This window comes from Anolis sagrei, chromosome 5, assembly GCF_037176765.1.
Source record: "Anolis sagrei isolate rAnoSag1 chromosome 5, rAnoSag1.mat, whole genome shotgun sequence".
Lineage (NCBI taxonomy): Eukaryota > Metazoa > Chordata > Lepidosauria > Squamata > Dactyloidae > Anolis > Anolis sagrei.
Window position 1 is genome coordinate 65,602,287 of NC_090025.1, and position 268,056 is coordinate 65,870,342.

General features: G+C 40.1%; 2 protein-coding genes across 2 annotated transcripts; one reads left to right on the forward strand and one right to left on the reverse strand.

Moving 5' to 3' along the window:
* The first annotated feature begins 9,972 nt into the window (after positions 1-9,972).
* Positions 9,973-209,259, forward strand: WWC2 (WW and C2 domain containing 2). Its single transcript, XM_060778679.2, has 23 exons — positions 9,973-10,441; positions 88,327-88,436; positions 110,053-110,256; positions 111,714-111,790; positions 115,728-115,807; positions 122,940-123,069; positions 124,434-124,583; positions 127,191-127,264; positions 128,773-129,012; positions 154,555-154,644; positions 157,233-157,846; positions 169,582-169,702; positions 172,993-173,073; positions 173,164-173,250; positions 180,404-180,596; positions 184,204-184,362; positions 186,426-186,580; positions 188,102-188,291; positions 193,000-193,161; positions 197,882-197,974; positions 199,835-200,077; positions 202,953-203,080; positions 205,099-209,259. The coding sequence occupies exons 1-23, from the start codon at positions 10,311-10,313 to the stop codon at positions 205,163-205,165; spliced, it is 3,579 nt and encodes a 1,192-aa protein (XP_060634662.2). The 5' UTR covers positions 9,973-10,310; the 3' UTR covers positions 205,166-209,259.
* A 3,744-nt stretch (positions 209,260-213,003) lies between these two features.
* On the reverse strand, positions 213,004-213,681 carry LOC132775454 (putative claudin-24). The gene has a single exon (XM_060776188.2). It carries the CDS (start codon positions 213,679-213,681, stop codon positions 213,013-213,015), a length of 669 nt encoding a protein of 222 aa, XP_060632171.2. The 3' UTR covers positions 213,004-213,012.
* Positions 213,682-268,056: the final 54,375 nt, after the last annotated feature.

A 268,056-nucleotide genomic window follows, 5' to 3' on the forward strand; every position in this document is an offset into this window, starting at 1 on the left:
GCAGTTCCCAAGTTACAAACATCTGACTTACAAATGACTCATAGTTAAGAATGGATGTGAGATAACAGAAAGTGAGAGAAATCTACCTCTAGGAAGGGACATTTACTCCTGAAAGATTAAATGTCCACTGAAGCCTTATCTCCACTGAAGCGTAATCTCTAATCCTTGTTTCCACAACAAGCCACATATAAGTCAAAACTGTATACATAAATATCAGTTGATATGATACTTGCACAACCTGGGGATGATTGGCACAACCTGGAGATCACAACTAGACACAGTGAAGATATCTACCCTGCACTTTGCTACTCTGCTGCTGATTACACATGCCCTGTGTGGAATAAATATCACCACGTTAAAACAGTGGATGTGGCTCTTAATGAGACATGCTGCATTATCACCGGATGTCTACGTTGGAGAAGTTATACTGCTTAGTCGGTATTATACCACATGATATCCATCAGGAAGTAGCAGCCAGTAATGAAAGGACCAAAGTATTGACATCTCCGGTCCATCCTCTCTTCGGATATCAGCCAGCAAGCCAATGCCTTAAATCAAGAAATAGCTTCCTAAGATCTACACAGAGTTACTTGTAGGAACATCTCAGCAAGCGAGAGTCCAAAAGTGGCAGATTGAAACCCAGAACCTCAATCAGTGGCTGATACCAGATGAGAAACTCCCTCCTGGGCACACAGAAGACTGGGCGAATTGGAAGGTGCTGAACGGACTGCGCTCTGGAACCACGAGATGCAGAGCCAGTCTTAAGAAATGGGGCTATAAAGTGAAGTCCACAACATGTGAGTTCGGAGAAGAGCAAACCACAGACCACTTACTACACTGCAGTCTGAACCCTGCCACATGCACAATGGAGGACCTTCTTACAGTGTCACCAGAGACACTTGAAGTGGCCAGCTTCTGGTCAAACGAAATTTAGAATAATACCAAGTTTTTAACTTTGTTTGTGATTTTTCTATACATTTTAACTGTATTCTCAATTTGCTTCTGACACGATAAATAAATAAATCACAGGGACAGAAAGTGAGGTGAAATCTTCTGAACAAGGGCACAGACAACTCTACAGGGGTGTTAACACTTCCCTATGCTATCCAATCCATAGATAGATAGATAGATAGATAGATAGATAGATAGATGATAGATAGGCTGGAGTTACACTTCAAAATGTACTTCTTCCAACTTACATACACACTCAACTTAAGAACAAGCCTATAGAACCTATCTTGTTTATATCTTGGGGACAGCCTGTATATTAGTCACAGTTGTTGGAACATTTAGTTTGTACATTCTGTAATACCCCCAACTCTACCACCAATTTGTACCTTATAATGTTACTGTCTGTGAATCTTTCCATTGCTCTACTTGGGCAGTTTTTCTACTTTTCCGCAGCTAGAGTTCCCCTTATGCTTCCTAATGAATCCTTTCATTGCTGATTTTGCCCAAATGTAACTATGGACCAGAAAGAAACCATTTCCACCTCTGGTCGAACATGTATTGAGTCCTAAGCTGAATTCCAGTCATGCAGGAATGTAGTTTAACCTGCAAGTCCACATAAGCTGTCTGTAACCAGTGAGTGGGTTGACAGCTTGGAGTCCAAAACAAATAATCAAGAAATACACTCAAATATTGGGAAGCAGCCAGCAAAAACCTCTAGAGCAGACGGCACCATTCCTGAATGTTATTGAAAAATGTACCAATATTCCTCAGTTGTTTTTAATGTCTAAATTATTTCAATTGATTTCTTGCCCTTTCTTGCAGCATGATAGAAGATATGGACTACCTCTTTTACCTAGTCAAACTGTCTTAGTTTATCTCTTCTATTGACAACTTTGAAAGGTTTTGAAAAATGTGTACATGAAAAAGCCTAAGTAGTTCGACATGACAGGAGAAACAAGGAATATTCCTCTTAGGTTCTTTCTTCTTCTGCTACTATGTTTTTTTTTCCAGAGAAAGTCTTATTTATTTAACAACTTTGATAATGAATAAACATTATCTACATTAAGGACATTTTAACATTATCTACATTAAGGACCCTTGCCCTTCCCGGTTAATTAAATCAGCCAGCATATAGGGTGACAGCCTGTGCTCGATGGGGTTACACTCCTCCTGAGGACACAGGTCCACAGTCTGGGGGTCCTTCTGGACTCCGCTTTGACACTTGATGATCAGGTGTCGGTGGTGGCTGGGAGGGCCTTTGCGCAATTAAAGCTCGTGTGTCAGCTGCGCCCATATCTCGTGAAGTCTGACTTGTCCATGGTGGTCCACGCCCTAATTACCTCCAGGTTGGATTACTGTAACGCACTCTACGTGGGGCTGTCTGTTAAGACGGCACAGAAACTGCAGTGGGTCCAAAGATCTGCGGCCAGGTTGTTAACGGGAGCTAGCTACAGGGAGCAATCAACCTCCCTGTTTAAGCAGCTCCACTGGCTGCCAATAAGTTTCCGGTTCCAATTCAAGGCGCAGGCCTAAACGGTTTGGGAACTTTGCGATCGCATCTTCCCCTACGAACCAGTATGGACCCTAAGATCATCAGGAGAGGCCCTTCTCTCACTTCCACCACCATCTCAAGCGTGATTGGTGGGAACGAGGGAGAGGGCCTTCTCGGTAGTGGCCCCTGGTCTCTGGAACTCCCTCCCTAAGGAGATCAGACAAGCACCCACTTTGTCCTCCTTCCGTAAGGACCTTAAAACCTGGCTGTTCCGTTGTGTCTTTATTCAGCAGTTAACCAGAGAATGACTTGACGTTATCTATGCTCCTGCACTTTAGCTCAGACCACCCCACCAATCTCAACACTTTATCACCAAGGTATTCTTTCTAGATTGGCATGCTTGAATTTTGCACTTTTCCTTGGCCCCACTTAAGAACTCATTGCACTATTTGAGCCTAGACCCAGTCCAATTTTGTTTTTCAGCCTTGATTTTGTTTTAATGTTGTTGCTGATGTGATTGTGTTGTGTTTTTATTTGATTTTAATGCTGTTGTTTTACCTGTGATTTTGGGCTTGTCTCCATGTAAGCCTCCCGAGTCCCTTTGGGGAGATGGTGGCAGGGTGTAAAAATAAAATTATTATTATTATTATTATTATTATTATTATTATTATTATTATTTGAAACACAACGAGATGAGTCCACAGCAGACAAGATCACTCTGCTGGCTGTTGTATTGGATCACGCATCAGACACTTCCCAAGTGTTTAGGACTCTGTGATGTATTGGCAAATAATGCGTGCAGATCCCAGTAAGGTGGCCTTCTGCAGCTGGCATATGGTAATTTTGACAGCGCCGATTGTGTTTAAGTGCAGGCCAAGGTCTTTAGGCACTGCACCCAGTGTGCCGATCACCACTGGGACCACCTTTACTGGCTTGTATTATTATTATTATTTGAAACACAACAAGATGAGTCCACAGCAAACACTCTGTTGGCTGTTGTATTGGATCACATGTTGGACACTTTCCAAGTGTCTAGGACTGTGTGATGTTTCGGTGAATAATGTGTGCAGATCCCAGGCCTTCTGCAGTTGGCAGATGGTAATTTTCTCAGCACCTATTGTGTTTAAGTGCAGGCCAAGATCTTTAGGCACTGCACCCAGTGTGCTGATCACCACTGGGACCACCTTGACTGGTTTGTGCCAGAGTCTTTGCAGTTTGATCTTTAAATCCTCATATCGTGTCAGCTTTTCTAGTTGTTTCTCTTCAATCCTGCTGTCATCTGGGATTACAACATCAATGATCCATACTTTGTTTTTTAACACGATCATGAAGTCAGGAGTATTGTGCTCCAAAACTCTGTCAGTCTGAATTCGGAAGTCCCAGAGTAGCTTGACGTGTTCATTCTCTGTAACTTTTTCCAGCTTGTGATGCCACCAGTTCTTTGTCGCAGGCAGATGGTATTTGTGGCACAAGTTCCAATGAATCATCTGAGCAATGGTGTTATGCCTCTGCTTGTAGTCTGTCTGCACAATCTTCTTGCAGCAGCTGATGATGTGATCTATTGTTTCATCTGCTTCCTTGCAGAGTCTACATTTGGGATCTGTCATTGACATTTCAATTCTGGCTTTGATGGTATTGGTTCTAATGGCTTATTCTTGGGCTGCCAGAATCAGGCCCTCCGCCTCCTTTTTAAATTATTATTAAAATTATTATTATTATTATTATTATTATTATTATTATTACTCAGAGGTCTTGAGTTTTCCCCTTGCAATTGTATAAAACTGATGTAAAGCCACTGTGCGCTAATAACAGATGCTGACTAAAGTTCCGAGTTCAAATTTCTATGTTCAGTATTAACATGACCTATTTGGCCCTTCGGATATCTATAATTCAGCCAAGTTATAGTGGACTAAAATTTTAAAAGAAACCACTTTCCATGCCTGGCTTAAATTCTGTGCTAACAGAAAATTTGCTGGAATTTCCGTTGTGTCACACATATCCTGTGGGACTTTCCCCGTGAAATCTATTTTTCATTAAGAATGTATCACAAGGCAGAAAATATAATCCTAGCTTGTTAGGCTACTTTTTTAGTCTGTTACCTTACACATGGATTTCATTAGTATAGTAAATAATGTAAAGGTCTCCTTGCACAAAGACCTCCGGCGGATACAAACATCCATGACTGCTCAAATCTTGTTATATACAACGGCATAGCAAAACGGTGTCCTGGATATAAAATAGCAAAATCAAAGTTTGCTTTTCACTTAAAAAAAAAACATGTTCAAGCTATGGATGAATGAATTCCTCAGATACAGAATCTGTGGCTATGGAGGTCCAATTGTATAACTGTTCAGGTTCAGATGTATCTTTGGAAGTGAATGAGATAGAAAGTCATATCTAACAGAACTAAAATAATGGTTTCAGATTGGATGGGCCTCTGTGTGTGTGCCTTCAAGTCACCTGTTGGACTTATAGTACCCCATGAGATTAATGGGGGCTTTCTTAACACTCAGAAGTGTTTCTTGCCTAAAACAATGCAACCATATTAAACTTAAGTAAATATTTTACCATATTTTGTAGCTTGTATATTTTCCTATTTTAATTGTATACTGAGAATAGGAATGAACTGAATGATTGTGCCTACACACTTTCCAGTCCCTGGGTCTTACTGAAAGACATATAGCCACTAATACTGGGGGTAATGTAGAGCCATGTAAGGCATTACCAACACCTTAAATAGCTTTCTAAGATCTACAGAGATACTCACATGAACACCTCAGCGAGCAAGAGACCAAAAGTGGCAGGTTAAAACCCGGAGCCTCAAACCATGGCTGATACTGGATGAGAACCTCCCTTCTGGGAGTCTCTCTTTTCTTCTTTCTTGTGGGGTTTTCTTCTACTTTTTCTAAAGTCTTTTATTGTGGGAGACCCTTTTTGTGGCACCGGGGCCCCTTCAACATCTATATAAATAAAAATGTAATGTTGGTTTGTGGGATTAACATAACTCAAAAACCACTGGACAAATTGACACCAAATTTGGGCACAATACACCTATCAGGCCAGCAAGTGACCATCACTCATAAAAACACTGAAAAACACAGCAGAAGAGAATTAAAAAGCCAGAGGAGGCTGAAGGTCTTGCAAATCTATTATTATTATTATTATTATTATTATTATTATTATTATTTTATACCCTGCCTTTTCCTTCCAAAAAGAGACGCAAATTTATTGTTGTTATGTTTATTTATACCACATTTTTTCTCTCCACAACAGACTCAATTTATTATTATTATTATTGTTTATTTATACCTCGCTTTTTCTCTCCACAAAGAGACTCAAATAAGTATTTCAATACAGTTTTTCAATACAGTATTTCAATACAGTTAAAATCTACAAATATACAGACATTAAAGCAGAATTAAATATCACTGGTATTTAAAAAAAATCAGTTAAAATCCACAAGGACCTCTTCAAAGAGAATGGAACAACTTAAATCCAGTTTCTGCCTCCTGCAGAATTCTGAGGTTGTACATTAGGGAGGGGCCTTTAAGCAACTCAGCCAGACAGGTCTTGGGCCTCCCTAAACTACAAATCCCAGAATTCTGCAGGAAGCAGAAACCGGATTAAAGTGGATCCATACTCTAGTGCAGGGGTCCTCAAACAGAGGGCCAGGTCACAGCCCCTCAAACTGTTGGAGGGCCGGATTATAATTTGAAAAAAACATGAATTAATTCCTATGCACACTGCACATATCTTTTTTGTAGTGCAAAAAACACTTAAAAACAATACAATAATTAAAATGAAGAACAATTTCAACAAATATAAAATTATTAGTATTTCAATGAGAAGTGTGGGCCTACTTTTGGCTGATGAGATAGGATTTTTGTTGTTGTTCTGTGCTTTCAAGTAGTTTCAGACTTAGGTTGACCTTGAGCGAGGGCCGGGTAAATGACCTTGGAGGGCCGCATCCGGGCCCCGGGCCTTAGTTTGAGGACCCCTGCTCTAGTGTGATGAGGCTGTTAACTAATCTACAACTCCTATGAGTCCATAGCATGGGGTGCAACTAGAATCTCTGCATTTTGACACCCCTTTAACTTCCATGGATCAATGCTATGGGATTGTGGGGGTTGTAGTTTAGTGAGGCCAAAGCACTCTTGGGAAGAGACGTCTGAAGACCTTGTAAATCTTCAACTCCTATGAGTTTATAACATGGGGCGCACTTAGAATCCCTGCAGTTTAACCACCATGGCTCAATGCTTTGGCATGATAGGAGTTGTAGTTTAGTGAGGCCCCAGCCCTCTTGAGCAGAGAACTTTGAAGACCTTGCAAATCGACAACACCTATGAGTTTATAGCATGGGGTGCATCTAGAATCCCTGCAGTTTAACTGGCATGGGTCGATGTTATGGGATTGTGGGAGTTGTAGTTTGGTGAGGCCCCAGTACTCTTGGACAGAGAAGTCCTTGCAAATCTACAACTCTTATGAGAGTGCACTTAAATCTCTGAAGTTTAACTGGCATGGCTCAATGTAATGGAATTGTGGGAGCTGTAATTTGGTGTGGCCCCAGCACTCTTGGACAGAGAAGTCCTTGCAAATCTACAACTCCTATGAGGGGGCATCTAGAATCACTGCAGCTTAACTGGCATGGTTCAATGCTTTGGAATGATGGGAGTTGTACTTTGGTGAGGCCCCAGCACTCCTGAGCAGAGAACTCCTTGCAAATCTACAACTCCTATGATGGTGCACTTAGAATCTTTGCCGTTTAACTGGCATGGCTCAATGCTATGGGATTGTAGGAGATGCAGTTTGGTGAGGCCCCAGCACTCTTGAGCTGAGAACTCTGAAGACCTTGCAAATCTACAACTCCTATGAAGGTGCACTTAGAATCCCTGCAGTTTAATTGGCATGGCTCAATGCTATTATTCTTTATTATTTACGACATTTTTATCCCATCCTTCTCAAGCCCAAAGGCAACTCAAAGCGGTTTAGAGATTGGCAGCCATTCGATGCCATAACAGTCCACAATACACAGTTAAAACATTTGAAATATTATAAAACAATATAAAAACCAACTTACCTGTCTGGACGCATCTCCCCTTATGAACCCTCCAGGATTTTAAGATCGTCTGGGGAGGCCCTGCTCTCGATCCCGCCTTCGTCACAAGTATGCCTGGCGGGGATGAGAGACAGAGCCTTCTCAGTGGTGGCTCCTTGGCTATGGAACGCCCTCCCTAGGGGTATTAGATAGCCCCCCTCCCTCTTAACACTCTGAAAGAAGGTCAAGATTTGGCTTTTTGAGCAAGCGTTTGCAGATACAATATAACAGACGTGGAGAAAAAAATGGAACGACTCAATGACGGTATTGGATAATGCTTTTAACTAGGAGACTCAAATCGATATATGTTTTTATTGATATTGTTTTATTTGTTTTTATATTTAAATTGTATTTTACGCTTTTGATGCTGATGGTAAACCGCCCTAAGTCGCCTGTGGGCTGAGAAGGGCGGTATATAAATGTAGTAAATAAATAAATACATACATAAATAAAACCATCTCTCTCTACTCGTGCATAGCACAAACATGAACAAAAATGTAATAGTATCCAAAAGTCCCAGGCTCAACCATCCAAAGGATTTGGACCCTTTAAGAGCTTCCTGGTCTCTGTGGCAGAAACAGTCCAGAAGGTAAGAGCGTCTTACTTGGGATTGTGGGAGTTGTAGTTTGGTGAGGCCCCAGCACTCTTGAGCAGAGAAGTCGTTGCAAATCTACAACTCCAATGGGAGTGCACTTAAATCCCTGCAGCTTAACTGGCATAGCTCAATGCTATGGGATTGTGGGAGTCGTAGTTTGGTGAGGCCCCAGGGGTTTTGAGCTGAGAACTCTGAAGACCTTGCAAATCTACAACTCCTATGATAGTGCACTTAGAAAGAATCTCTACAGTTTAACTGGCATGGCTCAATACTATGGGATTGTGGGAGCTGTAGTTTGGTGAGGCCCTAGCACTCTTGGGCAGTCTGAAGACCTTGCAAATCTATAACTCCTATGAGTTTATAGCAAGGGGTGCATCTAGAATCCCTGCAGTTTAACTGGTATGGTTCAATGCTTTGGAATGGTGGGAGTTGTAGTTTGGTAAGGTCCCAGCACTCTTGAGCAGAAAAGTCCTTGCAAATCTACAGCTCTTATGAGAGTGCACTTAAAACCCTACAGTTTAACTGCCATGGCTCAATGCTATTATTATTATTATTTATTATTTACGGTATTTTTATCCCGCCCTTCTCAAACCCAAAGGCAACTCAAGCTGGTTAACAGATTGGCAGCCAGTCCACAATATACAGTTCAAACATTTAAAACATTATAAAACAATGTAAAAACCATTAAAACTATCTCTCTCCGCACGTGCATAGCTCAAGTCTGAACAAAAATGTAATAGTATCCAAAAGTCCCAGGCTCAGCCATTCAATGGATTTGAACCCTTTAAGAGCTTCATGGTCTCAGTGGCAGAAACAGTCCAGAAGTTAAGAGCTTTTTACTTGGGATTGTGGGAGTTGTAGTTTGGTGAGGCCCCAGGACTCTTAAACTGAGAACTCTGAAGACCTTGCCAATCTACAACTCCTAGGATAATGCACTTTGAAAGAATCACTCCAGTTTAACCGGCATGGCTCATTGCTATGGGATTGTGGGAGTTGTAGTTTGGTGAGGCGGCCCAGCACTCTTGGGTAGAGAAGTCTGAAGACTTCATGAGTCCATAGCATGGGTGAATGTAGAATCCCTGCAGTTTAACTGGCATGGCTCAGTGCTTTGGAATGGTGGGAGTTGTAGTTTGGTGAGGCCCCAGGACTCTTAAACTGAAAACTCTGAAGACCTTGCAAATCTACAACTCCTAGGATAATGCACTTTGAAAGAATCCCTCCAGTTTAACTGGCATGACTCAGTGCTCTGGGATTGTAGGAGTTGTAGTTTGGGGAGGTGGCCCAGCACTCTTGGAAAGAGAAGTCTGAAGACTTCATGAGTCCATAGCATGGGTGAATGTAGAACCCCCGCAGTTTAACTGGCATGGCTCAGTGCTTTGGAATGGTGGGAGTTGTAGTTTGGTGAGGCCCCAGGACTCTTAAACTGAGAACTCTGAAGACCTCGCAAATCTACGACTCCTAGGATAACGCACTTTGAACGAATCCCTCCAGTTTAACTGGCATGGCTCAATGCTATGGGATTGTGGGAGTTGTAGTTTGGTGAGGCAGCCAGAGTAGTCTGAAGAGCGTGTAAAACTACGACTCCCATGATCCCATGGCATTGCTCCATGGCAGTGCAAGTGGGGGGTCAAAACTGCCAAGTAGAGAGTTGCAAATATTGCATTCCAGGCTCAACTTTTCCCAAAGTTTTCTCTCTCTCTGGGCCTTTCCCTCCCCTGCCGCTTCTCATCCCGCAGCGGCGCAGAAAGGGTTAACGCTCAGGAATGCGCCTGCGGGCCAAGGAGGAATGCGTATGCAGATGAGATGGATGCTAATCTCATGCAAATGAGCCCCCGCTGCTGCCGCCGCCGCGCGCCGCTGCCGCCGCGCGCCGCTCGGGGCTGAGCCGGGTTCCTCCAGCGCCTTGGCCCGTTCCCTCCTCCCCTGCCTTCCGCCTGGGCCTGGCACCGGGAGCTCGCCTTTGCCGGGACCCCCAAAGGGAAAAGGAGGCGGACCAAGGCGGAGAAGGGGAGGGGGGTCCCGATCTCAGCCATGGCGGGCTGAAAGGCGCAAAGGGGAGAGTTTCCTGCCCGGCCGCAGGCGAGGAAAAGAGTCCTTGCAGTAGCAAAGCAACAGCAGCAGCGCCTTCTTTCTTCTTGGCTTTCCCGCCCCGATGGAGCCAGGGCTGCCCCCCGGCCATGCCTAGGGACGCCGGGGACGGGCAGCTGCCCTTGCCCGACGGCTGGGAGGAGGCCCGCGACTACGACGGAAAGGTCTTCTTCATCGACCACAACACCAAGCAGACCAGCTGGATCGACCCCCGGGACAGGTGGGTGCGCGAGAGTGGCAGGAGGAAAAGTGGCCAAGGAAAGCACCTCTCCCTCCCTCCAAGCAGAAGTGGTTTGGCCATCTGTCGGGAGTGTTTTGGTTGTGTCTTGAGTGCAACTCTTATATATGAGTCAATCACGCTATTCCATTTTGAGTTGCAGGAGGAAAAGTTGCAAAGAAAAGCCCCCCCCCCCTCAAAAGTGGAGTCTCTCCAAGCAGAAGTGGGTTGGCCATCTGTCGGGAGTGTTTTGGTTGTGTTTTGAGTGCAATTCTTAGGAAAAATTGCAAAGGAAAGCCCCCCTCTCCCTCAGAATTTGAGTCTCTCCAAGCAGAAGTGGGTTGGCCATCTGTCGGGAGTGTTTTGGTTGTGTTTTGAGTGCAACTCTTATATATGAGTCAACCATGCTATTCCATTTTGAGTTGCAGGAGGAAAAGTTGCAAAGGAAAGCCCCCTCTCCCACAAAATTGGACTCTCTCCAAGCAGAAGTGGTTTGGCCATCTGTCGGGAGTGTTTTGGTTGTGTCTTGAGTGCAACTGTTATATATGAGTCAACAATGCTATTCCAATTTGAGTTGCAGGAGGAAAAGTTGCAAAGGAAAGCCCCCCCTCAAAAGTGGAGTCTCTCCAAGCAGAAGTGGTTTGGCCATCTGAAGGGAGTGTTTTGGTTGTGTTTTGAGTGCAACTCTTATATATGAGTAAAACCATGCTATTCCATTTTGAGTTGCAGGAGGAAAAGTTGCAAAGGAAAGGCCCCTCTTCCCCAGAATTGGAGTCTCTTCAAGCAGAAGTGGTTTGGCCATCTGTCAGAAGTGCTTTGGTTGTGTTTGGAGTGCAACTCTTATATATGAGTCAATCATGGTATTCCATTTTGAGTTGCAGGAGGAAAAGTTGCAAAGGAAAGCCCCCCCCCCCTCAAAAGCGGAGTCTTTCCAAGCAGAAGTGGTTTGGCCATCTGTTGGGAGTGTTTTGGTTGTGTTTGGAGTGCAACTCTTATATATGAGTCAATCATGGTATCCCATTTTGAGTTGCAGGAGGAAAAGTTGCAAAGGAAAGCCCCCCCCCCCCCCGAGAATTTAAATCTCTCCAAGCAGAAGTGGTTTGGCCATCTGTTGGGAGTGTTTTGGTTGCGTTTTGAGTGCATGTCAGCGCTGGCTGGGCCCTTGCCGCCCCTTCCAACTCTCAACCATGCTATGATTCCATTTTGCACTTCTGCAAAACTTATTATTATTATTATCATCATTATTATCATTATTATTATTTAGATAATGGCTCTCCTTGCACCCCATGACAAGCTTTCTAACGCCACACCTGTATTAAAATCCACATTGAACTGGATTATATGGCAGTGTGAACTCAGGGCCCTTCCACACAGCCCTCTGTCCCAGAATATCAAAGTAGAAAATCCCACAATATCTGCTTTGAACTGGTTTATCTGAGTCCACACTCCTATAATGTGCGATTTTCTGCCTTGATATTCTGGGATATAGGACAGGCCCTAGGTAAAGGTAAAAGTTTTACCCTGACATTAAGTCTAGTCGGTAACCAGCACCAAAAGACATGATACACGAGCCTGTATCTAAATAATATTAATAATAATAATAATCTGCTTTTTCTCTCCACAAGGGAGACTCAAAGCGGATTCCATTAAAAGTATTTCAATACAAAACAATACAATTTTCCCAGGCATTCTTCTCTTAAAATAACTACAGGCAATCCCCAAGTTACGAACAAAATAGGTTCTGTAGGTTTGTTCTTAAGTTAAATTTGTTTGTAAGTTGGAACAGGTACATTTTTAAGTGTAACTCCAGCCACATATATAATTATATTAGCTTTGGATAGTATAAAAGGTAAAGGTTTTCTCCTGACATTAAGTCTAGTCGTGTCCAACTCTGGGGGTTGGTGCTCATCTCCATTTCTAAGCCGAAGAGCCGGCGTTGTCCGTAGACACCTCCAAGGGCATGTGACCGGCATGACTGCATGGAGCGCCGTTACCTTCCCTCCAAAGTGGTACCTATTGATCTACTCACATTTGCATATTTTCAAACTGCTAGGTTGGCAGAAGCTTGGGCTGACAGCGGAAGCTCACACCGCTCCCCGGAATCGAACCTGCAACCTTTCGGTCAACAAGCTCAGCAGCTCAGCGGTTTAACCCACCGGGTGGGTTAGGTTGACCCTCAGCAAGGGCCGGGTAAATTATCTTGGAGGGCCGTATCCGGCCCCCAGGCCTTAGTTTGAGGACCCCTGATGATCTGGCTGCGTGGACTCATATAATCCAGTTTCAAAGCAGAAAACCTGGGATCAGATCCTGAGATGTGAATAAAATCTGAATAAAATCCCACATTATCTGCTTTAAACTGGAATATATGGCAGTGTGGACTCAGATAACTCAGTTCAAAGCAGATAGTGGGATTTGCTGCCTTGATATTCTGGGTTATATGGCTGTGTGGAAGGACCTTGTGTTAAAGGATCCTCAAGTTCCTTCCACACAGCTGAAAAAAACGATAGATTATCTGCAATATATAGGAATGATACAACAAAAGATATTATTCTGGCATGCCTCTCACAGAACATGATGAAAACCAAAAGATGTCTTTTCCTAGTAGTGTGATTTTCCTAGTAGTGTAACATAAACAATAACAAAGTTTAACCAACAACGAATACCAAAAAGGAGAAGAAGATAAGTTTGCTTCCACTTTTACAAAAATGTCTCGATACAATCTTACATTGACTGACAGTAACCACTACAGTTGTACTAAAGCTCCTTCCACACAGCTGTATAAAATCCACATTGAACTGGATTATATGGCAGTGTAGACTTGGATAACCCAGTTCAAAGCAGATATTGTGGGGTTATTATTATTATTTTCTGCTTTAATATTCTAGTGCCCTTCCACACAGCTGTATAATGTCCTCATTGAACTGGATTGTATGGCAATGTGGACTCGGATAACCCAGTTCAAAGCAGATATGGTGGATTACCTGCCTAGATATTCTGGATTATATGGCTGTGTGGAAGGGCCCTTAGAAACTGGATTATCTGGCAGTGTAGATCCAGCCTTTGAAGGTCTGCTTTCCTAGAGCCCAGGCATGCTAGTGTTTCTGTTATCACCAGGGCTGGATCTACACTCTATGAACTGCATTATATGTCAGTGTAGAGTTCCCATGCAATGCAGTTCACACTGCGGGTCCTTCCACACAGCCCTATATCCCAGAATATCAAGGCAGGAAATCCCACATTAACTGAGTGTGGACTCAGATATCCCAGGGCCCTTCGGCACAGCCCTATATCCCAGAATATCAAGGCAGGAAATCCCACATTAACTGAGTGTGGACTCAGATATCCCAGGGCCCTTCCACACAGCCCTATATCCCAGAATATCAAGGCAGGAAATCCCACATTAACTGAGTGTGGACTCAGATATCCCAGGGCCCTTCCGCACAGCCCTATATCCCAGAATATCAAGGCAGAAAATCCCACAACTTTTTAAATATGCAAAAAATGTGAAAAAATCGAGCTTTAAAACTCGAAGGAGCCTCCAAAGACTTTGCATCAGGCTTGTGTTTCTCTCTTTCAAAACAGCTGGAGATCCATAAGCACTAGGGATTCTGCTTTTAAAAAAGCGATAATTTCTGCTCAAATCGTATTTTCATTTCCTAGTCCAGAACTTTTTTTTTTGGAACCGTCTTTCTCAGGAAGAAGCTGGACTCGGCAAAGATAAATACACAAGCAGTTTGCTGAAGTCTGTTTTTGGAACTGCAGGTCTGGCATGCAGTCGGCATGAATTTTTTCTTTCTCCTGAAACTTTGGATTATGGAAACAAACAGACTACTGTACATTGCCTTGTTCGAGGCCCCTGATCTTTTCGCTTTTTCTCCATCCCACATCTATCTATCTATCTATCTATCTATCTATCTATCTATCTATCTATCTATCCAAGGTGGAGTTGTTTAGGTTTGTTAGGAAGGTGAAGGAAGTGGTCTCAGGCCTCATGTTTGAGCTTTTGGAAGTAGGCCTCAACTGAGTTCTTTCATCTCTTCCTCTAGATCAGGGGTCCTCAAACTAAGGCCCAGGGGCCGGATACGGTCCTCCAAGATTTACCCGGCCCTGGCTCAGGGTCAACCTAAGTCTGAAAAGACTTGAAAGCACACAGCAACAACAACAACAATCCTACCTCATCAGCCCAAAGCAGGCCCACACTTCCCATTGAAATACTAATAAGTTTGTATTAACAATTTGTTAAAATTGTTCTTCATTTTAATTATTGTATTGTTTTGAAGTGTTTTTGCACTACAAATACAATGAATGCAGTGTGCATAAGAATTCATTCATGGTTTTTTCAAATTATAATCCAGCCCTCCAACAGTTTGAGTGACTGTGACCTGGCCCTCTGTTTAAAAAGTTTGAGGACCCCTGCTCTAGATTGTAGATGCTCCCCTATTTTTCCTAATCCTCTGAGACAAATTAAAAATAAATAGCTGGAAAACGGTAGAACGGTTTGTTGTGGAAGGCTTTCATGGCGGAACCACTGGGTTTCTGTTAGTTTGCTAGGCTGTATGGCCATGTTTCAGAAGCATTCTCTCCTGACATTTCACCCACATTTATGGCAGGTATCCACAGAGGTTGTGAGGTGTTTTAGAAACTGGGCAAGTGGGGTTTATATATCTGTGGAATGTCCACGGTGGAAGAAAGAACTATTGTCTGCTTAAGGCAAGTGTGAATGTTGCAATTGGTCACCTTGATTACCATTTAATGGCATTGCAGCTTCCAAGCATGGCTGTTTACTGCCTGGGGGAATCCTGTTTTGGGAGGTGTTAGCTGGCTCTGATTGATTCTTGTCTGGAATTCCCCAGACAAGTTTTTTGTTTTTGTTGCTCTTTATTTACTGTTCTGATTTTAGAGTTTTTAAAAATACTGATAGCCATATTTTGTTCATTTTCATGGTCTCCTCCTTTCTATTGAAATTGTCCACATGCTTGTGGATTGCAATGGCTTCTCTGTGTAGTCTTGACATGGTGGTTGTTAAAGTGGTCCAGTTCTCTGTGTTCTCAAACAATATGCTATGTCCAGGTTGGTTTATCAGGTGCTCTGCTATGGCTGACTTCTCTGGTTCACTGCAGTGCCTTTCATGTTCCTTGATTTGTGTTTGGGCAATGCTGCGTTTGGTGGTCCCTATGTAGACTCTTCCACAGCTGCATGGTATCCAGTAGACTACTGCAGAGGAGAGAGGATCCCTCTTGTCCTTTGCTAAACGTAGCATTTGTTGGATTTTCTTAGTGAGTCTGCAGATAGATTGTAAGTTGTGAACACAAAAATGCTGGACCACTTTGACAGTCACCATGTCAGACTTGTTTTGTGATAGGACTTTCATAACTTATTCCTACTTTTGGATATACTTGATTTTCAATTTGGTCCAGGTTTTCCAAAATCTGCAAGGATCCAAAATACTTCTACTCCTTCAGCATAAGGGGTATTTAACTTGTATATATGAAATTATTATTATTATTATTATTATTATTATTATTATATCTCAAATAATGTTGAGATCCCATCTCAACAGTTAAAGAAAAAAAGTTTCCTAGCACATTCTTTACCATAAACGCACACCGTTTTATTTTGTTCACCTTTTAGGATTTGGTGGCGTTGGGCTTTATTAAGCTGAATGAAAGTCAGTTATCTCCAACCAATAAGAGGCATTATAAATTTATGCCACAAACTGTGCTGAATTATTCATAAAGTCCTTGGCTTAAATTTCCTCACTGAAATAAGAAAAGGTAGCTGCAATGTCTCCTGTTAGTTGCAGAGCAATGCTCCTTGCACACTGAAAGTTTGACATGCCTCGTGCCAAGTGTCAGAACATCATAAACATGTTATTGGGACTGTAATTGCATTTAAACTGTTGGTGTAACTTTGTTGTTCAGTTTTGTCAAGTGTTTTTTATATATATAAAGTACTCCCTAAACAGATTGCAAACTTTGATTGTATCAAGGTTTCAAAGGGTTGGATCATTGTGCTACATACTTTTGCCAGTGTTGCGTCTGTTTTCAGTTGATTGCACATTTTAAATTATGTTTGTAAATAGACCACATTTGCAAAAACTTTTAATTTTTCCTTGCATAACATGTAGTGTACATTGGCATACATGTCCTATCATGTTACATATTGCATTCCATGTTTCAGTAATATTGATTGATGCCGTGTGATCATGAAAACGTAACTAATATTCCTATATCAACCCCACCTTTTTGTATATTAAGAAAAATCAATGGATGTTTATGTGTTCTTTCTTGGTTTTGGAATCGCTCCTGTTTTTCAATTGTGATTAATTTCCTAATTTCTAAAGTGAGAGAAGACCTGAGAAAACTCTCAGTCCTCAGCATGACTGTAATTTCTTTCACAAGCACTAATGAAGTGAAGTCCTTGTTAAACAATGCAGGAGACAGTGTTTGGAGTAACTCCATTAATGCTTGTCAATCTCTTTACTCACTGTTACAAAACAAACATAAAGAGGTACGTTGCACTTGGTACTTGAGATAATCCATAACTAATGTATGGGTCTCAGCTGTAAGGCAGACTTCTGAGCACAAAAGGGGAAAGCCAGGTAATGCATGACCTGTTATTTGAGCCTTGGTTTCATGTAATTCATGGTCCACTTTTATAAAAGATTAGCGGTCCCCTGCCACACGTTGCTGTGGCCCAGTCTGTTTATATGTGTTTTGTGTGTATGTATTTGTGTATATGTATATTTGCGTGTGTGTGTGTATGCATATATGTGTGTGTGTGTATAATATATATATATGTGTGTGTGTGTGTGTGTGTGTGTGTGGTTTGGCGCATGCTGTGTTTTTTAGTTTTTTATAAGTGATGGTCACTCGGTGGCCTGATAGGTGTATTGTGTCCAAATTTGGTGTAAATTCGTCCAGTGGATTTTGAGTTATGTTAATCCCACAAATGAACATTACATTTTTCTTTATATAGATGGGCATCATGACATGATCTTCTGCAGATTTGATTGAAATTAGGTTTCAGTGAATTAAACTTATATTTTGAATCTTCCAAAATCGTACATGGGCAGCATCAATGCATGGTCACATGTACCCATCGAGCTGCAGTGATCTTGTGCATTTTTACTCGGAAGGAAGAGCTGAAGGAGTCAATCTTGATTGTAGTCTCAAGTTCGTTTGTTTCAATGGCATTTCTGTCCAAATAAATGTGCTTCATAGGTATACTGTCAGAATCCAGCATGATAGTGCAAGAAGGAAAGTGCGGGCCCTTCCACGCAGCCCTATATCCCAGAATATTAAGGCAGAATAACCCACAATGTCTTCTTTGAACTGGGTTTTCTGAGTCCACACTGCCATATATTCCAGTTCAAAGCAGATAATGTGGGATTTTCTGCCTTGATATTCTGGGATATAGGGCTGAGTGGAAGGGCCCTGAGTACTCAGGTGGTAGAACCCTTGCTTTGCATGCAGAGAGTTTACTCCTCACATGCCAATTTAGACCCATCTATACTGCCATAAGTGAATGGCTTGACCCTGAAGGAGCTGGGGGTGGTGACGGCCAACAGGGAGCTCTGGCGTGGGCTGGTCCATGAGGTCACGAAGAGTCGGAAACGACTGAACGAATAAACAACAACATACTGCCATATAAAATCCGGATTTATTTATCATGTCAGAAGCGAATTGAGAATACAGTTATAATGCCTACAAAAACCATTTAAAAAGTTAAGAGCTTGGCATTGTACTAAATTTTCTTTGACCAGAAGCTGGCCACTTGGAGTGCCTCTGGTGTTGCTGTAAGAAGGTCCTCTAGTGTGCATATGTCAGAACTCAGACTACATTGTAGTAGGGGGTCTGTGGTTTGTTCTTCTCCGCACTAACATGTTGTGGAGTCCACTTTGTAGCCCCATTTCTTAAGGTTGGCATTTCGTGGTTATTATTTATTTCATATCAAAAGCATTGCATCAATTAGTATAAAACTGATAAAAATAGAAGGAGCACAGGCGGCTTAATATCTTTTGATCAAAAACAGGCAACAGCAATGGCATTGTCTGTAGCCTCCAACAATTCTTCCTCCGTACATGAGACAGGGCATAGTGGACAAGCATATAGATGCGGAGTTGTTTGTTCTGCTCTACGTTATATGGCAGTGTAGACTCATACAATCCAGTTCAAAGCAGATAACCTGGATTATCCAGGAAATAATGCCTGGCTGATCACTGGAGGAAAGGATATTAGAGGCAAAGATGAAGTACTTTGTCCACATAATGAGGAAAGCTTGAGAAGATAATGATGCTGGGTAAAAAGGAAGGAAAAAGAAAGAGGGGACGACCAAGGCCAAGATGGATGTATAGAATCCTTGAAGTGACTGGCTTGACCTTGAAAGAGCTGAGTGTGGTGATGGCCGACAGGGAGCTCTGGAGGGCGCTGGTCCATGAGGTCACGAAGAGTTGGGAGTGACTGAACGAATAAACAACAACAAATCCTTGATAATCTAGATTATATGGCAATGTACAAGTGTCCTTAAAAGAGTTTATGTAGGTGGGCTCTTTCTTTTGTGGAGAAAGACTTTGTCTCAAGTCAACATTGCAGAAGAGCTGTTGTGTAGTGGAAGAGCAGAAGTTCTCAGGTTCTGTGCTTGGTATTTTCATATTGAAGCAAGAAATATACCTATGTGAAGTCCTGGACTGTTGTTGATAGTTTGTGTAGCTAATATTGAGCTAGGCGTAGTGTTTTGAGTGGTTGGATTAGGAATGCAAGAGACCAGGGTTCAAATATCTACTTGGGTAAGAAAACACGTTGGGTGATCTTGGCCAACCATACAAAGACAATGGCAAACCCCCTCTAAATAAATTTTTCCAAGGAAACACCATGATAGGGTACCTAAATGCCCTCCACACAGCCATATAACCTATAATATCAAGGCAGATAATCCACTATATCTGCTTTAATATAATCCAGTTCAAAGCAGGTTTTTTTTCCGTGTCAGAAGCGACTTGTTGCTTCTGGTGTGAGAGAATTGGCCGTCTGCAAGGACATTGCCCAGGGGACGCCGGACTGTTTTGATGTTTTATCATCCTTGTGAGAGGCTTCTCTCATGTCCCCGCATGGGGAGCTAGAGCTGATAGAGGGAGCTCATCCACGCTCTCCCTGAATTCGAACCTACAACCTGTCAGTCTTCAGTCCTGCTAGCACAAGGGTTTAACCCATTGTGCCACCGGGGACTCAAAGAAGATAATGTGGGATTTTTTACAACGTTGTGGAAGGGGCCTTAGAATCACCTTGAGTTGGAGTTGACTTGAATACATATAACAACAACAGAGGCAAAGCAGCACTGTGATGTGTAACATGGAAAGACAGTTTCCCATGTTATACATCTAGTAGAATTAAATGGGTGCTGTGGGGTGGTGCATGAAAAGAAGGGCATGTTTGTTCCTCTGCAAAATATCAAACAAATCTTTTTAATCTGTTGCCTGACATGGTGCAACAACTTGAATTTCCTCCAGTCAAGAAGCATAATTCTAATACTGAAAGACCATCAAGTTATTCTGATATCAGGAGTAGTGATTCCCACAATCCATTTTTACTATCCACACAGTAAAATAACAGTACAATAAATTACAATTTGCTTCTTTTCATGACACCTAGATCAGCTCTGGGAGCTGGCCTGGCAGCAACTATCTTGGTCTGCTTCTTGAAGTTACTTTTGAAAGTTGTTGCACCCATGGCTATTTTCTAATCAATATTATTTCTGAGTATAGAGCTTGCATTTGCAGCATATATGTGATATACCATGAACTGTGCTTGAGTTATTGAAATCACTAGGTTTAGGAGTCCTTTATTCCACGCTAAGACTACACTCCTTCAGAAATTCGTGTCCTCTCATTAGCCTCAGGTGGGTCTTACTGGTTTCTAATGAACATTCAAGCTTGATTTACTGTTCTTTTGGATTCGCATATTGGTCTTTTGCCATCCATAATATCTGCTTTTCTCCGGCACCACATTTCAAAAGAGGTTATTTTCTTCTTATCCATATTCTTCACTATGCAGCCATACATAAAAATCAAAAATACTATGGCCAGGATGATTCTGACTTTGCTTTTTAATGATGTATCTCTACTTTTGAAGGTAATATCTAGTTCTGGGTTGATTTACTTCTGATATTCCTTGGTGCATTCCATTCGCTGCTATATATTTGCAATATAAATAGAGCCTCTTCCTTTTGTGGAGCTGTCTTGGGCATCTGGCATTTCTTGCTCCAGCTATATAAATAAAAATGTAATGTTGGTGTGTGGGATCAACATAACTCAAAAACCACCGGATGAATTGACACCAAATTTGGACACAATAGACCTATCAGGCCAACAAGTGACCCTCACTCATAAAAACATTGAAAAACATAGCAGAAGAGACTTAAAAAGCCAAAAAAATATTACAACAAATGCACAAAATCACAGATATACACAAATACACACATTGTGTATATATACACAAATATATATACACACAAAACACATATACACAGACTGGGCCACAGCAACACATGGCAGGGGACGGCTAGTATCTAATAAAAGTAATTAATGCAAACTCCTGAGCATCCCTTGCATGATTACAACTATCTTTGATGGACCCTTTCTTGGGAGTTGGAACATTTATTGAACATTCCCAGTCAGCAGACTATTGTTTTGTTTCCTTTATTTGTTCTAAGACTTTTGTTAGAATTTGGATGGATTCTGTCAGCATAGTTCAAAACAACTCTATCGGTATGCCAGTGGTTGCTGGTGATTTATTTCTTCCAAGCGATTTGAGAGTTTCTTCACTTGCCACAATAGTGATTTCTTCATCAAAAGCTTCTTCCTTGAAGGAATCTGTCCTCCTTTCATTTCTTTTATATCGTTCCTCAGAGTATCCTTCTGGCATCTTTTTATTTTATCCTGATCATATGCTGTAATGTATTCCCCTGTTGTTCATATAAGATCCCTACTCTTGGCTTGACTTTCTCTGCAGTTTCATGGATTTTGGCAAGAAGGTTAACAGCAAGTGCCTCTGGGATCCTCTGCATGAGCATATGTGAACAGAAAAAGAGGTGGGAAAGGAAAGGTTGGATTGTGTAGGAGGAAATTGGTTCAATTCCTGGTAGGAGAGAAGAATTTTCAGTTAAATTAAAAAAATACAATGGTATTCAGAGTTGATGTCTTCTGGCAGAAGAATGTGCTTCTTTCACCTAGAGTTTTTGGTTCCACTGGATGGACTGAAGCCATATGATGCTATTTATTATAAAGTTCTGACCTAAAATGTGCTTCATCTGCTAAAGGTATTATCATACTGCCATTTTTGGATCTTCCTACCGCTTCTGAAGTTTAACTTGTTTAACTTTTCCTATTCTACACTTGTGTTTATATACTAACTAAACCCGACCATGCTTCACTGTGGCTCAGTCTGATATGAAATGAATGAGAGAGCAAATAAAGAAGAAGAAGAACTTTGTTTTTCTACCCCGCCTCCATCTCCCCGAAGGGACTCGGGCGGCTTACATGGGGCCAAGCCCAGGGAACATACAGTTAAAAGCAAAGCAATAACAAAATACAATTTAAAAAGCATAAAACAACATAACAATAGTAGACAAGCATCAAGCAACAAAAGAACTCATTTGAAAAAAGGGGGGTGGAGGCCATAAAAGTATTGTTGCAAACATAGATTCACCGAGAAAACACATCATTCAATACAATACCTTGCCTTGCATTGCCGTGTCTATGTGGCATGAAAGGAAAGGAAAGGAAAGGAAAGAAAAGGAGTTTTTTTCAACAGAAATCATTTTTATTGTAAAGCTACTGGATTGACTATATTTTTGGTTTGTCCATTTTCTGCATAATCGTAAAGATCTGACGGTTTACCGACTCCTGAGCATGAGGAGTATAAGTGCCCATGAGAGAAGCAATCATTTTCTAAATTCAAACCACACACTTGCAAAAATTACCCCTGCAGTTTTTTTATAGTAATAGCGAACACAAGGTGCATTGGAAATGGAAGTTGTTAGTACTCTAACACCACGTCGGTTGGAATGGGTGGTATGCCAATAGCAATCAATCACAGCTCAGCTTTAATTTCTTACACTGCCGAGGTATAATGTCAGCTTCTCTGTGATTGGTTGTTATACTGCTGAGGAAAAAGGAAAGCTGCACTGTGATTGGTTGTTATTTCTTCTACTGCTGAGGTAAAATGAAAGCTGCTCTGTGATAGATAGTTATTTCTTTTACTGCTGAGGTAAAAGGAAAGCTGCGTAACAATTGGTTGCTCGTGCTCAGTTTTCATTTCTTGTACTGCTGAGGTAAAAATAAAAGCTAGGCTGTGAGTGGTTGCTTTGGGCATCACAGATTCCACATTCTCTATTCCCAGACTGCTAGTTTTCCTCTAAATACACGCGTGTAGTCAAATGCAACATGGCATTTAAATTTCATTTTACTATAAAAACATGTACATACTGAAATATGACATTATGTCAAAATGTCAGGTCAATCGACGGACTACTTTTAGAGTTTTGCGAGCACAAACATACACAGGCTGAGATCTTATATATAAAGATTTGTATCTTAGAAAAATCAAAGGTAACTGCTATCCCGAAGTAATCATTCCCTCCCATTCTTCATGCTCTTTTGAATGTATACTTCCTGCAAAATACGGATTTTGAAATGGTCTTGTTCAGACCCTCACTGGCAGGTTTAGATAGTGAGATAGTGAGATAGTGACATCTCATTTGTCATACTTCACTGTGTGAGAGAAATGCTTTGGTGTAAGTGGAATGTTATGCAAATAATACAATAGTTTAACAAATAGATAGCTCAGGTGTTCTTGCTGAAATGTATAGCCTTCTTTACCACATAACTGCCAATTAATATAGTTGGAGTAGATGGTTGGTTTTAGTTGTAAGGAGGAATATGGTCCTGGTATCTGACAAATTGGAAGCTGAATGGCAATTTTTAGAAAAGGTTTATTTAGCAAATATGACTGGTTCACATCAAAAGGTCACGTTACCTGTCAAGGGGGCTGAAGAAATGAGAGTAGATAAGTGGGTTTCAAATGCTCCATGTTAAGCAGATCTATGCATAGCCATACAATTTAAATGGTTTGTGACAGGGTGACTTTCCATCATCATCATCATCATCATCATCATCATGATGAGGGGAAGGTTAGGAGTATCTTGTGAAGCCGGACTATTTTATTCTCTGGCAATATCATACTGTACGGTTGTAAATGCCTAAAATTAGAGTGTAAGGTATCTGTTAGCACATGCATTTCTGTAGAATTATTAGCATCACTTGTGGTACAATAAAAAATCCTAGGGCCCTTCCAGATCCCTCCCAGGATCTCATCCCAGGTTTTCTGTTTATCCCAGATTATCTGGCAGTGGGGACTCATATAATCCAGTTGAAAGCAGAAAACCTGGGATCTGATCCTGGGTTATATGGCCTATCTGGAAGGGCTCTGAGTACTTTCTCTTGAATGTGTGAATCCCATCCTGTAGCTCAGTGTTTCTCAACTTGGGAGTCGGGACCCTTGGTGGGTTGCGAGGGGGTGCCAGAGGGGTCTCCAAAGACCATCAGAAGGCACATTATTTTCTGTTGGTCATGGGGATTCTGTGTGGGAAGTTTGGCCCAATTCTATCATTGGTGAGGTTCAGACTGCTCTTTGATTGTAGGTGAACTATAAATCGTAGCAACTAAAACTCCCAAATGTCAAGGACTATTTTCCCCAACCTCCACCAGTGTTCACATTTGAGCATATTAAGTATTTGTCCCAAGTTTGGTCCAGATCCATCATTGTATGAGTCCACAGTGCTCTCTGGACATAGGTGAACTACAACTACAAAGCTCAAGGTCAATGCCCACCAAACCCTTTCAGTATTTTCTGTTGGTCATGGTTCTGTGTGCCAAGTTTGGTTCAATTCCATCTTTGGTGGAATTTAGAATGCTCTTTGATTGTAGGTGAACTATAAATCCCAGCAACTACAACTCCCAAATGACAAAATTAACACACACACACCCCCCCCCCCACCCACTAGTATTCAAATTTGGTCGTATTGGGTATTTGTGTCAAATTTAATCCAGTGGATGAAAATACATTCTGCATATCAGATATTTACATTATGATTGCTAACAGTCGTAAAATTACAGTTATGACATAGCATTGAAAATAATTTTATGGTTGGGGGTCACCACAACATGAGGAACTGTATTCAGGGGTCACAGCATTGTGAAGGTTGAGAAACACTGCTGTAGCTTTTGACTCTACTTGTATGCTTCCATCTTAGGAGTACCCTTTTATTCTCTTCTTTTCCATAATGCAGTATGAAATCACTTGCAAAATACGATATTGAATACAACTTCTTGTTCTCCTCTACAGTATTTTTAATGGACTGTAGTGAACAGTTAAAATTCCAGGGTTAAGTGCTAATGTGATGATATTGGTTAACATTACTATTAAAATAATAATTGCTGCACTGCAACAAGGCTTCTCTTGGGTGAAGTAAAAGGTTGCTCAGTTTTATTGTTAAAATATAGAGTGAGATCCAATGTTAAGCACTTTAAATGCCTTCTACTTCTGTAAGAAAATTAAGTATATGCCTAAATATATCCCCTTGAAGGAAGTGGAGCTTTGAAGCATTTCACACAGGTTGAGTTCCTGAAATATTTCAGAGTTGTTATTATATAAGTGCATATGAGAGGTTATAATAATACAAGCAAAGTTTTAAGGATGCCTCACTTCAAATGCCACATGTGCCGGGAACATAATGTATTTACATTATATTTTGCATTCTACTCTTCACTTTGAAAACGATGGATGATCAAACATGAAATTGTGTTCAGAACATTTACATCAACATTCTGCTACTTGGGTATTTGGCAGAGCTATTGCATAACAAACAAACAAATGGAATGCTAAGCAGATTGAACTGTAGGTCTCGTTTTTATCTGCCATACGTTTATTTTGGTGTTTACAATTTATGTACTCCATTAATAATTACGAGTGGCAGCACTCTTGCCAGTTTATAGATCAGTGACAAACCCATACCGTTTTTTTCATTACAGAACCCTTCCACACAGCCATATAACCCAGAATATCAAGGCAGATATCCCACAATATCTGCTTTGAACTGGGTTATCTGAGTCTACACTGCCATATAATCCAGTTCAGTGTGGATTTTTATAGCTGTGTGGAAGAAGGCTTAGTACACCTGTAGTGGTTACTGTCAGTCACTGTAACATTGTATTGAGACATTTTTGTAAATGTGGGAGCAAACCTATCTTATTTTTGGTATTCATTGTTGGTTAAACTTGTTATCATTTATGTTACACTACTAGGAAAATTACACTACTAAGAAAATGCTTCTTTTGGTTATCATCATGTTCTGTGAGAGGCATGCTAAAAAGAATATCTTTTGTTGTATCATTCCCTTATTGAAATTAGTAATATGTACTATATATATTTGTGTGTAGATCAGACATTTTTTGATAGAAAATTGACCACCAAAACCTTGGTCGACTTAGGCCCCTTCCACACAGCTGGAAAAAAATCCCACATTATCTGCTTTGAACTGGAATATATGGCAGTGTGGACTCAGATATCCCAGTTCAAGGCAGATATTGTGGGATTTTCTGCCTTGATATTCTGGGTTATATGGCTGTGTGGAAGGGCCCTTAGTATGAGTACCTCGCTCCACTATGTCACTGCTTGTGGCCTTTTGGAATATTTGGGCAGAAAAATGGTGGCAGCGCCAGCTCTTTGGCTTTTCCTCGCTGCAGCAGAGAAATCAGAGGATGTCAGTGCAAGATCATTCCCTTCCTTTGCCCAGTCCATTTCCTGTCTTAGAATCATAGAGTTGGAAGAGACCTCATGGGCCATCCAGTCCAACCCCCTGCCAAGAAGCAGGAATATTGCATTCAAAGCACCCCTGACAGATGGTCATCCAGCCTCTCTTTAAAAGCCTCCAAAGAAGGAGCCTCCACCACACTCTGGGGCAGAGAGTTCCTCTGCTGATTGCTTGTGCCATGTCCAGAAGGAAACAGAAGGGGAGTTTGAGTGTGGGGCTAGCCAAAAAAGAGGATGGTGGTCTATGGACCTTATCCCATGTGTACATGTGTGTGTGTGCGGGGGGGGGGGGGGGTTAGTGTCATGTAATTGTGGTATTTAGCTCTCTAGCATTGCAAATCATTATATTCCATTATTCATTGCTTATCACATGTTGTCTTAATTTGTTGGTTTCTCTGTTACTAATAATTTTAAACCTTATCCCATGAACAAGTAAATTGTCCCGCACCCTTTTAAAATTACTTCAACATTGAGAGGGATCACACTCGTGCTATCCAGGTTTATCCTAAAAGGTTCCGGTCCAGCTTAGCTGTGTGAATTTATTTCCCTCTATCATCCACCTCGGAAGTTAAGCTCTTCTGAGAAGGCCCTGCTCTTGGTCCAGCCTTCTTCACAGGTGTGATTGGCAATTGGCCCCTCGGCTGTGGAATCAGAGCAGCCCTCTCCCTCCTGACTGTCAGGAAGAATGTAAAAACCTGGTTATGGGACCAAGATTTTGGCTAGCAAGTTAGTGCAGTATGAGTATATGGAATTTTAAAGTGACTTCTGGAATGGTCTTCAATTTGACTCTGGATAACATGATTTTAATAATTGTTTTGATATTATTGTTTTTTGTTTTGTTTTAATGCATATGTTTTTTATTGTATTTATGTATGTGTGCGGCATCAAATTGCTGCCTTTCTGTGAGGCCGTTTTGAGTCCTCATGTTGGAGTGAGAAGGGTGGGATATAAATGTAGCAAATAAACAAAAATAAATAAAGTTGCATTATTAAAGAAAAATAGTGATCTACTAAAGTAGCAGTATTTCTCTATTGTAAGTGTCAAAAAATACCAAAAAGGACTGAGCAACTCCATTATGTCAAAATTCTGGGACTCACTGATAGTTAGGAAACTGCCCACAGAACAGCCCATTTGTGAATATGACAAATTTGATTCAATTCAGGTGATACTGACAGCTCTTATCCCATGTGTTTTTGTACTTTTAAAATGGAATATCCCAATTCCTGAGTCCAGGAGGTTGACTTATACATGGGTATATACAGTAGGTTTTATTTGATAGTGAACAATGAAAGCTACAATTCATGTGGCACAACTGAAACCATAACCTAATTCCTATGTTTATATGGAACTGGTCTAAAAGAAAAATAGATGTTTTGATTTAATGTCTTGACTCCTCAAGTGCACAATATTTTTGGCACTCGAGCGCCTCATGTGATGCTGATTTAGAAAGCTAAAAAATTTATAAAATTCAACAAGAGTTGGTAATATCTTGAAAGCTGGAATGCTGACTCATTTTAAGGACTGTCTGAGGCCATAAACACGGATATAATAAAGCCGTTATGAACAAAAGATAGTAGACCACTGGGCCATCTGCAATGGATTGCCAAGTATTCCTGATAAAAGCAACATAATTCTGCCCTGACTCTAATTAGGTTTTTAAATATCTGCTCAGTAGTAACCTATTGTAGGTCTACAGGTCATTATTACGCTTAGTTCATGGGCTACTTTAAGTAATTGACTTCATCATATGAGACATCATTTTCTATCGGGTTCCTCCTGCTTCACTTCACCTCACTTAGCACTATTTTGCACCTAACTGTGGTTTTTGATGGACCTCAGACTGAACATGTTACAATAAAAAGTTGATCTGGATGCTTTTGCTGGCTATTTGTTTGTCATCTCTAATGTGATGTAATTAGAAGAATGTCATTGCTACGGTAAAATCCAAAATATTTCTTAGAAATCATGGCTCTCAGTCACGGTATATACATACTAAGTAGGGCTGGGCAGTTTCGTTCGTTAATTTCGTAATTCGTTATTAATTCGTTATTTTTTTTGATAACGAAGCGATATTGAATCATTCAGGAGCAACTAAAAAACGAAACGAATTTTTCCAATTCGTTTCGTAATTGTTTCTAAATTGTTTCGAAATTGTTTCGTTATTATTTCGTTATTATTTCCGTATGTCTGGTGCAAGTTTTATAGTCGTTGTTTGTTTTATCAGTGATAAAAAATAAATTATCACACCAACAGTCAACAACAGAGGGAGAGGGAAGCTTCAGAAGTCCCCCCTGTCCCATTTGGAGGGTTTTTTAGCGTATTGTGCAGTCGCGTCCGCCATTAATGAATCGATTCGTTATTGTTTCGAAATTGTTTCGTAATTTCCGAAATTTCGTAAATATTGAACTTTTTAAAAGAAAAATTTCGGAATTCTTTTAAATAACGAAACGCAAAAAACCCCTAAAAACGAATCGAATTTAGAAACAAATTTTTCCGTGGTTGGACAGCCCTAATACCAAGGTGTCTTGTTGCTAGTTTTTGTTGTCAGTCAGGTGTTAACCCTTAAGTGGGCTGGTTGAATCAATAATTAATGGAAAAAGGCTCTTTACCACAACATTTGTTGGGTAATAGATTGTGTTAAATCAGTGGTTCCCAACCTTTTTTTGACCAGGGATCCCTCAAACATTAGTACCAATCATTTTTGGTCAACTTTAGATTCGGTTTGATTATTTGGGACGCTGATTCAGAAAATTGCATTGGATAGACCACATCAGCTCTAGTTTCTGATACAGAACATACGCCATCCAGTAGTCACCATCTGCTTGCCCACAGAAAACCATATTTAATAATCTAAAACTGATTTGGTAGTAATAATCTTTTGTGAGTAGTCAGCCTCTCCCCTCCTGACATTGCCATTGTCTTGCCACTGAAAGAGGGTTTAGCGAGACCACGTTGTTTTGAGGCAATAGTGTAGTATTGGTGAGGCCGTGAACCATATTTTTGTTCTTGGGGGACCACTGGTGGTCCATGGATAATAAGCTGGGAACCACTGTGTGAAATTAATTGAGCATTAAATGTGGGTAAACATGCCTTTAGAATCACTATAAGTTTGAAACATGACTACAAACCTGCATAATATTGAACTAGTAACTTGGATGATCTGCATTGGTTGGATTTTTTTTAAAGCTGTGAGCAACTGTGAGACCTATGTTAGTTATTCTCAAGCACCTGTCCAAGACTAGGAGATAAACGGACTATTCTTTCTATATTGCTCACTTGTTGGCATAGGGAGCTATCAATTTGACTTCTGTTCTATATAGAAGTTTAAAGGGTCTCCCGCCACTTTTCTGTCCTACTATCTTAGTAGGGAAACAGCTAGGCTGCAGTGAATGGTGGGAAAGAGGAACTATATATGCCATATAACTCAATGGTATTTTTTTTTTAAAAAGAGTAAAGTAGTTTTATAACTCTTGGTATCCATAGAACATAGTCCTGTAGAGGGAGTGTCCTGTTTTTGATTTGAAATATTTATGGTATGAAACTTCCTTGTTGAAAGCAAACATGCCATTTAATACTGATTTACAGTCATACATAATTGTTAAAGGGAAAAATCCATAATTCCCAGTACATATTATATTATTCTTTTGTATTGGGTTGGCTCACATTGGAGATTTTACTATACAAATGACATGATGTAAAACAAGTAACAAAATCCTTCTAGTACCGCTGGGATGTAACTCAAATAGCTTTAGTTTTGTAAAAAGGTTATGCGTGTTTCTTGATATTTTCTGCAATAATATACCCAAATGACACATTTTACTAAATTAGTTAGAATTAATCAAGCCGAAGTGAACTTGCTTTGAGAAGCAGCATCTCTAGATAATTCTAGGCCTTTCTGCATCTTGATTTAACCTTTGGACTATCTTATGATACACTTTCATATGAAATTGGGAGAATTGAATAAGTTAGAAGTAATATATTGTTACACCAGAAAATTTGATATAATGAGCAAAGTTCATGACTAACATTCTTAAATAACTAGTTCCTGTTGCCTTTATATGAGTACTGGGAAGGACTGGACAGCCTTTGCAGGCATAACTATAAGGGTGCATCTACAATGTATAACTAATGTGGTTTGACACCACTTTAACTGCCATGGCTCTGTGATATAGAATCCTGGGAGTTGTAGTTTGGTGAGATGCCATCACTCTTGGGCAGAGAAAGTTAAAGATCTTGTAAAACTACAGCTTCCATGACTCCATAGCATTAAGCCATGGCAGTTAAAGTGGCGTCAAACTGCTTTACTTCTACGGTAAGAGTGCACCCTAAAAGTCTTCTTTGTATAGTAGATTGTGTGCATGTTTATATGCCTTCAAGTTACCTGCCATCTTATGACAACCCTATGAACGTTATAGATTTTTCTTAGGCAAGGAATACTCAGAGGTGGTTTTGCCAGTTACTTCCTCTGAAATATAGTCTACAGCACCTGCTATTTATTGGTGGTCTCCCGTCCAAATATTGACCAGAGCTGACCCTGCTTATCCTGCAAGATCAAACAAGATCTGGTGCCTTTAGGCCATTTTTTTACCCTTCTGCATTAAAATGACCGCTGTGTACAAAATAAACTGTTAATACAGTCGTGGTAGTTAGAGTGAACAGAGGAATGTTGTGGAGATTAATAATCATCTGACATGTTTTGTAAAACATTCCTAAAATAGTATTCAGATGATTAGAGACGTTATGGGGCACAACAAAGAGAAGGAAAGCACTAACCCTTTCAGGTTAGGTTTCTGTGGTTTACTGTTATGGCAATCGAAACAATATCTGCAGCTCACAGAGAAAACAGAGAACTTTATCTTTTCAACCATGAACACTTTGCTTGGGATGAATGCTATCTAATTCATCATTTGAGACATTTTTAACTTGTCAACTCTTTTTTTTGTTAAATTTCCCAAAGGTTTCTATGACTGTCAGTGAAAATATTTCATTTTCACATTTTATTCCGCTACTCCTCGAAGGAATTCAGGGTGTCTTGTCCGCTCCCCATGTTATCTTCACAGCAGTCCTAGAATAGATTAGATGGACAATGATTGGCCCAAATTTGCCCAGTGAGCTTTCTGACTAAGTGGGTATTGAATCAGAGTTTCACCTGACCTCATATGACTTCCTATACATTTGGTCTATAAATACTTATGTGTGTAAACAAACTTATTTTTGAGCAATAGAAACAGTTTGCGAACTATGAAAGTGACTTAGTAAGTGAGCAATTTACTAATGGAGCAACTTAGTATCTTAAAAACTTGGTACATTATGCTTACACTAAGTGTGATGATATTAATTAATAATTATTTTGTTGTTGAAGGCTTTCATGATCGTGATCACTGGATTGCTGTGGTGTGGCCATGTTCCAGTACGTGGCCATACAGCTTGAAAAACTCACAGCAAGCCAATTATCATTTTGTGAAAGCTGCATTACTTTTCAAGCAGCAAGTTTTTTGACAGTAGATTCAAAACATGCTTGTTACTTTTTCTGGTACAGTGTATTTTATTCATATTATTGGATTCTGGAACATAAAGCATGATCCTGGATGTGAGAGCAATCTGGCTGCACCATCTGTCACCCCATTGATCGCCAGGGTTGATTAGGCTGATCTGGCTGTCTATCCAGGTGTCCCCTTCCTCCCTCACTGCTCTATGTTCATCCTTCCTGAAGCTGCATGCTTGGTGGAAGAGGACAACATCCCAAGAATAGAAGGAATGTCCTGAGGTCTCCAGTTTTCGATCCCAGGTAAACAATAGCTGCCCTCTCCTGCTAGAACCTTCAAACAAGCTCAAGCACGATCCTTCATAAACCCTTCGGTGCTTACAGTTAGCATCTATCTATATAATTAAAAACGTAATGTTCATTTGTGGGATTAAGATAATCCCAAAACCACTGGATGAATTGACACCAAATTTGGACACGATACATGTATCAAGCCAACAAGTGACCATCACTCATAAAAATATTGAAAGACTCAGCAGAAGAGACTTAAAAAGCCAAAAAATAAAATGCATTACAATGCATGCGCAAAACCACACATATATATGCAAAGACACGTACACACACACACACACATATACACACAAAGCACATAAAACACACTGGGCCACAGCAACGCGTGGCAGGGTACGGCTAGTGTTTTATAAAACTCTGGTTTGACTAACTGACTTTCTTTAATGTGGGCAGATAAATAATGGAATTCAAAGTGGCTAACAGTATCATAGTCACTGATGTCACATGTCTGGAGAAGTCTTGTACCTGAACAGAGTGCCTCTAGAAAGTGAGTGAAATGCAAGAAGTGTACTTAATATGGGACAGAAACCATCAGAATCGGTATTGACACTGGATTTAACTCCACCTACTTGAATCGTCATAGTGATACTGAATCACAATGTTGATGGTGCAAGATAGAACTCTAGAAGATTTGTTTGGGCCTGAAATTCAGCCAGTACAACAAATGCCTGAAAGCAATCACTCTGTTGACTCAGCTTAGGTACTAGTTTGTATTGAAGACAACCCATGACACGATGGGCATTCACCTACACACTCCACAAGGGAACTTTCCTATCATCAAATGTGTTATTTTCTCCAGTTCATAGGAAATCCTCTGTTGGTAAATACTTTGACCATTTCAATTCTAGTTGCTTCACACAGGTATAAATACATACCTTGACTTGGTTGAACAGGCCAATATAGAGGTGGCCTACCTTTATTGAAGTGGTCTTCACATGGTGAGTGAGATGGACTTGTAATATACAAGTCCTTATCAGTCTAAAGCAGGGGTCCTCAAACTAAGGCCCGGGGGCTGGATGTGGCCCTCTGTAATGACGATCAACGATATCTGGGGCAGGGGGGAACAAAGAATCCCACCGCTGCGACCAGTGTGAAATAATTAGCAGCTGACCATGGATTAAATATATCAGTGACCGATGTTTTTGGTAGATATGACTGCCACCACCTCAGTTTTATTGGTGTGAGGAACCAAAGGTGTGAATGTGTTGTAGGTAAGGTGTGTTTGCCCTTGGTTCTTCTATTGCTTCTTCACTGGCTGACTGGACTTTAAAGAGGTTTCTATTATTGACTTGACTTGGTTCTGAGGAGATTGACAGACTGAGGCATTCCCCAGTTAAAAGTGAACTAGAAAAGGTTTATTAAACTTTAAGCAAATATCTACTCATAGGATGAGCGGTACAGAAGCGTGATTCAGTTGTAGAGACTTAGTTGGGTTAAACAAATAGTTCTACTGACAATAAAGCTTTTGAAACTGTGAGTTTCCTTAAACACCCTGTTCTATTCTTAGAAACAGTATCTACTGGAGAACAGACTCCTATCTGTCTCACACACAGGGCAATAAGCTCTCTTATACTTTCCCTTAGTATAAGAAGACAAGTCTTTCTTTTACTGGCCCTCTCAACACAGTAAAACCCTAGCCCTTGTCTCAACCTTATTCCCTATCCTTAAGACTCACTTTAAAGCTTTCTTTCCCTGTCAGAACTCTATCTAGCTTCCTCTCCTAAAAATCCCTTCCTTCTGTGTCTGATGTCAAGACACTTCTCCCCCTGTCAAAAGCTGACAGCCTCTTTCCCTCTCTCAACCGACTCCTCCCCTAATTGCTCTGACCAATCAGGAGTCGGCTTGACTCCTCCTCCTGCTTCTGCCTGTCTTTCAAGATGACAGCTGCTGATACTCAGGCTTCGGCCTGGTCGCCTTAAAGGTAGATTTCACTACACCCTCCAAGGTCATTTACCTGGCACTCGCTCAGGGTTAACCTAAGTCTGTAATGACTCAAAAGCACACAACAACAACAACGACAACAACAACAATCCTATCTCATCTGCCAAAAGCAGGCCCACACTTCCCATTGAAATACTAATAAATTTATATTTGTTAAAATTGTTCTTCATTTTAATTATTGTATTGTTTTTAAGTGGCTTTTGCACTACAAATAAGATATGTGCAGTGTGCATAGGAATTCATTCATGTTTTTTCAAATTATAATCTGGCCCTCCGACAGTTTGAGGGACTGTGACCTGGCTCTCTGTTTAAAAAGTTTGAGGACCCCTAGTCTATAGGTTACTTAGAACAAACATGAAGAAGACCTTCAAGAGCTCATCTTCTTTCCTCAACATTGTTACACCTATTCAGACAGACACTACTACGGACCTCCATTTGGAATGTATATTACAAGTCCATCTCACTCACCATGTTGATATTGGGAGCATCATTCATGGTCCTCAAATTAAACACTGTCAGTCTACCATAGTATCATAGCCTCTTCCTGAACAGCAGGTGATTCTGGCATTGTAGGGGGTCTCGATACATATTGAGGTTCTACATTCAACTCCATTGCAAGGTACATTTTCCACTGGCAGTTCAAAATATTCCTGCTCTGAGTATTCCAGTACTACAAACTAATATCCTCCTATCTCAACCCAATGGAAAGCCTACTTTAATAATCAAAAGCTGGTTATAATTCAACTGCATTGGTTCTTAGTCCTCTCTCACTGCTGGCTTTGATACAGATCCCTGAGTTAGTAGATAATGCTCCCATTGAACTATTGAAGATTTGAAACTTTAGAATAACAAAATCATTGGGCCTAGAAATTAAGGCTCTGTCAGCACTCATTCTAGACCTGGTCTTTCAATTCCAAAATACAATGCCAATTAAAATACTACCACTATTGCCAATTCTTCTGGAACTAATCAAGCAATCATCGGCTAACCCATCCATGACTCCACGTACCTCTAAGAAATTAGAAAGTCTATGTAAAGTGCAGCAAAAGTATGCATCACCCCTACTCATCCCATCCCAAATTATATTGTGGTGAAAGGGAGGCAAAGGGGGATAAAAAACCTCATTCAACTCCAACAGATAGAAAAGTCAAGAGAATAGATTAGCTGAGAAGGGGTGTGTATTCTTTTGCTGTCATTTGGTCTGCATGGCAAGTTATCCGCTTTTTTCATGGAAGAGGATGATATTATTTATCCTTCATCTACCCGAAGAACAGAAAAATGTTGTTCCAAGAAGAAGCACTTGAACTGGTGGCAAATTAACAGGATGACAACAGAGATTACATGTTTTATTGGCTTTTATATGTTTTTATATTGTTATGTTGTTTGTTTTTAATTGTTCTAATTGTTCTTCTGTGAATGTATGGCATTGAAATGTGCCATCCTGTAATCCGCCTTGAGTCGCTAGCTTAAGACTAGCTCTCCAATGCTATAGAAAGACATTAGGCTGGTTGTGGTAATTTTAACAATAGTGACATTTCCACACCTACTACTAGTCATTTCTACACAAGGTGACTTTCAGTTTACTCCAGAGAGAGTTATTCATGGACTGAAATCTGGGAAATCTTTGATCTTTAAGGTATCAGAAAGTGTGGTGCACACTATTCATTCTACTTCACAGTACAGTATAGTTGTAATGCTATCTATCTATCTATCTATCTATCTAAGTCTCGTTGTGTCAGACTCTGTGGGGTGGTGCTCATCTCCACTTCTAAGCTGAAGAGCCTACTTTGTACATAGACACCTCCAAGGTCATGTGGCCAGCATGACTGCCATGGAGCACCGTTACCTTCCTGCAGAAGTGGTACCTATTGGTCTACTCACATTTGCATGTTTTCAAACTGCTAGGTTGGCAGCAGGAGCTCACCGCACTCCCTGGATTTGAACCATCAACCTTTTGGTCAGCAAGTTCAGCAGCTCTGCGGTTTAACCTGCTGCGCCACCAGGGGGCCCGCATGTTAGGCTCTAAGGAAGAGTCAATGAACAAGAGTGTTTTGTTGTCTAGCTATAGCCACTATAGTAGTGAGTGTGTGAACAGGCACACTTTTCACAATCATCATCACCACCTGTAATGCTTCCTTAAAATTGATTTCAACTTATCGATGTCTGGATCTATATCTGTCTGCCCAAATTAGACGTCAAATGCAAAGTTTTCTTTATTTCAGTAAATAATATGATTGCACAGGAAAACAATGGCCTTGTCAAGCTGTGACAAAAGAAAGGATGTATAGATGAAGAGTTTGCTAACCTCCTCCTCCACACCTGTGGTTTACCTTCTGGTAAGACCTTCTGTCTTAATCCAGGTAATTAGAATACTTCCATTCTTAATAGATGAAACAGATACTTTGCTGCTTAGTTTTATCTTATTATGAAATTCAGGGCTTCTAGATTATTGTGAAAACAATTTTTGAATGCATTCTCCGGTGAAATAGATAGGTGAGGTTAGGTTAAAGCATAATATTTATTTATTTATTTACAGTATTTATATTCCGCCCTTCTCACCCCGCAGAGGACTCAGGGCGGATCACAATGCACATGTACATGGCAAACATTCAGTGCCATAGACACACAATATATATAGACAGACACTCAGAGGCTATTTCACTTTCCAGCTTGATGAGGGTATGGTTTTTTAATTCCGGCCACCGGAGGAGCTGTTGCTTCATCGATGTAGTACTTCCTCATTTTTGCACGCTGCTGGAGAGTTTTTATGGCATCGTAAATTAGCCTCCCCACATAAGTGGTACCTACATTTCCTACTTGACAGATGCAACTGTCTTTCGGGCTGCAAAGGTTAACAGCAAGGTAGACGAATGTCCAGAAGCTCATTCCAACCTGGGCTGGCTTCGAACTCATTACCTCTTGGTCAGTAGTGATTTTAATGCAGCTGGCTCCCAACTAGCTGTGCCACAACACAATCCTCTCAGTTAATTGGCAGCCATGTGGATTGGTACGTAGATGCTCGAAAAAATGTAGCTTCTGGTGGCTTGAAATAGGCCTAACTAACACAATACCCATCCTATACCATACCATCAACTTTGTATTGACTTGATATTAATATTGAAATACAGTAATTAAAAGGAAATTAAAACAATAAAGACAAACTTAGCTTAATGCAACATTTCTGCTAAAATTGATTTAATTTTAATTTTAATTTGAAGTATTATTTTGATTGGAAAAAAATCAACCCACATGGCTTTGCTAATCTTCCCAAAAGAATATTCCAAAAATATGCATATATTGTATTTTAAAGAGTTCAGGATAAATGCAGAGTGAACTTTCTACCAAAATCAGCACTTTTTAATGTTGTTGTAGATGACAGCTGCCATGCATATATTGCCTATCTATCAATACATGGATGTTTCCAAATACAATATAATGGGTTGCTGTGAGTTTTTTGGGCTGCTCAAAAAACTGACAGCAACCCAGTGATTCTGGCCACGAAAGCCTTCAACAACACAATATAATGCTTTTGCAAAATTAGTCATGGATTGTCAGAATAAAGAAAGTATTCGTTAAATATGAATATGTTATTGAATATATGAATCTGGCTGGATTTATGTAGAATTTCTAACTATCAGGTTAGTATGGTTTAGAAGTAGCTTTATAGGCACATTGTACTTTTTTTCCATCTTGAAGTGACTTTTTGTGTTATAGATATTTCTCCCCTAGGTATACCTTATGAAGGTATGTACGCTATGCTCTCCCACCTCGTGTGTTATCTGCTAGTCAGTGACCCATTGATGACAGGAGGAGCCATGTTCTTTTTCTTCTGCTGTTTGATATGTTCCTCATCCCCTGGCTTTTCACATTTAGAATTGCTCCGACTTTCCCTCTGTAGATCAGCTGGCTATGCTTTGCTGCCTTGTATTACTGTTTTCACACAAAACAAGCCAGGAATCTGTCAGAACTCTGCCTTGTCATGTACTGTATGTGCCGTGTGCTAATACATACTGTGTAGTTGCTCCTACTTGCAGCGAGCATGGTTCAGTTTGTCACATATGGGTTAAACCCTTGTCCCGGCAGGACTAAAGATCTACAGGTCACAGGTATGAATCTGAGGAGAGTGCGGATGAGCTTCCTCTGTCAGCTCCGACTCCCCATGTGGGGACATGAGAGAAGCCTCCCACAAGGATGGTAAAAACATCACAACATCTGGGCGTCCCTTGGGCAACATCCTTGCAGATGGCCAATTCTCTCACATCAGAAGCAACTTGCAGTTTCTCAAGTCGCTCCTGACATGGAAAACAAAAGTGATTTGATTCAGTTGCTTTGTGCCCCAGATTGGAAGAAAGGATGAAAAATGTGTGCCCTCCTGATTTCTCCCCACCAAACCAAGGACAAGCTCTGGATATTTCCTCTGGTAGGGGAAAAAATAAATCAAAAGGAAAGCCTTTGATTGCATTTGCATGTTGTAGTAAACAAGCCGTAAAGCAAAGCTCCGTGATTTGATTAGCTGTGAGAGCTTGAGCAATGCACACCATTCCATTACTTGACAAGGCTATCCCAATGGTAAGACTTTCCTGGTGGTAGCATCCCATTTGTGGAACAATGTTAAGTTACCAATCTTATGAACCATCTAGGAATTTAAGATTGTTTGGGAAGGCCCTGCTCTCGATCCTACCTTCTTCGCAAGCTCGTCTGGCGGTGACGAGAGACAGGGCCTTCTCAGTGGTGGCCCCTTGGCTGTGGAACTCCCTCCTGGGCACATCAGATTGGCCCCCTCCCTCCTGACTTTCCCAAAAAGCAGTAAAAACCTGGCTCTTTGAGCAAGCCTTTGGAAATGCAGCGTAATAGGTACATATGGAACTATGAAAAAGTGAAACATGGAACGGCTTAGACGATGCTACTGAAAATGAGATTAACAGGAAGACATTGGTGATTATATGTTTTTAATGGTTTTAAAATGGACTTTTTAATGTTGTTTTAAATGTTTTAAATTGTATTTTATGACTACTATGGCATCAAATTGCTGCCAATTTGTAAGCCGCCTTGAGTTGCCTTCGGGCTGAGAAAGGCAGGATAGAAATATCATAAATAATAAATAAACTCACATATTTCCACTGTTAAGCTGTCAGAGATGTATTGTCGAAGGCTTTCATGGCCGGAATCACTAGGTTCTTGTGGGTTTTTTCGGGCTATAGGGCCATGTTCTAGAGGCATTTCTCCTGACGTTTCGCCTGCATCTATGGCAAGCATCCTCAGAGGTAGTGAGGTCTCACTACCTCTGAGGATGCTTGCCGTAGATGCAGGCGAAACGTCAGGAGAAATGCCTCTAGAACATGGCCCTATAGCCTGAAAAAACCCACAAGAACCTGTCAGAGATGTATTTGTACTTTCAGGGAGTCAGCAAGTGTATTTGTCTTCCGTTGCTCTTTGTTTGGAATATTTTTATTGTATTTTATGCACTTAGCGATTCCTTGAGGAAGGAAGAGGCACAAAGTAAATAAATCAAAAATTTAAAAGTTGAAGGTGATTTACACGGAAGTGTGGCTTGGATGTGTGTTCAGCTGCCTGAATAGAGGCATAGCCAAGTGTGTGTTGAGATCTAAAGGCTGTTACTTTAAATGAGTACAGAAAGGCATCAATCCATCCTTTGAGACCTTGGAAAATAGGTAGTATATTGACTTTGAATCTCACCAGGTGGTAGTCTCTTGCTCTCAGATCTAGAGCGGTTAAAGGGAAAGACTTGAAGGGTTTTCTCTGTAGAAAAGATTTGGATGGCTTATAATTTATAAATTACTTTTCATGTTGTATGCAAGCATCTGGAGCTGTTCCAATGTTTTATCTTTTTCCCAGTGAACTGTACGTTATCTTGACTTTTTCAGTTATCAGTTGTAGCATCTTTTTGAATATGAACATATGACTGAGGATACAGCTACGTGTTATTTCACTAAGTCCTATTCTTAAATTCACGTTTGGGTCAGCAATCCCTCCCCCCCCCACCCCCCATACTATATAGTTGTGTACAGAGGCCTGTCCAGCAGTTGCTTCATCCCTGTTTAAGAGATGCCCTTATTATGTGGGAATACAAAGCTTGGAAGCAATGCATTATGAGTAAAAATATTAGATGTAAGACATTGTTTTGCGAGGCAGTGAGGGCATTCAGAATTGCCTGTGTGTATCACAATAAATATTTCCTTGTTAACAAATTTAAGAAATAACTAGCCATCCCCTGCTATGTGTTACTGTGGCCCAGTGTGGTGATTTGGAAAATAAAATAATGAGAAAGTGTTGGTTTCTAATATATGTAATTTATTTATGCTTGTGGGTAAATAGTATTTTTCTGGTGGTCATGGGGGTTCTGTGTGGAAAGTTTGGTTCAATTCTATCATTGGTGGGGTTCAGAATGCTCTTTGATTGTAGATGAACTATAAATCCCAGCAACTACAACTCCCAAGTGTCAAGGTCTATTACCCCCCCCCCCCCCCAAACTCCATCTGTGCTCATATTTGGGCATATGGAGTATTCATGTCAAGTTTCGTCCAGATCCATCATTGTTTGAGTCTACAGTGCTCTCTGGGTGTAGGTAAACTATAACTCCAAAACTCAAGGTCAATGCCCACCAAACCCTTCTACTTTTTTCTGTGGTTCTTGGAAGTCCTGTGTGCCAAGTTTGGTTCAGTTCCATTGTTAGCGGAGTTCAGAATGCTCTTTGATTGTAGGTGAACTATAAATCCCAGCAACTACAACTCCCAATTGACAAAATCAATTTTTTTGAGTGATGATCACTCATTGGCCTGATAGGCATATTCTGTCCAAATTTGGTGTCAATTCGTCCAGTGGTTTTTGAGTTATGTTAATCCCACAAACAAACATTACATTTTTGTTTATATAAATAAGTAACCATTACTTACCATTTTCGAGGGGAAAATTGGGGATATTTCAGGACACGTTTGTTTTCAAAGTACATTTTGCTCAGAAAAAAGTACCCTACGTACTCATGTACAAGTCTAGAAATTTTTGTCAACCAACCTAGAAAACTTTGGTTGACTTAGCCACAGGTCAGTGTAAGTACCGTACCTTAAGACAGGATCTTGTGAATTTAGACAATCTTGGTGGCAATTTTGGGTGTTGGTATATGCTGCTGTAGATGTCTAGATCAGTGGTTCGCAACCTGTGGGTCCCAAGATGTTTTGGCCAGTTACCACCTGTTAGGATTTCTGGGAATTGAAGGCCAAAACATCTGGGGACCCACAGGTTGAAACCACTGTTCTAGTTCAATGAGTCGATGGAGAACCTTGTGCCATGGAGGGCATTTGTGATGAGAATGGTGTAGATTGAGCAGCCCAAGCTTTGCAACATTCCCTGTAGATGCATTTGGACTTTGCCTTCCATGAGGCCTACGTTTTTACAGGGATTTGTGTAAGTTCAGCAGCAGAACCTAGAATCCCATTCCCCATTTGCTTTCACCTATTAATTTTCTGACCTTGGTCGAGTGACAGCTCCTTAAGAAATATTCAGTAAGAACTGGATGTATAATAACTCCTATCCATCCCACATTCACTATCTGTATGCAGGAATACAAAACTGGCTTTAGCCTATAAAGCCCTAAATGGTTCTGGCCCAGTTTACCTGTCCAAATATATATCGCCCTATGAACCATCTAGGAATTTAAGATCCTCTGGGGAGGCCCTGCTCTCGATCCCACCTTCTTCGCAAGCGCGTTTAGCGGGGATGAGGGACAGGGCCTTCTCAGTAGTGGTCCCTTGGCTGTGGAACTCTCTCCCTAGGGATATTAGATCGGACAACTCCCTCCTGACCTTCCGAAAAAAATTAAAAATCTGGCTCTTTGAACAAGCCTTTGGAAGTGTAGTGCAATAAAACACGGAATTATGTAAGTTTGAAACATGTAACGGTTAGACGATGCTATTGGAAAGTGAGATTAACAGGAAGACATTGGTTATTATATGTTTTTAATGGTTTTTGTATTGTATTGATTTTATATTGATTTTATAATGCTGTTTTAAATGTTTTAATTGTATATTGTGGATTGTTATGGCATCAAATTGCTGCCTTGAGTCGCCTTTGGGCTTGAGAAAGGCGGGATAGAAATACTATAAATAAATAAATGCAAACACAAATGCAAAATAGTGCAACCATATTATTATTAGAAATCTGAAAAACTTCCAATCCTAAGTGTTCCGGACAAGGGATACTCAACTTCTGTTCTTATTTTGAGGAAGTTGTTCTTATGAGAGTTAGTTCAAGCTCCACTAATTTAAGCCTTAATGGGGGAAAGGGCCATCTAACTTAGTTAAATACTGGGCTGCAAATCCAGTTGATTGCCAAGATTTTGTTTTATTTCCAATCTTTAGACTTCTAACTAACTTTGTCTATCTTGACTAGTGTGTTTCTTCTGTCCTTTTGAGCATTGCAAGTTTCTTATCTTTGATAGTCTGTCTTGGTGGTGTTTTTTTTTTTAAAGAATAGAAATGTCTCTTTAATGTGATTATTCAAAAGTTCAGTGATCTGAAAGGGATTTTCATTCTGTGACAGAGGCTTTTAATATATTTTCTCATGAGTCTTGTAACACTTTCCATAGGAAAAAGATTGATTCAAGGGTTTTTTTTTTGTGGAACTCAGTACTTAAAAAAAAGATGTATGAAAGACTCCAGCAGTTATGATTTGAAGAAATAGTTCTGTGACATTCATTTGTATCTCTCGAGTTTGTATGATAAATTACAAATTCAGCATAAATTGACTTCCACAGACAGAATATTGCATGCTTCATTTTACGTGGAATCTGTCTTGAAACTGGAATGCCTTTCAGTTTTCAAGTGAGTTCTTAAAATATGCACATGCATTCACATTCACACACACAAAATTAAGAATGATGAGATTTTAAATGTTAAGGGTACAATGATTAACCTATTGGACTGTGTTGCAATTTCAGGATCCAGTGTTGCTGCTGTTTTATTATATTTTATTTATTTCGTATCAAAAGCATTGCATAAATTAGTATAAAACTGATAGAAATAGAAGGTGTGAAGGCTGCTAAATATCTTTTGACCAAAAACGGGCAATGGCATTGTCTGTAGCCTCCAACAATTCCTCCTCTGTACATGTGGTAGTGCACAGTGGACAAGCATACAGATGCAGAGTTGTCTGTTCTGCTCCACAGTCACACAAGGTTTGGGATTCTTTTAGGTAGAATACCAGGTGTTATTATATTATTCTATGTAATAGAATTTCACCTTGTACTTCTCCATCTGTATTGGTGTGTTTACAGTATATTAAGATATGATTTGTTCTCTGGCAGCAGCTTAATTGATATTGAAGGGACAATAGCGTCCCCTGAAACATTTGTCCTATGACTGTTTCCGAGAGTGTGAGAGAATGCTAAATTACTAAATGCATTAAGGGGATCAGATGCTAAAAATGACATTTATTGGAAATTTTTACCATTCTGTGCTTCAGAATAACTGTAGATGGAGGCCTTTCTAAATGAAAAGAACCAAATTGTACACCGCAATCTCATTAATTGCTCTTGCTTATGAAGATACAACTTCCTAGCCATCCACTTCTCCTGCTATAATTCTTAGTAGAAATGAAGACACTCACCAACCATATGAGAAAGAGAAGCCACTGTCAGAAATTTTTAAAATAAGCTGAGTATTTTTGATAACAAAAGTGTGAGTCAAGTACTAAAATAGTTAGGAGGCCGAAGCCTGTTAGAGTTAGTGGGCCAAAGCGAGTGTCGTCCTGAGAAGTGTGAGGTAAACCTCTGTGTGAGAGAAGCCTCGTGTGAAAAAGCTCCAGTTCAGGCTGCTGTGTGTAAAGCAATTATGTATTTGTTTATTTGTGTTATGGAAACCTTGTTAAATAGTTCAACCATATTATTTTACTGCAAAGAAAAACCTCCTATGGGAGAGATAACATAGGTCTGTGTCTTTTTGTTCTTTTTTTCACTTTGGGCTACTGGTACTGGGTCATGTTGCTGCTAATAAGTTACTCTGCTATACATTTATGAGGAGGGCATTTTGCTAATAAGTCCACTCACCCAACAGCCACCATGGCCACCTTCCTAGCAAGGAAGGAATATAAGCCAATGGTGGCATCTACCGTCACCTCCACCACTGGAGAGAGAGAAGAGGAGGAGAAGATGACTGGCTTTGATACCTGTTGTGGAGTTGTCCTTCATGCTGCACTTCCTGCCCTAGGAAGAAGGTGTCTCCCCACCTTCATGAAAGGACAGTTCTACGTACAAGGGTTGAATGAAAAGAAATGCCTCCACCTTCGTTATTTGGGTTTGGATGGGAATATTAAAATAAATCAAATTCAGAAAGAATCCATAGAATGTGCTCTTTAACTACCACTGTACACTTTTCCACATAATCACTAGACAATTGGATACATTTCTGCCAACGATGAGTATGTTTTCTGAAGCCGTCATGGAAGAAGTCGACACTCTGTTTACACCACCAGTGTCTCACAGTTCTCTCAATGTCTTCATCAGAAGCATAATGATGTCCCTGCAAATCTTCTGTCATAATCAGGAACAGGTGGAAGTCAGACGATGCTAAATCTTAACTGTATGGAGGGTGCCGTACGGTGGTGAGATCCAGTCTCTGAAGTTTCAAGCTTGTACGCATTTAATTTCAGGCGTCAGCATCCTGGGTACCCATCATGCACAGATCTTCCAATAGCCAAGCAAAGCAATAAGATGACCTACACGTTCTTGTGAAATGCCGATTATGCTTGAAATTTCTCTCTGAGTGATACGATGATCATCCTGAATCAATCTGTTTACTTGTGAAACTCGGTGGTTGCTGTCGCAGGACGTCCAATTCTTTGTTTGTCATGCAAGTCAGATGTTCCCACCTCAACATCTTTAAACTTACTCGCCCAACGACGCACAGTACTCACATCAACACAATCACCACAAATAGCTTGCATTCTCTGATGAATCTCTTTTGGGGTGATACCTTCTGCTGTCAAGAATTCAATGACGGCACGTTGCTTAAGTCGCACTGACTGACTGTCTGCGCAGGGTTCCATACTTCGCACTTTAACAACATAACCGTTCAATGCTAATGCTTCCTGTGAAAATTGAACTGTAGAGGAGAGTATACTGAACAAGCCAGTAACTGTCACATACCAGTACTGCCATCTGTTGAAGAGTTACGAAGGTGAAGGTATTACTTTTCATTCAACCCTCGTACATTCTATTTCACTGAAGGGATGCTATGGACCATCCATTCTAACCCTCTGCCCACACAGCAATCCACAGCTAAATCATCTTTGAGAGATGGTCCTCTCTCTCCTTAAAACTTTTTAAAATCTCCAAGGCAAGATTTTTTTTCCTCTCTTTAAAATTATCCAGTGAAACAGGATCCATCGGTCTTTCCCATTTTTGAAAAGTTATCTGGCCTTGGCAGACAGTGTGAAGCATGGCAATATGATGTCTGACTTAATGAATGAGAAACTGTTATGAATGATGGCATACATTTGTGTGGTGCAGTTTTCCATTTGAAGTTCAACACACAAACACACACTCCCTATTTTAAAAGTGAAATGGGGCTAGGAAAAGAAATGTGAAATAAATTACAGTGCAGTATATGCTTTGAGTATTGAAAAGGTTGGTTTGCCTTTCGAGGAGTACTTATGCATTTTCATGCTCAAGCTGAACTTTCCCATATTTTTTTCAAGACAGCTAGGTATAGGCAATAAGCGTGGCCTCTTTAATACACTTTTAGTAAACGAATGGATGTAAGGACTAAACTGGTTGGAATTTTGCAAGATTTCTTGTTTCGGTAGAGTTGTGGCTCTTCACAGACATTTCTCCATAGGTGTGTAAAAACTGAAACTGTAAGACTCAAGTGCATGGTAGAATTGAGTGGCCAGATGCATAGAATGATACATTCCTAAAATGGTTTGTTGGAAGAGAGACAAATGCATCTGTCTGGGGAATGAGAACTTCCTTTCAGTGATGCTTGGGAGAAGAATCGCTAGTTCCTGGCAGCAAAAGAAGGGTCTACCCCCTGTCATGCTTGGCAAGACCATACTTAATCCACAGTGGCATGCAAACTTTACCAAGATCACTCTCCCGCAGAGCCTTTCTGAGAAAAATGCCAGCATTTTGAATTTTTATTGGACTCAATTAATTTGCCTGTCACAGTGCCAGTGTTGGGCAACGACTGCTTTATGGGGAGAGGTTATTTCCCCTTCTGTTCTGCTTTTCTATCTCAAACATATTCATCACATGTTAAGTGTTTAGGAAATGTTAAAGAAAAATGGGCTCTTGAGAGGACTGGAGTATTGTGCTCATGTAAAAACACACTACCTCTTTGCAGGACAAGGGAGATGAGTTCCTGGATTTACTAAGCAGTATTTTCTTTAATAATGATAATAGTAATATTTTTATTTTTTCTTCGTGGTCTCTGTGAATGCACATGTCATTTGCCTGCCCCTCTCTAGGGTAGTCGTCGGCTCCAGGAACAGTTTTTGCTGAGCCCCTGGGGCTGTGGATCTGGTTGTGGTGGAGGTTGGGTCAGGGCCCACATGACTGTTTGAGTCGATCAGGATGGAGAATCTTGGATCTCACCTTCAGACATTGGTTCTACTACCAAATCGAGTGATGAGTGATCCGGATGGCTGGTTGGAGGGAAGGCAATGATCAACGACGAGGCTGCTGAGGAAGAGGCTTGGTCTCTTTTAGATGAAGAGGAGGAAGTTTTTTCCTGTCTCCTCCTCTTGTGTATGGGTTGACTCAGTGAAGTCAGGTTGATCTCGAGCGATTTTCCCGGGATCAGGGGGATCGGGAACGAGAGAGGCTGCATTGACTTTTCTACATGGACTCGTTTGGACTACTCATGTGCACGTTTGAATGTGATGTCCATAGAGGAGGTAGAGGGCAGAGTTGCTGTGATCAACCATGTTGATAATGCCGAGGCCATCGAACTTGAGGTTGACAGAGGCCTGAATGGTGGCAGGCGAGTTGACTGCTGAACCAGTTGGGGTGGTGAGCGAGAAGACATGGAGGCTCTAGAACAGTGTTTCACAACCTGGGGGTCAGGCCCTTGGGAGTCGCGAGAGGGTTTCAGAGGGGTCGCCAAAGACCATCTGATGGTCTTAGGAACGCTTTTGGCAGAAAAGGCTGAAAATCTCTCCGCCTGTCCTTCTCTTCCGTTTTGGAAACAGACAGCGAATCCTTCCACCAAAAGCCCTCCTCTGTTGTGATTGGCTGGCTTCTGAGCCAGCCTCTCAGACAAGGGGAAGGTTGTTTCTGAGACTCCAAGTGGGGAGGGGAAAGCAGATATGCTGGATGAATTGCAGCATAGAGTGCAATTCATCCAGCATAACTGCTTTCCCCTCCCCACTTGGAGTGGTGTGCATGTGTGGGTAAGGCTCAGCTAGTTCCTTCAAGGCTAGTTCCTTCAAGGGGTTCTTTGTGGGAAGTTTGGCTCAATTTTATCATTGGTGGGGCTCAGAATGCTCTTTGATTGTAGGTGAACAATAAATCCCAGCAACTTCAACTCCCAAATGTCAAGGGCTATTTCCCCCAAACTCCACTACTGTTCACATTTAAGCATATTGAGTAATCGTGCCAACTTTGGTCCAGATCTATCATTGTTTCAGTCCACAGTGCTCTCTGGATATACGTGAACTGTAACTCCAAAACTCAAGGCCAATGCCCACCAGACCTTTCTGTTGGTCACAGGAGTTCTGTGTGCCAAGTTTGGTTCAGTTCATTGTTGGTGGAGTTCAGAATGCTCTTTGATTGTAGGTTAGCTATAAATTCCAGCAACTACTACTCTCAAATGACAAAATAAATCCCCCCAGCCCCACCAGTATTCAAATTTGGGTGTATCAGGTATTTGGTCCAGTGAATGAAAATACATCCTGCATATCAGATATTTACAATTACAATTATAATTCATAACAGTAGCAAAATTACAGTTATGAAGTAGCAATGAAAATAATTTTATGATTGGGGGTCACCACAACACGAGGAACTGTATTAAGGGGTCACGGCATTAGGAAGGTTGAGAAACACTGCTCTAGAAGATTTTGAGCCCTTCAAAGCTGCCAAATTATTCGAAGCAGTCACTGATGGCGCTGAGGTAGAAGGAGCTGTGGAAGTTGATGGAGCTAAGGACTATTGGTATAACTGTGCCTTTAGCCTAGCTGCCCTTTCTTGTTTGAGCTGTGAAGGCTTGGCAGTGGCAGCATAAGCCAACCACATGGCCCTCGCCGTGTGGCACTTGGCGTGGCCACCGGAATCTGGCATCTTTGACACATAGTCAGTTCAATGCTTGAAGAGCATCATTGACATCTCTACAAGTTCCGAAGAAAGCTGCATGGCGGAAAGGATCAGTCGATTATAAATATTGATTAAAAGGGGAGTTTAGTTTCTTATTTGAAGTCCTTAGTTCTAGTCAGCCTTGCTAGGATGGTTTCTGGTGACTGGCTGTTAGTGTGACAATGATTTTGTTTGGATGTAGTTTAGCATTACTCGCACAAGTCTCTTCTGGCTTTTCTTATAAAATGTTACTACAGTCCAGGTTCAGATGAAACTGGATTTACTTTAAAGTGGAAGCAGAGGTGCATAGTATCTTCCTTGTGACTCGTCTGGAAGAAGAAATATAAGGTAGTGGAAAGAAACAAGAGTCATATCCACACCCAAACTGTTTTACATTGCACTGAAACAGTAAAATTCTATAGACTGGGGTTAATACTTCAGCACTGGCATTGTTCAACTAACTTTGTAGACTGTCTGCATAAAAAAAAAGATTAGCAGTATATCTTTTCACTTTCATCTTCATCTTTACATATGGAAGTTCCTTCGCAGGTAGAGGTTGCACTTTGTTTCTGGCTTCTTTTGGTACTTTGTACTGTATGTCGTAATACTAAGGTTTACTTTATGTTATCTGTGCCTTTGATGAGCTTGTCACTGAATAGCTTCCAACATAAATTTTGTACATACCAGAGCATTGGAGGATCAAGGTGTTTTACCTAACCAAATCCCTAGACGAGTAATACCCTACCGTAGTCTGACAAAGAGGTTCTTTAGTTGTATGACTGGTGGATAATTTGAAACTGAATATATAATGTTTTAAACAGTTCTAATAATAACTTCTTATTTTTTTGTTTTAGTTTAGATGAGTTAATCATAACTTGTGTCTTTTTGGAAAATAGCAATAAAGAGACAAGGCCTTCTCAGTAATTGCCCCCCGGCTATGGAACTCCCTTCCTGGCAATATTAGATCACCCCCCCCCCCCCTCCTGTCCTTCAGAAGGATGGTGAAGACCTGACTTTGGGGCAGTGCAATGAGCAATAATAGAATGGTGTCCTGAGATGGTTTTTAAGCTACTGATTTTAAAGCGGATATAAGTGATTTTAATATTTGTATATATTTATGGTTTTATGTCCTGGCATTGATTGTTTGCCATATATATGCTGTGCTCCGCCCTGAGAAGGGCAGAAGATAAAGGTTTTAAATAAATAAATAAATAAATAAATAATGTATTGTCGAAATAAATAATGTTTGTCCATTGTATGCATGTGTTTCACCAAGCATAAGAAAAAATCTACTAAATCAGACAAATGTAGTTTCTCTGTTTCTCACAGCGGTTGACCTCTCAACCAGATGTCCCCCAGCAGCACTTATGAGAAAAATAGTTCAGCCTTGCTGTCATTCTCCAGCATGTAACCAACGTGACTAGCAGCTATTGACCTCTGGGTAGGAAGTATAGTGGACCGACACTTCTTGTTAGTGCTCTACAAAGAGGAGAGCCTTTCCAACAAAAGCCCTGAGCAGAGGGATTCTGACCAGTGAAACTGTATGAAGTGTAAAGAGTGTAAAGGAGTCACCCATCATGATTGAATGCAGAACACATGAAAAGGACCAAGGGAGCTACATCCACACCACATCTGCCACTAGCTTTCTTAATTTTTTTTTAATAAAACCTTAGAATTGTAAACATGAAGAATTCTTCTTGAAGTGGTGGAACAGAAATCCTTATTGAACTGCCATGTTTTGCAAACAAAAATTGAGTAAATGAAATTTAATCTATGACATTAGGACTTAAAGACTGATGGTTGGTATCTTTACAGGAATTTAATATGGGATAGAAATTCGTGTATTTTCATGGATGGATTTGTTTTATTTAATTATATGATGGAATTAAACTCACTAAGGAGAAATTATATCATGGGAAACACAATAAATTACCTTTCCGGAGCTGATAATATTGCTTATAACTAGAGGCTGGTGAGGAAAATTGTTGTGATGCACTCTAATGTGCTATGTTTTAACTCTGTTATTGGGCTTGGCCTTATGTAAGCTGCCCTGAGTCCCTTCGGGGAGATGGAGGCAGGGTATAAAAATAAAGTTGTTGTTGTTGTTGTTGCTGTTGTTGTTGTTGTTGTTGTTGTTGATGATGATGATAATAATAATAATTATTATTATTATTATAATAAACAGTGGGGACTTCAGTTTATGACTTTTTTACTGTGTGATTTCTGGATGGAAGAAACCTATCCAAAATTTTCTGCAGGAGCTGCTGGTGGAGATTAATTTGCTCAGAAATCAAGCATTCCCAAATAAATGAACAGCTATAGGACCTTATCACATTAGGAAATTCTCATTTCTGAGACGTTTGAGAATTATTTCGAATGGGTCCTATCACATGACGTTTACTCCATCCCATCAGTATTGATTTATTTATTTACTGTATTTGTATGCCGCCTTTCTCAGCCTATCAGTGACTCAAGGGTTTCTGTCGGAAGCCATCTGCAAAGTGTCAAAGAAACGGATTATTTGCAGACAGAATTGCAATTGTGTTTTTTTAAATACTACGGATTTTTCTGCTGCTGGAGCACCGTTTTTGTGTGTGATAGGAAAATCTGTATGCATCCCATCAGCAACGGTACTTTTTAAAAGGTCATAGAGTGATGTAGGGGGTGTTTTGAATGGATTGCTTGGAGACAGTCTTCGGTGGTGTAATGAATTAAAGTGCAGTATTTTTAAATCATAAGAATACTAATAATCAGATGTGATGGGAAGAGTATGTATCCCGTCTCAATACAGTATGCATCCAGTCCTAAAAAAATGTGGGATGCATACTGATATAAATGGATTATATCCCAATTTGTAAGGTCCTTAGAGATGATGTGAAAGAAGATATGATTCAGAAGACCATTGGAAGTATATAAAAAGTTACAGATAGAATTGTTGGGGGACAAAATACACAATGGGGAAGTAAGATGGGGCTAATCTTGAATTGATGGGCATGTAAAATTGTATTGAAGGCCAAACTCAAGCTGATTTAATGGAGATATTGGCTTGCTAAATTGAGGAGAAGGGGATTGAAGAAGTTTTGGATTGTAAAATAGGAAGGGAAGGGGGAAGGTTTACCTAATCCACAAAGTTACACTTTCTGATTGCTCAAGCTGCAGTTTGCTCTATTCAGTAAATTTATATAGGAAGAATATAATATTTATCATTTCTCCAGGCTATGGTTCATATCACACATGAAATCAAGCAGCAGTCTGTCAAGGCATTTTAATATTAATGATCAGTCATATTAAAGAAGTGTTTGGGTCTGGCTGATCATTTTTATGCAAATGCCATTTGGGGAGAATTGGCAAGAGAAATTAAGAAATGGTGTAGGACAAACACTGTTTCTCTTTATTTTCCAAACAAGACTCTTTCTTCTCCCAAAGATTTCCCCAATTCACTTTGATTGGAGAATTAAAAAAATGCAGAATCCTTGGCTGCTGGAATCCTAGTAATGCAGACTTCTTCAATGGTCAAACATTTTATGTTGTCATGTTTTGCTAGTTTTTGGAATGTTTTATTGCCTTGCTGCCACCCTGCACTGGCATGCAAAATTTTCATGCTAGTGATGGAACATTAAATACCTCTTTTTTTTCAGTTGTAAAGAGAATTGCATATTCTTCAGATAATTATGTATATTTGATTCAGACATGCTAAAATTGAGATATCTAGTTTCTCAAAAAGTGCACGAGTTCAGTTCCTAAACTGTATGTAACCCAACCTTAGCAGTCACTCTGTTGATGTTTAAAATGTCACAGAAGAAATCATAGAACCATAGAGTTGGAAGAGACCTCATGGACCATCCAGTCCAACCTCGTGCCAAGAAGCAGGAAAATCAGATTCAAGGCACCCCCAACAGATATAGTAGTCATTACAACTAAACTTGTCCTTAACTGATCATGAACAAGAGAGAGAGAGAGACTATGTTATAAAGTTAAAAGAAATACACATTTACTCTTTATTTATATATTTCTAACTAGACATCGCATTTACTACCTTGGATCCACTATAAGGAGAGAGGCAGGATAAAAATTAATTCAATCCATCAGTCAGTCATTAGGCATATTTATGTGTTCAGTACACCTAACATATCCATGAGAGACACGTTCCAAGAACCCCCCATGGATACCTGAAACCATAATAACAAACCTTATATTTTGTCTATGCATGGACTGGAAATACATCTTGGATTAATATTGGAAGACTTAGGGAGGCCCACACACACTTTATTCTGTGGTCTCTAGGTCCTCCAGTGTTATTCTATGGTATGCTTCTGTTGGAAGACTACCATATAATCATGCTAGAGAGACCCATAAACACCTTTGAGGAGATTTTATTTGGATATGTGAAACAGTGGATATTGAGTTGGTGGATCGGGTTGTACTGTACTCTTTTTACAATCAGTTCAGACTATGATCAGTTGAGACCACTGAAGCTTGGTTCATTTTAAATGGGTTAAACTTGCTTAAGGCAATTAACAGTAGTGAAAATGTATAGGCACACCAGGTTTCTCTTGTACGCCAGCATAGCTGCTGTGTCCTGCTGTGATGGTATCAATTTATCCTGCCCAGTCTAATGGAGTTCCCAAATGCTATCCCAAAATGAAATGCAATCTTGCTCCTTTTCAGCCAGGTATTTCCTTAAAATAGTTAATTATATTTATATTTGCTGCTTTCTTGGGATTCTGGCCACCACTTTTTCAAGCGGGTAGTCAAGTGTACACCTTCATAGCATCAGTTGTGCTGCCGCCTCAGTTGCTACTAGAATATTCACTGTTCTCCTTCCTTCCCTTCTCCATAGCTAATGTAATTCACATTATACAAAAATAGGTCAGGTGTAACAAGATATAGAAGTCACTTGCAAATTAGATTCTCAGACTAGGTGTATGGTTGGAAAATAATCCAGGTACTGTTATTACATTTATTTTACATAGTTGTTTTTATATTTTGATTACTGCTATATATTTCATTTTCTGACTTTGTTGTCAGCCACTGTGAGCATCATTTAGCATAAAAGTGGAAAACCATTACAATAAAGGTGAGCCTTGTCTCAAATGGAATAACCTATGTGTAAGGTTTGTAAAAAAAATGTCTGAACATGATTACACATGCAATAGCTGAGTTTTACAGTGGTGTTCCTAGTTGTAAGAATATAATGTTGTATGAGGTTTTTTTTTAATGGTAATACTCTTATTACCATGATATATTTAACTAGGATATTATTTAGTGTCCTAACACATATTAAGGGTAAAGTATTGCCAGGATAAGTGAAAAATGTATAAGCCATTAAGATAAGATCTGTAAAATAGAGATACATATCCAACTTACTGAAGATGTGTTTCCAACTTATTTTGACTGAGCAAAACAATTTTAAAAGCATCATGTTTGCTATACCAAGTAGTAATTTGCATGTTGGTACATAAAGCCATAGGATATAGGTTGGATTTCTCTTATCTTCCAAAAATTGAAGCTTTTTGCTAATTTAGGCTTTTAGGAAAGGGGGCTAGTTGCACAGGGTTTTTCCTCTTTGAGCCCTATTGGGGGAAAGAAAGGAGAAGGAAGAATGAGAGAACACCACTTATAAAAGGCCCATTTACAAAGCAAATTCCCAGATGCTTCCATATTCCCCATTCATCCAGACAGAGGCATCACAGAGATGCTCTGGAAATGGCCATATGTGTGATACAGAGCAATCTCACTGGCAGCTGTCTATATCCAGTCCATAGAGCAGGCATGGGCAAACTTTGGCCTTCCAGGTGTTTTGAATTTCAACTCCCACAATTCCTAACAGCCAGTAAGCTCACTGGGATTTCTGGGAGTTGAAGCCCAAAACACCTGGAGGGCTGAAGTTTGCCCATGCCTGCTATAGAAAATGGAAAAGACTCATGGAAGCAGGGAGAAAAGCTTTTCCTCTCCCTTTCTGGCTGCTCTGCTAAAAGGGCAGGAAGTGTGCTGATAGCCGTGAAAGCATCTGGGATGTTTGCTTCTTATAGGAGCTTTGTGTAAATCTAGTTCTCCCCGCTTCCCCTCTTTCCCCCTACACAGTAGGTGCTGGATGTGTGACTATCCCCCTTTCTCCCTTTCCCTCATTTGCTATGTAGACGCAAATACAGGGTTTCAAAAATCTGAAATACACCTGGTCACAAACATTTAGGATAAGAGAGACTCAGTCTGAATGATGCAACAAATAAGAATAAAGGTTGTTTTTGTACCCATAATCTATAGCCACTGTGATAGTGTTGCTTAACTAATGAGTAGGGCTAGAAACATAGACAGATCTAGGCTAGGGCCACCTACTACTTTAGCCTGCAACTCAGGAGTACAACCTGAATGACTGGCAATTATGCTGTTACACGGTGTCAATAAAATATAATGTTGAGACTATTTATTAATACTCAAATATATAAATATAAGATTTAATTCTTTAAGAGCAGAAATAGACAGGATTTTGTAGAACAGACTACAATCCTGAGAACATATAAATGTATCCATAAAGTCTGTTAGACTTATGGTTATTATATAATTCTGTGTATGAATAAGGTTGAGTTTTATAAATATTTTCCTTGTGTGGTTTTTTTCCTGGCCTTTTTGCCATATCGAGTACTGTAGTGTAAAACTGCACATTAAATAACTCTCAGTGCAATCGTTTTTACAATGCTGCTGTTTCAGAGTTTCCTTTGGAAAGCTCAAAGGTCATATCATTTAGTTTATAACTGTGCAATGAGCCCTAGACAGAGTATGGTTATCAGAGATTCCTAGCATTCCATTTGTCTAATATTTAGGCCATATAAGTTTGTGGAGGGCTGAGGGCTGTCAAAAGAAAAAGAAAAAAGAAGAAGAAAGAAAACAGGCAATAAAACTCTCATAGCAAGAGCTAAAAAGAACATAATGCTCAGCAAAATGTTTTCTCCAGTTTCAAGTGCTATTGTTTAACATTAACCATTTTTGTGGTTTTGTAGCCTCAGAATGTGAATTTGGCTTTTTATGTGCATATGTCTAATTAACTTCCAGTTATGCCAGCTGGCAGAAACATGTAGCACTTTAGTAAAACTGAACATGTTTTCTCTAGTGACAGTGACTGTTGACAGAACAGATCAAGATTCAAAAACGTTGTCCCATGCCTAATTTTATTTTAGTAACCAATATTTTAATTTGTTTAGCATCTGCATAAAATTGAGAGACACTGAGCTAAAGATTTTTTTTCCAAATACCCCGTTATGTTTTAAATACTAAAATAAAAAAAACAACAACAAAATATCGGATGATGAAAGAGTTTTATAAAATTTTATAACCCCCCCCCCCCCCCCCAACCAGACTTTTACATTCATAGACAATATGACGTTTCTTTCGCCACCCCCAGGAGTTAGTGTTTCACTGTGATCTTTCTCCCTCCATGGCACTTCAGAGAAGACATGTTCAGTGACCATGGGAGTGGGGTGATGGTGGTGGTTGGGCCAGAGAATCAGAGAAGCTGAATAGAATGAAAACGTCCCATAGGGAAGCTTCATGAGTTTGGAAAAGGCTGATGACATCATCTTCTGAGGTCTTATGGGATTCTCTGGAGCTTTCAGTGGATAATGTAATAATTAATAATACAATAATAACATTATTTTTGTATCCCACCTCCATGTCCTCGACTTGGGGCAGCTTACATGGGGACAAGCTCGATCAACATAGTTAAAATATAACATAATATATATAAATAAATATGTAATATTCGTTTGTGGGATTAATATAACTCAAAAACCACTGGACGAATTGACACCAAATTTGGACACAATACACCTATCAAGCCAGCGAGTGACCATCACTCATAAAAACACTGAAAAACACAACAGAAGAGACTTAAAAAGCCAAAAAACAAAAAAAAATACATTACAACACATGCACTAACATATATATACACATATACACAAATATATACACACACATATGTGCATATAGACACACACAAAACACATATACATAGACTGGGCCATAGCAAGGCAGGGGATGGCTAGTAAAATTCATAAAACAACATCATAAAACAATATCAAACAGACAATAGTATGAAAAGCAATCATAGAGCAAACAACCAATAGCGTGATATAGTAAACAGTTTCTGAGCTTGGGCAGTCTGGCTAGTGCAAATCGCTTGTGAAAACAGAGCTGATGGATAAAGTGCAAAAATCCTTGTCTCTGCTAGCCACTGAATGTCCATGGGGGGTGGTCATCTCAAGGAGACAATAGGAACATCTACACTAACCAGTTATCTTGAAAAGGGGATGAACCAGTACTGGGGTGGCTAAATAAGGCATGAAGCTGTTTAATGTGGCCTTGAACCCCATTAATAGAAGATTCTGGAACAAAGCGTAGTTTGGGGCCCATAGGAGTTCTGAGATGGAACCAGCAACAACTGTTTACATGGCCATCAAGTATTCCCTGGTCTTGGGCAGCCTGGGAACACAGGATGACACTCGCAATCCCCCTTCTGTTCTGGTCATCATGGCAGCCAGTGGACATGACATGGCTAGTGACAATTGCTTGAATAATGACAGCCAGGGTGAGGAGACAGTCAAATAAAGAGAGAGAAAGGGTGGTAATTCCTTCTTTGTCCTGCATCACTCTGGTGCCCTGGCTAATGCCACTCCAGACAGAGAATGATGGACACCAGTCATGTCGAGATCACTGTCCGCTGCAATGGGAAGAGAATGGGCTGGCAGTCAACATCCCTAGGCCAAGCCAACATTTGCCACTTTGGATCAGTCCTGGGATAAAGGGTCATAGTATTGCTGCCCAATGAGTCCTGGGGAAGGTTTGGTTGTTGCAGAGGGAGGAAGAGAATGCCAACCTCTACAACACCCCATCACCACCAGAAGGCATACATAAGCACAATTTGCACTTATTCTTGCATATACCATTGACATAGTGCCATCCATATTATATTATATAGCTTACTAGCCATCCCCTGCCACGCATTGCTGTGGCCCAGTCTGTATATGTGCTGTGTGTACATGTGTGGTTTTGCGCATGTGTTGTAATGTTGTTGTTGTTGTTTTTTTTTTTGCTTTTTAAGTCTCTTCTGCTGTGTTGGTCACTTGTTGGGCTAATATGTGTATTGTGTCCAAATTTGGTGTCAATTCATCCAGTGGTTTTTGAGTTATGTTAATCTCATAAAACGAACATTACATTTTTATTTATATAGATTTATAAATAATTGCATAGCCACAACACACCACATTAGAAAATTATTGTGCTTTGGGGGGAGGGATGTAAGAATTCAAGTGAAGATGTTTAAACATGGGTTGTTGTAGATTTTTTTGGGCTATATGGCCATGTTCTAGAGACATTCTCTCCTGACATTTCGCCTGCATCTATGGCAAGCATCCTCAGAGGTAGTGAGGTCTGTTGGAACTAGGAAAATGGGTTGGAACTAGGAAAGACCAGAGTGAGACAAAGAACTCTTGTCTGCTGGAGCTAGGTGTGAATGTTTCAACTGACCACCTTGATTAGCATTTTATGGCCTGGCAGTGCCTGGGGCAATCTTTTGTTGAGAGGTGATTAGATGTCCCTGATTGTTTTCCCTCTGTTGTTCTGCTGTTGTAATTTTAGAGTTTTTTTAATACTGGTAGCCAGATTTTGTTCATTTTCATGGTTTCCTCCTTTCTGTTGAAATTGTCCACATGCTTGTGGATTTCATGCTTTCCCTTCTCTTCATTCTTGTCCAAACTAGTGTTCATTGCTGCTTTCTGCACTGGATTTTGAAGAAGCATAGAGTAGCCAATAGGAAAAGGATCCACTTTTCATATAATAGATTCTTTCATGGAAGGTTCAGTGAAAAATATCAGCGTATGCATTTATAATAAAATATTGTTTGCATCACATCTCAGAACTACAAGTTGAATCTTCATAACCTGTCTGGTATACAGTTTACAGTAAACCAATTACATATGTCTGTATATGCGTCCATGCCCATTCTCACATTTTCTCTCTTACGTGTATGCAGTCTTTGGCTTGTTTCAACTTCAGTTGCCGCAGGTATATAGCGAAAAGGACAAAGAAATAAACATAGCTGTTGTGCATCATGTATAAAGGTTATGTGTGTATGCAATATCTTTTTTGAGGAACCTTCCAAAGCTCAGGAATCCGATGGGAACTCCCCTGCCTAATCAGACTCCATATGCTCCAAGGACAAATTCCTAGGACTGTTCTTTCTCAGTTCTTTTTCAACTGATGCCCCGCTGATATCACTTGAAAATTCTTCTGTTGTTCTTTGAGGAGAAAATCTTTGTTGAGTTTCAAGATTTCCCCCCACTTCCCCTTGTTTTCCTTCTTATTTTAAGCCATGTGACTTATTTTGATGGTATTTCATTTTGTCTTGGACTTTACGACCCTAAAGGCTCCTTTCTACAATTCTGGCATGTCTTTATTCTTTTGCAAGGGCATTTCTTTTCTCTGTTGCATATAGAAGTGGGTCACAAAGTTGAATCCCATCCTTTTATAGGAGATAGTGCTTGAGGCAGCAGACTCAGCAGGAAAAACCCAGTCAGATTATCTTTGCTTAGCTGGCGTCATATCTCTCTTGACCTCAGACAGTGTTGGACAGTCTAGGATGCTCAATCCATGCATCGTCTGCAGTATTTCAGCCTCTGTTTCAAAGTCTAAATTTTATTTAGGCATTTGTATTAATAAGTCTAGCTTTGAAACTTATATTTCTTTCAACTGTATGGGAGAAATATGGTAGACATCAATACAGGGTTGATGTTTAACATGAGATGCAAAATTTCTGGAAATTAGGGTAAGGGGTTTCTCCTGTAAAAAAAGGGCATGCTGTGTTTGTGGGTGTGTGTGTGAAAGAAATGCAACCTTAGCTCCCCTTGAAGATTGCAGATTACTTTGGACACATCTACACTGCTTTCAAAATCCAGCGTGAAGCAGCAACACGGACGTAATCCATCCTTTTTTCCTACACCGATTAGCACAGGGAAAAGGTGATGGCACAAGTGTCCCATCTGGACCATTTATTTATTTATTTATTTATTTATTAACAGTATTTATATTCCACCCTTCTCACCCCGCAGGGGACTCTGGGCAGATTACAATGTACATATACCTGGCAAACATTCAATGCCATGGACACACAACATATATAGACAGACACTCAGAGGCTATTTAACATTCCAGCTTCTGGCCACCAGGGGAGCTGTCACTTCACCGTCCGTTTGTGTCACTGGTGAAGTACTTCCTCATTCTTTGCATACTTCCTGGAGATTTTTATGGCATCATAAATCAGTTAAATTAGCCTTCCCACATAAGTGGTATCTAAATTTCCTACTTGACAGATGCAAACTGTCTTTTGGGCTGCAAAGGTCGACAACAAGCTACACAATTTTGGTCGGAAGCTCACTCCGACCCGGGCTGGCTTCGAACTCATTATGTTTTGGTCAATAGTAATCTTAATGCAGCTGACTCCCAGCCAGCTGCGCCACAGTCCCGGTGCCATGGACTGCTCCAAATTGGACCTGATCTGTCCAGACTGCCCCAAAGCCACAAGATCTTCTAACTTTGCGTGAAGGGAGGCAAAGCCAGTTTGCCCTTATTAAACTTGCAACACTCACTCAAAGTTCTTGAGCATCATGAGAATAGGCAGCAGTTAATTTCGGTTGAGTTCAGGTTTTCTTTATTTTGTGTGTCAGGAACGACTTGAGAAACTGCAAGTCGCTTCTGGTGTGAGAGAAGGTTGTCCTAACAAGTTAAACATTAAACTAAACATCTCAGAGCTCCAAGTTCTTTGGCCATATGAATCTTCTCTGGTTGAGATAGCTGCTATTGTGTGCTGTCGGGGAAGGCTGCTTCCATAAAAAGGATTTCACCTGGGAGCGAAAGGCCAATAACGAGGGGGCCAAATGCACCTCTATGGGGAGGAAGTTCTAGAGCTGTGGGGCCACCACCGAAAAGGCCCTCTCTCTTGTCCCACCAACCGTACTTGTGACGGTGGTGGGACCGAGAAGAGGGCCTCTCCTGATGATCTCAGGGCTCATGTGTGCTAATAGGAGGAGATACCATCCCTCAAGTAGGCTGGACCCGAACTGTTTTGGACTTTATAGGCTAAAGCCAGCACCTTGAATAAGAAATATGGTTATGTTGTCAGAATGAGTGTTGTGGTACCCCTGTAAACATTGTGTGTGTGCATGTGCCTTCAGGTTGCTGTCAACATATGACAACCTATGATGGCTCCATGAATTTCATAAAGTTTTCAAAGGCATTAGTTATAACAACATTTGCAGCATATTAGTGTGATTTATTTATTTGATTTCTATACCTTTTATTTTCCAGTCACATTTACCGTCTTGTATAGTGCATTTAAAAGAATTATTCTCCTTTGCTTATATTTACTAGGGATTGCATAATGACTATTGGCAGAATTTACAAGTCTAGTAACTAATCATGTGTAGGAAGTAGCCGTGCAAACTCTCAATTATTGTTACTTGAAATGAATAACATCCTTTCCCCATGTGAAATATAACCTCTGAAATATCTTTCTATGTAATGAATTTTGATATTTACTTAGGAGCAAACTCTACATGATATTGGGAACAGGCAGAAATGATAACCCCATGTTGACATGCATAGTTAACCTTAAAAAAAATCAGATTATAGGATATCTTTTCCCCACTAGGCAAAGGATGATTTCTGAAGTTAAACAAAACTGGTAGCAAAGAATATTTTCATTAATGAGGTTAAAATACTTTTTTGTCTTGGCTAAGTGTCCCGCTTGTAAATTGGCCCATTGGGGCCAATTTGCTACAAAATGGCTTGATGAATTGGGTCACATTTTTCTTATTAGGTCTAAAATATTATTCTGATGTTAATCAAAACTGCCCTCCTTGGTTTATAAACTGCATAGAGAAGTGAGGCCTTGTCTCTCTTACGCCTTGTTACCTGACCCTTGCAATTCCAGGCAGGCACCTGCTAATTGCTCACCTTCTTGCTCTTAAGTAAGTTTTACAAGTCAGAGTTAGCCTCGTGCGTGGCTTAAGAAGTCTTTCATAGATAGGTGAAAAATAGCACCATAAATTAGGAATGCTTTTTTTTTTTACCACCTCTTCATCATCCCTATATGAAATTGTGAAGGCTTCAACTAAGAGCCCTTCCAGACAGGCCCTATATCCCAGGATCTGATCCCAGGTTTCCTGCTCTAAACTGGATTATATGAGTCAGCATTGCCAGATAATCAGGAATATACAGAAAACCTGGGATCAGATCCTGGGACATAAGGCCTGTCTGGAAGGGCCCTCAGCTGCACTAAGAAAAGGTGGAAATGGAGTATATGTTTATGAATGTACACCAGGGTTTGGTTCAAGGATCCCCTTGGAATACCAAACTCTGTGAATGTTCAAGTTCCACTATATGCAACAATGTATTAACATTGTGTCCCTGATATAAAATGGTAAAACCAACATTTGCTTTTTTGGGGTTTGTGTGTGTGTGTGTGTGAATATTTTCAAGGTGTGGCTAGTTGAATCTGGGGATGCAGAATCTGTTTATATGGAGAGATGACTGTCTATGTAGCATTCATTGATTTCCAGTTGGACTCAATCATTTATTTTCAGTCGCTCTTACAATGTCCCAAACTAGAGAATATGTAAGTTCTACAGCCAATAGTAACTGTAGTGTGCAGGTTACAAGCACTCTTCCTGAGATCTTTTGATGCATCCAGACTTTTAGGTTACTCAGGTTACTGTTTTGGTGAAAAGATTAAGCTTGAGATAATATGGTATGCACTGCTTGTTTATGCTTTTCATGTGATCTTATATATAAATTTTGATTAGTTACTAATGAGAGAATAGTATTACTGTTCTGCTGCTAGTAAGGATTACTGTATCTTTGAAATGCAAAGATATAGAATGGAGAACACCTGACTCGACAGCAGTATGTGTGGAAAAGATTTTGGAGTCCTCGTGGACATGAAGTTAAACATGAGTCAACAGTGTGATGCGGCAACTTAAAAAAACCAATGGGATTTTGACCTGCATCAATAGGAGTCTAGTGTCTGGATCCAGGGGTCATGCTACCCCTCTATTCTGCCTTGGTCAGACCACACCTGGAATACTGTGTCCAGTTCTGGGCACCACAATTTAAGGGAGATGTTGACAAATTGGAATGTGTCCAAAATGATGAAAGGCTTGGAGAACAAGCCCTATGAGGAGTGGCTTAAAGAGTTGGTCACATAGATTGATTAATCAGCTAGTGGGCATGTTTAGCTTGTAGAAGAGAAGGTTGAGAGGAAACATAATGGCCATGTATAAATTTGTGAGGGAAAGTCATAGGAAGGAGGGAGCAAGCTTGTTCTCTGCTGCCCTGGGGACTAGGATGTGGAACAATTGTTTCAAATTACAGGAAAGGAGAATCTACCTGAACATTAGGAAGAACTTCCTCACTGTGAGAGCAGTAGAACACTCTGCACCAGAATGTGGTGGAGGCTCCTTCTTTGGAGGCTTTTAAATAGAGGCTGGATGGTCATCTGCTGGAGGGTGCTTTGAATGCAATTTTCCTGCTTCTTGGCAGGGGGTTGGACTGGATGGCCCACGAGATCTCTTCCAATTCAATGATTCTATGATTACACTACTATAGCAGTTACTACCTCTGTTTAACAATAATTGATTAGCACATCGTCCTGAGCTAGGATAGCCATTGATGATGGTGGCTGGTAATGACTGGAGTTGTACATATAATATGACACATCATATTATGGGCTGCTGCATATTCCCCTGTGTTAAACAAATTGAGGTTTATTCTACGTCACGGTAACCAAGGATATAATTTACAAAAGATAGAACATGAATTTGAACCAGGAAAGTATACGAGGACTGTTTATGTTAATGTTTAATTGATGCCTAGATTAGACATTGATTTGTTGTTATTTCTTTGATCCGCATGGCGCTGCCTGAGGAATTGGCAGAAGAACTGGCAAAGGACTAGGATAGGTTTTAAATTAGCCAGCTCCAACAATCAGATACTGAATGTGGAAACATTCTTCTATAAGCATGATGCGGGCAGAAAGTAGAAAGCTGTCAATTAATGGACCACCTAGTATGTGTTCATTGCCAAGCTTTGGGAAAAGGTATTGGACTAGTTTGATTCAAGTTGATAGTTCAACATGAAATGAAACCACATGGATGGAAAGGATCACTTTTCACAGATTAGTTATCTTTTAATTATCCCATATTTCTACAGAGACAGAGAGGGAAGTTACATTCTCTTCTGCTTATCCTGAGCTCATATGTTAGTTGTGGACAGACAGGGTGGAAAAAAAGAAGCAAGGCCATCTCTTGTCACTTGTATCTGTAGTTTAAGTTATGTCTCTAAATCACTCAAATATTTGTGACTGAGCAATGATATTTATTATTTTCTTTATTTACCCTATTTATACCCCGCCTTTCTCCACCCCATAGGGAACTCAAAACGGGGTACAGGGAGCATGCAACGCCCTTGTTACGCCATCTCCACTGGCCGCCTATTAGCTTCTGAGCATAATTCAAAGTGCTGGCTTTGGCCTATAAAGCCCTGAACGGTTCTGGCCCAGTTTACTTGTCCGAACAAATCTCCCACTACGATCCACCTAAGATCATCAAAGGAGGCCCTGCTCGTTGTCTCCCCCCCCCCCCCCATCATCACAATCACGTTTAGTGGGGACAAGGGACAGGGCCTTTTCTGTGGTGGCCCCTCAGCTGTGGAACTCCCTCCCAAGTGAAATTAGATCCACTCCATCCCTCCTGACCTTTCGAAAACATGTGAAATCCTGGCTATGGGATCAGGCCTTGGCTGACCTGCTGGCAAAGTGACAGCTTTAATGGTCTTGATGGACTGCTTTTAGGATGATGACTTAAATCGGGGACTGACTGAATGTTTTTATATTGTTTTATATTGTTTTCATTGGAATTGTATATTTATGCTTTTGGTTGTGGGCACCATGGTGTGCCAGTTGTTAGCCGCACTGAGTCCCTCTGCAGAGGTCGAGATAGGACTTGATACAAATGTCCTAAATAAATAAATAAATAAATAAATAATGACTTATATAGGCAATGATTCATTTTTTTGTTGTGTCAGGAGCGACTTGAGAAACTGCAAGTCGCTTCTGGTGTGAGAGAGTTGGCCGTCTGCAAGGACGTTGCCCAGAGGACGTCAGGATGTTTTGATGTTTTTATCATCCTTGTGGGAGGCTTCTCTCATGTCCCCGCATGAGGAGCGGGAGCTGATAGAGGGAGCTCATCTGCCTCTCCCCAGATTCGAACCTGTGACCTGTTGGTCTTCAGTCCTGAAGGCACAGGGGTTTAACCCACTGCGCCACCTGGGGCTCCCGGTTATTCAATGCCATGTAAACATACAAACATAATGATATTCCCTGATCTTCCCAGATTAAATCTGATCATTGCATCCTACTTTAAATTTAGAGAGCAGAATTAGCAATCTTTTTAAAGTAAGGCACAAGCCTTTAAAAGACTGTTAGTATGCATTCTTGCTTTGCAAGTATAAAATGGATCAGTAGTCAGCAAGTATGCCGGTTTTGCCATATGCCTCTCTTTGTACAGTTGAAGTAGTTTGGTCTCAATTGCTTCATGCTTCACTTCTGTAAAAACATCAGTAAGAGTGTCTGCCCGGCTATACCTGACTAGCTCTGTGAAGTGGAATAACCACATTAATCCCCAGACTGTAAAAGTGCCAGAGAGAGATTGAGTTCTCTAGTACATAGGAAGTCCTGATGTTCTGGTTGAAGTTGTTCAAGCAGTTTGGAAATTGGTTGTTGTACAAATCAAAGGTCGGTCCCTGGCCCATTATTTAAGTATAAGAGGGTGCTTTCCGAAGTACTGCACCAGAGGCTGCTGCTTTTTCTGTCCTTATGACTTGCAACTTGGTGTGACTTCCCTGTTCACACAAATTATGAGTAGTATTTGTAGAGCATCTGCCACAGACCAGATATTCTTGAACATTAGATGGAATCCAGACCTTGTGTAGCAAATGAGCAAAAAGAGTTGAGAATTCTTCCAGGAGTATTTACAGTAGTGTAGTCTGCCTTGTAGGTTAGGCAGTTATCCCACAAAAATTATGGACTCGATGTCTGTTGTTATTTGCCACCAGGTTAACTTCAAAAAATGGTGACCCTACAAATGAGAGATCCCCCAAGATCCCTAGTTATCAGCCTTCTTGCTCAGGTCTTGCAAATGTAGGGCCAGAGCCATCACTTCCTTGATTGAATCAATCTATTTGTAGTGTGCTTTTTTTGTGCTGCCTTCTATGTTACCAAGTGCAATAGTGTTTTTCCAGTGAGTTTCATGTCATGTCCAAAGTATGACGGCCTCAGTTTAGTCAGCTTTACTTTAGTGAGAATGTCTCATGTAGTCAGATTTAATAGTGCCCTTGCACTGTACTTAAAGACGGTACGGTGTACAGATTATTACTTCTGCTTAGTTAGTTTTGAATGTGTTTGAATGTGTTTTAAGATTTTTAACTGAATTTTATAATACCAATGATATTTAATTCTTTTTTAATGTTTGTATATTTGTAGATTTTCAATGTTCAGTTGTATGGAAATGCTTTTAACGTATGCCACTTCGAGTCTCCTGGTGGAGAAAAAAAAACAGGGTATAAATAAACATAATAATAATAAGGAAAATTATTATTTTTTTGGTATAACTATATCACGATATCAGCCTCCTTGTAATTCTTCTGGTAACTTGCAATATGAGAATGCTACTTATAATATGTGAAGATTTGTGGGTGATGCCACAATCCTGAGACATAGTGGATTATCCTTCCGACTGTTGGCATACAGTATCAAATGGTAAGAATGAAATGATAGTGTTTAAAAGTGTGGCGGAACCTAATATATTTCCGTGTACTTAATGTCCTTAAAATAGAATGAATAAGTAGATTATATGTCTAATTGTGTTGGATTGCGTGCTCTTTGCACTAAAATCTCAACATTCTGCACAAAAGTAGGAAAACATTTTTACATCTATAAACCAATATACATTATAAGTAAATTAAAATATAGGGGTGTATCAAGACAAATACATCCAGGGATATATGCCTTGTCTTTCTCGCTTCCTGCCTTCAGCATCTAAATGTGGTGATCTATGGCTCCAAAAATGGTTCTCCTCACTATAAAGCTATGATCAAAGTTAGAGTAATGTGCCATGTTCTGACAGAACCTCAGAGGCATGAGAAATTTCACTTCTCCTTCGTGGTCTCTGTGAAATGCACACATATGGTAGTAATTGATGTGCATGCACAGCAGCTCGGAATCGTCTGACAAGTTCAAGCTTTAAGATTATGGCCCTCCCCATCTTCCCCAGATATCATATAGGGCATAGGCAGGGCTGTGGCAGAGAAACTGAAGCATGATGGATAGCGGGGAAGGTGGGCAGGGATGTGTGGATTTCACAGTTGATCACTCGGAGAACCACGGTTACAGGTAAGCAACCATACTTTGCTGTCAATGGTGCCAGCCCAAAGATTATGTCTTGAATCCCAGTTTTGGGAAAAGTCAGTATCAATAAGGAGGAGAAAAAGGGCAATGAGAACAAGACTTTTCCTTTCAATATCTTCCACACGTCTTGTGATTTTTGTTGTGGTAGGCAAATCTATAGCACAAACCTTTTTGAGAAGTTGGGACAGAGTCTGCTGATTTTTCTTACTACTTTGCTCAATATGTTCTTCTGGAAACTATATCCTTTTTTTGCCATAAGGGCTGCAGTTGGCTTTGGCACCCCTTTTACAGTAGAATGGTGTTTTTTTCCAGTTTGTGTGGGTGTTTTTGTGATAAACAAAAGTAATGAAGAACCAGGAGCCTTGTTTACTGCAAAGCCCCAACGTCGCTTGTTGTAAAAGTTCTTCTTTTAGGGAGATTGGGGCCGTCGTTGATGTTACCACTGGGGCCAAGTGTTTCTTTGGGCAATTTCAACATGAGCACGCTTTGTGCTTCTTTAGCCTGCTTTTCCTTCAGCAGTGTTTGCAATCTTTGCTTTCAATCATTCTTCCTGATATATATCTGCTAAGGAGCTTCCAGCAAGAGGAGGAAAATAGTGCTCGGAGCACAAAATATGACTGGTCAGGCACAGGAGGTTTCAAGACTGGCAGGCTGGATCCCTTGGGCTGGCAACATTGGGAGGCTTATCTCTTCTGTTGAGGAGTGTTACACCTGTGTGAGTGGGAAGAGCATGATCCTAGCCACGTGTGCCCAGAAGACTCTGTAAAAAAAAGCTTCAGTAGCAAGAGGATTCATTAATTGAGCTGTGCATGTATCAGATGTATCAGGCATTTTTCTTCCTGGCCTTGTTTAATGCAAACGAATCATTCCTGAGCTGTAAGGTCTAACTGTGCTGTAGCTGTGTTACTAATTGCTATGAGCTGCCTGAAGTGTGTCTGTTCGAAAAGTGAGACAGAAAATAGATAAAATGGAATATAACCTAAATTTATGCCATCAAAAAACACGAGATAAGGTAATTATTTTTAATGATAGCTACAGCTGTGGGCACTGATAGAGATAGACTATTTTGGACATGTGTTTTTCTAATTGGAATTGTAGAGTGGCACCTTCACTGTGTTATTGCAGAAACATTCATTTAGGAAACTTGGTTGCAAGGTAAGTGTGTGTGTGTGTTTGTGTAAAGCATCTCTTGCTAGCCCTTTGTGAATAGCTGTTTTTCTTTTGCCTGCCATCATAGCTTTGATATCACTGGCATAAATGATATACACACAGAGAGAAATGACATTGCATCTTATGTACATTTTCTTGTACCACAATCCTAAATTTGTATATTAAGATAAGTTTCACTGAATCAGTAATGCTCATATGCAGTCTGTGATCATTTCTTCCAAATATGAAGCCATACACATTTAGCAGAAATGATCACAGACTACATTTTCTTGCAATAGAAAAGACTGCAACTTTATTTCAGTGGAATAGCCTTGTCTCAAATCATGGGTCCTGGTCCGATAGCAACCTATTCCTCAGTCATCATGCCTGCCAACCTAGGGAAACCTATCACTCAGCCTGTCTGCTACGTGGCACTGGAGTGACAGATGTCAGAATCCACTTGTGTGAAAGCCACTGTATAGTTCCTTTTCCATGTGCAGGTAAGGCAGAGCTATGTGCCCCCTGAGATGATAAAGACTTGGTTGTCTATTGGACAGTTCCATATTGACATTTTTTCTGGGACTGATCTGGAGTGTCAAATTCTGGATCGACCCAAGGATGGCTTCGACTGAGAGCCTCTGGGCTGCTGTGGACGTGGGAGGGAATTCATATCACTAGTCCCCGGGCTACAGTGGAGTCAGTAGATAGAGCATCCCTCTTCTGTTCTTGTTATAATTGTAGCCATTGGCTGGTGCCTTTCACTCATTACCTGGAATGACATCTGTTACAGTAAATCATAACAGGATCGTGTGTGTGTGTGTGTGTGTGTTACACAAAACCTTATACTGCTGGTCATTGTGTGCAGCTGCTACTGTAAGTCAGCAAGTAAGTTTGGACCACACCCAGTGGGGTATAACTGTACGTGTTTTAGAATACAGTTTAGCTTTGCTTTGAGGAGCCAATGCTCATGCTTTATGTTTTTATGCTCTGTGCTGCAATAGATTGAACTCTGAGGAGCACAGGCATTTTGCTCAGCTATTTGTACTGCTTTCTCATTTGAAGATGAAGAAGCCTTATTCTGTATTACTTACAAGGTCTATGTAAGTTTGTTGCACTGTTTGATTTTGTATGCAACACTGCAAATTTATGTTTAACTCCGCTGACAAGAGTAAAGTTTTCTGTTCTTTTCCCTCTTGCCTATGTGCAATGTTATTGTGTCTTTTGCATTGGGCCTGACTGAAATCCGCTTATTGTAACATCAACTGGAGAGCCCAAGCAAAGTGGGAGGAGAGAGAGAAGGATTTGCTCCCTCTTTTTCCTCCTTGTCCATTTGCCCTTATTTCCCAGCACATGTCACGTCAGGTGACGAATGGTAGACATTATCTATGTTGTGCCCAATGATCATTACTACTATGAGAACAAGAGAGGGACAGTGACTGCCATCTATTGTCCTTGGGCCGCCTGAGCCTGAGGAATGCACGATGGCTGTGTAAACATCTTGAAACTGGCTCAACTGCTTACTCTGGCCCAAAGTTGTGGTTTCTTTGGATTCTCGGGGGGGGGGGGGAATTCAGAACAACCTGTAACTTTTGTTAATGTGGTTCAAGGGTATGTTAAGTGACCTGTGTTAACCCAAATCAGCTATGTACATCACAAAGTTGATTCACCCCTCCTTTAGGATAAAGACTCAACATAGATCCCAAGGCCCTCAAGATGATGCTTAAAATTGAAAATGATAGGTACATGGGCTCAGTCTGCTATTGCAGTTTGTGCCCCCATGCCCAAAGTTCGTTACGATGTGGGAATCAGTATCAGCAGCATGATACAGCTAATGAAGCAATCTTCTAGAGAGGGCCACAGGAACACAGGTTGGGTGGGTAGAAAACAACCAAAGTCAAGTAGTTTTAATGTGGTGAAGAATAAATGAGCTGACCTGCCAGCCAACCAACCAAGCTGCTTACAGTTTGATGGCCTTTCCGCTGTATACCGGAACATAGGACATCCTCATGGATTTCTGAGAATACAAAACATAATTGATGCTGTCCTCACATTTCCTGGTTGTCAAGTCCTGCTTATCCTTGTGACCACACCCCCCTTCCCCATGAACAGGCACGAGCTCAAAGGTCTGCTGGGGAGGCCCTCCTCTCAGTCCTGCCACCGTCACAAGCGTGGTATGTGTGGTTGAGGGAGAGGGCCTTCTCGGTGGTGGCTCCTCAACTTTGGAGTGCCCTCCCCAGGGAGATTGGGCAGGCCCCCACACTGTCTTCCTTTCGTAGGGACCTGAAGATCTGGCTGTTCAAATAAGCTTTTGAGAAATCCTAGTTCCTAGTTGTTCTATGCAATAGTTACGCAGCCTTGCACTTCATCCCATACCCTCGTTCCATGATTACAGCTTCACTTATCCCATTCCCTTGTCCTATTGTTTATAGCCTGGCCATGTTTATAGTAGCTTGACATTGGTTGATGAGTGCTGTTTTAATTGAGTCTTAAGTTGTTGTTTTATATGCTTATATGTTTTATTCAATTGTATTTTATACTGCTTTTAAGTTCTGTTTTTAGGCATCTTGTGCCATGTGTAAGCTGCCCGAGTCCCTTTGGGGAGATGGTGGTGGGATATAGAATAAAATAATAATAATAATAATAATAATAATAATAATATGTTGCCATGATCTATATATTGGCATTCTTGATGAATTAGAGAAATCGCTTTCAGTTCCAGGAACATGCTTATAGGAATGCAGCCTTAATGTTCACCACAAGTGATTTGATGAGGTGGTTCAAATGTAAAAAGCTTAAAAAGTGCCTCGCTCATGGTCTATTGATTTCTATTTATTTTTAATAGTGGCCAGTCATATATGATCAGAAATGCAGAACAGGAAATCAGTGAAGCCTGCGCTGTTACCTGATCCTAGCGCTTGACATTCACGGATATGCTACCATTGTATATGGGGTTTTTATTTACAGTTTAAGTCTTCCTTATCCAAAATGTGTGGGACCACAGGTTTTATAGATTTCAGATATTTTCTGGATTTTGGAATACCTGTTTTTATATATACATAGTGAGGAAGGAATGTGGGCAAAGAGAGTTAAAGCAGATTTCCAAGATGCTTCCCAGGTTGCAAGCACACTTTCTGCCCTTTAGCAAAGTAGTCAGGAAAGGAGGGAGAAAACTGTCCATTTCCCCCCCCCCCCCCCCCAAATCCCCTGGTGAGTATTTCTCATTTGCTCTGGACTGGAAGACTGGGTGTCTGGAGACAAAAAGTTTTGGATTTTGGAGCATTACAGATTTCGGATTTCTGGATAAGGGAGAATTATCTTGTATCTGTTATGGTTAATAGTGGTTGACAGAGAATAGATTTAATTCTCTTTATAAGCAATTTGAATCAGTAACCTTGTATTGACCAATTCAAGACAATTAAGGTATCTACCTTTTTCATCCTCTTTAGAGGCTACTATTAATCTGGTCTATTGGATGAGCTCTCAAGGAGAAATTTTATATGAAAGGAAGGGGACAAGATGTGTTTGCTTTCCTTCTCCTACTTCCATTAAAATGCATTGGAAAAGCATCTCATAGTAATAACATATCATGAGTTCTAACTGAAAATGGCGAGTCTGTCTTGCCAGATGTTTTATAGATATTAATTAACTAAAAACTTTCAATTTGTAGTATTTGGATCCTTCTATTTGGTAGTATCCTATTGTATCTTGCTCTGAAGGTGATGACATAGTAGAAGAATTTTGGACTTTTTAAAGGGCATACTCAGACTTTATATTTAGACAATATGCCTTGCCTTCTTATTGTCAGCATATGTCCCCCTGTTTCTTTACATGTTTACCTATTTAAGCTCATATGGATTTTGTGATTCAGGAGCAACTGGGCACTGGTGACTCTTAATGTATTTCAATTCGTTTGTTTTTCCCAATTGCTGGGGCCAAACTTTGACCAAATAGACTTCTTCTGGTTGGGCCATTAGCCATGCTGTTCTCTGACCTGGTTGGACCATCAGGCGTGCTGTTCTTTGACCTCCTAACTACAGCAATAATTGGAAATAAAGGAAGGATTTAACGTTTTAGGGCTTCTTTGTGCAAAACAAGGTGAGGAAATGGCTGAAGCTGATCGCACATTTCTTCTCAGAGTGTTCATCCTAATTAAAGTTGCTTCACACTGTTATAAGGAACCCTAGGAGGTAAAGCAAAACTATTTTACAACTGCTTGCTTTCATTTGGAAGTCTTTTGAATGTCGGAGAAGACTTTCTGCATTCTTATTACATAATTTTTCTAAGCCTCCTCATAAAGGAGAATATTCTCAGACGAATCAAATCCCAGTTAGGTGGTCTTATGCCCATATTTTGTTGTTAGATATATTCTGATAATGAGCTCGTTATTTACTTTCTTAATTTATTTCCTCCCAATGCCCACTCACCTCCTATTGTTTCCATCTTACAATTTGTTTATTTTCATCAATTAACATGGTCCTTTGCACAATATTGTAAGGGGGAGGAAGCAAATCCCCATCTGAATTTCAGTTATGGTTATCCAAATACTTCTAAACCAACAAATTCTGCAAATTCAGCCATGTTTCTTCACTATGCATTTCAGGAATAGGCAAACGTCTTCATGTTCAGGAATGAACACAAGCAAGAGCAGTTGCACATATTGGAGTAGATGGGAATATAGACTGGGTTCAGATCATTTTATTGACTGTCAATTGTCTGAGGCTCCTTCTACACTTCCCTATATCCCAAGATCTAATCCCAGATTGTCTTCTTATCCTGGATTATCAGGCAGTGTAAACTCATATAATCCAGTTCAAAACAAATAATCTGGAATCAACTCCTCGGATGTAGGGCAGTGTATAATCAGCCCGAGGCACTAGTCCATGAGATGATGAAGAATTTGAACCCAGACTTTTTAGAATGTGCATGCAAAATGGAACCATCCTCTTGAAATAACAGGTAAGTTGTGTACTTGCACATGTTGTGTGCTTGCACCACTTTGGTTTTTGATGGGATATGCATCGCCTAGTAAAGAAGTTGGAGTTGGCCATGAAGAAAAGTGAGAGATAAGTAGTGTTTCTGATCCAGTTCTGTGAGATAATTGTCCAAATGTTTTACTTGTGATACATTTCAGAGTTAAGTGAGCTCCAGTATTTCATGCCACTTCGCTCATTTGATGCTATCAATTGAGTCCATTGTGTGAAAGAGCAGAACAGTGTGTTTTGCATTACGGACGGTACATTCTTACTTCTCAGTGAGGCCTGAGAAACTGTCAAGGAAGGTGTGATTTCCCACTCAGCCTTCCAAGCCCAATGTTTGTCAATGTTATTGGTTATTTTATTTCATGTATTGCTTGTAATTAATATTACACAAGCATTATGCAATGAAGATTATTTGGGCCTTCCAGCTGGTTTCTAATTTTTGAAGTTGGACGCTTAAACCATTTTTCTAATTTTTGAGAATGCAGTCACCAACTATTTCAAATAGTATTCAGTTAGGATTGTTTGTTTGGTATGTAAGTAAACAATTACTAAGGCAAGTTCAGTGAGAACGTGGTATCCCAATTTGTGAAGCATTTCAAGAGGCCTTAAAAGAAGTATGGGCTTCAGGTTTGAGTGCTGGCAGACTGATTGGCGAGTACTGAAGAGTAATAATGTGTATTGGCAAGACAAACCCTGCTGTCAAGTTAAAAACAAACAATCAACCTTACAAAAATGGTGATTGAACAATTAAAGTTGTAAGATGACACTAGAAAATTTGAATTTTAAATGAGGCATGAAGCTTTACGCACAGATGGAAAGCAGAGCAACTAGGCTGTCGTTTCTGGAGGGTTAATAGTGATAGCAAGATTGATAAGAAGGAGTTGAGAAAATACATTGCTACCTTAAATTAATTTTAACAGCCTGGTGACTTGCATTTTAGAGTACCATACCAGCTACATTATTATCCACAGTTTCATTTATGCACACCCAACATATGTCCTCTCTAGGCATTTTATAGGTCATCCAGTGTGACTCTGTGTATACTTAGTCTGGAAGTTCTCCATTTCAGTAGGGTTCTCTTTTAACCTTAATAATAAATAATAATAAAATTTTATTTCTATACCGCCCTATCTCCCAAAAGGGACTCAGGGCTGTGAACAACAAAAGATTGGCAAACATTCAATGTCTAAAAACATAATAAAGTACTTCAAATAATGAACAGTCAAATAAACAACATCAGGATATACTTATAAAGCAACTCAAAATAACAAGTGAGAAATTTAAATATGCAGATAAAATAATTGGAAACATTTTCTAATGGCTCTAATAATGGTCAGAAGTAATTAACCCATTTAAAACATTTCAAACTGTTAACAATAGGCCATCCGGACGAAGGTAAGTCTCCATGAGCTGAGTCAAATTTAGACAAGAGTGCTAATCCTCCTCCTCTGCTTATGCTTGAGTACACAAGTAAGTTTTTAACAGCTTCTTAAAGGAGAAGTGGGAAGGGGCAGTTCATTTGGGAGGGAGTTCCAGAGGCAGGGAACGATCATGAAGAAGGGCCCCGAACCATGACTTCATGTTGCCATACAAAGCCTGTAGATCCTCTGCAGATATCAGGGGCCGTGTTGTACAGGTTGTTGTTGTTCATTCGTCTAGTCGTTTCCGACTCTTCGTGACCTCATGGACCAATTGTACAGGTAGACTTCAATTAATAAAGCTGGTGTGTTTCTCTGTTTTGCCTCCTTAATGGAAACTTTGGTATCATAGGTAGAAGTAACATGGATAAAATAGGGATATGTTCAAACTACAAAACAGAAGAGCAGTTCAACATGCTTCAGCAAACTTTTTGCACATGTGAAATAAAACCATTAGGTTGGTAATCCTTGAATAAGAAAACAAAAACGTTTTGACTCTCCTAGAAACAAACTGAAAGTTTCTTCCAAAGTGCATCCTGACGTGATTTCTTTTCTTTCAATAGTCTTCACTTTTATTATGATTTCAATTTTCTTAGTAAAATCTATGGATTATTCAACATGCCAGGATTGCTGTGAGGCAGGATAATCTATTTTCCCCTTTTCTTTCTTCTTTTGTTCTCTTATTCTCAGAAAGTGATTCTGAAGGCAGCTGTTTACCTTACCTGTTGTACGTAGGCACATACTTTCAAATCACTCAGAGCATACATGTGTCCTTTATTCTACTTTTTTATTGCAGGCACATGGCTGCAACACAGACATGTGTTTCTTCATCTCTCTTTTACCATTTCCCCAGTGCCTGTGGTGTAACAAACCAACAAAATAACACTTCCAGCTAGACAAGGCATAGGCATACCAGAATTAATAAAATCCCCAACAAAAGAGCCTTCGTCAGAGGTTTTATTAAATGTGATATGTCTATACTCTAAATTTTTCTGCTATCTCTGAGAAATTCTGGGGAATATGCAAAGCCAAATATATTTTTTAAATTTTTAATTCATTTCCCCCCCCAAGAAAACATGGGTTATTGTTGAATGAAAATTAAAATCATAACAGAGTAAAGTGGCATTTGAAGGACTGGAGGCAAGGCCAAAGATGAGCACATGTTATCTCACTTTTTAAGAGGAAGAACATAGGATTATTTTTTTATTTATTTAAAACATTTTTATCCCGCCCTGCTCAACCCGGGGGGGGGGGGCGCTCAGGGTGGCTTACATCCGGCACAATTCGATGCCATTACATATAAATAATACATACAGTAATTACATATAAGAACACAGTAAATTGATTTTAAAATTAGTTTTAAAATAAAAAGTACAATAATACTGGCTGTTCTGCCGCCGCCGGGCCTGTATTTAGTTGGCTTTAAAATAGGATGTGTAACCTTTGCCCAGTGGGAAGCCAGGGGGCCCAAGGAGAAGTTCTCAGGGGCTTCCTTTACAAAAGAATCTTCAGATGGCTTGAGAAACACAACAAAGTCTTTTATTAATGAAATCAAACAGGAACTTCAAGGCTTTCTTGATAGTCTATTGGTTCTCTCAATCTTGTCCAGAGGGGACAGGCACTATCTTCAATAACTTTTCTTTAAAGGAAAATTCCCCTTTTTAACTTCTCCCAGGCTGACTAAAATCCAACCCTCGCTGATGCGTGCTCCGCTACCGGGCCGAACTGCTTCTCGGACACCGAGTGGACCTACCAGTAAGGCAGTGGATGTTCTCCAGCTGGAGTTCTGTAGTCTTTAAGGCTTTTTTCGTGGAGTTCTTAAAGCTGTTCTTCCCTGGATTGCTTAAAGCTGTGGGAATGCTTCCCTGTCGTTGTTTCCCTGGAGATTCTTAAATGTTGAAGCCTTTGTACAGGGGAAGTTACACACATCCTATACATTGGTTAACCTAGCTTAGACTAACTAACAAAATGGCTCACTTCCCTCCAAAGCCCAAAAAGGGGGCGGGACTAGGGAACCTAATAATAATTGACAAGTAATTGACCCAATAACTGCAAAGTAAGGAAAGCCATCTAACTGCAAAGGCATAGAACTTTAAAATACATGCAGCAATCAACAAAGAGCAAGATAAGCTGGAGCTCCTGGTGCGGCTGTCCTAGAACACTGGCTGTCTATCGACTGGGAACTATCGACTGCTTTAGTTTGTTTCTGTTTATTAGTTTATAATATCTAATAATGTAGTGATTAATAGAAGTCTTCAAAAATAAATCCAGAAAATTGACCTCTTACTTAGATTTATTAGCTTGGTGGATTGAAGGAATGCTGCGACTGTGATTTGTTTCAACCAAACATTTGACAACACAGTACTTTGTCAAATGCTAATAATGTTGCAGGTTAGTTGACAGCACCATCAACTAGACTGGGTAGAAAATGAAATTCAGAGACAAAGCAACAACTTGTTTCTTTCTGGAGTATACAGGGTTTGTTTTATTCAGTTATGTAATGTAATTGGTATGGAATCCACAACCCTTTAAAAACACCAAACAACTAAAAATAATGCTCAGTACAAAAGTTAAAGCACAGTTAAACCAAACTTCTAATTTAGAAAATGCAAATTAAAAATACAAGTTTAAAGCAGTTTTAAAAACTATGTTAAAATACAATAAAATAGAAACACAACACTCCCTTGCCCATTAAAACTCTACCTCTGTAAATTCAAGGATCTTTATCTGCCAGTCGAAACAGCAGGGAGTTGCTCAGCTTGGGAGTATCTACCAAGAAGACTCTCTTCTGTGTTCTTACCAGGAATGACTGCGATGGCGGTGAAACCAAGAGAAAGCCCGCACATGTAGATCTTCTTAAAGCTCGGCAAGGGTCATATAAGGAAATATTGTTTTTGAAATAGTTTGAACCGAAGTTGTGTAGTACTGTAAAGGTCATGACCACCACTTTCTGTTTGTATTCTACTTTTGGTTGAGAACTTAATTCTGGGAGGTACATGTCTATTAAACTTCTTCCCACTGTGATCCCAAAAAAGCAAGTGGGATCTTAACATTGTATTATAGAAAAATGGTTTCCACATCTTAAGAAGTCACGATTTCATTTCATTTCACACTAGCTAATCTCAGCTGGAGTTTTGAGTCACTTCTGGAAACTATACGTCATGAAAGAAGAGCCAGTGTGGTATAATAGTAAGTGTTGGATTGAGACTTTGGAGATCCAGGTTCTGGTCCCCACTGGGTAACTTTGAGCCAATTTCCCTCTGTCAGCCTGACCTAACTCAGGAGGATCTTGTAAGAAGAGAGAAGAAGTTGAGAACTACGTATGAACACATGGAAATTTGGGAGGTACATGTATTAATAATGATGAATAACAATGTAGACAACTTGGAACCAATTCAGAGAAAATCACAAATATAATCAAGAAAAATACATCCTACAAGGAACAGCTGAAAAAACAAGGTGTGTACAGTTAGAATAAAAGTGCACTTACTAGATGACATACTGTTGGTGAAAAGGAGGTTGTGTATTCCTTTTGGCCTTGTCCACTTTTTGATTTTTAAAGAATTTTGCTACTTGAAACTACATGGTCACCAGGTTCACTAGTATTTGTGGTTTCAGGTATATAATACAATGGATGTTTTAACAAATATGTGCAGGGTTGCCACATAAAAGTGTAAAAAGGAGAATAAATTTCATTTGAACATAAGGAGAGACAGTGGGTTGTAGGTTTTTTCGGGCTATATGGCCATGGTCTAGAGGCATTCTCTCCTGACATTTCGCCTGCATCTATGGCAAGCATCCTCAGAGGTAGTGAGGTCTAGGTAGGAGAGACATCTTCAAAATAAAAGTTGCTTGACAGTGGTATCAAAAGGGTGGTGGGCTCTTCTTTCCCAACAACAACAACAACACCACCAACAACACAACAACAATATTTATTACCTGCTTCTCCTTATGGCTTGAGTTGGGTCACAACACAATAAAGATACATCGTCATACAATCAATAAAAATGCATCAAGTCAAAGTCTTTTAAATATTACCATCTGTCTAGGTTGCTCTGGTGTTGAATTTTCAGCATCCTACATGAAGGCACGTTACAGATATTCCACCAGGGAACTTTCTTTTCATTTAATTGAAAATAGTTTACTGGGTAGACCTATTTCAGTTGAGCAAGTGCTTCCACTCCTGGGTATTTGTACTATTTTTATTGTAAGCATCTAAGTCCCATTTGTGGGAGAAAGGTGAGATATGGATGGACGAATGAATGAATAAAGAGCTTTGAAAGCTGAATTTGCATGGGGGGGGGGGGTGATGAGGGGGAATGTATGAACATATGGTGTGTATAAACTTGCACCAATGTCCTAGATCAAAAAATATTCCACAGGAAAAGCTATTTACGCAGAGGTTTTCAGGGCAAAGCATGAAGAATTGGGTTGCTTTTCCCATTAGTCTTTGTTCATTTATTTTCTGTGAAAAAATTCCTTGCAGAAATGGTGGTGCGCTTTCTTTCCATTTCCTTTTTCATTCCACACAGGAAAATAACTAGGCAAACCTGACTACAATGCATTCTGATGTACAGGAGATCTTCCTGACAGTGCATGGCATTCCTCTCTTGAAAAGAGAGACAATTTGTGAGGTCTCATCCAGATCCAGAGTGTGATTCAGTTGTATTTTCCCTTTGTGATAAAATTACAAGAGAGAGAGAGAGAGATAAGACCTTTAAACCATACTGACATTTCTCAAAGGAAAGAGGTCAACAGAATAATTTCTCTAATTGTTTCCTTCAATTCAGACAACCATTGAAATAACAAAATGTGTTTTACGGCAAATTCCTGAATATTTACACTTTGCAGCCTTGCTTCTATCTGCCTGACAAATTTGAGCAAACCAACACGACATTTTGTCAACATCAGTGGTTACCAACCTTTTTTGACCAGGGACCACTTTGATCAGGGACCACTCTCCAACATTACGAATCAGGTTTTGGTCAACTTTAGATTTGGTTTTGTTATTTGGGGCGCTGATTCAGAAAATTGCATTGGGTAGACCACATCAGCTCTAGTTTCTGATACAGAACATATGCCATCCAGTAGTTGCCATCTGCTCGCCCACAGAAAACTATATTTAATAAGCCTCGGCACTCTAAGAGTGTTTTATGAGACCAGTTGCTTTAGTTGCAATGGTGTAGTAATGGTGAGGCCGCAGACCATATTTTAGTTCTTGCGAACCACTAGTCAACATTTTTAAAAAAAAAAAATAAACTAAGCATATGCAGTTTTGTGTTTTAAAAATAGCTTAAATCACAACTTCAGGAACAAATTTGAATTTCCTTCTCTTCCTCTTGTTTTGTTTTAAACACATTGTCAAAAAAGGATCATTTAATTTTAAAATTTAAAAAAGAAGTCCATTTCCATCAGAAATCCTAATATTTAAGTCTACAAACAAATTCCTGCTTATTAGAAACCCATCACAACAATTAACACTGCCCTTTTGCGAATGAGAAATTCTGAGTCTGGTGGTACCAAACAATATTATTAGCTGTGTTGTCGAAGGCTTTCATGTCTGGAATCACTATATTATTATTAGGAAAGTGGACCTGTAAGTTCTTTTAACTGACAGCTGACATCAGTAGACAGGATGGGTGAGACAGACAAGGAAATATCAATATATTCAGATGCGGAGGAGAGAGCCAGCACAGGGATGGGCAATGTGTGACCAATGGACTAAATGTATTATGAGTCTCTCTTCCTGTTTGTATGTCTCCCACCCTCTCTCACAATAAAATGATCATAAAATCCTTACAGGATTTGGCTCCAACTTCTTCATAAATCTGAAGTAGAAAACCCATTTGTATCCTGAATGTCAAGCATTAATCCAAGACAGCCATGTTAGTTATTAACTAAGACAGCTAAAATTAGTTCCTTTCTAGAAGATCTGATAAGAAGTACTACACAGGTATATAAATATAGAGACTGAATGTTGAATGAATATCTCATAAAGTTAGTTAAAAACATGAATGGCATTACAGTTCCCCTATCAAAAATTACTGTATATACTCAAGTATAAGCCGGGATTTTCAGCCCTTTTTAAGGCTGAGAAAGCCCTCTTCATCTTATACTCAAGTCAAGGTTATTTATTATTTTACTCTGTTGTTGTTGTTGTTGTTGTTGTTGTTAGTATTATCACATTTATTATTTTACTCTATTTATTATTGCTTTTATTACATTTATTATTTTACTCTATTATTACTTTTATTATGACATTTCTATTATTTTACTCTATTATTATTTTTACATCTATTATTTTACCCTCTTTATTAATATTGGTAGGCTACGTAAGCACATTTACATTGAAGGAGGTTAGAATAATGGTTTAGTCAGAGTTTGACAGTCTTATCCTAAATGAAAATCTATATCTATAAATCTGTAAGGGGCGTCCAACGGGACAGCAAAACTCTAAACCCCCCCCCCAACGAAAATTAACCAAAATTCCCATGCACATACCTCAACCCACAAGGTACAAACATATCGAATCAAAATAAAAAACAACACAACAACACACTCACAAAACGACAAAACAACTGAGCATGCGCAATGGCACCCAGCCGCCCCACACGATCCCGCCACAACACGCCGCCTCCAAGGAAGCCCCGCCCACTCCAAGCCCCGCCGCCCCCCTTCCCGCCTTGTCAGAACCATCCCTCCTCCCCCTCCTTCATCTTACCCCGCCCACGCCGCCTCCAAGCCCCGCCCCACCCACTCAAAGCCCCGCCGCGCCACTTCCCGCCCTGTCAAAACCATCCCTCCTCCCCCTCCTTCATCTTACCCCGCCCACGCCGCCTCCAAGCCCTCCCTGTCAAAACCATCCCTCCTCCCCCTCCTTCATCTTACCCCTCCCACGTGACACGCCCCCTTCCTTCACCCCCCACCCCTTCCCTCCCTGACTCCATCCTTCCCTCCTCCCACCCCCGTCTGGTAAGACACGCCCCCTTCCTTTGCCCCACCCCTTCCCTTCCTCACTCAATCCTTCCCTCCTCCCACCCCCCTCTGGTAAGACACGCCCCCTTCCTTCGCCCCCCACCCCTTCCCTCCCTCACTCAATCTTTCCCTCCTCCCACCCCCCTCCGGTAAGACACGCCCCCTTCCTTTGCCCCCCAACCCTTCCCTCCCTCACTCAATCCTTCCCTCCTCCCACCCCCCTCTGGTAAGACACGCCCCCTTCCTTCCCCGCGGCGGGCCCAATCAAGGAAGAGGAAAAACATTGAAGGAAGGAAGGAAACAGAGAAGGAAACATGGAAGCAAAGAGTGAAGGAAAGAAGGAAAGAGGTAGAGAAGGAAGAAAAGAGAGAAAGAGGAAATGAAGAGGGATGGAAAGAAATGGGTAGAGAAAGAAGGAAGGAGATAAGGAAAGAAAAGGAAGGAAAGATGAGCGAAGGAAGAAGAGAAAGAAAGAAAGAGGGGGGAAGGAAGGACAGAAAAAAGGAAGAATGGAAACAAAAACCGAAGGAAGGAAGAAAGGAAAGAGGCAGAGAAGGAAGAAAGAGAAAGGGAAGGGAAAAAAGGAAGAAGGAAAGAGGAAGAGAAGGAAGGAAGGAGAGAAGGAAAGAAGAAAAGGGAATGAGGGAAAGAAGGAGAGAAAGAGGGAGGTAAGGTGGGCCACAGGAACGCGTGGCAGGGTACAGCTAGTTTTCTATAAATATTCAAATATTCAAAAACAAACTTACTGATGCCTCAATTAATGGGATTTTATTGGTATCTATTTTTATTTTACTGGTAGCTGTTGCATTTCCCACCCTCGGCTTATAGTTGAGTCAATATGTTTTCCCATTTTTTGTGGTAAAATTAGATGCCTCCACTTATATTCGGGTCGGGTTACATTCGATTATATACGGTAGTTCCATTTTGTCCAGGCTTTCTTTTTTTAGGTGATGGTTCAGTCAATTGATAATTGTGTCCTATACAGGTTGAGTATCCTTTACTCACAATGCATGGGACAAGAAGTGTTTTAGATTTTGCATTTTCTTTCAAGTTTTGGAATAGCTGTATTTGTATACAAGTACATAATGAGATACATTGAAGATGGGACATAAGTCTAAACACAAAATCTCCTTATGCTTTGTGTATACTTTATGCACATAACCTGAAGTTAATTTCATACAATATTTTTAATAATTTTGAACATGAAAACGTTTCTTTCCATTGATGAATCAGAAAGTGAAGATGTTAGTATCTCAGCCATCCAATGGACAGTTGTGGATTTTGAAGTATTTCAGATTGTGGCATTCTGTGTAAGGGGTGCTCAACCTGTATTTGAAATGCTTCATGTTTTAGATGACAACTGCCTTCTTATTTTCCTTGTTGCTTTTTTCAATTTGAAAACAACTTCAGGTGTAATATTTCAGCATGGGAGATTTTTGTTTTAAGAAATAAATACACCATTTCATTGTTTACAGTAATATATCTGTTTAAATAAGTGTGCTTATTTGGGTACTATTCCATAATCCGGGTGAACTCCAAAACAGGGCCTAAACAAACAAGGGTAGTCCATTTTATGGGGGTAGGAGTTGAAGGAGGAAAACCATTTCCCACATTTTTCATTGGTTATTCCCCACAGTTACTGGTAGTAAAGAGAAGGGGTCATTTGAGATGTAGATGACACCTTGGACTACAGGTTGTATACTCTCTGCACTGCATGCAATTGTATTTCTGTAATCCATGTGTTTTTCTATTTATAAAACATATAGAATGGGAAATGAGTTCTATGTGTATGAAGGTCAGCCTTTACACAAACTTCCACATGCTTTGCATAATAAGCAAATAATTTACATAATATGCAGACATTGCCATCTAAATCCCCTACTTTCTCATCCCCACCCCTTTCTTTCTTAGAATGTGGAATCCTAAAAGAGAGGAAATGAGAAACTTGTGGTCCTAGATGAAAATGGGATGGACAGTTAGCAGAGGGAAAGGGAAATTAGACAAATGAGAAGGCGAGATTGGGAGAGAAGAAGAGAAATGTCATTGGGGTGTTAGCCATGCAGGTTAAGTTAGTATAGACTGAATGAGTAGTGAGATAAAAAGCGAGGAAGACCAGCACAGAAGAGGGAAGAAAGACACTGAGCATATTAGGATGATTTTTACCCATGTTAGGTAAAAGGTAAAGGTTTTCCCTGACATTAAGTCTAGTTGTGTCCGACTCTGGGGGGGGGGGGGGTGGTGGTGGTGGTGGTGCTCATCTACATTTCTATACCAAAGAGCCAGCGTTATCCTAGAGAACTCCGAGTTCATGTGGCCAGCATGACTGCATGGAGTGCTGTTACCTCTCCCTCCCCCCAAGGCGACACCTATTCATATTTGCATATTTTTGAACTGCCAGGTTGGTAGAAGCTGGGGCTAACTGCGGGAGCTTACCCCGCTCCTCAAATTCGAACAGCCAACCTTTCGGTCAGTAAATTCAGCAGCTCAGCAGTTTAACCTGCTGTGCCACCATAGGGATTATTTTACCATGTTACTATTCTTGAATGAAAAATAATATAAAGTGATGTGGCCTAACATATGACTTGTGAAGTATGAATGATGGCCAATATGTTACCTGTTTTTCAACCCGGCACAATAACACAATATTCCAGACTCTGATCCAACACTCAAATCACTGCTCTCTTTGCCTCTAACTTTAGCATTTCATTCTTAGAGAAACATTTTATTATTTCATTTCAATTTTGGACCTTTCACAGCTTTGTGATATTTTCCCTGAGATGGGGAGAGCAGAAATCACATTCTTAGTATGCATGATATTATCACACATCTATATCAAGGCATTATGACACTTTCTATTTTTATTTTTCAATTTATTTCCCAATAATTCCTAATACTTATTTCCACCTCCTTTTCACTGCTTCAGTGTACTGAGCAGGTGTTTTCAGTTGTCTTTTTTATTTTTATTTTTTGCTATTACACTCCCACCCAAGAACTCTTTCTTGTATAGTTGCAATCAATTTAGGTGTCATAAGAACATAAAGCTCTTACTTTCAACTATGGATTTTGTATACATTTGTTTAAATAAGGATGTTACACTCATTTCCAGAAGAAATGAGAAAATACAATTGGAGGGTATGTAAAGATCTTGGTAGCAGACAGTTGCTTCTGCTGTTTTTAAACTGATGGGGAAATTGATATGGTTAGATTGGAGTTTGCAAAGTTTTTGTTTGAAGGGGTTACAAGTCCCCAAATCCTCCAACTGGAGGGTCACTATGCTGCAGTCCCTCAAAGTAACTTGTGTATACTTGGGTATACCGTTCTGATCTGGAATGGACTGGCTATTTTATCACTTTCCTAACTGAGGTGGGATTTGGAGTTCCTGTCCCCTCGAAAAGCATGCAGTAGAAGCAAAATAGCATGGAAGAACGATCCCACAAATAGTGAAAATGTTTTATTTTGCAGAATATAATCTGCACACTTTTAGATAATTTTACAAGATTGTGAAACACTGTGCAGCTTTACCGTAAATACCATATTTTTAATTCTAAGACACTATCAGTCATAAGGGGCATACTAACACCACCAAGAGAAAATGCTTTAATAGAACCAGGCTTTAGCACAGCAGGGCCAGACTTTAGCACAGCAGGTTAACTGCCTGCTGCAGTAAATCTTGCCAACCGAAAGGTTGACAGTTCGAAGTGTGGGTCAGAGAGAGCTCCTTGCCTTTAGCCCAGCTTCTGCCTAAGTTGTTTGTAGTTTATTTGTTCAGTCGCTTCTGACTCTTCGGGACCTCATGCACCAGCCCACGCCAGAGCTCCCTGCTGCCCGTCACCACCCCAAGCTCCTTCAGAGTCAAGCCAGTCACTTCAAGGATACCATCCATCCATCTTGCCCTTGGTTGGCCCCTCTTCCTTTTTCCTTCAATTTTTCCCAGCATCATTGTCTTCTCCAAGCTTTCCTGTCTTCTCGTGTGCCCAAAGTACTTCATCTTTGCCTCTAATATCCTTCCCTCCAATGAGTTTTGAAAACAGCAATGTGAGTAGATAAATAGGTATCACTTAAGCGGGGAGGTATTTACGGCACCCATAAGGAAATGTCAGAAAAATGCTGGCAATTCAATCAAGGAAGAAGTTTACAAACAAAGCTCTTTGGCAGGGAAAGTGGAGCGACAGCACCCTCCCCCCACTGGCTGGAACCAAGCATAGCTTCCAAGATGCCGAAGATGAGAAAGCCTGTATATACCTCTATCTATGTACACTTGTCTGTCTTCTCTGTCTATAATGGCATTGAATGTTTGCCGTATATGTGTTCTGTGATTCGCTCTGAGTCCCCTTCTGGGTGAGAAGGGCGGAATATGAATTCTGTATGTGTGTGTGTTTATACACACACACACATCTGCAATCTAAAATGTATCCTGTTTTTAGAGACATATATATGGGGGGAAAGTGCAGGAAATATAGTACTTATATTTTCAATCTTCTTACTATGCAGAGAAATTGGCACATCTTTCTGAGAAAAAAGCTTCATCCACTTTTTTGCTATATACATCAGAAAACTACTTATAATAGAAAATTAAGGTAAATTGCATGCTATAGTCCTACACACACAATTCAGTGATGGTTTGACATCTCGACTTCAGCCTTTGCTGGTTTGGAATGTCACTCAAATGTGATGATGCAGACAAAGAAAGTAAGGGAATTGAATCTACACCTGCACATATTCCGCAACATTGCTGCTTTTATTCAGAAAACAGCAATGTGGCATAGCAGAAATGTTGCATACAAAAGATTTTGTGCAAAAGCCTGCAAAGTGGCATGAAAATAGGTACATGATTTTGTTGTGCAACGTTGCTGTTTTCTATGTGAAAACCATTAACCTTGCACAAAAAGACACGTGTTATTACCTTGAATCAGTTTTTTTGTATAAACAAAGGAGAAGTTTTGTAGCTTTTGAAAAAAATCCAGTGTTCTGCATAAACTGTGCAGTTTTTGTGGAAAAGCGGTTCTCTTTACTGTCAATTGAGGTGTCTACCGTATCCTGTCAATGGAGGTGCAACTGTATCCAAATTGTTTCATTGTTTTCAAACCTATCAGGACCTAGAAAAAGCAAGATTTACCATCCCCTTTCTGATTTATTATCGTTGATGTCGTTATTGCTGACTTCGCTAGATATTTTCAAATTTCCTCCTTTTGGCAAGAGCTTGATAATAGTACGAGCGCTGGATTCCTTTTGACATACCCCATTTGCTGATTTCTTGCTGAATGTTCAGATCATGGCAAACATGGAATTTGGTGCTAAACATTCTTCCAGCCAGGGTGACATCTAAAGAAGTTATTTCTTTGACATTTGGGTTAGGAAGGCCTTTTAAATGGATTCTCCTGGTAGGATTGTTAATACAGGCAAAGCTTTGAGTTTGATATGTCAGGTTTAAAAGCCCAAGCTAGTTGAAATGGTGGCAAGCGAATGTATTTAAACCTGTTTCTTCCCGAATCGCAGATAAAGGGGGGAGGGGGGGAGGTTCAGTTTTTTGAGCAAAAGTGAGGAGCATGTGATCATCCAGATGATGTTGGACTGAAACGTGGATTGGCTCTCTTGAGCCATTGGTCCACAGTGGCAATGGATGTTGGAGTTCAGTCTACCATCTGGGAGTTAGTTCTATCACATGTTGTTGGCCCCTGTTTTTCAGCACTTACTTATTTAGGCGATCCCTCATTGTCCGAGTAAGGTTGTCCTACAAGTTCAGTGTCCTGGCAGTGGGTACATAGGTGACTGTGGAGCCCAATTCTTGACCTGCAGGTCCACAGTGAGGGCATCAGTTTCCAGGTGGAAGGAGGTCCCGGTCAGGGTTGGTTTGATGCCCCTTCCTCTTGGCACGTTTCTCTCTTTCACCCTCCATTCGTGCCTCTTCAAATTCTACAGCACTGCTGGTCACAGCTGACCTCCAGTTGGAGCATTCAAGGGCCAGGGCTTCCCAGTTCTCAATGTCTATGCCAGTTGTTTTTAAGGTTGGCTTTGAGCCCATCTTTAAATCTCTTTTCCTGTCCTCCAACATTCCATTTTCCGTTCTTGAGTTTGGAGTAGAGCAACTGCTTTGGGAGACAGTGATCGGACATTCGAACAATGTGGTCAGTCCAGCGGAGTTGATGGCGGAGGACCATCACTTCAATGTTGGTGGTCTTTGCTTCTTCCAGCATGCTGACATTTGTCTGCCTGTCTTCCCAAGTGATTTGCAGGATTTTCCGGAGGCAACACTGATGGAATCGTTCCAGGAATTGCATGTGACATCTACAGATAGTCCACGTTTTGCAAGCATACAGCAGAGTTGGGAGGACAATAGCTTTATAAACAAGCACCTTGGTATTCCTACAAATGTCTTGGTCCTTAAACACTCACAGAGCTCAGGTGGTGTTGTATTTCAGTGTCAATGTTGACTTTTGTGGAAAGGTGTTTTTCAGCAAAGGTAGAAGAGACCCAATATCCACATGCCACTTTCCTTTCCATAGTTACTTTCCCAAGTATTTTGTATCAAAGCTGAATTTATTGAATCTCAGGTGATAGCCAGTGTGGAGGGTATATTGTGGAGAGATGAAAGGAAAAATGTCCTCCATATCCTACGTTTTCTGTGTAATGGATAGTCTGGGAGAAACCAAATTATTCATCATTATCTTTGGTTTGGGTCTGAGAATAGACATGTACTGAATATTTATCTAATTCTGTTCAGAAATATGATGCTTTTTATAAAAAACATCTCACCCTTCATCAGTATTTCGTAACCAACCCTTTCTCACTTATTAGTTGAACTAGATAATGCCTGAAGTGATACTTCTGAATTAATTAGCTTAATTTTCTGCACGTGTATGCCGAGGAAAATTCCATAATCTTATTCAATTACTTTCTGATTTTGTTTTTAGGTTAACAAAGCCATTATCCTTTGCAGACTGTGTTGGAGATGAGCTACCATGGGGATGGGAAGATGCATATGATCCTCAGATTGGTGTCTACTATATCGACCACATAAACCGTAAGTGTTTTCTCTAAGTGCTGTATTGATTATATAAGAAGGCTTAGCTAGATTAGACTCTGTTGTTAGACACTTAACAAGAACTTGAAGAGGAAAGATTTCTTATGAGACAGTCGAAATTCCCCACAGCAATTCCCTTAGATTATTTTCTTAGAAAAGCTACTGATGTCTACGTCTCCTTCTTCCCACCACCACTTCATTTTTTTTAGTGCTCTTATATCCCTCTATCTGTCAAGGACACTTAAAAGGAGGTTTTCAAAACAGAGTTCTGAATTACACAGGAGTGTCTGATAACCTTAAAGCTGTGTTACGAATTTGTGTGGGTATATAAATACAAGGGACGCTTCCCCCACTTTTGTCAAAAGTTAATCGTCTGAATTGGTCCCAGGAATCTGCTGTTTTTGTTGGGCAACTGAAGTCCAGGAGATGCTGGATAATAATCTTGTGCTGAAATTAAATATCAATCCCTCTGATCTAGCCAAATTCATATCACTTATAAATCTTGGAGAAGTGCAAATTTATTTATGTATTTACTATTGAAATGCTGTATTTATACTGTATCCTGGTGTCCATCTAAAGATCTCACAACAACATACATTAAAATAATTTTTATTAGATTAAAGCAATTTAAAACAGAAAGAATAAACAGCCTGAAAGCATCTTACCCATTTTAACAAGTTAAAATAGAATTGTGCATTTTACATTAGCTGCAGCCTTCAAGCTCTCTTCAAGGGCAGCCCCATATAGAGTAGATTACAGTACTTTAATTGGAAAATTTCCAACAAATTAGTAGCTTCATTACCTCAGTCCAGGAAAGACTAAATGGCAGATCAGTTGACCATGGCACCAAGCACTCTGACCCACAGCATCCACCTAGACTCTATTAACAGAGATGAACCTAAAAGTATTTATTTATCTATTGATTTCTTTATTTATTTACTGCATTTGTATCCTGCCCTTCTGGGACTCAGGGTGGCTCACAACAAGGCACAATTCAATGCCATACATACATATATAGATTAAAACAACATATACTTTAAAACCACATAATTAAAACAATTAATTAAAACCACATAATCCAAAGGCATATTCCTCGAGCCATTCCAGTTGTCAATTGCTTTATTTAATATTGCACTGAGAAATAATTATTGCACTGGGAATCACTGTCCAAAGGTTTGGTCCCACAACCATGTCTTCATTTTCTTCCTGAAGGTCAGGAAGGAGGGGGCTGATCTAGTTTCCCTGGGGAGGGAGTTCCATAATCGAGGGGCCACCATTGAGAAGGCCCTGTCTCTTGTCCTTGCCAGTCACGTCTGCAAGGGGTGGTGGGTGGAATCAAGAGCACGGCCTCCTCAGACAACCTTAACCTCCGAGATTATATGCTATGTAACTTCTCTGTCAGTGGGACTGCAACTCCAACCAGGCAGGTAGCTTACTCAGTTTCCAGACCCAAGAACCACCAGTGACATTTGATGGAACAGGAGAAAGAACAGAATAACTTGATTTGGCTGAAACTTGAGCAGCAGAACTTGACACACTTTTTTTTCATTTCTTCATTATTCTTATTAGTATGTTTATTTATACCCCGCTTTTTCTCTCCACGATGAGACCCAAAGTGACTCTTTGTGTTAATGTTGTGGTTTTCAAATAAGGGTCTCCTCCAAAAGAAAATGAGTAAGGAGAGACAGGTTTTCCTGAAAGCCAATGTGTTCACAGTCATCCGACTTCCTCTGCACGGCACTGTGACCTAAGAATATTAAGATACTGGTGGGACTTTAGATCAATGGGTTCCAGATCCATGATTTCAAACAACTGCAGATCACCGTGCCCCAAATTATTAAATGGCAGTGGTATGAATGTGAACATACTGTCATGTGAACATAGATTCACATCACCATCATTTAATAATACGTGGTATGATCATTCTGGTTTCTTTTTTTTGTATTCATGTGGAGTCCCGGAACCAAATCCCCCAAAATACAGCAGGCCCACTGTACTCACTCAAGTTATCCAAGAATCATAGAATCATAAAAACCTAGAGTTGAAAGAGGCCATGTGGGCCGTCCAGTCCAACCCCCTGCCAAGAAGCAAGAAAATCGCATTCAAAGCACCCTGACAGATGTCCATCCAGCCTCTGTTTAAAAGTTTCCAAAGAAGAAGCCTCCACCACACTCAGAGACAGAGAGTTCCACTGCTGAACGACTCTCACAGTTAGGAAGTTCTTCCTAATGTTCAGGTGGAATCTCCTTTCCTGTAGTTTGAAGCCATTGTTCCATGTCCTAGTTTCCAGGTCAGCAGAAAACAAGCTTGCTCCCTTTTTCCTATGATTCCCCCTCACATATTTATACATGGCCATCATGTCTTCTCTCAGACTTCTCTTCTGCAGGCTAAACATGCCCAGCTCTTCAAACCACTCCTCATAGGACTTGTTCTCCAGACCTTTGATCATTTTAGTTTCCGTCCTCTGGGCACATTCCAGCTTGTCAACATCTCCCTTAAATTGTGGTGCCTAGAATTGGACACAGTATTCCAGATGTGGTTTAACCAAGGCAGAAAAGAAGCGTAGATTGACTTCCCTGGATCCAGAATGACTTCTCTGAATCTAGGTTGTACCAAAGATCAGTAGGTGAAGCCAGCACCTCCTATGACCTGTCTGGATAGTTTAGAATACAGTTTCCCAAGCATTTCATGATGGGAACACACTTGTTAGACATTCAGTTTGACCATTGAACCGGAGGCTAAACCAACCCCTTATAAGAGATATGGACACATATATAAATTGTAATAATGAAATGGATGGGGACACAACATATGTCATGAAAACCTGTCATTTATATTTTTGAAATGTTTGTAAGATATAACGTGCATTTCCAGGATATTCGTCATTTATGAGTATGCCACACCTACACATTGAGCCCAATGCATTAATGTATCATGACACACAGTTTGGAAAGCTCTGCTCTAGAACATAATTCAAGGGTCATGCACAATATGTATAGGTTTCTCGGTTAAGTTGGTGCTTCACGCTCAGAAGTAATGTAATCAGTCAAAACACTTCTGACTATGGAAAAGGTTCCCTGAATATAAAAGCTTTAAAAGCCACTGCTTTAATGACAAGATGTCTAATTGCAAGTAGAAATCTCACCTAATCCCTTCCAAAGAAGGAAATGTAATGATAAACAGCCATCTGGTCCTGGGATAAAAGCGTTTCTCCATGTGAAGTTAAAAGCAGCATGTAATATAATTTAAAGTTAGTCAGAACTAAAAATGCAGTGATTCAGAGGCAAAGACTACAAAAAGTGCTTAGATTTGATCAAGTGCATACTTTCGACTTGACACACACATATTTGAGTGCTAATATTGAGGTAATGGCTTACTGTTTCCCCATCTCTTTAAGTATCTCTGTTTCCTGTGTTGCTAAGATACTGCCTTTTTAAAAAGTAATGATAATTTCAGTCTTCTTGAAACTGTCTGAAATGTGTACTTCGAGGCTTTAAAAAAGTCAGTTTAATAATAGCAATTTTGGGGAAAGTAGCCATATTAATGTGAAGCTTTAAAAAGTAAAAAAAGAAAAAGGCCCAACCAAGGACACATCTGTTTTATTGGAGAATATTCAGTTTGGTTGCAGTGGAAATGAAAGTACCCTATATACTCGAGTATAAGCTGACCCGAATATAAGCCGAGGCACCTAATTTTACCAAAAAATCTGGAAAAAAAACATATTGAATATAAGCCGAGGGTGGGAAATGCAGAAGCTAATGGTAAATTTCAAAATAAAAATAGATACAAATAAAATTACATTAATTGAGGCATCAGTAGATTAAATGTTTTGGAATATTTACCGTATTTCTAAGAAAAACAGTAAACTAGCTCTGTAAGTGGAAAAGTAGGGTCAACAAAAACAACATGGCATCAAAAATAACATAATAATAATAATAATAATAATAATAATAATAATAGATTTGTATCCCGCCCTGTCTCCCCATGGAGACTCAGTCCAGCTTCTAACATATTAACAGCAAACATTCAATGTTTGCAAATCCTCTCTATATATGTGCATTTCCCTTCTGCAGTATTTACAAGCCCTATATATCCGTGTTTATATCTATCTAGACACCTCTGTGTGTGTGTGCATTTCCTCTGCAATATTTGCAAGCCTTATATATCTATATTTATCTAGACATGTCTATATTTGTGTGTGTATTTTCTCCCTGTAATATTTATAAGCCCTATATATCCTTTCCCTTTTCAAAACATTCACTTTTTTCCCTCTCTCTCTTTTCTAAAAAAATATGAGTTTCCAAACTCCAGCCTTGGAGGAGAAGCAGATTGAGGGAGGTTTGGAAAAGAAAACACACTGTTAAGGGAGGGGAAGAGGAGAGAGAAATATATCATGTATTGTGAGCAATGGCTGGAAACAACTGTTGGGGTCTTGATCCCGTTATAAGCTGATGGAGCCTTTTTCAACCCAAAAAGGGCTGGAAAACCCGACTTATGTACGAGTATATATATAGTATGGCAGGCCTATAGCCAGGATTTTGATTCAGGAGGGGCTGAGTTTGATTCGGGGGGGGGGGGGGGCTGAGTCTGAGTGAAAGAGGGTCTACCCTAGCAAACCTTTTGTATCGTTACCCCAATATCCCCATGCATATGGGATATATTGAGCATGATGATCAGATCATGATATGAATAAACATAACAGTTTAAATAATGCACCAGTAAGGCCTTCTCACGGACCACCATGAGAATTTCGGGGGGGGGGGGCTGAAGTCCCTCAAGCTTCCCCCTGGCTACATGCCTGTAGTATGTCTATTTGCTTGGATGGAGCATGGGAATGATTTCCCTTTTGTCTGCGTGTTAACTTAGGGCCTCCTCATACATTTCATATTGCTTTCTTACACAAATAATACCCAAAGATGGTTCTCCATTGCTTTCTTCAGAAATATAGCCTTAGGGACCAAAGTGATGGTCTCTGGATCAATGCCCAAAGTAACGGTCCCTGAATCAGTGCCTGAGCCATTGGCTGTTGGTTTTTGGGAAAGAAACAAACAATTGGCAGTGTCCTACATCAGATAACATTAAAACCATTAGCCTACAGCCTCTGATAATTCCTTAATGATTTCCCCATCCAAGTACTAATCAGGTCTGATCCTGCTTAACTTCTAAGATCAGACAGGATTTTGTGTCTTCCGGGCATTTAGGTCCCTCTTTCTTTACATGCACATTAACAATAACCAAAGTAAAGCACACATACTGGATTAAAATGGAGATTTCATAAAGACCAAGGTCTCACTTGTGCAATATTGTGTGGAAATGAAATCAGTTTCTATCAAATAATGCACTGGGGGGAAAAAAGATAACCACAAGAGAGAGAGAGAGAGAGAGAGAGAGAGAAATATATCCAATCTAATTGGTCTCATACACCAAGCCATAAAGATGGACATATTTATTATTTATTTATTTACAGTATTTGTATACTGCCCTTCTCAACACTGAAGAGGACTCAGGACAGTTCACAGTGTTGGCAACAATTCAATGCCATTGATAAAAAAACAGTATAAAACATCAAAATTGACTCTCCCCTGATAAAACATTAAACATTATTAAACACATCCCATAAAATAACATCGCATATTACACAAAGACATGGCCATAGACTTAAAGAAAGAGGGTGGTGAACCAACTTTATAATGTTGTCGCAAAGCCATAAATCAGGTCAGATCATGGAAAACTGCATTAAAACTGGACTCTATAAATATCTTTTGCTGTGTAAAATGATAAAAGCCATTACATGGCTGGAATGAAATTTTAAGTTTTGATGATGAGCAAATGAATAAGAAACATGCTATGCACACAGCCAACCAGCAACCGTTTATTTCGAATTTGAGTACAGGCAGTCCCCGAGTTACAAACCTCGACTTACGAATGACTCATAGTCAAGAACAGGGGTGAGAGAAATCTGCTTTTCGGAAGGGAAATTCACTCCCGAAAGAGTTATTTATCATAGGGAAAAGGTGACTCCACTGAAGTTTTTTCACCAATCCTTATTTCCACAACAAGCAAAAAAAAAAAAAAATCCAATCATCACAGGGACAGAAAGTGAGGTGAAATCTTCCGAAGAAGGGCACAGAAAGCAAAACACAGGGGCATTAACCTTTTCCTATGCTATCCTTTTCCTATGCTATCCAAAGCATACATACATGCATGCATAGCTGGAGTTACACATACAAAAAATTCAACTTAACAAGAAATCTACAGAACCTATCTTGTTCGTAACTTGGGGACTGCCTGTACTGGGTATTCCAGTTGAGGTACATCAAAAACAAATATTTTAATGACTTGCCGTGGGTTTATTGGGTGTGCGGGGTGTTGAGACGGATTGAGTATGGGTTTTTAAAATGTGTTTTATGAAAGTCGGTAGTCTGGGTATGCTTTTCATTAGGTAAACTGGTTTTTCCTCATTGTTTGAGACTGAGGAATCGGGTCCTTAATGCTCTCTTAGTAGTATATTAATCCATGTTGACATTTGCTGAAGAACGTCTGAGGTACAGTAGGCATCACGTATGTTGGGTTACGAGAGCTGGAGTTCAGAAGAGAGCACTCTTTGTTTGAATTCCTGGAAGGTAAGCTGCTTGTGATAAGGGTCAGAGGCAGGTCATTTTCCTTACATGCTAAAGTGGAGGTTACAGCTTTTAATTCACCTGATTGGAATGCAACGGTCTGATAATTGTGAGTGACTTACTAAAGGTTTAGTAAGTTTTAACAGTGGAAAGGCATTTTGCGGGTTGAGCATATTTGGAGGTTTTATCATCTAAGCAGAAATGTAGATTGTGCACTGTTCTGCCAGATTGCAGACTAAAACCAATCGAGAAACTGCCTTAGTTTGTTTTTTGCTTTCAAATTTTAAGTCCAGATTTTTAACACAGATCTTCTCTTTTTTAAAAAGTTGCCTCAAGGGTTTTTACACTTGGTTTAACTATTATAAAATGATAACAGAGCAGAGATAGCTTGTCTAACAGTAGCTTATTTACCCTGCTTCTGTTTCTTATTTTACATAAGTTCATTTATTTATATTATTTATACAATTGTATACTCAGACATTTAAAAATGGAGGTTGACCACTGTCCATTATTTTTTTAAATGTACTAGAATCCTATATAGATGAAAAATCCATTACTCATTAGTATTCTGTTTGATTCAGGGGAGAAAACTGTCCTTGCAAGAAACTGTATGTCTAAGGAAGGCAACCCTGTTTCATCAACACTGATGTTCAGAACAGTTCTTGTTTTTATTTTTCTTACCATAGCAGCTCCAAACCAAGACCCATAACATATCTAGGGCTTACCTCCACATCTTTCTGAGACTATGTGAGATATGGAAGGCACAGCTGCTGTTTACTAAGTTCCTGGGACTAGAGTTTTTTTTCTTCAATCCATCATTGCCACCTCTCCTCGTTTTCCAGTGGGAATGACAGGGATAGAGGTCTTTATAACTGGAATGCGTGTCCCCTCCAAAAACAATGGAGTCTCCAGTATTGGAGTCCTTTTAGGTAGGGTATCTTGTAAGAAAGCAACCTGTAGCTGTTCTTCAATGGTTATAGAACCTCCAAGATTCATGTTTCTTTTAGGATCCAGAAGAGGAGGCCTACTCTTCTCCTATTTAGAAATACAGAAATTCTTACCCAGAAATCCAAAATACTCCAAACAAAACATTATACACATGGGTGTATCAGATAGTGACACTTTTGCTTTCTGATGGATCAATCTAGACAAACTTGGTTTCATACCCCAAATCATTAAAAATATTGTCTATCAAATTCTCTTCGAGTTCCATGTCTGAGATGTCTATGAAACATGTGAACCAAAATGTGAACCAGAAAGTACAATGTAGAAGAATATGATATAGAAAAACATAGAATTTCCGGACGTGAGTCAGTACCATTACCAAAAGATATCTTCATGGAAAGGCTTGATTTGGAAGTGTCTTATTGGGTTCTCAAACACTCCAGTTTTGTTTTTTTGTAGGAATTCTGAGCTGATATCGGCATTTCACCCATCATAATCTGAAAATAATTATGTATCCTAATCCATTATTTGAACCACATGTTAACATCTGTTTTATTCATGTCTAGCAAATGTTACTCTTCAAATATCTGGCAAAATTTCAGTCCTGCTCCATATGTATGAAAGCAGATAAAGGATGGAAACAGCATAATGTATACATGAAGTTTGGCTTCACCTCTTGCCATCTAAAATGGACTTCACTTTCTAGTGTTCTTCAAATGAAGACATTGCACATCTGATATGATTCAATGTGATATATAGACTTTGTTGATTTTGTTTAGATTTGTCCTCTGTCATGAGCCAGTCAGCCAAGAATTCTCTGCTCTTGCCCTCTTCTCTCCTTTTCCCTGAGAAAATGGAGTAAACTGAAACAGGATCCATTTTTTTCATGTTTACCTGAAAAATCCATGTTTTCTCATGTTTACCTGAGAACAACACATCCATGTGCCACATAGATAGCCAAATCACCATTGAGGTTTAACAGAGATAAGTATGAAAAAAGACTTTATTCTTTATAGGTTTTTAAGAGTATATTACAGCTTGGAACAGCTTTCTTCAGTTTGCAAAGACAATCAAACCAATCAACCAAAATTATAACCCAAGTTGCTTTTCGAAGTATCCATTATGCCCCCAACTGCAGCAGTACCTTGTTATATATGTAGTCATTCTGTTCTGAGATGGGAGTTTTCACAGCTAGAGAAGCTAGGAGTCTGACTTTTTAGCCATCCTCTACCAGAACTTACCAAAGCTCATGCTGACAGCCAGTATTGCTCTGCACTTCTGGCTAGTATCATTCCAATGAGCAATGGACACTAACCATTCATGCCTGGTGGCTACTACTATGATGAGAACAGGAAGAGGATAGGAATGGTGGCCATCCAGCTTAGCCAAACTGAGTTTGATTCTACTGGACAATCATGATCCCTTCCCACCTCCACAGCAACCCAAGGGCTAGTGTTAAAGACTTCCTCCTGCCCTGTAGCAGCCTGAAGGTGAGACAGTAACAACCATCCCAGATCCAATCTGGTGTTAGATACTCCAGATCAGCCCTGGGATAAAGTGTCTGTGTAGAACTGCCCTAAGACTCTGGAGCCAACGGTTCAAATCCATCAGATGCCCTGTCAACAATTCCCTGCTAAAGAGTACTGCAGTTTTAACTTTGATATATTTATTCAAACACATATTGTGATTTAACATCCTGGTGGAGAGAAAGCCTCACTTTCTTCACTCATTAGTTCCATGGATGGAAAAGAGAAGACTTATGTGGCCCATGGACACTTGAATTCTTGACATTGTTGTTGTCAATTGCATATAGTAACAGCAGCTGTCATATCATGGCATCACAAACCCCTCTGGGTTGTGTTCATGTCTCATATGAATGTCATCACCATGGAAGTTGCAGTCCTGTTTTGGTCAACACTAAATCTCCTCTGAACATAAATCATAACCCTGTTACTTTAAGTGAACAAATTAGTCCTTTGTTAACTGGATGTAGTTTGGTTCAGTCACTAGATAATTTATGGAGTAGTGTTTTTGGATTTCCTGTCATTAAAATATGTATATTTTTGCCATTGCTATTGATGACTTCCTAGCCTAATCTATAAGCTCTCCTTTTCCCAGAGGTAAAAGAAAAAAATGCTTTAAATTAGGGAAACACTCTTCTCTAATATCAGAGAGACTGGTAAAAATTGTTTTGGTGAGACAGGCTTACTGACAGTGAGAGAGTAGTTTGTGCGTGTACCCATATCTCAGCTCCAACTGTGCCTTTCAGTCCTGGCTGAATCGGAATGAACCAACAAAGGAGAAAGCATTTAGAGAAAAATTAGGCAGCCCTAAAGGGGGAAAAAAGTACCCACATGCTGAAACCTAGGAAGATAATGCTCTTGCGTTGTTCTCCTTTACTTTTGACACTTCAAGAAGCACAAAGGAGCTGAGCAGAAAACTTCTGTTCCAATGTTGTCAGATCCTGACATTATCATAGCAAGGTTTGGCTGTGCATCTTTGTTCCAGAACTCCATACGTCTCAGATACATTTATGATTCATTGTGGGAAAACACGTCATTTTAAAGCAGTCTGCTTTGATTTAGTTTCTTAAGTGCCTCCATTCAGCTGTAGGTTAGCAACTAATTTTGCCAGTTCAGCATCATCCCAGGTCCTGATATATCTGAGCCAAAAAGAGACAGTACCTGGTGATATCTGATTCAGTGTAAACTACAGTTGGTCGCAGTTTGTCATTAAAATACATATGCAAACACAGAATATATTAGGTTTTTTCCCAGAAAGTTTAGCTGAAATGGCTCATTCCATAGCAAGTTGAAGTAAAGGAATTTTTCATCCTTATATACTTAGGGAGATCAGATAAGACACATTTATTCTACGTCTTTCTAGCCACTGGATTTAAAGCAGATTGGAGGGGGAGCCCCATCCCTACAACAGCTGGGAAGAAAGGAAGAAAAATTAATTTAACAACGTAGTCACATTAGCTTCATCGTATGGAGGCTTTTGTCTCCCAATCACCTGGTTTTCTCCTGCAGAATTCTGGGAAATATAGTTTAGGACGGGGCCTTTGGAATTCTCAGCTGCAGTGGTCCTGGCTTCCCTAAACTACATTTTCCAGTTTTACAGGAGCAAACCGGGTGATTACACTAATGTGATCTTGCCCTAAATAAATACAGATAATCCCTAAAGCAGTGGGGTCCAACCTTTGGTCTTCCAGTTTAGGACTCCCAGAAACACCAGCCAGCTTCTCAAGCGCTCAGGAAATCTGGCAGCTGTAGTCCAAAACACCTGGAGGACCAAAGGTTGGACACCACTGCTCTAAAGAATGTTTGCAAGATATGAAACAAAATGATTTAGCTAGGTTGCTGTGGTTTGTTTGAGCTGTATGGATCAACTAAGATCCATATAGTTAAAGCAGTGATGTTCCCTGTAGTAATCTATGAATGCGAGAGCTGGACCATAAGGAAGGCTGAACAGAGGAGGACAGATGCTTTTGAACTGTTCTGTTGAAGGAAAATGTTGAGAGTACCTTGGACTTTATTAAATATGCTTTAGAGAGTGAAAATGGAAGACAATATAACCCTGTTGGTCAGGAATTTTGGATATGACATTTGATTAATGGTTGATTTATAAATATATGGCAAAGAAAAAGATACTTGTTCAGGCCTTGGTGGTGGGACTATGTGTTTGTAAAATGTTCACTGTCTCCGACTCTTCGTGACCTCATGGACCAGCCCACGCCAGAGCTCCCTGTCGGCCGTCACCACCCCCAGCTCCTTCAAGGTCAGTCCAGTCACTTCAAGGATGCCATCCATCCATCTTGCCCTTGGTCGGCCCCTCTTCCTTTTACCTTCCACTTTCCCCAGCATAATTGTCTTCTCTAGGCTTTGCTGTCTCCTCATGATGTGGCCAAAGTACTTCAGCAAGTATTCCTGGCAAAATTCTATCAGCCTGCGTCTAATTTCATTTTGTTCTCCCAGACCATGCTTGCCTGTGATCCCAGTTGACATTTGACTTCCCACCTTGGCATTCCAGTCCCCTGTAATGAAAATAATGTCTCTTTTTGGTGTATTATCCAGTAGGTCCTGCAGATCCTCATAGACCTGATCTACTTCTGCTTCTTCAGCAGCTGTGGTTGGGCGTATATTTGGATCACTGTGATGTTGAAAGGCTTTCCTTGCACTCGAATTGAGATCATTCTGTCATTTTTTGGGTTGTATCCAAGCACTGCTTTAGCGAATTTCTTATTAATTATGTTCTTCTTGTCCGCAGTAGTAGATCTGGTGGTCATCTAATGTGAAGTGGCCCATTCCAGTCCATCTCAGTTCGCTGACCCCCAGAATATCTATCTTTAGTCTTGACATCTCACCAATAACAACATCCAATTTGCCCTGGCTCATAGATCTTACATTCCAGGTTCCTATGGTGTGTTGATCTTTAAAGCATCGGATTCGTCGTTCACCTCCAGTACCGTCGGCCACTAGCCTTCCTTTCGGCTTTGAGCTAGCTGCGTCATCACATCTGGGGCTAGTTGAACTTATCCTCTGCTCCTCCCCAGTAGCATTTTGGCCATCTTCCAACCTGGGAGTCCCATCTTCCAATGGCATACCGACATATCTCTGGTTGTACTGGTCCATTTAGTTTTCTTGGCAAGGATACTGGGGTGGTTTGCCATTGCCTTTCCCAGGGATCACACTTGGTCTGACCTCTCTGCCATGACCGTCCCATCTTGGGTGGCCCTTCATGGTTTCGCTCATAACATCATTTAGGTGCTCAAGCTCCAGCGCCACGACAAGGCGGTGATCCTTTGCTGGAGAGTTGTTAAGGTATGTAAATTAAAAAGTATTTAATTTTTAAAAAAATGAACAAAAAAGAGAGTGCCTTGGACTGTAAAAACATCAAACCAATCCATACTCCAGTAAATAATGCCCAATTGCTCACTGGAGGGAAGGATATTAGAGGCAAAGATGAAATACTTTGGCCACATAAAGAGAAGACAGGATACCTTGGAGAGCATAATGATGCTGGGAAAGTGGGAGGAAAAAGGAAGAGGGGCTGACCAAAGACAAGATGGATAGATGTTATCCTTGATAACAGGGAGCTCTGGTGTGGGCTGGTCCATGAGTCACAAAGAGTCGGAAACGACTGAAGGAATAAACAACAAAGACCACAGCAACCCAGTGATTCTGGCCATGAAAGCCTTTGACAACATGCAAAATGATTAACTTTCACAAATTGTAGCAAGTTGCTGCCTTAATAGCTGATCTGGAGATTTGTGCACTTTTCTTTTGCCACCAAAACGAGAGAATTTGCATTTTTGCCTCCCACCTGGAGACAGTTCACAAAAACTTGAAACTCAGGACCAGGAGTTGAGACCTGGCAACCCTGTTAGTAATTCATAAAGGATGCTGACCCACACACAGAGCTGCTCTTACTGAGATCAGCTAGGCTTCAGAAAGGACACCTGAAAATTCCCCAAGTGTTTTTTAAACTGCCAAATTCATCTGCCAGTTGACCTGTGGAGCACTTGGCAGGATTGGCATAATGTGCAAGAATTCCCTGATGTTGTCTGAATTTGAGTGAGACTTGATGTAGTCCTGACCCTTTGACACTGTTGCTGGTTAAGCAATACGCATCGAAGGCCAGTTGCTACGCTTTCACCTAACAATACCAAGTCAAGAACACAAAAGAAAGTATTCTAAATTTGAGGGGGGGGGGGGGTAAACTTCCTTTGCATGCCGTTGATGGCAGAGAAGGTAAGTAACAGATTGCAAGTGAGAGCTTTTAGAGATGGTGTGAAATTATGGTGCCCTAGTCTTCACAGTGTGAATTGTACAGTAATGACTTCCATTTGAAACTGAAAGTGATGCATGGCTCCCTTTTTTGGGGTTGATGAAAGCTGGTCACCTTTCTAAAGTGTTGATTAGATGGCTGAACATGCTATCAGTAATTCCATAAATCTCTGCTGGGAAGCTGGAATTCACTCTCTCTCCCCCCCCCCCCCCCCCCAATACCCTACCCCGCTTTTAGATTTGCATTTTATTTTTCCTTTAATTTTTTTTTAGAAATAGAAGTTCTAGCATTTCTTCTTTAGTACAGGAGTTTTTAAAAATGTGCAGACTTCCTTTCATTTGACAAGAAAGCATATGTTTGAAAACAAAACTCATCAAATACAACCCTTGGTATTGTAAGAAACATTTGGTTTTGCATTCGATGTGTAGCCCTTTGGTTTTCATTACAGTTTTCCTACCAAGCAGTTTAGAATGGGGGCAAAGCCCTGTGGTATGTGGGGACTGAATTGCTGCTTTGTTCAGATATAATTCAAGGGAAGTCAGCAGGGCTGCCGAGAGCAGGTTTGGGCCCCACAGCTGCAGTTGAAAGATTTTTCAAACAGCAATACTGAACGACCTTGTCTGTTATCAAACCAAGTCAAGACTGGCCAATATAGGTGACACAGGCATATATAAAGTCTCATGGGAGAGTTTGCAGGAGTGCAGAACTCCTGTGAAAGGTTCTCTTCTCTGCTTATGAGACTTGAAATGGGGTTTCTATAGATCGGCTTCACATAAGTTATTTTTGCCTGTAAAGCTGAGGTTGAGAAGAGCAGATCACTACAGTTGTGACTACAGATGGACCCTGCAGCATTTGGCGTATAATTTGAGGACATTTTTCTGTTTACCAGATATTTGAGGGTTGTTCTGTTATAAAGAAAGTTGAAGTCAAACCCTCCATGGCTATGAAGTTACGGATACTATAGATCCGAGAACTTGGTTGAAGCCAACTTCTGCAGTACATCTAAGCACTGTCCAGGTCTTGACTCGGTTCCAGGGCCGGACTGAGTTTGGTGCTGCTACCAGTGGTTCCCAACCTTTGGTCCTCCAGTTGTTTTGGATTTCCAACTCCCAGAAATCCCAACCAGCTTACCATCTCATAGAAATTGTAGAAGCTGAAGTCCAAAGCACTTTGAGGACCAAAGGTTGGGAATCACGGTGCTAGACAATCATGATCTCCTTCCATTTCCACAGCACCCATCAGCTTCACCTTCAAAACTCTTCCTCTTCTGCCAGTTTTACCCCACCCATAAGTGGTCATTGTAGATGTGCCCATTATCTCATGGTACACCCAAAATGCAGACTGTTATGTGGACAGTGGGGATTTGGTCGAGTGGTTGCTTTTGACTTGCAAAATTAACTAGCACAGCAGTTTTTGGGTAGTGCTAAATCCGTCTGCACTGATCTCAGATCTTAACATGGTATTTCTTTCTGTATTCTTTCTTAGGTACTATGAGGCATTCAGGATATTTAATAGATTAATTTATGATAAGAGTCCACCCAAAAGTTGCATATGGCAATGGAGGACAGCAAAGCCACATGGTTTGATATTCTCTAGATAACTTCCCCACTGTTTTTCATATTCTTAAACAGAGAAAAACAGTATTTTCTAAAGACGGTTTAATATAAGAAATGCAAAACTCAAGCCCTTCACGACTTGATTTAGGTGCCTAAGAATTTAATTTGAGTTAGGAGCTACGAAAAGGAAATGGATGCGAATGCTTAAGACTATTTGTCTCAGTAGCACAAGGAATTGATAACCCGGCTCCAAAATTGCCTGCTGTTCACTACTGTCAGAGAGCAAGAATACAAAATGTTCATGACCCAGAGAAAGACCATGAGCATTATACAAAAGGGCAGTTAACTCAGAGAATAGATATCAATTCCATGGTATGACGTTTCCATCAAGCCTGACAGAGTCAAGAGAAATACTCTTTGTCATGGAAGTACAATTGCACTGAAATTTATCCAGGTTGATTGCAGTGTGCTACTGAGTAGAGCAGATGGCCATATCTGAGCATGTGCTTTTCGTTCTCTGAGAAGAGGTGTTTTAATGGGCAAAACATATGTGTGTAGTTCTAATATCTGGATCTATGCTTAAGTGACTGTTTGTAGAAGACAAATACTGCAGGATAATGTATTTTCCTCTTACCCATTCATCTCAGTGTGTTCTAAAAACTCAGGCACTTCCAAAACAGCATGCTCTTATGCCCTGTTACCTAAGCAAAACCTGAGTTATGTCTCACCTATTCCAGTTGCCCTTATTTGAAGAGAGCCAGGTTGCAGCAAATGTTCTGCAGATGCTCACAGTGTGGTGTGCTCAGCTTTGACTTCTCTATCTTGAAGTGGAAGTACTGTATAACCTTTTTCTTTAACATTGGCAGGACTGGCTCTCGTCCTGCTGCTTCGTGGATGTAAAAGTACATTAGCCTGCTGTTAGGAATAGATAGCCTGTTGAAACCTCCAGTAGGTTCAAATTCACCCACATAGCTTTAATGTATATACCTGTTGGCCGCCTGTCGGACAGTGAATGCTTTATGCTGTTTAACAGCCATAGAGTGAAAGCCATTTTTCTCAAATATTTTAGAAATCATTTCTTGAAAAGATTCTATTTCTCCTCCAAAACGGATGCATTTGAAAGTGTTTATTAGTAGCTCTCCAGGATTGTTATGGCCACTCCAGATTTTTCTCTGTTCATATTCAGAAACAAACATTGCGGTGCCATGAAGCTTCTGAGAATGGCGAAAAAAATAAATAGCGTTGCTTGATTTTGTGGCTGTAAGTGCTTAAAAGAAACCCTGCATTGAAAGCTCTTTGTCCTTGTGCCGCAGTCCTAAGGACACTGTGACTGTGGGCCACATTTTAGCACTCTGCAGGCTACTCCTGCAGTTTGGGCCACACATTGAGCAATCCTGACTTAAACCTACTGAGCAATTACCTGAAATGTGTTTGCGGATATGGCTTTCCTCTCTTGCGAGATTATTTTCCATTACGACCAGTGCTGCTCTTAAAGTACAACCACAACCATTACATCCATCCCCTGCCTTTATCCTTTTTTGATTGTTGACTCATTATGAAACCCACTTCGTGTCTCATGTTTGCCTACATGGCGGTTTCTCCTCAAAAACCCAAATAATCCCTATGTTTTATAAGTAGACCTGTTTGTAGTGTTATACAGAGAAGCAGTAAAAATTATCTTTCTTTGCTGATATTTTTTTTTTAAATTTAGAGTTTTAATCTCTTCCTCACAATGCTCAAGGGAAGCACTTATCTCTCAAGGTGAAGGTACAAGAATTCAGACAGCAATAAGTTTTCACATGCTTGTTCCTAGCCTTCTCTCTCCTTCTAAAGTTTTAAATCACAATCCCTTTAGTATCTTCTTCTAGGCAAGTCCTGCTCAACCTGGTACCCTCTAAATGTTTTATTACAGTTCAGCTCCCAACAGGTTCGAGATAGGGAAGAAGACCTCAGCCATTTCCTGTTCGAATGAGGTCGATGGACGTTGGAGCTAATAGCAAAAATTATTATCAAGTCAAAGCTCCTCACCTTGTGCTTTCATTGCTTTTTTAAAATGGGTGGACTTTAGAATGAAATTAAACCCTTAAATCCCTTAAATCTCAAAGTTGTGGGGTCAGGAGCCATAGAGGGAGGGAATCTATCTCCAGCTTTACTTTCTTCACCCCCTTTCTTTCTATGCTAAATCGTGTGAAATAACATTGTATACAAAGTTTATATTGTTCCTTTTTAAAGGAGAATCAATGCAACAAACACACCCACTCCCAATTTTATCCTCACAACTCCATGAGGTCGGTTAGCTCAAAAAACAACGATTGGCCCCAATTTACCCAGTATCTTTATAACTGAATCCCAGTTCGACGCTCTAAACATTACACTGGGCTGAATCTCAATGTGTTAGAAAGTGTAATAGCAATCTTAGCACAATTCAAAGTGCTAGTAGTGATATATAAAACCCAATAGGATTTGCATCCAGGCTTCCAGAAAAATTGTCTTCTCTCATTTGAGCCTGTCCATCTTTTGAAGCTTATTTGGTGGCCAGACCTAGGACTTTCTTCATGGTCAGTCCCAGACTCTGTACATGTCCATTGAAGCAGCCTAGGCTGGCTTCTTCTGTGTTGTCTTTCTAGTAACAGATGAAGGCCTTTTTATTCAGGCAGACCTTTACTAACCACTTGCTTGGAGGCTGTATAATGCATAATCAGACTACACATTTGCAAGTTTGACTTTTGCAGGTTATTCATGGATTTGATAAAAATGTTCTCTCTTGGATTCTCCGGGCTCCCCAGTGTGGCTGTATGGTCAACTTCTGATAGGATCTCTAGCTTCTTGCAGAAGTGGACAATAGAGTCATAGTGGAGGACCAAGCCATTCCTCAGCTAAAAAAATAGGGAATTGAGGTGATCTCAGGTGAAAAAAAGTATTTTAAAAAAAGTTATGATTCTTCCACTTTCTGGAAATCTTGTGTCCCTAAGCCCAGTGAATGTAGAGGACTGATTGTATTTTGATGTGTTTTAAATTGTTTTTTATTTTATTTTTATAAACAGCTTATTCATTTGTATTGTAAACCGCTTCAATTGCATTTGAGAGGGATAGATGAGGGGGGAAATCACATAAATAAATAAAATAAAAATGTTAGCCCAGGCAGAAAACGAAATAGTTGGAGATGCTTGCATTTTTTGACAACCTCCAGTAGTTACCAGATTTGAATGCCAAGGCTTTATACCCAGAGTGCCAAACTAAATCTAATAATGGCATGAATATCTGGCTTTACAAAAATATAGCCCCATATTTTCTCAGTTAAAATTGCTTCCCTGCTATTTTTCCAGTTTATAAGAATGTACATGTGGTATGTATGTGTGTTTTCCAAATGTAGGAAGTAGCAGGTTCAACAGCCGAGTTGGGAGCAATTTTCCTCAGAAAGACAAACAGTTGGAAAAGTGTGAAACTTTTCCACTCCTGTACAGTAGTCACAAATCATATTAGCGGCCCTTGGTTAGTTGTTGGTTCAAGAGATTTCTAGAATCCAAAGAGATGTTAACAAATCCCAATTCTTTTATCTAGAATCTGCACTTATGTCACTTGGAGATGTTTAGTGTAGTTGTGAAAGTGCACTGGTTTTAGTTTGTGTTATGTACTAGATTTCATTGCAGAGCAAAACATGTCACAGTGAAAAAAGAGATTTTATCTCTGAAATTTTATTCATATGTAGTGGAGCTTCCTATGTGTTCAGAAATCCACAGTATAAAGTTGATATACCTCATTATTCTTGTATGAAAATGTGTACACTATCTCCGTCTGTATATCTTTGTCTACTGCAGAAATGTGCATACCTACAAAGTATTTGAATTTATGATGGACATGGGGAACATTCTGATTCTCACTCTTTTAAAGAGCCGCTATTTCTTTTTGTTTGCCTCATGAATTCACATCAAATATAGCACTGGAAATGTGAGGAACTATCAAGCCTTATTGGCCATTTCTTCCACAGGAGACCTTCCTCTGTTACAGTAAAAGCTAACCAAACATACGTTTCAAGTGTTGGTTAAAAGTGTCTGTCAAAAGTGGTACTCTGGATAATGTAAATAGGCAAAAATAAAGAAAAGCATGTTAGCGAATAATATGTAGCTAATGGTGTTGCGATGAGGAGAATTTAAATTGGTGGCTTAGATTAATGTTTTTCTGGGTGCTTCTGATATTGCAAAGTAATGTGTGAGAGCTACATGATATAACAACTTCCAACTCCATAAATTGAAGTCCCTGAATGTATTTTGAAAACCTAAAGCTTTTCTTTCTGCTCCTCAGGACGTTAAACAACCTCGTGTCTTTTAAATAGAAGAGCAAAATGAGAAAAAAGCTTTTGTAACTGTGTCTCGTGTGTGTCAATACTAGAGAAATGTGCACATCTTTTTAATGCAGCACATAGTTATCTCAGGTTACACTGAATAGGTTTCTTACATAGCGTTTATTTTTAATCTAATGGTGGAAAATATTTAATGGGCAATTTTAAACATTAATACTTTCTCTTGCTATTCTGTGGTGGCTGTCGTCCCACGGTTGTCCACATTCCCTTGTCTTTTCATGGCCGTGGCAATAGCAAATGTATAAACATCTCCATCTGTGTTGGTACTACCACATTTGATCATGACAGGTGTGCTTTCAAACCAAGGGTGAGCAGTCATTTGTTGGTTTGGAATTGACAACATTAGATTTCTAAAAAAATAAATAGTCTTTATTTGGTCTAAAAAGAACACATGATTGTAATAAGATAGCAAAGAGCTTTAAATAGGAGTTGATATATAAAGATATAGTTATAGATTAAGAATGAAAGTGTGAAGTACAAAAGGGGGGGTTGAGATCAGTCAAAAACGAGGGCGGGCAACATGGGGGGAAGGACAGTAAGAAATAAGAAAAGGGGTTAAAAGATGGTGGGTAGAAAAAAGGAAAAAGAAAAAATATATACAGATGGATAGCGTTAAAATCAGATAAGAGTGTAGAATTCTTGACTTCCCAGTATCATTAGATGATTTAGGGTTGCAGCTACCATAATTGTTCATCATTGGAGGACCACAATTGCCCACTCTGCCAGACACATTCACTACACCAGTGGGCCGGATGATACCCCAGCTCTATTATTTGTATATTTATTTACTTAAGACCAATAATATATATGAACTGTAAAGAAATAAACAGAACAACGATCCTTTCCATAGATATATAACCTAATAATAAAAACCATAAAAAGTAATATAGAGGGAAAATAAGAATAATACAAACAATAAAAACCAGTACAACACAGTTACAAAAACAAGGTAGCCAAATATCTGAATATACAAAATCATAGAAGAAGAAGTAAAATAAAATCCCCAAAGCTTTAGAAAACAAAAAAATGTCTTTAATTAGACTTGAAAACAGTAATGGAAGGAGCAAACGATAAATATCCAGGAAGACATTTCCAAGTACTGTATGTAGAGCAACAAGAGAAAAACAGCACAAATGAGCAAAAGGACAAAAAGCTTTTGGTAGAACAAGAAACAATGGGTTTGTAGCACAAATACCCCAGACTAGAATAGTGAAGAGAAACAAGAGCTGAAAGATAGAGGGAGACTAGTTTGTTTGTTTATTTATTTATTTATTTATTTCGGTTGTTTTTACCCCGCCCTTCTCAACCCCCTGGTGGTACCGCTCTGTTCATTTTGCCCCTTTTCTTCAAAGAAAGATTATGATGGATGACCTAGCTTTGCAATATATAGTGTTAATGGTGTACTCATTGAGAGCATGTAGCATCATTTTAATTAATTAAAATATGTTGCATTTCTGAAAATCTTTCATAACTAGTTTCAGAATAGGGAAGATGTTTCCTGGAAGCGGGCTCCTTCAGCTGACATTTTGGTAGTTGACTTCACTTCAAAGTTGCCATCCCTACTATTTCATTGCTTGATAAGTCAGGGCTACAGGGATAGCATGCAACCATGTCCACATCTCTGTGAACTGGACTGGGACAGCCTTGTGGACTCAATTTGCCTTACAGACTAGAAGTTTCTTATTCCTGTTTAGGAAATGGCCCCAGTTACAACATACTAGATATAAATGCACAGAAAATTACAGAATGTATGGATGTGTTGGTTTTGCTGGGGCAAGGTGGGAGGTAATTCAGAGAGTCAGTAACAACAACAATCACAACAACAACAACAACAACAACAACAACAACAACAACTTTATTTCTAGACCACACTCTCCCCCCCAAAGGGACTCGGGGCAGGTTACACTCAAAGAAGGCAAACATTCAATGCCCAAACAAGTACAAATACGTCAAAGCAATATGACATAATACAAAATAATAACAACAAAGAACGAATTGCATGAAAAAATAAACATAAAAATGAAAAACACAATACAAATAAATAATGTGCCCAAAGGTTATTGATGGCTACTTCCATCCTCCCTCCCTACTGTCTCTTATCTGAGGTTGATAAAAGCTACCATCCAGTGATACCTGGAGCATAGTTTTCTGGCCCTGAATTTAACAATAGTCTAATAGGCTGAAGACATGACTGCCCAGTTCAAGGAGTCATTGTGTAAAAGTTAGAACTTCAAAGTTGGTTTTTTGAAAAAAAAAGTTGTGGGTAATATTAGTGACTTGACCTTTGTTAAACTTTACAAGTTTTATTCAACCGAATGACACGTTTATTTATTGTATTTCTGCAGAGACCACACAAATAGAAGATCCAAGAAAACAATGGAGGCAAGAACAAGAAAAGATGCTAAAAGATTACCTTACAGTAGCACAGGATGCACTGAACACTCAAAAGGAATTGTACCATGTGAAAGAACAGAGACTGGCACTTGCATTGGATGAATATGTACGATTGAATGATGCCTACAAGGAGAAGTCAAGCTCTCGCACAAGCTGTAAGTCATGAGAAATGAGCTATTTCTACCATGTCTCTTGTTTTCATTCTTCTGGTTTAAGGGAAAGATACCTGGATTGTTTGCAAGGCAGAGTTTTGACCTATCCTAAGCTGCATGTTTCATAAGTAAAAGCAAGATGCAGAATTAGGACTACTGAAATGCAATTAGGACAAGTTTTCAGATTTGCCAAAACTCTTAATCAGGAGTTGGCACATGGTATAAAAGCTAGGAGATAAAAGGAGAAACTGAATCTAGGTGGATTGGCTATTTTGTGTGCCTCTGTAGTTGCTAGATGATTACTAAAATGGCAGTGGAGAGAAGAGGTGCTAAAACATCAGCTTTCAGAGGTGTATCGCTCTCACACAGATGAGAGAGCTGGTTGACACTCAAGAAATTGTCCATTGTCATTTTTGAAGCACACAGATCTCAAAGTTGACTTAGAGCCCAGGTTCAGTGAAGCATGACAGTCTCAACTGAGATGTACATTAACTGTAGGTTATTACTTTACTAATCTAGGTTATGCCTTAGATTTTAAAAATGGCTTTAATTCAACCCCCACTAAAAAGAAAGAAAGATTTAATCTACTATCTCAATTTGATGTCCAGCTCACCTGGACAGTGCATTCCAATCACAAAAACATATGAAATATGTCAATAAAGTTTGGCCTCAGTGCAACTGCAATGAGGCACACAATGAAAACAGAGTGCACAGTCCTTCGTCAACTTTAAATCCTTGAAGTGGTACTTTATTTAGATACTTTCTAACAGCTACAGAAAATAACAAAACATAACTATGTACAGGAAAAATCACACTCGTTTCCTGACATGGCTGGAAGAGGACGCCCCCATTAGTCCGTTATCTCAAATCCATGTCATTGGAATGTGTGACGTATACAGGAAATGGTCACAATTCACGCTCTAGGCAATAAATCACATCTATGCCTTTAACCCTTGCATAGCATTACATAACATGCTGTCCTGCACTGGACACAGACAGAGTTTAAAACTATAAACTGTATTTCACCCCAGTAAAACCATAATACTGACAAAATTGTCTTTATCCTCTGCACAAGTGCTCCTGTTATCAGGTAGGCTTGAGGGTTAGAATTAACAGAACCAGTTCCATATTAATTTCAATTTTAGTCAAAGTTTTCAAGACGAACATTAGAGCAAAGGAAAATCATGTTATCTACACATTTCTAAAACTTTCAGTCATGCATCATCTTCTCTTTAAGATGTCAGTATGATGACAAAATGTGTGTGTATGTGTATTGAGTAGTTGTTATTGTTAGGCTCCAAATTTGATTACATTACTGGAGAAGAGTGTATTAAAGTGTATTTATATCTAAAATAATGTTAATCTAACAGTTGTAAAATGACACGAATCTTAGAAAATAGAAATAATGCTTTCCCATCTGTCTAAATGTCTTTTTACTCTCTCCTCGTTTTAAAAATAAGTGTTCTCAAGCTCTTCTTCCAGCACTAAGTATGACCCTGATATCCTGAAAGCAGAAATTTCTACTACAAGATTAAGGGTAAGAATACATAATTTACTGAAAAATACATGTTCATTGTGATCTTCTTTGGTAGTTAATGTCTATCTAGGCACTGAACTTCTCAATGATTCAAACTGAACATTTGGTAACATTAAACACATATAGACATGTACTGTTTTTCACATTTATATATTTGTTTATTGTTTATTTGTTTATACTCTGCCCTTCAGCCTTGCTACTAGTATTCATGTGAAATACACTGTTTGGTTTTGAATTTATTCATGTTCTTGATGGTCTGGAAAAGTTTTTAGTTTTTAATGTGATGCATATCATAGTAAGTATAGTTTTTCATATGGTTGGTTCTTGCTTCCTCAGCTAATGTGTGGATTCCAAGATAGTGCCACTTTCTACCCCACTGCTCTCCACCAAGGTGGCCTTTGGGGATCCTTCCCCATTTACTTGTAGGAACACTTTCTCTTTCAAGCGGTGTCAGTAGGTGTTATCCCCCTTGAATAAGAACAGGTGGCATGCAGATACAACTAATAACAAATTTACTTAGGAACTGAATGCGAATTTCAAGTTTAATTGCTATAAAGAGGTCATCCAAATAAAGAGGTCTCTTTTAATCTGGCATGTTTCACATTAGCTACTTGCTCATGAACATCAAGAGGAAGATAGAATGCCTTTGCGCTCAACATATGCTAACAAGGGCTTATTTATATGTGATACTGAGACTTGTACTGTTGAAACCAAAAGATCCTCTCACAGACATAATTGAGCACTGACACATGCAGTGTCTTCTGCTCCAAGTAGTTAGTCCTTTGAGGAACAGTTAGTTCACACCAAATTAGAAAGCATTAGCATATCCAAGAATGGGAATTGCCTATTACTCCTCTCGAAGATAATTGATTTATATAGTATGTGAACACTAATAAAGATTAACAATTCTAGCAATAGGATGTGACATTCAAGTCTGATTTATACTCCTCTCAGGTCATGGCAAAGTCTGCAAAGCATTCAATTTGCCCCTGCCATCTTATTTACGACACACTTATAGGATAGGCTAATTGATGCTCTGCCCAGGAACTCCTTATTGCTTCTATATTAAAATTACATGTTAATGTGCTTGCAGTTGATAAATGTTTTTGATTGTGATGTGCATGGGGGGCATAAAATATTTGTGTAAGCAAATTATTTGATTGACTTGCATCTTTGGAATTTAGGATATGAGAATTAATTACTTAAAATGCATGTAGTGTTTGCAGAGGACATCCAATTACATGTTTGATTTTTGCCCCACTTGAAAAAAATGCATGTAAACCTACTCCTGTAACTCATGGAGGAAGCACCTTGCTAATCCTTCTATCTCATATTCTAGTTTATTACCTGTGTGAGGATTTTAGCATACGGATGGATTGTAAACAAACTGGGGACCTCCTGTTTTGTGGCATTGGGGCATATCAACATTAATGATGAAGCTGTCTGGTATGGGACAATTCATGACTTAGTCTGTCATGACAGTAATGTGTCTGTCTCACATATGTAGGGGGTCAGACTTTGCATTTGGTTTTCTTGAGTGTCCAGTAGGGTTATGTAATCCGGGTAAACTGTGATCCCGTTTCAATGTCCCAGTTTCTGGTGGGGGGTCCTGATCAGTCTTTTGAAGAGGTACCAGTATTAAAAAACTCTAAAATTACAACAGCAAAACAGCAGAGAGGAAACAACCAGGCACATCTTAACACCTCTCAACAAAAGATTTTCCCAGGCTCAGCCAGGCCTTCAAATGCTAATGAAGGTGGTCAGTTGAAACATTCACACCTAGCTCCAGCAGAGAAGAGCTCTTTGCCCCATCCCAGCCATTCCACAGATATATAAACCCATTGTCCTAATTCCATCAGACCTCACTACCTCTGAGGATGCTTGCCCTAGATGCAGGCGAAACGTCAGGAGAAATGCCTCTAGAACATGGCCCTATAGCCTGAAAAAACCCACAAGAACCTATTTTAGGCATTGTTTGTCCTTATATCCTTCATTAAGAGTTGGAGTAAAAGCATCAGAGTTAAGATACCACTCTTTCTGCAATCCTTCCCCTTCTGTCTGTAGAGGAGACCAGGTTAAATGCTTCATTAAAGCTGTTTCTACTCTAGAGGAGAGCTCTCTCCTTGCAGCAAGCAGCTTTCCAAAGCATTTTAAGGAAGCTTCCCCACTTCCCAGGGAAGGAAGCGTGATCAACCTGGAACTATCCTACCCTAAGCTTCCTTTAAAAAGCCTTCTCTTTTCTCTTGATTGGCAGTCCCTGAAGTAGTGCATCCCCCCCCCCCCCCAGCTTTTCCTTTTAGCGGCTGCCTCCCTCCCACATTCCACTTGTAACTGAAGGCAGCTAATTTTCAACAGGCACTGTTCTGTTACGGCCGGAAAAAAATATGGAGGCTGAGTCCTTGCCATTATGGCCAGCTGAACCAGCCAGATTAGCCGAAGGGAACCCACCAAATCGAAGCTGCGCACAAGCCTAGTGGACAGGTTGATTCCTTTAGCAAAGCCAGCTTATCTCCTATTGAGATGGAGACCTGCTGCAATTTTTCTACTCTGTGAAATTCAGATGATTTCTTAAAATGGGCTTTGAAAATAACTTAATGGTTCCAGATGTTTGACAAGGGTCTTATATAACTCCAGTCCGGGGACCAACACTTTGAATAACACTAGCTTGGATAATTGTATGGCGTAACCCAAAGTTCAGAGCAGTAAAGCAAAGTGGGAGAATGGTTTGAGGCAGATAGAGAAAATATCCCCAAGCATCCACTCAAATACTACCAATACTTGACAGAAAACCACTCCTTGCATTATTCTGCCTGAACCTTCAGGTTGACATCTGGGACCTTCTTGCAAGAGTTTCCTCCAGGAGAAACCTAAGGTTTGCTAATAAGGGAGAAAGTCCTTTCAGTTGTGATACTCTACCTATGGAATCCTCTCCCTAATAAGGAACAGTTCAAAATATTTCTCCACTCTCTGAGGTGCAGTGATATATGATTAGCCACTATTGAAATATTGGCACTGGGCCAGTTGATTATACACATGCATCCAAGAAATATATAATCTTCTGTATACAGAATGGCTCTTTTCACAATTACCAGACTGGTCCAGTAGAAGTTTAGTTCAGGCATTCCATGACTTATAAACATGCTGATTGAAAGGTCGGTGGTTAGAATCCATGGATGGGGTCTGCTCCTGTTGTTAGCACCAGCCTCTGCCAACCTAGCAGTTCGAAAACATGCAAATGTGAGTAGATCAATAGTTACCGCTTCTGCGGGAAGGTAACAACGCTCCATGCAGTCATGCTGGCCACAAGACCTTGGAGTGTCTATGGACTATGCCGGCTCTTCAGCTTAGATATGGAGATGAGCACCACCACCCCCAGAGTCAGACACACTAGATTTAATGTCAAGGGGAAACCTTTACCTATATATATGGAGTTACACTTTATAAATGTAACTGTTCCAACTTCCATACACATTCAACTTAAGAACAAACCTGTAGAACCTATCTTGATCATAATTTGGGGACTGCTTGTAAAACATCATAGATAAACAAAGGAGATTGGTGATAGTGGTTAAATCATGGGTTTTTTTGTAATCTGTGTGTTTGTTTTGTTCTGTTAGAAATGTAATACAGTGGTATGGTTGCTGATGACACGATAAATAAATAACCAGAATGGCTTTATGGCCAAATTTGAACTGGAACAGTGTAGACTTTGGGAAGGGAAGGGACACATTTTACATGCACAAAATAATGTGTAAAACGTTTTCAAGTGATACATTATCCTACAGTTATGGTATCTGAAAAGTAGAGATAAAGCTTGTGGTACTATAACTAAGAATTAGACCAGTGTTTGGTTCATGTATGGAGATGTTACTGATTCTAGACCTTGTGTCCTTAATGCCTTAAAAGGATTGACTGCATCTTTTGTTTTTAATCAAAGGTTAAAAAACTGAAGAGGGAGCTCTCACAGATGAAACAAGAATTACTATATAAGGAGCAAGGCTATGAAACACTGCAACAGTGAGTATAAGAAAATAATTGAAATTGACTTAAGTGATTCACTCTGCTGATTAGGACCAAATCAAATAAAATTATTACATCCATTTACAGTGAAAAGCTTTGGCATAAGGGAACAACTTAGGAGGGGGGGGGGAACCCTGCTGCCTTCTGGCTATGGTAAAAACCAACCTGTCCTTTAAAATAAAGATATTTTGTTTGAATTTGAATAACGATGTTTATAATGGAAGATGAGGGTTTCTGGGAAGGTGGGAAAAAAGAGCATTACACTGTTTCAAAGGTTTTAAAAGTGGGAGACCTGAATTATTCCCTTTGCTTTGTGATATTAAGAAGAGCAAAGAACCAGATAGGGGGAAAAAAGATAAAGTAGTAATGCTACATTTACCTACCTCTTGAATTCTAAAACCATGATTAGATCTGTTGTCGAAGGCTTTCATGGCCAGAATCACTGGGTTGCTGTAATTTTCTGTGAGATCTCACAACCTCTGAGGATGCCTGCCATAGATGTGGGCGAAATGTCCTGAGAGAATGCTTCTGGAACATGGCCATACAGCCCAAAAAACTCACAGCAACCCTGTGATTATATCTTTACTACCTTCATTAATGTCACATAGAAAGAAAGGCATGTTAGAGTGAGAAATGTGAAACAAACAAGAAAGAGAAAATGAAATAAGTTGCAAACTACAGAACATTTTGATGTACATCATATGTACAAGGTATTGTTGGGTGAGTGGGTTTATTAACAAAAGACCCTCTTCATCAATGTACAGCAGAGTAACTTAGCAGCGGCGTGACCCAGCACCAATAGCCCAAAGTGATAAAAAGAACAAAAACACACAGACCAATGTTATTTTTTCCATGGGAGGCTTTTCTTTATAGCTAAATAATATGGTTGTACTATTTACAAGAACAAGGTTTCCATAACACAAATAAAGTTCTTTACACTTCCTTCTTTACTTCCACGCTGGGCTTCTTTTTCATGCAGATAAACAGCTTCGCTCTCACAGAGCCGCTTCTCACACCGAAGTTACACAGGAGCTTTTTACACACTGCAGCCTTCACACAATGGTCTTCAACCTGGGGCTTCTCTCACTGAATCTTCTCACACCAGACCTACTCATACTGGGGCCTACCTCACAATGAGGCCTTGTTACACCGAGGGCTCTCTCAGACTGACACCTCTCTCACAATGAGGCAAACTAACACTGAGGCCTTCTCATTCTGAGGCCTACTACACACTGAGACCTTCTCACACTGAGGGCTCTCTCAAACTGATGCCTCTCACACTGAGGCGAACTGAGGCCTAAGCTACAGGCACACCTGCTTATATTAAACTGCAGCTTATGCTGAGTCATTGCATCAATTTAACCTTTTCGGTGCTTGACACACATTTTTGTAATGAAAAATGCCTAGTTAATTTTTAATATTTCTGACAGGTATGTGGACAATATCTTTACAATGTATTTATCAATTTATTTACCAAACTTTTATCCCGCCCTTTTCAGCCCGATGGCAACTCAGGGCGGCGTACTGACTGGCAACAATTACATGCCGAACACACATAAATACATCGTTTAAAACAGGTTAAATCACATAATAAAATTCATATAAAAACAATTTAAACTATAAAAATCAATAACTTCCAGGTTTAAATTCATGTCCATTTTGAATCGTTAAGCTGGTCCATATTCGTTTACAATACTGAGTTTATCTGGTTACAATGAGGTTCCAAAAGCTTGCTCAAAGAGCCAGGTTTTTCAGGAGAGAGAGGGCAAATTGAAATTGTAAAGATAATGTCCACATACCCTATATATCTGCTTGGAGATTGTCCCTGTGCTAAAGAGGCAGCAATTTTCATTGCTAATAAGAACTGTACTGATATTGCAGCTTAAGAATTTTCTATACTCCCAAAGAAGTTTTAGTTGGGAATCATTTGAACTGATCCCCTGCAACTGAAGATGCTGAGAATTCAATCCATCGTTGACCTGGTGGTCAGCCTTTACAATCTGTTAAGAATTTAGCTCTGCCTGTGATCCGCTGCAGTTCGAGTGCTGGAAATTTTACTTTCTGTGTTGGCTAAGTGTGAAGCTGAACAGAATTAATGTTTACACATTCTTCACTGCAGCAAGTGCTGTGAATTTAAATAAATATTAGAAAGTCAGCCCGAAAATTAACTGGTACCTATTTAACAATCATTTCGTTTTCACCTTAGCATGCTTAAAAACAGAAACTTAGATCTCGAGCTTTAAAGCTTTTCATACTATCCCAAGATTAAAGGTTAGCCAAACACACTGGTTGTATTACATTAATGTAACAATGAAGTATTGTTTTAAAGGAACTTGCTTGCAAGCAATTTTGATAGGAATCTAAAGCATGTTTGAGAAACTTTCAGAAGCATACCACAAGCAAACAATAGACATTTGTTGGGGGAAAAAATCCCTAGGCAGCCGTTTTCTTGCTAGCACTAATTCTGTTTACTGGGAGTTGGAATATCTTTTGTACTGTAGGACCTTTTCCTTCATTTTTGCTGCATGCAAGATAAAAACAGCTGCAGCTTAAAATATGAGACATCACAGTGAGGCAGCGGGCAAACAGTGTTCTGTAAGACATCTCATTCGTATTTCTTGTTTTGTGTGTGCATTTGCTCTAATGTGGAGATAAGCTGGGGGAAAAATAAATGTGTTCATGGAGTAAATATTCTCTTTGTCATAGCAAAAATACATGTCAAATGGGTCACTGATATCGTCTTTGGCTGAGTTTTGATATAATACTTAAGTGTTGCTAAGGCTATGACTACGGTTTGGTCATCTTTAGAAGAATGGTAAGCCACAGTTGCATGGAAATAAGAAACAAAACCTTTTGAATGCCTCTTTAGAGCTAAGCAAGAGGCAGGGAGTTCACAGACATGTTCATTAAAATTGCCTCTGTAAGCATAAAGGGTCGAGATAAGGTGGAAACAATTTGCTATCAATGGTTATTTTAATTAACTTTTGCTGAAGCCTTTCTTGTGCCATGCTGGCTTAACTCAGTTGATACACATATAGGAATAATATACCTACCGATCTATATCATAAAACAGTGTTATGATTCATAGTGTACCTTTACAAAATAAATTGAGACACAGTCCTAAGAGGTGCCATGTAGGCTGTAGCATCTCTCATCAATTTGGATCTTTTCTTGACTGAAATCTGATCTCGAACAATATGGTGAATATTGATAAATCCTTGGAAACAGGTAAACCATCCCCCTCCCCCAATCCCGTCAAAACAGTTCACATACTGCTTTGGAATGCCCTCCCTAGAGGCATTAGATTAGCCCTGATTCTCGAAATTGTCCCTTTGAGCCTAAAAACATGGCCATGGTGTTCCACACTCTGGTTGCTGGGTACACAACCCCCATGTTACACCAGCTCCACTGGCTGCCACTTAGCTTCCGAGCACAATTCAAAATGCTGGTTTTAACCTACAAAACCCTATATAGCTCAGGCCCGGTTACAGATCTAACAAAACAATCCTATTAAAATTACTAATAACCACCAATTATTACATCGTAGTTCTACCTGTTCCTTGACCGGCCCGGTTTCCCTGTCCGAATGCATCTTCCACTATAAACCACCAAGGACTTTAAGATCTTCTGGAGAGGCCCTGCTCTCGGTTCCACCACCTTCACAGGCACGTTTGGTGGGGACGAGAGACAGAGCCTTCACTGTGGTGGCCCCCCTACTATGGAACTCTCTCCCCGGCAAAATTAGGTCTGCTCCCTCTCTCCTGTCATTCAGGAAGCAGCTAAAATACTGGCTGTGGAGTCAGGTATTTGCAGATTGACAGGTGATTCGATATAGACTAAGAGTTATTTGGCCACAACGTTTTGAACTGAGTTGGATGTTGTTTTTAATGTAATGAATTGTTTTTATATGTATTTTAGAACTTATTTATTGTTTGTTGTTTTATGATACTATTTATTTTATAGCATTAAATTTTTGCTGTTAGCCGTTCTGAGTCCCTCAACGGAGGTAGAGAAGAACGGGATACAAAAGTTCTAAATAAATAAAATAAATTTACACGGGCCTTTGATCTGGAGCAATGTAGTATGGTCATGTGATGACATCAACCATTGTTATGGGGCACTTTAGTTTGTGTTTGAAGAAATCCAATGACCCACAAGTATGACTGCATTTTAGAATTTTTAATTTTTTAATTTTTTTTTTTCGATGGATGTTATCCATTGTTTGTATCCAGTCAAATTGTGTATTGTTTTGATGATATGTAATTCTGTTTTAAGTGTGGCACCTTGAGTGCTTTGTTAGTTGCCTCGAGTCCCTTCGAGGAGATGGTGGCGGGGTACAAATAAAGTTTTATTATTTATTATTATTGTATTACAAATACATTTACATGCACAGTGAGCATAATGGATTATTAACATTTGTTGTGATGGTAAAAAAAAAACCTCAGACAGTTAAAAAAAATTAGTTAAAAGGGGCATTATTCCAAGGAAATGAAGAGCATGCAAGATACCAAGAGACTAGGGGTCATTCCGCACAGACACAATATTATGGAGTCAATGCAAAGTATTGAACTCTGGGTTGGTATGGTTCTTTTTGCCAACTTCCAGTAAAAGTAGGAAGGAGTTCTTACCACCAGCTTTCAGGCCAATAGGTAGGCGAGAGGAAATTCTGACCATCCAGTGGCAGCACCCTTTCTGTCCTCTTCCTGTTCCCATTGTAGCACTGATGTCCATTGCCTATGGCGCGGGAGTGATGTCGGTCAAGACAGCAGAACGATTGGGAGACGGAGGGGAAAAGGGTTGAATTTCCAATTCTAAGCTGCCTTGAGTCCCTTCGGGGAGAGGGGGTGGGGTATAAATAAAGTTATTATTATTATTATTATTATTATTATTATTATTATTATTATCATCATTCCTTTCCAGAGGTTGGTTGGACTTAACCATGGGATCTAGTCTGTCCTGTCCAAAATTCAGGGAAAGGGGTGAAGGAAAAAGAAATGTAGGTCAGTAGGTAGGTAGGTAGGTGGTGGAAAGAAAGAAGAGAAGATTTTCGGAAGAATTGTGTAGAAGGGAAAAGATGAAAGAGGACTAGAAAGATGGAAAAGTGGACTTAAGAATTAACATAGAAAGGCATCAAGTGCCAAAGCTAACAAGAGAAGAATGATATTGATATCAGACTTGTTGATATCCAGAAAGAAAATAGCAGACGAGCGTCATCATTTCATGTAGGTGAGGAAAGTGGGAACCAACTCAGGAAAACTAAAATAAAGAATACAGTGCAGCTGTCATTTATTACAATATTTGGTAAATACTGATAGGTAAAGGTTTCCCCTTGACATGAAGTCTAGTAGCGTCTGACTCTGGCGGGTGGTGCTCATTTCCATTTCTAAACCAAAGAGCTGGCGTTGTCTGTAGACACAACCTAAGTAATGTGGCTAGCATGACTGCATGGAGCGCCATTACCTTCCCGCCAAAGTGGTACCTATTGATCTACTCACATTAGCGTGTTTTCAAATTGGTAGATTGGGCAGAAGCTGGGGCTAACAGTGGGGGCTCACCTCGCTCCCTGGATCTGAACCACCACCCTTTCGGTCAACAAGTTTAGCAACTCAGTGGTTTTTCTCTGAGTTGACTTCTCCCTTCTGCTGATCCCCGGTGCCTGTACAAAATATTTTGAGAAGGGCAGCCATGTGGGTCACATGGAAGATCTAAGCAGTTGCTCCAAAACAACAACCAGGACAGGGAGTCGTTGACTCACAATTTTAAAGCAATTCTTTTCAGGACAGGACTCCTATGTTGAGATTCCTTCTCTTGCTTACAGGCCTAGAGGGAGGTGGGGAGGGTGGCGAGTCCTGAAACTGAAGGCCTTGCTGTCTGGATCCCCAGTAATGATATACTTGGCATCACAGGTATGATAAGTATGCCTGGGTCAAGTGGGGTCTTGTTGATTCCTATGTGGAAGCAAAACAAGCTTTCGTGTCAAGGAATAGGTAGAACTACGGTGTAATAATTGGTGGTTATTAGTAATTTTAATAGGATTGTTTTGTTAGATCTGTAATTAATTCCCATCAGGACTGAAAGAGTCAGAGCACTGTTCTGTTCTCCCCTTTTTGCCTTCTTTTTCTCACTTTTTCTTCCTGCTATTTATTTTTTGAATGTGTTTTATTTTGCTTGTAAATTTGATTGTTAGTGTTAGAAATCAATCAATTGTGGGGTGAAGGAAAAGGACTAGAAAAAAGAAAAAAATCTTTCTGTCCATATTTTCTTTGCAATATGTTTATTTCACAATAGCTTCTAAGTGTATAAAAATCATTTAGCTTTGAATACAAATCAGCCCAAAGAAGAAGAAAAATCTGAAAAATAAACAATGCTATCAGCTCTTGTTTCCTTAGATATATTTAAGTTGCAACTGGACATTTGGACAAATTGCCAAAAGAAAAGGGAAATGTTACCAACTGATTCCTCATATGTATCTCTGAAAGCTATGTGGTTTGCTATATATATATATATATATATATATATATATATATATATAATTTATTTATTTACAACATTTATATACCGCCCTTCTCACCCCGAAAGGGACTCAGAGTGGCCTACAAGCTATATATACATACAATATATTAAATTATTAGTATAGTACAATATCAGTATTATATATTACTATATTGTACTACACCATTATATTGTAATATTATTGTAATATATACTTACCCGGAGGGAAGTCCCCTCTGTTCAGATAACTTTATTCCCACATAAGTGTGGCTAATGATTTCAGCCTTGATTTCAAGTGACTTGAGTCCTTTTGCCAACCCAATTAGACATTTATGAAAGAGCTCAGGCTGTTGCATTTCTTTTGCAGAATGTATAAGATTTTCCTTTGTAAAAGATGTTGGTTTTTTTGGGAAGGAAGTCATTGAAGAAGGAGGACTTGGTGAGAGCATTTGTTGCTAAGATTAAAGAACCCTTCTCTCCTTTTGTGTTCTGATCAAGTAGCGAGCTATTTTGCTGTGGGAAATAATATATTTTTTAGAAATATCTGTCCATTCCTTTCCCCAATACTCTTTCCTTTTGAATGGCAGGAACAACATTCTTTTTCTGTAGTTAACACCAATCTCTCTCTGTTTCTCAGAATTGACCAAAAAATGTCTGGAGGCCAGAGTGGGTATGAACTAAGTGAAGCCAAAGCCATTGTGAATGAATTGAAATCTATCAGAAAGGCTATAAGCTCAGGTGAAAAAGAGAAGCAAGATTTAATGCAGGTAATTTGATACTGTTCATACTCCACCATTAGCTAATTGGTTTGCTAATTGTGGCTTTTCATTTTGCTTTCTTGAAAGACCTATTTTTAGACCTATTTTTTAGACAAATGTATACTAATGTTTTTCCAATGCAAAGATCACTTTTGACAGTATTGACTTATCCGATTGATTGATAAAGTTTTGATGAAGAGTTCTGGTTACCTCTTCATACCTTAGGGCTCATCTATACTGGGCAGGTTAGTAAAGGTAAAAGTTTTCCCCTGACATTAAGTCTGGTTCTGTCCTACTGTGGTGGTTGGTGCTCATCTCCATTTTAAGCCAAAGAACCAGGGTTGTCCATAGACACCTCCAAGATCATGTGGCTGGCAGGTCTACATGGAGCGCCATTACCTTCCCGCTTGAGCAGTACCTATTTATCTACTCGCATTTGCATGTTTTTGAACTTCTAGGTTGGCAGAAGCTGGGGCTAACAGCAGGAGCTCATGCCGCTCCCTGGATTCGAACTCGTGACTTTTTGGTCTGCAAATTCAGCAGCTCAGCGGTTTAACCCACTGATTTGTGCTGAATCCTGGGGTATTGTCCAGACAGCCTGGCATTGCATCTTCTCCTCTGGGCTGTCAGCTCTTCTGTGTAGCTGCCATTGCTGTGAGGTAGCCACTGAGCCCTGTCTGAGTCCTGTCTGTCACGGTCGGCTCTTCTAATGTCAGAAACGGGTGCTCGCTCAACCAACAAGAAGAAGGATGCAGTCTAGGTTAGGAGCAGTGGTAACACGGGCACAGTCCATCCTCTTTCTCTGTAATGGTCAGCACAGGGAAATGATACTGATGCTGATGTCCAGTTTAGACAGCAAATTGGGCTGAATCAGACGCAATTCCACTGTGCAGACTGCTCCGAAGCCCCAGGAAACTCTGGAGTGCCCCCCTATTTTGCCCAAAGCAGGGAAAAATTGGTTTAAATTAAAAAAAATGATACTGGAAGTCACTATACATGATGGAGACAGCCCATTTATGGTGAGTACAAGGTTTGGTATAGGCTAACCCTTAGTCTCACTCCTCCATTGCCTCCCCCCCCCCCCCAGTATGAAATATACTAGTCACTATTTTTTGTGGAGCCATGGTGGCACAATGGGTTAAACCCTTGTGCTGGCTGAATTGCTGACTTGAAGGTCGGTGGTTTGAATCTGCAAGACGGGGTAAGCTCCCATCTGTCAGTTCCAGCTCCCACAGGATGGTAATACATCCAGGCATCCACTGTGCAATGTCTCTGTAGACAGCCAATTCTTTCACACCAGAAGCAACTTGCAGCTTCTCAAGTCACTTCTGACATGATAAAAAAGCAAAACTTTTTTGTGTTTTTTTTTGCAGAGTCTTGTGAAGTTGCGGGAGAGGTTCCTCTTAGACCAAACTATTTACAGGTCGTCAGAACTAGATACGAGGTGCAGCCAAGTGCACTCTCATCTTTCTCTCTCTCGACAAACTTTGGATGCAGGGTCTCAGACGGACATTTCTGGTGAGGTAAGTTTTTCATACCTTTTGAGAGGGAGAGCATAGGTGCAAAAACATTCTTGAAGGGATTTCAGTCCAATTGCTGGTAATTGATGATGTGAATCATCCAGCTGTTCAGGATGGCTGTAGCATAACTTCTTGCTGATATTAAAATCAAGTAATAGTCAAGCCATATTTTTTGAGGGTTTTTTTTGGGGGGGGGCAGGTTCTGAAGCCTTGATTTGACAGGAATATTTTTAAATACTAGGATCTGAAACCACTTAAATAGAGCTAAGTTATGAGAGGGTCAGCCACTCTGAGTCCCCTTTGGGGTGAAAAGGGTGGGGCATAAATAAAGTAAATACATTTTCTTTTGACGCTATTTAGAATACAGTATATCTACAAAAATGTATTGACTAGTAACTACATTTATAGTAGTAATATATTGTAAATACAGAGATACATTTCTGTCAAATGTAAACAATTTGTCAGAAAAGCAATTTTGTATAGACTATCTATTTTAAAGACTGAACTGGATCCTAAGTGGGGTTGCTGTTTGAAATATTTGTGAAATGTTTACAGCAAACCTCAATTCTTCAGACTTTGTGTACCCCTCTCCTCACCAATTTGGACTTAGTTATCTTTTAGACTTCATCTCTTCCCCATATTCAGTGTTTTTCAAAAATAGATTCAACTTACTAAGCTATCAGCAATACGTATTGCTCCATGTGAAATGAGTGGGAAAGTGAAATAATCAAACTTCTATGGTCATTAGTGTCCATTCTATATCCAGCTATTTCTCAAAATTCTAGGGAATTATAAAAGGGTGATAAATTTCATTTTGTCTGTTTTTACAATATCATAAATTCATTTTTTTCCTTTTTGTGTAAATCTCCCCTCATTTTGTAACCCTATCCCTCATCATTCCCATGTGGGAAAGAAAGCACATCTGTTGGGCTCCCAAGAGTAAATGTTATCCTGGAGGGATTTATTTTGTGTCAAAAGCATTGCATAAATAAATTAGTATAAAACTGATAAAATAGAAGGAACATAAGTGGCTAAATAATTTTAGACCAACAACAGGCAACAGCGACCGCATTATCTGTAGGTTTAAACAGTTATTCCTCTGTGCATGAAGCAGGACATTGTGGGCAAGCATACAGGTGCTGAGTTGTTTGTTCTGCTCCACAGTTGCACAAGGTGGAGGATTCTTCTTGGCCATTTAGCCAGGTTGTCTTTTGATCTGCCGACTCCACTTCTGAGTCTGTTCAGGGACTTCCAAGTTGCCCATTTGGTTTACTTCTGGAGGCAGACCTTCATGGGGAGCCATCCAATTGGGATTTCCTGGTTTAGCTGCCCAGAGGGATACTCTTGCTGTTGCTGGTAGAACATTAAGAGAGTGGTGGTTCTCATGAACCTTTTCCTTGATTTGAGTCTACTGGGAGGAGGCTGATAGCCATGCAGTGGGTGGCATTATTATTTCTCTCACAGTTGGCTGCAACTTCCCGTCGCACATTGGGGGGGGGGGGGGGGGATGCCAGCTAGCTTATAGAATCTATCAACAAATTTAGGTTTGAGACATCCTGTGATTATTCTACATGTATCCTAGAAGGATAATTGTGCCTCAAATTGGCTTTAAATTAAACAAAATGCCCATAACCTTATAATGTTGAGATACATTGCACTCCACTCCATTTCCTTCCATCAGCTCAGTGTGTCTTTTGACTCTCTCTGTGTTGTTTTCACTTCTGAGTTCTTCTCCAAGGTTTCTTAATATCCCAGTGAATAATTTAATATTGTGGATTCCAGCGAGTCTCATATATAGTTATGTTATGATTTGTTGATGACACATTATTAATTTCTAAAGTTAAACTGGGGTAATTTTGAAGCCAGTCATCATTACTATTTCAAGATAGGACTTCAAATCTACGTACCTTTGGGAGAGGGTTAAATAATTCTATACTAAATCTTTCTTATTCTTCAATAAACTATGCTCATTTTTCCAGAAAGGAGATTGTAAAAATAAACTCAAAGAAAAGTCAAGTTTAAAGCTTCATAGTTGAGTAAAGATTTCATCCAAAATACATTTTGTACATCTGAAACTGACTGATGGAATTAACATTTTAGCAACTTAAGAATCTTCAGGATCTTGTTGACTGATATGCCAGCCATAAGTTTATATCCACAAATGTTTTCCAGATGCTGGCATATTTCTTTAAGGTAGCATGATGAAAGGATGTGGAAGTGATTGTACTAGGATTTTCTGAGAAGGAGCCCAAACATGAATGTGGTTTTTAGCAATCTCGATTCCATTGAAGTGCTACTTTGAACTGCATTGATCTCCACCAAAGTTCTGAGTTCAAAGTAGGAAGTAACAACTTGGGATGTATTAAATGTTGCTTCAAAGTAGACCTTAAACACAATTGTAGCTGCTTGTACTAAATTCTGTCCCAAGGTGATTTAGCAGTAAAATATAAATTCCATGTGAGTAATTATGAGCTTTTGTACTGAAAACCAATTGTTACTTTTTTTGAAATGTGTCGCTCGCTGCTTAGATAATTTTAGGTAATTAAATCATTTCCTTTCTTTTTCTTTAAAAAACGATTTGTTCAATAAGCTTGGTGGTTCTGTCAACAGGTTGGTGTCAGGAACATGTCCAATTTAGCTGAAAAGGTCAAACTGAGTCTTCAGTATGAAGATGCCAAAAGAAGGTAATGACAGGGTTCATTTCTTTGTTAAATGTGATTTTATAGCTTTTTATATCTTTGTAGTCAATCTAATGCTTGCAGTGACATCTACTGGTTGCATCTACAAGAGACTTTGCTTTACATTCTTATGAAGGTCATTTTATTCTAAGCCGCATAAACTCTTCATATTGGATTACTTGTGTGTTTTGAAAAAAAAATCATTCAGAGATTCAGAAGAACGGCAACAAAACTATTCGACTCCCAATTTCACAGTGTAGATCATTCCGAAATTGCATGTTCAGTAGATTGGAATATTATTTGCAGGTTTGGTTCACCTTCCTAGCCTGATACACACAGTAAAACTGATCCTTACAAAGTTGAGTTTTTACTTGCAGACATCACAGAGAAAAGTAGCATGAGGTATCTGCACTGACCACTTAGGTTGAATTGGGACAAAATCAGCTCTATATGGCAGCCAAACACTACACAGAAATGATCTGGGCTATCATGGGGCAAGGCCACCTTAACACGACCTTATCAGAAGTGGCTATTTACATAAAGTTTTCCCATACTGGAAAAAAGTCATGTGCAAATTGGTAGGGAGGGATGATAACTCTTTGGAATTCTTACAGAAAATACTTAAAATGTGAAATTAATCAGTCGTAAAACAGAAGGAACACAGTGGATGAACCTAAATATAGCATATTTGTTCAAACCCAGTCAGAACTGAACATTAAAAGACTTAACTCCACACAGACAGTAAACCCACAACTTCCCACATAATATGGGAATCCACTTTAGAAACCTTATTCAAGGGGTGAAGGAGGATCTATGAATTGAAAATCCTATTGGGGACCTGATAATCCTTCATTTAACTTGATGAGCTCTCAGTATCAGCATCCTATGGAGGCCATGCAATTTTACTTTTTTTAAAAGGAAAATGGCAAGGGAATAATTATAGGAATAATTAAGAAGAAGGATCCAATTAGCAAAATGAACAGGAGAAAAACTGTGTTAGTCTAAGAAGTGAATTGTAAAATAAGTGAAGTTTGAAAAGAGGTTCAGAAGTAGACGGTGGCCAAGGACTACTTGGCCACAGTCTCCTTCTGAGCCTCTCTCCAAATTCCAGTCTACTTCCACAGTCTAGCATTGTGGAACATAGGCCTTCAGTTAGCCATTCGTTCTTCCTTCATCATTTCAAAAAGCACGCAGTATAGTTTCTAAAATGTTTGAGGAGGCCTCAAAGAAACCCTTCAGCATATTGAAAAATGCCTGTCTTAAAAATGAAAGCTGGTCTTAACAAACAATGCCAGTCAAGAAGGTTGAAACCCTAATTCACAGAGGACAAGTATGGTATTAGTTTTAAAAACCCACAAAACAGCGAGTCTGCGATAAGCAAACTGCGAAGTATATCATATTGACTTGCAAAGCCTAAATGTGTATTTATTATATTAAGGACAGTTTTGGATGCCTGTTACTCATCTTTTCTTCTCTTCTCCCTCCCAATTGTACTCTTTCCCTTTGTGTTTTAGGATGGCAAACTTGAAGATTGAGCTGTCTAAGTTAGATAGTGAAGCTTGGCCAGGAGCACTGGATATTGAGAAGGAAAAGTTGATGCTGATTAATGAAAAAGAAGAGCTGCTGAAAGAGCTTCAATTCGTCACCCCTTGCAAACGTTCTCAAGATGAATTGAAGCATCTGGAAATGGAAAGGAAGAGACTGGAAGAGGAACTATCTGTGAAAAGCACACCAAGTGATGAACTTACAGAAAGGTTAAAAATAATCCTTCTTTCTAATATTAAGCACTCCTTTCTTTCCTTTAACCTTTATGTTCATTGTTTAGTCTGAACTATGCCCTGATGGGGCACTTGGCTTCATTCGCTGTACAGTGTAGATTTTAATTAAATTTATTATTAGTCCACTGGGAAGTAATGCAAGGAGAATTTGACACTGTGACAGAACTCACAGAGTTCATATTCATCTAAGCCTTCTGTCACTCCGCTTTTGCGACCAGCATGAAAATACCTGGCCTGATGTTAAATAGCTGAAAAAAGTCAGCAGTTCACAAGAATTCAATGGCAGGTTTTATAGTTTTGGCTGTGACTGGGATGAACTCTTTCTTGCTAGTGTTATTCTCATTGCTTCAGCATTGGAACCTCTTACATTTCAACAAATACAGGCCGTTTTGAAAAGATGGACCCAATTTGAAATTGCTGTATCTCTACAAACACAAACTGCACACGAATGAAACTCTTACCAGTTGAAAGGGTGGGACATACAGTTTCAAATTATTGCCACGATGCCTTTCCTGGCACACAAATCGCTCCTAGCTTCAGTCATTTGCAAGATGGTGACCCTGCAACATAAAGTGTTTTGTGTTCTACAGTTCAGTGAGACTGAATCCGTAATTGTGGTGCAGCATGCATTTCAGTAGTGTTTTGGCATTAATCTGCCAATGCCAGAAAGCATTTGCCATTCGTATAATTTTGTATAATTGTAACATGTTGCCATTGTGGCATATGCTGCTTTGAAATTGGGTCCATCATTTTGAAACACTCTGTATTATTATTATTTTACTCATGTTCTTGGATATCATAGTTGCCTATGTATAAAGCCACCTTGAGTCCCCTCTGGGGTTGAGAAAGGCGGGATAGATATGTCGTAAATAAATAATAAATAAACAATTAAAAATGCATTGCTTTAAGTTTAGAAAGCAGACCTGTAATGACCAGACTTCTTTGGTTTGTAGTGTAATCCACATCATAGTGCAGTGTTCCCTTGCTACTTCGCAGTTTGCTTTTCGCAGACTCGCTATTTTGCCATTTTTTAAAAAAATGAATTTAAGTAGCGAGGGAACACTGAGAAGAAATGAGAGCGAGAGAGAGAGGCACCTCATTGCTGCCTGGGCCTTTGCTGCCTCCTCAGTTGGTTCTTTGGCTCTGCCCAACCCCTTCCGCCATCAAGTAGCACACCCTCCAACAGGCACCTTTCCCACCAACAGGCCGGCCCTGCAACGTAACACCCATTATAAGTGAGGGAACACTGTATATCAACTTTCTATACAGGACAAAATACGTTCAGGAAGAGGCTAGAAGTTTATAATGTAAAATATAATGTATATAAATTGTCATCTTGCATGATTCTTGTCTTATTTCAGGATACATGACTTCTTGCTATATGCAAATAGTGCCAGCCATAACTGTATAAAAAGGCATTTCTTCCCAGTGAAATTTTGGCTAGGTTTCCAGAATTAACATTTCTAAACAGCCTGCTTATGCAGATGGATTTGTTTCCATTGGTCTTCTGCTGATGAGCAGGCTTTCTTTATGTAGTTTGGTTATCATAACATCTGAATCAGTATTTCTAACTTGTCTCTTTCTCAATTTAAAAAAAACCCATAAAACATAGCTTATGATAAATAGGCATCTTCAGCTTGAATATTATGTTAAATAAGCAATAGATGGAGCTTCTGTGGTTTGTTTAACCATTTCAGTCTCCACATGTAGCCACTGTGCCACCACCTTCACCTTCTTCCTTTCCTCCAGTATGGTTTGATAGCTGCACAGTGGCAGATAGGAAGGCACTCCAAACGGTCATCACTTATTGCCTGCCTTCTTCCCTCATTGAAAGAACTATTATTCCCGCTGCCTTAAGAAAGTGCAGAACCTTCTTGGGCATCTATCTCACCCGTCAATTTTTATTATTATTATTATTATTATTATTATTATTATTATTGCCCCCTGGTAGACGGAACGGAGTGACAAAGGCAAGGACAAACAGACTGAAAGATAGTTTTTATCCTACAGCTATGGCTGTGTTGACCTCTGTGGTTTCGCATTGATGTTGCGTTGGGGGCTGTATGGTGGTGGTGTGGGTGTGGAGGGATTTATGTGTTGTTTTTTGGTGTGTGTAGAGGAAGGCATGTAATTTAATTGTACAATAGCACATTCTATATAAATAAAAATGTAATGTTTGCTTGTGGGATTAACATAACTCAAAAACCACTGGGCAAATTGACACCAAATTGAGTTGCAGTCCAAGAATAGGTAGAGAAGGAAGAATGGGAAGAAAGAGGAAGGGAAATAAAAGGGGGGGGGGGGAGAGAAGGATGGATGGATGGATGGAAGGAAGGAAGGAAGGAAGGAAGGAAGGAAGGAAAGAAAAAGGAGATAAAGAGGGAGGGAAAGTTGGCCATAGCAATGCGTGGAGGATACAGCTAGTCTATATAAATAAAAATGTAATGTTCGTTTGTGGGATTAACATAACTCAAAAACCACTGGGCGAATTGACACCAAATTTGGACACAATATACCTATCAGGCTAACAAATGGCCATCCGTCATAAAAACACTAAAAAAACACAGCAGAAGAAACTTAAAAAGCCAAACAATAAAAATACATTATGATGTATGCACATATACAAATATACACAAATATATACACACACATATACACAGACTGGGCCACAGTAACGTGTGGCAGGGGATGGCTAGTGCCAAATAAAGCTATTCTGTTATACTCAGTTCTTGTGGGTTTTTTCGGGCTATATGGCCATGTTCTAGAGGCATTTCTCCTGACGTTTCGCCTGCATCTATGGCAAGCATCTTCAGAGGTCTGCTGGAGCTGGGAAAAAGGGGTTTATATATCTGTGGAATGACCAGGGTGAGACAAAAGGCTTTTGTAAGTTGGGCTGGGTGTGAATCTTTTCAACTGACCACCTTGATTAGCATACAATGGGCTGACAGTGCCTGGAGCAAACTCTTCTTGAAAGGTGATTAGATGTCCCTGCCTGTTTTTCTCTCTGCTGTTTTAATTTTAGAGTTTTTTAATACTGGTAGCCAGATTTTGTTCATTTTCATGGTTTCTTCCTTTCTGTTGAAATTGTCCACATGTTTGTGGATTTCAATGGCTTCTCTGTGTAGTCTGACATGGTGGTTGTGAGAGTGGTCCAGCATTTTTGTGTTCTCAAATAAAATGCTGTGTCCAGGTTGGTTCATCAGGTGCTCTGCTATGGCTGACTTCTCTGGATGAAGTAGTCTGCAGTGCCTTTCATGTTCCTGGATTCTTGTTTGGGCGCTGCGTTTGGTGGTCCCTATGTAGACTTGTCCACAGCTGCATGGTATACGGTAGACTCCTGCAGAGGTGAGAGGATCCCTCTTGTCCTTTGCTGAACGTAGCATTTGTTGGATTTTCCTGGTGGGTTTGTAGATTGTTTGTATGTTGTGTAGAGCCTCAACTGGGCTCTACAGGCCAATGGATACTCCACCTCAGACATCAGAAGAGCTGCAAGACCAAGAACAAGCCACAAGAGTAAAGATGAAGATCCACCCAGAGGAAAAGTGTTCCTGCCATACATCAAGGGAACCACTGATCGCATAGGGAAGCTGATGAGGAAACACAACATACAAACAATCTACAAACCCACCAGGAAAATCCAACAAATGCTACGTTCAGCAAAGGACAAGAGGGATCCTCTCACCTCTGCAGGAGTCTACCGTATACCATGCAGCTGTGGACAAGTCTACATAGGGACCACCAAACGCAGTGCCCAAACAAGAATCCAGGAACATGAAAGGCACTGCAGACTACTTCATCCAGAGAAGTCAGCCATAGCAGAGCACCTGATGAACCAACCTGGACACAGCATTTTATTTGAGAACACAAAAATGCTGGACCACTCTCACAACCACCATGTCAGACTACACAGAGAAGCCATTGAAATCCACAAACATGTGGACAATTTCAACAGAAAGGAAGAAACCATGAAAATGAACAAAATCTGGCTACCAGTATTAAAAAACTCTAAAATTAAAACAGCAGAGAGAAAAACAGGCAGGGACATCTAATCACCTTTCAAGAAGAGTTTGCTCCAGGCACTGTCAGCCCATTGTATGCTAATCAAGGTGGTCAGTTGAAAAGATTCACACCCAGCCCAACTTACAAAAGCCTTTTGTCTCACCCTGGTCATTCCACAGATATATAAACCCCTTTTTCCCAGCTCCAGCAGACCTCTGAAGATGCTTGCCATAGATGCAGGCGAAACGTCAGGAGAAATGCCTCTAGAACATGGCCATATAGCCCGAAAAAACCCACAAGAACTGAGTGATTCCGGCCATGAAAGCCTTCGACAATACATATTCTGTTATATTTAGCACCATCATTATCCATGGTGCATTTAGAGAAAGAGGAAAAACCAATAAAAAAAACAGTTCCCTGCCCATAGACTTACAATCTAAAGTAGGCATGGGCAAGCTTCAGCCCTCTGGCTGTTTTGGACTTCAACTCCCACAATTCCTGGCCTCAGCCCCAGGAATTGTGGGAGTTGACATCCAAAACACCAGGAGGGCCGAAGTTTGCCCATACCTGATCTACAGACAGACACCAGGAACAGGGATCACAGTGAAACGGAATTAAGTCCAGCAGAAACTGCCACTCCTTCTCTCTCTCCAAGGCCAGGGCAATAACAGTCTTTAGACTGATAGCATTGTCATGTTATAATTTCAACATCAGACGAATAATTGCATTGTCTAAACCTATTGTAGAGTAAATAAAGATGCCAATTTAAGTGACATATGCAACAGTGTAAGCTAACATTCAGTCCATATCCTTTCCTCTGTCTGTCATACACACAGAGTATTAATAAATAAGTTAGGATGGATTTGCCCGGAAAAAAGAGTAAACCTCCCTTGGTAAGATCTTGCTTCCAAAGGCATAGTTCACTGCAGTCATTTAAAATGTTCAGAAATGTTCTTCTTAACCTCAAAGGGAAGAAGATTGAATAAATCCCAAATCATTGTTGAAAACTAAAGGAAGAAAAACAGCAACTCTGTTTTCGGCTGGACTTATGTGAGGATCTATTGTACCTTTTTCCCCCAGAACATTTTAAAGCCTGCAATTCTGCTGCATTCAAGCATCCACAGTTATAGATGCGCGTGTTCTTTCCCTTAAAAAACACTTTTTTTGGCTGTACATGTCTGTTTTTAAGGGACTTTTTAATTTGATGCTTTTGAAATATAAACCCTTTGTCTACTTTGTGGAATTGTGCCTCTGGCAAGGTATTGTCCTACCCACAGAGGAAGGAAAAAATGGTCTTTAAAGTAAATGCTAGCAGCTTTTTTCACAACGTATGCATCAAGGTACAATAGCAAGCAGGCAGCACTATTCAGATGAGGATCAAAATAAGATCCAATATCCAATATCAAGAGCTTTTTGGATTAGAACGTTCAAAACTCCTGCAAATTGGAGTTCCATAATTGGAATAGTTTTCATAGTCATGCATTGACAGCCCAACTTTTCTGCTACTGAAGGTGAGAAGAGAAGTACCTAGCCTCCATCTTCTCTATATTATGGCTTCCTTTCATAGCAAACACTTTGGCCCTTGCTGCCATCCCTTCCTTCCATAATTACTCCCCTCACCACAGTGTAGTTCTCCGCTCATCATTTTCTAAATCAGTGGTTCCCAACCTTCTTTTCACCAGGGACCACTCTCCAACATTAGTACCAAAATTGTTTATTTGTTCAGTCGCTTCCGACTCTTTGTGACCTTATCAACCAGCCCACTCCAGAGCTCCCTATCATCCATCGCCACCCCCAGCTCCTTCAAGGTCAAGACAGTCACTTCAAGGATATCATCCATCCATCTTGTCCTTGGTTGGCCCCTATTCCTTTTTCCTTCCTTTTCTCCCAGCATCATTATCTTCTCCAAGCTTTCCTGTCTTCTCATTATGTGGCCAAAGTACTTCATCTTTGCCTCTAATATCCTTCCCTCCAGTGAGCAAATCAAAAGAGTTACTAATCAATTTTAGTCAACTTTATTTGGAGTGCTGATTCAGAAAATTGCATTGCATAGACCACATCAGCTCTAATTCTGATACAGAACATATGCCATCCAGTAGTTGCCATCTGCTCGCCCACAGAATACCATATTTAATCATCTAGAGCTGGTGTTGGTAGTAGTAATCTTTTGTGGATAGCCAGCCTCTCTCCTCCCAACATCCCCGTTGCCTCGGCACTATAAGAAGGTTTTGCAAGACCAGTCGCTCTCGTTGCCACGTGGTTTCAAGGCAATGGTGTATTAATGGTGAGGCCACAGACCATATTTTCATTCTTGCGGACCACTGGTGGTCCATAGATCACAGGTTGGGAACCACTGTTCTAAAAGCTGGTGTCTGAGAACCCCAAAGAACTAGGTATTGTTAGTGGTAAACGGTGGTATTGTTAGTGGTAATTGTTCTCTCAATTGACCTAGTCATTCCTAGATAGATACAGTGTTTCTTTCTTATTTATTCTTAGGGATTTTAATATCAACATTGTCTTATTGTAAACTTCTCAATTCCTTCCTCACATATCTCTATTCTTTTGCTCTAATTTTGTCTAGTATTCCCACCCACCCACTCACGCCATTGGTCATTATGTTGCGTTAATTTTTCATGAAGGTTTGGCTCTAATATTATCTGCTTAATCTTTCAGCAACTTTTAATACTTATATTCTCTCTTACCCATATTTCTTTTAAAATCTTTGTGAAGGTGTCGGGTCCGGGCAGTCATGCCTAGATTGAAATCAATAGTACTCATTAATTTTAAATACATCTGGAACACCCAACAACTCTTTTTGTCTCCGTTTTCTTTTTCATGTTGACTTTCTTAGGATTTAATTCCCTTCTTCCATTCTTCATTGCTATATATCGCTGCTTTCCAATTTGCTTTATTCTCCTGACTTGCAGCGCCTAGGTTTTGAGCTCATTTGTTCTCTTCCTTTCTTCTCTGCCCTGTTTTTAATAATACCATATATATTAATGTATAAGTCTACCTCGTGTATAAGTCAAGGACAGGTTTGGGGGCAGGACAAAATTGTGGATTTTGATATGGCCTGTGGAGAAGTCGACAATAATAAATAATAAAACTTTTATTTATATTTTGCCCTATCTCCCCAAGGGCACTCAGGGCAGATTCCAACATACAATGGCAAACATTCAATGCCTCCATAGAACAAACAAGTACCAGTATAATAATCCCAGAAAAAACCCCACATATGAAAACAACATTAGAACCTAACATCAATAAATTAAACCAAACATAATCATACAAAAATACATAAAAACATAAAATCTAAACATGAAACATCCACTTTGATTTACAGAAGCCAACTATTGTTCATAAAGTTGTGTGGGTTGGTTGTATGGCCAGTGTGGTTGTGTGGTCAGTGATGGTACCTGGGCTAACATGGACTAGCAAAGCCCGGGTGTGAAAACGTTCTGAACCAGAGGTCCAGTAGTGACCTCTCATCTGCAAGACAATTATTATGTTAGGCCGGTCTGAGTCCTCTTTGGGATGAAAATGGCGGGTTACAAGTATGGGAAATAAATAAATAATAAATAAATATATGGAGAGGGGAAAGAACCAGTTGCCCCTGGCCGCCACCACCATTTCCCCATCCAGACGTCCAAAAAAGGCCAAAAATCGTTCTGTGGTGGGGAGAGTAGAGGTGTTGGTACTTCTTTTGGGTTCTCCCAGGAGGGACTGAGCTTTAGATTTTCACCACTCTACTCAGAGAAATTGATGACTTCATTTTGATAAGAGTTAGGGTAGAGTATTCACATTGACCATGAGTAAGTCAACCCAAGTTTTTAGGTCCATTTTTTGATTAAAAATTTTAAAACTATACATGAGGATATAGGGTAGTTCCAGTTGTCTTACAGGCGTTTTCTTCTTTGATCTCACATCATTTTCTCCAAATCATACAAGACAGAATTTACCATGTTTCTCTCTCAAACCTTCATTTCTGTCTTTTATTTCTCTTTCATTTGACAAGATGACATTTCAGATTACCAAGAAACCTAAGGAAGCGAGACATTACAACAGACATTACAACACTCCAAATTATTTTGTGAAATATGGCAGCATTTTATTTCTTATGTTAGCAGAAAGGATATTTATTGGACTCTATCAATACATACTAACTTATGGAAGGACCTTTTATTTTGGTTACTCGATATGTAGGTGATAAGTAAAAATATTTTATATGTATGCGTATTTTGTAGCATTTTGTTTCCTTTTTATGAATCTGATTGTATACTATTGCAGATGTTTACATATGCATCATTTTAGATCTGAGTAATTCTGTAAGAGCATAAATATCCTCAAGGTGCCAGATCCTGGTTAATAGTTAGATGGGATATTACCAATTAATACCTGGTGCTGTCAGCTACATTTTTGTAGCATTTTGTTTCCTTTTTATGAATCTGATTGTATACTATTGCAGATGTTTACATATGCGTCATTTTAGATCTGAGTAATTCTGTAAGAGCATAAATATCCTCAAGGTGCCAGATCCTGGTTAATAGTTAGATGGGATATTACCAATTAATACCTGGTGCTGTCAGCTACATTTCAGAGCAAGGAACTGGCAAAACCACCTCTTAGTATTCCTTGCCTAACAAAACCATATAAAATACATTGGGTTGCCATCGTGATTTATAGTAAATCAGGGGGACAGGACAGTTAAGATTTAGTGTATTGTCTTTTGATCCATCTCTGTATTATTTGAGCTCACTCAATGGTTTTAGCAACTTTGTCAATCCTCTTGTAGCATTGTTAACATTTGTCATTTTAGTGCTACTAAAATTCTTCTTTTATTGTAGCCTAAATTCTACCTTGCAATGGTTATAGAAATATGATGTCCATCAACCTTCATGTTTTTCAGCTTTATACTACTGAAATCTGTTCTCAGTTGCTATTCTTGTTTATTTTACCAGGAGCCCCCCCCCCCCCCCCCGGTGGTGCAAGGGGTTAAACCCTTGTGCCAGCAGGACTGCTGATCAAAAGGTTGCCAGTTCAAATCCGGGGAGTGGGGCAAGCTCCCATATGTAAGCTGCAGCTTCTCATTTGGGGACATGAGAGAAGCCACCACAGGATGGTAAAACATTCGGGTGTCCTCTGTGCAACATCCTTGCAGACGGCCAATTCTCTTACACTAGAAGCAACTTGCAATTTCTCAGGTCGTTTCTGACACGAAAAAAGTCATATTAGATCTCTCTATATTTCTCTTCACTAGCTTCTTCTATTGTTTCACATTTAGTTTAAATTTCTTGACTCTTCCTTTTTATCTATTTCTTTTCCTGAATTCATCAAGCACTAATCTTCTTAAATCTCCAATCCTTTTGTGTGGTTTACTGGGCCATATATGTCTGACTTTCTCCTTCAGAATATTTGATTGGCCTTTCTGCTTCATTGCAAAGTACAGTATTCAAATCATATCCCATATTTCCCACTCTGTTTTTTTTTAACTTTTTAAAAAATTCCTTTCTACTTCAAGGTTAATTCTTATGTTTGAAAATTCTTTCGACTTCTTTTAATCCCTCTCCCAGCTAACACAAAATGTTCCTTTCAACCGCATTCTCTTTTTTCTATCTTGGCTTCTTTAGACATGAGCCTGAAGGCAAAAAGTTGTGTTTTCTGTCTATGATGGGACTTTAATCACATAATGCATTTTAAGTGGTTTTCTATGATAAAGGAAGTATTGGTAGAAGTAAAGAAAACAGAGATCACAATGGCTAGGAGAAGTTGCAAGGAAGAGGTGAACGTGATCCAGAAGGGATCCAGATTGTGGAAGCTTGAAGTTTATGGGACTTCTTGTTGGGTTGTTTTGGGTTGGGTTCTTTCGGAAAGGCATGACTTTTTGGAGATCATAACCTTTTGGAAAACCAGATTATCCATAGTCTTTTGGAAACGTGACTCCTTTAGATATTAATTGGCATTCACACTATTTCAAATAATCATAACCCTTTTGTAAAGTATGATCTTCCCAAGAAGACTTAAATGCTTGTTTGAATGAATCTTCTCCTTAGTGGTAAATATTCACTAGTATTAATGCAAGGCAAATTAGGTTTCTCAGTTGTTAGACTGTTATACCTGGATATCTCTTTGAACTGTTAGTTAGGAACAAAGATTATGTCAATGCACAAAAGCAGAGTTTCGGAAGTGTTGTTTTCCATACCCAAAAGCATCTACTCTCCCATAAAATATATTGCTTTTAAATCATGCTCTCAAGAGACCAAAAAATAAGAAGTCTTCATTAAAAGTAACATAGTTTATTTATTTACAAACTTCAGCATACAGGTACATTTCTTATTGGTTGAGAGTTTAAAAAGTAAGTAAGTAAGTAAGTTCTCTAAAGTATTGTGACACTACTGACTTCTAAACTGTACTGTACTGCTTCTGTTGCAAAACAACTAACTTCTAAAATGGAGTCTCAGTCTGAATAGTCCCAGATCTGGTCACATAGTCTGTAGTCCCTCCCTCAACCTCAAACAACATAGAGTTAAGGGAAAACTGCATACCAATCACATATCTATATAAATAAAGATGTAATGTTCATTTGTGATATTAACATAACTCAAAAACCACTGGACGAATTGACACCAAATTTGGACACAATACACCTATCAGGCCAACAAGTGACCATCACTCATAAAAACACTGAAAAACACAGCAGAAGGGACGTAAAAAGCCAAAAAAGCAAAAAGATGCTACAGTGCATGCACAAAAATGACTTCCCCTGGCAAACAAAACACACAATAGCATATCCACGCTTACAGCTTCCAGCATCCCCTAAGCAAGGCCCTTTAGGAGAGGAAGATGATCCAAAGGCACTGCATATTTTCAAGCTGCAAGCTTTCTTTCCCAATTCCTGCATATTTCGAATTTCCTATTCCTGTACTGCAACTCCCAGCAACCCTACAGATAGATAAGATAGATAGATTAGATAGAGATAGGTAGATAGGTAGATAGGTAAATAGATTGATCAGGAGAACTGCTGGGAGTTGCAGTCCAAGAATAGGTAGAGAAGGAAGAAAGGAGAGAAAGAGGAAGGAAAAGAAAAGGGTGGGAAGTAAGGGAAGAGGAAGAGAAAGAAGAAAAAAGGGAAGGAAGGAAGGAGAGAAAGAAGAAAGGAGAAAATGGAAGGAAGGGAAGAGGAGGAGAAAGAAGAAAAAAGGGAAGGAAGGAAGGAGAGAAAGAAAAAAGGAGAGAAAGAGGGAGGGAAGGTTGGCCACAGCAACGTGTGGCGGGTACAGCTAGTATACAATACAGTAAGCAATCACAATTATATATATATCAAATTACTTGTATAGGATACATGTAGAATGTTGCTATTTCCAATAGGTTCTGGGTCATATTAGCTTTGAACATGAATATAGCGGGCTCATAGTATCCACTGGGGTTTGATTCCAGGCTGCCCCTTTCTCCGTGGATAACAAAATCTGTGGATGCTCACGTCTTTTTATATACAATAGCATAGTAAAAATGGTCTTCTATAAAATAGAAAAAAATGAATGTATGCCTTTTAGAATTGTTGTTGTTGTTGAATATTTTCAAACTATGGATGTTTGATCCCATGGACGAAGAATCCATGAATATGAATGGCCAGCTATATATGTATTTCATAGACAGAGGTTTTGGTGGTTGACTTCTTGAGTATGATGGAGCAAGAAGATACAGGTTTTTTTTTCTGATGTCTGTTCAGAAATATATAGTAGCTATATTCTGTTAACTACTGTGAAATAATGGCATGGATGGCATCAACAGTAAGATTGTTCCAAGGCATTTTCTCCTAATGTTGTGCCAGCACAAAGAAACAGAGGGAAATATAGTGGGAAGCGTGACAACAAAAGAGCAGTTGGCTTTTATATTGTGCCAAGACAAAAGAGCTTCTCTAATTCGGTTGTAGGAGGGGGTTAAAGTCTCCTTTGAATAAGACGATATTAAACAGAGAATACCAGGGCTTGTTAACAAAATTGGATTCATTTGTTTGAATTTATTTCCCAAGCCATAAAGCATAACTATCAACACAAAATTGTTTACATGTACAGAACAGGGTAAATGTCCGACATGCTAATGAAAAACTTAAAACACTTGGAAATGAAAATGAGGAAATCCAATTTGCCCTGTAGCAATTTTTATTCAAAGCCATTAAGAAAAATACAGATTTAATTAAATCTTAATTTTTATAATTAGCCACATGTAAGTAACAAGTTACTTTCACATTTAAAAATAAATCAAAATGATCTGAAATGGCCCGCAACCCTCCTACGATCACCCACTGACAAAGCAACAAATTAAAATAACATGAAACATTAAGCATTACTCAGTCTGGTAACAACTTTGTTGCTTAATGATTAAAATCATTGTCAAAGTATTAAACAAATTAGAAGTAATTAATTTTAACAAATAATTTTGAAGCTCTGAGTTAAATCATTTCCAAGAGCATTGCTGCAGCTGACTCTTAAGCCAAGGAAGCTGTGCTTACCTGACACTTTCCCCCCTAAGGAGAACTCAGGATAGGTAAATTTGATTGCTGTTATCTCTGATTAGACCTTGGAGACGGTTCAAGGGGTTGGTTTCAAGGGGAGAAGGTGGCGGCTTTGCCCTCCAAAATAACAATTATTTTCCTCCAAACATTTTTGTAAAACACCAGTGCACACCTTCAGTAGCTATAACACATTTGGGAAACAATATGAGAAAAAAATTTCATATAATGTGGAAGTTTTTATTGTTTTGTTTTGTTTTTGTTTTTGTTTTTTGTTTTTTTGCAATGACAGCCTTTACAATATATGTTGTAAAAATTATTTTACCAGTTTTCTTCAAAATATATAGCTGAGTTGACTACTTTCACATAAGTCTTGGGTGCCTGGGTATTCTTTTTTTAGAAGGTTATGCTGACCAGGAAAATGCCCTAATAGAAGAACAGGATTGTTGTTGTCACGTGCCTTCAAGTAATTTCCAACTTATGACTACCCTGTGACCAAAATGTCCGGGGATTGAGGGTGTATGAATTGCCCAAAATCATCCAGTGCTTTGTGTTTCCAAGCGGGGAATTGAATCCTGGTCTCCAGAGTCATAGTCTGATGCCCAAAATAGTTAACCACATTGGCCCCACATACATCCAAAAGTCCAGTGAAACTTACAGGACCTCATCACACTAAAGAATGAATCCACTTTAAATCTGGTTGCTGCCTCCTGCAGAATTCTGGGGTTTGTAGTTTAGGGAGGAGCCTCACTAAAGTACAAATCCTAGAATTCTGCATGAGGCAGAAACTGGATTTTAAGTGGATTCATTCTCTAGTGTGATGAAGTAGATAGAGCCCAAGGTATCTCAGATAGGAGAATGTCAAGAAAAACATACATAAAGAATTATCTAGAATTACCCGATATTATAAAGGTTTTTAAAGAAATTCAGACTTCAGCAAAATGCAACAATTTTAGATAATTAGTCTGATTGTGTAATTCCAAACACAATTCAAAGTACTGATTTGCAACAGCTTTAGTTTAAATTACCTGAATATTAGGAGCCGTGATGGTGCAATGGGTTAAACCTTGTGCAGCTGAACTGCTGACCTGAAGTTCGGTGGTTCGATTCTGTGAGACGGGGTGAGCTCCCATCTGGCAGCTCCATCTTCCCATGCGGGGACATGAGAGAAGCTTCCCACAGGATGGTAACCCATTCCGGACTTCCCCTGGGCAACATCTTTGCAGACTGCCAATTCTCTCACACCAGAAACGACTTGCAGTTTCTTGAGTCATTTCTGACACGATAAAAAAAGACTTGAATACTACTTTCTCTCGTAATTCTGCTGGATCTACAGAAGTCCTTTTGTTTGTCTCTGTAAGTATTGTAAGATGACAGTATATCATAAGGCCTACTTCATGGCAGTACTTCACTGCCAGTAGTGCCTTGTCTCTGGGAAATCCATGTCTGTTTATCTGCATGTGCAGTGTTCCCTCACTACTTCACGATTCGCTTTTTGCAGACTTGCTGTTTCGTGGGTTTTTGCCTCCTGGCAACGATGGAGTGTGGAAGGGGGTTTCACCCTCTCCCTCGAGAGAGAGGCAGCCAATCATAAAAAGAGAGAGGAGATACAAAGCAGTATATAAATCACAGCCTTATAGCCCCTTCCCTATAGCTAGCAAAAAAAGGGGGTGTGCGGTGCCTTTAAATCTCTCCTCGCTTCTGCCTCACCCTCGGAACGCAATGAGTCGCCGCACAGGCTGAGATGTTGGCGGTATATAAGCGTACCAAATAAAATAAATAAATATATAAGCGTACCAAATATATATACACACACGCACGCACACACACACACACACACACACACACACACACACATATAGCATCCCTACTTCGTGGAGTTTCACTTTTCGTGGGTGGTCCTGGAGCAAAACACCCGCAATAAGTGAGGGACACTATTTCAATGAACAGATATACCTTTCTGAATCAACCATTGAGCTCGCCTAGACATTTGAGCTTTTGTGAATTTTACTTTTACTCATTTACCGCTTTTGTTCATGCCACTCTTATTATTTTCAAGTGTAGCAGTGTAGACATGATTTTAAATTAATTAATTAGTCAATCAGAGCCTTTTTCTCTAATAGAAACAAGTTTAGTCAAGGAAACATTCTTGCTGGGCTATCTACATTTTACTCAGGCATGATAAATTCATATCCCAAACTATGCAAGAGAAATTGAAGGCACAAATTGCTCTGAAAGTGCCGTCTGTACAGAGCCATAGTATAAATATCATTGCCTATCAATAATTCATCTACCTTCGTACAAAAGGCAGACCCATGCTTCTTCGCTGTTTATGGGTTTTATCACTTTTGTGAGACAGACATCATAAAGGAGGATTAAAAGCACCAATTTAGTACATTAAGTATATATTGAAATATCTTCCTATAAAGAAGATCACTTACAGTCCCAGCTCCACAGGCTTTCCAGTGAAATCCATAATGCTACAAAGATATTTCTTGATTTCAAGATGAGAAAATAGCATTTTCGGATTTTACCAAGGGTAAATAAGATTAGGCACAGCTTGTGCCAGTTCAGGCAACACGGCAAGTTGCATTTAATCCGAATCCGAAATGAAGGCTTTTGAACTTTTTCTTGTGACCATGCTGGAAGCAAGGGAGATTTGGAGGATGAGCTGGAAATGAGCGTGGAGAAAGGCTACGATCTTACTCGCAATGCTGAGCTAAAGAGCGCCCATATGTTTTTGTGATCCGAATGTTGGCCTGGGGTGAGGTTCTGTTCCCCATTGCTCCACGAACTCACTGGGTGACCATGGGCCGATCGCTCCCTCTTAACCTGACAAACCTCATAGGGTTATTGTGAAATTGAAAGTGGGGAGCAGGAGGATTATATACACTGACACAAGTTCATTGGAAGGAGATATGGTGAAATATTGTCTCTTGGCTTTTTTCAGTTAACTGCCCTTGTTCTCAGACCATCCCAATACAATACTTTTGGCTATTTTGCAGACGAAACAGGACAGTATTGCCACTCTATGTAAGGTGATCCTCTTTGAGAACAGGATATCTTGACCGGTTGTAGCTAGCCTTCAGTTACAGGCTGTGTAAAGTATGTACTATCCAAGGAATCCTTCAGCTGTTAAGCTCTACTTGCAATGTAGACTTATATCAAAATGAAATCATCATGTACTATTTATTGGCATTAAGCTTGATCACTTAGCTATGGGTTTTCCTCCTCTGCAAAGAAATCGGGAAGAACCTTTTCTCAGTCTAACTGTGCCACAAGAAAATATGTTCATTTGGCTCGTGGAAGCAATGTCAGGGCAGCCACGGGGAGGCCAACCCCATCCAGACTCCCATGTCTGCGAACCGTGCCTGTGTGTTTGTTCTGTCTCACTTCTGGTCGCATTCATCAATGTTTTATATTGTCACATAAGCCTGTTTCTGAAATGAAGCATCTGCTCATGCTAGCTAACTTAGCCAAAACCCGGAGGACTTTAGAAAATTCCAATTCATCCTTTTTGCCTATTGACTCTGTGAAATAAATCTTGTATATTCAGAGATCTGACCTTGAATTGTTAAAAGAAGGTTTTTACAGTCAAATTCCATTTTAATGATTAAGCTGCTTGTTGTGCTTATGGAATCTGAATGGTGATTTTTTTTCTTTTGTACAAGATTGTTATTTATTTATTTATTTATTTATTTATGGCATTTATATGCCACCCTTCTCACCCCGAAGGGGACTCAGAGTGGCTTACAAGTAAAAAGTAAATACAATATATTATATTATTATCATAGGTAAAGGTAAAGGTTGCCCCTTGACATTAAGTCCAGTCATGTCTGACTCTGGGGTGTGGTGCTCATCTCCATTTCTAAGCCGAAGAGCCGACATTGTCCATAGACACCTCCAAGGTCATGTGGCCGGCATGAGTGCATGGAGCGCCATCATCATCATCATCATCACCATCACCATCATCATAGCACAATATTAATATTATATATTACATTGTACTATTACATTATACTGTAATATTAGTAATATTACATTTAATATAAAATATATAATTATAATAGTAGTATATTGTATTATATTATATTATATCACTCTCACCTCGATTTGTTTAATAAGAGGTTCCCCTTCATAGCCTGCACCACAAAGGGATGCCATGGTTCACACCGATATGTACCTAACTTTATTCTGCTTGCATGAAACCTATTTCAAACCCACTCACTAAATTTGACATGGATTAAACAGTGTAGGGTAGGTAAAAAAAACCTTAGAGCAGGCCTGGGCAAACTTTCTAACTTGGGGGCTGCATGCTAGCACTCCCTGCTAGGAGGCCTGACTCCCCAGTAATGGATGGAAGGAAGGAAGGGAAGGAAGGATGAAAGGGAGGAAAGGAAGGATGGAAGGAAAGAGAGAAGTAGGGAAGAACAAAAGGGAGGAAGGGCAGGATGGAAGAAAAGAGAGAAGGAAGGAAGAACAAAAGAGAGGAAGGGAAGGATGAAAGGAGAAAGAGAAGGAAGGAAGAACAAAAGGGAGGAAGGGAAGGATGGAAGGAAAGAGCGAAGGAAGAACAAAAGGGAGGAAGGGAAGGATGGAAGGAAAGAGAGAAGGAAGAACAAAAGGGAGGAAGGGAAGGATGGAAGAAAAGAGAGAAGGAAGGAAGAACAAAAGAGAGGAAGGGAAGGATGAAAGGAGAAAGAGAAGGAAGGAAGAACAAAAGGGAGGAAGGGAAGGATGGAAGGAAAGAGCGAAGGAAGAACAAAAGGGAGGAAGGGAAGGATGGAAGGAAAGAGCGAAGGAAGAACAAAAGGGAGGAAGGGAAGGATGGAAGGAGAAAGAGAAGGAAGGAAAGACAAAAGGGAAGGAAGGAAGGAGAAAGAGGGAGAGAGGGAAGGACGGATGATAGGGTGGAAGAGAAGGAGAAAGAAAGGGAGGGAGGGAGGAAAGAGAGAAGGAAGGAAAGACAAAAGGGAAGGAAGGAGAAAGAGAGAGAGAAAGCAAAAAGGAAGGATGGAAGGGAAGGAGGGAGGGAGGGAGAAAGAGAAAGGTAAAGGAGAAAAGAAAGAGAGGAAGGAAGGAAGGACAAAAGGATGGAAGTGAAGGAGAAAGGGAGGGAAGGGAGACGGAAAAAGAAGGAAGGACTATAGAATGGTGAGAGATAGAAGGGCCTGAGAAAAGAGCCCAAGGGACCACATCCGGTCCCTGGGCCTGGGTTTGCCCATACCTGCCTAGAGCGTGGGGCGGGGGGGGGGGAATTCCTACCCAGACCTGTCGCTGACCCTGCCCACAAGTCCCAGCCTGGACTACTTTACTTCTCCCTGTTGATACAGGCATCTTTTATGTCTGCAATTTCCCCCAATGAAGCAAATGGCTTTCTGTTTAGATTTTGTCAGGCTTGAGAAGCCTTTACCATTTTCATTTTCATTAGCATTTCCACCACAAAGATATGTGCGTGGGGTTATATAGAAAGCATTTTGGGGTGGCAAAAATGCATTTTGCCCAATGAAACATTACATACATATTCTAGTAACTACCTGCTTGATATTCATCTTTGTGATGTGAAATGGACATTGTTGGGGAGAGATGTAAGGAAAAACATAAACCTAATATTTGAAGACCCTCGGCGCTTTCTACTGAAACAATGTCTCCATTCGTTTCTAGGTCTGTCCTAATGGAGCATTTAGTAGATTATGATTCAACATAATCTTCGACATGTATAGTCTTCAGTGTGTATTAAAATGCTACACTAAAGTGGGGGGCCTTCACCCCTCCTTTAAGATGTCTACATCACAAAGAAAATAAACTTTAGTGGTAAGCCCCCTAGAGCTTATGTGTCTGTCTTGGATGCACAGAAGAACCTTTGATAGGGCCTGTGCATTTGAAACTTCATCTTGTATCTGTATTTCAGAGACAAGCTTCCCAAAGGAAAAGTTTCTAAAGCTAGTTTAAACTTTTTTAGAGGCTAACATAATTTTTATTCAGACAGTATCTGAATAACCCATGGTAAAGAAGCAACTAAAGAACAATAGCATAGTTTAGAAGAATTTTAAAGATGATAGAATGGAACTAGGGAAATTTGTTTTAATATGATGTGGAGTTTGTATATGAGCACTATAGTGGAGGAAATGGCCAGCAGTTGATTCCTTAATTTAAAATGTCAACATGTCAATTCTATAGTGGGAATCGTCTTTGCGTACTAGCACATATATCTAGCGTTGCCCGAGTGTCGGAGGGGCTGCTGCCTCCTGTTTTTCTCTTCTTTCTTTCTTTCCTTTCTTTCTTTCTTTCTTTCTTTCTTTCTCTTTCTCTGTTTCTCTCCCTCCCTCCCTCCCTTTCTTTCTTTCTTTCTTTCTTTCCCTTGCCTTCCCTTTTCTTCCTTTCCCCTTCCTCCCTTGCTTCCTTTTTCTTTATTCTCCTATTCCATCATTCCATTCCTTTCCCTCCCTCCCTCCCTTCCTTCTTTTCCATTTCTCTGAGAGGGCCTACCACACAATGTCTCCATTCCACATGGCTCTCTTTATGGCTCTTACCTTCCTACCCTCCCTCCATCCCATAATACACATGTCACCTTTTTTGTGGTACAGACAGAAAGCCTTTAGCTTTTATATAGAGAGATTGAAATGCAGTCTATGCATTAAATTAATATACATTTAGTTTTCATATAGCAATATACAATATGATACAGTAGTGGTTGTTAATCGTCCCCAGACTCCTGTGATGGTTTGAAGAAATGTATTTATCATGTCCGAAGCAAATTGAGGATACAGTTGTAATGTATTTAAAACACAAGCAAAGTTAAAAACTTGGCATTGTTCTAAATTGCCTTTGACCAGTAGCTAGCCACTTGGAGTGCCTCTGGTGTTGCTGTAAGAAGGTCCTCCTATGTGCATGTGGCAGGGCTCAGACTGCATTGTAAAAGGTGGTCTGTGGTTTGCTCTTCTCCACACTCACATGTCATGGACTCCACTTTGTGGCCCCATTTATTAAGGTTGGCTCTGCAACTCATCGTGCCAGAGGGCAGTCTGTTCAGCGCCTTCCAAGTCGCCCAGTCTTCTGTGTGCCCAGAAGGTAGTCTCTCATTTGGTATCAGCCATAAGATTGAGGTTCCGGGTTTTAGCCTGCCACTTTTGGGCTCTCTCTTGCTGAGGTACGAGACTCTCTGTAGACCTTAGAAAGCTATTTCTTGATTTAAGGCATTGGAGTGCTGTTTGATATTCGAACAGGGGATGGGCCGGAGATGTCACTGCCTTGGTCCTTTCATTGCTGGCTGCTGCTTCCCAACAGATGTCAGGAGGTTCGATACTGGCTAAACAGTATAATTTTTCTAGTGGTGTGGGCATAGACATCCTGTGACAATGCAGCATGTCTCATTAAGGGCCACATCCACTGTTTTAACGGAGTGAGATGTACTCCACGCTGGGCATGCGTACTCAGCAGCAGAGTAGCATAGCGCAAGGGCAGATGTCTTCACTGTGTCTGGTTGTGATCCCCAGGTTGTGCTAGTCAGCTTTCGTATGATATTGTTTCTCGCGCCCACTTTTTGCTTGATAGTCAAACAGTGCTTCTTGTAAGTCCCAACACTTTTGCAAATAAAATTATAGCCAAATTTCGAAGTCCAAACTGCTGGCGTGTTTTAACAGCAGGCATCAGGATGAAGGAAGCCCCATCCAGGACAAGAAAGCAACGCCTCAGCTTCCATGATTGAAGGAAATGGGAGTTCGAGGTCACAGCTATCTCATTCCTTGTCATTGAATGAAGGAAGCTCTGCTACTTCTCTAAGGATATGGAGATGTCCCACATTCAGTCTCTTATTCAAACATCTCAAGCAAACAAAGTGCATCCTAAGAGGGAAAAGGAGGGCAGGAGGACCACGTTCTTGTTCATTTTTCTCGGTCTCTCAGGGCGCAGAAAGCAATCGTGCTTATTGGCTTCCCCTGGCTTTGCTCCAGGCCAGCTTGAGGCGGTGAGTTCCGCAGGTTCACACTCCAGCACTGCCTTCCCGAAGAATCCTCAAAGCTTTTCTTCTTGTAAGTTAGAGCATGGTCCAGACTAACTCCCAGATATTTTGGTGTGCTGCAATGCTCCAGTGGGATTCCTTCCCAGGTAATTCTCCAGCAACGTGCAGCATGTTTGAAGAAATGTAATGAGTTTTTACAATGGAAAAAAAAGAAAGAAAGCCATGCATTACATCTCAAATAGCAGAAGTATTTTGCCATTGACAGACATCCTTTGTAAAAAGTTTCAAACAGTGCAGACATTGCAAAAAATAACATTTTGCTACCAAAAAATGTATTTGGCACTTGCTGCTTTTGCATGCAGTGGTAGCACACAAGTGGATGACACTGTTTGGTTGAGAGGACATGTGACATTTCTCGCTGTTGCACGTATAGCCAAAAACGGCCTTCATATTTACATCAGACTCTGGTGTTGTCCACGTTATTATGCCACCTCGTTCTCAAAATGTTTGTTGATTCCCAGAATTCTGTAGCTTTGTCAAAAATGTACTCGATATACTTATATAAAAGGAAGATCGTATTCTCAGGAAGAGAGTTGAAGTTGTTTGTATGAGTATTTGAATGGACTTTAGAATGATAACTGTCAGTTATTGAAAATGACAAATTTTTCCTTTGTTTTCTATGAATAAAAGTATTATTGATAACTGCAGGGCTATTCACAATAATTATATTTCTTCTTCCATTTCTGAAAATAAAAGTATTCTGAAAATAAAAGTATTTGGTTACTTTCGAATAAGTGATCTTTCAATGTTAGCGCAGTGAATTTCACAACAATACGTTTTGGCTGGGCGCCAGAATGGACCTCCTGCAGCATTTGAAATGTAAAAGTACTGATGATGTTGATAATTGTGCATCATGTTCAAAGGAAAATGACGTCTCTTTCAGACATCTTGAAAACTGCCACCATTATACCAACAAATACCTGTCAATTAGCTTCACATGTACAATCCCAGAAGACAAGCAGCTACCACAATGTTGTGTTATGATGTATTGTCCACTGAGCCATGAAAACATCATAATTGTGAAGACATCTTGATATTAAATATTAAAAAAACATGCCTCAAAGAGCATTTTGTCTTCAAAAGTAAGCAGCAGGAGCTTCAGGAATGTAAGAAAAATACTGCAACTGGTTGTATGAATGACAGTTCAATCTGAGCTTCATTTGAAGGTACTCAAATAACGGCAACAAACAGAAAACTACACACAGTAGTTGAAGAGCCTATATTATGTGCTGCAAAAAAATTATTGTTTCTACATTAATTAACAAAAAAGCTGCCAAGTATCTTTTCTTAATACCTTTGTCAAACGACACAGTTAAGAAGTGAATTGACGGTTTGTCAGCCAATATCAAGGAACAGTTATTAGAAAGAATTTGCATGTCTGCCTATTTTGCTCTGCAGTTGAGCAAAAAGCAGAGACATAAACAAACAAAGCAACATTATTCTGCAGCATCACATATGAACACGAGATGAATATTTTTGAAGACATATTTTCTGTTCATCTCATTGGTACACATGAAATACTAAACAGCTTAACTGAGTTTATAAAGGCTGGTGCTTGATTGAAATACACTGACAGGGCACAAGTAATATGTGTTGGAACATGTAAAAAAAAATCAGTCGGTGAGTGTGTTAACTGAAAAATGCAAAGCACAAAACTGGTTGGGCCACACCCAGAAGCTAGCTGAGCCTGGGAGTTTTGGCAATAGTTACATGTTTAAGTTTTCTGTGCAGGAACTTGAAAAGACAGTATTTTTTGCTTCTTGGCTGCTGGAAGAAGATCTCTCACATGGACACCAAAGGACCATTTTGAATATCTCTCAAAGGACATTGTGTGTGTCAATGCAACTGTTCACATTTTTTTTTCGTATCAGGAGCGACTTGAGAAACTGCAAGTTGTTTCTTCTTTGAGAGAATTTGCTGTCTGCAAGAACATTGCCCAGGGGACGCCCGGATGTTTTGATGTTTTTGCCATCCTTGTGGGAGGCTTCTCTCATGTCCCCCCGCATGGGGAGCTGGAGCTGACAGAGGGAGCTCATCCACACTCTCCCCCAATTCGAATCTACAACTTTTCGGTCTTCAGTCCTGCTGGCCCAAGGGTTTAACCCATTGTGCCACCGGGGGCTGCTAACTGTTCACATGACTGTATATGTGTTGCTCGGCATAACAAAGAGAAAACACCTTATTTTTTTACTGATCATCTGCGTGGCATATCTTCTCTCTAGCAAGACAGTGTGTGGACTGGTAAAGACGTGAACTGCGCGTGATTTTCATTCCACCACAATATCTGGAAAGCTTACTGGACTTGTAGCATGGATTAAGAAAATTATACCATTGCTGCATACACAGGGAAGCTCCATTTGCTACCAGAAGAACTAAAACAGACCTTATATAAATCAGTTGAAATTTTCAGTTCTATAAATAAGCAAATCACTAAAATCAAGACCTTTGCAAAGACATGAACAGTGAACACCATTAACTTTTGCCATATTGTGAATTTTTAAAAATATATATTATTATTATTATTATTTTACTGACCCAAAACCACAGTATGTCACAGCAAACGGGATCTATATTCTGGATTTTGTATTATTATTATTATTATTATTATTATTATTATTATTATTATTGCTATCATGAGGTATACTTTTTTCTTACTTTAAGGAATTGAGAAATATGATAAGATTATTCCTCCTGGAGCAGCAATTTCACCTTAGCAATCATTTGACAGATTTTTCCTGGTTAGTAAAATTAGCATATGTATCAGATAACTTCACCCATTTAAATTGCCTGAACTTAAAATTTCAAAGGGAAATGTTACGATTTTTCAAGTTCAAGACAAGATCGAAGCAATGACAAAAACAGTGCAACTGTGGCATCATCATCTTTTGAACCAAAACTATGGGACATTTCCAAATCTCAGAAGTGTTCTTGGTTCTACCATGATGAGGAGGGCACATCATTTATTACATAGCATTTGAAATATTCACAGCCTCATTTGCGTGAATATTTTCCTGTTTTTGGTGCAAGCAAAAACTGGATTACAGCAGCAGAGGAAGACAAGCTCATAGAAATATCCATGGATGATGCTCTGCAATTACAGTTGGAGGAATAGTCCCTTCCAAATTTCCGAAACTATTGAAGAAGGCTATGAAAGTATTGATACTAGTTGTGAAAACATGAAAAATCATTATGTGGGGTTACGGTGGCGCAGTGGGGCCGTGGTGGCTCAATGGGTTAAACCCTTGTGCTGCTGAACTGCCGACCTGAAGGTTGATAGTTCGAATCCGTGAGACAGGGTGAGTTCCCACTCTTAGTCCTAACTCCTGCCAACCTAGCAGTTCGAAAACATGCAAATGTGAGTAGATCAATAGGCAATGCTTTGGTGGAAAAAGGCAAAAAGACGCTCCAAGTAGTCATTCCAGCCACATGAACAGTAGATGTCTACAAACGCAGGCTCTTTGGCTTGGAAATGGAAAAAGAGCACCTCCCCCAGAGCCGGAGTTGAACACTGCCTCCAGAGCCGGAAATGAAAGGAGAAGCCTTTGCCATTGTCTTTGTGTCTGTGTCTCATTGTGTGTCATTATAATAAGGCATTGCATATTTGCCTGTGTCTGCTTATTGTTGTTTATTCGTTCAGTCGCTTCTGACTCTTTGTGACCTCATGGACCAGCCCACGCCAGAGTTCCCTGTTGCCCGTGGCCACCCCCAGCTCTTTCAGAGTTAAGGCAGTCACTTCAATGATCCATCTTGCCCTTGGTCTGCACCTCTTCCCTTTTCCTTCCATTTTCCCCAGCATCATTACCTTCTCCAAGCTTTCCTGTCTGCTTATATATACTGTAATCCACTCTAAGTCTCCTCGGGGAGAAGGGTGGAATATAAATAAACTGTCGTTGTTGTTGTTGTTGTTATTGTTTTCTTTGCCTGCATTCATCTTAAACATAGAGTCAAAACTCAGAATATACATTTCAGCTATTAAGCCCAATATAACAAAGCTTGTAAAGGAAATACAGCACAACCATCTTGTTAATTAGCTAATTAATTGAAATTAACAAGTAATATGCTGTGACTCAGTGTTCAGGTATTGCATCAGCATCATTTTCATTGTTTTCAATTTGTATGGAAACAATCTAATAAAATATTATCTTAGGAACATGTGGATTTGCTTATTTCTTCCTTTTCTTCAGACTTGAAGATCCTTGATGAACAACTTTAAATAAATATTTGATGCACTTTAGGTTTATGGATCTTGAGTTAAGTCTTGACAATTCACAGAACAAAACATATTTAAGGTCCATGGTAAAGAAAGAGTCAAAAACGGCTGCAGTGCAATATACAATTACCAGACCTTTTTTGAAAACTTGGAACTTTTTCTGGTTTAATGAAAAAGCTGAACATCTGAATGGGAAATGGGGAAAGATGAAGAGAAATAAACTATTAAGGCACACAACAAGAATTGAGCACTTTCGAAGTAGCTGTTGAAGTCAGTGGAACTAACTGAGCAAGATTACATAGTAGGCTCTGACCAGAAGCCAATACATTTTTCAAGGTTATCTCAAAATTAGTTTGGCTAAATAGTTTGTAGAAAATATGGGAAGAGAAAAGGAGGAAGGTGGGCAGTTGTCTTGAGGATTTGTGTAAGTGTACTATCTACCTTCTCATTACAGTTCCTTGTTGCTCCTTTTTCCAATATGCCGTAGATTGCTAATAAATAGATCCTGTTTGATCACCTAATATCTGGTATTATGTGATTACTAGTGTTAATCAGTATAGTGATATAATAGAAATCGTACTTCTTCCATTCTCTTGATCACCACCATTTAGATTAGGAAGTTGGTTGAATGTGAGAACTCTGCTGTTGTTTGTTACCTTGCATTAAAATTGTATTAATGGTTAGAGAGCTTTTAGGGACGTATCTTATCTCCCAGAGTGTTTATGTGTTAGGAAATCCAAAGAGTCTTTAAAATGTAATTATAATTCTTGTATCACCTAGGTTAAAGCTGGAAGAAAGAAGAAGCAAATTAGTTCAAAAACTTCAAGAAACTAGTAAAGAAACAACCAATTTGCATTTGCAGCTGAAAAGGTGAGATTACTCTGTTTATACTTCAAAAGAAAAATAATGTTTGTCCAACAGAGTGGTGAATATATCTAGTTTTGAATCCTTATGTTTTGTTTGGGGTGTTTACACTGTTTAAACTCAAGGTTGCAGAGAGTATCTAGCTTTGAATAATACTGGTTTGTGTGTGGTGGAATTGTAATAACTTGGAAGCTTTACTTTGTATTCTACAGAAAGATAATACCACCTTTGAAAACTTTGGTTCCTTGCAGCCTGTTCTGATTCTATGCATATTATATATGATTGTGTTGTTAATGCCCTTTCCCAAGAAAAAGAAGGGGATAAAGATAGGAAATAAGGGGATAATTTTCTTCTCAAAAGAAGCAACAATTCATTGTTTCCCCAAATTTCTTTTCATTGCCAGAAAGTCTTCAAAAACCACACAGATATCAATGCTTTTCTTCAAGTCAGAACTTATTTGGCATAGAATTCATATGTGGTTTTTCTGCAATAAAAATACTTCTATGAAGAAATATTATTTGATGTGCAGAAAAAACTATTTCCTGTTCAGAAAATCCTTTGTGTGTGTTTTGCTTTTTTGCAAAACAACCTTATGTAAACTTTCTAGAGAATTAGTCCAAAAAATGCCAAGATTCAACTCATCAAGGTGTATTGATCCTCACATACATTTTGACTGTTTTTCAAATATTCTTTCTGTTCTTAAAAGGGAAAAGATTAAACATTAACACATACATTTTTGGCAGGAAACGGTCTTACGCATGTAAAGGTTGTCAGAATTGCAACTCTGTTCAATTGCTCATTTCCCCATTTCATCTGAAAAGGAGCCCCCAGTGGCGCAATGGGTTAAACTCTTGTGCTGGCAGGACTACTGACCAGAAGGTTGGCAGTTCGAATCTGGGGAGCAGGGTAAGCTCCTGTCTGTCAGCTCCAGCTTCCCATGTGGGGACATGAGAGAAGCTTCTCACAGGATAGTAAAAAATCCAGGCGTCTCCTGGGAAACATCCTTGCATACAGCGAATTCTCTCGCACCAGAAGCGACTGTTTCTCAAGTCACTCCTGACACAAAAAAACCTGAATTTAGATAATAATAATAATAATACTCCTGACCTCACAATCGTGTTAAAAAACAAAGTATGGATCGTCGATGTTGCAATCCCAGGTGACAGCAGGATAGAAGAGAAACAACTGGAAAAGCTGATACGATATGAGGATTTAAAGATCGAACTGCAAAGACTCTGGCACAAGCCACTAAAGGTGGTCCCAGTGGTGATCAGCACACTGGGTGCAGTGCCTAAAGACCTTGGCCTGCACTTAAACACAATCGACGCTGACAAAATTACCATCTGCCAACTGCAGAAGGCCACCCTACTGGGATCTGCACGCATTATTCGCCAATACATCACACAGTCCTAGACACTTGGGAAGTGTCTGACATGTGATCCAATGCAACAGCCAGCAGAGTGATCTTGTCTGCTGTGGACTCATCTTGTTGTGTTTCTAATAATAATAATAATAATAATAATAATAATAATAATAATAATAATAATAGAAACACAACAAGATGAGTCCACAGCAGACAAGATCACTCTGCTGGCTGTTACATTGGATCACATGTCGGACACTTCCCAAGTGTCTAGGACTGTGTGATGTATCGGCGAATAATGCGTGCAGATAATAAAAATTATTATTTATAGACTGCTCTATCTCCCCGAAGGAACTCAGGGCGGTTTCCTACACATATGGAAAAAATTCAGTGCCAGGAAAGACGTATTAACAAATTGCATCAAAACAATACATGTCTCAAAACAATACACATCAATACAGATGCAAAATAGTTCCTAAACCTGGATCTGAAAAATAAGGCCTGACAGTGCCTTTTTCTTGTTTATACACAACTTCTTTGTACATAACTATTGCACACAAGAGCAAGTCTGCATTCAAAGTTAATGGAAATCAATTGAAGCATAATCAATTTCAGTATCTAAGTAGCTGAAGATTTCAGTATAATTGATGGGCAGAGAAGGCAACATTTCCTTAAAGAAAAAAAATGGCTATGTAACATTTCCTGTTAATTCTTTTCACTGTTATAATTATTTTGACATGCATCTTCAATTACACAAGCAAATGTTCATGTTCTAATTCTCTACCAATGGAACGGAAAATACCAGAGGTAGGGGAATAGAGACTTCAAGCAGTGAACTAAAAAGAGGGGAAACTTTACAATAAATTTCAGACCAGTAGTTATACAGAGCTAAGACCAAGGATATACTGAAAATCCCTGAACATAAAGTAATCCAAAAATGAACAAAAATACTCTGTGATCCCTCCACAATTGCTTTGTCCTTGTGAGACTGAATTACATTATCAAAGATCTCATATATTTAATGAACTACCTTGAAAAGCTTGTATGAAGGTGTTATACTCAGGGTGTGTTCCAGAAGTGGTATCGTATTTTATTATGGGTTTTGTTTTTGTTTGTTTTTTTGCAAGATGGTAGTGTACTTACCTATCTTATAATTATATTTGGGCAGTTGTCCTTATTTTTATGTTGTTGTTTTGTTGTTATTGACACCAACATTTTTGCTTTCTTGCAGTCTCTCTGCCAGTACATTATCTGTCTCTTCGGGGAGCAGCCTGGGATCCCTGGCATCCAGTCAGGGATCCCTAAACACCTCCAGCCGGGGATCACTTAACTCCCTTAGCTCTACAGATCTGTATTATAACCAAGGGGATCAGCCTACAGACTTAGACTATCAATATAAGCTGGACTTCTTATTACAAGAGAAATGTGGTTACATTCCTTCGGGCCCCATCACCACAATTCATGAAAACGAAGTCGTTGGTTCGCATGGGAGAATGGAATACAGTGGTTCTTCTGGCTCTTTGGCTGCAAGCCACGCTCCCAAATTAACTGAACCTCCAAAATCGGTGACATCCCTGTCTTCAAGATCTTCCCTTTCCTCCTTGTCTCCTCCTGGATCACCTTTGGCTTTGGAAGGCACGTTCTCGGTGCCTCCTCAAGATTCCCCATTGCATCATCTCACCACAGACTTCGAGGACTGTGATTTACCCGGTGACTTTGCCGGCATTAGCCTCTGTGGCAACCAAATCTTGGACTCGGAAGCCAGTGTATCCTCTCAGTCACTGGCGGATGATAAAGACCTCAATGAAAGTCTCAACCAGACCATGTCACCTCCAAGAAATACAGGTAAAATACGTTATAAGGTCAAACCTACATATTTGCATGTTGGTATGTCTCATTGTTCAGACTTAGAAATGCCTCTTTATATGGGTTGCTGTGATTTTTCCAGGCTGTATGGCCATGTTCCAGAAGCATTCCTTCCTGGCGTTTCACCCACATTATTATTATTATTATTATTATTATTATTATTATTATTATTACAAAATAAAATAATAATAATAAAATAATAATAATTGGCACACTGGATGCCATGCCAAAAGATCTCAGCCAGCATTTGGAAACAATAAACATTGACAAAATCACGATCTTTCAACTGCAAAAGGCCACGTTACTTGGATCTGCACGCATCATTCGAAAATACATCACACAGTCCTAGACTCTTGGGAGTTTTTGACTTGTGATTTTGTGATATGAAATCCAGCATATAGATCTCGTTTGCTGCAACATACTGTGGTTTTGTGTCAGTAAAATAATAAAATAATAACTTTATTTTTATACTCCGACAACCATCTCCCCTAGGGGACTTGAGGCAGCTTACAAGAGACAAGCCCAAAAATTACAGTTAAACAAGGACAAATTTAAAACATAAGATAAAATATTTTTTTTATTTATTTATTTCCAGCATTACCCCACCCTTCTCAACCCCCAAGGGGCGACTCAGAGTGGCTTACATTGGCAACAATTCAATGCCACAATGTACAAACAATTATAACAGATATAACAACAATTTAAAACAGTAAATAAAACAGTAAATTAAAAACAATTTAAAACATTATTATCAGCCATATAACCATTTCCAGTCCAGTTCAACCTCCAAAGTGCTGTCATGCCTGCTGTCCAAAGGCCTGGTCCCAGAACCATGATTTCAGTTTTTTCTTAAAAGAAAGGAGGGATGAAGCTGACCTAATCTCACTGGGGAGCGAGTTCCACAGATGGGGGGGGGGTGTCATGATTGAGAAGGCCCTGTCCCTCGTCCCCGCCAAACATGTATAAAAACAAACAGGCATCCTCAGAAGTTGATTGGTCTTTTGGAAACTAGGCAAGTGAGGTTTATATATCTGTTGAATGTCCAGGGTGAGAGAAAGAACTCTTATCTGCTTGAGGCAAGTGTGAATATTGCAAATGTTCACCTTGATTAGCATTGAATGACCTTGTAGATTTAAAACCTGGCTGATTGTTACCTGGAGGGATTCTTTGTTGGGAGGTGTTTACTGACCGTGATTGATTCTTCTCTGGAACTCCCCTGTTTGTTTGTTTGTTTTTTTAGTGTTGCTCTTTATTTACTGTCCTCTTTATATGTCTCTTGGGAAAAGAGATTACCTTTAAAACAAATATGTACCACAAACAACATTTTTAAAAAATAGAATGGATGTACCATTGTCAAGATGGGTTGTAGGTAACTATAAAAGTACACATTCTGTTGGGATTGGATCTAGAGCTGCGATGAATAAATGTTTCCTTTCATTTTAGTGTACATTCTGTGTGTGAAAATACGTGTAAATTGTCAGTCTTATTTTATGGGCCATATGAATGTTATCAAAGGTGGTTGTTTTTGAGATGGGAGGGAACAATAGCACAAACAATACAAGGTGCACAGAAAAATGCTCATGAGAATCGATCCATGGGAAGCATCTATCGCAGGAAAAGAGGGAGAAAAAAATGTGGCAATAGCTTTACAACTATCTGGTTTTTATTTTGGTATGAGTTTTTTTGGATATAAATATATATCTTCTGATGCCATACAGAATGAGATTAAGGCCTCAGATATAAAGTAAACGTATACTGTTGTGGAAGAGTGGAATAAAATGTAATAATACCCAGAATGATACTACTCATGTCCCTTGCCTTAAATTTTGAAAGGACTGGGTAAGATGATACAGGTCTTCCAAATCTTTATAATGGTCAGTTAATGTTGATGTGTGAAAGCAATACATCTGCTTACCAAAAGCCAGCTTCTCCGGGTTCAAAACTCTCTGACAAGACTCCTTTTGTGAGATGTTCAGTAGCAAGGACCCTTCTATTACGTAGCATGCCATGAATTCATTGCTTGTGCTTGTATTTCTACTAATGGATTGAAATTTGTGAATATAATTCAGTACCACTCTTTCTCTTTCAAGTCTTCCTTTGCAATTTATTTCTTCAAAGACCGTACTGTATGTCCAGGAAAATTGAAAGGATCTAAAACCATTTTTTAGACATTGCCATTTCTAATGTCAGACTGTCCTATTTCTACAATGTGGAGAGTGTAGAGGGGCATTGCTGGCATACAATGGAATATATCATATTGGAGGAATAGCAAGTAAATGCAACTTTAATAACTGTGTTTACCCCTGCAATATTGCTCCCAAGGTAGACATGGGGACAGAACTGGCATCTGAGTTTACGGCATGGTCATATCTTGATTCCCTATATCACAATCAATGTTATGTATCCTATTGTAAATTAATATTATTTTTTTAAGATTTGGAAGCTATAGGCCAATAAAGACTTGCCTCCTAGATCTTGCAAGAGGGCTGTTATTCTACATAATGGGTTGTTGTTCATTGATGGTGCATTTGAGTGATCTCAGCTAGGTAACAACTAGGAATGTTCTATCATTTTGTGTTTTCAGTCTATCTTGTAGTAGATAGCTCCTGAATATTAATCTTGCCTTGCTAATTTGATTCTTCATGTCCTTAAATGTGTATTGTAGTATGAAAAATACCTGTTGAACATCCAAGAGTTTGGAGCCTTTGTCTTATGGATCTGAGCAGATGCAGTTGTATCAGAGGACTTGACTGTAAACAATAGATTTCATTCTCTGGGTGGAAACTGTAGGTGTATAACTATGTGTAGCAGTCAGTGCTGTTTAGAAGTCGATTCTGCATTTGCACAGTGATGTCAAGAAAATTAATTTGTTGTGTGGATTGGGTTGTTGTAGGTTTTTTGGGCTATATGGGCACTTTCTAGAAGCATTCTGTCCTGATGTTTCACCTGCATCTATGGCAGGTAACCTCAGAGGTTGTGAGACCTCACAACCTCTGAGGATGCCTGCCATAGATGTAGGTGAAATGTCAGGACAGAATGCTTCTAGAAAGTGCCCATATAGCCCAAAAAACCTACAACAACCCAGTGATTCCTGTCATGAAAGCCTTCGACAATATATGTTGTGTTGATTGTTCCATGCTCAGTTGGATGGTAGGGTCATTGTTGAACTCCTGGTTGAACTTTTCAAATACAGGCAGTCCCTGAGTTACAAAGACCCAAGGGGTGAGACAACAGGATGTAAGAGAAATCTATCCCTAGGAAGGGAAATTCACTCCTTAAAGAGTTATCATGGGGAAAAGGTATCTCCACTGAAGCTTTATCCTCAATCCTTATTTCTACCACAAGCCATTTTTAAAAATTCAATTATCACAGAGACAGAAAGTGAGGTGAAATCTTCTGAACAGGAGCACAGACAGCAAAACAAACATCACAGGGGTGTTAATGTACCTGATTTGATTTACATACAAATTCAACGTAAGAACACATCTATAGGACTGAACTTGTTTGTAACTTGGGGACTGCCTGTAACTGTTTTCCATGAGGCTAAATTATAAGGATGTCATCAAGAAATTGCAGGCAGTGGTTTGGGGGTGAATGCTGAGGAAGCATTGTTCCAAGTCACTCATAAAGATGTCTGTATTCTGTGATTCCATATGGATTTCCACAACAGTGCAACTGACTTGGATGTACATTTTACAGGTTGAGAATTCCATATCAAGAATTCCAAAATGTGTAGTTGCATGTCCTGGCTTTCTGAAGGGGTTTGTGTAAATTCTTTTTGTTGCTCTTGGAAAAATAGATGTGTTGGGTTGCTGTGAGTTTTCTGGGCTGTATGGCCATGTTCCAGAAACAACTCGTTTCCAACAGACCTCTCAGCCTCTGAGGATGCCTGCCATAGATATGGGTGAAACATCAGGAGAGAATCCTTCTGGAACATGGCCATACGGCCCGGAAAACTCACAGCAACCCAGTGGCTCCGGCCATGAAAGCCTTCGACAACACAGTACTTATGTTGTTAGTGCAGTGACAATTGTCATGTGGTGCAGACTAAGGAGATACTTCTGAGCTGTTGTTCTGGCTGTTTCTCCTTGAAGTGTAGTGAGTGGCAATATTCCTTGAGGTATAGATAGTGGAAGAAAGCCTCCAGATTGCCACAGAACCGAATTATGTACGTAGCCTTTGATGGGCAGAAAGATAGTCCTTGTGAAAGGATACATAGATAGACCCAAGCCGAGGCTCACTTGAACGTCACAATGTGTGCTTTGATCACCATTATGAAAGAACTCTTTGAAAGCTTGGGTCCTTAGTTGGGCATAATTTACCCATATCTTTAGCGTCTTCTTGTTTTTTTCCTAGTTATAGATGGTGGGGTTTTCATATCTCTTTGCAGTCTTAGGTATTGTAGTGCCTTGAAAAGTCATCGTAATGCTTGCTGATTTGTTTGAGCAAGGAGTTAAAACTCTTTAGAAACACTCGCCTTATGATGTTTGTTAAATTAACTGATCAAACAAGCTAAAATTTCGGGGCCACGCAATGTCAGAAGCTCACTTAATTCTCATGAGTTTATTATGAATGTATTTGTTTACCAGCATCAAGAACTATATTTGCATTTGCAAGACCGAAATGATTTGCTGCTATTAGATGCGGAGAGGGATAGTTTGTTTTCAAAGGTTTGCCTCCAAAGGATAAAGAAAGGGCAAGAAATGCACATTGTAGGGAATTCAATAATTCTTTAAACAATTGGTGCATCACTTAGGAAGGAGATAGGCTGTTTGGTGACTCCTACTGATATCTTCTCATGCGGCACCTGGATATTTTTCATTAAGAACCTTGATTCTTTCACTTGTTTGGTGAAACTATGTGTCCAAAGCCTGTCCTTTCTTCCCTCCCTGGCCTTCCTACATACAGTATTGCTGCCACCTTCTGGTTCAGGTATTTATTTTCACATCTATTTTCTCTTTATTGGGATACTATTTTATGCAGAAATAGAAAGGCTTTAATGTTCACTCAAGCAATTTCCCATGCAATTTACGAAGAATAAAATGAAAGATCAAAGAAAATAATGTCCAGTCCTTATTACAGTAGTTAAAACTCTGTTTAAAGGGCTTGAATTATAATAATAATAATTTCTTTTGCCTGAGACCCAGAAGATAGCATAGTACGCATTAGGCAAGTTCCTTAAGAGAGTTAATTCCATGAATAGGTTTCGTGATCAAGAAAATCACCAAACATATATCCCTGCTTAATAATCTTGACTAGTAATGCTTCAGGTACTTGAGTTTCATATCATTGAAGTTATAGGCCAACACCTTGGTTTTTATGTTCTAAGAGTTGGGATTTGGTAAAGGAGAGGAAAATTGCTAACTCCATTGCTTGTTTAGCCAACGGAAGCAGGTGGATTCGGCCAGGTTTATTGAACGAATGTGCCAACTTGAACACATCTCATAGCATAGGCCATGTGTAGCAAAGAATGTTAGTTGTGTCCAAAGTGGATTTGTGACATACAATACCGATGGCCAGCTGTCACAGCCCAACTAGGTTCCCATTGCTGACTGTCTACCATCTGCTCAGTTGCCCAAGTAAAAGTGGAGAAAACTTATTTATAATACCAATGGCAGTACTTTGGTGCTTAACTCGGGCTTAACACATTGGTTTGAGTCTATTTGATATGAAATACTACATTCTTCAGTTTATTACAAACATGCCAAAAAATGTAAGGATTGCAGATGGTCAAAAGAAAATACTCTTAAGATTAAAGTGGAGAGGCTTTTATTCTCATTTAGCTCGCAGAGGAAGTAGGGGGAGTCGTATGCATCTGTTACACACTGAATGAGACATGTATTGTCAAACTTATAATCTCCTCCAGTTCTTTTTCCGTTCTACAGTTATCTAATAACCTTCCTAATATGTGACATATACATATATGTTTGAAAGTCTGGATCTGTGTAGCTTTAATCTTGCCTCAGAATGTGGAGATCTGATCCATGTGTCATAACCCAAAAAATGCTATCTGTTTCATATCTGAGGTATGACGTGTTTCTTATAATTAGTCATGGAGGAAATCTTTTACAATACAAAGAAAGAGTCTAGCAATATCATGGAAGTCGAATGTAACCCCAATGCAGGTTTATATTACTAGTAGGTATACTTCTTTGATCTGAATATCCTCTTGTACTTTACACAAAAATTGTTCAGTATTTGCATTTTGCTCTGCTTTTCTATTATTATTATTATTATTATTATTATTATTATTATTATGTTCATTCGTTCAGTCGTTTCCGACTCTTCGTGACCTCATGGACCAGCCCACGCCAGAGCTCCCTGTCAGCCGTCACCACCCCCAGCTCTTTCAGGGTCAATCCAGTCACTTCAAGGATCCCATCCATCCATCTTGCCCTTGGTCGGTCCCTCTTCCTTTTTCCTTCCATTTTCCCCAGCATCATTTTCTTCTCTAAGCTTTTCTTTCTTCTCATGATGTAGCCAAAGTACTTCATCTTTGCCTCTACTACTCTTCCCTCCAATGAGCAGTCGGGCTTTATTTCCTGAAGTATGGACTTGTTGGATCTTCTCGCAGTCCAAGGAACTCTCAGATTATTATTGTTGTTATTATTATTATTATTATTATTATTATTATTATTATTTCTAGCACCCACTTTTTGCTTGATTTTCAAGCAGGGCTTCCTAAAAGTCAGAGCATGGTCCAGAGAAACTCCCAGGTATTTTGGTGTGCTGTAATGCTCCAGTGGGATTCCTTCCCTGGTAATTCTCAGAGCTCAAGATGCTTGTCTTAAGATGAAAATCACACATCTGCATTTTAGATGGGTTAGGAATTAGTTGGTTTTCCCTGTAATGGGCAGTAAGAGCACCTAAAGCTTTGGAGAGCTTCTGTTCAACCATTTCAAAGCTCCCTGCTTGAGCATTGATGGCACGATCGTCAGCATAGAAGAAACTCTCTGTCTCTTCTGGCAGCGGCTAGTCATTGGTGTAAATGTTAAACATTGATGGAGCAAGCACACTCCCCTGACGCAAGCTATTCTTCTGTTTTCGCCATCTGGCCCTGGAACTCAACAAAAAAGCTCCTGTTTTGTAGCAGATTTCACATGAAGTGGATGAGGTGGTAGTCCTTTGTGATATTATAATTTTTTCTTAGGAAAAGGTGATGATTTACAGTATCATATGCTGGTCAAAGGACATTTAGCATAATACCAAGTTTTTTAAATTTTGTGGTTTTTTAAATGCATTGTAACTGTGCCATCTATTGGCTTCAGACACGCTAAATAAATAAATAAATAAATAAATATTATTTCTTGCCCACCTCTCCTTATGGATTGAGGTGGGTTACAATGTAGTTAAAACACATAATCATTGCAAACATTCTATAAAATATACATATTTACATAAATATAAATAATATACAAAATGGTGTACCAATAGTTTAGTCATACCTTGGGATGCTAAGCATAGTTTACAAATTGAATTTGATTTATGAAGGTTATAACATAATTTGGGGGGTTGCATGTTTGTCGTTCTAATATAAAGCAAGGATTGGAAATGTTTTAGCCCAAGGGCCAAGTGACTACAAGCAATTACACATGTCAACAGGAACATTCCAGTGCTGACATATGGATCCCATTTCATTCCTCCTTTTCTTGCTCACCAAAAGTATACATTGACCCAACCCAATAACTGATCAATACAACAGGGTCTTTAAATCTGGAAGGGAAACAGGCTAAAGCAGTGGTTCCCAACCGGTGGTCAGTGGACCACCAGTGGTCTGCAAGAACGAAAATATGGCCCACGGCCTCACCATTACTACTCCATTGCCTCGAAACCACACAGTTGCAAGAGCAATTGGTCTCTCGAAACACTCTCACAATAGGGATTTCAAGAGAGGAGATACTGACTAACTATGAAAGATCACTACTACCACATCAGCTCTAGATTATTAAGTATGGTTTTCTGTGGGCAAGCAGATAGCAACTACTGGATGTATCAGAAACTCGAGTTGATGTGGTCTATCCAATGCAATTTTCCGAATCAGTGTTTCAAATAACCAAACCAAATCTAAAGTTGACAAAAAACTGATTTGTAACCCTTTTGCTACTAATGTTGGAGAGAGACCCCTGGTAAACTGGTTCCTGGTCAAGTGGTCCCTGGTCAAAAAAAGGTTGGAAACCACTGGGCTAAAACCTTGGCAGGACCTGGTGGACAAACTGATAATGACAATTGGAAGTCCCCCAATAGGCCATATCAGATCTTTAGGCTGATGATATACTTGATATACAGTCTGTTTTGCTCTTATCCTTAACGTTGTTATACGACCTATGCACTTTACCCATTAGCCCTATCCTCTGAATTGTGGTGTGCCAGTCCCCCCACACATATCGAGACTTGAATTATGTTGTTGTTGATTTGATGCTTGTTTTATATTTTGTTATAATGTTGTTTTAAATTGATGTTATGCATTCTAATGTGCTACATTTTAACTCTGTTGATTGGGTTTGGCCCCATGTAAACCACCCTGAGTCCCTATGGGGAGATGGCGGCGGGGTATAAAGATTTATTATTATTATTATTATTATTATTGCAAAAGTCCTGGTTATTCTTTCGTCATATTTTATATATTGGTAAATGAACCCTTTAGTGCATAAATCTGAATCATTCAGACTGACATTCGTTTTGAAATTCTTATAAATACCGGGATCGTGTCACATTTTAGGCTAGCTACTTTTGGGTCTTTGAATTTTGGTAAGACGCCTAAACGTTTTCTTAACTCTCTTTCCAGTTGAAATAAATGGGATTTGACATCCTGGGAAGAGTAATATACAAGTAACATAGTATACAGTAACATAGTATACAGGTAACGTGCACCCCTTTGTCGTTCTGCATCTTTGCCTTCAAGCCAGTGAGCTTTGTCTCCACCCAAAGATTTCCCTGCGCCGCCGAAGATCTCTTGCAATAACAGAGTTAGAATAACCACGAAGTTCTTCCACAGACAGTCTCTGTCATTGTCAAAGTCGATTTTCGACTGCTGCGGTTATTCCTGGGGGTAATCAATAAATCATGTCATCACCTTCACCCCTCTCAAAGTGGTGGAAGAAAAAGCACTTCATCATCAAGGAAAAAGCATCCCCACTGCTACAAATGAAAGGAGAAATGCAGCAATCAATCCTCTAATCTGAAGCCTTAAAATTTAAACATCTTAACAAGATGTAAAGTCATGACTCAGGAGGGGGGCGTAATGCATACCAATACACTTGGCTCCTTGGCAGATGAAAGGGCTCCACAGGCTTGCAACTTATTACATTACAGGATGCTGCTTATAGTGAATGTTTCTTGCTCTCTGCAGGAAAATCTAGTGCACGAATCGGAGCTGAAGGTTGAAATTAAGCGAGGGATGTCTCTTCAGAGCCCCTTAAATTTTGATAGTACTCACTCCAGCATACATTCTTGTTGAATTAATACTTCTTTCAGGCATTTCAGGAGAGGGATTTCTTTCTACTGTCATAATAGTTAGTCGTCGGAACTAAGTTGGTAAAGCTGAATGAAACCTTAATTTAGGACTGTCAGAAATTGGCCTAAATTCCGGTGTTTGTCCCAACTAGAGTAGAACCATTAAATCAATGCAATTTCACACACATGCTGTTTTATCTTATTCCTATTTACTAATTTGGATTTCGTTCATTGTGTTGTATAGCATTTCTCAAATATGACTGAGGTAAGAAATGTGAAAAGTGGTTAAGGTTGAACATAAGATAAAAGTGATAGAAAACTGTATTGTCGAAGGCTTTAATGGCCGGAATCACTGGGTTGTTGCAGGTTTTTCGGGCTGTATGGCCATGTTCTAGAAGCATTCTTTCCTGACGTTTCACCTGCATCTATTGCAAGCATCCTCAGAGGTTGTGAGGTCTGTTGGAAACTAGGAAAATTGGGTTTATATATCTGTGGAATGTCCACAGTGGGAAAAAGAACTCTTGTCTGTTGGAGCTAGGGGTGAATGTTTCAATTGGCCACCTTGATTAGCATTTGATGGCCTGACGGTTTTTAGGGGTGGCTTGTTACTAACTGGGTGAACCCCCTGTTGAGAGGTGATTAGCTGTCCCTGATTGTTTCTTATCTGGAGTTCCCCTATGTTTGAGTGTTATTCTTTATTTACTGTTATAATTTTAGAGTTTTTTAAAATACGGTTAGCCAGATTTTGTTCATTTTCATGGTTTCTTCCTTTCCGTTAAAATTGTCCACATTTTGTGGATTTCAGTGGCTTCTCTGTGTAGTCTGACATGGTGGTTGTTAGAGTGGTCCAACATTTCTGTGTTCTCAAATAATATGCTGTGTCTAGGTTGGTTCATCGGGTGCTCTGCTATGGCTGACCTCTCTGGTTGAAGTAGTTTGCAGTGTCTTTCATATTCCTTGATTCGTGTTTGGGCAATGCTGCGTTAGGTGGTCCTTATGTAGACTTGTCCACAGCTGCATGGTATTCGGTAGACTCCTGGAGAGGTGAGAGGATCCCCCTTGTCCTTTGCTGAATGTAGCATTTGTTGAATTTTCTTAGTGGATCTGTAGATAGTTTGTAGGTTGTTCCTCATCAGCTTCCCTATGCAGTCAGTGGTTCCCTTGATGTATGGCAAGAAAACTTTTCCTCTGGGTGTATCTTTGTCTTTACTTGATAGAAAACTGTTTCCTAACCTTTTGGCAAGCATGAATTCATTTGAAAAACCGATGAATACTATGAGCCCTTCAATACCAATAATCCTAACTACAACTTTTGAAGTTACAAGAAGGAACGTGAAGGGCAAATGGGGTGTGTGTCTTCTTGTTTCACAAAGTTCTTCAAGCCATAACTGGAGTATATAATTTAGGGGGCATATTTTATTGGTTTAGGTAGGAGAAAAAGAAAGAGATGTGACGGCTATATTAATGAAGGACAGGTGAGATAAAAAAGTAACAAATGAGGTGCAAAGCTGACTTTATTTGTAATAATATTTTTAACCCTTTATTAGTGGTAGCGGAAAGGAAAATTTTACAGTCTCTCTCATCCTGTAGGACAAACTATACTTAATAAATGTGATCAACTGTATAAACTATTGGGTGAACAGTTCTGGCCCAGCTTACCTGTCCAAATGTATCTCCCTCTATGAACCATCTAGGGGGTTAAGATCATCTGTCAAGGCCCTTGTCTAGGTCCCAACTCCTTCGCAGGCATGACTGTTCGGGACGAGAGGAAGGGCCTTCTCAGTAGTGGCCCCTCGTCTGTGGAACATCCTCCCCAATGAAATTAGATCAGCCTCTTTTCGCCTGACCTTCAGGAAAAAATTAAGACATGACTTTGGGACCAAGCTTTTGACAACTAAATTGAAACAGTGAAATAAATGATTATGAATTAATGTGATTGACAAATGGAATGGCCCTAGATTATGATTTGGATGGTGTGGTTTTAATTGATGTTTAATAATTAATGTTTTAATTGTAACTGTTTATTTTAATATATGTATATATGACATTGAATTGCTGTCTGTTGTAAAGCTGCCCTGAGTCCACTTTGGGGTGAGAAGGGCGGGTATAAATATGGTAAATAAATAAACTCAAGATTGGGTCTTCCTGGATCTGAGATGGTTGAATGTGATTGCTGTAATGCAGTGTATAATTCTAAAGCAAAATGTTTGGTTTCTCCATAACTCATAATCGAAGGACTCTTTTTCATTGCTTTTGCTCAGGTGTTGACTTGCCAAGAAGAGTGAGTCACCTGCTTGAGGAGAAGGCTGGAGGTGTGTCTGCTGCAGTATCTGATGAATCTGTCGCGGGAGACAGCGGTGTATACGAAGCTTCTGTAAAACAGTAGGTTATCTAGAAGTAAAATTCAGGCATCTTGATATCCAGATACATGCACCAATTTGAAAAACTAATATGGAAAGTTGAGTCAAAATTAATTCAACTTGTGTTGTTGTTTTCAATAAAATACATCTATTGTCAGTGATATAGGTAGTAGTAAACACAAACGGGGGCCACAGTGGCGCAGCGGGTTAAACCACTGAGCTGCAGAACTTGCTGACAAGAAGATTGGTGGTTTGAATTCGTGGGGCTGGGTGAGCTCCCATTGTTAGCTCTAGCTTCTGCCAATCTAGCAGTTGTAAAACATGCAAATGTGCGTAGATCAATGCAGGCCATATGACCTTGAAATGGAGATGAGCACCACCCCCCAGAGTTGGACTCGACTAGACTTAATGTCAAGGGGAATCCTTTAGGTAAACACACTGCAATTCTGCAACTGATGTCTTAAACAAAACCTTAAGTGGTTACCACAACATACCATTTTAATCAGACGTGGACATGAGGGTGCAGACTGAAATGTGCAAGAAATAAGAAAAGGGGAACCGAAAAGAAGTCACTTTAAAGGCACCCAAGAGCTAAAGGATACCAATGTTCACCTAAATAAAGTTCATAAGGTTAACTAGAGTAGGCCCATTCCATCAAATGTTGAATGGTGAGACAACACATAAACCTCATGGACTGAATGTATCTATTTGTCAGGACTAAAATCGTATATATACTTTTGGGAAATCAGATATAAACTGATATTTATAGTGTTGGATATCCCCCCCCCCCCCGGTGCCATCCCCACTACCTCCTTTTAGACGGCCTTTGGATGATCTCATGGGTTGAGTTGGGGTTTAATAACTACTTGTTTGTGCTTTTTAGCCTAGATTTTAAAATTTGCTGAAGTATGAAGCATATAACCCCTTAGGTTTGACGTGGATGTACGAGATTGGGGCCCCTGTTATGATCTGGTCATTGACCGCAATAAAGTTTACTTACGTTTGATGCATAATTTACATTAGAAAATTGTACTGGTTCAAACACCAAAGCAAAGCAGGCATTGTGGGTGACTTTCATTTTCTAAAAGTTTTAATTTCAGAGATTTTTTTAAATGAAGAAGGGATAAGACTCCGGCTGGAATCCTCTCAATGACATAGTACCACAAAGCCCTTTCTGGAGTGTAGTGCAGAACCAGCAGGGAGATAGATAGATAGATAGATCCTTCTCTTTCATCAAGGCATATAGGCGGCAGCAGGACAGCCTTTACTTTGAACAACGACCACTTCCTATGCTGTCCCTCTGTCTTCTTGGTGTTATGCCTCCAGCCATTTTGCTGCCTCCACTGATGGATTTATGCTGGCCAAAAGGATGACAGCCACTTCATGCTGCCCTCAGCTTGTTTGAAAGAGGTCATCTTAAAATATATAGAGCAATAATTTACAATCCTAATGGTTGAAGCTAGCAGTGATTCCTTTTAGCAAAGAAGTAAGAGTAAAAGAAGGCTGACCCAATATTTTATTGGCAATCAAAAATGCAAATATAATCTCATACCATATATACAGCTAACTTCAAAAATAGAGGATTTCTTTCTTTTTTTAGCTGTTGATGTGAAGTTTTGTTTTGTTTTTAAACCCTTTTTGCACCTCTCTTTATCTTGTCAAATCAAGTCCATTTACAATAAATCAAATAAATGAGCTAGTAGATAATAAAGAGGGAGCAGTATTATAGAAAATTTGATGCAAATTGTATACTCAGAAAAAGAGCCATTTACCATTCACCTAAAATCTCTTTAAAAGCTCATGATGGAAATTATAAATGATGATAGCACATTAAAACTAGGTTCTGAGACAACTTAACAATTTGTGAGATAAATGTTGGCGTTACTTTTTAAAATCTCTAAAGAAGTCACTATTTTCTGCCACTTTGATAGCTTCAGTACACATGCCTTCACACATTGTTTGACTATACTGTACAAATGAATCAAGTGAGGCTCACCAAGTTAGGTTTGGGGTGCATTTCCCATAGTCCTCAACCACCATGAGTGGGGGCAGGAGCAATAGGAGCTATTGGCAAGCATATATAGCGAAAGCCAGACCCAGTATTTTATTGGACACTAGCTGTACCCGCCACACGTTGATGTGGCCAACCTTCCTTCCCTCTTTCTCTCCTTCTTTCACTCCTTCCTTCGCTCCTTCCTTCCTTCCCTTTTCTTCTTTCCTTCTCTCCTCCCTTCCTTCCCTCCCTCCCTCTTTCCTTTCTTCCCTTTTTTGCTTTCCTTCTCTCCTTCCTTCTTTACCTCGTTCCTTTCTTCCTCCCTTTTTCTTTTCCTTCCTCTTTCTCTCCTTTCTTCCTTCTCTACCTCTTTCCTTCCTTCACTCTTTGCTTCCATGCTTCTTTTTTCTTTCTTTCTTTCTTTCTTTCTTTCTTTCTGCCCTTCCTTCCTTCTTTCTTTCCTCCCTCCCTCTTTCCTTCCCTTTTTTTCTTTCCTTCCCTCCTTCCTTCTCTATTTCATTCCTTCTTCCTTCTCTACCTCTTTCCTTCCTTCCTTCACTCTTTGTTTCCATGCTTCTTTCTCTCTTTCCTTATTTCTTGCCATCCCTCCCTCCCTCTTTCTTTCTTTCTTTCTTTCTTTCTTTCTTTCTGCCCTTCCTTCCTTCTCTCTTTCCTCCCTCCCTCTTTCCTTCCCTTTTTTCTTTCCTTCTCTCCTCTCTTTCATTCCTTTTTCCTTCTCTACCTCTTTCCTTCCTTCACTCTTTGCTTCCATGCTTCTTTCTCTCTTACCTTTTTTCTTGCCCTCCCTCCCTCTCTCTCTCTCTCTCTCTCTTTCTTTCTTTCTCCCCTTCCTTCCCTTTTTTCTGTATCGTCATTTAGCTTTTTGGGTTTTTTCAGTCCTTTTCTCTGTTTTTTGGGGGGTTTTATGAGTGATGGTCACTTGTCGGTCTGTTGGGGGTATAGTGTCCGAATTTCATGTCAGTTCGTCCAGTGGTTTTTGAGTTATGTTAATCCCACAAACCAACATTACAATTTTATTTATATAGATGAGATCATGACTTGGCATTTTAGATGGTTTTTAATCTGTTTGATTGATTGATATGTACTTTAATTGCTTATATATTTAGATTGTTTTATATTTTGTTGAGATGTATTTTATTGTTTATCTGTGCGGCATTAAAGTTTTGCCGGATTTGTAAGCCACCTTGAGTCCCCTTTGGGGTTGAGAAAGGCGAGGTAGGAATGAAGTAAATAATAAAAAAAAGCCCGCCTCAGTGCTACTGTATAGCTATCCTCAGCTCTTTGTATCTATTCTCTAGACCAAATGATGGTGAAGAAGTTGCATATAGTGAAGATGATGCCACAGCCCTAGAGACAGCTCAAGTGCAAATAGGACTCAGGTAAGCCACCATATGTAGAGCGCAACTATTGACAATGCCAAAAGTATTACAAGTGTTGAATGCTGATTTCCTCTCCATCCTTCTTCACAGATATGATACAACCAGCTCGAGTTTTGTGATAATTGTGGTTCGATTACAAAATCTTCACGCCCTTTCTGTGTCACCTGGCTCCAAAGTGTAAGTACTGTGCTCCTTAAATTATTCCAGCATTTTTGAGAAAAACTAAGATTTTTAGGGGGAAATCAGAGTGCATTTATCAGTCTTTGATTACATGGAACATAACTATTACATTGAGAAATTGTCTTCAAGAATAGTAGGATCATAACATGCAATTCTCCCTCCTCGGTAGCAGGAAGGTATTCAGAGTGCAGAATGTCCCAGAGCTCTTCCTATCAATGAAAAGAAGAGAAACTTATTAAGTTAAATGTCCTTTTTTCACTGTGATCTTTGTGCATCACACATAGGGGATCTGCACCTATACAGAATGGTTCTCAACCTGTGGGTCACCCGATGCTTTGACCTTCAACTCCCAGAAATCCTAACAGGCTGGGATTTTTGGGATTTGTAGGCCAAAACACCTTTGGACTCTCAGGTTGAGAACCAGTGCTTTAGATAGTCTACTTTGTTTGGTACCCCTTCCTCTTACTTGCATGAAATTGGCACAGTTTTCTTATTTCTTCATTATCTGCTTCAGTGGCAACATTTTCTAGAGAATATCTAGGATTAGTTGCTACCTACTTCTTTGTTTTCAGCGCCTATTTTCCACCCTCCTGGACACTCTCCATGAAGTGTGTCATTTGCTGCCAGAAAGCTTGAGTGTCTAAGGGCCTATAACACACAAACATACTAAAATTGTTGTAGTGTCACCACATAGAAATAGAGCAGCTAGATGAGTTCTCAAACTGTTTAAGCTGAGGGCCAGTTCACGGTCCCTCAGGCTGTTGGGGAGCTGAACTATAGTGTGAAAAAAACCCATAAATTAATTCCTGTGTATGAACAATTTTAGCCAACATAAACTTACCAGTATTTCAATGGGTAGTGTGAACCTGTTTTTGGCTGATTAGATAGCTTAAGGTTTCTTTCCTCCAACTATGTTGTTATGGGTTTAGTCTTCTCTTGAAAGAACACGCCAAGATGCACAGGGGCTGAAGATACCATACATCTTTATTGTTCAGAATACAAGAATCTAGCACTCCTGCCCATCCATATAGGAACATAACTACAATGCCATAAATCACCCAAAAGCCCTGGTGCCTCCCACATACCAGAGCCACCTTCTCCCACCTCAGGTCAATTGACTTTTGTGACCAGTTGATATGGCCTCTCCTCTGTTTTGGCCAATGGCCATGTGCTCCATGGTAGGGCTGATAGTTGCATGGCATGAGTGATCATGACACATAGTCAAGTTAATTAGGATTATTTTTAAGGGCTGGGGCTTTAGCACAGCTGGTAAATTACCAGCAGTGATAAGATCTACCAACCAAAAGGTTGCAAGTTTGAAGCCTCAGGTTGGCATGAGCACCCAACTGTCAACCCTGCTCACTGTTTACCTAAGCAGTTCAAAAACAGCTTACAGCTGTGATTAGAGGGATTCGGTACCGCTAATGCAGGAGAACTATTTTACAATCAAAGAATGCCGGTGACCAAAAGGAAGGAGCAAGTCCTGATGGCTCTTTGTCATAGAGCAGGGGTCCTCAAACTTTTTAAACAGAGGGCCAGGTCACATTCCCTCAAACTGTTGGAGGGCCGGATTATAATTTGAAAAAAATATGAATGAATTCCTATGCACAGTGCATATATCTTATTTGTAGTGCAAAAAACACTTTAAAACAATACAATAATTATAATGAAGAACAATTTTAACAAATATAAAATTAATAGTATTTCAGTGGGAAGTGTGGGCTTACTTTTGGCTGATGAGATAGGATTGTTGATGTTGTTGTGTGCTTTCAAGTCGTTTCAGACTTAGGTTGATCCTGAGCGAGGGCCGGGTAAATGACCTTGGAGGGCCGCATCCGACCCCCGGGCCATAGTTTGAGGACCCCTGTCATAGAGGATGGAGCGACAGCGCCCCCTCCCCCTGTGGCTGGCAATTCCCAAAGGCGCTGACAAGCTGAATGTTCAACTGTGGATGGATGTCAACACAACACAATATACCTCCTTTCTGTTCTGTGTTTGTCCTGTCCAAAAAACAGCATTGAACGTTTGCCGTATATGTGTACTGTGATCCTTTCTGAGTCCCCTTCAGGGTGAGAAGGGCGGAATATAAATAAAGTGTTGATGTTATTATTATTATTATTATTATTATTGTGTGCCTTCAGAGCGACCCTAAGTTTAGGGCAGACTTAAGTTTGGGGATCCCTGAGCTAGACTCAACTCCTCTCAAATCATGCCATCCACACCATTTTTACCACAACCATCTTGGTACCGAAGCTGACAATTTACAAATCCCGATGAGTTTTCACAAGGCTTCTTTTCCATATTTGTGAGGCTTTTGTAAGTTTACTTTCAAAAGTTTTCAATGCTGATTTTCATTCTGTAGGGCAACCATTTAACTCCTTACAAGAGGGGGAAATAGAAAGATGAAAGACTATACTTCTCTTTTATAGCACTGCATTGCCATGTGACTGGAGGGTTTGTTGTTTTTTCTATTTCATTTTACTTTTGAAGGGGTTTTTTTTCCCTTTGGCAAGAAGCACCCTCTTTTCCCAAAAGCAAGCTGTCACCTCCCACACATAGACAGAAACAGTAGAGTTCACCCCTGGGTCTCCTAGATTAGGAGATTTTGTATGGTGGGATTTTTAAACAGTTCTGCCTGTCTATGTACAGTTAGAAAAGTGAGCGTGAATCCAACCCGTTGAAAAAAAATCAGGTTTTTGAGCTTTACATTTTTTTTATCAAGTTGACTTTTTGGCCTTATCTAAAATGTACGCAGGTTCCAGAAAATCTCCTTGATACAGCTCCATTTTTCTAAGGATTCATCTGATAGTTGGGCAGAAATTCTTCCTCAGAAGAGCTGACTTTAACATACAGTTGAGTTGTCTGTAGTATTCATTCCCTGCTTTGAGATTTTTCAGCATTCATTGAATGTGTGAGATTTATTTGCATTTCAAAGTAATTGCAGTTTCACTTTCTCATTTCATCAGTGGAGTAATGCTTTCTTTGCATAAGCATGAAATGCCTCCTTTACTGGGAGTGCTTGTTTCAGGCAAAGTGATTTAATCTGAGAAAATATGTACCGTATATACTCGAGTATAAGATGAGTTTTTAAGCTGAAAAAGCGCCCCTCGGTTTATACTCGAGTCAATGTTATTTGTCATTTTACGCAGTTATTATAATTATAATAATAATAATTATTATTATTACATTTATTATTTTACTCTTATTATTATTATTACATTTCCATTATTTTACTCTATTATTATTACATTTATTATTTTACTCTATTATTGTATTTATTATTTTACTCTATTTATTGTTATTAGATTTATTATTTTACCCTATTATTACTGTTATTATTACATTTCCATTATTTTACTCTATTATTTTTATTACATGCATTTTTTCCCCTCTTTATTATTATTGGAAGGATACATAAGCACATTTACATTGAAGAAAGTTAGAATAATAGTTTAATCCGAGTTGGACAGTCTTATCTTAAATTGCAGTTTTGTGTAAATTTCACCTACTGATGCCTCAATTGATGTAATTTTATTGGTATCTATTTTTACCAGTAGCTGCTGCTACTCGGCTTAGACCCACCCTCGACTTATACTCAAGTTAATACATTTTCCCAGTTTTTTGAGGTAATATTAGTGGCCTCAGCTTATATTCGGATCAGTTTATACTTGAGTATATATGGTACGTACTGCTCTGTTTCCCCAAAAATAAGACCTAACCATAAAATAGGCCCTAGCATGATTCTCATAAAATAAGCCCCAGTTAAGATCAACAGCCAGATGGACGTGTTTAGTACGTCTGTTGCAACACACTACAGACTATTGAATTAGAAAACAATAGTATAATATTAATCTATAATTAAATATAAATACATAGTAATATTGACATAAGCAGATGACTGCATTTGAGTAAAGGAAGATAGTTTTACATGAGTTATTGTAGAATTTTGTATATCAGTAAATGAATCGTGTAGATTGTTGTACATCAATAAATGTAGATTTCTGTACATAAAAAAGACATCTCCTGAAAGTAAGCTCTAATGAGTCCTTTGGTGCAAAAATTAATATAAGACTTGGTCTTATTTTTTGGAGAAATATGGTATATGAAATTCATGGGGTCTCCATAAACAGCAGGCAATTTGAAGACACATACATGCATGCATGAGCCACCAGTGGTGCAGTGGGTTAAACTGCTGAGCTGCTGAACTTGCTGATCGAAAAGTCGATGGTTTGAATCCGAGGAGCAGGATGAGCTTCTGCTGTTAGCCCCAGCTTCTGCCAACCCAGCAGTTCTAGAACATGCAAATGTGAGTAGATCAATAGGTAACGCTTCAGCGGGAAGGTAATGGTGCTCCATGCAGTCATGCCGGCCACATGACCTTGGAGGTGTCTATGGAGAACGCCGGCTCTTCAACTTAGAAACGGAGATGAGCACCAACCCCTAGTCAGACACGACTAGACTTAATGTCAAGGGGAAACCTTTACCTTTACCTTTATATGCATGCAACATAAGGCAGCATCTTTATTTATTTAAAGCTTTCTATCCTGACTTTTTCGTTGTTTGGGACTCAAAGAAACTTCCAACACATTAAAAAACACATTGTTAAAAATTCACAAGATACAAAAGTTTAATCAATAAAGATAATTAAACCCGATTAAACATACATCATTAAGCATGTATGCACACACCCCAGCACAACAATAAGTTCAGAAACATTGTTTAGGTAAGATGGGACCAATATAATTACTCATCAAATGCTTGTTGAAATAGAAAAGTCATTATAAAAATGAAAAGAAAGTAAGGAAGTTGCCTGTCTTGACTTCTCTGAGGAGAAAGCAGAGGCAGGAATGTGTGAGCTTCCAAATGTAGTTGAACTGCAATACCCTTTAGTCCAAGCTTTCAGAGAGATGACTGGAGTTGTAGTTCCACTGCCATCTGGAAGATGGCATGTTCCCTTTTCTTGCCGAAAGAGCTGCTTCCTGCATCACAGTGTGGCATTGGAGTATTCCCCCAAGATGCTTCATTGTAGGAAAACAGAGCATAGGTGCAAATAAAAAGGTAGAGAGATTGCTGATTCATTCTTATCATCTGCCATTATTCATGCAAAGTTTTGCCCTTCCTACTTTATTTTCAGACATGACACAGATATTTGAAGAGGGCTCCCGTGTTGTCAAATTCTAATGTGGGAGGAAGCAGCCTTATAAACATTTGTTGAGGAGGCGGAAGTGGGGGAAAATGCTAGGTGACTGTGATTAGTTGTGGAGATTGTATTCACAGGCAGTTAGAGTTCAACACATTTTCTCCTAGATGTAATCAGATGTGATTGCGCAACAAGAGTAATGCCAATTGGCCTTGGTGAACGAAAGTTTAAATATTCTGAAACATTTCATTATTTTCCTCTGCATTTTATTTGCTTTTTTTTTTTTTTTGCTTGTTCAGAGTACTGTTGTTCTCTGCTTTGTGGGACAGTTGATTCCAATGAAAAGAATTAAACACTGTACTGCAACCTCTGGCATTTCCATTAGGATAGCAAACTCCGTGAAATGATTTATATGGTTTCTCAGTCACTGCATCCACTTGCTTCCATTATGTTCCCAAGTAACAAAGTACTTTTAGAGTGCAATTGTGGTTTATAATTGTGGGATACTTACTTTCTCTTCTTTTGCTCAAATCCACTCTACTTCTTTTCCTTTTCCCCCTTGTTTTCATTTATACATTTCAGTTTTCCTGCCCTTTTTATTTTCAAGGTTTTTTAAAAATTTATTTCATATAAAAAGCATTGCATAAATTAGTATAAAACTGAGAAAAATAGAAGGAGCACAAGCGGCTAAATGTCTTTTGACCAAAAACAGGCAACATTGATCGCTCTTGTATGTCAGCCTGTTCACCCTCTGATTGTGTTTGATGCTTATAATGGGAATAATACTCAAGATGGTTCATGTGGGAAATGATGTTCATGTTGATATACATAATGGGAATGGGGATGATGTTCCTGATGATGGACTTGATGATGGTCAGGTTTCCCGGGCCAGAGTTAAGTTCAGAAGAGAGGCCTGAGTAAGGCCACATTCCTGGGAAAGGTCTTTCACCGCCATTCTCAGAGCGAAAGTCTGAAAAGGATGCTGAGATTGCTTTGCAAGGTGCAGAGGGAGAGACCTTGGACAGGAAGCAGACTTTTAGTAAACAGAGGCAAAACTTTCAGAATCTCAGGCATTCTGCTTGTTTACAACAAAAGAAAGATAACCAACTATTATCTAGACCAGTGGTTCTCAACCTGGGGTCTCCAGATGTTTTTGGCCTTCAACTCCCAGAAATCCTAACAGCTGGTAAACTGGCTGGGATTTCTGGGAGTTGTAGGCCAAAAACATCTGGGGACCCCAGGTTGAGAACCACTGATCTAGACTATTATCTTTCTTGACAGTTTGGGCCATTGGAAAGGGTTTATAATGATTCATGGGAGGCTAGTGTCTCAGTCGAGTCAATGTCTTTAATTCATGCTGGTTATGTTTTCAAATGCTCCATGTTTCATGCATCAAGTTGTTGCCAAGTTTGATGCCTAAGAGTTTCTGCTATTTGTTTTCATGCTTTCAAGAGCCTTGCCTCATGAATTTCTATATACTAATGAACCTAGTTTCCTTTTAAAGTTTATGGATGATCTTGGATTTTGGACTTTTAGTGTTTTACTATTTTTACTGCTTTGCCTACACATATTCTACAATAAACTGCTTGCTAATTTTATCAAGCTGGTGTGGTGTTTCAAGTCAGAGGCGTTCCTGCTCTGGAGTATGTCAACTGCATTGTCTGTAGACTCAAACAATTCTTTCTCTGTGCATGAGGCAGGACATTGTGGACAAGCATACAGATGCAGAGTTGTTTGTTCCACTCCACAGTCATACAAGGTGGAGGATTCTTTTAGGTAGTGCCATTTTGCCAGGTTTTTCAAGGTCATTTACCAGTTTCTCCAATAACTCCTTTGTTGGCAGACATGTACTTGTGGCAGCTGTAATTCAGCAAACATTGGAGCTCTTGAACATGAAAATGGGGTAGAAAAATATTAAGGCAAATTATGAAAGTATATCCAGTTGTATAATATAACAAGGATTTTGTGATGCAAGTTTCAGTAATTTTTTCACTGCCTCCCCACATCTAGGTATTTTAGAGTTGCAGTTCTTCCATCTTCAGCTGACATCAGCTGTCTGTTCCGTACGAAGGTCTATTCTGCTGCTGAAACTATTTTATTTAGTGAGATGTTCAGGGTAGCTATTTCCCAGGCATCATTGCAACAAAAAACTTTGAGAGTGGATGTCTGCTCCGTCAGTAAAACTCGTCGGGAAGAATGCCTAGTAAGTATTCTTTATTATTGGTTTTGTTTGATGTTCCTATATTTAGGGTTTGTTTTTTTTTCCATTCTGATAGATAGACAGCTTCAATGCTGTGCATTAGTAACCTCCAAAGGACTGAATATACTCATCTCTGATATTGGATGATTGCAGAGTTTAGACTCTCTTTTGATCAGAGTATTACAGAGGTAGACAATTTGTTCAGCTCTGAGGGCTTCATTGAAAATGCATCATGAGCCTGAGGGCTGCAGCTAATATACATATTTTAGATACATGTAATAAGGGTAATTTGCATTCCATTAGAATGGATGCGGTGAATGACAAATCAGAATGCGAGATAATAATGTACTCCTGTGTAGTTTCGACTCTGTAGAAGAATTGATATTTGGAACAGCCCTGGACTAGGATTGTTGGGTTGTGTGATTTTTAACGTTTATATTAATATGTTTTTAGCTCTATGTTTTAATGTTTTTATGATTTAATTGATAGCTGTATGTTATTATTGTTTTATGTTAGGTTTTATATATTCGAGGCATTGAATTTTTCTGTATATATGTTAAACACTGCTTTGAGCCCCCCACTCCCCTGCCCCGGGGTGAGAAAAGCGGTATACAAATGAAGTAAATAAATAAATAAATAAATTTGGTGTAGCCCATCAACTCAATTATGCACATATTGGCATGGAAGTTAAGCAATTAAGAAGTTTGGACACTTGATGAAGTGTGCCTAGGTTGCCCCCACTCCCAGATAGCCACACAGCTCTGTGTCCGTTCCTGACCGCCATAAGCATCCCATGCTGACATCCCTCCTTCCTGGTCACACGGATCTTGATGCCCCCCCCCCCCCAAAAAAGAGCCATGTGGGATCAGCGATGGTGACACAGATGGTAAAGTGATGATCCAGTGAGCCAGTGTAGTCTTGGCCCAGCTGCATTCCAACCTGCCGCTGCCATGGGTTCAGGATAATGCTTGTTACTGCCTCTGCAGTAGTCACATAGATTGATTAATCAGCTAGTGGGCATGTTTAACCTGCAGAAGAGAAGGCTGAGAGGAGACATGGTGGCCATGTATAAATATGTGAGGGGAAGTCATAGGAAGCAGGGAGCAAGCTTGTTTCCTGCTGCCCTGGAGACTAGGATGCAGAACAATGGCGTCAAACTGCAGGAAAGAAAATTCCACCTGAACATGAGGAAGAACTTTGTAACTGTGAGAGCTGTTCAGCAGTGGAACTCTCTGCCTCGGAGTGTAGTAGAGGCTCCTTCTTTGGAAGCTTTTAAACAGAGGCTGGATGGCCATCTGTCGGGGGTGCTTTGAATACGATTTTCCTGCTTCTTGGTAGACGGTTGGACTGGATGGCCCACGAGGTCTTTTCCAATTCTATGATTCTAGTGTAGACATCGCCAAAGTTGCTGAGTTTGAAAGAAGTTCTTTCTTTGCGTCACCTTCTAGGAGACATTCCTAAACCTTGCTGTGGCTTTCCTGTGAAAATTGATTGATTGATTGATTTCAAACATTTGTACCCCACCCTTCTCAGCCCCCGGGAGAGGGGACTCAGGGCGGCTTACATCCAGCACAATTTGATGCCACTCCATATAAATAATACATACAGTAATTAACATATAATAATACATTAAATTAATTTAAAAATTAGTTTAAAATAAAAAGTACATTAATAAAAATACGTTAAACCCAAAATAATCCCCAAAATGTAAACTATCTATTCTCCACAGAGCTGTGGCTTCATACACCCATCCACAGCTCAGCGAAAAAGGTGCACCATGCAAAATTGTCAAATATATTTTGAGTAATAATATCATGATAAGAACCTGATGGCTTTTATTTTCTTTATACTTCTGTTACCCCAGCAGCTGCTTGTGAGCATATTGATTAATAACTGTAGACACAGCCAGAGTGTAAAGTAATGGTGCCTGAGGCATGCTCACAATTGGGTTCTCAAAGCCTCTAGATAGAAGGCTGATTTTTCTTTCCTTGCATATAAAACCAGTTTCCTCTTCCTGAAGAAGATGGACTGAGGCCAACTATATTTTGCCCCAGGCATCAACTTAGCCTGTACTCTCTCTTGCACGGATCTATTATATTTAATTAGAGATTTAAAATATAGACAGGGTTCTCCCCACCCCACCCCCGCATTATCTGTCTGAGCTTGAATATGTACAGATTTGAGAAAGTACACTCATTCAGTCATATGGCCCTTATACGGAGGAATCAAGAACAACATTGCGCCTTGAATTGCTTTGCTCTTTCTGTCCTACAAGCTTAAGTGCTCCCCCAAAGTGTATTCTAAACCAGCATCATTTCTGTGCCATCTGCTTCAAACAAATACTTACAGGGCTTTTAATCTCTTTCTACGGCTTGTCTTTTCCGTCATGCAAATAATGTAATCAGTGTTACGCAGAGACTTATACATATAAACCCACTTGATGCAAATGCCCGCTCCTGTAGACACTTTTGAGAAGTGGAAGGATTGGTTAGGCGGTTGAGCCTCCACATAGAGTGCCCCCATCACACATTATGTTATATGTGCGGTGGAATGGAGAAGGACAAACCCAGTAAGTATATGAACTTTACCCATGTTGTGTTTACTTCAGTTTGAATATTGCTGTTCTACTTGAACTGAAAAGGTGTTCAGGTCTAGTGGATGTGTTTAATTGCTGTGAGATAAGAGACATTTGAAGAGTCAAAGTAAGACAATGTTCACTGACATACCTACTTCAAAATATGTCGACTATTTCAACATGCTTTACATTAAAGAGTGACATAAATGCAATTTTAGAGTAATTTCCCACTGAATCATAATATTGGCTTAGCAAGTTCACATCAATTCGTTGAGTTGAGTTGGAGCTAACACTTGAAACAATGCCTTTACATTACAATGAGAACAACAACAACAATTACTTTATTCTTGTATCCCGCCACCATCTCCCCAAAGGGACTCGGGATGGCCTACGCACAGCACAAGGTGCGTAAACCTGAAACATAAAATATAATACAAAATACAATAAGTAAAACACATCTATATATATAAAAATGTAATGTTCGTTTGTGGGATTAGCATAATTCAAAAACCACTGGACGAATTGACACCAAATTTGGACACAATCAGGTCAACGAGTGATCATCACTCATAAAAACACTGGAAAACACAGCAGAAGAGACTTTAAAAGCCAAAAAAAATAAAAAAAATTATTACAACACATGTGCAAAACCACACACACATACACAAATATATACACAAATATACACACACAAAACATATATACACAGACTGGGCCACAGCAACGCGTGGCAGGGGACGGCTAGTTCACATATCAATTAAGACTCAATAAAACTGAGCTCATCAACCAATAGCAGTAAGTTGCTGTAAACATGGCCAGGCTGCAAATAAATAGGACAAGGAAAAGGGATAGTGCAGAGCTATAACATTGGAGAGAGGGCATGGGATAAAGTGCAAGGCTTCATGACTGTTGCACAGAACAACTAGGGACTAGGCATTCTCAAAGGCTTGTTTGAATAGCCATGTCTTCAAGTCCCTGCAAAAGGACGACAGTGTGGGAGCCTGCCTAAAACTCATCTTTTGCATTTTTCTGTAGGCTGGAACTCAGATAAGCCTGGCAGACTTGTCACTTTCAAATGAGACTTCTACTTTGTGGTATAATTTGCTTGCTTATAAGCAAATTCCTGGCAAAAAGAAGCCAAAGGAAGATCCTGTGTCTGTACCAAACAGTGAATCATCTGACTCCTTGGACTTGGTGAGCAATGTATGACAATGCCTAGGGAAAAATCTAGGAATAGTAGGAGTTTAGTCGTGATTGTCGCAACGCTAGGGTCAACATTTTTTGGTCCATCCTGCTGCCTTTAGTGGCCGACTGCCATATAAACCAAGTTAAGTTTTTTAACTTTGCTTCCAAACACCGAAAAGAAGCAGTGTTAACAATTTCCAGTAAATAAACGGCTAAAGCCATGACTAGAAGGCAAGATTATAAGCATTATTCATAAAATAATTGGCTTTCCAGAGGCAGAATCTATTTCTTTGTTTTCTTTTCATGGGAGAACATTTAGTAATGCAACTTGCCCTGGTCACTTACTGTTCTTTGACACTTATTTCAAAAATAAATAGAAAGGTTGGATTAGGTAGTATCTTGATCTGTGTGCTGTAGAGAACAAGAGTATAGTTCAGTGGGTCCCCAGGTGTTTGGGCCTACAACTCCCAGAAATCCCAGCCAGTTTACTAGCTGTTAGTATTTCTGGGAGTTGAATGCCAAAACATCTGGGGACCCACAGGTTGAGAACCACTGGTATAGTTTATCTATTTTGTGATGCCTGTCCTACCTGACTGATGTTCATAAAGGTATATGCACTTGAAACCATGCATATACCAAATTATAATTGTCACATGTAAACTGCAAAGGCATTCATCTGTTAGAACAGGCATGGGCAAACTTTTTGCTCTGCATTACGGGCACAGCCAGGAGAGCTGGGACAGGAGGGCCAGGCCGACCCAGGAGGGAGGGCCGGCACAAGAGGAGTTGAGGCTGGGGGCAAGGCAGGTCATGGAGAAGGTGGTGTTGGGATGGGCCTAGAAGATGTGGGGTTGGGGCGGAGCAAGCCCAGGGAGGGCAGGGGTGGAAGGGGTGGATCACCCTCATGCTTTCGTCTCAGCACAACGATGGGGCTGCTTGACACATCCTTATGCTGGGAAGAAAGTGAGGCTTTTGAGGTCCCGAGGTCCCTGCCTGCTTCTCCCTTCTGCCAGCCTCTTTGCCCAGGTTGAGCTTCTCCCAGCATCAGGACAAGGCCTCACCATCCTGATGCCGGGGGAAGGGAGAAGCAAGTGTCAAGTGAAGCAACTTTGGAGCTGCTTCACCCACCACTTGCCTCTTTGCCCGGGCTGAGCTTCTGACATCAGCATGGGGCCTCACCATGTCCCAACACCAGGAGAAGGGAGAGGTGAGCAGCAGGTGAGGTGGCTTTGGAGTTGTTTCACCTGCCGCTTGCCTCTTTTCCCGGGCCAGGCTTCTCCTGGCATCAGGACAAGGCCTCTCCTTGTCCTGACACCGGGAGACGGGAGAAACAAGTGGCAGGAGAGGCGGCTTTGGAATCACTGTGCCTGCTGCTTGCTTCTTTCCCCAGGCCAGGCTTCTCCGGGCATTGGGACAGGACCCCTCGCCCTGTCCTTATGCCAGGAGGAGGGCCCAAGAAAAGCAAGCGGTGACTGAGATCATTCTAGAGGGCTCCCAGCCACTGCATGCCTTCATCCCTTGTCCTTTTGGCATAAGGACACACCGAGCTGCCACATCCTTATGCCTGGAGGACGGGGAAAATTTTGAGGGATGAACATAAGGACCCAGAGGGCTGTGACTGGCCTGCGGGCCTTAGTTTGCCCATGCCTATGTTAGAACGTATGAATGTAGATATTTATGATCTTACACTGATGTGTGCATGTCCAAACCAATCGAAATGGGTGATCAACGAGGGACACTTATTGAGAAAGGGGGTTGATTTTCACATAAATACATGAAATCTTGAAGGGTAATATGGAAATACTATGTTATCTGTGTGTTTGAATAATCCCTGAGTGTCTGATGATGTTACCCTGTTAATAGGAATGTGCCCCTAAAGAAATTTTCAAACACAGTACATTTAATTTGAAAAAAAAGGACTTAATATACCAGTAATGAAATGGACAATGACCTTCATTTTTAGTTAGGCTTTGTCAGTATCCACAACTGTTGATGGGACAGGTTATATATTATTATATATAGTATATAATAGTGATAGATTTATCTCTCCAATGCTCCAATGTCTCTGCTAGGATGCTGTGTCAGCACTACTAGAAAGGACATCAGCTGAGCTGCAAGCTGTAGAACAAGAATTGGCAAAGGAGGAAGAGGAGGAGGAGGAGGAAGAGGAAGAAGAGGAGGAGGAAGAAAAGGATGCAGAAGACCTACAGAATGTTGAGGAAGACTGGTTAGCTGAAATCTGTTTTTGTTATTCAAATTGTTTTTCAAAAACACCATTTAACCCAAAAGGCATGAAACAAAGCAGGCCATGGCAAGAAACTATTTCTTACCATCTGCTGCTTATCCAAACCAAAACCTTTTTTTATTCATTTGGACATGTTGGAGAATAAGTGCATGTGCTTTACATGCTGTTTTCCCTCCAGCTGCATCCCCACTGCTGGAAGGAAAGGTTGTTGCTGCTGTTGTTTGAAAGAAAATTAAAATAACCATTTGTTTCTTTGGTGGAAGAATAATGAATGATCTCATATGTTATTCATATATTCACTTCTGCACACACAGACAACCATTAGTCTCTTGCTGGTCTGGGGGCATGTCAGCACTGGGAGAAGCCTGCCAAATGTTCATAGGCGCTCACCATGAGCGGAAAAGGTTCCTGATGAGGGTAAAAGACGGTGCATATTTAGAAGGCTTCCCTTTTGCAGACATGCCCTCAAAGCATGAACTTTTCGCATGCAGCCTTGTATCACCCACAATAAATATGCCTGTGTAACTAATATTTTGTTATATTTGTAATCCATTATAAGTTCATTGTTTTGTTTGAGATCCAATATAAAAAGACATTAGTGATGCAGTGTTTTTTCCCCTGGAAATTCACCATCTTCTGGGAGAATGAGAAACTTTACCTAATCATATTGAGAACACAATATAAATTAACCTGTACTTGTTAGTGTAGGTTAATAATCCAGAAGGGAAAACACAAGAAGCTTATATCACTCCATTTGAATAATTTTGGGTGTTAAATATGCTATGTGATATCCTTTAAAAGAGTATTACTCAAAGTCATGGTCCTCAACCAATGCCAGTCTATAAGCCATTGGTTGCCAGTCTGCAATGAATTCCTGTGCAATTAGTCTAATAAGAAATAGCATCAATATAGTACCTGAAACTGGCCCATTTTGGGGAGGGCAGGATATCAGTCTGCCACATCAAGTAGCTTATGAAATATTGTTTTAGGGAGGTGGATTTATAACTGAATTTGAAGCAAATGACAAATATAATGGATATAACATATTGGATCATTTTTATTTATTTATAATATCAGAAGTGAATTGAGAATACAGTTATAATGCATAGAAAAACCACAAACAAAGTTAAAAACTTGACATTATGCTAAATTTCCTTAGACCAGAAGCTGGCCACTTCAAGTGCCTCTGGTGTTGCTATAAGAAGGTCCTCCATTGTGTTTGTGGCAAGGCTCAGACCGCATTGTAGCAGGTGGTCTGTGGTTTGCTCTTCTCCACATTTGCATGTCTTGGACTCCACTTCATAGCCCCATTTCTTAAGGTTAGCTCTGCATCTCGTGGTGCCAGAGCATGATCATGAAAGCATTTTGCTGAAATTCAAATCTGCTTCTGGCCAAGATAACGTATTGACAATAGTGTATCTTTCATAGAGAGTTTATATCCAAAACTTGCCAGTTTTTTCTTACCTTCGGCCTTTTTCAATTTGGGTTTTTTTGTTGTCACAGGCTAGGAATACAGGCAGAGGCATCCAGTGCCATTGTGACAGAGGAGGAGGGCGCTGTTAAAAATTCAGAGGAAAGTGGAGATGCTGATTCCTCTTCTGAATTGGTGGAGACAGAAGAAATCAAGGACGAGGAGGACAGCAATTGTACATATGTGGATCCCAATGAAGAAGTTGCAGTATTGCCCACACTGGTGAGTGTTTCAGATGATGAAAATATCCTAAAGATGAGTCTGGCATCTTTTGACTATTTCTGGACCATCAGTAGTGTGTTAAGGTTAAGAACTTAACATCATGAGAAACTCATTTTTGTAGTAAAGACTTGGCTGTTCAAGAAGGCGTTCGAACAAGAAGTGCAATAATTGGTAATGACGACAGGAATGGAACAACGGAAAATGATACTGGATTGTGGTTTAGACGATGAGACAACGTGGAATGGCTTTTGTAGTATTGATTATGTTTTTTGATGATGATGTTTTTGGTTAATGCTGGACTGATTATTTTAGATTGTGTCTTGAATTTTGAACCTTGTTCTTTCTATGTTGTACACCGCTGTGAGTCGCCCCCGCACTGAGAACAACGTTATATAAGCAAAGTAAATAAATAATAAATAAATAATAGTATTAATATTATTTATTTATTTTGATCCCGCTTTTCTCCCACAAGTGGGACTCAAAGCGGCAAACAAATAGTTAAAAAAACCAGAAATTGCATACTACAGGAACACAACATCACCCCTCCCAACCCAACCAAGTAAACAATAAACAAACCCTTACATAATAAACAATAAACAAACAATAAACAAACACCTTGCATAAGCCATATGAAATAAGCATAATAAATAACTGCATTAATCATTATCATTAAAATCCCTGGGCCTCAGGCCACTGAGACTGTCCTTAAAACATTACACTAAAAAATCTCAAAGCTCTGAATCTTTGGCCTTGTGAACCTTGCCAGACCGAGGTGGCCTTTAGTGACAAATATTGGCAGTAATCACTGGATACTTAGTCATAGCTTCTTATGGGGCTTTGGGGAAGGCCTGCTTCCATGGAAAGGTTTAAAACTGGGAGCGAAAGGGCACTAACAAGGTGGCCAAACATGCCTCTTTGGGGAGGGAGTTCCAGAGCTGTGGGACCACCACTGAGAAGGCCCTCTCTCTCATTTCCACCAACCATACTTGTGACGGTGGTAGGGGGAACAAGAGAAGGACCTCTCCTGATAATCTCAGGGCTCATGTGGGTTGATAAGAGGAGATGTGGTCCCTCAAGTAGGCTGGACCCAAACTGTTATGGGCTTTATAGGCTAAAGCCAGCACCTTGAATTACACCCAGAAACATCTGGAAGCCAGTGTAGCTGCTTCAGGAGCAGGGTAGTTCTTTCCCTATGTTTTGCTCCCATGAGCCATCTAGCTGCTGTCCTTTGTACCAGTTGAAGTTTCCGAATGCTCTTCTGGGGCAGCCCCATGTAGAACGCATTACAGTAATCTAGCCTGGACGTGACTAAGGCATGTACTGCCATGGCCAGATTGGGCTTTTCAAGGTATGGGCACAGCTGGCACACAAGCTTTAACTCTGTGAAGGCCCTCCCACCCACCGCCGACACCTGGGCCTCCAGGGTCAGCTCTGAGTCCAGGAAGACCCCCAGATTGCAAACCTGCACTTTCAGGGGGAGTGTGACTCCATTCAGCATATGTTGAAACCCAATACCCTGACTAGTATTTTCACTATATAATATCATTTTAGCATTTAGCCCCCTCACATGCTTTCTAACACATCCTTTACCGTATAGTAAAATGATACATTTTGCTTTGATATATTGTAAGGGAGATAAGCAAAAATACACCCTTAAATCCATAAGAGACGTAGTCTACTTGCTAGTTAACATTTAATGTTTATTTGTTATATTATTCATGTATAATAATGAATGTATTAAATATTTAGTAGGTTATTTAATGTTGAAGCTGTACTTGCATCCATGTATGGCTTAATGTTTTGGTTTAGCCATTGTTTATGAAGTTTTAATAACAAGGACTGTGTTTTTCAAAGCAGTGCAGGAAATGTTTGTATGTGTATGTGTTAGAATGGATGGATCAATTTATTCCCAGACTATAGGTTTTGCTCATGTTCATCCTTAAATATATTCTGAGACATTCCTGTAGAGTTTTTTTTTTTTTGAAACCATGGGGAATTACGTGTTTAAGTGTAAATTTTCAGTAGGTCAATTTGCTTCAAAATGTGGGCAAAATTAAAGCCTCAATTGTCTTGTGTTTATGCCTTCTTGCCCTGGGTATGACCTGTTGTTAATAATAATAATAGTAATAATATTTATTTATTTATTTATTTATTTATAGACCGCCTTCTCTCCCCAAGGGGTCTCAGGGCGGTTTACACACGAGAAAGGCAAACATTCAATGTCTTTAGCAAATATAAACATTTCAAAATAAAACAAAATATCGCAATATCTAGTGTCTAGATCTAGGGAAGTAATGCTACCCCTCTATTCTGCTTTGGTTAGACCACACCTGGAATATTGTGTCCAATTCTGGGCACCACAATTCAAGAGAGATATTGACAAGCTGGAATGTGTCCAGAGGAGGGCGACTAAAATGATCAAGGGTTTGGAGAACAAGCCCTATGAGGAGCGGCTTAAGGAGCTGGGCATGTTTAGCCTGAAGAAGAGAAGGCTGAGAGGAGATATGATAGCCATGTATAAATATGTGAGAGGAAGCCACAGGGAGGAGGGAGCAAGCTTGTTTTCTGCTTCCCTGGAGACTAGGACACGGAACAATGGCTTCAAACTACAAGAGAGGAGATTCCATCTGAACATGAGGAAGAACTTCCTGACTGTGAGAGTCATTCAGCAGTGGAACTCTCTGCCCCGGAGTGTGGTGGAGGCTCCTTCTTTGGAAGCTTTTAAACAGAGGCTGGATGGCCATCTGTCAGGGGTGTCAGATGCAATATTAAATGCAATATTCCTGCTTCTTGGCAGGGGGTTGGACTGGATAGCCCATGAGGTCTCTTCCAACTCTTTGATTCTATGATTCTATGAATACAAAAATAATGACCATAAACTTACGACAAAAGAAAAAATAACATCAAAATGAAAAACCAAGTATGAATAATCGAATAAACATAATTACACTAGTAACATAAATTAACCATTAAGACATAAATCCCGAGGAAGGAGATTAAAATACATAAAAATGGCTATCATGGTTGTTCTTTCTCATGTACCAAAGCAGCAACGGAATACAAATAAGTTAGCCAGTGTTCCGGTGGAATTAAAATGTCCCCAATCCTCCTCCTCTCCATACTCTAAAGTGCATAAGTGTGTTTTCAAGAGTTTTTTGGAAGAGAGGAGGGTAGGGGCCATTTTTATTTCTTTAGAAAGGGAGTCCCAGAGATGGGAAGTGATCACAGAGAAGGCCCCCTCTCTCGTTCCCACCAACCGAGCTTGTAACGGGGGTGGAACTGAGATCAGGGCCTTCTCTGTTGACCACAGTGCACAGGATGGTCTGTATAGGGAGATACAATTAGACAAATAGCCTGGACCCAAACCTTTTAGGGCTTTATAGGTGACGGCCACCACTTTGTATTTAGCCCTGAAGCTGACTGGCAACCAGTGGAGCTGCCACAGCATGGGAATCGTCCTCTCACGATACAGAGCTCCAGTTAGCAATCTGGCCGCCTATCTTGGCACCAATTGCAGCTTCTGAACTATCTTCAAAGGCAGCCCCACATAGAGAGCTTTGCAGTAGTCCAAATGGGATGTGTCTAAGGTGTGGTCTATCATGGCCAAGTCAGATGTCTCAAGGTACAAGCGCAGCTGGCACACAAGTTTTAACTGTGCAAAGATTCTCCTGGCCGCCACTGACACTTGGGGTTCCAGAGTCAACGATGAATCCAAGATCACCCCCAGACTGCCGACCTGTGTTGTTCTCCTGGATGAACCTGCTCGTCCGTGTCCTTCTTCCCACCTGTTCTCTTCCTCCATCTCTTTCCCTATTATTATTTTACTTTCCATATAATTGAAATGAATGCCTATTAGATACCAGAGTATTATTTCATTTGACATCACCGTTTCTGTAGGGAAAAAAATAAACAAAATAGATTAAGACAGTCTCAATTGATATAGTGATTCTTTTGTAATAATTCGCAAGGCAGTTCATTTTATAGTGTTCGACAGGCCATTTTTATTTATAGGCTGTGTGTGTGAACATAAAAGAGGAAAAGAGAAGACTCTTTGACAGAACAGTAGGATACCGTAAAGAGGTTTAGAAGTTTGATTCAACAATTTGATTAGTTTTGCCAGTTCTTCTAAGTATGTTTTGGTATATGTGTATGTGTTACAGAATGGCAGAGCATATGATTTGCATTTTACAAGTCTTCAGTCTCCAGTATTTCCAGGTCTGAAATCCAGGAGAACTGCTGTCAGTCAGTGTAGGATATTGGAGCTGAGAAGACCAATAGCAGATGTGTATTTTGTCAAATGCCATATTAGTTTTACACCTCTGCATAACCATAAGTAGGATGGCTTGTTGCCATTGAGTTTATTAAAAATCATTATTTATTTAAAATTGAATTTTTATTTATTTGAAAATCCATTTTTCAGTATAAAATGGGGATTGTAAATTGTTATTCATGAAGATCTACACATCCTTCAGATTGGTAAGCGTGAGGTGCTTTGTCTCGTAAGTTGTGCAGGTGTTACCATTTAAGAATCGCATCCTCTTGAGGAGCAGAGCACTCCTCTCTGTTTTTACTATATGACAAGACAAATGCATTTGGATCCCTTGTCTTTGGTTTGATCTTCACTAATTTGTGTCAAGATGGTACAAAGAACAAGCGCCGTTAATTGGTTTTTGTTTTAAATGAGAACAATTCATTATGTGCTCAACAGGTTGATAAGGAGACAAACACAGATGAGAGGACCGAGAACGTGGCTGTGCGGCCCAAGGACAGAACCAGCCTAAAGTCTCAACAGCATCCCTTTGTCAGGAACAGCATGATCGTGCGCTCACAAACCTTCTCTCCAGGAGAGCGGAACCAGTACATCTGCAGGGTAAGATAAAGAGGGTTCTCCGTGGGGTCCTATTACGGAAGGATTCATTTAATTTCTTTGGCAATGGCATATTGCTGGCACTGAGCCATATCCAGAGTAGGCTGGCAATGTCCATCTGTCAGCTGCTAAGCTGTAAGAAATTCACACTTGTGGAATACATGTGGAAGCTCGCAATTCTTTCACAGTATATTGTTTAGATATTGAAACTTGCATTTTCATATCGAACTGAAATAAACTTTGACATTCTGTGCCTCTCCTGCAATCCTGTGCCCATATACATGGGATCACATAACATAGGGCACATCTGCATTGACCACTTACTGTGGAAGGGATGTATAGCAGCTCTGTGGCAACCAAACACCATAGATCAGCTCAGGCGGCCTGGAGACATGGGGTGGCACTTCCTGCCACTTCCATTCTCCATGTTGTGGCAGACTCCGGCCACTGTATGGGTCCTGTTGGTCAGCCATTGCTTGTAGTGATTCCTCCCCACTTCCTCAGTTGTCCCGCCATTGTGCAGGCCAACCGGTAGGGCCCATATTTCAGCCAAAAAACAACATGGAGGAGGAAACTGTCAGGACCCAGACGCCTTAAAGAACCAGACTCAGGAGTATGTCCAAAAGAATAGTTTATTAAAGCAAAATAAACAAGACTCAGAGACACTTACTTCAGTGCCTCTGGTCAAAACTCAAACATTGCAGCAATTTCCAGCTTGTAAAACAAACTAAGGCAATAATCCGGATTATCCTGGCAAAAAATCCAGATTAAACAGGAGTACTTTCAAAACTCCCCAAAATCACACAGTAAATGGAAAACAATCAACCAATGAGCCATGAAGAAGAGCCATTGTCCAAATGAAGTCCCAAGTCGAAGAAATCCAAGTCCAAAGTTGCAAGGTTCCAAAGTCCACAAGGCAGCGTCGTCGTCACAAGCAGTCCGAAGTCAAGGAGGGGAGAAATCCGCACTTACGAGAATCCAAGCTGGTCAGTAACACAAAGCAAAACAGCAACCTGCAAATCCAGGTCCAAGCCCAATAGGAAAGCAGCAGCGACAAGACCCAAGGCACAAAACCAACACTTTGCCTACTGCAAAGTTCTACCCTTTCAGTGCCTACTTTTATCTTACAATTCATCATCCGATGATGAGCTGCCCTCCACCCCATCCTCATCACTCTCAGCTGGTTTAGCCTCCACAGCTGAGCGCCAACGCCCATCCCTCCAACTCTTCCACCTCTTGTCTAGACTTAGGTCTTCCCAGGATCTACAGTATCACCCGATTGCCAATCAGCGTACGCAACACGAGATCAGCCCTAGGACAGTGGGTCAGTGTAGATCAGTCGTTCCCAACCTGTGGCGCATGCACCACCAGTAGTCTGCAAGAACTAAAATATGGTCCGCAGCCTCACCATCACTACACCATTGCAACAAGAGCGACTGGTCTCACGAAACCCACTTATAATGCCAAGGCTTATTAAATATGGTTTTCTGTGGGCGAACAGATGGCGTCTACTGGATGGCATGTGTTCTGTATCAGAAACTCGAGCTGATATGGTCTATCCAATGCAGTTTTCTTGCTTGTCATCCGGGTTGCAGTGGCCAGTGCTGTGCTAAGGCTTTTAAGGCAGGAAGAAAAGTGGAAAATCAAGGCTTCTGAGCTTTAAAAGGGGCAGGGAAACCAGAGAGGATTCCTGGGGGTGGTGCTGGAAAGATTCCTGAAGTTTAAAAGTTTGGGCAGTGGAACAACAAGAGTATCTCTCCATGGACCCATTTCAAGCGTTAGATAAAGACCTGGGCAATGGCAGGTACACTTCAGTACTTAATCAATCTATTTTGGCTGCTCCTAATTGCACTGTCTGCCTCTAGATGGTTTCAAATCGTTTTCGTATTCATTGCATTGTTCATTCTCCATCTTACTTATTTTTTTTGTGCAATAGTGCAGTGGGAAGCCAGCGTCTGTTTCCATTTGTACTTCCTCAGATGCACAAGTGACATTTAAGCACTAACATATGCCCATTACCATTGATGATCACTTAACAGCTCACTTCCTGTGGTAGGAAATCTAATGTCTCTTTGGGGAAAGAGAAGCCGAGATCACACAGCTATTTTTCAAATGCTAGGTACATCGGCATATCTTTAGGCTCGGAGCTCGTTAATTATTGAAAGTTCTGTGGTATAATTCTTGTAAATAATGTTGTTTAATATGCCATCCAGAAAATTGAGGTGGTTTATCTTTTTTTCCAAATTAAAGTTCTTAATATGACATTTTTGTTCAATGAATGCAAAGCACTCTTTCAAAATGTCATGTCTTGCCCATTCTTTTTGGAGACCATTCTAAACCTGTTTTGCAGCCATTTGGATATGTTAGTAATAGCTGGCCAAGTTTGGAGGAAGGCGTAAATAGCCCATTAGAGTTGCCCATCCCTGATTTATTGTATTGTCTCACTTGAAAATAGAATTGTATGGTAATGGCTATGAACATAGTGCTGCATTTCCTAAGTGAAAGTACCAAAGGGATGAAGAGAAAGTGTTTAATTTTTAAGGTGGTGCAGCATGTTAAACTGCTGAATTTGCTGACCAAAAGGTCAGCGGTTTGAATCCGGGGAGCGGAGTGAGCTCCCGCTGTTAGTCCCAGCTTCTACCAACCTTTCTTAGTTCAGGCACTCCCCAATTTACAAATATGCTGATCGAAAGGTCGGTGGTTAGAATCCATGGATGGGGTGAGCTCCCATTGTTAGCACCAACCTCTGCCAACCTAGCAGTTTGAAAACATGCAAATGTGAGTAGATCAATAGGTACCGCTTCTGCGGGAAGGTAATAGTGCTCCATGCAGTCAAGCCGGCCACATGACCTTGGAAGTGTCTACGGATAACGCCGACTCTTCGACTTCGAAATGGAGATGAGCACCAACCCCTAGAGTTGGAAACAACTAGACTTAATGTCAAAAGAAAACCTTTACCTTTGGACTGGGCTGTGGCCCAGCTTGTTAGTAGCCAGCTGCATTAAATCTCTACTGACTGAGAGGTCATGAGTTCAAAGCCAGCCTGGGTTGGAGTGAGCTCCCGGCCATTAATACTCTAGCTTGCTGGTGACCTATGCATCCCGAAAAACAGTTGCATTTATCAAGTAGGAAATTCAAGTACCGCTTTATGCGGGGAGGCTAATTTGAGTCCCCCTCGGGGTGAGAAAAGCGGTATATAAATGCTGTAAATAAATAAATTTGCTGACCAATTAACTACTTTACAACACCATAAAGCCTTCCAGCAGTGTGCATAAGAATGAGGAAGTACTCCATCAACGACTCTGTCAAAAATGGACGGTGAAGCAGCAGCTCCCCATGGCCAGAATCAAGCATACCCTCATGAAGCCAGAAAAAGCTGGAATGTTAAATTGCTTCTGTGTCTGTCTACATATGTTGTATGTCTATGCCTTTACTATTTCCCTTGATTTTAAATTGATGATGTTGCTCTGTAGCATTTCTTGTTGTTTTTACATGCCTTCAAGACATTTCTTTCTTGTGACAAGCCTATGGTGAACCTGTCAGAGAGTTTCCTTATAAAGATTTTTTTCAAGGGGGGCTGTTGTTGTTTATTCGTTCAGTCGCTTCCGACTCATCGTAACCTCATGGAGGAGCCCATGCCAGAGCTCCCTGTTGGCCGTCACCACTCCCAGCTCCTTCAGAGTCAAGCCCATCACTTCAAGGATGCCATTCATCCATCTTGCCCTTGGCCAGCCCCTCTTCCTTTTTCCTTCCATTTTCCACAGCATCATTGTCTTCTCCATGCTTTCCTGTCTTCTCATGATGTGGCCAAAGAGGGGGTTACCATTGCTTTTTTCTGAGGCTGAGAGTATGACTTTCCAAGGTCGCCCGGTGGGTTCTTATGGCTAAGTGTGAAGTTGAACATTGGTTGTAGTCTAATCATAGGACCTTATCACAAAGGCCCATGGATTCACCACACATTGTGGCAAATCCATGGACTCTCAGTGGGGAGCATGGAGAAGCCGTCACTCCACAACCCACATTGCCCACCTTACCATCACCCCATCTCATGGGGGGAAGTGTTGCTGCCTTGCTTCCATCCATTGCTGGCAAATCAATATGCAGCAGCAGCATACAACACTGAATCTCCTGTTTCGGCACAGAGTCCAGCCGGAAATCCCTGTGCATTGTCTAATGGGCTGCCTGCTGAAAGTGGAGAGGAAGCAGTGTACAACAGGTAGATCAGCCCATCTGATGAGGTAGATAGTCAAACATTCAAAGCAATACACTTTGCTCGCTCCATACAAATATGGCTGTAGTTCTTATTAAATCTGTGCAGCCTTCAAAGAACTTTTCTGTAGAGTAGTAATGATGTTCCATCACACTATCCAATGTCAACAATTGTTACTTTAGCCACTGATAAAAAACAGGCTTTCCTTTGAAGAGCCAGACAAAGGCTTACCTTAAGCAAGTGACAGATGCTCATGCTTTGAAACTAGAAGGCAAGGAAGCACTTGGTGGTGTCTGTGCAAATACCGTGGAATCATTTTCATAATGAATTATGGACAATTGATCTGTGGCTTTCTAACAACTTTGCTTTGATGAATAGCGTGCGAGACAGAATATGGCCCATTGCCAAAACTACATGCAGTAGGTTACTCTTGGCAAATTTAATGTTAAGGTTTGTCTGTTTCTGATCCAGCCACCTCATATTATAAATCTTCTCTGTTCCTTGTCTTGACAGTTGAATCGAAGTGATAGTGACAGCTCAACATTGGCCAAAAAGTCTCTCTTTGTGAGAAATGCCACAGAGCGGCGGAGCTTGAGAGTTAAAAGGGTATGTGCTGTTTGACCGTTTGCTCATTTTTTGCCGTTCTTTCCCATTGTTCAGCAGATTTAGAAATATGAAAAAAAAGATGAATCCAGAAAAAAGCTTCATCCCTGAAACGTTCTGTCTGATACGCTAGACTTCCAAGTGACAGTGGGTGTTGTAGAAAAAGAAGTATAATCTAATCCTATTGCTTGTGCGCATTTTAAAATGTGAAAATGAATTCGCCCCAGTTCTGTAGTTCTTTAAAGCCAGGATGTTGCTTTGGAACATTGAGGTTAGCACTAATGTTGGCATATTAACATTAGATTGCTAAAGTAAATTGATTCAGTAATGTCAGTCTCTTGAGAAAAATTATAAAGGTGAGTAATACGTTCCTTAGAAATCATTTCAAATGATTGAAACCTGTAAAAATTAAAGCAGCAGGAAACTGTAGTCATTACGCTATTTATTTATTTATTTATTTATTTATCGTGTCAGAAGCGAACCAAGGGTACAGTTGTAATGTATTTATTTTTAAAAACACAAGTTTAAAAACTTGTCATGATACTAAATGTCCTCTGACCAGTAGCTGGCCACTTGTAGTGCCTCTGGTCCTCCATTGTGCATGTGGCAGGGCTCAGACTGCATTGTAATAGGTGGTCTGTGGTTTGCTCTTCTCCACACTCGTATGTCATGGACACCACTTTGTGGCCCCATTTCTTAAGGTTGCCTCTGCATCTTGTAGTGCCAGAACGCAGTCTGTTCAGTGCCTTCCAAGTCACCCAGTCTTCTGTGTGCTCAGAAGAGAGTCTCTCATTTGATATCAGCCATGGCTTGAGGTTCTGGGTTTTAGCCTGCCACTTTTGGACTCTTGCTTGCTGAAGTGTTCCTGCTAGTATCTCTGTAGATCATAGAAAACTATTGAAAATAACAGAATTTTGAAAACTGGGAATGGGAGCAATTTAACTAGTAATTTTGAAGATCAACCACTGAATTACAATATGTAACAAAATCTGAATTTTTGTCTGTTTCTGATTTGAAAGTGTTATTTCATGTTTAATTGTGCGGTACTTACTTTGAAAGTAGTTGCTCTACTCCAGAAACTTCATTTTTGTGGCTGCCACAGACTATGTTGACTTAGTTGAGACTCTATGAGATATTCATTGAAAAACTATAGCAAAACTTGCTGCAGGATGTCCTGTCCCCTCCCCCACACACTGCAAAAACTAAATTTTTGCAATTTAATAAACTTTTTCCATGTTTTAACGATACAACCAATTAGGAAATGATATTTATAACCCAGGAGCAAAAATTGTTATTGCGGTCTGCACAAAGGTTTAAAATGGCAGCAACAAAACCCGAAGTTTCTTGAGTAACTACTTTCAACTACCACACAATTAAACAGGAAAAAAATTCAAACCAGGAACAGAATATTTTTCAAATTTTGTTACATAGTATAATACTAATCACTGTTGGTTTTTGATGGAGATGGTATTGGGATAATATACATTTGCATCCTAAATCTGTAATAAAAAGTGTTGTTGTTTTTTATAGAGCATGTTGTTGAATTAGTTCCTAACAGACAATGAATTATTTTTGGCTCTTAAAAACCCAATTCATTAATGTTTGGCAAGCGTCACAAATAGTCCAGTTTGAGAAAGCTAAGTAAAGAGTAGTGATCCTGTAGCATTTAGCATAGTTACAACTTCATTTAAGTAAATGCTACATATCTGCAAACATGGTGTGTACAAAAATTTTGTATGTATGCACAAAAAAAAATTAACTTGAGATGATTCAGGTAAGTGTGGTAACAGAACCTCGTGGTGTTTTCATTCATATTCTGTTCTACTTTATTTCCCCCTAAACATTCATAAATGCCATACATAGCCTGCTTGCCAGCCCAGCATGCGACGAGCAACTCGGGAGCACCTTGTCCGCACCTCTCTTGACTTGGAGCTGGATCTCCAGGCTTCTCGGACACGACAGAGTCGCCTGGATGATGAGCTACAGATGCTTCGCGATCTTAAGCAGAGGCTCGAGGAGATGAAAGCCAGAGGGAAGACCGAGCTTCCTCCCTGCGTGTTGGAGGACGAAAGATTCCAAAAGCTCTTGAAACAAGCTGAAAAACAGGTATAAACATCAAACCACGCTTCTCTACATGAAAGAGGAGGACCCATGTGAATTTACAGTGTCTACATGATTTTAAAATACGCACTCTTGAAGTTGCATGTGTTCAAATTAGGTTGAAATATTTAGCATCTGGACTTCAGAGATATGGTATCTGTCGGTCATTTAGATTTGTAAAGCTTTCCTTTCATCTTTGTAACCACAGATGAACAGATCCAAGATGTTGATACCTAATTTTTAATACTTGACTTTTATAACATCCTCAGATCATTCCATTTGCGGCAATGTGGGAGGAATTTGTTTCATCTTGTCTTAAAATTGCCTCTCTATAAAGTTCAGGTGTCTCCTGTGTGCTTGCATCTAAGAGTTAATCACTTTCCTATTATTACTATTCCCATGTCTTTCATTATTTTGTAACCTCTCATCTCACCAGCAGCTTTCTCCTAAATGTGAAGCATAGCTGGGGAACCTCTGACTCTTCCAATGTTGATGAGCTCCAAATTGCATCAGTCCTGTCTATGTGGCGTAAGGATCTGGCAGTAGTCATTCATCTACATTTAGAAGGACTGCGGTTCTTTACTTTTTGGGTTCATAAACCTTTTCAAATAAAGAAAATTGTTCAATTGGGTTTAAAACTCAATTGCACATTGTACGGCAGTAAACAATGGACACATTATTTTCCCAACGGTTTCCCTGTGCTTTGCAGGAAGGAACCTCTCCTGTAAAAAATGAGTGTGCTACAGACATAGATTCAGCATTTGTGTAAAACGAATGTGCAAGCTGGTTGTGGCATTGATTTCTTATAATATTTAAAGGAGTCACCCATTTTCTAGGGTTCTAGTTATAATGAATCTATATGCTCTATCTCAGTGACTCGACCTCAGTGGTTCTTAACCTTCCTAATGCTGCAACCCCTTAATATAGTTCCTCATGTTGTGGTGAACCCCAAACATAAAATTATTTTCATTGCTACTTCACAACTGTAATTTTGCTACTGTTAGAAATTGTAAATTTGATATGCAGAATGTATTTTCATTCATTGGACCAAATTTGGCACAAATACCTGATACGCCCAAATTTGAATCCTGCTGAGGTTTTTTTTGGGGGGGGGGATTGATTTTGGGAGCTGTAGTTGCTGGGATTTATAGTTCACCTACAATCAAAGAGCATTCTGAACTCCACCAACAATGGAATTGAACCAAATTTAGCACGCAGAACTCTCATGACGAACAGAAAATACTAGAAGGGCTTGGTGGGCATTGACCTTGAGTTTTGGAGTTGTAGTTTACCTTCATCCAGAGAGCACTGTGAACTCAAACTATGATAGATCTGGACCAAACTTGGCACGAATACTCATTATGCCCAAATTTGAACACTGATGGAGTTTGGGGAAAATAGACCTTGACATTTGGGAGTTGTGGTTGCTGGGATTTATAGTTCACCTACAATCAAAGAGCATTCTGAACTCCACCAACAATGGAATTGAACCAAACTTCCCAAACAGAACCCCCACGACCAACATAAAATACTTTGGTTGAGAAACACTGCTCTACCTAGATTTATCCCAATGTGTATAATGATGTTTCAGTAAAGGGAATTTCAATGCACTCACTTGGCCCAAAGACAGAGCCACCTTAAGAAAATGTTCTCTACATATAAAATGGGCCTCGAATACTTACTCTTTTTTTTTTAACCAAAGAGAGCTTATTTGGAAGAAAAAAAAAGTTTCTCCGCTACCAGAGGAGACCTGGCTGAAGTGTGGCAGCTTCTGCAGAAACAGCACAACCTGAGCGAGACAGACAATTCCTTCCTCCGACGCTTTCCCTCCTCTTGTCCCTCTCGCTCGGGTGGTGCTGCTTCTGCAGGAGCTGCTGCACTTCAGCCAGGTCTCCTCCAGTGGTGGCCCAGTGCAGCCTGGCCTGCTCTTTGCTCCAGACTTTTTTGCCCCCGCCTGGCCCAGGGGCAGCAGCTTCATTGGCTCTCCCCGTGCCCGAGAGAGGGAGGAAGGGAGGGGAAATTAGAGAGAAAGGGGAAGGCAAAGTGAGAGAGAGAGAAAAGGGAGGGAAGGCAAGGAGGGCCACACAGGGAAAACCGCGAAACAGCGAGTCGACGGTAACCAAACCGCAAAGGAGCGAGGGAACACTGTAATATTTGTTTTTCATGAAGCAAAAATGTGCCCACTGTAAGAAATACTGTGTGCATTAAAATGTAAAAGTCAATAGCCACTTTAAGGCTTTTAGTATACTAATGTAAACAGTTACGACAGGCACTAAGATAGCAGTACCTTTATTAACGCAACGGGAAGGCATTTAATAAAACTAATGAACATCACAGGCAGTAGATAAATGGAAGATAATTTAGGTGATTTGAGGTATTAGACACCCTTAATTGCCACAAGTGTTTTCAAGCACTTGGCTGAACATTGCCTGATTAGAAAACCCAAGGCATACCTGTTTCTTAATTCATCCCAAAAATCTGCATAAATGAAATGCTGGTTATGCAAAAAGTAGTGGAGAAATCGGGATTTCTTGAGGCTCAGCATCTCACTTGAAACTGCCTTAGTCTATCTGCCAGTCTCTAGTAGACAATATTTCCATGCCAATAGAGCTTCCTTCTGAGCTGCAGACTCCTGGTGTACAAACACTGGCACATAGATTAAAATCCCTTTAAATGCTTTGCCAAAAATTATGGAGTCCTTTTTATGCACCCGGCAGCTTGATGAAATCAGCTGCAAGATACGTTAGTTATGATGCCAGTATGTCTTTTTGTCTTATTTGTGCTGAAGGCAATTTGCAAGGTGTTCTTTCTCAGATTTCTTTGAGCTTTCTCTCATACTGTCAATTACTGTGTGTTAGCTGTAGTTTTGTTCCCTCACCAGGCTGAACAATCAAAGGAGGAAAAGAAAAGGGGTTTAAGTGCGGAAAAATTGATGAGGAAAGCGTCGAAGGATGTGTGTCGGTTGCGAGAGCAGAGCCAGAAAGTGCCGCTGCAGGTGCAGTCATTCAGGTAGAGAGAATTTTAATCTCTTGAGAGTTTGGAAAATCTGTGATAAGATTTAAGTTGCCCTTTTCATCTTAATATACATCCTTGGAATTTAATAAAAATCTTTTTTTTTAAGTTCAAGGTAAGTTTTACCATTTGGTACTTTAGGAAAATTAAAATGAGAAAGCAAATGAATGATAATCATCCAAGAATGTGATGTTCTTAGGGTGATAGCAAAAGGCTTTTATGGCCTGCAATAAATCCTCACCCAAGTTTCGTCATGCTGAATCAGACAAAGGTCTATCTAGTTCAGTATTCTAGAATATTATAGTATAGATGGAATAGTATTGATTCCATCTTACAATCACCATGTAACTTATAGAAGAGATATATTTTTGTATTTTTATACCGAGTTTAGCTATTTAATTGTAATACTTATGACGCTTGACTGATCGATTTACTTCTCTTTAATTTGTTTTAATTGTATGTGTAAATGTTTAATGGTTATAATTGTATATGGCATTGAATGTTTGCCTTTTGATTTTGGAAGCCACCCTGAGTCCCTTCAGCAGGTTAAAAATAAAGATTTATTATTATTTTTATATTCCCACAAAGACCTTTTTCATATCACACAGTTATAGCACTATGATTCCACTTTTAAATGCTATCTTATGGAATAGTGTGGGGTTTCCAGTTTGGATAGAGGCCTTGGAGGAACTGTCTGGCAAAGAATTATAAGTATTCCTCCCTAAACTTCCAAGTTATATCTAACACAGGTTGAACATCCCATACCTAAAAATCCAAAATCAGTACTGTTTCATTATCCGGGCGGAGGCCAAAAGGGGGCCTAAACAGAGGAGGATAGTCCATTTTACTGGGGGGAGGGATAGAAGGAGGAAAACAATTTCCCCCATTTTCACTGGTAATTCCTCCCCCCGTGTTGATTCCACGACTTCGACATGGGTGGGGGGAATAACAGGAAAACTGGAGGAAATTGTTTTCCTCCTTCAGCCCCCCACCCCTAAAATGAACCATCCTTCTCTGTCTAGACCCCCTATTGGCCCCCACCCAGATAATAAAACAGTAGCCCAAAATCTGTATTTGAATAGTATTTGAATAGTTTTAATGATGTTGCACCCCGTCTCATGTTTCAAGGAGAGACGAGTAATACTATTATTATTATTATTATTATTATTATTATTATTATGAGCCCCCGGTGGCGCAATAGGTAAAACCCTTGTGCCAGCAGAACTGCTTACCGACAGGTCAGCAATTTGAATCCAGGGAGAGCGGGTTGAAATAATTTAAAATATTTTAAAAATAATAACAACAACAACAACAACCCTCTCTCTGTCCCACCTCAGTCGTAAGCACGGTTGGTGGGGACGAGAGACAGGGCCTTCTCAGTGGTGGCTCCTCGGCTCTGAAACTCTCTCTCCAGTGAGAATAGATCAGCACCCTCCCTCCTGGCCTTTAGAAAGAAAACAAAGACCTGGTTGTGCAACCAAGCCTTTGGCCGGTAAAATAATGCAGTGCAAAGTATAATTAGGAAAGATGTGCATTGACAATTGGAATGACCATGGTGTACGATTTTTGGATTATGTGATTTTTAACATTTATACTAGGGTGTTTTAACTGTTTTTAATGCTTAAATATTGTTTATGTCTCATGTTTAATGGTTTTAATTATTTTAATTTATAGTTATATGTTAGTGTTTGGTTATTATGATTTTTATTCTATCTACATGCATTGAATGTTTGCTATTAGTATGTTGTAAACCATCTTGAGTCCCCCCCCCCCCCCCCCCGGGATTTTTTTTTTCGTGTCATCAGCAACCATTGTATTACAATTCTGGATTTGTAATACATTGTATTACAAATCCAGAAGCAACCAGAGACCCCCCTAGGATGAGAAAGGTGGTATATAAATATAGAAATAGATTATTATTATTATTATTATTATTATTATTATTATTACATGTTCATTGATGGTTTAACCATTTAAACTATATTCCTTTTTGTGTGTCTTTATGTTTTTTTAAGGGAGAAGATTGCCTACTTCACAAGAGCAAAGATCAGTATACCATCTCTGCCAGCGGATGATGTCTAATTTTGTTTTCTACCACAAGATGTTTTCTACTTATTCATCTGTTCTTTTTTAAAAGATTACCATTTTTATAGTGTAGTTCTAGTTTTAAAAAAATGTTCCACTTTACATCGATTCATAGGTATTATCTGTAAAACTAAACTCCACAATACAGTGTGCTCATATGCACATTGCACACACACATGCCTTAAAGACAGGAAAAGCCCTTCTCTCTTCTACCTACCTTAATCTTTCATTACCAGAAAACCAAAGTAGTATATTTCTGGTATTCCATTGCTAATTTTGTACAGTTTGTATGTATTACGGATATGCTACTATTTTGTAAAGATGGATCTAAAGAACAAAGGCAGTACCTTGTGTGTGTATATCCTGTCGAACTGCACTGTGTCGAGAAATATTATGTTCAACAGGAAGTTCTGTTTCACCCTTTTTTTTTCACAAGAGCAGACTGTGAAAATGGCTGTTAGGCCATGCAATATTTTTGTACAAAGTGTGTTGGGTTTTTTTTAAAGCTAGCTAGCAATAAACTCAAGTCTTCTTCCAAAACAGCAAGGCTGCCTCATGCAAACAGGTGCTGTTTAAATTTCTGTCTCCTATGTTGGAACTTTGTAGTTGGAACCCATTTTCATTTTCTTTCTTTCTTGTTACGAGAGGCATGGGATACTAGCTGAAGGAGTATAACTTTGTGAATGTATTGGATTTAGGCCTCTATTGAGGTTAATCAAGTCTCTTTGCATTTAAACTCTAAAAGAGAAGTAATGTGGGGCAAGTCTAACCCTGAAATGTGTGTAAACTGAAACTACCCAAAGGCAGCTGTTTTCTGAAATTACACTCAGGTTCACACCCAAAGTACTCAAACCTGAGTTGTCAAATACTGAAATGCAGAGCTAGCGTATTAATATAGCATTGTATATTGAGTACCGCAACTAGAAGCCTGTAGGAGAGTCAGTTTTGTAGAGTCCAAACAGACTCATGCAGTTTTCAGAGGAATAGTACTTAGACTGATGAATTTCCTAAAAACCAAATATCTATTATTGTTAATATAGAAATTCCTTCCGAGAAAATCCCAAGATTTGGAGCACTTAAAATGACGTATGAATAGGATAAAGATTTAAAAGTAGAATAAAGAATAAAGTAAATTATGTAGGTCTGTTCTTAAATTAATTGTGTCACAGTATCTATGGGGTTAGAGCAGATATGGCCAAACCCAGGCCCAGGGGGCAGATGCAGCCCTTTAGGCTCTTTTCTCAGGCCCTTCTCTCTCTCTCACCATCCTTTCCTTCCTTCTCTCTTTCCTTCCTCCTTCCCTCTCTCCCTCTTTCTCCTTTCTTCTTTCCTTTTTGTCTTTCCTTCCTTCTCTTTCACCCTTTCATCCATCCTTCTCTTTCCTTCCTCCTTCCCTTCCTTTCTTCCATCCTTCTCTTCCTCCTTTTCATCCTTCCTTCACTTTTTCTTCCTCTTTCCCTTCCCTCCTTCTTTTTGGTTTTTTCTTCCTTTCTTCCTTCTTTTTCCTTCCCCCTTACATTCCTCCCTTACCACCCTCTTTTTTCTTCTATACTTCAATTCCACCATCCCTTCCTTCCTTCCTCCTTCCCTTTCTCTCCTTCCATCCTTCCTTTCCTTCCTTCCTTTTTGTCTTTTCTTCCTTCTCTCTTTCCTTCCCCCTTACCTCCTTCTTTCTCCTTCCATCCTTCCATTCCACCCTTCCTTCCTGCCTTCTCTCTTTCCTTCCCCCTTACCTCCCTCCCTTATTTCCCTCTTTCTCCTTCCATCCTTCCATTCCTTCCTTCCTTTCTTCCTTCTCTCTTTCCTTCCCCGTTACCTCCCTCTTTCTCCTTCCATCCTTCCATTCCACCCTTCCTTCATTTTTGTCCTTTCTTCCTTCTCTCTTTCCTTCCCCTTACCTCCCTCCCTTACCTCCCTCTTTCTCCTTCCATCCTTCCATTCCAATGTTCCTTCCTTCCCTCTTTCCTCCCTCCCTCCCTATCTATCTCTCCTTCCATCCTTCCCTTCCTCCCTTTTATCCTTCCTTCCTTCTCTCTTTCCTTCCTCCTTCCCTCCCTCTCTTCCTTCCTTTTTGTCGTTCTTCTCTCTTTCCTTCCCCCTTACCTCCCTCTTTCTACTTCCATCCTTCCATTCCACCCTTCCTTCCCTCTTTCCTCCCTCCTTCCCTCTCTCTCTTTCCATCCGTCCCTTCCTCCCTTTTCTCCTTCTTTCCTTCTCTCTTTCCTTCCTCCTCCCTTCCTTCTTTTCACCACAGGGCAGCCAGCCCTCTTAGCAGGGAGTGCTATCATGTGGCCCCCAAGTTAGAAAGTTTGCCCATGTCTGGGTTAGAACCTAAGTTTCTTTAAACAGAATTTGTATTGATGAGAAGTAAAAGACGATATGAATGTGTTTGTCAGAATTTGAATTGGAAACAAAATGTTCTGTACCCTTAGCATGTAATAGAGGTTGGTCTGAGTGTTATCTGGCAGTAAGTAGCTGATTAGGTCTGATGTCATCATAATGAGACTTACGGGACAAAGCAGTCATCACTTTGTCATTAGATTAACTGCCGTTGCGATGTTTCAAGAGAAACTTGGCAACCCAGATGTAGGCACTTGATTTCTAAGAGAACCTCGGAGATCTAGAAGTGTACTAAATTAAGGCTGCATTCAATATGGTATACATTTATAGGAGCACTCAGCAATCTGTCCACATATTGCATATATATCCTGGAATTTCAGGAGTTGGTGGAGCAATTTTGGAGCCTTTTGATGAGCACAAAGAAGTTATCCTGTCTTCTTTCATATGCAATACATATTTACAAATACATATGGTAAACAAAGAAAACAAAGATTGGAGCTCCTTGAACACTGTCTACTATGCAATGTATCAAATGTTGGCATATTGTATTTTATTTTCCTGAGAATGTTAATAGACTTCTTGAAAGATTAGATGACTATAACAAGAATATGTTGATTGCCATCTTTAGAATTGTGCCTTAAATGTGTTTTTCTAAATCTCTCCCAAGTGTTCTCTTACGATGCACAAGTCTGTATTACTGTTCAGGTCCTTTAAACATTATAACCAATCTTGAGATAGTTAACTAACTGTGCCTGATATATGTCATGGATTCCCCCTTATTGTTCTACCCATGTTTTAGAAGTGATTCAAACACATGCATACTTTTATTTCGCTGAGGTCAATCTCTAAAAGCTAAGGTTTCAAGATTATTTAATATAGAGACGAAGGTTGACCGCTTCAACTTCTCAGTTTGACAATATTAATATGTTTGTAGAATGATGTATAGAGTTGTACCTTGTGATTTATTTATTTTCAGTCTTATTTATGTACTTCTTAATATAGTTCAGTTCTGTGCATTTAATGATTGCGGGTTAAAAAAAGCTACTGTGAGAAAATGTATGCAGCTCTCTAGTTTCGTGGGAAGCTAAGGTGTTTACAAATAGACACACAAGTCAATGAAATTCAGAGGAGACTAGAAAGGATTCGTTGGTTGCTTATTTATAAAATAAGAGAACTCTTCCATGCATTAATACATTCTCTCACAGAGACCACAGTAATATCAATTCATTTTTAGGAGTACAATTGGTTTGGCTCTTCTCATCCAGTTTATTTGTGTTTATTAAACAACAGTGATGAAACATCCTTGGAAAACGCAAATATGGGCAAAAGACAGTCAAGTTTCATGCATAGAGATAACAACTATTATCATTGGTTTTAGCCTTCACAAGATTGAACAAAAAGTACAAATGTAATAATCCTCCTATTTTGTCTATCAGTAAGTTAGTACAGTTCCGTATATCAGATCCTAAGTATTACAGGTACAAGACAATATTATTACTTAGCCAAATGAACAAAGTATAGAAAACTGTTTATAGGCTGAAAATCAAATCAAGGCTTTTTACCTAATTTTTACATTTTAAGTATAAAATGCTCAGGACTGAACTAAATATTTAATCAGGTTATATTACAAATGTCTTTCTATCCTAATACTGTCTGTTAATGTACACATGTACATCACCTAGATTAACTTTCATCTCTGCACTTTTCATTTGTTTCAGTGATTTGGAAAAAAATACAGTTTTTTAACAAATCTTCCTTGTTTTATGAGTGTTCTGTTTTTCACAAAATTATCAGTCACTGTGGTTTGTTCACTGTAAATTTCGTACATGCAAAAGGTTAACTTTTATCAAGGTTTAGGCTGTGATATCAGTGGGCATTCAACCAGTATTACGCATAACAACGCTGCATCGAAGGTACATACATACACATAGAGGGATATATGGCTATATGAGTGTGTTTTTGTATTATTATTATTATTAATTGTGTCAGAAGCAATTTGAGAAAACTGCAAGTCGTTTCTGTTGTGAGAGAATTGGCCGTCTGCCGAGACGTTGCCCAGGGTGGGCATTTAATTAATATTATGAATAACAACACTGCATCGAAGGTACATACATACGCATTGAGTGATATATGGCTATATGAGTGTGTTTTTGTGTTATTAATTGTGTCAGAAGCGACTTGAGACACTGCAAGTCACTTCTAGTGTGAGAGAATTGGCCGTCTGCTGAGACGCTGCCCAGGGTGGGCATTTAATCAATATTATGCATAACAACACTGCATCGAAGGTACATACATACGCATAGAGTGATATATGGCTATATGAGTGTGTTTTAGTGTTATTATTATTAATTGTGTCAGAAGCGACTTGAGACACTGCAAGTCACTTCTAGTGTGAGAGAATTGGCCATCTGCTGAGACGTTGCCCAGGGTGGGCATTTAATCAATATTATGAATAACAACACTGCATCGAAGATACATAATACACTTAGAAGGATATATGGCTATATGAGTGTTTTTGTATTATTATTATTTGTATTATTAATTGTGTCAGAAGCGACTCGAGAAATTGCAAGTTGCTTCAGGTGTGTGAGAATTGGCCGTCTGCCGAGATGTTGCCTGGGGGACGCCTGGATGTGTTACCATCTTGTGGGAGGCTTCTTTCATGTTTCCGCATGGAAAGCTGGGCTGACAGACAGGCGCTCACCCCCGTCTCGGGAATTTGAACTGCCGACCTTCAGGTCAGCAATTCAGCCAGCACAAGAGTTTAACTCATTGCACCACCACAGCTCCTATATAAGTGTGTGAGAAAGATGCTTTCCGATCATCACAACTTCAAACTGGATTGTAGCATCAAAGAGTGCCTCGTGTTGTTCGAAAATTCAGGAATATCGTAGTCCTATCCTTTTCTTAAGTGCATGATTAAACTGAGAAATTTCGAACTAGTCTTGGAGGGATGAACATGAATGATATCCTTGCCCTTCTCATTCCTCTGAATGTGAGGAAGATTGCATTTAAGTCTTAAGTTCCTGGCAGCAGTTCAACCACTTTTCCAACATAAACAATTAATGGAGGTCTTTTAAAATAGTCAAGAATATCTTTGAGCTGCTATTTTCACAAATCAAGTGATCACAGACATCCAGATACCTCAATAGATCTGCATGGAATTATTTGCATTTGGGATTAATTTACTCTCAAATTTTTACGCTTTTTATATTTAGCAGTAAATAGTTCAGTATTAAAATGCTTACTCAAATAGTACACACTTTTGAAGTTTTTGTATGTCGATATGACTCCGTCATCCTTAAAATATGCGTATGTGACTGCAGTATGAGTTTCAAGTTGCTGATAGTATCTTGCATTTATGCCATTGTCTAACAGATTGAAGCATTACATTAAATAAACTTAAGAGGAATAGGCTGAGAAGTAAAGCAGGAATGTACTAAAGTGACCAAAAATGGTATGTTCATGCATTCACATCTGGTAGCAATCTTTGCGTAGCCTTGTTCCAAATAACTATAATATAGTATACTTTAGGAAATGGTAAAAGCCAGACATAATTATACTTGCATTGCTTTCATTGTTTTGTTGTCCCAACTTTAGGCAATTATTGATGTGTCACACATGATAAAATAGATTTTAAAGAATGTTCAATACTTGAGGCCAAGATAAACAAAAAAAGATTTAAATTCTTAAGGAACTCACCTTCCATTCCCTATTTGAACACATACATGCCTTTCCGTGGGTATTTAGGCAATTTCAGCTTTGCCACGTATTAAACCCAATAGTTATAATTTGCTGGCAAAATACTGGAAAAGGTTCATCAACTACACAGGCAGAAGTGTAAAAGCATTAGCATTAAATTAAAAACTCATTACAAGTAGAGAATTTGTAGGGAGTGATTATGGGATTATTAGTACAACTGCCTGTAAACAGATACTTACAGTATATTATATTGATTTTCAACTTTGTTTTGCCAAAGAAAATCAGTCCATTATTTATTTGCTGGTTCCCTTTAGAAATATTTTACATACAAAGAAACAATGACAAGCCTTTGCTGTGAGTTTTCCAGGCTGTATGGCCATGTCCCAGAAGAACATGGCCATACAGCCCAGAAAACTTACAGCAACCCCGTGATTCCAGGCACAATGACAAGCCTTTGTTTGTAAGTAGTCAATCCATTTTCCACAGAAGTTAAAGCACAAACATGATTGTTTATCTATGTACAGGTAACAGTATTAAATCCCATACTTGCATAACTTGTAAAAATGTAGTACAACATATATTTATGCAGAAGTAGGTCTCCTTGAATGCAATGAACTCAATAAGTGGCTATAGGATTACAACCATAGGGTATAATTGAGCAAATAAAGTGGGCAATATGAGGCTATTTAAATTGAACAAATAAAGTGGGCAATATGAGGCTATTTAAATAAAGTAATCATATATGGAACATATGGGTAATTCAGTTTCTTCTAGCTGTAAACAAAAAAGGGGCTACCTTCATAACTTAAAATGAATGCCATATTTTCCAGATTTTAGGATGCATATTGTGATCATGCATGCCAAAAACATATAAGAAAAGCACAGATTCTTTACATGAGCAATGTTTAACATTAATTCCATAGGATTGTTTGGCCACTATCTTAGATTTTTAGAAGGCAGAAACTAGAGTATCCAGATGGAGAAAACAAATAAGTTGCCATTTTTCATATGTTAATATGATTTTACTAGTTCTTCCATTGGTGATAGCAATGAGTTAAACCGTCGGTCAGCGGTTCAAATACAGTGAGAGCAGGTTGAGCTCCCTCTGTCAGCTCCAGCTCCTCATGCGGGGACAAGAGAGAAGCCTCCCACAAGGACGGTAAAAAACATTAAACATCCAGGCATCCCCTCGTCAACGTCCTTGCAGACAGCCAATTCTCCTACACAGGAAGCGACTTGCAGTTTCTCAAGTTGCTCCTGACACGGAAAAAAAAAATCAGTGATAGTATTGAAATCTTTAAAATGCCAGTGTTGCAAGATAATCCATGCCTCAAATTTTAAAGATGGCTTGTCAGTCCATTCGCATGAAACATTTTTGTAGCAGAAACCTAAAACCACAGCATTCCCCATATCTTTGGACTTGCAGAAGTTGGCCATGGAAATCAGTTACTAGCATTATTGGTGTGTAGCTGTGTAATATGAGGACTCATATTCCATTTTCCAATGTCTTACGTGAACTTTGGTTTTGTTTTGTTTGTACATTTTTCGCTGAAGTCGACAGAACTGGATAGTGGCGATTTTCTCCAGTCGGTCATTTGAATCTCCTGTTGTGAAGCCAGCATTCTCAGCTTTGTAATAAGGAGGGTTAAACACTGCTCTTCAAATAAACAGCACAGGAAGAAAGTTTTAAAAAACTACGTGTTATGAATCGGCTAGGGAACAAAGAGTCCTTTGAATCTTAATTGGAACAAGGCTCTGGCTGGTGTTTTAAAGTGTCTGAAAACGAAGCCCTTCTATCGCTCTTAGATGCGTAAGCTTTTGGGTCTATTGTCTCTTTCCAAGCGTTGACAAGGCACTCGCACTTCTGGCGCTGTATAATGGACCAACGATGATTGAGTGTCAGTGGAACAAACGGCACAAAGTAAGAGCGAGCCTCCTAAGATGAGACAGAACCCGGCAAACCAGCCTACAAAGAGCGCTTCCCCAAAGTCCCACCTGGGCACGATGTCAGGAATGCTTTCATCCCAAAACTCCTGCACCGTTGTGTGAGCAACCCAAGAGACTGGGACTATGGCTGTAATTCCTGATACCCAGAAGATGATTCCTCCCAAGAACAGGAACCTCCTCTTCAAACGCTGTTGCTGTTCACCAATCTTCAGGCAGTCCAGTCCGAGACCTGAGAGCAGAAGGCCTGAAACTCCTAATCCGTCAGAAGTAAACATCAGAATCCGAGAAATTTTGAGCTCAGGGGGCAAAGCCAAAAAAGAGTCAAATTCCTTGCACTGCATGCCACCTTCTTCTTGGAAGACACAGGCTTGCCAGAGTCCCATTGTCCAGATCTCCAGCTCATTCAGTTCCAAGTTGAGACTCTTCCAAAGAGGTAGATAGGTCGTGAGGCAGGATAACACCCACCCCAACAAACACAACAAAATTCCAGCTAACTGCAAAGTGGTTCGGGACATTAACGCCATTCTAAAGAACGAAATCGCTTGAATGGAAAGTCAACTCTATAAGAATGGCTACCTTATATGGCAGCTGCAGCTCTGGGGATCTTTAGCTCTTTGCTTCCTGGGATATAAGCTTTAGGTATTAACCCTTTCGAAGCTCTGAAATGTGTTTTTGTTCTTCCTGAATATAGCATTACTTGTAAAGGACGAAGGACTCTGCTTAACCATGAGTTAGGTTCTGTGATAAGGATTTGATCTGTTACCTTCCAATTTGCTTGGTAAAATTATATCCCAATGCCTGATGATTACAAGTCTAAGGATGAACAAAGAACGCTCTATGACCCCTCACCCTTTAAAAAACAACAGAAATCTTTGTGCTTCTATACGGATTAATTAGATTTTAAGTGGTGATAAAAAAAACCCAGCTCCTTCTGCAACAGGACTTCATTGTAATGGCTAAATTTGAGATTTCAGGGTTGCAAATCAAGGCCTTGTAAAGAAAGGTATACTGTTTTCCTATAATCTGTATCATTAGACTTCCTCAGTAGATGTATATGTACACCCAAAGGCTTATCCTTCATTCTCTTCGTCTTTCAGCACTACATGGAGGATTGCAAAAGAGCCTTTTCATGTGTTTTTATACAAGATTAGTTTTAAATAGGTTTTGTAATATGCCTGACCTTTTTAGAGTACAGTAAAGTAGGAGAGAAAGAGGTATTTTTATCAAACAGTCCTGAAGAATCCACTGTTGGTGACAGGACATTTTGAACAGTCAATTGTTGGTCCTGTTTTAACAGTAAGGTATACTTTAGCCATCCTATATATAGATGAGCGGTTCCCAACATTTTTCAAGTCGTGACCCAATTTTATAGAGACAAGTGACCTGCAACCCCAATACATTAAAAATAGGCTTTTTATAGGGTAAATGAAAGCACATTGAAAATAGATTTTTCAATATAATATACACAAACAACAACAACAATAATAATACTTTATTTATATACTGCCCTATTTTCCCCAGGGGACTCAGAGTGGTTTCCACATATGCAAAATAATACAAAAACATACAATATAAAACAAAAAACATAGGCATAAACTGTTAACACAACATATACATTAAAACCAGTTGCCAGGGGCAAAATTTTCAATAAAGGGCCTGGACTATTTGGAACGGGCTGAGCCAAGGCTAGTGCAAAGAGAAGGGAGAAATGGGGCTGGCTGAATGCACAGTGCAAGGATCGGTCTCGGCAATGGCAAATCTCTGCAATGCTGTGATTTTTTTCCCTTTTTAAATTTTTCATAATTCACCACAAAAAACCCTTTGCAATCCCATTTGGGATTGGGAACTATTGATGTAGATCAGTGGTTCCCAAACTTTTTTTGACCAGAGACCACTTGACTGGTGACCACTTTGACCAGGGACCACTCCAACATTATTACCAAAAAGGGTGGGGCTGGTTAGCTCTATGGAAAGGAGTGAAAATAAATAAAGAGGAAGGAGGTTCACGGACAGGATTTTCGTTCTCGTGGCCCACTGCTGAGCCATGGCCCACAGGTTGAGAACCACTGATATAAATGAATAACAACCAAGCCTCTGTTTAAGGCATGTTACTTCATAATAATAATAATAATAACAACAACAACACACACACCCCGATGGATGCCACCTTACCAGTAGTAAAGAACTGGTGGGATCATAAACCTGCAAAGGTTGTTGAAAATGAACACGCAAAAATACTGTGGGACTTTCGAATCCAGACTAACAAAGTTTTGGAACACAATACAGACATCACGATTGTGGAAAAGAAAAAAGTTTGGATTATTGATGTCGCCATACCAGGTGACAGTCGCATTGAGGAAAAACAACAGGAGAAACTCAGCTGTTATCAGGACCTCAAAATCAAATTGCAAAGGCTCTGGCATAAACCAGTCCAGGTGGTCCCAGTGGTCATCAGCACACTGGGTGCCGTGCCAAAAGATCTCAGCTGGCATTTGGAAACAATAAACATTGACAAAATCACGATTTGTCAACTGCAAAAGGCCATCTTACTTGGATCTGCATGCATCATTCGAAAATACATCACACAGTCCTAGACACTTGGGAAGTGTGTGACTTGTGATTCTGTGATATGAAATCCAACATATATATATCTTGTTTGCTGTGACATACTGTGTTTTTGTGTCAATAATAATACACTTTATTTATATTCCTCTTTATTCCTCTCCCTGGAGGGCCTCAGAGCAGATTGTAGTTTTACATTTATAAGGCAAACATCTAATGCCTTTTTGCACAATAGACAACAACATACAATACACAGACAGGTAAAGACCTTCCCCTTCCATTTCCAGCACCTGGGGGCAATGTTCAACTCTGGCCATGGGGAGGTGCTATTGTTCCATTTTTCGATGCCAAGGAAGCTTTTGTTCATACACTTCTCTGATCATGTTGCTGACATGTCTGCACGTCTGCATGGGGCGCTGTTTTACATCCCTGCTGAGGCGGTACCTATTGATCTCGATACTTTCAAACTGCTAGATTGGCAGCAACCCCAAAAAAAATCACATCATAATACATTTAAAACCATAAAAGCAATAAACAATAAAATTATAAAAACTATATCTTCTTGTTCAATTCCTCAACCATTCCATCGTTTTGGCCGTTCCTAGTTCATATTCCAATTTGAGATTATCTGGTCATGCTGAAGTTCCAAACGCTTGCTCAGAGCCAGGTTATCACTCTTCTCCAAAAGGTCAGGAGGGCGGGGGTCGATCTAATATCCCTAGGCAGGGAGTTCTTCAGCCAAGGGGCCACCACAGATAAGGCCCTGTCTCTCGTCCCTGCCAAATGCAGGGCCTCCTCAGACAATCTCAACTTCCTGGAAGGTTCATAGGGAGAGATGCGTTCGGATAGATAAGCTGGGCCGGAACCGTTTAGGGCTTTATAGGCTAAAGCCAGCACTTTGAATTGTGCCCGGTAGCAAACTGGCAGCCAGTGGAGCTGGCACAACAGAGAAGTTGTATGCTCCCTAAGCATAGCTCCTGTTAGTAACCATTGACACATATAACTTAAAAATCATAAAGGAACAATGTGTCCACGTGGAAAAAAATCAAGCTGCTAGCACTAAAGAATAGTTGCCCAGTCTTTAATATGTTTTTTAATTTAAAAGTTGAGTGTTTTTGCTGGGTGAGCCTACCAAGTATTCTGTTTCCAACGACAGCTAGAAAACACTTTGCCCTGTGGCTACTGATTATGCTTTGCGTCTTTATTATACTGTACTATAAGGATTTGCACAAAGCACAACTATATTGTGCTATTGTTGCTTAATCAAAAAGCTTAACAAACATTTTTCAATTCACCCCCAAACAAAGGGATAAGGGAAACTATTACATTCCAGCAGAGATGTATGTTTTAATCAAATTCATGTTTAAATAAATAATCAGTGCTAGCCTTTGCTTGTTTTTTGTTTGTGTGTGCTTTGTTTTGTTTATTGGAGTTGGTATTTTGCATCCATCTCGTTTGAAAGGAAAACTGGTGCTTTTTCAGTTCTATGGCCGTGACAAATGGACTGGCAAACAGGGCACTTGCCCACATTTGCTTTATATGTATTTTGATCAGTCACATGGGCTTTGAGTCCTTCTGGAAAGCCCAAAAGTGGATAATGTCAGTGGAAGGGGACTTGAGTTACTACCATGTCTCAGCTTGCACATTCTACACCAAGGTAATATTCAGACTGTTGCAATGGCATGATCAATAGGCCATAGAGGACTTGCAAGCCATGTCTTCACAGTCTTCGTCAATATTGTTCCATTAGGAATCATCTCTACCATTTTTGTGTCATAGCCACTGCTGTGGATGAATATAGGATTGTATCTGTCAGCCCCGGCTTAGTGAAAATCATCACAATAGGATTGGAGGACTTCCTTGCCTCCCTAAATTTAAATGAAGACCATTCTATAGCATTTAAAACAAATCCAAAAAAGGCAACATATTATGTCCCTTTAAAATCCTGTAACGAAATCGGTGTGCCGTCGCACCTGGGGGCTATCATTCTTAATGAAGGAGGCATGGCATCTTTCCCCAGGGGATTGCTTCTTGCCCTCCTATTGGAAACTGGAACTCTCAAAAACCCAAAACGCTGTAAATAACTCAAAATAAGTTTTATTGATCACAAAGTTATTTCTTTAAAGCAATGAGCTGGAAACTTCAGAGAGGTGAAGGAAAATATATGTTACAGTCTCAGTTAGTCCTGGGTCCAAGGTGTTTGAAGCTGAGAAGCCTTTCCAAGTTTCCTCTTTCCTCAACAGCTGTGAATGCCGAAGCAAACCACAACCCCAGTTTAGATGGCCTATGTTTGAAGACTCAGGATCTTCCTCTGATGCCAAAAGAACCGGTTTGAAGGCGCTTGAGACTTCCAATGTCGTTCAGGTTGGTCTGAACATGAAGCACAAGTCTCAAGGGTAAAAAACCTCAGAACTGGTGCTGAGAGGTAATTTAAATCAGGGTCTTTTAGAGTCAAGTCTCTTACTCATGTCCATCTGGTAGAAACTGATGACAGAATGAAAAGAAAGGAAACACTCCCCTCCTGCAGGAAGAGGTGGAGCCAAACAGTACTGATTGACAGCTATAAGTAACCAATCCATACAACTATACATAAGCAGAGTAAAAGGGCAGGATTAAGCATGATAGATACAACAGTTTAAATCTTGCAACTAACAGTTCTACACATAGGTGGTGCCACTCACGCTGTCACAATCAGGCTCCCTGGTGGCATAGTGGTTAAACCACTGAGCTGCTGAACTTACCAATCAAAAAGTTGGTGGTTTGAATCTGGGGAGTGGGATGAGCTCCCACTGTTAGTCCCAGCTTCTGCCAACCTAGCAGTTCGAAAACATGAAATTGTGAGTAGATCAATAGGTACCGCTTCTGCAGGAAGGTAATGGTGCTCCATTAAGTCATGCCGGTCACATACCTTGGATGTGTCTATGGACAACGCTGGCTCTTTGGCTTAGAAATGGAGATAAGCACCAACCCCCAGAGTCAGACATGACTGGACTAATATCAGGGGAATACCCCAGTATTTGCCCAATCATCATTTTAGGGTTACAATGTTTATCCTGGCATAAATATATGCCAGTATCATTACAGCAGATTCCAACTTTGCACAATTGATTGTGCAATGGATGCCATGGTCTTGAACTAAGTTCGCACCCCACCCCCCTGGTCAGACACAACTAGACAGTGTCAGGGGAAACCTTTACCTTTACTTAACAAAATCTAGCTAAGTCTACTAAGGAACAAAGATTAATGGAAAGGAAATGTAAACAATGAAAGAGTGGGATTTAAACCTATAATAATTTTAGGGATATTTGTTGTCTTTTGTGTTCACTATATATTCATTGTGTTTTACTTTGCAAGTGGAATAGTATTTGTTGAAAAAATACTCTCTCAAAAATCTTCCATTACGTAGAATAGGATTTCATATAGGATGACCACCTGCTTAAAAATACAGTGGAACCTCGACTTACTAGTGTCCCATCTTACGTGCAATTTGAGATATGAGCTGCCACTCGTCAGATTTTCTATTCTGACTTGCGAGCGGCGATCCGAGTTATAAGCTGAAGGAGATGGGCTTCGTGCCCTGCAAGTATTTCAGCAGGGTGGGGGCCTGCCTGGCCACATGAGCAGTCCCTGTGCAAGGCTTGGGGCAGCTGTCTTACTTGCGGGACTCAGAATGTCCTCCTTCAGCTGCAGTTGGACACACAGGACCTGCTTCCGCCCTTCCTTTGGTGGGGCGGTGGATGGAAAAGAACCTCCCCAAGCCCCGCGAGGCCTCCTCTGCCAGGCACCACAGGGAGGTCTCCAACAGGAATGGAGGCTGGGAATCTAAAGCTGCTTTAATTTGTTTTGTGACTGAGCCCTGGAACATATTTAAATAGGGAAATTTGACTTGACATACAAGTGCTTTGAGTTAAGACCTCAGTCATGGAAGAAATTAAACTCGTTAGTTAAGGTAATTAGCTTAGGCATTGATCTCTTTGGAATCCTGAGTGCATTGGGGAGAGTGGACATTATTTATTTATTTATTTAATTGATTGATTATTTACAGTATTTATATTCCACCCTTCTCACCCCGCAGGGGACTCAGGGCGGATTACAATGTACACATACATGGCAAACATTCAATGCCATAGACACATAACTTACTTACTTACTTACTTAACATATATAGACATAGATATATATATAGACACATAACATATATAGACAAACAGTCAGAGGCTATTTAGCATTCCAACTTTTTCTGGCCACCAGGGGAGCTGTCACTTCACCATCTATCTGCGACACCAATGAAGTACTTCCTCATTCCCCACATGCTTGCTGGAGATTTTTATGGCCTTGTAAATTAGTTAAATTAGCTTCCCTACATCAGTGGTACCTAAATTTCCTACTTGACAGATTCAACTGTCTTTCGGGCTGCAAAGGTCGACAACAAGCTACACAAATTGGTCAGAAGCTCACTCTGACCCTGGCTGGCTTTGAACTCATGACTTTTCAGTCAGTTGTGATCTTAAGGCAGCTGACTCCCAGCCAGTTGCGCCACAGTCCCGGTGCCCTAGGACTTTCTAATATATTTAGATACTTTTGAAAATATACTTAAATCTCCATAGACCAATGGGAGGAGTTCAGCTGTAGTTTTGCAGAGAGAAGAGACTTGCTGTCTAGCATATGGGTGCAGAATGCATTTTATCTGAAAGCTGATAAATCTTGTGGCCATATTCCAGCAGTGGGAAAATTTAAAAAACGAGAGTTGGCTCTTCAAGCAGAAAACATAGTCAGCACCCCCCCCCCCCCCCAAAGTGGGGACCATTTCCTTAATGGTACAGCCAAACCACCCTGCATTTGCAAACTCAAAGAGACCTTATATCACTAGATAAGTTCTACTGATTCTTAGGATTTTTAAAAGAGGCAAAATAGTAAATACAGATCCAGATGTTGTTTAAGTGAAACTCTCATCAGCCTAACCTGCCTAGTCAATGATTAAAATACTGAGATTTGCAGTCCAATCACATCAGTAGAGCCTACTTTGCCAATCCCTGCAATGTACACATCACCTAAGTAATGCTTAGAGCTAACAACAGTATTAGATGCTATTGCCTAGCCATGTCATGGAAGCAGCTATTGGTGTTATCATTATCATTCTACATAAACACTATGATTTATTGATGAACTACTATTCATAATAACTGTGCTGCAGCAGGAGGGGTTATTTACACTCCTAAAATACTATGTCAGTAAATAATTCAATTTTTCCTACATTTTGTGCATCAGCAGGGAGCCAAAAGAAACAGAAAAGGCAGCAGCTGTATCATCAGAGATTCTCCAGCAAAATTCAGCACCAACATCCTGTCTTTTCAGAGCATTAAAAAAAAAGAGTGAAATCATTTTTCCTTGTCACAAAGATATCCAGGATAATAGTATCCAGTTTTCTTGAATTGGGGGTACTGCTTTATTCTTGGCCTCCTCTGAACTGCTTTATTTATTTATTTATTTTTATATTATTAATTTTTTTTATTTTCAGTATTTGTATACCGCTTTTCTCACCCCGAGTGGGACTCAAAGTGATTTGGTTTTGTACATTTGTTGCAACTGGAATAAACAGGGATCTGTTCTGAGTGACTGATAGCCAGGGCTCATGAAGACTCTTCATTGTCAACTTCTCAATTTTCTTTTGCTGCATGAAATAGATAAGTTTGAACACGTAGTGTGAGTAAACCCTCCAACATTTCAGGGGTGAAAACCTGGACATGTGTGGTGAAGCAACATCAGAGTGCAGTGACAATGCAAATGTTATTAATTCTGAAGAATGTGCAAGGAAAAGCTGCAGCAGTTTGCTTTTGCCCCAAAATACTGGGAAGAGCAAGATTCCTCCACATTCTGGTTTGTGATGGAATAAACCTATTTATTAATTGAAGAACCTGTTCTCTCACCCCACTGCTGAGTTAATAATATGATAATAATTTGTTTTTGTTACCCACCTCTCCTCACGGTTTGAGCCAACATAAGTTAAACTACATAGATAAAATGAAGGATCATATATTCAAAACAATACTAATAAAATGTAAATTTTTAAAAGGTAAAGGTTTCCCATTGACATGAAGTTTAGTCAAGTCCAACTATGGGGGGCGGTGCTCATCTCCATTTCTAAGCCAAAGAGCCGGCATTGTACGTAGACGCCTCCTAGGTCATCTGGCTGGCATGACTGTATGGAATGCATTACCTTCCCACTGAAGAGGTACCTATTGACCTACTCACATTTTCATGTTTTTGAACTGCTAGGTTGGCAGAAGCTGGGACTTGCAACGAGAGCTCACCTTGGTCCATGGATTCGAACCATCGACCTTGCAGTCAGGAAGTTCTGCAGCTTAGTGGTTTAACCTGCTGCGCCACCATGGCCCCTGCAATAAATTTAAAAATGGTAAATTTAACATCCATACATTAATATGGATTGGGTAGTCCACACAAGTCAAACACAAGGCCCGTGGGCCAAATCCGGCCCACCACATTATTTTATGTAGCTCACAAGGCTTTCAATGCCAAGATGGCATAGTTACATTTATATAGCCTTGCAATACAAACAGACCTTTGAAGTATGATGCTGATATGGTCCTTGGCAAAAATGAATTTAACACTGCTGGAGTAGGCCTACCAGAAGAAATAGGTCTGCAATTGTGTCTTAAATTTTGACAGCTTATTTAGCTGTTGAATCTCTTCCAGCAGGTCATTCCTCAGTCTGATGAAATGCAAACTGCTTTTGCACTTCAAACTACTTTTTTCACGAGTTAAAATAAGCTGAGGCCAAAAAGAAAAAAATGGGAAAAACTAGGACAGTTTAAAAGCCACTGAAAAAGTGGGATGACAAAGGATTATTTTGAACTGTCCACAAAAAATCAGGGTAGTTCGGGGATATATGTGAGAAATGTTAGGAGTTAGGCTGTTTTCTCTTGTGTGGATGCATTTGACGTTTGCGGTATTGCTGCTAGTTTTCTGTGCCAGTTGCTTGATGTTAATACCATTCAAGAAGTCATCACTTAGTAGTGTCATCAGGCACTTGTGAAATCTTTCCCTTTGATGATGATGATGATGATAATGAAGACAACAGCAGCAGCAGCAACAACAACAACAATAATACACTTTATTTATATTCTGCTTTATCTCCCCAGAGGGACTCAAGAGTGGATTACAGAAACACATATAAGGCAAACATTCAATGCCCTTTTACACAATGACATACAATACACAGACAAAGGTAAAGGTCTTCCACCTATTTTCATCTCCCTACATCTGGAGGCAGTGCTCTAGTTCCATTTTCCCCTGCCTGTTATCCATAGGCTTCTCAGATTGTGTTACCGACATCTTGACAGATACAATACATTGCCTTCTCATCCAGTGGTTTTAAAATTTTAATCCTTTCTATCAGCCCTGCCCACTGTGATTTATTTTCTTGTGTTTAATTATTGTGATTTTATATTGTTGATGTTTATTTATATTGGGTCTTGTATTTTATTTTTATTTTTATATTTTTTACTGCTGTTGCATGTTGTTTATTTGCATTGTTATATTGTTGGGCTTGGCCTCATGTAAGCCGTTCTGAGTCCCCTTAGGGAGATGGTGGCAGGGTATAAAGTTTAATAATAATAATAATAATAATAATAATAATAATAATAATATCTGCATAGGGCTCCCTTTTACCTCCCTGCTGAGGCAGTACCTATTGATCTACTCGCATTGCATGTTTTCGAACCTCTACGTTGGTAGAAGCTAGGACTGACAGTCAGAAGCTCACCCTGACTTGTGGCTTTGATCTGCCAACCCTCCGGTCAATAGATTTCCTGTAGCTAGCGGTTTAATCTGCTGTGCTACCGCATTCCCTATGGCAGAAAGTATGATTCAAGAATAAATGTTGTTCCCATTATTTTCATGGGTTATTCAGTGGCTGGGATTCTGATAAGCGAATAGGTCATGTTATGTATGTTGAACCAAAAGTCACTATTGTGTATTGCACACACTTTGCTTATTGTGGTGGAAGATTTGCACAAACTGCATGTTCATCAGTGCCTTGTCTGCAAGTTGTGCTTTGTGTTGTGGTTGGGCATCCTATGCTGTGAACTGCAATTGTGTATTGTGCATTGTACAATGACACTTGGTCATTGACAGTTGTTTCGAAATGTTGCTACTCTGCATGGGGATTGCATAGCACTCACTTAGTATGTCTCCATGTGTAGGTATTTACACTACACCTATGGGATGTTGGATTGAGGTCAGTCTGTTATATTAGTAAGGCATACAACAACATGAATGGAAAAATTAAATACACGGGAAACGTCCAGCAAGTTTCCCAAGAGTAAGAGGAGGCGGGGCCTCAAACCATTTGAAGCTCGATAAAAGGAAAACATAAAAGGCTTCATGGCAGGATTGACATTGTTAAGCACTTCATTGTACCTGGGATTATTTGAAGAACTCCAAAGACTGAGGGCAATTGAAATATTAACTAAAGGAAGGGAAAGCAGCCATCTTGGGTGAGAGACAGGCAAGTACTTCTAAGATTTCTACAACAGGTCAGTCAAAAGAATTTTAAAGTTTAAAAGAGTGCTAAAAGAGATCTGCAAGGAGTCCGGGAGCAGCAAAAATAAATAACTCTCCCTTTAGAGTCTGCTGGGCAAATGCAAGATAGAATAAGGTGATGTCTTTGCGAAAGCGCCTTGCAGAAATGTTGCAAATTGAAACACACAAAATCCTTTGAAATCCTAGATGCAGTTTGTATTAGATAATTAATATTGTATCCTTGAGACACTGGATGGCCTTGGGCATCAAATAGAAAAGATATAATTTTAATAGAAAATATTTAATTTATAAGGACAGGGTGAAATTCTTTAAGGGAAAGGGGAAAAAAGAGAATTTCTGATCACAAAGGAAAGAAGAACTCTATTGTTTTAAGACTTTACATAAGTGGCACCATAGGAGTATTGTGGGAGTAAAAGTTTGACTTCCCAGAATTTCTAAACACATTTTGATCTTTTTGGATGTTATATTTTTACCAGGGCATTACCTTGCCTTTGCCTCTTTGAGGGATACTTGGGGCCTGTCCAGACAGTACCTTTATTCCAGGACTTTCTGCAGCAAACAAGAGGGTGGCCACAAGCCATTCCCTGTAAACTCAGAAGCAATCACTACAAAAGACAAAAAAAGCAAGATTTCCAGGTGCGGGCATATCGTGGTTTTGAGCCGAATATGCAGATCTTTGCATGTCTGTATGCCCCTGCACTCGGAAATTACGGGATTTTTTTATCTGAGTTTGTTCCCGGGTTTTAAATGTTTGTTCCTAACTGGTCAGGTCTGAAAAAGAAGGAGACACTTAAGTAGAAGGCAAAAAATTTGTTTGTGTGGCAGATACTTCATGAAACGTCTGGAGAGCACAGTTTCTCTGGTCAGGACACTTTTGCGAAACTTTTGCAGTGATGCACTGTAGTGATTGTTTACTAAGCATGGTTAGGTCCAGTCGGAATCTTCATTATTCAGAATAAAGTCAGAAGAATTACCTTTTTGAAGCGATTTTGAACTTTTTTAGGAAACCAGAAGTCTCCTTGCCCTTGCGAAGCTAGTCTCGTCATTTTTTCCGACTCAGGAAGTGAAGAAATTATTCAGCTTTCCCCTCACTTCTGAGAAGTCAGTTTTAAACCAGAGAAGGGTGAATTTCCTCCCATTTGCTTTTCTCCCTTCTGACTCAAGCCAGAGAAGCCAGTTTTAAACCAGAGAAGGGTGAATTTCCTCCCGTTTGCTTTTCCCGCTTCTGGCACAAGCCAGAGAAGCCAGTTTTAAACCAGAGAAGGGTGAATTTCCTCCCGTTTGCTTTTCCCGTTTCTGGCTCAAGCCGGAGAAGCCAGTTTTAAACCAGAGAAGGGTGAATTTCCTCCTGTTTGCTTCCTTCTGGCTCAAGCCGGAGAAGCCAGTTTTAAACCGGAGAAGGAAGAATTTCCTCCGCTTGCTTTTCCCCGCTCCTGAAATAAAACAACTACTTTCAAAGTAAAGTCCACCCAATGAAACAGGAAATAACGCAAACCATTAATGAAAGGATTCGGAAGTCCTGGAAGTTTCAAAAAGTTCTGAACATTTTTTTCTGTGAAAGTCGGAATTGGCTTTAGAATCAAACCACCAGCGCCCCCTACATCCTAAATGAGTTTTGAACCATTTTTTTTTAATCAAGCAAACCTATTGTCTACATATCCGCATATCCACATATTGTGTTTTCTTTAAAAAAAACTGCTTAAGTTTCCAGCGGAAGTTCCACTGCAACGATCTTGGGAGCTTTTAAATTTCACAACAAAGCATCAAGTCTGGACAAGGGAGGCAAAAATCCCAGGACCAACAGGTCTGTATGTGGACCTCTTCTGAAGTCCCGGAATGTTTTGCTCCCATTTAAAACCCATGATTTAGTGCTGTCTGAAAGTGCCCTAAGTGAAAAGCTACCGTGATACTGAAATGTAAGGCTGAGTAAATCTTATGCATTTCCCCATTACTTTATATAAGGTAATTTTAAAGTGGTGTGTTTGGCAAATGCTGGATTTCATATTACTCTTTAGTATTAAAAAGAAGTTATTGTTTTAGCCAAAATTATTGCCCCGGTGACCCAGTGGGTTAAACCCTTGAGCCGGCAGGATTGCTGACTGAAAGGTCGGTGGTTCAAAGCCGGGGAGTGGGTTGAGCTTCTGTCTGTCAGCTCCAGCTTCTCATGTGAGGACATGAGAGAAGCCTCCCACAGGATGGTAAAACATCCAGGCATTCCCTGGCCAATGTCCTTGCAGACGGTCAATTCTCTCACACCAGAAGCGACTTGCAGTTTGTCAAGTCACTCCAGATATGGGAAAAGAATCACCATCACATCACCCTGACCATATATACAACCATTCGAAATGTAAGAATGTAAAATTAGCAGTCTGCTTCACAGGAGGTTGCAATAATGAAAGATTATACAATCAAATGTAGAATTGTAGCATTAAAAAGAACAGCACTTTAAATACCATAAAACAGACTTTCAGCCCTTCATCATGAGAAGCTTCCAAATGTTTCAGGATTTTAAATTGCTTTTTTAGGATATGGATTATTGCAATAATTTGGATCATGCTCAATATAGAGTTGTTCAAATGACAGTCAGACAGCAAACATCCACAAAAGTATGCAAAAGAAAGTCCTTAATGCACATCAGTGCTCTGTGTTTTTTGTAATCATCATTTGGACCTCAAACTAGTTTCAAGATTTTCTAAACAACACGGAGAAACCACTTTCTTCGACACTGGTTTGAGACTGTATTAAATGGCCAACATAGATGTACTCCAGGACAACAATACTCATAATTTCTTGCCATTAACCATGCTGGCCAAAGCTGATGAGATCTGACATACCTGGAGATAAAAAATATTGGATCATGCCCTGCCATCTATATTGCTTCTCTCACTAGTAATGAGTAGTGTTCCTACTTCTAGTCTCAGTAGACAACAGGCAAAGCCATCACAAGGCTATGTATATACTATAGCCTTGTGATGGCTTTGCCTGTTGTCTACTGAGCACTATGTTATACTGGGTTGAAAATACAACTGGTGATTGCTAGGTTGATGAATTGGAGAATAGTTTATTTATTAATTATTTACTGTATTTTTACCCTGCTCTATCTCAACCGCGAAAGGGACTCTGAGCAGCCATGTACAACTGAATCTTGGATGAGCATGCCAGCCTGGCATGTATCAGGCAGATGTGGTTTGACAAGACAGCATAAGTTAATCTCTTTCAGCTTTGTTTTCCAGGGATCTCTGTGTAGCAGTAGATAAGATCTGGGGATGAGAAGTTGGAGTGGCAGTAGTTTGTCTGGATTCCATTCCCCTAACCAGAAGTCCCACCATTTTCTGATTTTGAATAGTTATATTTGAACCTGGGAGACCAGGGCAGATTAAAAGTTCTCTTGGTGTACCACCTACCCTGCTTCTCAAACTATTCACTAACTGGGTTGGTGTTGAGAGTGCGTAGAAGTGGGAGACTTCAACATCTATGCAGGACCTCATGTCTGCCATGACAACCATGGAACTGTCCCAAGTGGTATCTGGCCCTTCTGATGCTACTAGCCATACCTTATGTTTTATGCTGGGTGTGCTGATAGTGAACTGTGGGTGGAGAATATATCTATATCTATAATACCATTGTCATGGACTACTAACTGTTAAGGTTTAAATTTGCTGGAATTCAGATCGTCTGGAAGGATGGGGGATCTATTAAGATGCATCACCCTAAGAGGGTTGATGGCTCTTGGTTTGTTTCCTGATGTGTTTGATGGTGATTTTGCCGACATCCAAGTCAATGTCTGGAAATGGGAAACCAATAGGGTGAAGCATCCCTCTCACAGAGTAGAGCCAGACCCCCATATTCCCTTGTTTTTCAGGAACCTGTCAAAAAAAGCTAGTGAGATGGCAACTAGAGTGACATTGAAACAAAACTGGAGCCTACTCTGTAGCAAAACAGGAAGCAAAAAACAAATCTCCGCCACCTTTGCAAGTATGTCGAGTGGCCAAGAATCATTTATATGCAGGGCCATGAGAGTAGAATCCAGACACACGGCCCACCGTGAACAACTTGCCTGACACTTTGCATATAAAATCAATTGGATCTGCTCTGACTTGAATGTTTTAATTAATATTGATTCTGTGGATGTAACTTTGGTCCCTGCTTGTCCAGTGATAATGGATATGTTTGGAATTGTACAGCCCAAGAATGTATACAGAATTCTGGGAGAAATGAAAACTACCCTATGTGAGGTAGATTCTTGCTCTTTCTGCCTTATTAGAAAAGCCAGAAGGGGATCGGTTTAATGAGTAGTAGTCAGTGTTTAGAGAAGACTGGGAAAAATGGAAGGAAAAATGAAGAGGGGCAGACCAAGGGCAAGATGGATGGATGGCATCCTTGAAGTGACTGGCTTGACCTTGAAGGAGCTGGGGGTGGTGATGGCCGACAGGGAGCTCTGGCATGGGCTGATCCTTGAGGTTACAAAGAGTCGGAAGCGACTGAACAAACAACAAAGTCAGTGCTTCACTAAAACAAGGCAGAATTCTGCATACCTAAAGAAGTCAGTTATAAAATCATTTCTGGAAATGTTCTCTCTTGTTCCCATCTCAGTAGACAACTTTTGGCCCATTTCAAACATCCAATGTATGGGCAAGTTACTGGAGTTTGTGGTGGTTTTAGAGTTTTCTGGATGAGACAGATCTATTTCAATCTGGTTTCAGGCCTGGTTATGGGGCAGAGGCAGCCTTGCCCATCTTTAATGACAAGGATTATGGGTATCATAGCCCTTGAGCACATCTACACTGGCCATCTTGGTGGGTTACCTACACCATGAACTGCATGGGAGAGTGTGTCTTATTGGTTCTATTGGAACTCTCACTGATTTTCAATACTATCAACAATGGTATCCTTCTAGGCCACCTCGATGGGATGGGACATGGAGGACCTTTTTTCTAGAGGTCCACATACACACCTGTTGGTCCTGGGATTTCTGCCTCCGTTGTCCAGATGTCATGCTTTGTTCTGAGATTTAGAGGCTCCCAAGATGACCGCTGGAGGCAGAACTTCCGCTAAAAACCGGCATTTAAAAAAAACAAGAGATATGCAGATGTTTGAATATACTGTGTACCAGAAAATTTCTGTTCTTTGTCTTGGCCAGAAAAACTCTTCCCTCTAGAAGTTTCATGAAGTAACTCCCACACTTACAAAAGTCGTATGATAGAACTTATACTGCCCAAATCGGCACTACACAAACAGGAACACACATTTTTAAGCCAGGATCAGAACTTTCTTATCATCTACTATTTTTAGAGCCTGGCCATCTGTCTAGACAGATTTGGTTGTGTACTTGTGGCACCCAACAATAGGGTCCTCTTCCTGGGTTTTATTTGGCTTTCCATATTAGTGAATATGCAGATATCCACATATATGTATCTCTGCAAAAGGGTCAGATTTATGTGCAGACCGAAAAACTGTGTCCTCCACATGTTTCATCAAGTTTTTGGCACACAAACAAGGTTTTTGGATTAGGACTACTTCTATCCAAGTCAGCAGTACACAGTGAAACAGGAACATACACTTTCAAGCTAGGAACAGAACTTTGTCATTATTGTCACTTTTGACAGGCTGTCTGGTCATCTGTCCAGACAGATTTGGTTGTGTACTTGTGGCATCAAACAACCTGGAGCTGTTCCTGTGTTACACATGGCTTTTCCTATTAGCCACCTGCATGACTTCGGCTCTAAGTATTTACATTCCTCTCCAGCACATCCCAGTCCCAACAGCCGGTAGTAAGTTTTTGCCATAAACTCTCTTAAGTGGTCAGGAATTTGAGAGTTTGGTGACCTCAGTATACAACTGACACTCAATGCTATTATTCTTTTTTATCGCATGCCAAGGAAATAGAGAATAAACTCAGTTCCTAGATTACTAGAACATTGTTTGCATCAGGTTGGATTTGGAAGTTTTTGGAAAGTTCTGCAAGCCCGAAGAGCTGTGTTCACAACTTCTTGTTGCAACAGCTCAATTGCTTGCTACTCTGTTTCCTGGCCTGATTCAATGACCTGGTTATGACCAATAAAGCCTTATGTGGCCCAAGTGCAGAAAGTAAAGTCTTTGATACGGGGACCATTTCATCCTAGATTTTATGATTTTCCTCCACCACAGACATTCCAGTGTTTCTTTCTCTCTCCATTGGTGTGGAATTTGCATAATCTTGCTTACTGCCTCTGACGTAACACTTTCCTATGGTGCACAGCAAACAGAGAGGAATTGATCAGCAACTGAACATACTGGAGGGGTTTGGAGGACTGACTCAACATGATGGAAGTTGTAGTTCACCCTACATAAAGACAGAGCATTGTGACCCCCACCGACAGTGGACCTGGACCACATTTGGCTCACAGAACCCCCATGACCAACGCAAAATACTGGAGAGGTTTGGGAGGAATTCATCCTGATTTGTAGGAGCGGTAAGTACTGGGATTTATAGTTTACCTGCAATCAAAGAGCACTCTGAACCCCACCAACGATGGACGTGCAGTTAACTTGGTATACAAAACCCTCATGACCAACAAAACATACTGACGGTCTTTGGATGGATTTATGGGAGTTGTAGTTCACCTACATACAGAGAGGACTGTGAACCATGATGGATCAGGCCAAACTTAGCACACATACCTGATATGCCTAAATTGGAATACTAGTGGGTTTTGGGGAGAGTTGTAGGTACTGGGATTTATTGTTCACCTGCAATCAAAGAGCACTCTGGACCCCACCAAAAAGGTAATTGTACAAAACTTGGCACACAGAACCCCCATGACCATCAAAAAATACTGGAGGTCTTTGGGGAAAAAATCACCTTGGTTTGGGGAAGTTGTAGTTCACCTACATCCAGAGAGCACTGTGAACCCAAAATCTGATGGATCTGGACCAAATTTGGCACGCATACCTGATATGCCCAAATTTGATTACTGGAGGGGTTTGAGGGGAACTGACCTTCATTTCTGGGAGTTCTAGTTCATCTACATCTGGAACCACTGTGACCACCACCGACAACAGACAGGGACCAAATTTGGCACACAGAACTCTCATGACCAACTGAACCTACTGTAGGAGTTTGAGGGGACTAACTCACCATGGTGGGAGCTGTAATTTACCCTGCAGCCAGAGTGCACATGGACCCCACCAAAGATGCATCTAGAGCAGTGGTTCTCAACCTGTGTGTCCCCAGGTGTTTTGGCCTACAACTCCCAGAAGTCTCAGCCAGTCTACCAACTGTGAGGATTTCTGGGAGTTGAAGGCCAAAACATCTGGGGACCCACAGGTTGAGAGCCACTGCTCTAGAGCAAGCTTTCTCAACATGACCAACTAAGTACTGATGGAGTTTCAGGGAGTTACCCTGGCATGATGTGACTTGTAGTTCACCCACAACCTTATGCATTTTGTATAATTAAAAAATTGACTTCTCCAAATAACCTGGGCCAAGCTAGTAGTTTATATAATACACTATATAGCAAAAAGGTTTATCACCACCAAACAAGCAATAATGATTCACTATACCTTTGTTTTCATTCATTTGCTTTCTTTAATTTACTACTAATGTCAATACAATGACCTAATTCTATCAAAAACCATAACATGCAGGAACCTAATCATTAGCATGGAAACCTTGGAGGAATGAAAAATAAACAAGAATGCAACTATGCTGACTCGAGACAGAAAATAAATGTGACTTTGTCATCAATACATGTAAAGTCATTGTGAGGTATTACCTGTGTCCAAGCGCACTTGTTTTTGCATGTATCCTGCACCCAAAACTATGGGTTGTTTCAAGAACACGAGGAAAAGTTGCAGGAATTACGATGCAAATCTCTTTGGGAAAGAAGGAAGAGACAAGCTAAAGACATGGATGGCTACAGAACTTTCCTAATTCATTTTCGTTAAGCACTTCAAAACACGGCATCGTTTTCTCTCTTTCCCTTTTGATAAGCGGACTCCATTTCTCAAGCATCTCAAGGGCATCGTAATAACCAGACCTTCTGTGTTCAATAACAGGTTCACTAAAGTCACACTTGTGCTTCGAACTGCTTTGCCTCCTGTGGTGCTGCATAATAAACTGCTTTGACAAACAGGGTCTTTTCCTATCTGCACATTAATGTTGGTTTTAATGAATCCTTTATTATGGGAATATTTCCCTCTCAAATTTCATCTGCAAACAAGACATCAAATTACAAACAAAAGGTAGTGCTTTGTCCCAGACCAACTGGGTAAAAGGCATTGAGTGCACAAAGCCCTTAGCACCCGATGGTTTTAAAAAGGGACACGGCACCACATTTCAATCATCAAAAGATCATTTTATATTTCCCTTATTTCAAGTGCTTTGTAGTATCTTTGCATTTGGTATAAATTAATTCAGGCAGCATGCTATAAAAATCCACTCATACCTAAAATCTAGACACTATGTCCATAGAATCATAGAGTTGGAAGAGACCTCATGGGCCATCCAGTCCAGCCCTCTTCCAAGAAGCAGGAATATTGCATTCAAATCACCCCTGACAGATGGTCATCCAGCCTCTGTTTAAAAGCTTCCAAAGAAGGAGCCTCCACCACACTCCGGGACTGAGAGCTCCACTGCTGAACGGCTCTCACAGTCAGGAAGTTCTTCCTCATGTTCAGATGGAATCTCTTTTCTTGTAGTTTGAAGCCATTGTTCCTTGTCCTAATCTCCATGGAAGCAGTAAACAGGCTTGCTCCATCTTCCCTATGGCTTCCTCTCACATATTTATACATGGCTATCATATCTCCTCTCAGCCTTCTCTTCTTCAGGCTAAACATGCCCAGCTCCTTAAGCCACTCCTCATAGGGCTTGTTCTCTAGACCCTTGATCATTTTAGTCGCCCTCCTCTGGACACATTCCAGCTTGTCAATATCTCTCTTGAATTGTGGTGCCCAGAATTGGACACAATATTCCAGATGTGTTCTAACCAAAGCAGAATAGAGGGGTAGCATTACTTCACTAAATCTAGACACTATGCTCCTATTGATGCAGGCCAAAATCCCATTGGCTTTTTTGCCGTCACATCACATTGTTGGCTCATGTTTAACTTGTTGTCCACGAGGACTCCAAGATCTTTTTCACATGTACTGCTCTCAAGCCAGGCATTGTCCCCCATTCTGTATCTTTGCATTTCGTTTTTTCTGCCTAAGTGGAGTATCTTGCATTTGTCCCCGTTGAACTTCATTTTGTTAGTTTTGGCCCATCTCTCTAATCTGTCAAGATCGTTTTGAATTCTGCTCCTGTCCTCTGGAGTATTGGCTATCCCTCCCAATTTGGTGTCATCTGCAAACTTAATGATCATGCCTTCTAGCCCTTCATCTAAGTCATTAATAAAGGTGTTGAACAGGACCGGGCCCAGGACGGAACCCTGCGGCACTCCACTTGTCACTTCTTTCCAGGATGAAGAGGAAGCATTGGTGAGCACCCTCTGGGTTCGTCCATTTAACCAATTACAGATCCACCTCACCGTAGTTTTGCCTAGCCCACATTGGACTAGTTTGTTTGCCAGGAGGTCATGGGGGACCTTGTCGAAGGCCTTACTGAAATCCAGGTACGCTACATCCATGGCGTTCCCCGCATCTACCCAGCTTGTAACTCTATCGAAAAAAGAGATCAGATTAGTCTGGCATGACTTGTTTTTGATAAATCCATGTTGACTATTAGCGATGACCGCATTTGTTTCTAAGTGTTCGCAGACCACTTCCTTAACAATCTTTTCCAGAATCTTGCCTGGTATCAATGTGAGGCTGACTGGACGTTAATTGTTTGGGTCATCCTTTCTTCCCTTCTTGAAGATTGGGACCACATTGGCCCTCCTCCAGTCTGCTGGAACTTCTCCCGTTCTCCCAATCAAAGAGCATTCTGAACCTCACCAATGAAACTTAGCACACAGTTCTCCTATAACCAACAGAAAATACTGGAAGGGTGTCCTTTGGTTTTGGAGTTGTAGCTCACTTACATCCAGAGATCACTGTGGACTCAAACAATGATGGATTTGGACCAAAATCTACATGAATACTCAATATGCCGAAATGTGAACACTAGTGGAGTTTGGGGAAAATTGATCTTGACATTTGGGAGTTGTAGTTGCTGGGATTTATAGTTCACCTACAATCAAAGAGTATTCTGAACCCTACTGATAGAATTGGGCCAAACTTCCCACACAGAACTCCCTTGAGCAACAGAAAATACTGTGCTTTCTGGTGGTCTTTGGTGACCCCTCTGACATCCCTTCGTGACCCCCCCAGGGGTCTCGACCCCCAGATTGAGAACCACTGCTCTAACAGAGGTCACCTTTCTGATGCTCTTGAACTGCAGCTCCCATTGGCCTACACCAGCATAGCCTATGGCAAAGTATGCTGTCAATCAAACTCCAACAACATGTGAAAGGCTGAATGAGTTTCATCCAGATCCAAGAAGAGGCCTTTCACAGTTCCTAAAAGAGTTAAAGAAACTACGAACAAGCAGAAGATCTGAAAGGCTTTAATAAATAAAGACAGGATTGAGCTTTCAAACTCATACCTGAGATGCCTTTCATACTTCACAAAGTTCTACAAAAGGGGGGCTTCCACTAAATAAAGCTTCGTTCATAATCCCAGCATTAAAATGCACTACAAAAGTCAGAGCGAAAAAAATCCCTTTTATGCTGCGGTCCTCTTGGGGAGCCAGGAGGTCCAAGAGTCAGTGGGAGGGCAACATTTAGAAAATGATTTGAGCTACTATTCGATTGTATGTTTTCAGTAATGTCTGCAATATGCTTTGCATACAAATCATGTTTGCAGAACTCACTTATGTAATTTATAAAGGAGAGTTATTAATTTATCGCTTCCAGAATGTAAAACAAATGCAAATTAGATGTTGAAAAGGGAAATAGCAGTAGACTCCCCCCCTTTAAAAAAAATAGGTTTTTTCATATTTATAAGACACTTGTTTTACTTTGAAAGGAAAAACGAATGGGGCGTTTTTCACTAAAGTATGTTTAGAAATAAATGAATCCGGCAAAATTAGTATTCTGGTGGGGAATGAAGTCCTGAGGGTTGATACATCCCATGACTCTGGAAGAACTGATAGCAGAAAAATGTCCTTTGATGTTTTATTTAAAAAAATTTGCTCAATAATTCAATAAAGAGATCCATTATAATCTTGAAACAGTTGAAAATGTGCAATGAATAGAATAAAAATACAAAGTACAAGGAACTAGTACACATTTAATGCATGTTTACACTTCAGGAACCATTTTCTCTCCACGCTCGCAAAGAGGATAACCTGTTTTACACTCACCATCTACATATGTATCTGTGTGGGAGGTATATGTATTTGACCCAATTTCTTAACTCCGGAGCAAATAAAGCATGACAAGGAAGTGTCACTCAATGTTTTTGTTAAGAGAAATGAAACCTTGCTGTTGGCAGTTTCACAGATGAATCTATGCAACACAACAGATATACCTTGCTCCACTTAAGATATGACTGTCTGCAGAAGAAGGAGTATCTCGGCTGAACAGGGTTAGCTAACCAAGCACAGCACAAGGAGATGTCCAGATCCATCATTGGTTTGAGTCCACAGTGCTTTCTGGATGTAGGTGAACTACAACTCCAAAACTCAATTCCCACCAAACCCTCCCAGTGTTTTCTGTTGGTCATGGAAGTTCTGTGTACCAAGTTTGGTTCAATTCCATTGTTGGCAGAGTTCAGAATGCTCTTTGATTGTAGGTGAACTATAAATCCTAGCAACTACAACTCCCAAATGACAAAACCAATCTCTCCACCCCACCAGTATTCAAATTTGGTAGTCTTGTTAACAGCAGTGCCTGGATCATCTCTCTATTTCACCAAAAAGCCAGGGCATCAGCAGAAACTCTAGCAACTGGAAAATCGTCGAAGACTTTCATGGCCGGAATCACTGGTTTGTTGTAGGTTTTTTCGGGCTGTATGGCCATGGTCTAGAGGCATTCTCTTCTGACGTTTCGCCTGCACTTTGGCAAGCATCCTCACCTCACCTCACCTTACTACCTCTGAGGATGCTTGCCAAAGTGCAGGCGAAACGTCAGGAGAGAATGCCTCTAGACCCGTGATGGTGAACCTATGACAAACGTGTCAGCACTGACACACATGGCTATTTTTGATGACACGCGGCCACATGCGGCTGCATACAGAGAAGTACACTTTATAAGAGCCAATCTAATTCCATCCTTAAATTTGTAAAAGGCTCTACAAATTTAACATCTGCACGTTTGAGCATTGTTCACCCCATAACTCAGCATGGAATAGACATTTTTCTTATTTAAACTATAAATATTACAACATTATGTGGGGGGTTTTCTCTAAGTTGACACCCCACCCAAGTTATGCTCAGGTTTTTGGCAAATTTTGACACACCAAGCTCAAAAGGTTGCCCATCACTGCTCTAGACCATGGCCATACAGCCCGAAAAAAAACAACAACAAACCAACTGGAAAATCCCTCAAAGCATTAATGAATCCTTCTGGCCCATTTTAAGAAGCCCATCACAGACACAGAGTCCCAGCAAATAAAACCCTATCAAATAGTAATCTGTCAATGAGAACAGGGTTCTTTCAGTCCTACCTGTTACCTTCAGCTCACCATCACCCTAATTGAGAGAGGCCCATGGAAGCCATGAAATCCTGAGCTGTCCCTAATGAGGATGCTTCAATGTGGATGTTAAAATCTTCCAACACAATAAGTTTAAAAGAAATTGACAATACTTTTGAGCTCCCCCTCCTCCATCAGCTCAGGCAGGGAGACAGTTGGGCAGCAAAGTGGACATGTCAACAGATTTCCCACCCAGTCTCACTGCCCTCTTGCCAGGTATATACAAGCCTTGGAGATTGTCAGACAAGGTACGAGGGTTGAATGAAAAGTCATGCCTCCACCTTTGTAACTCCTCAACAGATGGCAGTACTGGTATGCGGCAGGTACTGGCTTGTTCAATAGACTCTCCTCTACAGTTCCATTTTGGTGGGAAGCCTTAGCATTGAATGGTTGTGTTGTTAAAGTGCGAAGCATGGAACCCTGCGCAGAGGGTCTGTCAATGCGACTTAAGCAGCGTGCAGTCATTAAATTCTTGACAACAGAAGGTGTCACTCCAAATGAGATTCTTCAGAGAATGCAAGCTGTTTATGGTGATTGTGTTGATATGGATACTGTGTGTCATTGGGTGAGAAAGTTTAAAGATGTTGAGGTGAGAACATTTGACTTGCATAACAAATAAAGAGTTGGACGTCCTGTGACTGCAACCACTGAGTTTCACAAGCAAAAGGTTGACAGATTGATTCAGGATGATCGTCATATCAGAGAGAAGTTTCAAGCATAAATCGGCATTTCACAAGAACATGTGGGTCACATTATTGCTTTGCTTGGCTATCAGAAGATCTGTGCACACTGGGTATCCCAAACAGAGTGTCGACTTCCGTAACGGCTTCAGAAAACTTGTTCATTGTTGGCAGAAATGTATCCAGTTGTGTGGTGAGTATGTGGAAAATTGAATAGTGGTATTTAAAGAATACATTCTAAGGATTATTTCTGTGTTTGATTTATTAAAATATTCCCATCCAAACCAAAGTAATGAAGGGGGAGGCATTACTTTTCATTCAACCCTCATACCTCAATAGGGGAATGGACTCACAATAAATCACTGCCACTCTTCCTTGCTTCTAGACAAAACTTTTACTGTGCAACCACCATACTTTGCAGAATTATGAGAGGGAGCCAGACATGACTGTTTTTCATTTCTACATCATTTCTTCCATTTCTTTTCTTCTTCTTACTATTTAATGTTGTGTGTAAAAGAATTCCCATCCCTCTCTGCTTTTTCCATAACGCTGCTGAAGAAGTCAAAACCTAATGGAAACCAAAACAAACGGTCTGTTCTTTTTGCCTGGAGTTCACTCTACATCCCTGTGAACTACAGCCTTAAATATTTAGAGACACAAAAGATTGTAGAGAAAATGGAACTGTGTTAACACAATTTTTTGTCATGTCAGGAGCGACTTGAGAAACTGCAAGTTGCTTCTGGTGTGAGAGAATTGGGCGTCTGCAAGGACGTTGCCCAGGGAATGCCCGGATGTTTTGATGTTTTACCACCCTTGTGGGAGGCTTCTCTCATGTCTCCGCATAGGGAGCTGGAGCTGACAGAGGGAGCTCATCCATGCTCTGCCCAGATTCTAATCTCCGACCTGTCGGTCTTCAGTCCTGCTGGCACAAGGGTTTAACCCACTGCGCTACCGGGTACACAAATGGTACTAAAAAAAAAGTTGCTGGGCAATTCAGACCGGCTGAATGGTCATGGTGACTGTACCCAATAGTATATAGTACTTCCTGTCATTGCATTCTCTATTAATTTGACATAACACACACATCTGAAGTAATCGATGAAGATTTTCACACGCTTGCATCAATGTCAGCGCTTTCATTTGAACTTGATGGAAATGCCAATTTAATTCTGGTTTGATTATAGCTGTGGGAGTTTCACTATATATACATGAACACTACTTGGTCACCTCCCGTATTGATAATGTTCTTGCCTCATTAGCAAAGTCTGTTTACCCCCAGACTCATTTTCTGGGTGATTTCATCCGTTTGTTGGCCAGGAGGGATGGCTATACCACTGCAATGGATATCTAAGGAGGGATACAAGTAACACTGCTCAGGCAAGAAAAGGAAGTAGCTATCACAAGTCCTGTAAAGATGTTGCATGTGTGGCATGAAAGCTATAAGTGAGCAGAGGACCTTTGGCATTCAGTCTTGGCCTGTTGCGTTAGAAAGGCTGGACAGAACTTCTAAAATTTCCTCTTTTGGTGTGCAACTTATTATTTATTTACAATATTCTGCCCTTCTCACCCCGCAGGGGATTCAGGGCGGATTACAATGCACATATACATGGCAAACATTCAATGCCATTGAGACATACAACATATATAGATAGACACAGAGGCAATTTAACATTCCAGCTTTTCTCGGCTTCATAAGGGTTCCAGCTACAGCAGGAGCTGCCGTTTCACCGTCCACTTGTGACACCGGGTCCTTTGAAGGAGTACTTCCTCATTCTTCTGCATGTTGCTGGAAGGTTTTGTTGGGACTCAGCCTGTGATTGAACCTGAGCCTGTGCTTGAACCTGTGAATGTGTTTCAGTCTCCTGATGTTTCTGTGTCTGATGTGGGTAATGAGGAGGGAAATCAGTCCCCTGTTGCTTCTGATGTGGGGGATGCTGGGACTGGCTCTGAGGTGCAAGATGGAGTCACTTTGGCCAATGAGTTTCATGCAGACACTGACAGAGAGGTTTTGGGGCAAAGGGAAGATTCTCATGAGAATGTTCCTGTCAGACCTTGGGAGAAAGGTTTACTCCCTCCGTCTGGGAGCCCTTCAGATTCTAGTTTGGAAAACAGTCTGACACCTGCTAAAGTTAATGTGGAGTCAGATAAGCAGAGTCGGCAGCTGGAGATTAGCCAGAATCGAGAAGAGGCCCAATGTTTACGTAGATCAGAAAGAATTCGTCAATTAAAGTCAAAGATCAAGGGAAAATGAAACCAGTTCTTGGGATTTAAGGTTTGCCAGTAGAAAATCTTGTCAGATCAGGCATCGTTTGGAAACCTAGCACAAGCCTCATGGAATTCCTGTTCAAGTGATCTCATCTTCATGGTTTTTTCTAGCCTTTCAAATTGACTAGCAGCATCTGGTCTTTATCTCCCCTTTGGGCCAAAGTCATTGGCCAAAGTGACTCCATCTTGCACCTCAGAGCCAGTCCCCTTTGGGAGATAAAGCAGAAATAAAGCGTGTTGTTGTTGTTGTTGTTGTTGTTGTTGTTGTTGTTAGAAACATAACAAGATTAGTACACAGCAAAGAAGGTCACAATGCTGGCTGTTGTACTGGATCACATGTCAGGCACTTCCTAAGTGTCTAGGACTGTGTGCTGCATCGGCATATAATGTGTGGCGATCCGATTAGGGTGGTCTTTTGCAGCTGACAGATGGTAATTTTGTCAGTGCCAATTGTGTTTAAGTGCAGGCAAAGGTCTTTAGGCACTGCACCCAGTGTGCCAATCACCACTGGGACCACCTTGCCTGGCTTGTGCCAGAGTCTTTGCAGTTCAATCTTTCAATACTCGTATCGTGTCAGCTTTACCAGTTGTTTCTCTTCAATCCTGCTGCACCTGGGATTGCAACATTGATTATCCATACTTGGTTTTTTAACACAATTGTGAGGTCAGGAGTATTGTGCTCCCAAAACTCTGTCAGTCTGAATTCGGAAGTCCCAGAGTAGTTTGATGTGTTCATTTTCTGTAACTTTTTCAGAAGTTCTTTGTCGCAGGCAGATGGTATTTGTGGCACAAGATCCAATTAATCATCTGAGCAACGGTGTTGTGCCTCTGCTTGTAGTCTCTCTGCACGATCTTCTTGCAGCAGCTGAGGATGTGATTTATTGTTTCATCTGCTTCCTTGGAGAGTCTACACGTGGGATTTGTCATCAACTTTTCAATGTTGGCTTTGATGGCATTTGTTCTAATGGCTTGTTCTTAGGCTGCCAGTGTATTATTATTATTATTATTATTATTATTATTATTATTATTTTACTGACACAAAAACATAGTATGTCACACAAATGAGATATATATGCTGGATTTCGTATCATAAAACCACAAGTTGAACATTTTGTCAATGTTTATTGTTTCCAAATGCCGGCTGAGGTCTTTTGGCACGGCACCCAGTGTGCCAATGACCACTGGAACCACCTGTACTGATTTATGCCAGAGCCTTTGCTGTTCCAATTTTGAGATCCTGACAACGGCTGAGTTTTTCCTGTTATTTTTACTCAATGCCACTGTCACCTGGTATGGTGACATCAATCATCCAAACTTTTTTTTCTTTTTCACAATTGTGATGTCTGGTGTATTGTGTTCCAAAACTTTGTCAGTCTGGATTCGAAAGTCCCACAGTATTTTTGTGTGTTCATTTTCCACTACCTTTACAGGATTATTATTATTATTATTATTATTATTATTATTATTGTGTCTCGGGATTTCTAGACTCCCTGACTTAGAATCTAAAATGTTTTTATCTTCTATCTTTTCAAATATTTTCAAAATCTGTTTTAAAATGTTTGAATCAGGTATCCCTTTCATAAATTGTTAAAAACATTGTAAGATAAGTTTTTAGCTGAACTTTTATATTAACATTTGTAAACTGTTTAGCATCCCATGCCGAGAGAAAGATGGGGCTGAAATTAATCAAGTAAATAAACAAATAAATTGCCCAATGTGATTATCTTCCCGAATTATGCTACTTTCAAAATTCATCACTCTGTTTCCAATGAGAGCTTTTCCAGATGCAGAGTTTTTCCCCCCTCCTCCTCCTCCCCTGTCCTACCATCATATGAATTCACAGCTGCTTCTCAGAAAGTAACAGTATTGAGTCATTAGAAAGCACAGCTGGGCATTACACCGAGGCCATTTACATGAAAAGAGGATCTTACTTTAATTAATCTCCTGCTGCTATACCCGCCTGATCTCAAGTCAAGTGCCAGTGGGCGGATGGGTCACCGGTGGAAATTTATGCTTTCAGGTGCGGAATGGGAAGCTCTTATTTCATTATTATCCTAACAGAGCTGTGAGAAATCCATCATGTTATATTAAAAAGTCATTTTTTATAGAAAGGAAACGTTGGCTATGAACAGGATCTGAGAACTGCACACAATTGGCCTTTATAGTCTGAATTCAGGCAGAACAATTGAGGACCTGGGCAATGAGGCAGCCCACCTCTGTTTCAGATGTTAATTCTGGAGGGGAGAAATATGGGGAAAGAAGTCTTTACAAAAGGGAAAAATAGGTGGAAACAAGACCTCTTTCCCTAGGGCTTCTCTTTGTTTCCATTGTCACGTTTTAAAAAACGATGTTAGGATACTGTCCTTTTAGTCGTTCCTGCAAAAGTGGCATAAATATTCAAATGTTTCTGCCTTTTAAACAAGACAGACAGACGGAGAGAAAGAAAGAAATCTGAAGCACCCTGTGGTTTACAGGTTTACATATGAGTTGACAGTAAACAAAGAGAAATTTGATCCCTCCAAATACTATTGAACTGGTGACCTAAATTACAGACCTGAAAATAAGTACAGGCAGTCCCCATGTTACGAACAAGATAGGTTCTGTAGGTTTGTTCTTAAGCTGATTTTGTATGCAAGTCAGAACAGGTACATTTTTAAGTGTAACTCCAGCCAAAAATATATATCCTTTAGCTTTGGTTAACATAAGGAAGGGTTAATGCTCCTGTAGGGTTTGTTTTGCTGTCTGTGCCGTGTTCAGAAAATTTCACCTCCCTTTCTAGGAGCCCCCGGTGGCACAGTGGGTTAAACCCCTGTGCCGGCAGGACTGAAGACCGACAGGTCGCAGGTTCGAATCCGGGGAGAGGCAGATGAGCTCCCTCTATCAGCTCCAGCTCCTCATGCAGGGACATGAGAGAAGCCTCTCACAAGAATGATAAAACATCAAATCATCCGGGCGTCCCCTGGGCAACGTCCTTGCAGGCAGCCAATTCTCTCACACCAGAAGCGACTTACAGTTTCTCAGGTCACTCCTGACACGACCAAACCTCTCTTTCTGTCCCTGTGATAATTGGTTTTGACTCCACTGGTGCAATGGGTTAAACCCTTGTGCCAACAGGACTGGTCCACTGACAGGTCGGCGTTTCGAATCCAGGGAGCGGGATGAGCTCCCATCTGTTGAGCTCTATCTTCTCATGCGGCAACATGAGAGAAGCCTCCCACAGGATGGTAAAACATCAATCATGCCCTGAGCAACATCCTTGCAGACGACCAATTCTGTCACACCAGAAGCAACTTGCAGTTTCTGAAGTCGCTCCAGACATAAAAATAAATGTTTTTTTAATGGCTTGTTTTGGAAATAAGGATTGGTGATAAAGCTTCAGTGGAGACATCTTTTCCCCATGATGACTCTTTCAGGAGTGAATTTTTCTTCCGCGGGGTAGATTTATCTCACTTCTTGTTATCTCACCCCCGTTCGTACCATGAGTCGTTTGAAAATTGGATGTTTGTAACTTAGGTATTGCCTGTATCCAAAAACAGTTTACAGTTTTGTAATATTGCAATATGAAATCAAGTTTAAAAGAAACACCATTTGTTAAGCGCTACAGTTTTGCACTGAACTCCCTAGGGAGTAAATGTGACTAAGGCTAAGCCTCCTCATTGGATATTTTACTAATGTAAAAATAATTATGTCACCAGTTGCACTTTCTCAAATGATGCGTGATTCTGCAAGAAGACATATATCCTTCTCCCTCACTTTTGACTAGGTAGGTGGAGAGGTAATTGGTTGTTGTGCAAGCTGAGCTCAAGACCATGGCATCCATTGCACATTCAACTGTGCAAAGTTGGAATCTGCTGTAATTATACTGGTGTATACTCAACCCATTACGCAAAGTAAGCATTTGCAGTATAGTTGATTTTGCCCAGGGGTGCTCTTGAGGTGCTCTTCGGGGAAAATAGACCTTGAGATATGCGAGTTGTCGTTACTGGGATGTATAGTTCACCTACAATCAAAGAGCATTCTGAACTCCACCAATGACGGAATTGAACCATATATGGCACACAGAACTCCCACGACGAACAGAAAATATATATCAGTGATTGGTTGGGGGGGGGGGGGGATATTGTTTGCTTACCAAAATTACCTAGGGCCACCTCTGTTATACTTATGCCATGATCACAATTGTAAGCCTAAAATGATGATTGGCCAAATAATGGGGTATTCCCCTGACATTAAATCCAGTCGTGTCCAACTCTGGGGGTTGGTGCTCATCTCCATTTCTAAGCTGAACAGCCAGTGTTGTCCATAGACATCTCCAAAGCCATGTGGCCGGCATGACTGCATAGAGCACTGTTACCTTCCTGCCGAAGTGGTACCTATTTTACGAACTGCTAGGTTGGCAGAAGCTGGGGCTAACAGCGGAAGTTCACCCCTCCTCCCCAGATTTGAACCAGTGACTTTTTGGTCAGCCAGTTCAGCAGCTCAGCAGTTTAACCCACTGCGTCACTGAGGGCTCCTTTACAAGTCTGCAATTAACAGGAGAAAGAGACTTCAGCTGGTTGCATTGGAAACCCACTCATCTTTGTGGTGATCAATGTATTGTCAAAGGCTTTCATGGCTGGAATCACTGGGTTGTTGTAGGTTTTTCGGGCTGCATGGTCATGTTGTAGAAGCATTTTCTCCTGACGTTTCGCCTGTATATGTGGCAGGCATCCTCAGAGGTTGTGAGACCTCACAACCTCTGAGGATGCCTGCCACAGATGCAGATGAAATGTCAGGAAAGAATGCTTCTACAACATGGCCATACAGCCCGAAAACCTACAACAACCCATTTGTGGTGATCATTCCACATGATGGGCACTGGACTTGAAAGGTCTTCTTCCATCCCAATTAAACAAGCTTAACAAGGGATGTTGTGCACAATTTGAAAAATGGGGGACATGGGGGGAGCTGAGGGCAGCAAAATAAGCTCTGGGGCATATTTTCTACATCACCAACATATTTTCTGCCTAAGAAGTATTATATGAGTGAGTGGTGTTCAGAGTGCTCTGCCCCACTCACATGGTTGCAATGTTGACACACATTTGTGTCAAGATGGGAGATGAAGACACAAAGGAAATCTTATTCTTTGAGAGAATAAGATAAGGAATATGCAGAATGATACTATGCAGATTTCTTAGAGCTGCATATGGCAAAACAATACGTTCCAGTGAAGAATATTCTCTTAATATAGTATTAAATAGATGGCTATCTCCAAAGCTTGGAATTAGGACACATTCACATGATACTTGAGCACTGTTTTTAGGAGACGACTGTGTCTGAAATATACAGGAAGCAGCCATTGTTCAAAGCACAAGGTTGGAAGGGCACGGACTTTGAAGAAGGACCATATGGTGATGACTGGTGCTGGATCAAAAAGCCAATGAGTTTTCCAGAGCCCCTGGAGACAGAAGAGATATCAAAGGGTATTCAGCCATGGTGTGGATACCATAATGTCAGTATTCTATCCTTTAAAAGCTCTCATCATGGTACTGTTTCAAATATATGATAGTACAGTTAATACTAATTGAACAAACATGCCTACAAACAATAGACCACTGCATTTTCCTTACTATTCATAGTAAAACACAGTGGAAACTAGTTTCTTCCTTAATTAAGGACTGCTCGGTTTATTATAAACAAGTAAATTGTGTAAATGGGTTGTTGTAGGTTTTTTGGGCTATATGGTCATGTTCTAGAAGCATTCTCTCCTGACGTTTCACCTGCATCCTCACAACCTCTGAGGATGCTCCTGACGTTTCACCAGAGGTCCTCACAACCTCTGAGGATGCTTGCCATAGATGCAGGCAAAACGTCAGGAGAGAATGCTTCGTGAACATAGCCATATATCCCGAAAAACCTACAACAACCCAGTGATTCCAGCCATGAAAGCCTTTGACAATACATTAAATTGTGTAAGTTACATTCACTCAGTTTTGTCATATGGAATGCATCATGGCTGGTTAATTCGTGGTTGTCAACTGTAGACTTCAAGTTTAATACAGGCAAAAGAAAGAGGGATCTATCTCAACCCTGCTCATTTTCTGGGAGTGGAGGAACCCGGTCCTTTAAGGAAATTAAATGTCTTTATTGAAGGCAGTGAAATAAATTTTAGGCAAAGCTGTTTTCCTGGTTGTAAGATCTTCTACTGTATGAACCATGTAATTAGGACTTTGTATAATACACTTGATGTTTGTCAGCAAGGTTGCTTCAGTTTAAGGTCAACCCCTTGAATGAGAGACCTCCATGAACTCTCAACATCAAAAGCTCTGATCTGGATGGCAAACACAGCTCTGAAGCTTTTTCAACTAAGTCAATCTACTTTAGGTGTAGTTGTCCTCTTGCCTTTTTTCTGAGAATTATCTTATTTTCCCATGATGCATGTTGTTTCATGAAGTGCCCACTTCAATAGCCTCAGTTCAGTAATCTTGGATTATACGAGGGTTGAATGAAAAGTAATGCCTCCACCTTCGTAACTCAACAGATGGCAGTACTGATGTGCGGTAGGTACTGACTTGTTCAGTAGACTCTCCTCTACAGTTCCATTTTGGCGGGAAGCATTAGCATTGAATGGTTGTGTTGTTAAAGTGTGAAGTATGGAACCCTGCGCAGACGGTCGGTCAATGCGACTTAAGCAATATGCAGTCATTGAATTCTTGACAGCAGAAGGTGTCACCCCAAAGGAGATTAATCAGAGAATGCAAGTGTTTATGGTGATTGTGTTGATGTGAGTACTGTGTGTTGCTGGTCGAGTAAGTTTAAAGATGTTGCTGCTGCCTCCCAGAATCTGCTTTCTGAGGTGATTGCCTTTACTCTGGCTCTGCTTAATGATAGGGCCATCCTTGCTGACATTCTTTCTTGTCTTGCTCCTTCTCTGCCTTTGTGTGAGGTATGAAAGCTTCGGACTCTTCCAAGGAGAAAGTCCAAAGCCCAGTCCAATTCATGGCAGGGGAGCTGTTGGATCCATCACTGTGGAGGCAGGGGGATCGTACTGAATTCCCCTGCCTCCAAAGTTGGACCAGGTTGTGGCGCAGCTGGTTGGGAATCAGTTGCATTAAAATCACTACTGACTGAAAGATCATGAGTTCGAAGCCATCCCAGGTCAGAGTAAGTTCCGACCGTTTGTCTAGCTTGCTGTCAACCTTTACAGCCTGAAAGATAGCTGCATCTGTCAAGTAGGAAATTTAGGTACCACTTAGGCTAATTTAACTAATTTATGACACCATAAACATCTCCAGCAATGTGCAAAAGAATGAGGACGTACTCCATTGGTGTCACAAGTAGATGGTGAAGCGACAGCTCCCCTGGTGGGCAGAATTCAAAGCATACCCTCATGAAACTGAAAAGTTAAATAGCCTCTGTGTGTCTGTCTATATATGTTGTGTGTCTATGGCATCGAATGTTTGCCATGTATATGTGCATTGTGATCTGCCCTGAGTCCCCTGTGGGGTGAGAAGGACGAAATATAAATACTGTAAATAAATAAATAAAATTTAAGGATTTTCTTCTTGTGACAGCTCAGAGTGATACAGGAGCTCTCCTGGTGCTAAATCCCCATAAAAAGAGTGAATCCATAATTCCCACCAAAAGGTATCCACCAGCCGCTACTTGATGGTAGTGGGTGGATATTTGTTAATTTAATAGCTGAGATTCAAGGTGGTCCTAATGCACAAATCATTCTTTGCCAAAACAAAGATACTTGGGTATAATTCTTATCCAATCTATATCTTCCTTGACAGGAAATAGCCTTGGTCTATGTCTGCTTTTGAACCTGATGAAGTAGTTAATATAGAAAAAGGCAAAGTAAAACCAAGCACATTTGCAGATCATAACTTTATTCCCACCACAGTTGGAATTACCACTTAAAGCCATCTGCTGGCATGTTAGCACTTTCAGAATGCGTGCGTCAGAAAAGAAATTGAAGTTATGGATACCTTTTCAAGCCAGGGACACATGGCTGAATTTCATCTTGCTGATCTAATCTCTAAGGATTCAGGCAGAGCACCGGCTTCCTCCCCACAAGAGAAAAGCATTAAGGAGGGGGGGAAAACTACTCTCTTCTGCGTGCAGTTAATGAGGGTTGTTATACTGAAGAGGAAGAGATTACGTTTCCCATAGATAGGCCGTATGGATCAGTTTACCTTCTTGGTCATGGACTTTGGAACGTACTCAAGTTGATGCCTAGTGCTCTATTACTTCTCTTTAAAAACCTACTCCCAACAATAACAGAACTGTGTTCACGAGAACGTTTTTTTTAAGGGTTATCTCTAAGCATGTGTGTTATCATGCTTTCCTGTTCATTATATTTCAAGGAAGTGGCTATTTTTCTCCTCCTCCCCACCTTCCCATAAGTATTCATGCCATGCAGACTTTTCAAACACAAATTAATTAAAACATTGCCCATCACACACACGTCTTCCAAGGTGGAGAGATGCATGACTAGGTCCTGCAGCTCTAAATGTAGATTTACAGAATGTATTAAACTAGGGCTTGATATGAAAAACAGGCAAGCACAAACAATATAAAGATGGATTGTTGTATTTTTTTGGGGCTGTATGGCCATGTTCTAGAAGCATTCCCTCCTGATGTTTCACCTGCATCTATGGCAGGCATCCTCAGAGGTTGTGAGGTGCTCAGACCTCTGAGGATGCCTGCCATAGATGCAAGCAAAATGTCAGGAGAGAATGCTTCTAGAATATGGCCATACAGTCTGAAAAACCTACAACAACCCAGTTGCACAATTTCTTGTCAAACGCTTTCATGGCCAAAATAACTGGGTTGCTGTGAGTTTTCCGGGCTGTATGGCCATGTTCCAAAAGCATTATCTCCTGATGTTTCACCCACATCTATGGCAGGCATCACTGACATAATTTCTACCAGAAGATGATGACCTAGTGTTAGTACCAGCCTCTATCATTTTCCTCCCTGAGACATGGAACAGTAAAGCTAAGCTCTTATAGCTGTCATATGATGGTGTAAAGGGAGTTATGGAAGTATAGACAGAATTGGGAGCATTGCACAACAAGGTTTCCAATATCTCCTTGCAGAATGCCACGGCCAGTTTGATGCCACTACAGCTTAACAATGCCAGGGTGCACCCAAACATCTCATCAGAGACCAAGGATGAGACATCAGGGCACCATCTGGTTGCAGTTGGACATTTGGGGGAAAGGAACAGGCATTGCTCTTCTGGGGACCTAGGAACGTCAAGCCTCTTCCTTTTCTATGGCTGTCTGACTGTGGTCTCATATTGATAGGGTGTCCTTCACCCCCTAGCTTCCATTGCTTGTGGAAAAGAACCTCAGTGCTGGCAAGTTGGGAAACTTGGATGGATGGATGGATGGATGGATGGATGGAGGGGAGGGGAGGGGAGGGGAGGGGAGGGGAGGGGAGGGGAGGGGAGGGAAGGGAAGGGAAGGGAAGGGAAGGGAAGGGAAGGGAAGGGAAGGGAGGGAAGGGAAAGGAAAGGAAAGGAAAGGAAAGAGGGAGGGAAGGGAGAAGGGAGGAAAGACAAAAGAGAAGGAAGGAAGGAAGGAAGGAAGGAAGGAAGGAAGGAAGGAAGGAAGGGTGTGTGGGTGGATGGGAGGGCGGGAAGGGAGAAGGAAGGAAAGACAAAAGGGAAGGAAGGAAGGAAGGAAGGAAGGAAGGAAGGAAGGAAGGAAGGAAGGAAGGAGAGAGAGAGGGAAGGAGGGAGGGAGGGAGGAAAGGGAAAGTAGGAAGGATTAAAGGATGGAAGAGAAGGGAGGAGTGGAGAAAGAGAGAAGGAAGGAAGGGAACTGGGAAAGGAGGAAGGAAAGAGAGAAGGAAGGATAGGATGGTAAGAGAGAGGAGGGCCTGAGAAAAGAGCTCAAGGGGCCACATCCGGCCCTCAGACCTCGGTTTGCCCATGCCTAGTCATACACTGACCATTTTAATGAAGTTGAAACTGCCTTATATGGCAGTATAGATGGGGCTCAAAAGCTGACTAATTTGAGAATTAATTTCATGATCTTCCTTTCATTAGAAAAAAGGGAAATGTGGAACCCAAAACTCACTTGCTGCCTTGATCTGCCAGGAGATCTTGAACTGATGGGTCTCCTGTGAAGGTCTCCATCCCTACCTCACTTTTGCTTTGTAGCACAGGAGGAAAAGGCCTTTTTCAGCCTACCAGTTCCACCTTGGCCATTGTCTGTATGCCAAAGCAAGCGCACAAGCAAAAGAAGTAAAAGGAAACTCTACTTTTTGACGACAACACACTTCAAAGCTCCATGTGACAGTATGCCTCGATATATAGTTAGACCGAACTGTTTTATTCACTTTGAACACTGCTTGATCTAATATCAGCTGTGGTAACCCCATGCGGTGAGACACTTCCATTTCTGTAATCAGCAAGGAGACTTTATTCTCTTGACACAGCTAGGTTCTAATGCATCTTAAATTGCACACCCACTGATTTAACATGATATTCAGGGATGGCATCCTAGCCCATTCTCTCTCTCTCGCATGCAGCCAGGCACTTTGTCTTAACTCAGCACCCTCCCACTGCTGAAAGAAACATGGGGGAAAGGCAAGGAAAGTTAAACCCCTCGTTTGACATGGAAAAAGGCAACACATGAAGCCAACGACTACATTTTATGAATGTTCACTTTGGGGTTTTCAGAGTGCCTTTTATGGCTGTATATCTTTCATCATTTCTGTTGGAAAACAATATGCTCATTCCATATTTTTAATGGACTCATTTTTATTTCCCTCTTTATATGTTGTTCCTGTGAAATAAAGGATATAAGGCTTCTTTTCTTCCCTTGGCAGAGGACAGAGCGAGGAATTATCTCATGGGCTATACAACTATCGCTGTCTACAATTTGGAAATTATTAGTATCAACCCCATGAAAGGACCATTGAGGGAGGCAATGGAAAATTGCAGCTTTGATTGTGTCAGCTGCCACAGTCTGAGCCGTTTGATCAGGAAGCAGGTAAGCTCTCTGCCCCATTTTGAGAAATGGCTTGCTAGTAACCAGGCACAATCTTTTCTTTCCCTCGGGGAGTAATTGGCAGAGGACTTTGATATCCACAGTGGCCTTTTGCAAAAGTCTGTCTAGCAAGGTTAGACAATAATGCCATGTGGTTTGTTTGTCCTCTCCTTCCAGGAGCTGCAAACTCATGAGAATCTACGTTAATCCATTGCGTATTTCCTCTTTTCTAATCACAAATATTAGTGATTACATTTTGCAAGTTAGTTCCTTCATATCCAAACCTATCATTAACTCTCTATCGAAATATGTTCATTAACTCTTTACTGAATGGTGTTGAAGTGGAGACAGAGGGAGCTCCTTTAAAGAAAACAAATACTAGCCCTGAACTGCTTGCCCTGAGTTCATGTTGAGGTCAAATTTGATTAGGATATGGACGGTCCGTGCCTGGCAAGCATTTATTCTAACAGCCCAATGTTTCAGATTAAAGAACACACTCCCTAAGTGAAGATGGTCACAGAGGTTTAATCACAATCCAGCCAGAAAGGATGCAAGTATGGCTGATGCCAAAAATGTACAAGCATAATCGTGAAGTTTATACTTATACTCCACCCGCTCCCTTTCCTAATTGAGAAAGGAAGGAGATGGAGGAGGATTGGGTCTGTGTGCCAAATTTGGTCCAGATTCATCATTGTTTGGCATCACAGTGCTCTCTGAGTGCAGGATGAACTACAACTCCCATAATGTTGAGTCAGTCCCACCAAAACCCCTCCAGTATTTTCTTTTGTTTACAGGAATTCTGCATGCCATGCTTGTTCCAGGTCTGTCATCAGTGAGGTCATGAAACTCTCTGCATACAGGAAGAACTACAATTCCCAGATTCCAAGGTCAATCACCCCTAAACCCCAGCAACATTCAAAGTCGACCATATTGGGTCTGTGTGCCAAGTTTGGTCCAGATCTGTAGGTGGCTGGGTTCAGTGCTCCTGGATCCAGGTGAACTACAACTACCAGAATCCCAAGGTTAATCACCCCCAAACCCCATCAGTATTCAATATTGGGTCTGTCTGCCAAGTTTGGTCCAGATCCATAGTTGGCTGGGTTCAGTACTTCCTGGATCCAGGTGAACTACAACTTCCAGAATCCCAAGGTTAATCACCCCAAACCCCATCAGTATTCAAAGTTGACCATATTGGGTCTGTCTGCCAAGGTTGGTCCAGATCCATAGTTGGCTGGGTTCAGTACTCCCTGGATCCTGGTGAACTACAACTCTCAGAATCCAAAGTCAATCACCCCCCAAACCCACCAGTATTCAAAGTTGGCCATGTTTGGTGTTTTGGACTACTCTCCTGCTGCTGAGGTGGAGGCAGAACAGGAGGCTGAAGAGGTAGTACTTGGGGATTTGGGCCAAGTGTTGAGGAGGAAAGAGAAGGAGAGGAAGACACACTACAAGTTTCTACATTTCAAAAACCGCGATGGGCACAAGAAGAAAGAAGAAGGTCAGCTAAAATCATGGCAAAAACACTAAGTGATCAGACCTCAGCCAAGAACATCTGTGCTGGGAGCTCAAGGTGATAAATTAGCAGTGAAGAAAGTAGTCCACGCTGGCAGCAACTGACCTACTTGGTGTGTTTGTGTTCCCGTCCCTGTGCTACAGCTCCAGTGTCGGCTTTGCAAAAGACTTCTTGCCAAAGACTCTTGTTCCTGTATACTGTAAGCCTTTTTGCCAAAGACCCTTGCTCCTGTCTACTGTGAAGACTTGTTGCCAAAGACTTCTGTTTCACATCTGCTGCAAGACTTTGCATTACTTTTGGACTTTACCTTCTGTTTTCTTTACTTCTGTTTGCATTATTATTATTATTATTATTATTATTATTATTATGCTGAAGTAAAGCTTTTTTAGTTACTTTTACTCATGTTTTAAGGTTGTTTCTGGAGCAAAACACGACATTGGGTTTGTGTGCCAAGTTTGGTCCAGATCCATCATTGGCTGGGTTCATTGCTCCCTGGATCCGTGTGAACTATAACTCCCAGAATCCAATTCCAATCACCCAAATCCCACCAGTATTCAAAGTTGTCTATGTTGGGTCTGTGTGCCGAGTTTGGTCCAGATTTGTCGTTGGCTAGGTTCACAGTGTTCTCTAGATGCAGTTGAACTGCAACTCCCCAAAATTAAAGTGAATCCCGCCCCTCAAAAAAAACCCTCCAATATTTTCTGTTGGTCATGGGGGTTCTGTGTGCCAAACTTGGTCCTGATCCATCACAAGTGCTGAGATGCAATTTTATATTTTTATTCACTGTATAAGTAATGCACATTTTAAAAAAAGAAATTCTTAAGCCCTTAGCAACAGAAGTTCCTCTTACTAATCGTGTCATTTTTATAAAATGTGATGCCTTTGGTACCTACACGCTGGTTCTCCAATGTAGTCATATGTCATTTCACTTTTGGAATTGGTTTTGAATTGTGTATTGCACGGTAGAGTTAAAACATTCTGAAACTTAATAAACACAGAATAAAGGAATAAAAACACTCCTTTTTACAAACCAGCTGAATTTCAAATTAATAAATCATAGTCGAGTGTATGAAATCTTCCCTGTGGCAAAAAAAATCCACAGTTCTTATTTTCCCCCCAAGCATTTTATATAGTAGCAAAGACATTAAAGTTTTGTCTTTTCAGTGTTTTTATTCTACAAATGCAGAAAAGCAACTCTGCCCTCCAAGTTTATGGATGCTATTTCAATTTCAGCAAAACAGCATTGTGGTTTGGATTCATATCGGCAGTAATTAATTTATCCACATGGCTTCCAGGCTTTTCCTGTATAACTATTTTCTAAACAACAGCGTCCCATTTTTGTATCAGTAGTACTGATTATTTTTTTCCCAGGTGTATTACCTTACATTTATCTATATTAAATCTTATTTAATTTTCTTCCATCCGTCTCATTCAAAGTTTGCCCTTAGTGCTATTCTGCAGACAGAAAAGACTGCAACACAGAAATGATTTGCTCTAGGGATATTTTGCTGAGGGGAGAGTTAACAGCGAAATTAATTGTTTTGCTTTTTTAAAAAGATTTGGTTTCTCTTTTTAAAGGGAGAACATAGATTCTCCTCCTGCTTCTTTTGAGGTTGCCTTTGCTGAGTATGTGTGCACACATTGCCCAGATGTCTCAGATAATATCCCTTGCCACTGTACATTTCACATTCGCTAAGCTAATACTTGGAGCCCCGGTGGCCTAGTGAGTTAAAAGGTTACAGGTTCAAATCTGGGGAGTGGGGTGAGCTCCCGGTGTTAGCCCCAGCTTCTGCCACTTCGGAAACATGCAAATGTGAGTAGATCAATAGGCATTGCTATGGCGGGAAGGTAACGGCACTCCGTGCAGTCATGCCGGCCACATGACCTTGGAGGTGTCTATGGACAATGCCGGCTCTTCAGCTTAGAAATGGAGATGAGCACCAACCCCCAGAGTCGGACACGACTGGACTTAATGTCAGGGGAAAACCTTTACCTAAGCTAATACTTTAGAACAGTTTATGGATGCTATTTCAGCACTATAAGAGGGTTTCATGAGACCAGTTGCTCTTGTTGCAATAGTGAGGCCGCAGACCATACTTTAGTTCTTGGGGACCACTGGTGGTTCACGGACCACAGGTTGGGAACCACTGCTTTTGAGGAAGGAATTGGCAAAGCTACCTCTGAGTATTGCTTGCTTAAAAAGCCCTATGTAATTCAAGGAGTCACCATAAGTTGACAGTTATTTAAAGGGATACACAAAAAAGGCATAGTTCAAATTAAAGACCTCATGGCATAGAAGATGCCCTCTGTTTCTGCATACTTCAAAGACTAAATTCCATGTATCCCATCAAACCAGGCATAACCTGTTCTCTGGTTGCCCCCCACCTTATAACTTCACTTTTGTGCCAGCATACTGGCACAGAAGCAGCTGGGGGAATTGCACCAGGTAAGTTGTGGTACTGTGATGTGTGATCAGGTGCTATTGATGGATTTTGCCCATCAATAAGAGAGGACAGATTTGTAGCAGGGAGGTGGCACATAGGCAACAGATTGAAGATAGCATCATGTGATAGGAACCATCACCATAGGTTAAAAAAAGAAAAGGGATTGTGTGACTTTCACTTAAACTTTATGGTGCAAATGTGAACTTGTGCATTACCTTCAAAGGAAATTCATCTTCCCATCTTTAAAAAGAGTTTAGAGATGGAAGGATGGAATGACCATGAAGACAAAAGAAAGATCAAGGGGAGACAAAAAGAGTGAAGGAACACTGGAGAAACAGACAGTGGCAAAGAATTGAAAGTGGTACAGGCTGAAGGAAGGGGAGAAAGAGAGAGGGAAAGAGAGAGGGAGAAATTGATAGACAAAGAGAGAAGCAGAAAAGAAAAGGTTTCGGATGGATGAGAAGGGGGGAAAGGGAGATCATGAACAGTCACATTGTTGTAAGAGTGAGTACGATTTTTTAAAAACTGGGCAAAATGTTCTCTTTTAGTTCCATGTCTTAAAATATTCGTAAGCTATGCAAAGCCCCCGGTGGCACAGTGAATTAAAGCACTGAGCTGCTGAACTTGCTGACCGAAAGGTCGCAGGTTCGAATCCAGGGAGCTCCCGCTGTTAGCCCCAGCTTCTGCCATCCTAGCAGTTGGAAAACATGCAAATGTGAGTAAATCAATAGGTACCTCTCTGGTGGGAAGGTAATGGTGCTCCATTCTGTCATGCCGGCCACATGACCTTGAAGGTGTCTACAGACAACCGCCGGCTCTTTGGCTCAGAAATGGAGATGAGCACCCCCCTCCCCCCCAGAGTTGGACACGACTGGACTTGATGTCAAGGGGAAACCTTTACCTTTGCAAACCACATTATGTAGACACACGTGTTAGTACATTGTAAGATCAAGGGTTAGAGGAGGAAGATACTTACGGGGGTGTCAAAAGTGGTATGAAAAAGACTGTGTTTCAAAAGTGTTTAGTTCCGACCATTCAAAACAGCTAGATTTCATGAAAATATTGGGCTTTAAAAAATCCTAAGTAGATCCCTTTAAAATCCATAATATATCCACAGTATATCCTTGTCATAATATATCCTTGTCTCTCTCCTGAGGAATCTGTACAAGGACCAAGTGGCAACAGTAAGAACTGACCACGGAACAACAGACTGGTTCAAGATTGGGAAAGACGTACGGCAAGGCTGCATACTCTCACCCAACCTCTTTAACTTGTATGCAGAACACATCATGCGATGTGCGGGGCTTGATGAATGCAAAGCTGGGGTGAAAATTGCTGGAAGAAACATTAACAACCTCAGATATGCAGATGACACCACTCTGATGGCCGAAAGCGAGGAGGAGCTGAGGAGCCTTCTAATCAAGGTGAAAGAAGAAAGCGCAAAAGCTGGGTTGCAGCTAAACATCAAAAAAACCAAGATTATGGCAACAAGAATGATTGACAACTGGAAAATAGAGGGAGAAAATGTGGAGGCCGTGACTGTATTTCTAGGCGCAAAGATTACTGCAGACGCAGACTGTGGCCAGGAAATCAGAAGACGCTTACTTCTTGGGAGGAGAGCAATGTCCAATCTCGATAAAATCGTAAAGAGTAGAGACATCAGACTGGCAACAAAGATCCGCCTAGTCAAAGCCATGGTATTCCCTGTAGTAACCTACAGATGTGAGAGCTGGACCTTAGGGAAGGCTGAGCGAAGGAAGATAGATACTTTTGAACTGTGGTGTTGGAGGAAAGTTCTGAGAGTGCCTTGGACTGCGAGAAGATCCAACCAGTCCATCCTCCAGGAAATAAAGCCCGACTGCTCATTGGAGGGAAGGATACTAGAGACAAAGTTGAAGTACTTTGGCCACATCATGAGGAGACAGCAAAGCCTAGAGAAGACAATTATGCTGGGGAAAGTGGAAGGCAAAAGGAAGAGGGGCCGACCAAGGGCAAGATGGATGGATGGCATCCTTGAAGTGACTGGACTAACCTTGAAGGAGCTGGGGGTGGTGACGGCCGACAGGGAGCTCTGGCGTGGGCTGGTCCATGAGGTCACGAAGAGTCGGAGACAACTGAACGAATGAACAACAACATATCCACAGTAAGTAGGGGTTATAATATATACCATGTCTATATAGGTCTCCTTTCAACATCCCTCTGTAATAGCCCGATTTGGACAAGCATAGATTTTCCTGGCAGATACAGTGGAAAATAACTTGCTGAAGACATAATCTAGAAAGACAGAAGAAAATAGATGCAAAACATCAAACTTCAGTTCCTCTGCTGTGCAACTGTTACTTAAAAACAAAATAAAAATAGGAATCCTTCAATTGTGCATGATTTCTGACATTCACAGACTAGACAATTTAGAGAACACAAGAAACAACCGTCTTGGTACCAGGAAGCTATTAATTTTCATTATTTTTATAATTTCACAGGTGTCAAACCTTAATCTGCTATGCCCAAACATATTATGTTACACAGCTCTACAATGACTTGCCACAAGCTAATTATTGACGGTTCACTTCATTCTAATGAAATCTCTATCTCGTCTGCCCATCAAAAGGAAGTGAAGGGTTGCGGACAAGCTGCCAGAAGAGCTACTTGAGTTCTTTTCAAAAAATAGTAAGGAATCGGGGATACTATATTTGCCCCTCCCACAGTTTTTGGTGTTAAGACATTTTCCACAAGGGCATTAATGCAGGAGTGTTTGATGACACGGACAGGGAAAGGCACTTTACACCAACTTTCCAAGTGGAGTGTGCAAATCCGTTAGCCATGCTGACTGTGAGATGCTGGAAGTCATAGGGTGCATCTACTCTGTGGAATTAATGCTGTTTGACATTACTTTAACTGCCATGGCTCAATGTTATGGAATCACAGAGGTTGTGGTTTTTAGCCTACTCTTCCAAAGAGTGCTGGTGGCTCCCCAAACTACTTCTACTTTAACCGATTCCATTGTAACTATCTGTCTGCCACTGCAGTAGATGAGATGGATAGCAGCTGCCTCCAGAATCATTTACTGAGCATGCATGTTAAGTGATTTTAGCAGATTCAGAGCCCAGAGTGTCCCGAAGGATTGAATGAGACACAGACAGATTGAAGACAAAATCAGAGGCATTGATTCACCCTGACCAAAATGGATGTCAGAGGAGTCTAAGCTCCAAAGACTGAGAAACCCGCAATTGCGAACACATGAATTTATTTATAGCACATTGACAGCAGTACAAAACAATAAGATTTTGTCGTGCTGATCTTCTATTGGCTCCAATGTGTGCTGGCTAAGATCTGCCATTTTATTGGAGGAGGCACATATTTGTTGCTATCTCTCATTGGCTCTCAGGTGAGATGGGAAATTTAATGAACTGTCACTGGTTTATTTGAAGGCTTGTATCTGTTTATTGATCCATTCAAGGAAAGGGTGCATGCAGAAAGGAATGCGGCTGGCCAAGAGCTAATTGGTCTTGATGTCTCAGTATCAAGTCAAACAATGGACAAAAGGGTGTTCAGGGTGTTGGCAAATTAAATTGAGACTCCAGGTAGGGGGTTTGATCTAGCAATAGAGGTGAGAAAATGCTCCCAGGAATAAAATCAGATAGTTTCCGGAAAAAACCTGTGGCTCTTCCTAGAACCCATTACGTATTCTATATCTCTTTTCACAGTATTGTGAAAAGATTGTCTTAATTAAGGTGTGGTTATCCTCTGACGTGGTTATAGTGCAATAATCTAGAGGGTTCAATGAAGGATAGCTTGAAACTAGGAATACGGTCAACACAGGCTCTTTGTGTTGACCTTATTCCTCATGTACTATGGGGTTCATCGTTTTGACCTCTTTTTATAACATGCTTGATCAGAGGAATGGAGAACAGAAGGGAAAACAAATAAGCTTGTGTTATTGGCTTTTCTCAGAATGTTTTTAAAAACATAGCACTATAATTTTGGCCATCAAAATGGAAGTGATATAAAAAGTTGAGATTGGTGAAAAAGAAAATGTTCACTGGATGTATTTTTGAAGGTTAAAGCTGTTGCTAGAAGGTTCAGAATGTTTCCTTACCTGCAAAAGGCTTACCTAAGTGGTTGGTAAGCCTTGTGCAGCTCCATTGGCTGCCGTTCATTTTCCGGTCCCAATTCAGGGTGCAGGTTCTTACCTACAAAGCCCTGAATGGTTTGGGACCCGCCAACCTGCGTGACCGCATTTCTGTGTACGAACCCACACGATCTCTTCAATCATCTGGAGAGGCCCTGCTCGTGCTCCCACCTCCGCAGGCGCGATTGGTGGGGACGAAGGAGAGGCCGTCTCGATGGTGGCCCCCCGACTCTGGAACTCACTTCCCAAGGACATCAGGCATGCCCCAACTCTGGCAGTGTTTAAGAGGAGCCTGAAAACGTGGCTGTTCCAGTGTGCCTTCCCAGAATAAGGAAAATTCTCAGCAACATGCCCTCAAAATGCACTTTACTACTGGTTTGGGATTGACTGCGTTCCCTCGTCTCTCTTTGAAAACCTTATACCAGTTATTTCCTACCTTGTTCATGACCAGTGTTTATTTTTTAATTTTTAAACTATTACATTTGGCCCAGCCATAGGTTTTTAAATCCTTGTGTGTTACTGTTTATTGGTTATTGTTTATATGTGATTTATATTAATCGTATTGTATTTATTGTTTTTGTTTATTGCTTTTGTTTATTGATGTACTGTTGGGCTTGACCACATGTAAGCTGCTCCAAGTCCCTTGGGGAGATGGTGGTGGGGTATAAATAAATTATTATTATTATTATTATTATTATTATTATTATTGCACCTGTGTATTACTAGTCTTGAACAAAAGAAATATTTATTTACTTCATTTGTATACCGCCATTCTCAGCCCTAAGGCGACTCATAGCGGTTATTGAATACTGAAAACATGTTGAACTGTTCTTCTCTTTTTGGTAGGGGAACATATCCCTGTTGTTTTAATGCTAATTCTGCCTCTAACGCTTAGCAATCTATCTGTGTTGTTAATTGGGGCATATGTCTGTAAGGATTTAGCCTGGGCCAAGGCCCCAGTCTAACTGGGAGGAGAGGTAGAGCGTCTGTGGGAATTCTTCAATGCTGCCTCCTACTATTACGGTCAAGAAAGCTAAATGGGTAAACGGGAGAAGAAAAAGAGAAGCAAAGCTGTGAAACAGACATATGATTGGCCCAAAGAGATTTCCTTGCATAGTTCTGCAACAACACCATCAAAGCACTGACCTCTTTGGCTCCTTCTGTATTTCCAACCTCATGCTGCTTTTGCTACAGAGGCAATCTGCAACACTGAATTTATTGACAATTTAGCCATAGGCCATTTCACAGTGAGAAGAAGAAGAAGGAGTTCAGTGAGATGAAGCAAATCTAGGAGGAGATTATTTCCCAAAGTTATAGACATGATCTCAGCACATATTTGTGTGTGTGTGTGCTCATTTGCTGTGGTCAGCATAAATAGGGCAATGAAAAGTAAAAAGGAATAGGAAAGAAGCAAGAAATTGTTCTTTATTATTAGTTCATATAAACTTAAGAAGTTGAGACAAAAAACCTAACAGATCCAATAGTTTGTTTGCTCAACCAGTTGCATACAGGAAGTCTGCCAGCAAGACATAATGTGACTTCTCCATCCACTTCAAACACATTGCCTCTGGGACTGGGGGGTCATATATATGACCAACTTGACTAGTAGTAATTGATGGCCCTTAGCTCCCTGAATTAATCTGCTCCCTTTTTAAATAAAGCCATCCAAACTGGCAGTGTTCAGTACATCTTGTAGCTGTGAATTTGTTACACTTTGTGCTATGTGAAGAAATATGTCTTTTCACATATCTTGGATATCCCTCCATTCAATTTCAGTGAATGATCTAATGCCAGTGTATTTTCCCCACATCATGCCTAATTTCTCACACTGTTTTTTCATATCACTGCTTACTTGCTTGTTTTCCTAAGCTAAACACATTTGTATTTGCCCGAAACAGATAATAAGTTTCAAAACAATAGCCTTTTAAAGCTAGTGTCTCTTTTGTCATGCCTTGACTCCAAATGTATATGATATGCTGTTTGCCTGTGGCATTGAAATAACATTGTCCAACACCAATGTAATGTCTTTTAATATCATGCTGGAATAGCTTTTGGTATCAGAAGTCTGCTATTTTAAATATTTACATATCAGTGTGCTGAGTCTTATGACTTTATCACACAAGGCTGATAAAATGCAATTATAGCAGGATAAAAGTGCCTTTAGATCAGAGCGGATTACCACATGACATTGCGCCTCTCTTGTAGTTGCATTGCACTTATTGTCTCGTAACTGAAGAGAAAAACCCACCAAGGAATCCAATATCACCATTCTTCCTCCCTTCCTTCTCCCATGATGATGTCCTTCCCTTGCAGTCCCGATGTTGCAAAGTGGAGGAAAGTCTTGTGAGAATGCCAAAACTTCATGACTGTACAATTGGGAGAAAGAAAAAATAGAAAAAATGCAGCATGCATGCTCCAAGTAAGGCAAATAGGGTAGGAAATGAGAATGTGGTAGAATTAATATCAGCAAATGGGACTTTTATCAGCAAACTGCCAGCATTGTGCAATTGCAGCAAGGTGTAAAAGCAATATTTTCAATAATACTATGGCAGTTATCCAGAAACTAAGGTTACAAGATTTTTTAAAAATACAAATAATTAGTATATTTTAATAAAACTTATATGGATTGTAGCATAGGTATTACATTATTTTTCCACATAATCACCATTCACTTCAATATATTTTGTCATCCGTGGGATGAGTTTTTGATGTCTGTGTCATAGAAGTTTCCCTCTGCCTTTTTCAGCCAGTTCATCACTTCAATTTTCACCACATCGTTGTCAGAAAAGTGTTTTCCACCAAGGTGTTACTTCAATTTAGTGAAGAGATGATGGTCACTGTGTTTGAGATCGGGGTTGTGAGAGGGGTGTTTAAAACATCCAAACCAAATGAAGTCAACAATTTTTGTGTTGTATAAGCGGTGTGCGGATGCATATTGTCATGAAGAAGATAGCCTCCCGCTGTCAGCATCCCATGACGTATGTTTTGGATGGCTCTGCTAAGTTTCTTCATGGTCTCACAATATATTCCATACCCATTTTGTCACATGCTGTCTTGACATTATATCCTCTCCATAAACTGAAACGATTTTGCGATCAATTGCAGTGGCGTTCATGCCCTTAGCATTTAGGTAGCGTATTACAGCGCAAACTTGGCACTTGGAGGGAAATGGAATGAGGACACTTATCTCTAACCTTCACCACAACGCCAGTTGATGAGCTACTGACGACTGGCACTGATTGTTGGCTTCCACTGGCTTCCTGCTACACAACAATACCAACTTCCCCTGAGAAAATTCCCCACGAGAACTACGTGGCTTGTAACCTTACTTTCCGTACAACCCTTGTATGTTTCTGCTTATTTAAACAATGCAACTGCAAAGAGATAACAGGTTGATGTAATAAAGTCCTTAGAGCAGGCAGGATTATATCAGTATGCATCTCATATTTTTTTAAGACTGGATGCATACTGTATTGGGACAGGATGCATATGTTCCTCATCATACTTGATTATGATGATTCTTACGATTTGAAAATACTGCGCTATGACTCATCACACCACACTCATCCTCCCAATCAATTCAAAACACCCCTACATCATTCTATGGCAACATTTCTCAACTTGGGGGTTGGGACCCCTGGGGGAGTTGTCGTGAGGGGGGTTTCAGAGGGATCGCCAAAGACCATCAGAAAACATATATTTCTGATGGTCTGTCCTTTGCAGAGAAAGCTAAGGATCTCTCCGCCTATCCTTCTATGTTGTACTCCAGAGCAGGAACACCTCTGACTTGAAAAACCACACCAGCTTGGTAAAATCAGCAAGCAGTTTATTGTAGAATATATGTAAGCAAAATAATAAAAAGTAGTAAAACAGTAAAAATACAAAATACGAAATAGTTCATGAGCTACAAAGGAGAACCAGATCAATTAGTCTATAGCAATCCACGAAGCAGGGCTCATGAAACATGAAACAAAACGGCAAGAAAATCCCATAGGCAAAACTTACACTTGGCAAAAAAACTTGGTGCATGAAACATAGAGCACTTGAAACCAAGACCGTGATAAATAGCGACGCTGCCTCAACTGAGACAATTCACTCTCGTGAATAATTATAAGCTTTATCCGGAGCCCAAAACTAACACTTCTTGACTTTCTCACTAGATAACGGTTTGTTATCTTTTTTTCTGCCTCAATTTCTGAAAGCTCTGTCTCCGTTTATTAAACCTTTGTTTTCTGTCCAAGGTTTCACTATCTTTGCCCTCATTAGCCTCTTCACTTGGCAAATCAATTTCAGCATCATTTTCAGACAGTTGCTCTGAGAAAAGCAGTGAAAGGTCACTCCCAGGACTGGAGCCCTGGAAATCTTCCTGAAACAGCTCAGGCATCTTTTCTGAACTTAACTCAGGCCCATCATCAGGAACACCATTCCCATCATGCACATCAACATAAACATCATTTCTATCATGAACATCAACAGGAACATCAAACACAAACACAGGCTCAACAGGCTGACATACAACATTCTCTTCCTTTTTGGAAACAGACAGCAAATCCTTCCACCAACGGATCATTCTCAAACAGTCTCTGAAATTGAGTATTTTCTAATGTGATGAAGTCCCAGGACACTGCTCATCCTAATAGTAAGAGCTTGCATCCTAAGATTCTCAGAACGAAATAGGACTCTGAAAGGACCATTGAACGCATTTTTCCATTGTCCATTAATGGAAGGAGAAGACGTTAGGCTCATCTACATTGACCACTTAGGTTGGTGTTCAACTAGATTAGCCCCACGGCAGCTAAATGCTGCACACGACTGATCCAGCTTAACCTGTTATAAGTTAGGGAATTCTGAGTCAGGATTTGATCTTTCACCCAAATCAACATATTAGCAGTCAGTATAGAAGGACCTGATGTTCTCTGGCTCTACAGACAACCCACTAATTACTTCCAATGAGGAGAAGGGCACTTTTTGGTTCAATTCTAGGTTTATCGTGTAGTTTTTCTTGAACTGCCAGGGCCTAAGTCATGTTTAACTACCTCCATTTTATTTATTTATTTATTTACTTACTATATTTATATATCACCCCTCTCAGCCCAGAGGCAACTCAGAGACCCTTTGTGATGGCTTTTTAAAAAAAATGGAATATCTGGAACAATGTTAGTTTTAGAAACTCAGCCTAGTATCTCAGTTTTGCCAAGCAAGGAAAGCTATTTGCTTAGGATTCGTTTATGTGCTGCTGAATGCATAGTTCCAATTTTTGTCATTTCTCCCTTACTATTAGATTAAAATATCATGTGAACACAATTCCCTTTGAAAGGTAAAGTTTCTTTTGAAATGACAATACAGTGTCCTAATTTTCCTGTCTGCCTGTGCATGCTAATAACTGTAATTACGCTACTCGAAACTGACAAACAGATGTTTGTATGGGGAAGGGGAATTTTGGCACCTTTGACAGTCTGAAACAGAGTAGAGATAGCAATTTCTATCATTTTGTACTCTCTCTTTTTGGCAGAAAAGACTGACAGATACAAAGTGAAGAAGTTGGAAGTTGGGTAAGGGGAGAACTTTTCTTCCCTTTCTTCCTATGGCACATATTGTTGTTCCAGGAGAAAAAGAGAGAAACTGCGAGAAGGTGCTGTTTTATATACTGTGGTAGTGTGGAGTTGAGAGTTTAATTATGACACACACTTGATGATTTTAGGCCAGTCACTCCTTTTCGGTGTGACCTATTTTACAAGGTGATTGTGAGGCTAAATTGGGAAGGGAGTCATGTATGTGACTTTGAGGTGATGGGAGAAAAGGCAGCATCTAAATATAGCTGGTGAATAATAAAATAAATAATATATATCTTGGTTTGGGAACCCTTGATGGCGCAGTGGGTTAAACCGCTGAGCTGCTGAACTTGCTGACCGAAATGTCAGCGGTTCAAATTCAGAGAATGGGGTAAGCTCCCGCTGTTAGCCCCAGCTTCTAGCAACCTAGCAATTGGAAAACATGCAAATGTGAGTAGATCAATAGGTACCACTTCGGCAGGAAGGTAATAGCGCTCCATGCAGTCATGCTGGCCAGCCACATGACCTTGGAGGTGTCTATGGACAAGGCCGGCTCTTTGGCTTAGAAATGGAGATAACCTCCCAGGACAGGACACAACTAAACTTAATGTCAAGGGGAAACGTTTACCTTTACCTTTTATCTTGGTTTGAGGAGTGGATGATAAGGACTCTAAGCCAAAAATGAGCTTCCAATTCTACCTGGAATTACAACATGATATTAAGCAACACTCTACAAATAATTAAACATGAATCTAAGGTGTCTTGCCAAATCTAAATTCCAAAACTCAATGCTGCCCATACTTTGATAGACCTGAGGAGCACTGGCATATAATGTTCCATAGTGCTGCTTCATTTATGTTTATGATTACAAATCTAACAGAATTACAAATCCACTAGCATTTCCTTGACAGTCATGCAAATCAGCTATAAGCCCTGAATTCACTTTCAAAATTGTGTTAGATTTGTAAAGCTATTTACATGTGATCTTGTCTCCTTCAGTGCCATCCAGTGGAATTAATGAGAATATCACAACCACAGAAGGAGAAGTAATAAACTTTAGAGCATTCAGGATATCTTTCTGCCTCCAAAATGATATGGAAAACAGGAGTTTTCAAAATTGACAGCGATAATAATAAATAAAAAATAACTTCTTACTGTTGTGTGTTCAAATTGATGTTGGCCTAGGGGACCACCCAAGGTTTTTTTTTAAATTAAAAATAAGATACTGATTAAATTGTCTATAAAATATATAGCCCCACAGAATGAACAATCAAATAGGATCACAGTGAATGTAAAGTCATTGACTGGTATAAAGCAGGTGTTTTCATCAGCAGCAAATCTGTTCCTGCAAAAATGTGATTAACATCAGATCTAAATTTACTTTGGCCCCTTCTACACTGCCATATAAAATCCAGCTTATCTTCTTTGAACTGGATTATATGGCAGTTTAGACTCAGATAATCCAGTTCAAAGTATACATTGTGGTTTGTTTGCTTTGATAATCTGGGATATATGGCAGTGTAGAAGGGGCTTCCAAGTGACAGGAAACAAAACTATTTTATTAATCAGCCAATTGGCCTTATCAAAACAGACAATATAAACACAACATACAGTATACATCTAGTCCAAGTAAAATTATAAAGATACAAGTGTAGAGATAAAAATTGGGTGTGATCAACTTGTAACCAAATGTGCCTTAATCTTATGTATATACCTCAGATATCTTCGTTCCCCTTACACTGTATGCCAGTGTTTCTCAACCTTCCTAATGCTGCGACCCCTTAATCCAGTTCCTCATGTTGTGGTGACCCCCAACCATAACATTATTTTCATTGCTTCATAACTGTAATTTTGCTACTGTTATGAATCATAATGTAAATATACGGCATGCAGAGTGTATTTTCATTCGCTGGACCAAATTGGGTACAAATACCCAATATGTGGGGTTGGGGAGATTGATTTTGTCACTTGGGATTTGTAGTTTCTGGGATTTATAGTTCAGCTACAATCAAAGAGCATTCTGAACTCCACCAACGATGGAACTGAACCAACCTACACATGACCTACAGAAACACACATGACCTACAGAAAATACTGGAAAGAATTGGTGGATATTGGCCTTGAGTTTGGGAGTTCACCAACCTCCAGAAAGCACTGTGGGCTCAAACAATTATGGATCTGGATCAAATATTGGCACAAATACCCAATATGCCCAAATGTGAACAGTGGTGGAGTTTGGGGGAAATAGAGCTTGACATTTGGGAGTTGTAGTTGCTGGGATTTATAGTTCATCTACAATCACAGAGAATTCTGAACCCCACCAGCAAGAGAATTGGGCCAAGCTTCCCATGCAGAACCCCCCAACATGAGAATACTGTGTTTTCTTATGGTCTTTGGCGACCCCCCCCCCCCCCAGTTGAGAAATGCTGCTGAATACGAATGTGATCAATATATTCTGATCTCCTTTCAGCTGCTCCAAGTCATAGGAGGAAACTTCTTGCATTATTTTAGACTATCCTAGTTTGCTTTTTCTTCTACTTGCTATTGTGATGAATCAGTTTTCCAAATGTTGGTGGTGTCTGCCGCATTGGGGGATCTGGGGGATTTTTGGGGGTGGGGGAAGGATCCAAATATAATCTTCTGATATTCCTTATACAGAATGTCCCCAAAAGTCTCCCTACATAGGAAAAAATAGCAAAAACATATATTTTAGATATTTTATTATATTTTATTTGTACGGCCACTTAAAAGTCGTGATGTACAAGCTTTGAATGTAGAAAGAGGTCACCGATGCATAGAGAATATTTTGCAAAATGTTGTAATGACTATTTTGTAAATAAAGTTACATTTAGCCACAATTTCCCATAGAAAGTCATCCTGTGTATGGGAAACTGAAGAGCAAGGGCCCATCCAGACAGGCCCTAAATGCCAGGATCTGATCCCACATTATCTGGCAGTGGGGACTCATATAATCCAGATTAAAGTGGAAAACCTGGGATCAGATCCTGAGATATTGGGCCTGTCTGGAAGGGCCCCAAGATAATGTATGGAATCATTGCGCTATAATGATAGAGTGAGGGCCCTTCCACGCAGCCATATAACCCAGAATATCAAGGTAGATCATTCACAATATCTGCTTTGACCTGGTTTATCCAGGTCCACACTGCCTTATAATCCAGTTCAATGTGGGTTTTATACAGCTGCGCGGAAGGGGCCTAAGAGACACAAGCTGGATCTAGACTGCCCTGTAGATCCCAGATTATCAGGCAGTGAGGAATCATATAATCCAGTCCAAAGCCAATAACCCGGGATCGGATCCTGGGATATATAGAGTAGTCTAGTTCCTGGCTGCAGTCTGCATCTGCAGTAATCTTTGCATCTAGAAATACAAAGTCTGTCACTACCTCCACGTTTTCTCCCTCTATTTGCCAGTTATCAATCAGCCTGGTTGCCATCATCTTGGGTTTTTTATGTTTAACTGCAAGCCAGCTCTTGCACTTTCTTATTCCACCTTGATTAGAAGGCTCCTCAGTTCCTCCTTGCTTTCAGCCATCAAA

Coding starts and splice junctions, on each gene's coding strand:
- WWC2 (XM_060778679.2), top strand. CDS start 10,311: ATGCCTAGGGACGCCGGGGACGGGCAGCTGCCCTTGCCCGACGGCTGG. Junction 127,265..128,772: donor TATGAAGATGCCAAAAGAAG/GTAATGACAGGG, acceptor TTTGTGTTTTAG/GATGGCAAACTTGAAGATTG. Junction 184,363..186,425: donor CATCTGACTCCTTGGACTTG/GTGAGCAATGTA, acceptor TGTCTCTGCTAG/GATGCTGTGTCAGCACTACT.
- LOC132775454 (XM_060776188.2), bottom strand. CDS start 213,681: ATGGCGTTAATGTCCCGAACCACTTTGCAGTTAGCTGGAATTTTGTTG.